Source organism: Myodes glareolus, chromosome 19 (genome assembly GCF_982192425.1).
Source record: "Myodes glareolus chromosome 19, mMyoGla1.1, whole genome shotgun sequence".
Lineage (NCBI taxonomy): Eukaryota > Metazoa > Chordata > Mammalia > Rodentia > Cricetidae > Myodes > Myodes glareolus.
The window spans coordinates 47,206,143-47,493,019 of record NC_142044.1 but is presented as its reverse complement, the minus strand read 5'-3'; the positions used below and the strand labels follow the sequence as shown (position 1 = coordinate 47,493,019).

Below are 286,877 nucleotides of genomic sequence, written 5' to 3'. Positions count from 1 at the left end.
CAGCCCTTTGCAGGAGCAGAGGCACCTGACACCTGCTCACTTCTGTATCCTAGGACCTGGTTCAGTGCCTGTCTGTCCAATGACTGGGTGGGAGAATACACAATTAGACTAGACTGAGGACAGGGTCCCTGTGTCACTCTGCCAAGTGCCAAGAAGGACAGAGTGAGAGAGTTTGGGTGTTCTTACCTGACAGGACCTTCACAGAGCCCAGACAGCCCTGAGGACACCCTTGGTCTTCTGTGTGGGAAGCCGGGACACCTCTCCCTACTCCCTGAAATCATTCTCACCAGTGGCACAGTCCCTGCATCTGGGAAGCACATCTCCTCCAACACTGTGAAACTTGTCAAACGCATGGATGACCCCAAGGTAGACAGTCCGCCTCACTCACCTTGGCAGTTGCGACCATTGGGGGCTAGCCTGTAGCCAGATGAGGGGCAGCTGCACTGGAAGCTTCCGGGGACGTTGATGCAGCGGTAGGAGCAGATGTGGCCCCCGGTGGGCAGGGCACACTCGTCAATATCTGCAACAGCACAATCAGAGTCCTCCCTCAGGATCCAGCTCTGCTCCACAGCCACAGCAGCAGCTAGGCCACGGGGCAGCCCTGCATGGCCAGGCTGGGCTGGGAGGGCAACAGCATAGAACAAGCCAGGAACAGGCCTCGGGCACTGGGGCTGACGGTGGCCAAGAGACCATCATCACAGAAGGGGAAACTGAGGCCCAGGGAGGGGGTGGACTCTTCTAGGGATATATAGTCTTTTTTTCCCCTTTGGGTTTTTCAGGAAGGGTTTCTCTGTAGCTTTGGAGCCTGTCCTGGAACTAGCCCTTGTAGTCTAAAACTAGTATGGTGTGAAGTGTACAGAGAAGGAGAATAGAGGACAATTTGCTAATAAATAAATAAATAAAATAAATTTTAAAAAAGGCACCTAACCCAATCATCCAATCAAATATACAAAACTCACAGCACGTCACATGAAAGTACAGGCTGAGTCTCCCTCATCTGAAACGCTTGGGACCAGAAGGGTCTCAGATATTCCGGGACATTACTACTTACATAAATATATCTTGGGGATGGGAGTTAAGTCTAAACCCCAAATCCATTTCTATACGGTATTTTCAGTGTACCTGAGCTTGGTCTGTGATTCATGGTATGGAATTTTCCACTTTGGCATCATACTGAGACTCAAAAAGCTTCAGATTTTATGTCTGGGGACATAGCTGGGTGAAGCAGCAACTGCTGAGCAAGGCCCTGGCACACCTCTATACAGAGAGAGAGAGAGAGAGAGAGAGAGAGAGAGAGAGAGAGAGAGAGAGAGAGAGAGAGAGAGCGAGCGCAGAAGAGAGCATTTTGGATCTGGACCTGGGAGTTCTCAGCTTGTTATAACACTGACGTTTCCAGGTGCTTGTGAGCTGCCATCTGGTTGGGCTGTCCCAACAGTCTAGGAGGGAGGATTGCATCTGACAGAGAAGGTGATGGCCAGGCCTGGTGAGGCTGAAGCTCAAAAGGCCAGAGCAGAGCTGTGTCTCAGGGGTCAGGTGGCCCTCAGCTCACTCCTCACCTCTCAGTCACATACTGCTGCCAGGTTCCTGTGCCCTGTCGCTTGGAGTGCCAGCATACCGAGCGGTTACCACCTCGGCATGTGTATTTAAGGGCAAACCCACAGACTGGTTTGCTTGCTTCCTAACCTCACTCTCAACCCAAGTAAAAGGTCTACCAGAGGAAAAGCAAGGATCCAGCCCCGCCTCCAAAGGAGCAAACAGGACTCTCACTGGGTAGAGGAATCCTGGCAGGCTCTCCACCACGGATTCTGAAATGCAGCCAGAGACTGCTGTGCACTGGGTGGCAGAATCAGGGTGTTCCCCACAGTACACAGGGCGCCCTCACCTTCGCAGGTGACCCCGTCCAAGTCACTGAGCTGGTAGCCTCGGCGACAGTAACACTGGTAGGAGCCATAGACATTAGCACACTCCTGGCTGCAGGGGCTGTTGAGGCATTCATTCACATCTAGAAAAGAGAGGTTCCCAAGAGTCACAGCTCAGACCCACACCTCAAGTCCCTGACTCCCGTGCAGAGGGAGGACATCGAGAGCAGGGAGCAGAATATTTCCTCATCACCTCCCTGATGTGAAACAGGGAGGTGAAGTCTGAAATTGAAGACTGAGATTCCCAAGGAGAGAGGGGCCTCTACTCCAGCCCCCGGTAGCTGAGAAAACTGGAATTTCTCCATCCCTGCTACTGACTGTGTGAAGCCACACCAAATCCTGTTAGGATGAATGACAGCCTCCAGCCTTGGCGCTCTTCAATCCCACCCCACAGGGCCCAGGCTCAGCATGATAGCATACCCAGAGACCCATCCTGGCCACAGCCCCTTCTAGCTCTCAGTGAAAATCTTTCCCACCCTCCCCACTTTCATCTTCCAGGCGGTGACAAAGGTGACGTAGCTGTGGGACAGTAGCCCTGGTACACCTAAATCTGCGAACTTCGGGGCTACTTGCAGCCCAACTATTGGTCACCAATTCCATTCACCTAGAGCAAGTTCCAGGCCAGGTTTGGCCCACCACTTGTTTTTTGGAAATAAAGTTTTTGTTGGCACATAGCTATGAACACCCTTGCTTGACCAGAACCTATGGCTACTTTTGTGTTTAAAATAGTCACCATGCAGCTGGAAGAGAAAAAGCTGGCTGATCTCTGGCTTAGAGATTCCTTCTTGCATTCATTTATTATGTTTCTGAGAGAGTAGAAGGGATAGGCCATTAGCCTCTCTCTCAGTGTTTCATATCTGTGGTCCCAACATGCCTGGTCAGGTCACCTGCTCAGTCTGTGTCCAGTGTGGTTTTTCCATCACATCATAAACATACTCCCTGACATAGGAACCAATCTTGCTACACCACGGTGCACATGCTCAATAACACATAGTAGAGGCATGGCTGGCCAGGCCTCAGCACCGTGTCCTTAGTCTTACCAAAGCATGAGGCTCAGATGTCTAAACACATCCAGGAACAATAACCGAACAATAACCACACATGATATTACAAGGCACTCTGTTATCTGTGCACAGCCAGACTCATGAACCAAACCACTGGCCAAGCCCTGCCAGGGAGACTCGCCAAGTTTCAGCATGGCTGTGACTGGCTTGGAGTCACATGCCTGCCCACTAAACTCCAAAGGAGTCTGTGAGTAGAGGAGGGATGTAGTTAAGGCTGCTGATCACCGTGACCGATCCTCACCTTCACAAGACCGGCCATCCACAGACAGCCGGAAGCCCGCAGAGCAGCTGCAATGGTAAGAGCCTGGCGTGTTCTCGCACTTGTGGCCACACAGGCGCCCAGGATAGCGTTGGCACTCATTGATGTCTGAAACAGAGGGGCAGTTGGCTCAGAGTGCGTCCACTGGAGCAGGGCCATGTTCCACCCTTCTGCTGATGGCAGTGGTTCATGGTCCTCGGCCCCTGACTCCTTCATGTCTCAGATGGAAGAGCTGAGGCCTCCCTTGGCTGTGTCTCTGTGTGCTCTGACAAATGTGGCACATCTGGACAGATGTCCTTCTGCCAGCCCTCTTCCCACAGGAGAATATACTGGGGTTTGCTGCAGGGGGGAGATAGGGCAGCTGTCGGCCTCCATTGAGTATCCTGGTTTGGTAACAGCAAGCAGTAGCTGGATGGGGTTTGACTCCACTCCTGGTCACCTTTTGTTCTGTCTTAGGGAGCTGTGTATCCCAAGCCCTGGAGTCCTAAAGGTCTGTAGCAATTCTGGGAAATCACTGTCATTTTTCTGGCTGCAGACCTGGGCTGGAGTCTTAGAAACCCTTGGAGGCTGCAGTCAAACAGAACTCCTGTTCCATAAGGAAGCAGGCTGACACAGTTCGTGCCCTGATGATGGCCCGAGGCCAGGATGGTGGCAGAGCTGCAGTTAGACAGTGTCTCCTAACTGTGGGTCCTCACCCTGTGACTGCCTACACTTGGGATCTTCTGAGATGAGGATGGGATAGACATGGTCACCGTAGGTGCCGCAGACTGTCCTCTATGTGGAGTCACCTGGCCAGGACCTGGAGCCTGAAAGACATTCACATACCCACACAGGTTCTGCTGATGCCATCAAAATAGTATCCAGCCTTGCACTCGCAGCGGAAACTGCCTGGGGAGTTCAAACAGTTGTGGCCCTTCCCACAGGGCTCGGCCGGTGGTGAGCACTCATCCACATCTAGTGGAGGAGAAAGGAAGACACACTGAGAACCTTTCACACTGACAGCAGCACCCTATTCTACACAGAGCACCTACAATGTGACAGCCCTAATCTCCAGTGAGACAGGAAGTGCCCAGGGCTGTGAGAGAGGTCCTGAGATGGCTAAGGGTTGTGGGGGAGGAGGTTCCTTTCCTGGCAGAGATGAGCGAGCAGGCAGATAGTGGGAATAAATAAGTCGCCACTCAGTACTCTTGTGTTCTCCAGGGGAGTGCTGTGGGACAATGGTTTGCATCCTGTCAATCATGTTTTAATAAAATGCTGATTGGCCAGTGGCCAGGCAGGAAGCAGAGGCAGGACAACCAGGCAGGAAGTAGAGGCGAGGCAATGAGAATTCTGGAAAGAGGGAAGTGCAGTCTGCAGTAGTGACACAGTCACAGAAGAAGCAAGGTATCACTACTTTGCCAAAAAAAGGTACCAAGCCACATGGCTAACACAGGCAAGAATAATGGGCTAATATAATATTAAGAAAGAGTTAGTAACAATCCTGAGCTAATTTGGGCCAATCAGTTTATAACTAATGTAGACTTCTGTGTGATTCTTTGGGACTTAACAGCTGCAGGACCAGGTGGGACAGAAAACCTTGGTTAACAGGAGAGTAGCAAGATTTGTGCCATCTCGATTTGCTATGACTGGTTTAGGAGAACTGAATGGTGAATGTCCATTCTTAGCCACCAAGAGGCTGTGATCAGGGAGCCTAAGAGCACTGGACAGACTAAAGACAAGACTGGAAATGTCGGTATGCACTACTGTAATAGTTTGGGCAAGACGGCAAAGGTCTAAGCCCAGGGAGGGGCAATGGGATGGATGGGCAAACAGAATGTCTTCACTTTGGAGACCAACTCTCTCTTCTAGAGAAGGGAAAGACTGTACTGGAAACAGACAGGAAAGTGTGTGCATGTGCGTGCGTGCGTGCATGCATGTGTGTGCATGCATTTGATACCAACCAACACAGCGGGTTCCCTCTTCGTTGAGATGATAGCCACGGCCACAGTTGGGCACATTCTTCTGACATGTGTATGAGCCCTCTGTATTGATGCATGTCTGCCCCACAGGGCATGGGGCACTGATACTTAAACACTCATTGATATCTACAGAGAGAAGAGACAAGGGGCAGCATGGTTAACCAGAGGCTGTCCATGAACACAGCCACTGAACCTCCAAAAGAGCCTTTCCTTCCCTCACCAAAGCCACAAACCATAGTCCCTGATCCCTTTGCCCTACACAAAGGTCAAGGCCAAAGGACAAGGCAGCCTCAGATCCCTCCCTGTCCTCTCCTCCTGCTTCCAACCATAATTTCTACATCCTTTGTGGCCCCTGCTGGCCTGCCTTTTCTGCATGCACCTGACCTACACAGGTAGCTAGCCCCCCCCCCCAAGCTTGATGCCTAGGAGACAGAGGTACACACCCCTCTGTACCAGTTCCAGACTACAGTGAGGCCCCAGGCTCCTCTGATGGGTGGGTGGTCCCTGTCTACTGCACCCGGCCAGTCCTTGGAAACCTTAGTGATACATCTACAAGTCCTGGACCAGCCACTCAGGGCCCACCTCTAGTCAGGGCAGTAGCCGTGTCTTTCTCCACGGAAGACTCCTTCCTGCGTCCCCCACTTGGGTTGACTCAGGCCACTCAAAACTCCCCTCATGGGGTCTCCTTCCACAGCTACAGTATGGGGACCACTGGCCATTCACCATGGACAGACATATACAAATGTGTACCGGTAAATACTCCAGGAACAAACACTGGGATACACATCCGTTAGGTCTTTATGATCAAAGTCTACACAAAACCAAACCTCTTTCTTAAAGCATGTCTAGAAGTATCTAGAACTCAGAAAGTCGGGAGCTCCTGAGTTCACATTCCCAAAGCACACTGGGGTCTGGGGACAGCAAGAAGGAGCAATGGCGCAAGATTCACAGCTGAAGTCAGAAAGCAGGTCTGCTCTATGACGACCAAGCCCTCCCCTCCCCAGGCTGTACAAAGAATCATGCCTGAGTCCCTCTCGTCGCTGGAATGGGCCTCCACACAGACAAAGCAGCACTGCGGACTTACAGCGACAGTCACATCTTTTACCACCCTGGACTGCAATCACCAGCCTGCAGTGGCAGAGCCGGCATTACTGCCCGTATGGTACACTGGGAACCCCAAACCTGGAGAGAGCAAGTAACTCCTCAGGCTCACAAGGGGCAGAGAGGGTAACACTGCCCCGGTCGGAAGTCCTGGCATCCATCCTCACAATCACTTCCAGTCTCCTTATTCCCCCCTAGCCAAATCTGGCCCACTGCTCATTGTTGTAAATAAAGCTTTATTGGCAGTCAGCCAGACCTGCTGCCTTCCATGTGGTCTACAGCTGCTTGCGCATCACCACTACAGAAGCCTGGTGGTTACGACCGAAACCAGATGGCTGGAAGGCTGATATCCATTATCTCGTCCTTTACACAAAGCGTGGCAACCCCTGCCTATTGTCAGTGGTGAGTGCAGTGGCCAGGAGTGAAGCCCTCAGCCCCGAGTGCCCCCTCTGGTGTGGCTTCCCAAACTGTCGGAGAAGACAGTGCCCTGGCCTGAGCTTCACGAAAGATCGACGATGGATGAATGAAATAAATATAAAAGGTGGATCAGCAGAGATATGAATAGACACGAAAGGCTAGACGAGGGTTTTGGGACATGCTGTGAGCTGTCCCTTGTGGGGTTCCTGTGGTGCGGGAACAGGAGTTGTCTGTCATCCCCAGCTCACTTGGTCTGACAAAGCACTTCTCAGACCAGCTGGGACCCTCGATGGCCCCAGGATCTTAGAAACCGACACCTGTGGACTAGGACGCAGAAAGCACCGCCCTCCCCTTCCCCTCTCCCTCCCGCTCCACCAAGGAATGAAGGGGAAAAGGAGAACATGAAGTAGAGAGTGAAGAAAAGGGATAAGGAAGGCCCCAAAAGACTTCCTCGCTGTGCTAAAGGAGTCAAGCTCAAAGTTCTAAAGCTTTTTACATTTTGAATTGGGAAGGCCTCTGCTTTCTCAACCCAGCCTTTTGTCTGCTTTGCTAGGCCTGATCCGGCAGGGTTCAATTTTGCTTGCACGGGGATGGGAATGGAATGGGGTTCTGGGAAGGCAGAGCCTGGGTCAGTGTTTCCCTTTATAGAGGGGGGAGCTGCTTTGAGAAATCAAGAGAACACAGGGAGAAGTGTGTGGGCTGTCAGCTCTGAAGACACACAGAAAAGAGATGACCCCCAGCTGTCTTCTGGATGGCCTACATCTTTGGTTTTTATTTTCGTTTCCTTTTCTGAACCAGGGTCCCAACATGTAGCCCAGGGTGGACTTTAATCCCTACAGAGTCCAGGCTAGCCTCCGACTCCCCGCATTCCTCCTGCCTCAATCTCTGCACGTGCTGGGATGTCAGGCGTGCACCACGGTGCGCCACTCTTCCCCTTATTTCCATGCGCTGACTCCCGACAGCTATTTCTGTTGATGATGTTATTATTTTAAACATGAATAAAAACGCTGACACAGAATGGTTTCTACACATGTGGTCGAGAGGGGGGAAACCAAGTAGTCCAACAATCCAGTGCTGTTTCCATGAGAAAGCAAACAGGGGGAGCAATGCCCAGAAGGGTGGTCCCGCCGACCTGGAGGCTGGCCTGGACAGGCAGGGCATTAGTTTTTGCTCTTAGGTTTCCCTCGTTTTTAACCAGGGATGTGCAGTTTTTACACTAGAAGAGGTAATTTCTAGAAGAGTAAGCCCTTAACTTGGCTGTGACCAGTAAGTACAAAGGGGGACCTCCCTCATATCAAGTTGGGGGGATGACGACTCTGTACTGAACATCATGGTCCTCATTGTCACTATGGACCTACACAGAGGTGATGCGAGAGTTTATGTCACCAGGATGGGATCTGGCTAACATCCGGGGCCCCTCCCGAGCTGGAGGGGTAGGGGGGTGGGAGTTCACACAGAGGGATGGCCCACTGAGCACCTCTGCTCCTGCACTCTGTGGAGGGAAACCCGGGGCAGGCTGAGACCTGTGAAGATTTTCTCAGAGAGGAAAGCAAGGCCAACTCTGCCATGAGTTAGGGTTTCCGCCCTCAGCTGATGTGGCCTTCTCCAGAGCCCCCCCACCCCCGCCCCAGCAGGCTGCCAGTGTTGGCAGGATCCTCTTTTCTCCCTGCCCCAGGGGGGTCACAGCCACCCTGCTTACTGAAGAGTGATGACAGTCTGATTTCAGGAGGCTGGCAAGGGGCCAACTCACAGCCCAGTCAAGGTCCCCACAGCTCAGATCACCAGCTAAGACCCAGGGTATGTGGGTGGGGCTCGGGTGAAGCTCCCGTCCTGAAAGGTTCTACCTTGGGGTAGAAAGACAGGGACAGGGGAAGAAATGAACTTTCAATCCCGTTTCAAAGACAAGACCAGGGCAAGGTTATCTAAGAGTCAAGAGAAAAACAAGAAAGGGACTTGCACACCAGTATCTAGTCTTTTCCCCTAAGAGGGGAGAAGGGAGACTGGGTTGCAACCAGTGACCAAACTGCAAACCTGCAGTTTGGAGGAAAGAACTCTCTGACCTCGAAGGAAATGTTTAGAGGCTCCTGCCTACCAAGCAGATCTGGGCTGAAGGCTAACAGGCAGGCAGGCACTCCACAGCAGCGCCAAGACAACAGAAGAGAGAGCGGTGGGTGCCCCTCCCACCCCAGCAGCCTTTCTTTGGCCTCTTTAATGTCCACATAATCTCCTCCCCTTTCATATTGGTCTACTCCGCTATCAACCTAGCCATCTCCGAGCCTCTTCGCCTTCCAGGCTGAAACTGTCTCCATTGAACACAAGCTCCCCATCCCTGGGCTCCTCGAGTCTCTATTCTGCCTCTATGAATTCAACCATTTTCTGTTAGACAGTTTCTGAAGGCCTAAGTGACTGCGGCAGAGAGCAACCGTATACCAAAAGCTGCTTTCCACGTTCCCTCCCATTGCAAGCACCCACCTTAGTCCAAGCTTCTAGCCTCTCACAGCCACTCCCTCTTACAGGGGAAGCACTTGAGACTTCGGTGGAGGAAGCAAATCTTAGGACACTAAGTTTAACTCTAAGGGTTTCCAACTCTAAAAACCGACACTCCATTCAAACTATGGGGATTAGACCCTTAGACCAGACATTAGATCAAACCCAGCCTGCCAGTAGTTTTATACATAAAGTTTTATTGGTATACCACACCAGTGCTCTGAGGCTTTTGAACTGTAACTGCCCAGCTGAGTCGCTGTGACCCAGACATGGCTCACAATGCCAATGGCATTCATTATCTGTCCCCGGCCCAGGTCTATGCGGACTGTCTCCTGCTGGGTGGACCATCCCCACTAGTAGCAGTATGTCTTACCAATGCAGTTGCCTAGAGCATCCTGTATAAAGCCGCTCTTGCACTGCAGCTTGGGTCTGCAACGGAAGGATCCCAGAGTATTCTGACAGATAAAATCGGGGGGGCAGTTATGAATACCACTCTCACACTCGTCAATATCTGGTGCATCATAAAAAAAGGAGATCGTTAGCAAGGGTCCCGCCAGAAGCATCTCACAATACTTTAACATCACAAGAAAGTACTTTTTAAAAATGCTCAGATTTCTCAGAGTATAACCCCAAAACATTTCAACAGTGAGGGTGTCACCAAAAGCCCTGCAGTGAGCCAAACTGTGCAAAAATTGCTAAAGACTTAAAAAAACACTCCCCCTCCCTGACTTATGAGGCAAGCTTTTTGTTATTTAACAAATTAGCCAGGCATTCTCCTGGCAGGTATTAGCACTCATTTAGAAGTGTATGTTTAGATTAGATCACACGGCAATTATCTCAGCGACAATAAACACAGACTCCGTAATTCTTTTCATCCCGAGATCTTCTTCACAATATTCCAAATATTAACAATAGTTGCATCAAGAGAGGACAAAGATGGATTGCCCTGCCTTGAAGTTCATGGCTGTCAAAGGTTCAAGTGTAATCTACTCAGCTGGCTCGGCTCCCAGGCTCTGGAGTCCAGAGACTCAGCCAGAGAGCAATGCAGGGTGGGGCAGCAGGATTGCTCAACTGCTTGGCTGCCAGGAGAAGGCGTCTGGTTCTTGGGTCACCCACATAATTCAATGATTGACATTTTTTACACAAGACCTGTGCTAAAGTCTTCACTAGAGCCTGGTCCAGTTCTGGCTTGGTTTTATTTGTTTGGAAGCATTAAGTAAGGACCCTGGACTTGTTTGTCAAGGCTCCACGCTTTCTAAGTCAAATGTGCTGGCATCGTTAACTCAGCAGCACCATATTAAGGTAAACCTGCTCATCACAGACCCGGCTCTTCCTTCATTTGCCCTGTGCCACCCTCCCTTGCGTACTTGCAAGGAGGTTGACCACCTCCTTCTTGCAGCATCCCAGGCAGCCACATGGGAGCAGCACCACAGAGCCCACTGGGCCCTTCCCTCTATGCCACACCCACAGCTGGGGAAGGGGAGGATTTCAGATTTGGATGGAAGCTGTACCTTTGCAGTTATTGTCCTCTGTGAGCTCATAGCCAGTCCCACAGCTGCTGTCCCGCTGGCAGCGGAAAGAGCCCACTGTATTGATGCAGGATTCTCCTAGTCGGCAGTTATGGCTGCCTGTGATGCATTCGTTGATATCTAAAGAGATTAAGGTGATGCAGAAGTAACCGGCAAAAACAACCAAGTCTTAAACTCAAGCAGAAAATAATGTTCCAGAAACTATGGAGGATCTGATTTCCTGCATTCAGGTTGCCCAATCAAACTGACTGAGTCTTGCTCTGGGCACATCTCTGGGCAGGGTTCTGGAGAGGGGCCATCACCAAATCAAGCCCTATTAAGTTTCAGATCACTCTGAGTAAATACCAGTCCCCGGGATCACAGCATCTTCAAGAATCCCACAAAAGAGGAAACATCATCCCCATCTCCTAAACAGGGGGAGAGGCTAAAGGACTTACTCAAGGCCTCTCAGCAGATCCTGAATCCAGAACTCAGGTGAGGCCCAATGCTGCCCCATCCCCACACTGGTATCTATATTCTTCTGGAAGACAGCTTAGTCCCAGAGCCCAAACTCAGGCAGCACTGGCAAGCAGGTCCCGGCTCTCCTCCAGGAATGGGGCCAAGGTTGTGCCACAGAGGCCTGCTCAGGCCTCCCAAACACAGTGACCAGCCTGCAGATGTTACCTTCACAGGAGACACCATCCGACTGCAGCTGGTAACCCACAAAGCAAGAACAGACCACCTCGTCCCCGGTGTCCCGGCATTGCTGCTTGCAGGGCCCGCCACCTGCAACCAGAGCCCAAGGGAGCTAGTGAATATACAGAGAGACCTTTGGAGACTCTCTCAGGATGTACTACTGGCGCAGAACACAGGCTCCTTGCTGCAGCAACATGTGGTCCTTGGGACGCTCCCAGGCCTAGGCTCTGCGTACCTCTGGGGTGACTGAAGCCATCAGGGACCTAACAAGTTAGGTAACATGCGCTGCGTCTATGGCTAGAGGGGACCTGGAGAGGCATACTGCTCACTGACAGCAGGAGACTTGGAGAGAGCAGGTTCTACCCGGAGGCCAGGCTCTACCGGAGCCCTTGGAACTCTCAAGCCCTGCCAGCTGCCCATTCCCACTAACACTGGCCCAGGCCTGAGGGCTGCCACAACTGTGGGGACAGCCTCTTGCTACCTGGCACCTTCCTTGAGACCTGCAACCCACCCTCCCTACAGAGCTGACCTAGGGATTCTTAAAGTGTAACCCCACCAGGAAAGGCCTGTGCCTGCAGCTTCTTCCTTTGCCACTGCCCAGATGCCAGGGGAACACAGACTTTACCATCCCAGCTAATGCATTCCCCAAAATGGCACACTCCCAGCTGTCACACAGTTGTCACTCCCCCGGGAATCATCGGGAGTCACCCAGAGAGGACGCCAGGCTCCCTGGAGCTTTTTATTTCTCTCTCCCCTTCCCCTCCCTCCTGGCCTCGGAGCTGGCTGACACTGTACACTGACTCCATCATTTTGTGATTAAGCTGCCTCCATAATTAACACCCAATCACAGGGTGAGCCCTTGGGTGAAACTGAAAGAGATTTGCCAGGCTAGCTGTGCCAGGATCTTCCCAGAGGAAAACAGTTTAATCAGGAAAAACCAAGCTGCAAGCCCATTCTGACTTAAGTGCAAAGGTCTCCTGGGAGGCCACGACCCTAAAGGGACAAGTGGGGCCCCCGAGACACAAAAGCAAGACACAGCTACTCTCCCGGGGCGTCCCAGCCTTGGAGAAGCGTCACCATCACAGAGCCTGGGAGCTTGTTGGTGCCCAGAGAACTCACACCAGTCCTGCCTCCATGAGACAATCCCACAAAGGCCCCCTCTAAGCACTCAGGGACAGAGAAGACAGGGGGCCCCAGGGCCACAAGAGCAGAAGTACTTTCCAGCTGAGTCTTGGCAGTAGTCAACGCTGTCGCCCTGGACTTTGCTAACTGCCTACACCAAAGGGCTTCCACAAGTCCCAAGGCCTCACCTCGACAGCGGTCATTCAGGTACGGGTCCTCTTGTTCCTCATCATCAGCAATCTTAGCTAGGGGTAGAGAGATGAGAGAAGATCACACAAACAGCATCCACTCTCATCTGAGAAGACATACCTACTTCTCCTGTCGGCCTCTGGCAGGAGGCCCACTTGTACGCTTCGCATTCTTTCCTCTTTATTAAATGTGCCCTCACTTGAAAGGCCAGTTAAGCCTCTAAAAGATCTCCCAGCACATGGCCTGAATTGAGTGTCGGAATCTGTGAGTATAAAGCTCAGGAGAAGTGAGAATGAGACAAAATTCCCAGCAAGCATGGCGGACAGATGCCTGCACCTTCCCAGAGCTTCCCCACGTGGCTCAGGAGCTCACAGTGTGAGAGCTGATTAAAGAACCAGGAGGTCGGGGCTGGAGAGCTGGTTCAGTGGTTAAAAACGCAAGTTCTTGCAGAGGATCTGGGTTCAGCTCCCAACACCCACATTTGGTTCACACCAGTAACTCCAGTAACTCCAGTCTTGGGCTCCAACTCCCTCCTCTAACCTCTAAGACTAGTCTTCTGACCTCCAAACACGGTATGCATACATATATGTGGGAAACATCCATACACATAAAAATAGATAAATAAACAAACAAACAACCCAAGGAGTTCCTCCACCACAGAGCCGTGCCCCTCAGAGCTTCCAGTACAACCGGATCTGTGGGCAATGGGGAGAGAGAGCTCGTAACAGCAGCTTTTCAAGCTCTCTGGGAGCTGCTTCAGGGTCCCACATTCCCCTGAGAGAGAGCCTGCTACTTGAACCTGGAGGCACCCAGCCGCTGTCACACACTGGCCCACACCGGTCCAAAGACTCAAAAGGCCAAGTTCTCTCTCCACTGTCCATCATGCAACCTTAAACATCAAGATCCCCGTGGGAGAATCAGATTAGAAGGCAGTTACCCACCCTGCCCAGGGCTGGGACCAGGGCAAGTCACTCATGGGGCCCGACACCTGCAGAGCATCCAGTACTCATCCAGTCCCACAGCCATGATAGTTAACCTCATGGGGCAACTTAATGGGATGTCATTATGAAGGTAGTGTTTTTGAGATGAGTATTTAAGTCACGGGCTTTGACTGAGATGAGCAGATAACCCTCCTGAATGTTAAATGAATGTTAAGTATTAACCAAGCCTTAAGAGATGGAGACTGAGGAAGAGAATAATTCTGCTCAAGCCTTTGGACTTGAGCCGCCATCGGTTCTTCTCTGGGGCTCTGTCCCTGAGGTCTGTCCTCTAACCCTCTAACCCCAATCATGGTCTTTCTCCACACAGCTGTCCTTTGGTACCCATGGGTGTTGTGGAATATTTAACTACGTAAAGCTGTGTTACACTTGTTCATGCTGCAGAATATTGCTTTGTGTAAAGGTGTGCTACCTTTGTTGATGCTGCATTTGTTTAATTAGGAAAAGATCTGTGACTGTTTCACCTTGCCCGCCTAAGGTACCTGACTGGTCTAATAAAAAGTTGACCAGCCAATAGCTAGGCAGAGAAAGGATAGGCAGGGCTGGTGGCAGATGTGTGTACAGGCGTTGCAGGCACGTGTGGCGGTCACAGGTCGACATCTAGTGTCTTCTATTGCTCTCACCTTATTGTTTGAGGCAGGGTCTCTCACTGAACTGAGGCTCGCCAATTCGGCTAGCCTGGCTGTCCAGTAAGCTCTAGGAATTCTCCTATCTGCTCTACACCCTGCACCTTGACTTAAAGATGCATTGCCGCTTTGCCTGGCTCACATGTGGGTGCTTGGGACCCAAACTCATGATCTTTTCTGTAATATTTTTCATCTGTAATTGGCAGAATCCAGACATGTGACAGCCACAGAAAGGATAAACCAACTGTGTCATACACACACACACACACACACACACCCCTTGAAGAATGCTACCACACGGCTCCACACCGGAAGCAGGAGAAGTTACCTGGGTCCTGCGGGTCCCCACCATCGCCACGGGGGAAGTCTGAACTCTCTTGGCCCTTCACGCAGCAGGCACGGAACACCAGCCCACACTGGTAGCTTATCATGAGATTGGGCTCACACTGCTGGCCCCGGGCCTGGGCCGCCTTTCCCAGTATGCAACAGTGGCAGCATCTCTGTGAACAGAGATTCCAGACTGGTGACAGGAGGCTGGACAAGTGGCCCTTGGGACTCCACAAGAACCCCAGGAACACACCTGACACCCTTTTGTCCATGTTCTTCGGACAGCAAGAAAACATCTGATATGGGTAATTTATCTACATGTCAGAAGTATGTTGAAAAGCATGCTGAGCCCCCTCCAAGCCTCTTAGGTCTGATGGAAAGGAATCTAGAAAGTCTGGCACTCCATGCCCCCCGCCCTGCCCTGCTGCATGACTACACCCTTGGACATCCCTTTCCTGACTAGCAACCCTCAGGCCAGCCCACCCATTTCTAGAACGGAGCAGACCAACGCCTGTCTGCAAAGTCTCTCTGCCAGAAGACTGGGTGCACACTGTCTCCTCTCAACCCCAAGGGCACAAGAGCCTCAAGGCCCCCAGCAAGGCATGAGACTAGACCGCTGTCTTTCACAGAGACCCCATATCCTGAAAGTCAGACCTGTGTCCTAACCCAGGTCCCACGGTACACACAAAAAGCCCCACGTCAGTCCTCTATAGTCAAAGAACTTTCCAGAAAGCCCATAGCAAGAAGCTTTGCTTCAGCATCGGTGGAGGCTGAGGGGTCTTCTCCGTGTCATTCTAACTATTCTGTTGCCACAGAGAGTGGCTGTGATCTCACCCTCCTCTGGGGTGTGAGTGATCTTTTCCAGAAACACTTCATTAATTTAGCCAGGTAATCAGTTCCCTCTCTTGCTAGACTGTTCTATTACCTCACACCTCTCTTTCCCCAGGCACAGAAGTGGTCATTGTACGCCCAAAGTCCTGGTTGACCTCTTAATCAGGCCACTCATTCTAGCCCTGCCTAGCTTCTCCATGTTGGTTCCCCTCCCCACCGCCCAATAAAATGCATGATGGTTGTGATAGACCACAGCAGGCAAGGCAGAGCCCTGGACCCAGAAGCAGTCCCTTCCTGTTTACAGACACTCCTACCCACGCTCCCAGAATCCAGCCTACAATCAGATTTTTGCTCCTTAATTCTGCTACATTCCTGATGACGATAGGGAGTGTCCTAGGAAGCCACTATCATCAACACTTTTGGCAGTCACCTGGGGGGCAGGGACCATTTCAAAATGGAGCTTCCCACCCCGCTGGTTTTTCTCCTGGGCCTGACCATTAGTCTATTTGTATTCAAGCCTAGAGATGCTGCAGTCACTTCCCAAGCACACATGTGACACTTCCACAGCCATAGCAAGTTCAGTTACCTGGCATGGACCTGGGGTCCCAGGAGCATTTAGAAAAGGAGACCATAGCCGGGCGGTGGTGGTACACGCCTTTAATCCCAGCACTCAGGAGGCAGAGGCAGGCAGATCTCTGTGAGTTCGAGGCCAGCCTGGTCTACAGAGCTAGTTCCAGGAAAGTCTCTAAAGCCACAGAAAAACCCTGTCTCGAAAAACCAAAAAAAACAAAAAAAAACAAAAAACAAAACAAACAAACAAAAAAAAAGGAAAGGATATTGTGCTACTTATTCTGATTTATACTCTCTGAGTCCTTGGCAAGGCTGCTGAGAAGCCACTGGAGCGTGGGCTTCTCTAAACTCCAAAGTCCCATGCCATTAGAGGCCCTAGTGTAGATCTGGTGTGAACCCAGTGCCTCAGTTCACCTGAGGTGCAGAGATGCATCTGGGCCTCCTAGGCAATAGGGGGACAGCTACCTCGAACTGAGAATGTTCTGAAGGTTCCAGAAAACCCCTGCTCTGTCTTCTGCCTTCCATCTCAAGGCTGGAACAGGGTAAATCTCAGGCTTGTCTTGTTTCCCCAGGGTGGAGCTGGGCCTTCACCATCTCACCCTTTCCTATCTGGAAGTCTGGCTAGTTAGGTTTACCCGCTAAATGCAAAGGGAAGACACCTAAGTGGTCTGCTGTTCACAAGGTAAGGTAAACAGGGTGGACAGGGAGGAGGGTGGCCTTGGGTGAGCCTTGGCCTCACTCACCTTTATGAACATGGTCTCGAGGCTATTGTTATTGTGGAGCGTGGCGCAGCCTTCGGGCTCGCTGGCCAGGTTGATGCCCGTGGCACAGTGCAGCTCCTCCAGTTGGTTGTGACAACACTGTTCCTGGACCATCCTGCAGGCAGAGCAGAGGCTGTGCCAGGACTCTCTGGTGGAGCCCAGCTCAGAACAGAAGCCCAAGGCGAGGGACAAAGTCCTCTGGAGTCGCCCCCGTATCCCGGCTCCCGCGGGAAGCACTTGGCAGGCATTTAGTCAGAAAGATCAAATGCTACATGGTGTCTGGGGTGGGAGTCCAGAGACCCTGCTCTGTGTAAAGTTGAGAGCCTTTGGCCGAGACTGGCTAAAGAATGTTCTCACCTATTTAGAAACAAAGCAGCCTGCTGCAGGCTCCAGGCTACACCCTCCTCCCCTCCTCCCACCTAGCTCAGTTCTTCTCAACCTCAGCACCATTTTCCAGGCTCAGAGGAGAAGTTTCGGACAATCTTAAGATACAGTTTGTTGAAGGACCCAGAGTGAAAGACAGCAGCAACCAGGATGTCCCCAGCCCCAGCCTCCCGCCACCCAAAGGCTTGGCTACGAAAAGCTCTTCAGAAAACAGGAACTTGAGGAGAACCTGAACCTGCCAGGGTCTATTCCTTAGACTCAAACACATTTTGTGACATCTCAGAGGCCAGAAAGCCTGCCCTGCAGGCAACAGGGAAGGAAGGATGTCACACATGGCTCTCGTCCAGACTAAAGTAACCAAAAGCCAGAACCAGGAAGGGCAGAACCAGCCACCTAATCTGTGCTGGCTACAAGATAGGATAGGGCCTCCCGGCATCCTTCTGTGCCAGCCAGGTTGCCTGTGCCCATGGACAGTAGCCTTGGCCAGTCCTTCCTCTTCCTGGAGCTTGGAAGCCTGGACCAGCTTCCCGGGTCGCTCCAGAGCCACCTTCCAGATTCGGGATGGATGCGTCTATACTGCGCCATTAATGTCATATGGGCTTCATTGGATTTGCAGACCAGAGGTATTGCACTAAGTGTCCCTGCCACTAGAGAAAAAGCAACAAGTGCTGGAGGTGCTGGTTTGGATGAAATGGCCCTTAAGGGATCACATATTTAAATACTTGGGTCCCAGTTGGTGGAGCTATTTGGGAAGGATGAGGTGGCCTGACATTGGGACAGAAGATGTGTCACTGGTGGGTTTCCAAGGACCTGCTCCATTCCCAGTGCATGCTCTCTCTCCGCCTCCTACTTGTTGGTGTAAGATGTGAGCTCTCAGCTGTTGCTGCCACCATTCCTTTGCTCCGTGGTCAAGGACCCTAACCACCTGGAACTGTAAACCCAATTAACAACTTTCTTTTAAGATTGTCTTACGTTTCTTATAAGCTGCCTCGGCCATGCTGCCTTGTCACGGCAACAGAAAAGTAACTAAGACACTAGTAAAGACAAGCAAGGAGATGTGGGAAGACCTGTCCCCAGTGGGAAGACCTGTCCCCAGCAGGAAGGAAGGATAGCTATTTGGATTCCTTAAGAGCTGAAAACTGTCATAGGATCCAGCTACCCCACACAAGAGAATCTGGAGCAGGGCCTCTGTGGTGGTTTGAGAGAAAATGACCCCCAAAGGGAATGGTACTATTAGGAGGTGTGGCTTTGCTGGAGTGGGTGTGGCCTTGTTCGAGGAAGTGTGTGGAGGTGAGCTTTGAAGTCTCATATATGCTCAAGCCATGCCCAGTGTCTCAGACTACTTCCTGCTGCCTGTGAGACAATATGTAAGAATTCTCAGCTCCTTCCCCAGCACCATCCATGTCTGCCTGCTCCCCCCATGATGATAATGGACGAAACCTCTGAACTCTTAAGTGAACGACTCCAATTAAATGTCTTCCTTTATAATAGGTTGCTGCGGTCATGGTGTCTCTTCACAGCAACAGAAACACTGAGTCAGCCTCCAACAAATGCCTGCCCACCTAAGTTCATGGCAGTGCCATTTGCAATAGCCAAAATGTGGAAGGAGGGACGGATGGGGAAGCACAATCATATGACAGAATGTGTCTGCCTCAAAAACTGAAGGAAATCCTGACCTGTGAAACCACACAGAGGAACCTCCAGGGCCCAATGATAAGTGAGACAAGCCAGTCCCATAGAGACACAGGAGAAGTCAAATTCATAGACAGGAAGCTGGTGGTGTAGCCAGGAAGGCATGTGGGGCCAAAGGGTCTCAGAGAGGACAGTAGACAGGGCAGCAAAACAGTATGTATGGGCCCTCACACAGGACTAAGGTGGTGAGTTTTTGTTGTATTTTACCACATTTTACCAAGTACTGTTGTCTGCAGCCTTACTGTGTGCTGGGCTGGTCAGCCCTGAGGGCTCCAGGCAAGCAAGCAAAATGGCCCAGTTCCTACAAGCACTCTGGGGCACACACAAACTCTGAGAGGGAGGGCATCTGGAGAATGGCACAGGAGGAAGGAGACTGAGCAGGGTTGCCCAGGGGCACCTCTGCTTCAGGGCAGTCAAGGCCTCCCAAGAATTTCAAAGGCACCAGGGAACCTAGTTTGAAAAACCAAAGAACCAACCAGTCTAGGGTTCCTCGACCTTGTCTGTCCCAAACCCTCCTCCTGGATGGGAGTCCCCTACACCCTGTCTGAACCAAGTGAGGATGGAGCACTATTGCCCTAGTGATGCTTAAGAAAGAGGGACTCACTGGGACCCCAGGGTGCTGGGGTTTGCCTCTCATGTCCCCATCTCTTCCTCTGAGCATCACCGCTGAGTCTCTCTCCATACTTCTAGCAGGATTAGCAGCCCACTTGGGCTTCTGGGTGTTTAAGGCTAGCTTGACTGATTCTCCCCCAGCCTCAGCCTTTCACCAGCAACACCCCTTCTCATATGCTCGGCTATACAAAGCAAACCTCTGCATATACTCCCAGTACCCTCTCTGGATCCCGCTCATCTCCCAGAAGTGACTGCTTGGCTGGCCCCCTGCCTCCACTCCCTTCCACAGCCGGCCCCTCCCCCATCCCAGGCTAGTTCCCAGCTCCCAGCCACCTCCATACCTCATAGAGTTATTTAAACAGCCTAATAGTCCCTTAGCTTCTACTCCCTCCTGTCAACCACCTTCCTTTTTAAAGGGTCCCTTTTTCAAAGACACGTCTGGACAGATGTGCTGCCCCCAAGTTTATGCTCAAAACCTCCATCAGCTTCTTACCCTGCTCCCAAACAGTTTCTAAAATGGCTTCACTACCAGGTGCAATGAGTAAGCACCAACCCCACCCCCACCTCCCGTTGGTCTACTCTGTTCAGACATTCTGGCTGCCTTGCTGCTGGTGCTAACTCTGCACAGCCTTCCCCTAAGCATCCACACGGGCTGTTCCTTCCCAGGAGACTCTTGCCGCGTTCCACATATGCCTTCAGGCAGCACAGTAGCTTTGTGAAGATTTGATAATTTTTTTAAAGATGAACAACATAACCTATTATCAGAGTCTATTCTTAGGTTTCACATTCCCCACGTCTTGTGAGCACCTGATTTAATCTAGAGAGAGCAGACAAGATATGTGCAGAGGAGTTATGTGGATAAACCGTTCCAGTTCTCGGGGTCTGGAAAGGAACTCAAGTGTCACACGGTCTCACCTGACACTCTACCACAGGCCTTCCTTTTACTCAGGAAAGTGACTCATCCAGGGTTAGACAGCTGCGGCAGACAGGGCTGCGCACCTGGAACATCTTACATTGCAAGGAGAACAACAGATGCTCCAGTGAGCACAGGGCAGCCCAGGATGGGCCAAGCTCGGCATGAAAGGCTCAGAGCACAGAGGAAGGAGCTGCAGAGGGAGGGAGGGAGGGAGGCAGGTCCCACCGTTCACATCTTGGACATGTGGCACACGTACCTGCACTCGTTGGATTCTGAGGTGTACGGCAGCGAGCAGTCCCTGTGCTGATTAGCCATTTGATTCCCATCTGTACAGCAATCCTCCATGGAGACTGGCTCTGCGTTCACTGTGTAGGGAAGACAACAAGCTGGTGGGTGACCTGCTTGGTACCCTCCACCCCAGCCACGCCACCAGAATGTCTGCCTCTGTACCCTGCAACCCAGTCACGCCACCAGGATGTCTGCCTCCGTATCCTCCACCCCAGCCACGCCACCAGAATGTCTGCCTCTGCACCCTCCACCCCAGCCACGCCACCAGGATGTCTGCCTCTGCACCCTCCACCCCAGCTGTGCCACCAGGATGTCTGCCTCTGTACCCTCCACCCAAGCCACACCACCAGGATGTCTAATTCTGCACCCTCCACCCCAGCTGTGCCACCAGGATGTCTGCCTCCGTACCCTCCACCCCAGCCACGCCACCAGGATGTCTGCTTCTGTACCCTCCACCCCAGCCACGCCACCAGGATGTCTGCCTCTGCACCCTTCACCCCAGCCATGCCACCAGGATGTCTGCCTCTGTACTCGGCACCCAAGTCATGTCACTGGGAAATCTGCCTCCTGCAGCTCCAACTACAACATTAGGGAACAAGTCTGGAAGGGCAGTAAGTACACACAGCATACTCTTAATCACTTTATAAGCCAATCCTGAGAATGCCAACCACGGAAGCATCCACCGTACTCTTCCCACTGGCCTGGGCCAGGTTGGAAAGCACCAAGCTCAATGCTGAGACCCAAGCATACAGGCTATAGCCCTGCTTTTCTGGTTCAGAGAACAAAGGTGAGTTCTCCTGACAGGTGCATGGCCGGGTATGGCTGGGCACCACCAACCTAGCACTCAGGGGACGACCAGGGCCTGACTTCTCCAGAGGGGAGACAGGAAGAGGAGTCTCAAAAAGTGGTGAATCCTCCATCTCTGGACCAGTCTCTGGGGCCCACTTCCAGTTTCTCAGTTAGTCTTAGCTGGGGGAGGGTCTTCCACCCTCAGCGTATAGATGGGGAAACCGAAGCTGGCGATAGTTCCGCCCTAAGGGACAACAGTATTTTGTAGAAACAGCGACCAAAGAGGAGAGGACAGTGGTGGCTTGGCACAGAGTGCCAGTTTCAGAACTAAAAGCTGTCTTGCCAAGCAGCTGGCCCAGGCCCTCAGCAAACGACTGGGCCAGAAACTTAGGTCCTTGTGCCGGTACAGCTCTTAGGCCTCACTATAGGCTGTGCCCCCTCTGCTATTGGCAGGTAAAAGGTAGATGCCCATGAAGCCCCAGACCTACAGGACAGGAAACATCAGTGCCAACAGCACTGGTTGCTAGGTAGAAGGCCGCCATCTGTCAGGACCTTACAAAAGTAAGCTTTAAGAGACACCGTGGGGTCTCGAGAGACGGCTCACAGGTTAAGAGCACTGAAGGTTCTTGTGGAGAACCGGAGTTCAGTTCCCAGCATCCTCACCAGGTGGCTCACAACCACCTCTAACTCCAGCTCCAGGAAACTGGGCCCCTTTGATTATTTGCATATACATGCCTGTACATACATACATATTCATACATACAAATTTTTATAAAGGCGGGAGACACCATAGGAGGGTTGGGAAGATGCTCTTACATGTCCTGAGTTCAGCTCTCAGTACCCACATCATAGCTCACAGGGGAATCTGAAGTTCCGGCCTCCACGGGCACATGCATTCACACACACACATATCCATGCACACACAAATATACATACTTTTATATAAAAGTAAATCTTTTCTTTTTTTTTTAAAGTAGACACTATGAAGACCGAGAAGATCACTCAGCCAGTAAAATGCTTGCCTTACAAGCATGAAGCCCTGAGTTTGCCACCCAGAACCCATGTAAAATGCTGGGCATGTACATGTAATCTCAGTGCAAGGGAGATGGAGTTAGGTGGAGCCAGGGGGGCTTGTTGGTCAGCCATTAACTTACTCAGTGAGTCCCAGGCCAGCGAGAGACCCCATCTCAAAGGTGGCCAATGACATTCTGAAGACGGTGCTCAAGGTTGTCTTCTGGACTCCATGAGCATACACGCACACACAACATACACATACTTATACACACACTCGCAACACACATATACACACAGACATACACACACATACACAGACGCATACATACACTTACACACTCACTTGAAACACACATATAAACACATATATACAAACACACACACATACACATATACACACACTCACACAGATATACACACAGACACACGAGAGAGAGAGAGAGAGAGAGAGAGAGAGAGAGAGAAAGAGAGAGAGAGATCATGCTCTCTCACTATCAGCCTTCTAACATCTCTTCAGCTTAGCAGAGTTTCTCAGCACCAATAGCTGCAAGTGCTTCAAGTTCAATATTTTTCTAAGGTGGACATTGGCGGTGGTCCCAGAAGGAGGATTATTCTTGAATAAGACTGGGGCTTCCTAAGCCTCAGAGAGGGAAGGGGAGGAACTTCCAGAAACATTCAGCCTAGTATGGCGAGGGCACAGTTGAGCTGAACCATCCCACACATCCAGGAAGAGGGGGCCCTCACTTTGAGCCACAAACATGCCCTCCTATCGTGATAATGTGGGGTTTTTCCTTTTTCCTAAGGATGTCTGGAGAATATTGAACTGTGTTCTACAGCGAAAGATGTGTCCATCCCTTCCTTACAATTGCCAGGTTCCCCTGAGCCCCAGAGGGTGTTCCTGGGTTGGGTAAGGAAGGGATAGTTTGTCCCACAGTGAAGTCTGACAATCTGCAGCAAGCCAGTGACTCAGCCGGCTCCCATTCTGCTGTCCTCGCTCCACAGACCCCAGGATTCTGTTTAGTGACTACAGACATTTAGTTCACTGCTGGTTGAAGCTCAGACATCAAACCCTCCAGAGTCACAGGCCTTGCAGAACAAGAGTGTCAGAGTGAGGGCCACATTATGGTGACAGCCCTAACATGTTCCAGTCACCCGCTCACCCATTCCACAAGGCAGAAAATGAAGACCGACATCAGGGCTGTACCCGGACTGACAGACACCCAAGGCTGTACGTTTTTTGATTGCAAAAGCATGCCATGAGTGCCCACATTCACACACATGAATCACACACACACACACACACACACACACACATACACACACACACACACACACACACATACACACACTCAATCTACAAGCAAGGAAGCACTCACAGACTCACAGACTCACAGAAAGCAGGGCCCAAAGTGTTCCAAAGAGGCAGCTGTGGTTCAGTCCATAGATAAGTAAGTGTTGTGGTGTGACCCCGTACCCTCTCCCATGCAGTCTCAATACCCCCCACACTCACACACACCTGCACAATCTTGCCAGATGTGACTACACTCCTATCCTCAGCCTGTCTCCTCTAAGATCTTCTCAGAACCCAGCCCCTCCCTCACACTGCCTGTCACCTCCCTGGCCCACTCAGCTAGTCTTAGGGTCCTGGGTTCCTATCTCAGAACCCTTCACCCTGGGCATATCTCACTGTGTCTAATGTTTCATTTAGCCAATACACTCCCCCAACCAGATATCCTGACAGTGAGTCTGCCCCTTGTGTCCTATCCTTTGGCAAAAACTGTGACATGGAAGCAAGAGTTGAGATAATGAGCTAGGAGGCTGAGGCAGGAGGATTTCTGCAAGTCTGGGTTCAAGGCTAGTCTAGAATAAACAGCACCCACCCCTCAAAGGGAGGAAAAATGAGAGTAAGATTGGGACACAGTTTTGGAGCCAAACAGACTTGGGGTCTAGTGCCAGAACTTTCTCTTTGTCACCCTGGCCAGGCCACTTCACCCCTCTGACCCATAGCTCATTTGTGTTAAAATAGAGATCATGAGACCTCTGCGGTCTCTGAGAAGGTATAGCGAGTTGATGATGTTCTGAACAGTGGTATGGCAACTTGTTAGATGATCATTAGACGGATGCCTGCTGTCACAGGCGAGAGGGGAGCCTCTGCTGGTCCTGGGTGTAGAATTCCCTTAGCGCCGCTGCATTCTGAATGGGTGGGTGGGAACCATGAGTCCTGTCATGTGGTTTGAAATGCTGCCTGTTAGGGGATCTTGGGCACTCTGAACCTTGTGCTCAGCAAGACAATGAGGCATTAAAACTTCAGGCAGTCTGGAAACTTGGAAGGTCCCTGGAATGTGGCTCACACGTTCTCAAGATAAATGTCCCAGACCTGATACCTGCAGAGCAGGGCTGTCTAAAGGCTCGGGGGAGCGGGAGGGCTCTCCTGAAGTTGCATGGGGTCAGCTCACCCTCCTTGGGCTTGAGGTGTCCTGTAAGCCAGAGAGCAGTGCCCGCATACCCCTCAGAGACCAGGAAGAGTCAGGCAGGGACCAAGGCCAGGCTAGATGGTAGCCAGAGTGGGAGAGGGGAGTTATCTGCTGCAAGACACAAGCCTGGGCTGACGGCCTTTGCAAACGATGTTCCACTCAGTTCCCACATCCTATCCCTCAAGCTCTGAGCATCACACTGCCATCTCAGGCCCAGCACATGAGAAGCTGCAACCTCTTCCTGCCCTGCTTGCCCTGCCCCCAGGGATATGTAACTTCTAACTTTTCTCTCTCTCAGGAAGGTGTACCCAAACCCAGCAGAACACCTGGACAGAACACGAGGATTTAGAAATCTCATTCTAAGCCACAATGACCTGTTCTGGCTAGGGCCTGGGGAGGAATGGAGCCAGGCTAGGCACAGTAGCATTTACTGAGTACACACAGCAAACCACTACCCAAGAAGCACTCTATAAACCCAGTCTCATAGTTAAATGAATAGTGAGGCCATGGGGATTGCCAAGCATGACCTATGTCACCTGGAGTTGCACTGACTGGCCTGAGCTCACGGGCTCCTTGATCAAGGTGGAGTTGTCTGTCTAAGGATGTACCAGGAGCTCCAGACCAACAGGAAAGGAGCCCACGAGGACCCGTGCTAGTCTAGAACGGTTTGCAGCAGCTCAGGGAGCTGAATGAGGGCAGTGGAGGAGGCTGGCATGGGCATACCTAGGTCTAAGCTACTGCCATGACTTCTCCTTCTGGGCACACCCCTGCAGCAGCACCCCTCCAGGTCCTCATCTGGGTCTGGTACCACAGCCCTGCATCTGGGTGTGTTCTCCCTGCTTCCGCTCCCCCCATCCCATAGTCACTACCCTCAGTGCTCTGTCACCAAATGGTCACAGCAAGGAAGGTCTTCAAACAGAGCTAGGAACTGAAGTTGAACTGAGTCAAGTCACCATGAACAAAGACAATGCTAAATAAAGTGTCCCCATCCCAGCTGGAGCTATACTTCACTGACCCAAAGCAGCATGGGGCCAGCTCTGCCCAGGTTCCAGCAGACACCAAGACCCTACCTGCACCTGCCCCCTGGCCCATGGTCCCCTCCCCATCTCCCACCCCCCCACACACACACTGAACTGGACCATCTTCACGGGCAGAGATGCATCTTCCTCCCCTTGCTGTGCCCATAGCACCCGTATTGACCAGCACACCCACTGGGGCTCATGAAGCATTAACTCCAAAAGAACAAGGAACTGACAGGCATGACCAACCCTCAAACACAGAGTGGCTGTTTGGGCAGGAAGTTCTGCCTTTCTAAACGGGCTTCGTCCTGGTTCCTCTCAGGGTGGAGGGAGAGACCAGCCAGAGGGAAGGTTCCTAGGCTGGGGCTGGCCACAGCCAAAGTAAGACTGGCTAGAAGTTCAGCAAGTGCCAGAGAGCCTGGAATCGCCACCTCTTATCCTGGAGATGGGTCTTACTTTCCTGGGGGGGGGGGGGTTCAGCACCAGCCATTCCCTATCCATTAAAAGAAGACTGAGTGGTAAGGAAGAGGAGAGGTTGGTGAAATGAGACATCCTGGGGCACACCCTGGTGTCACAGCTCAAGATGCCAGCCAGCAAAGGCATCCTCTGTAGCAGGCTCGTCTTTAAACAAGATGTGTGTGGCCCATGCAAGATAGGTTCTGTAGGGCAGAGCCAGGCTGGCTGAAGCACATGGACACGAACACACACACACACACACACGCACACGCACACGCGCGCACACACACACCCTCCCCTCACATGAACATGGACACACACACATACTTCTTCCCTCACATGGACATGGACACACATACACACACACACATGCACACACACACCCTCCCCTCACATGGACACACACACATATACCCTCCCTTCACATGAACATGGACACACACACACACACTTCTTCGCTCACATAGACATGGACACATACACGCACACTCTCACACACACCCCTCCAACATGCTCTCAACCTAGTTAGAAAGGTAGATTACTGCATCCACACATCCACCTTCATTCCTTTTTAGATAAACCAGCTACATCCTCCTTATGAAAATCAAATAAAATCAGGAAGGTGGGTTTGGTGCTCAACCAAGGGCACACAGGAAGTTCCCTGAAAGTTAAATTCATAGACAAGGCCAGCAGACGATTCAGTGTAAAGGTGACTGCGGCCAAACCTGAAGACCCAAGTTCGATCCCCAAGACTCTCATGGCAGAAGGAAAGAGCAGACTCCTGCAAGATGTTCTCGGACCTTTACACGTGCACCATTGCACAGGCCACCCAAACACATACACACTTTATTAAATGTTAAAAAAAAACCCTTATAGACGGTAAGTAGGTGTTTGCCAGGGGCTGGGAGCAGAGGTGGATGGGGTGGAATTATGATTTAACCGGTATGGGATTTCTGCCTGAGAAGATGAGAACATTCTAGAGATAAACGGTAGTGACATTTGCACAGCAATGGGAATTCTCTCTTGGGATCTGTGGAGTACACACCTGATAGTTAAGAGGGTGAATTTAACGTGATATACATTTTACCACAATGAAAACATTCATTTAAGAAGAATTAGTGTTTAGGGGCTGGAAAGATGGCTCAGCAGTTAAGAGCCCTTACTGCTTTCACAAAGACAGTTCGGTTCCTAAAATTTACATGGCAGCTCACAACTGTCTGTACCTCCAATCCAAAGGGTTCTGGTCCCCATTTCTGGCCTGCTTGGGCTCTACATTCATGTGATGCACATACACACATTCAGGCAAAATACTCATACACATAAATATTAACAAATCAATCCTTAAAAGAATTGAGTGTTTTCACCAGGCATGGTGGTGGCACACACCTTTAATCCCAGTATTCAGGAAGCAGAGGCAGGTAGATCTCTATGAGTTCCAGGCCAGCCAGGGGTACACTGTGAGAATGTCTCAAAACAAACAAACAAACAAATAGGGTTTAGGTAGGCATAGTGGCACATTCCTATAAACCCCAGCTACTGCCTGGGAAGCTGAGGAAGCTAGATCCAACTACATTGGCCAAGAGCATCTAGTTCCTGGTCAATCTGAACAAACTGGATTGGTTCAAAGACCCCTACCTTGCTGACCATAGAAAATCCACTTGCTTTCCCACCAACCTGCTGCTGTCTATTCCTGTGAGACAGTCCGGTGACTCGATTTCCCAAATCAACTTTTATTTCTACCCTCAGGGCAGTTCAAATGGGGGGCTTAACTGTACCCTGGCTTCCAGCAGGGCAGTGAAGAGAGGCCTGACCACCACACCTGCTCAGCTGTGGCCCTCTTTTTAAGCAGATGGGAGATTCAGTTGCTATGTCATTATCTGAACATTGGCATCCTGTGCCTTACTGTCCCAGCACAAAATCTAGGGACTCCCCGAGGCCCACAGAGGTACCTACCCTTCCTTCACCATGAGGCTCACTCACATCACACCCAGAGCAACTTCTCAGTGTCTACCAGCGAGTTAGAGAGCAAGACATCCCACCAAAGTCCACACTTCCCAGGAACCAAGAGCACACCATAGCATCTGGCCCACGGTTGGTTGGTCAGACACAGACCCACTGACAATACCTTCAGAGAAGTGAAGGGACCTGAACCTGCACACAAACCTCTAGCACCGAGCAACATTTCTGCTGCCTGAGAAGAGTGACTTGGAGCCTATAAGAATTTCAGCATCGGGGAGGGAGATAGAAGGCACAGCTCCCCACTGCTGCCTGCGGCATTCCAGGACCTCAGCTCAGGCCAGAACTTCAAGACTGGCCGGAATCAGGGGGCTAATCAGGATTAAGAGAAAGAGAGGTGCTCACATAGAAAGATAAGACACACCCAAGCACATGGGGATGGGCGTCTCAAAGGAGAGTCTCAGAAGGGAAAACATAGCCAAGCGAGGGCATGGGCTCCCTGAGGGACGTGAGCTAGCTGATCTCTAAGAGTCATACATATCATCCTTGTGGCTTTTGAAGCTACTTTCTTCAAAGGCTTGCTTTGAATCCTAAATGATTACCTGAGGGGCATCTGACAGGATCGCAACTGTTACATAAGGTGGAAGAGTCTAGCCCAAGGGGCTGTGGGAAAACAGACAGGACAGTTACACTGTAAACCACCTTATGTTGCTTGCAATTCCCAGGCCCAGCCTGGGGGAAGGTATGAGGCCCTACCCTACACCATATTGCTCAGGCCTTAAGCCTGGCTCATCTCACTTGAGTATATAAGCATCTGCAATGAAAGGAGTATCAACCACATTTGCCGGAACTCTGGCTTCTCGGCTGACAAGAGGCTTCAGCCAGACTCCAGAATGAGGGTCTCCTCTCCTTCCTGCGTCCCCGCAAGATCTAGCTGCTAGTCTGCTTCCAGGCCATCACGGCTGCTTCTGTGAGGCAGCCTCCAGCAGCAGCTCCGAAGTCTGTCAATCAGTTCGCCCACACTCCCTGAGCTTCAGTGTCCCTTCAACAAGCAGGGCCCTCCAGCCATTCCGGCCTTCTCTCACGTCACGCTTGTCTGCCTTTTCTGAGGAGAAATACCACCTATCGACGCGTTTAAACCTCTAACTCTGTCATCTGATGGTGTGACAAGTCCATATGTAGCTAACAGTTTAAACCAAGAATAAACTCTCTTGCTAAATACGGCTGACCTTCAGTCAAACGGTCCAAAGGCAAGCAACACTGTGAGTCACAGGTACCATTCATCCTCCATGGGGCTGGAGAGATGGCTCAGCAGCTATGAGCACTGACTGTTCTTGCAGAGGACCAGGATTTGAAGGCCAGCACCCAAATGACTTAGAACAGTCCATAACCGTCCAGGAGATGGGGACCAGCTTGGGCAACATAGCGAGATGCCATCTAAACGTAAGGTAACACTACACAGCCTCAGACAAGCTGCCATAGCTCTCTAGCCTCTGGAGCCTCAGTTCCTCAACCTGTCATGCAGGCATGGGCAGGTGACGGAGGTAATCCTGGGGAAAGGACCACGGGATTAAAACAGAATCCTCAAAACCAAACAGGGCAGCTGTTTCCATAGGAACTGCGTATTCCTCACCACCTGACCCAAATCCTTCTTGTAGAAAACAGCGCTGACCCACAGAACTGCTGTGGCAGTGGCCACAAGGGTTTGGCCCCTGGGCATCAGGTTACCGTTCTTCCAGGAGTTAACACTCCCAAGGGGCTGGGAGATGGTTTAGTCAGCGAAGGGCTTTCCATGCAAGGATGTGGACCTGAAATGGAGCCCCAGAACTCACACAAAAAAAACTGAACACATGTCATGCATTTGTAATCCTGGTAATGGGGAGTGTCTTAGTGAGGATTTCTATTGCTGTGACGAAACACCTTTAATCCCAGCACTCGGGAGGCGGAGGCAGGTGGACCTCTGAGTTCAAGGCCAGTCTGGTCTACAGAGTAAGTTACAGGACAGCCAGGACCATACAGAAAAACCTTGTTTTGAAAAAACAAACCATAATGCTAATAATAATAATAACAAGAAGAAGAAGAAGAAGAAGAAGAAGAAGAAGAAGAAGAAGAAGAAGAAGAAGAAGAAGAAGAAGAAGAAAAAGAAGAAGGCCAGAGAGAGCACTGGCTGTACTTCCAGAGGACTGGTGTTCAATTCCCAGCATCCACATGACAGCTCACACCTATCTGTAACCCCAGTTTCATCAATTTTGATATCCTCATACCAACTCCATGCACGCAAGGCATCAATGAACGCAAAATTAAAATAAATTAAAAAAGAAACTCAACTGAGCAGAATATGCATGCCCCAGAAATGTCACAGACAGCACAAGGGTCTAAGGTAGAGGAGCAGCCAGGAGGCAGCAGAAGGGAAGGGGCATGAGCAGTGCACAGCTGGGAAGGTGAATTATCTCCCCTACCCCCCCACAAGCTCCCTGGAGCCGGTCCAGCCCAGGCAGCCGGCTCGTGTGCCAAGGCTAGCACGCACTCGGCCATCCTCGCCTCTGGCCCCTCCACAGTATCCTACCCAGCCCCGAGGGTCCCTTGAGCTTTCAGGACCTATTTCCCCCTTGGTTTCCTTCACCTCTCTGGCCACCGGTCATGTGTCCTCACACCTGGTCTTTAGAAGTTGCAGCCGGGTGGTCCTGGGCCAAGGCACTCCTGCCAACAACCCTCCCTTCAGGGACTCCTAACCACCCTGGACTCGCTCGAACATGCAGGCTCAGAGCAGTTCTGTTTCCTGCCTTGTGCAGTCTCTTTGTTCTCTTCAGTTCCCAGCACTTAGCACAAGTGATTATATTTGAATTTAACACCTGGAGGGCGGGGTGTGTGTGTGTGGGGGGGGTGACAGGCCGTGTTTCACTCTGTACTTTGTCCCCATGCGACTTTGCAACAGCCCCGACTTAACGTCTGGGAATAAACAAATATAATCTCATGAGACCCTAGCATCTCTACATGGACTCTGAAGGGATTCAGGAAGAAAAGGAGAGGCTGACTGGACCTACCTCCACCCAGCTCAGCTTCTAAAGTTCCACTATATAAATCCACCATAAAATCCCAGGGGAAGTCCCACCCCCTCCCTGAAGCTGAAATTCAGGAAATGGAGAGTTAACTGGAGAAAGGGGAGACCACTGAGCATCCTTGTTAAGACTGAAATGGTAGGCCGGACCAGCTGGGATCCCTAGTCTCTGTGTACCTCTATGTCCCCTGTACGACGGGAACAATGACAGTCTCCTCCGTGAGGAGGCATCTGATGAGCAACAAGGCCCTACAAGGGAAATGGGGCCCAGGGCTAATGTCAAGAATCCCGCTGTCCACGGAGAACAGTGTTACACGGCCACTGTCAGCCAGACTCTAGGCAGTACTGACTCCTGGTAATGGAATTCTCCCAAGAGAATTTTAAGTCAAAAAGGAAAGAAAGGCAAGGCATGTGGCCAAAGTCAGTCTATCTTAATTCCAGTAGGTGACAAGACTGGAAAGGAAAAAGAGGCCCAGGAAAAATACTGGGCCACCCATCTCATAGAACTGTCAAGATCATGTCACCTAACGGCCACTGGAACCGTAGTAGCTAGAGGGAAGGAGGCTGACTTGGAAATACAGGCTTGGATCACCTTCCCTCTGGAACCACTCTCAGAACTGAGACCAGCTTCCTGCTGGGGTTGGAGCCCCGGTGTCTAAGTCCTGGACACATACAGACCACTGGAGTATGCCAAGCACCTGCTCCATCCCTGACCCAGCCTTGGAAGGAGGTGAGGCTTAGCCAGCTTGCCCTGAGTGGGGCAGATGCCTTACCCACACACTGGGAAAGGTTCCTTTCCTCCCACCCTATTTTGTTACACAGCCACAGCTGAGATCATTTCAAAGAAACTGGACGCACACCAGGTACGTCTAAGCAGCTTTTAATCAAATTGTTATGATCTGATATTTCACAAAAGTCAAATATTTTGTTGGATAAAATGTACTGGGGGGGGGGCAGGTACAGCCGGGAAGATGACTTAGAGGTTAAAAGCACTGGCTGCTCTTGCCCAGGACCTGGGTTCAGGTCCCAGCTCCATATGGCAGCTCACAATTGTTCAAATGTAACACCAGTTCCAGAGGATTTGGCGCCCTCTTCTGGACTCCTCAGTGCAAGCACTGCACACACATGGTGTACATGCATGCAGGCAAAACACTCGCACACATAAAATGTAAAAAATAAATAAACCTGAAAGACTAAAGTGCATTGGTAGAAACTCATGTGCCCTTTGAGAACTAATTCCCCAAAGTGTTATCTGCAGGGCTGCCCGTCCCCTGTGCCCTTTGCTTAGGTTGCTGCGCCTTCAGGGAGTTATAAGTAGGAGGCTTCCCCAGGCACAAGGGTAGGGCAGAGCCTCTGTAAGTTCCTGGGTATCTCATTGTGGTGAAATGAATGAGAATGGCTCCCACAGGCTCATATATTTGAATGCTTGGCCCTCAGTTGGTGGACTGGTTTGGGGAGGATTAGGGGGTGTGACCTTGTTGGAGGCGTGTCATTAGGAGTGAGCAGTGGAGGTTTTCAAAGCCCACATCATTTTCATCATTCCCACTTAGTCTGCTCACTTGCCTTCTCTCTCTCTCTCTCTCTCTCTCTCTCTCTCTCTCTCTCTCTCACACACACACACACACACACACACACACACACACACGTTTGTGGATCAGATGCAAGTTCTCACTGGTGCTAGGCATGCTCCCTACCATGACCACCAACTCTAACCTTCTGGAACCATGATCCCCAAATTAAATGCTTTCTTCTATAATTTTCCCTGGCTGTGGTGTTTTGTCAAGGCATTTGAAAAGTAACTAAGATACTCATGGTTTCTTTTTCTGGCAGGACTTTGCTTAGACCCTTCATTCTGCCTGGAAATACACACTTTCCTCCCAGCCCAACCCACACCTTCCAGTGAATGGTGAGACAAATTCTCTTTCACAGTTGCACGATGCCTCTTCCAGAAAGTCTCCCCTGACTCTGCCTGTAGGGCTTGGCTCATCTATCTGGATCTCCTGGAAGCTCTGAACCACATGAAGGGAAAGGGCTGAGTTTGTCTCATCCCCTGCCACATCTGGGAAAACTCAGTGTCTGGCGCTGAGCTGTCCCTAGGCAGCTATCTGGCGAATGCCTCTGCTGACCTTCACCACCAGGGCTGGCTGTGAGGGCTGCAGTCTGGGGCTTTGTTGGGCCTTCTTCAGGAAGGGCTTGAAGTTCAATATCAACAGAACTTTCGAAGCATGAACATGAAAGACAACGGCAAATCTGATGCTACGTAGTACCAGGTTCTTTTCCTTAACCCTTCCAGCAACCTCACAAGCAGGAGTTTGTTATCTCGGTTCACAAACAGGGAACCACCCAGCCATCCCACTGGATTCTTCTGTAGATGGGAAAACTGGTTTCCAAAGCAATAGGTACCCAAGTATTCTGATGAGTGTGCTAAATAGCTGGGTTCTTGACTCCTCCTGCCCTCCGCAGCACTATGAGAGGGTGGGGGTGAGCATGCAGCTCAGAGTTAGGAAGTCCAAGGCAGCGCTGGAGGTCTCAGTACTGCTCCAGGGTCCCCCAGCCCCCAGTCTCATCTTCCTTCTTCCGGCCTCTAGTCTCCACCTCCTGACTGGGAAACTTCCAGGAGCTCAGCTCACAGCCACATGTTTCTGCCAAGTGCTCTCTGCCTTTGTTCTCCCTCCCAATAGGACTTTCTTTTAATCAGTCGGAAACTGCGGGCTGGAGCCAGAGGCCAAGAAAGCCTTGGAGAAAACACAACTGTTTTCCCCAACACCTCCCCCTCCCCACACCCTCAGCTGGCCCAGAAGCAGCCAAGCCCAACAGGACAGATCAGTCACAGGACAACCGTGCAGGAAAGACCAGGCACCCGCTGTATATAGGTGGCCACATAAACCATTGGTGGCAAAATGAATGGCAGCGGCTTAGCAACAGGGTACACTGTCTGTCTGTCTTCTCCAAGGTCTTTATTAGATAACAGCTTTCTTGCCAACCCTACAGCTCTCTGGGGCCTGAGTGCAGGGTCACCTGACCTTACAGGGCTACAGGAAGCTACAGGAAGGAGCCAAGCACTTCCTAACCCTTTCCCAAGACCACACTAAACCGACCTGACCAAACTCAAGGCAGCGCCCCCAACAAGAAACAAAACGGGTCCCGAGACGTTCTCTTCTGGCTGGCTTCAGGTCGAAGCTTTTCTATGAAGGATGAATAATGTTTGCAGCATTGAGAGACTCAGGTTAGCAAGCGTGGGTGCTCACACACAATCGTGAGCACCCACGGGCAGGTAAAAACACTTCCCCAAGAGTAGGCAGGAAAGAACTGCCACGGAGGCCTTGGGCCCCACATCTCTCCACCTGTTTCCTTATCTGTGCAATATGTGGGTATCAGAGGTCCCTGCCACTTCCAACAAGGTGTCCCCCCCACCCCTTCCACCCCTGTAAATCAAAATCCTCTCTGGTTTTCAGTCTCCCTGGCATTGACTCAAATGCCTTCTCTGGCCCACAACCACCTCACCATCTCTGGTCCAAGCACACAGCCTCCTCCAAGAAGAGAAGTCCCCATAAGCTCTGAGGGGCTGCAGAGCTCTTGGCATGAAGAGTGGGCTAAGAGCCTACCCACCCTGTCTCCTACCCTGAGAAGGGACCCAAGATGTGCCAAGGCTGTAGCCAGTGCCCAGAACAGCCAGAACGCCAGGATGCAGAACCAGCCAGCTCCTTCTCCCTTCCCTGTGCCTCTCCCTAAAACTCCAGCTAGCACTTATCTCCAACCCCTGACCTTTTGACCAGGAGGGTTGCTATCAGAGAATTCAAAAGAAGCTAAACTAACCCGTGGAGATTGCAAGGGTGGTTTGGAGCTGGGCCCCTGCAGAAACAAAGACTCAGGAAGGCCAGGCTTGGCTGGTGGCCCCGGAGTCACAGAGGTTAAAGGTACAGATTGGAAGCGCTAAGCTTTTCCGATGTAAAGGTGAAGTGCCTGCCCCCAGGGCCTGGAGGATTATGGACTGAGAAAAGCACAGTCTGGGCGGACTCTAGTCCACTCTAAGGTTCTGGATTGGGGGAAGTGGTTCTGGGCCACCAAACTGCTGGAGGATACTCCTGTGGCCCAGCAGGGAGGAGGTGGTCAAAACCTTCCGCTGTCCTCTATTTTCTCTTTTCTTTCCGCCCCCATCCCTGAACTTACTGCTCCTGCCTTCCTGTCTGTTTGCTTAGGAGCAGGATGGGTGCAACATCCCCCATCCGAGGGTAGGGGCTGGAGGCGGTGGAAAAGACGCACAAAAACTGCTTCCAGGGCAGAGTGCTTCCCACCCCCATGGCCCTGCGGGCGGTCTTCTAGCTGTCTCCACCAGCAGAGAATGTGGCTGCGAGAGCCGGCTGATGGATCTGTTTGGAAGATGAAGAAATTTAAAACAAGTCCCCCTTGTTTTAGAGGAGAGCATTGGGGCCAAGCCGGAAGTGTGGTTGGGCAGAGGAGGTTGCGGGTCTGGATTCCACGCAGCTCTGGGGGCCATGCAATGACCGCCGGAGTGCAGCGAAACGCAGCGCACGCGCTTCGGAGCACCGACAGCTGCAAACTTCCAGGGAGCGCGGGGCCCTGATGGGGATCTGGGGGAGGGGCCTTGGGCCCGGGGCGCCCCTACCTCGGGCCGCCAGCAGCGAGAAGCTGCTGAGCAGCAGCAGCGGCAGCGGGACGGGGCGCTCCATGGGGTCGGCGAATTCGGGCGGCGGACAAAAGGCGCGGCGGGCAGGGGCTGCACGCTCTGGCCGGGCCTGAGCAGCCAACGCGAGGCTCCTGCGCGCCGCGTTCAATTATCCCGCCCGGAGGAGGCGCGGCGGGGGCGGGGCCCGCGGGGACCCTCCCTCCGGCACTGCGCGACGGGGGGTGCACAGCTACCCAGGCTCTCCTGCAGGGACGCACGCGGAGCGCCTCGCAGTGAGACGTGCCCCGCCACCCACCTAGGCGCGGCGCCCCACGCTCGATCCACATCCCATCTGTCCCCCAAAGGAGGCTTGCCGAGCACACAGACCCTGCGGAGCTCGGCTTTAAGCATCCCAGGCCCCTCAGCAATTCCTCTTTGCCAGCTCTCGCACCCTTCCAGGGCTCCTTTCTAGCCGCGCGAAAACCAGGGAATCGGCAAGTCTGGGGTTGGCACCAGCGGCTGGGATCGAACCGGCACGCCAGGATTGCCAGTCAGGTCAAACAGACTCCCAACACCAGGGGTATATGCTGGACTCCCCACAGCCGTTAGGGTCTCTTGGAAAAGAGTTTGACCTGACAGGTCAGGAGGGCAAGCAACCATAGGCCGAACCAGCAGAAGCCAGTTTGTGTAGAATGCATGGCGGCCACCAGTCAGTTTAGAAGACTCACAGATAGATTATTTTTATTTTTATTTAAAAATAAAATAAGAATCTGTGAAGATGGCTCAGTGGGTAAAGGTATTTCCTATGAAGACAGAAGGACCTGAATTCGAATTTCCAGCACTCACATAAAATAAATAAAAACAATGCCAAAAAATTGGACTTTTAACCGGGTGTGGGGTACTCGAGAGGCAGAGGCAGGTAGATCTCTGAGTCTGGCCTACAATCGAGTTCCAGGACAGCCAAGGCGATAGAGACAAACCCTGTCTCGGAAAAACTAGCAAACAAAAAGCTTAAAATAGAAACAAACCCAGTACAAGTAAATTCGGAAGCCCTTAGGACACCGTTCAGCTGATTGTGTGGGACCAGCAATTCAGTCCTGGGATTAGGCTTTGCAGGAATAAACGTGCCTGTCTGCACACAGAGACGTGAGCTAGATAGTGTTTGTAGGGTCCAGTGAGAGCCACTCAACATCTGCCACAGTGAATAAGTATGTGGGGAGTAGTCACACACTAGGACATTCAACCCTGACGAACTTTTTTTTTTCTGTGGGACCAGTCACAGAAGAACTTTTACTATATAGTTCTGTGTGTGGGAAGGACAGGGGAGGTCAACAGTAAGGAAGTGTCCTGGTGCTCCTGGGGTGGGCAGTGTCTGAAGGGAGCAGCTTAGGAGTGGTTTAATTAAGGCAATACGTGTAAACGTACCAGGCCGTTCAATTATGAAATATGTCCTTCTGTTTGAGTTTGAAGGGGGGTGTCATGCTGTGTTGCCCAGGCTAGCCTTGACTTCCTGGGTTCCAGTGACCTCCTTCCTCAGCCTCCTAAGTAGTTTACATCTGTCTATACTCGGGCACCACTGTGTCCAGCTATCTCTGAATGAGACCTTATCTCAAAAGATGTCTAATGCTGGAGGTTTGCAGAGAGACCAGGAAAGGGCCTGCTGGCTGACCCTTGGTTCAGGAGGCCTCCCAGAAGTGAGGCAGGCTCAAGTGTGGCTCCGTTGGCAGAATGCTTGCCCAACATTCACAAAGCCCTGGGTTTGAGCCCCAACAGTGAACATTAAACAGATACACTGCTGCACACCTGCAGTCCCAGCAGTGAGGAGGTCTAAAGGGGAAAATCAGAAGTTCAAGGTCACTTCCCCCCCCAGCTACATAGTGAGGTCAAGAATAGAGTCTTAGACATGTGAGACCACCTCATAACAAGAAAGAAACGGAGAGAGCGAGGGAAGGAACAGCCTCTGCAAAGGCTCAGAGGCTTTGGTATGGGAAAAGATGGTGGAGTGGTTTTCTTCATGTGGTTCAGGAGGCCTGAACTTGTGCAGGTGCCGGGAAGGAGGGGCCCCTGAGCTGTGAGCAGGTTGGAGACTCCTTAGTACTTTGTTAGGAATTTGGTTGTTGTTGCAGAGTTTGGAGGACAAGAGAAGGTGGCTGAGGGGAGGCAGGAGACCCGGGTCTGTGCTCAGACCTCACCGGGCTCTGCCATTCGCTCTTATTCTCATCTTCTCTCATTTTTTAGGTGCTTGCCCCAAGCTCATCCACACAGCTTTTCCAGATCTTCTTGTCACTTGCCTAGTGGCTTGGAAAGCCAGTCAGCTGATGTCAGGGAAACAGGTGCCAGGCTGAAACCCCAAGATGAGCTAGAGGTGGTGACCAAGAGTGAAGGGAATGGATGGCTCTGTGTTAGAACACCCAAGTCCAATCCAGGCTAGGCCACTTCCTGGCTCTGTGAGCCTCTGTGAATCACTCATCCACTTGGTGCGTTGTGTCCTCTGTTGTGGAATATCCCTTTACACTATAAGAAGGGTTTAATATAAAACTAAACGGCCAATAGCTAAGCAGGGTTTGGGGGACAGAGAGGATGCTAGGAAGAAGAAGGTGGAGATGTCAGGAGATGCAGAGCAAGCAGGATGGGCAGTATGGAGATGAGGTAATAAGGCCATTAGGCAGAAAGTAAAGGTTAATTTAAGTCATAAGAGCTAGTGAGAAACAAGCTTAAGCTATAGGCCAAGCCTTCATGATTAATAATAAGTCTCCATGTCATTATTGGGGAACTGACTGTCCCAGTGAAAAATCTGTCTGCAGTCCTCATCTGTTTAATGTGGTGATTTTTGTTCTTTTAAAAAGCATATGATGATGGGATGTCCCGGGCGGCTGGCGGAGTCCGGCAAGGATGGCCATGAGTCCCTGCAACGCCATGCGGCCGGGGGAGTCAGGCGGGCGGTTATGGCGGATAAAAGGCTCACAAGACATAGTAAATAAACATAAGGGTAAACATTTATTACTTAAAAAGAAATAGAAAAACAGAGAAACAGAGATAGACAAATATAAAGACATAAAGACACAGAGACAGAGAGAAACGTGTGCACATGACAGGAGACAACCACACAAGAGAGAGAGAAAGATGGCGAAGGGGGAGGTCAGAAGTGGCTGGGTGGGCGTGGTTAGTTCTTAAAGTGGCAGCAGAAGACTAACAGTGATAGGGCTTGAATCAGTTGAGAATACAAAACTCCTGTGACAGGGTCCCTGCCTAGGACACTGTGGTTCACTTGCTATCAGTCATGGGACAGTGGCAGCAGCAAAGGCCCCGACTGCACAGCAGCACAGAGTCAATCCCTACCTCGTCCCCACTGTCCAACTCTCCTGCTCTGGCCTGGCCCCAGACGCAGTATCCTGTTCACAAAATGATCTGAATCAGACTGGTTTCCGGAAAACCACAGTCCCCAAATCCTATGTGACTTCGGGTTCCTTATTCCATTCTAGGTAGACCCCAGTTCTCAGATGTCCTTGGAAAGACTGAAGGCCTGAGCTTTAGACAGATGTTGGTGTGGGGGGGGAGGGGAAATCTGTCTATCCAAAGACCCAGGCATTCTCACAGCCTCCACAAAATGCAAAGCATCGGTTGCCCTGTATCCATAGCGAGCAACCTTGAGGATGGCCCACACATGGGATCCCAGCACTTTGGAGGCAAGGGCAGAAAGATTGTGAATGGGAGGACAGCCTGGAAGACATAGTGAGGCTCTACCTCAAAAAAAAAAAAGTTGGGATGGCAGGAGGAGGAGAGAAAGAAGAGAAGGAGGAAATGAAATACAAAGAGGAGAAGAAAAGGAAGAGAAGGAAGTGGAAGTAGAACAGGAAGAGGAAGAAGAGAAGGAAGAGGAAGCCTCCATGTCCACATGGAGTCACTCCTGTCAGTCCTAATCAACAGGAGGGCATGAATGAGGAAGGGGCTCTCACACATGACTGCCCAGTAGCAGGAACCATCCATCCCAGGAGGTGCCGCCAAAACCTCAGCCTGGCACAAAGGCCACCCTAGCCTTGCCCAGAAAAACTTCTGTGAGGATGTCTATAACAATACCCTGTGCAGCGTTGGACTGATACCACCCTTGGGACTGATATTTGTGGCCAAAGATCACTGTTGCAGAGATTATATAATCTCCCTCACCTCCTGTTAAAAATGTACCCTAGTCTCCAAACCCTCGAACAGGATGAGAGCTCACCACAGCAGTCACAGCCCCGTCACACCGCCACCCCTCGGTATACACTGTCACTGGAGCATGCTCTCTGTCGTTTAGATTAGCATTTCAAGTTCCATGTTCTCTGACTATATGCAGGCATGCAGTGCAGGCCTTGACCTCGGCCCACGGGGATGTAGGAGATGCAGGGAGTAGCTTTGTCCTACAGCTGACGACTCTCCCATCTCAGACTGGAAGGTGGCGTCACTGGGATGGGACTCCATGTCCTCTGACTCCTGGTTCGAGTTCCTTTTGGCATCTGGGCGCCTGTTTTCTACCAAACAGCAGTGCAGAGACGTGTTCCCATCTGGGTGAGGCTCTTTTCTGTACAGCTACTGAACACACTCTGTGAATGCTATGGATACAGCTAGTGGCCGCTCTCTTGTCGTGGGAGGTTCAGATTCTACCTGGTTAGAAACTCTGGCAGCATGAGATCTGTGCTCTAGGCTGGGCTGTCTCTGTTGTCCCTGGCATGGGTGCCCTGGATAGGCAGGGAGGGAGGATTTCACATTCAGTCAAAAGGACTCAGAAGTGGAGTCTCTGCCTCCCAGTCAGTGTGAGCTAGCATTTCTTCATGCAGGATATTTTCACCAGCAAAAACAAGTAAACAAACAAAAACCCAGCCTAATTTCCATGTTCAGAAAGTACCAATCATTTTTCTTGTGCTATGAGCCATTTGTATCCCCCTGTGGGACTTACTTCCTTTTATTCAGTTGTTACAATGGAAGAATCAGTTATAACAACAAAAATCTAAAAAAATGCAATGTCCATCAATAGCCTTTGTGGCACACATAGTTAGATTGAACTAACAATTATGCCAGAAACCTAGTGAGCCTAGTGAGATATAATTATTGTATCTCAACTTGACCCTGAATTTCTTGGCAACCAAAAGGAAAAAAAGATTAAATTGTGGGGGTTTCTTTGGTTCTTGTTTTCAGTCCAAAGAAGGACCCCATGTTACTGGGAGTCACAAGTATTTGCAACAACAAAACTTCACAAGTCACATGTTGGGTTGGACTTTGCAAAAACAAAAAAATAAAAATAAAAAATTAAGAATTAAAAAAATGAGACTGAGCCAGCCAATGGTGGCAAACACCTTCAATCCCAGTGCTCAGGAGGCAGAGACAGATAGATCTCTGAGTCCGAGGCCAGCCTGATCTACTACAAGTTCCAAAACGGCCAGAGCTACACAGAAGAAAAAAAAATAAGGAAAAGAAAATTAGGCTGATCTTCAGAGAAGTTCCATGTGGAGAGTGAGAGCAGGGACCTCTGACCCTGGGTCCTAGACAAGATGACACACACCCATACCATCATACAACCCACTCCTAGCAGGAAGTCATTCGTTATGGCCTGTGTGACAGTCCGGCTTTGTCTCATTGCCAGAGCCAGATTAACAGATGGTTTTCCTGATAGCAAACAGCTCTTCATCTGCTTGAGAGATCATAGCTGGCGCTGGTAGGCTGTCCCGAACTCTTCCTCCCACAAGATGAATGGCTCCAAGCTGCCAGGCTCTGGAGCACGGCTGCCTGGAATTTCTGTAGATGAAATCGTGCCTGCCCGTCTCATGGTTTTCTGACCTCGGTCCACCCCTCACACCTCAGCCTCACATCCCTCACACCTCCTTCGTGGCCCCATGGCCTTTGCACAGCTCCGGGAGCACCTAAGCCCTGCCCTTGCTTTCTGCCGCTACAGAAGCAGGCGGAAGCCCTTCCCAGGCAGGGAACCTCGGGTGCAATTCGACTGTTGGCTTCCATCTGCTTTCTAAGCCCTCTTCAAAGGAGCTTCAAAGGATCCATGGCCTTACATTTAAGCAGCTGGCTTCTTGCTTCATGCCTCAGTCAAGATGTACCTCGGAGAGGTCTTCCTGTTTCCCATGCTGGGCCTGATTGTCCCCTACCCTGACCCAACTCCTCCCAAACCCCAAGCCTCCAATCCCCTTCATGTTCCTTTGTTTCTCCCTAAGTGGGTTGACTTTTGTGCCCGTTAGCCCATGGGTTCCTGGAGAGAACCAGAAGAAGAGAAGTCTGCCTCTTCTGCTATACTCAGAAGTCCTTGTGGAGGCTTGAATACCCTGGTGCTGCCACAAGTTAAGGAAAACTCAGCCTTCAATGGGAGTCCAGGGTGACACTACACCTACTTCTAGGACCAGTGGTCTACTCTGCCCTTTACATGAGGCATTGAGAGACCCCAGTCCCCAGGATTGTTGCTGGGCCACTGCTACCTTGCAGGCTTGGAGGAAGCCTGGGCACATGATCCCTCATGGCGTTTTTAGTCTCTCCTTCTTTAGGGACCTTTTCTTCTTGGGATGGTCATTGGCAGTCATGTGACCAGGATGAGAAATTCAGAGGATAGGGTGACCTTGGGTGGGCTGCAGAAAGCAATGAATGACACCATATATGCAAAACATGAATAGTGCCAGCAGATGCTCCTGCCACAGAGCCCACCCCATGTGCCTCCTCACATTGCAGCCTCACCCAAGGCTCTCCCAAGGGCCACATTCCTTATGGTGAGAAGGTCTGGAGTCTGGGATGGTGGGGACAGAGTCCTGGAGTGACAGTTCTCAGTGGGCTGCTGTGTAACACAAACACACTCCTTGTTTTGTTTTGTTTTTTGTCGTTGTTGTTGTTGTTGTTTGGTTGGTTTGATTTGGTTTGGTTTTTTGAGACAGAGTTTCTCTGTAGCTTGGAGCCTGTCCTGGAACTAGCTCTTGTAGACCAGGCTGGCCTCAAACTCACAGAGATCTGCCTGCCTCTGCCTCCCGAGTGCTGGGATTAAAGGCGTGGGGCACCACCGACCAGCTGCTCCTTGATTTTGTAAGCTTCTCCACATCCAACGACAACCCTAGGCCACTGGGCAAACCCCAGGGTCTGAGGAAGCATCAAGTAATCAGAGAAAGCTTCTTGGAGGAGGTGACCCACCCCTGGGTCTGACACAAACAGGAAGGAAGCAAGTTCAGGGCACAGAGGAAAAGGCCTCAGAGAGGAGAACACAACCCGGACTAGTGAGGAGCAGGCTGCATGCAGGCAGGTGTGGGAGTGTTGGGAATAAATAGTGGGTGAGGGTTTCAGCATGGGCCGGTGACCAGAGTCAGGGGGCTCCACAGAAAGGATTAGTAGGAGTGATGAACCGGCATTAGGATTCTGATGTGGGATGTCCTTCTGTATATGTGCTGCGTTTATTGATTGATAAGTAAAGCTGTTTCGGCCAATGGATTAGCAGAGTAAAGCCAGGCAGGAAATACGAACAGAGATATAGAGAATAGGCAGAGTCAAGAAGATGCCATATAGCTGCCAAAGGAGGCAGATGCCATATAGCTGCCCAAGAAGCAAGAAGTAACAAACCACAAGCCTCATGGTAAAATAAAAAATAATAGAAATTGGTTGATTTAAGATGTAAGAGCTAGTTAGAAATACGCCTGAGACATCAGCCAAACAGTATTGTAATAAATATAATTTTTGTGTGATCATTTGGGTCTAGGTGGCCGGGAAACAAATGAGCAGTCTCCAGTTACAGGATTTGGCAATGGTGTTTGCACGCCTAGCTCCCTGCCTGGCCCGTCTTACACATCTGTCTGAGGATTCCATGTGTTCAATTCCAGCACAAGCCAGGCCTTTGATCCCACCTCTCTTAACACAGCAAGCTAGAAGGAGGGTGCCTCCCGGATCTCACAGGAAGGGAGGCAGCATTCCCAAAGTGGCTGCTAGTTCTACAGATTGGGGTTCACATACACCCCTGGCAGGATGGACCTGTGCTCTCATCTACCATAGGGCTCAACCGGCACAGTGCCATGTGATTGTTCAGGGTGGAGAACGGGAATGTGTCTCCCTAAATTCACATGCTGATATCCTAGCCCTAGGATCTCAGGTGGTTGTGTAGGAGACAAGGCCATAGAGGTGGCTGCATGCAGAGGGTCCCCTTGGGTTCAGACTGAGGTCTTTACAAGAAGAGGCATGGAAGGCCTGGGAGCACTCTGTTGGTGAAGCATTTGCCATGTAAACATGAGACTCTGAGTTCAGATCCCAGGACCCACATAAAAAGCCAGGCACAGCCTCAGGCATCTGTGATCCTGGCTCTCAGGAGGAAGAGCCATGTGGCGTTCTGGAGCTGACCAGTTGTCCACGACTCACTTCGTCATCAGCCGTCCAGGACTCACTTCGTCATAAGAGGTGAGAGAGTCAGAGTGGCAAAAGGGAAGTGGTTTATGAACTTGCAAAGTCAGACATCAGCCTAGATCAGCAGGTATGCCAAGAATACAGAGACCAGTTCCTCAGCCCCGCTGTGTGGCCCCTCCTCTCTCCTTCGCACCTCCTGGGTTTTAGTTTTCCTTCTGTCACTTACGTTTATCTTTTTCTCAACACGAACCGTGTGAAGGCTCATCTCTATGTTTATTTTAAAAATTTATCAGAACTGATAAATTCTGATTTATCTGAACTCTCCAGGACTGGCAGTTTTTCCTGAGGGATTTTGTCCTGTTCTGATGATTGACAGGCCCATTTGAATTGACTTTTCTTTGCCTTGTTTTGGGGTTTTGTTTTGTTTTTCAAGACAGGATTTCCCTGTGCAGCCCTGGCTGTCTTGGAACTCACTTCGTAGACCAGGCTGGTTTCAACCTCACGGAGATCTGCCTGGCCCTGCCACCCGAGAACTGGGGTTAAAGGCATGCACCACCACATTGGACTTGAATTGACATATCTTTTCTGTTTATCAGAAAGCCTTCAGCTGTAGAGTTCAGTTAATGATTCTGGGCAAGCCAGGATGTCACTTGTCCTTCCATGGTCAGAGATATGACTTAGGCCTTATTCTCCCAATCTTTGTTTTGCTGTTCATAACAAAGCAAGGGCCCCAGTCCTCCAAGTCTGATAATACCTAACTAGCTACTTGATAGCTAGAGTGTCTGAAATGTACTCTCTAGCAAAACTTCCACCATAGAAAGCTCTGAACTTATTAATCCTGAGTCTGTAACTTGGAAACCTTTGCCCTAAATCCCCTCACTTCCTTGCCTGTCTCCTGGGCCTGGTATACTTCATTCATTCTGTTCCTAAGTGTTCAGTAATTTTTAAACGACCTACAAGATACAAGATATTTTTCTTTCTGAGGGTGTTTTATTTCACTGCATGTAGTGTCCTCCAGGTTCATCTGTGTGTGGGAGCTTCATCACCATCACCACAATCACCATCATCACCATCATCAACATCACCATCATCACAGTCATCATCACCATCACCACAATCATCATCACCATCATCACCACCATCACCATGCTCATCATCACCATTACCATAATCACCATCACCATCACTACCACCGCCATCCTCACTTTGGCACTAGGGGTTGTGCATACTAAGCATCTATCCAACTGTGGCTCTGAACTCACACCTCTATCCTCACTATTCTAGTACTAAGAATTTATAAGCCATTGCCATTCTGAGTGGAATATTTTTTCCATGTTTTTTAATTTGTTATTGCTGATATAAATCAAAGTTGTATGATTTTACACGTCTATTGTGGGCAACTACAGGAGCTTTATGTACAAACATTTATCACCATGAGACTTAGAGAAACATAATCACAAGAAGAAATATAAGGAAATATGTCCTACAGGAACGGTCACATAAATACAACATTCCCCACTTGAAATATGGTAAAGCTCTTCACGTTTGTAAACAGGAAAGCTGCTGAAATAAACTTATCTAAATATAATAAAAATCAAGCAAAAGTTAAGATTGTGTGTACGCTGCCTTTGCTAAAATAAGTATGAATATTGGGACTGAGGAGATGACTCAGGCAGCTAAGTGCTTGCCAGGCAAACATGAGGACCCAAAGCATCCCCATAAAAGCTAGGTGCAATGTGGCCTTCTGCAAGCCTAGCACTGGGAGGGTGGGGGCAGAGGATCCCTGGGGCCAGCTAGAGGGCCAGTTCAGCCAACTGATGAGCTCCAGGCTCATCGAGAAAGACCTGGTCTCAGAAGACAAAATGGAGAGCAATGGAGGAAGGCACCAACATCAGTCTTGATGCCACAAGAACGCACACACGCACTCACACAAGCACACACACACACACACACACACACACACACACACACACACACACACACGGGGGTTGGGGATACTGAACCTGGAAGGAAACACAGCCAGGTTAGGAAGGCGGAACTGGTCTATCTTGCTTCCCTGAGTACTTTTCTCTGGAACAAGTTCTACTTATTAGCATCAGCCAGGATGGGCTTCCATTGTCTGCAGAAAGAAAAAGAAATTTAAAGCGGGTCAGAGAGTCTACAAAAACTGTTTTTCACCAACTTAAAAACCTCTCTCTCCCCCCCTCTCTCTCCCTCTCTCTCTCTCTCTTTCTCAGAAAACTAGTCGTTCCTTCTTTGCTCTTAATGGCTCTTTATTTACAATACACTTTTAACCAGAACCACATTGCAGAAAACAAAGCTTTCTTGGAGAAAGCGAAACAAAGATCTCCCACAATGCCTCCCTCTTGACATAACTGGAGCTGCAGCGAGCTCATTCTGGTATTTGATGTGGCTTCCATAGCTCATCACGGGGTACACGGTTCTGAACTTGAACTCTTTCCACCGACTCTCCCGTGTCGCCTTGGCGCTCGCTGGCCACTCCCACTCGAGGCACCAACCACGCCAGGTGGGGCAGCATCCCTCCCCCACCTCAGTGCCTTCTCCCCTGCTGTCATGAGAAATACTGCAAGGAGTCTTATCTGTTCATAAGCCTTCCCATATTTGGAGTTATTTCTTTAGGACTGATTCCCAGAAGTCGGATGAACAGGTCAAAGGACACATACTGTTCTGATGCTCACCTTTCTCCATTGGCCCAGCCACCTGCTGTTTGCTGGAAGGACACATGGTTCCAATTAAAGGCCTGGAGTTTTCTCATAGATTCCAGCTGCAGAAATGGAGGAACCCCTGAGGCGCTCACAATGTTCAGATCAGCTGAACTGCCAGTGGGGGGCAGGGGATTCTGCTAGAGTGTTCTCTGAAGAAACTCCATGACCTTTTGTATTATTGTCTTATGTTTCAGGAGACACTGTGATAGTTGTGGCTGTAATAGTTGTGATAGTTGTGGCTTGGCAGAGTAAGGGGCAGGGCCAAAGCCCTTGTCCCTGGACCTGGGCTTGAAACACCCTCACCCCACCTCATGACTAACTACAGAATTAACTGGTCTTTCCATCTCTCATTGCTTCATGGCCCCCAACCTACGGATGAGAAAACAGACGGTCAAAAAAGGTGAAGAGACTGGGCTGGGAGCATAATCTTATTAAGTCACCAAGTCAGTACTCATTTGAATCCCTCCACTCCAGGTCTGCTTCCAGATCCACTCACACTGGACTGGATTCACTCATTAGACAAAGATGAACACACACACACAGAGACACACATACACCCCAGCTCTGTGCTGGGCCCTGGAAAGCAGGAGGAGATGGAGCTAGGGAGAACTGTGGGGATCCTGAGAAGTGCACCCTGTTAGACAAACATGCACACACACACACAAACACACACACACAAACACACACACACACACACACACACATACACACACACACACCAGCTCTGTGCCGGGCCCTGGAAAGCAGGAGGAGATGGAGCTAGGGAGAACTGTGGGGATCCTGAGAAGTGCACCCTGCAGGAAGTGAGTGTTCCTCGGAGGACCCTGAGAAAAGTTTGCTTGTGATGGTCCGAAAGATGACTCAGCAGATAAGACACTTGCTGTGCAAACCTGACAACTTGAACTTGATCCCTGGAATCCATGACGGAAGGACAGAACTGAAAGTTGTCTTCTGGGCTTCCACACACATGCCATGGTAGGCCTGCACCACACTCCGGTACACACATCATATACATACAGTAATGAAAATAAAAAAATAAAAAGGTTCTCTCCTGGCCTCCTGGGTAGGATCCTAAAGGCCAAGGATCGGGGGTGAGTGGCTAGAGACAGTGTTGGAGGCCATGGCCACTTTCTCTTGGCTGTCATGTGTTACGGTGGTTAAGAGCAAGCTTTGCTCTGACAGGCCTGCACTTGGATGCAACCTCTTTCTTCCCACTGGCTGAATAACTGTGCAAGCCACTTGCTTTCCCTGAGCTACTGTGGCTTCTTCATTAAAAAAACACAATGGCATCATCTGCCTGTTAGCGTTGGGAGGGTTCCAGAAGACAGTGTGAGTGAAGTTTTTAATCAGGCTCTTGGGACCAGATTGCTAAGAGCTGGCTGTGATGATGGTCGAGGAGGTGATGGGCAAAGAGCTCGGAACCTGGAAGCGAAGAATATGAAAAGGTCCACGGGCAGAGGTAGATGAACGAGGCACCTGAGACAGAAATACAGCAACATCTTGGAGAGAGGCCTCGGCATCTTGGCTTTCTTAAAATACTATTATTTTACTTTATGTGCATAGATATTATCCGTGCATGTATATCTGTGCACTACATGCCTTTCTGGTGGCCTCAGAAACCAGAAGAGGGTACAGGATTTTATGACTGATTGCGAGTCACCATGTGTATGCTGGGAACTGAATCTGAATCCTAATCTAGGGCACTGCTCTTAACCCCTGAGCCATTTCTCCTGCTACCACCGCCTCCATACACCTAATTTTTTTTTTTTTTTGAGACGGGGTCTCTCATTGAGCCAAGAGGTGGCTGATTTGGCTAGGCAACTGATCAGCAAGCCCCAGGGACTGGTTTCCTTCCTCACTTCCTGGGGCTGATGTAATAGACACACACCACTGTGACCAGCTTGTGCATAGGAACAAGACTCGGGTCTTCGTGCAGCATGCACTTTACCAGCTGGGCTATCTCAATCCCTCTCCCATAGGTTTTAGGTGTTATCCATGTATGCTACTATGAGCCCTGATGGGGGAGGGGGACAGGCTTCTCACAGCCTGTTGGCACACAATCAACTCATTGTTCTCTTTAAACCTCTTACCCTCCTGCAAGCATCCCACAGTGATGCCTGTCCCTGCACTCTGTATCTGGCATGTGTGCCACCCAGGGCATCATGGAGGCCTCTTCTAGACCTCACAGCTTAGACAGAAGGCTTGGGCTTCCTCCTCACTTCCTCCAGGCTTGACTTTGCCTTGTTTGTCTCCATTTCCTTGAAGCTTGGCAGGGCAGGTGGGTGTGGCCATGAGAAGCACTGCAGGCATCCGACAACATCACACCACAGGATCCAGCCCAGCTGGAGCGCTGTCCTGGGGACTGAGATCTTTCTAGCTGTGGCCTTACATCCTTCTTTCCTGTCATGGTGCTCGGGACAGTTGAACAAGAAGAAAGGGATCTTGCTATGTCCCTGCTGATTTCTCCCTGTCTGCAGGACTAGGTCCAGGACCACAGACTGCCGGACCCAGCCAGCCCTTAGTGTAGCATGAGGGCCGGCTTGTTAGGGTTTCTGTCCCACCCGGTACCCCACAACCGGCAAGTTCCAAAGAAAATCACACGGAGTCTACATTAGGTTATAAACTGATTGGCCCATTAGGTCAGGCTACTTATTAGCTCTTATAACTGATGTTACCCCATTATCCTTATCTATGTTAGCCACATGGCTCAGTACCTTTTCCAACGGGGCAGCTTACATTTTTCCTCTCCAGTGGTCTGTGCAGGAATGGCAGAGGGAGCTTCCTGCTTCTCAGAATGTTCCTGTTCTCATCGCCCCGCCTCTACTTCCTGTCTGGTTGACCCACCTATACTTCCTGCCTGGCCAATCAGTGTTTTATTAAAATACATGACTGACAGAATACAGACAATTCTCCCGCACCACCTTAGGACCCTTCTGTCTGCTCCTTTCTCTTTCACCGTCAGCCTCTGCACATAGAGTGAACAGCTCGTTCATTCACCTATATACCATACCAAATGCTTTACTAAGCACTTACTATGTGCCAGGAGCTGTGCCCTGCCTCAGGCATGGTCTCACTATATATTCCTGGCTAAGCTCAATCTCATAATCCTCCTGCCTCAGCTCCCTAGGTGCTGGGATAACAAGCAACAGCCACTGAGTCTGCCTCCAAACTTATTGCAGGCACAGAAGTAAACTTCAGTAAGCATTGGCCTCCATGAAATGGCGCTATGAAAGTCAGAAATTCCACTGAGGGGGGCTGGAGTGGTGGTTCAGTGGTTAAGCATGTGTACTGCCTTACAAAGGACCTGAGTTTGGTTCCCAGAATTCAGATCTAGTGACTCACAGTCATCTGTAACTCCAGCTCTGGTACCTACTTACATGCACAGAAAAAAGGAAGAAAGAAAGAAAGAAAGAAAGAAAGAAAGAAAGAAAGAAAGAAAGAAAGAAAGAAGAGAGGGAGGGAGGGAAGGAGAGAGAGAAAAAGGGAAGAAGGAAGGAAGGAAGAAAAAAGAAAGAAAGAAAGAAAGAAAGAAAGAAAGAAAGAAAGAAAGAAAGAAAGAAAGAAAACTGCTTTACCTGCTGAGGTGTCTCACCAACCCAAGGTTCCCATGTCCTCTACAACAAGGCCCTAAAAGACAGTGCATCTTGCCTTCTTTACAGAAGTAGAAACGGAGGCTCAACAGAAACCTGGGTCAATAACTTCCCACCAACTGTGCAGCCAATGAGAAGCCAAGTCTGTTGCTGACATGGCTCCAGAGTCCATACCACTGAAGCACCAGACAAGGAGCAGGAGGCTGCCCTGCTCATTGTGGCCCCTCCTCCCTAAACTTAACCCTGTTAAAAGTACCAATGGGGAGGGAGGCAGGGGTCAGGGGAGCTTCGAGGATTCTTCAAAAGGGCACAGGCTCATCTGGAATGACTGAACAGGTGGGGGTGGGGCAATAGCCCATTGCAGGAGCCCAAGATGTGATCTTTCCAACTGACATTAAGTATATTCACAAGAACCAAGCTTGGAATTCCAAAATATTTTGGAAAATTCTGGGTAACACATTTCAATCTGATTAAAAGAAATTTAGAAACGCCGAGGAAAACTGACCCCCAAAGGCTTTCTTTCTTCATGTCTGTCTCTGACTGTCAATGACTTGCACCAAGGCTTCTCTGGGGACACCATGGAGTAGATGCTGTCATGTGTTTGGTGTTGTCTTTTGTTTGTTTGTTTTTGTTTTTCTGAGACATGATTTCTCTGTGTGGTCCTGGCTGTCCTGGAACTCACTCTACAGACTGGTCTCGAACTCAGAGATCTGTCTCCCAAGTCCTGGGACTAAAGGCGTGCACCACCACTGCCAGGCTTGTTTGGTGTTGTTTTTAAAGCATGGTTCTCTTCTAAACGCAAAAAATGGGAACAGACTATACAGAGACATGCTTTCTCTATGTTTTAAATTCAAGTAGATGACCGCAGGCTCATGGTCCCACTGTAACAGCTTGAAGAAGCTGCCTAAATTAAAGAATCTGAGCTGGTGCAGGGGAGCTGAAGAGATGACTCAAGGTAAGAGGAATGACCGCTCTCCCAGAGGACCTGAGCTGTAACTCCAGTTCCAGGGGATCCAGTGCCCTTTTCTGGCATCTCTAGATACTACACAAATGTGGTACACAGACATGCATCCAGGCAAAACACTCATACACATAAAACTCAAAAGAAATCTAAAATAAAAAGTTAATCAGGCCCAGGGAGACAGATAGGCTCAGTGGGAAAAATGCCCGCTGTGCAAGTGTAAGAATTTGGATTCTTAGTACCCCTGTAGAAACAGTGCATGGCGACATACACTTACAGCCTGAGTCCTGGGGACTTACCTGTCTCTTTGTGACCACCCGCACACACACACACAAGTGCTGGTTTGTAGACATCTCCTCCCATCCTTGGCTTTCACTGAGTACTGGAAATCTAGATTTAAGTCCTGAGGGTTGAACCACCTCCCTAGCTCTCCTCTAGTCTTTTTTCTCAGGGCCAAGGATGGGGCTTCTCCCAGCTTCTTACAGGGGAAGAAGAAAGTAGTGAACACTTGAGAAATCACAAGGAGATGGCACTGAGAGTCCAGGAGGGGACTGGGGTGACCAGCCTGTTTGCCTTGGAAGCACATCTGTGGCGTTCAGCCTATGTGGAGCAGAGAGAGCTGAGCAGCAATCAGCCTTCAAGGGCAGAGGAGACAAAGATCCACCAAGTTCTCAGTGAAGAGACGATGAGGAGCCAGTCAGTGGCGGTGCACACCTTTATCCCAGCACTCGGAAGGCAGAAGCAGGTGGGTCTCTGAGTGTGAGGCCAGCCTGGTCTACAGAGTGAGTTCTAGGGCAGCCCGAACTGCATACTAAGACCCTGCCTCAAAAAGGGGGGGGTCAGTTTTATTTTATATTTAACTTCTGTCTTTGTATCCTAAACAGTTTTAGGAGAGGAGGAAGAGCCCTGCCTGGAGAGAATGACATTGTCCAGAACCTCTTTGCTTTGATATATAACATCCAGGATTCCATTAAAAAAATATTAGACATAGAAAGAGCTATAGAAATCTGGCACACAATGAAGGGAAAAGGCCAGCAAGAGGTGGAGAATCTGAACGATACAGATGTGAACTTTAGCTGACGAGGCAATCTCTATGCAAAGTAACAAGAATGAGGCTCCGCAATGGGAAATCAAAGTTGGAATCTTTGAAGAAAAAAAGCTGAAATGATGTTCTATGACTCAAAAATTAAGAATTTCGTGGATGAGTCTACTAATAGGTTAGGCACAACAGAACACAAGAAACAGGAAGTCAGAGAAAGTCAGCAAGAAATACTTAACAGGGGTGGGGGAGGAAAGAGGGAGAGAAGGAGGGAGAAGGCTGACAACTCCAGCCTGCTCAGGCTGGAGGTGGGACTGCTCACAAGACAAGCCCATATCAGCTCTAAGATTGGTGAAGAGACCCTACCTCAGTGAGTTAGGCAGAAGAGTGATGGAGGAAGACTCCTGGCATGCACTTCGGGCTTCCACATACGTGTGCACACACAGGCTGTGAAGAAGACGGGACTGACTACGGAGAGATCAGTCTACATCAAAAGGATGCAAGGGGGACAAGGAAACTCAGAGAATGGGGTACAGGTGACCTCATCTGGGGGCCACGTAGGCTTCCAGAAAGGATACATATGACTGTGATCCTTAGAAGAAAGAAAGATGCAGCAGACAGCAGCCACCAGTGGCCCTCTCTGTACTCTATGGCTGAATAGATTCTTTCTTCAGAGGAAATCAGAGAGGGCACAAGCCCTATTCAGGAACTCTGCACCAATGAATCTCTCTCCCTCCAGTCTAAGCAGTTGCTTTAATTTCAAGGCAATGTCCCAACCACGTTTCTAAATTCTATTTTGGAGAAAGGAAGGGGAAAAAATAGACTAAGGATGAAACTAAATTGGCAGAGAGTTTGCCTGGCATGCACAAAGCCCTGGGGTCAGTTCCTAAGCCCCTAGCATGGCATAAAACCAGGCTGTGGTGGCAGAAGTTTGCAATCCTTCAAAGGGTAAAAGGAGAGGGTAAAAGGGACCAGAAGTTTAAGGGACCAGTTAGTCTACTTAAGTCACTGTCTCAAAGAAAGAGAGGGGGTAGGAGAGAAAGGAAGGAAAGAAGGAAAGACAGAGGAAGAGAGAAGGAGAAGAGAAGGAGGGTGGAGAGAGAGAGAGAGAGAGAGAGAGAGAGAGAGAGAGAGAGAGAGAGAGAGAGAGTCCCTTTGTCATAAGATGTGACTTCTGCTTCCAGGGATTGCTCATGTAACAAATCTCTTAGAAACAGACATGTTCAAATAATCCACCTCTACTGGACCCTGAGCTAGGGACTAAAATGAAGGAATGAGCAAGACTCAGGGCCTGTTTCAGGGGGAAAAAAATCTTCACTCAATGCATTTGAAAGCCGACAATTGGGTAAACTGCTTTTGAGCCAATATTCTGGAAAATACTGTTTCTTTATTTCTGCCCCACCCCCACCCCACCCCCGCAATGGATTAGTTAAAAGTACGTGTCTCAAGCACTTTCCAAAACCACCCTGCATCCCAGCACATGTTCACTGTTGGCACAAAAGCACGTTGGAACCACGAGTGCACAAAATGCGTGAAGCAAATTGGAAGTCTGCACCACCTCAGAGTCTCAAGGTTAATCCCAAATGCCAATTTTCAAGGTAAATTTGGGCAGACTGAAGTCACAACAGGGATTTAGGACAAGCATACAAAACCCAAACCCAAACTGAAAAACAGAAAAGAAAATTATCTATATGCTAAAGATATCGTTATCATCACCCTGCCAGGACTGAACCCTGCAATCAAAACAGAGACATTCCCCGGAGAGCATGTGTGTTTTTTATGGCAAGCTTCATTTGTGCCTAATCTCCCTCTACACAGCAAAATCCCTTTAATAAAACACCCCTGACACACACTCAGATTCTAGAAAGAGACCATCTGTTGACGATTCTGAGGTCTTATGACTTCATTCTGCAATCAAAATATACTGTTCAAAGCTTCATGGAAAATGAAACAGACCATAAAGAGATGAGGTCTACTTTAGTGGAACGAGAAAGAATTGAGTCATAGTGACACAGAATTCAGAATACATGAGTCCTTGCCCAGGACTTCAAACACTGAAGTCACCTGCAAGACTTTGATGAGGGCTTTCCTGCCTGTGTGCCTCCATACTTCACAAACAGAGGAGTACTTGCTAGCACTCCACACCCCTGGGTCATGTGTTTAGCGAAGCCGCAGGGCCCCACAATCAGGGTCTCAGGTAGCCCAGGCTGACCTCAAACTTCTGAGCCTCCTGTTTCCATCTCCCAAGTGCTAAGACTGTAGGCATACACCACCAAGCCTGACTTTATGCCACACATGGGGTTTGAACCAGGAGTTTGTGTGTGCCAGGCAAGCCTCTACCACTGAGCTACAACCCAGACTCTGGTTTTGCTTTTGGAGACAAGATCTTGTTTTATAAGCCTGGCAGGTCTAGAACTCACAGTATAGACCAGGCTGGTTTCAGACTGCTTGCCTCTGCCTCTGATTGCTGGGACTACAGATGTATGCGTCCATGCCCATCCACCTTCGCTGGCTTTTATTTTGTCACTCAAAATGGAAAGATTTCCAGATGATATTTCCTTGCTTTGCTTTCTAAAGCAGAGTACAGGAGTCAGTCTGCTAGAAATTGTGAGCTCTCGGTTCAGGGAGAGGTACTGTCTCACAAAATAATGTGGAGAGGGGGACATCGGGCATTGAACCATACCCTCATGAGCAGAAACACACACACATAAATAGTTTTCATTTCTAAAAGCTATTGGGGCTGGGAGTGTTAGTTGGTCATGACAGCATATGTCTGCAACTCCAGAACTAGGAGGGCTGACGTAGGTGGGTTCAAGGTCAGCCAAGGCTATACGGTAAGTTCCAGGATAGCCTGGGTGAGATCCTGTCTCAATCAAACAATGGTAGGACGTGTTGGAGAAATGGGTCCCCTTTGCCCACTGCACAGGCTACCAATCACAGGAATGAGTCTCACAAGAAAGACTGTTTATTCAGGAGGCAGCCATCTCTGGAGATGGGAAAGCAAGTCTCAAATTCACCTCCCCAAGAATTCGGTTAAGTGGCTTTTGTGTGTGGCAGCCTGGGGAAGGGAAGGGAAGGTTGGGGAGTTGTCTGTGGTCTGCACACATGTAACCAACTTCATCAACTGTCACTTGTGACACATAAAAGGATGTCATCTATACCCTGGCGGTCGTGGGTGCGAGGCTGGGGTGAAACTCAGGCCCTTGTGCATGTTAGCCCAGCACTCTGCTGCTGAGCTATACTTCCAGTTCTAAGACTGGTGGTCAAGAGACAGGTAGGTGTTTGAAACAGGGCCCCACTAGTTTTCTCTGAGCTTGTAGGTTTAAGTTATTCTACCACCTACCCTCTCAAGCAACTGAGAGCACAGGGGTGTGCCACAGCTTGCAGTGCGTGCCACCGCTTGCTATACCCTCTACCAGTCAATTGACGTTAAAGCAAGTAGCTCCACGCAGGTGGAAGGGGATAGTGTGCAGAGTGTAGACCAGCTTGTCTCTGTTTCAGCTTTATAGTGTCCTCTATCACCTTCTCCTTGTCCCAGCCCAGTGTGGAGCCAGGACTGTCCCCACGGGCGGCAGAGCAAAGGACTGCAGCAGAAACTACAGAGCCTTCGAGAAGTTTGAATGTATGCCTGCAACTTCAGCCATAACCCCGTTCACGTACTTATTTGCGGCCTGGAAACCAGCCAGATTTGTAGCACTTGCCTCCGCGTTCCACATACACCATGTAGCTGTTGCCTTAGGAAGGGAGTGAGAGCAAGAAGAAGACTCAATGACGAATAAGTGAATTCTGTCAGACATTCCAGGAGGAAAAAGATCAAGTTCGTTTTACACTAACTCTTTAGGAATACAGAGGGAAAGTAATCCTTACTAATTCATTCTATAAAGGCGGCATTACCCTTTTAACTGAAACCAAGCGAAAAAAGAAAATTGCAATTCACTATCTCTCATGAATACAGACACAGAAATTTGCAACGCCAAACACGGAACCAAATCCAGCAGTATATAAAAAGAACACTACACGATGACAAAGTAGGACCCATCATCAAACTCCCAGATCAGTTTAACATTTGGAAATCAATCGGTGTGATTCACCATGTTGACATGAATCATGCAACCATTTCAGTATCTTTAGAAAAAGCACTGGACATAATCCAACACCCATTCTAGACAAAATGTCTCTGCAAGTTGGAAATGAGAGGAAATTTTACCCTGGGAAAGGTGGGCTTCATCCCTGACCTTGAACACTTCCCATGGGTGCTGAAGGACAGTTGGCACCCTTCCAGTTTGGAGCCATGAAGAATAAGGGCATTAGACTTCAGAGGTGGCTCAGCGGGTAAAGCATTTGCCATGCAAAAGTGAACCCACATAAACCCAGGGATGGTAACTTATGTCTATAATCCCAGGGCACCCATGGAGAGATGGGAAGCAGAGACTAGAAACTCCTGGGCCAGTTAGAAAGATCCTGCCCTAAAGTAGGCGGAAAGCTAGGAAGGAGCCCCAGGTTATTCTCTGACCGCCACACATACACACGCACACGCACACACACACTTCTGCCCTTATACTAGCTGTGAAAAGATTGTGCATTTCTGCCTCTGTTAGGAGGACTGTCTCCAATGTTCTTTAGATCCTGTTGGGTGATGGTGTAGTCACTTCTTCCATTTCCTTACTGATATTCCATCTCATTCTTGAGAGAGGGTTACCTGCAAAGTGACCTGTTTCTTTTCTTTTCTTTTTGGTTTTTGTGTATCAGCCCTAACTGTCCTGGAACTAGCTCTTGTATGCCAGGCTGGCCTTGAACTCACAGAGTTCCGCCTGCCTCTGCCTCCCATCCCAAGTGCTGGGATTAAAGGTGTACGCAGCCAACACCCGGCCCCTATTTCTTTTTCAGTTGTATTATACTTCGCAGTCCTGCTTTTTGGTACAAACACATTTAGAATTGCTGTCTTGGTGGGCTGGCCCCTCGCCCTCATACATTGTTCTTCCTTGTCTCTGGAAATTCTACTTCTGCTCCAAATCCTGCTCTGCCTGATATTCATACAGCAACATGCTTTCTTCTGGATAATGTTTGCACGAGAGAGCTTCCATCAGTGAGCTGTCAACCTGCCTCTACAGCTGCAAGCCTTTTGCAAGCGACACGTAGTTCGGTCCAGCATTTTCGTTCACTCTACCAATCTGTGTCTAGTTGTATGTGTAAGTGTAATTTCTCTATGAGACATTCATGGCTGATGTAATTATTGACACACCAGAGCTTGTGTCTGCCACGTCATCTTATGTTTGTTTACTGTTTGAGACAGGGTTTCTCTGTGTAACAGTCCTGGCTGTCCTGGAACTCACTCTGTAGACCAGGCTAGCCTCTGCCTCCCAAGCGCTGGGATTAAGATATGCCCCACCAACATCTGGCTTTTTGGTGTTATTTTCGTCTTTTTGTTCTATTCGTTCTGTTTCTTGTTTCTTTTTCTTTTATCCTATAAAGTGACCTGACTTTTTTTTAGAATTTCATTTTATTCTCCCTATTATAATTTTTTGCTTGTTTGTTTTTCTTTTCTTGTTTTGTAGTCTAAGTAGACCATGAGTTTTCTATCCTCTTGCATCAGCCTCCTAGGTTACAGACACCATTGGGCCATTTTATAATCATCCTAAGTATTTACTTCACATCTATGTAGAGCAGTATCGGTATCTGGAAATAATACTTATTGGGGCTGTGGTTAAGAGCACTGTCTGCTCTTCCAGAGGACCTGAGTTCGGTTCCCAGCACCCTCATGTCAGCTCACAACCATCTGTAACTCCAGACTCGGGAGATCTGACTTTTCATCTGGCCTCCACAGGCTCCAAGCATGAATGTCACACAGACATACAAGGCCTAAAACAAGCACAGCTGTAAAATTTAAGATTTTTTTAAAGTTCCATTGTTTAACTTTTTGATATTCTTAGATTTCTTGTTTTATCATTTCTTTTCTTTTTCTTTCTTTCCTCCCTTCTTTCTTCTTCCTCTTCCTCTTCCTCCTCCTCTTCCTCTTCCTCCTCCTCTTCTTCTCCTTCTCCTTCTCCTTCTCCTTCTCCTTCTCCTTCTTCTTCTTCTTCTCATTTGAGACAGAGTCTTATTATGTAGCCTTGACTGGCCTAGAACTTACTCTGTAGACCAGGTTGGCCTCAAACTCACAGAGATTTGCCTGTCTTTGCCTCCCAAGTGCTGGGATTACAGGTATGAGTCACCACAACAGGTTTCTTTTCTTTTAAAAAAATATTTATTTACTTTATTTTGTTTGTATGTGCATGCACACACATGCATGAGCACATTTACGTGCCCGAGTGTACCTCTGTGTACCATGTGCATAGAGGAGCCCAAGAAGGTAAGAAAAGCTGTTGGATTTCCTGGAACTGAGTTACAGACAGTGGTTAGCCACCATTTGGGGCCTGGGAATTGAACCAGAGTCCTCTGGAAAGAGCAGGCAGTGTTCTTACCCACAGAGCCATCTTTCCAGCGCCTCACTTTCTTATTTAAAAGAGCTTATTGTTTACCCATTCATGTTTCAGTAACCATATTATTTTTTATTTGTAGTTGTATGTAAACACGTGTGTGTGAGAGTGAGTGTGTGTGTGTGTGTGTGAGAGAGAGAGAGAGAGAGCGTGTGTGTGTGTGAGTGTGTGTGTGTGCATACACACAAAAGGGGGCCAGAAGAGTCAGAGTACTTGGAGCTGGAGGTTCCTACTTATCATGAGCTGTCAGACATGGGTGCCAGGAATGGAATCCTGGTTCTACAAAAGCAATGTGTGCTCTTAACCACTGAGCCATCCTTCCCACTCTCTGTCCTTTTGTTCTCAACACACATTTTCACTGGGATCCATGCTGACTTTTTTCCTGTCTTGTAGAATGTCAAGAGCCTGCCATTTGATCCTGCAGCCAGAATGAGGACTCTGCAGTAATTATTACCTCCACACAGAAATCTGCCTGCTACTTTCAAGTTTGAGGTAGTTTGACGTGGTGCTGTCTTGGTGGCGTCGGTTTGGAGGTTAACTAAGCGCAGAGGTTTGTAAATTCCTTTAATTTGGGAAGTTTTTAAATTATTTCATCTCTATCCCCCTTTCTTCTTACAGAATTCCATTAACAATCCTCCCCAGGGTTCTACTAGGATTTTCTTCTGGTCTTTCTTTTATTGTTCTTACCGGATAATTTCTATTTTTCTATATTTCTGTTTATACGCATTGTTTTCTTTTATGATTTTTTTTGTTGAGCCTCTATTTTTCTTTTTCCTTTCTTCCAGACATAATTGCCTACTGAAACATTTTTATCATTGCGGCCTCAAGATCTTGGCCTGATAATCTAACGTGCCAGCCACCCCACAGTTGTAGAGATTTCTTGTCGCTTTTCACTCCGGTTGCGATCTTTCTGGCGGTTGGTATGACGATGAGTGATTTTTCCGTTGGAGCCTGAACAGTGTCGTATTTCATCTGAGAACTCTGGATCTTATTTAAGTGTCCTGCTGCAGCTGGCTTTTCCTTGTGCAGCTCTGGCACGGGGAGGGGCTACTGCCCCCTGACCACAGTGGAGGGAGAAGGCCAGCTCTCCTACTCAGCCTTCCTTGATAACCTGAGGTGGAAGGAGTCTGCTCCTTGTCACTCTTGAGTGTAAGTGACAATTCTAGCTCCCCGCCAGCTTCCACCAATACCTTCCTGGAGCCGTGGAGGTGGTGGAGGGGCATCTCTGTCACCGGGGGACATGCTGAGAGTCTTGAGTCCAAGGAGGAATGAGAAAGTGCCTTGCTATCCTAGGTGAGAGACGTCTGCATGGTGAGAGACACCATGGCAAGGAACCTGGTCCTCCTGGCAGGAATGACAGTCTTGCTCTCTGCCCTGCAGTGCCAATTGGCAGGGTGTTTGGACAGACACTTCACAGGGCTTGGCGCATGTGCAGTACTCACTCCCCACTGTTGTACGCAGTGGAAGAACACCACTTATTCTGCCTTGGTAGGTTGCAGGTTCCAAGGTCTGTTGGGCCGAGTTTAATCTGCGTCTGTTAGTGGTTCTGGATGGCAGCCTCCTGGACTCCTTAGATTCAGAGGTTCCTTGTTGGCCCCCACCTGTCTGTCAGTCTCTCTGTGTCCAGGGTTTTTAGTTGCGTTTGGTGGGAGGAACGGGGAGAGCACAGCTGTCTGTTTGCCAGGAAACACAAGTTTTTCGGTGTTGTTTTTCACAGCTTTCTGTGAATCTTTAAATTTTTTTTCCAAAAAATACAAAATTAAAAAGAAGGATGTAGATATGGCTCGTTGGATAAAGTGCTTGCCACACAGACATAAGGACTGGAGTTCAAATCCCCCGAGTCCGTGTGAAAACTAGGTCAACATGGTGGCTACCTGCAATCCTGGGGTGTGGGAGGCAGGGAATCCCTGGAGCCAGCTGGCTAGTTAAACTAGGAAACTGGTGAGCTGGTGGTTCAATGAGAGACTCCGCCTCAACAAATAAGGTGGAAAACAACCAAAGAAGACAACTTCAGGCTTCTTCATGGACATGCATGCGCACCTGCATTGGTGTAAATGCACACCCACATACAAGTACACCCACATATATACAAACATGTATGCACACATGCACATGAACAAAGTTAAAAATAACTCCTAATATTGTGGCCTAATTTATCGAGACATCAAAATATAAGAAAATATTTACAGCTAGGAGGTAGTGAAACACACCTTTAATCCCAGCTTTCGGGAGGCAGAGGTAGATAAATCTTGGTGAGTTCGAGGCCAGCCTGGTCTATGGAGTTATTTCTAGGACAGCCAAGGCTACACAAAGAAACCTGTCTCAAAAAACCAAAACAAAAAGCAAAACATGAGAAGAAAGAAGGAAGGAAGGAAGGAAGGAAGGAAGGAAGGAAGGAAGGAAGGAAGGAAGGATGGGTGAACAAAGGGAAGAAAAAGAGAGAGATAAATTGATATTTACTCTAAGAGAAGAAAGTAATTTATGCATCCAAGTCAGCATATAGCAAATGCCAAGGGTAGGGTAGTCACAAGTATAGCTCAACAGTCTGGAGGTCCTGCCACCAGGAGCAGACCCATCCAGGCATCAGGATACCCACAACACAGGCAGAGGAAGAAGAGAGAAGAGGGACTGGATAGACAGGCCTGGGAGGGTGGTTGGGGGTCCTCGCATGCTGAGGCCTGGTAAACCAAAGAGGCCCAACAAGTTGAGCCTTAGAACTGAAGGGTCTGCAGGGACCCTTGCGTGGCCCTCTGGTCCTATCTACTACAAGAGAAGAGGCAAGGCCACAGACACAGCTGCAGTGGGTGTGTGAGAAGCTGGCCTGGGAAGGTCCATCTGGCTGTGGACAGTCAGACTGAGGGTGGGGGCCCAGTTGGCCAGCCTGACTCCTGGCTGGAGAATATTGGAAGCATCTGGAAGGCATCAGGTCCCTTCAACCAATGGATGCCGAGAGACCAAACAAGGCTGCAGTAAGCACGGGCTGGGTGGATGTCCCCGCCTCCTCCTAACCTTCCAAGTAGAATATCCATTTGGATGTGCCATTTAACTTCAGAGCCTCCTGTGGGATACATGAGCATCTTAAGATCAAAAGACATATTGATTTGCGCTTTCCAGACAGCGGGCTGATTTCGGGAGCATAGGAAACCATACCCGTTAGGTGGATACAATATTTTGTATTTTATCTTAGTTCTCTTTCCAAGCCACGGTCCTGGGGTGATGAAACTCAGCTGCTGCTCTTAGTTGTGTGTAGAAAACAGAACCGAATGAGAACCAGGTATGAAGAGGCCCCCAGAGCGATGACAAGTGTACGTGTGGCATCATACTGAGAAGTTGGATCCACAGAGGCCACCTCCTTAAAGCAGTGTTTCTTAACTTTAAAGCTGTGACCCTTTAATACAGTTTAATACAGTCATGTTGTGGTGACCCTCTCCTCCCCAACCATAAAATTAAGAACCACAGAGTTAAAGTAATTCCTTGACTGGGGCCTTCTAGGACTCCACCTATCCCTGGGTCTTCTGAGTCACTGGCCACAGCTTCCGTCTGCATTTTCCCTCGTGGGTCCTGGTCTTGTGTCCTCCTCTGTCCCCTTTTCAGTGTTGATACAGTTGTTCCTTGGTCCCTGTCACTCTTTGACAGAGTTCACATCCCCAAGCTGTCCTCCAAATTCAGATATGCACCCCATCATTGCCTCTTGGATGCTCGTCTGTTTCTCGGAACTTAGCCTATTTTAAACCTTTATGCACTATAATGGCTGAACCGTGGCCCCTGCCCCCACATCCATACACTAATGCCCTAAAGCCCAGGATCTCAGCACCTAACGTATTTGGAGTCATTAAGGCACTAAGGATGAATGAGGTCATTGTGACGTGTCCTAATCCAATATGATGCTGTCCTTGCAAGGAGATGGGAATATAGACATGCACAGACATACAGGCAGGCAAAACAGCCATATACATAAAAAATAAAATAAGTAAATCTCAAAAAAATTAAAAGAAGAAAATATTTACTTTGTTCAGGGTTTCAGAAGGCTCAACACAAGTTCAGCTGAATTCATTCCTGTGGACCTGAGACAAGACAAAATACCACGACAGCAGGAACATGTGGTGGGGTAGGATGCTTTTCTCACAGCGGTAGGTAATTAGCAAAACACAGAAGAAGAGGTCAACAAAAAGATGTACCCTTTAAAGACAACACTGATCTCCCACTTCCTGTAGTCAGGCCCCACCTTCTCTAGTCTCTGCTAGCCCACTTTAGTCTGGTCAATTATTAATCCCTTGATGGATTAACAATTGTTGAAGTTAGAACCATCATGATAAACCACGCTGTCAATGCTTGAATCCATTATCTGAACATTAAGTCATAAGAACCAGTGTCTTTTAGGGACACTTGATCTAAACCACAATGCGCTTTTGCCCATGCGCAGGATACCAGGAAAGTCAGGGCCCAGACCCATGAGGAAAGAGCACACTAGAGGAAATCATGCAGTTTCGCCATCATCAATGACGGAAAGACACTAAGATTCTAAGTTGAAGGTTGGAATTACCAGTGAGAAGACTAGCTGGGGTAGTATGGATACCAGAGGAAGACAGAGATCTAAAAGCAGGGTGGTTCAGGCAGGGCTGGGGGACTGGAACCCACTAGTCAGTGTGGGCAAGCCTGACAGAAGTTTCCAAATTTCTGCTCATCATCGACGGAAGTCATGACAGGAACTCAGACAGGGCAGCAGCATGAAGACAGGAACTGGTGTAGAGGCCATGGAGGGGTGCTATCTACTAACTTGCTTCCCATGGCTTGCTCAGCCTTTTTTTTTTTTAATAGACTCCAGGACCACCAGCCAGAGTGGGCTGTGCCCTCCCATCAATCACTAATCAAGAAAATGCCAAACTGGCTTTCTATAGTTAGATCTTTATGGAGGCATTTTCTTCATTGGGATCCCTCCTCTCAAATGGCTTTAGCTTGTGTCGTTGACATGAAACTCTCCAGCACCCCAACTTTCCTCTCAAGTCCTACTGTCAACCACAGGAAGTGGACAAAAGACGGTCAGAGGTGTCCCATGGAAGGCATGTGTAGTAGGCATGGGAGAATTTAGAAGTGGGAAGAAAGGAGCCAGTGTTGGGGCTGAGCCTTGAAACACTGGTGCTCCAATACAGACTGAGGGAGGAAGAAGAGGGGTTTGCCATGTACCCTGAAGGGAAGGGCCTTCAAAGGTTCTTGCAAAGACTCTTGGGTGTAGTTGGTTCTCGAGGGACAAAGACTAGACTAGCAGGCAGGATCATTACTGACAGGGCTTAAAGCCATTGTCCACACCTCTGAGGTTAGACTTGGCAGTGGTGGGTGTGGGTGTGTCGTGGGTGTGGGTAGGGATGGGGTGGGGGGATAGGGGTGAGAGTGTGGTGGGGGTGTCAGTAGGGATGGAGTCGGATGGGGGTGGGTCCAATATGGTTTGGGAGAGTGATGAGGTCAGGCTTGCTTCTTGGAAGAATCTGGCCTCAAGGTGCTCAAATAGCTACACAAAAAAACTGCTTCACAAAAGGGGCTAAGGGGCATAGCTCAGTTGGTAGAATGTTTGTCCATCACGCTTGAAACACTGAATATGATCTCCAGCATTACAAAAGCCGGGTGTGGAGGTGCATACCTATAATCCCGACACTCGGGAAGTGGAGGCAGGAGGATCAGAAGCTCAAGGTAATCCTCAACTACATAGCAGTTGAATGCTGAGGTCAGCCTGGGCCATAAGAAACCCCTGTGCAAACCAAGCAAACAAAACGTGGCGGCCTTAGTTCCTTTCTTTGTTAGGTGAAGGCAATAATCCCATGTGCCATGTGGCCTGTGTCACTGCTGAAGGTCACAGTTGTTCTCAGATTTCTGGGCCAGGAGGGAATGGTCATTTCAGGAGAATGCAGCCCTTACTGTTATGACTGGCCTTCCCAGAAGGAGGTCAGAAACCACGCAGCAACAAAGCCATTGGCTGCTCTCAGAAGCCAGGCCTAAGCCCAAACAGCAGCGCGGATGATGGTCTGTGAGCTGACCAGATCAGGCGACTGAGCCAAGGGTCATGCCCACCACAGAGCTAATCTTTGAGGGAGGCAGGTTTAGGGGAACATCGCCGCTTCACATCTATAGTGCTAGGGCCCCAGGAACAGTTGAGGGGGACCTCGAAGTGAAGAACAGACTCTGAGAGAGGAGCTGAGGTTGAGGATCCGCTGTACTAGAAGCCAGGCTCCCATCACCCCCTTCCAGGTCAGAGCCCTTCCTCAGACTGCACTTCCAGATTCCTGTGGACTTCCATGTGCAAACAAAATCCGGACCCTTAGAAGTCAGTGTCCCTAGCTTGCCTCTTCCAGCACTGAGTGCCATATAAAGAGGGAGGAGGGGTACACTAGCCCACTGGAGCATGTGACTCTGGTGGGTTTTGCCCTTCTCCCCAATTCCCCCTGCTTTGCTGAAACCTGTTAGATTACATTCCTAAAGAGAGTCTCCAAGGTCTAGTCCCTTATTTGGCCACTACCTCCTCCCGAGGCCTACCTACTATCAAAGCCCAGCAATCAAAAGCCCCCTTCGGTTCACATAATTAACATGTCCAATTAAAATTAAGCTTCTCATCCTAACATGGGGTTTCCCATTTTACCTTTATAAACTGCTATTTGCCTATGTTCCACATCTGTCTCCTCTCTATGAGGCAGTTCTTTATCCCTATGGGGCAAATACCCCTACCCTTTTTCCGTTGTCCCCTCCCCCTTCTTTCTTATCCCCTACTCCCTTTACCACCGCACCCCAGCCCATTCTAACACACACCTCCCCTTTTCCTCCTCTTAAAAACTACACCTGCAAGGCCATGTGCTGCTGTTTTTCTGCCTGAGTCAGAAAGCAGCCACTTTAACTTTTTTCCCCCACCTAATAAAGGATCTGTCTGTGAAAACAGGTGTTTGGGTGTGGTTTGTGCCTAACCAGGGCCCAGGTGAGAGGCATTGTTGTGCAGGGGTCTCCTTCCAGAGAGGCTTGGTGTCATGTTGTGTAGCAATTTCCTCTAAGATAAACGATTCCATCTTGGAGGGAAGTTCACAAAGACATAGGATGTTCTAAGAGGAAAGAAAACATTTTACTCTTGGGAAAGCTGGTTAAGGCACAGTATATTAAAGGGGAAGGAAACTGTCTTTCCTAGAAGGAAGCTCCTTAAGATACAAGATGTTCTGGGGCAGGGGGGGTGTGAAACTCCATCCTGTAAATAGACTCCTTAAGCCCAGGAAGTGAACAATCCAAAAGTTTCAGGAAGTCCCTGAAACTGACCACTAGATATCTCCACCCTGTGCTATATGGGAGCTCTCAAATGTTCTGAGCTGCCGGGAGCAGACCTGCCAAGATGCCTGGAAGGAGCCATGACTGTCTGTCTAGAAGAGACTGAGACCAGCTGGACTATGTGGAAGGGACACTCCCCAGTATGTGGAGCCTCCTGCAGGTTATGCTGTGAGCTCCAGGTTTCCAGCTTTCCTGAGCTGTCAGCCATGCTGGGGAGGGCTTTTTTAATATAGCTTCCTTGAGTCATTTTCTGCTCCCGTAAGTAACCTCTCACCCATACGCCTGTAAGTAACCCAAATAAAACTCAATGATTCCCTTCTTCTGGCATGAGGGTATACATGCAGGAAGAGCACTGCATGCATAACAAACAAACAAAAAAAAACCTCAATGATTTACCAGGATGGTGTTATTCGCACCTTGGTCTGACCTCGGGTCCCTGTCTAGGGTAAGTAAATGTTTGTTCACTTCTCTCCAGGAAGAATGTCACACCACACAAATCAGCCCCAGGACAGTCAAGAAAAGCCTGGCATCCCACTCCCTGAGGCTATGGGGATGGGGACCATGGTTGCACCTCACTAGTGTGCCTTCTTGTCTCTCACCTGGTGTAATGGTGATTCATGGTTCCCACAACTCGGGGCGGGGGTGGGGGGACAAGAGCCTGAAGTGAGCAAACCTGTCTATAGCACAGAGCGGGCCCTGGCACAGGGCAGGTGCCTCATAAACACCAGCAGGGAGACATGAGGGTGAGGGGAAGCACATGCCAATACTTTCCACTGATGCCTGAATTCCTATTGAAGGTTGTAATTTGGCCAGGGGTTTGTTTTAATTAGCGAGCTGCAGTAAGAGTGAATGTGGGGGACTCGAATGCTTGATGATTTCTCCAGGTGGCAGGAAAAAATATTAAATGATCAAAACAGTCTGAGAAGCATTCTTGGGAGCAGGGCCTTTTGGCATAACCTAAATATAGCAAAGGGTATTTTTGTAGATGGCAAGATGGTGCCCAAGACTTAGAAGAAAACAGCATCTCTTCCCAAGTTTCCATCCGGCTCACTCCTGAATCAAGGTGACCAGCATCAGCTGGAAGCATCCAGCTACCTGAGGATCGGTCCCACAACCAGCTCTGGGCACTGCCTGGTGCAGAGGGGCAAGAGTGAGCAATACTGCAACCCTGAGTCGACTGTAGGACCCGGCTCAGCCACACCTCCGAGGCTTTTGCAAATCTGCGTTTTGAAAAGGAAGCAAAGCTCTGAGGAGGCAGAATTCAGTCAAAGAGCTTCACAAACAAACTCAAGGGCCCGAGTCCCACAAACCCCTAATTGAGACCAGGTTAGCAGAGCTGCAGCAGGGGCTTGGCCATGTGGTGCCTGACAAAAAGCCTTCCTCCCCCAGCGGCTTCTTCTCTGAGTTTTTGACATAAGCCATAACAAACACCATACAGAACCAATTACTCGGTGCCCCCACGGAAGAGGCGGTGCTGCGGCTGGGGTGGCTGGCAGTGGACCCCCTCCTTGGATGTCTCCTCTGTGCAGAGGCCACCCCACTGCCAGTTCTGTGACCCTGCTGTGTCCAGAGCTAGGCCTGCCAGCCCCAGGAAAACCACAGAGTGATTGATGGTGAATCTGGAAACATGGGATGTGTGGTGACTTCCCCTCAGAGAGATGGGTTCACGGACGCTAATTGAATGGATAAAGGCCACCCAAGGGCTTTTAATGTCACAATCCAAAAGAGGGGCTCACACTAGGGAGGGAGAGTTTGGTGGGGTGAGGTGTTGCTGGGTGTGTGATTAAGGAGAGCACCCTTGTGCTCTGTGGGCAAGCATCCTCTTTGTTCAAGACTTTGTGCCACGTGATTCCCTTAGAACTTGCGTCCCAGTTGTTCACGGCCTTACATAGAGAGAGTCAGAGAAGGTGGCAGATGAGGGAATGAACTTTGCTCAGCAACAGAGTGGCCGAAAATTGCCAAGCGTGCTTTCAGGAGTGAGACTTCTGAGTTCCAGTCCGCACTGCCCTTGTGACTTGGTTGCTAAGGCAGAGAGTTCTCATCTGAAGGTAGGAACCGTATGAGGGTGACACTCTCAAGTGGAGGAGCCCCAGTGAAAGATGCGCGGGACAGAGAAGGGCTCTACAGAAGGAGCTGTGGTTTCCTTTCTGCTGGAGGCGCTGTGCAGCTAAGAGAACCCCACATTGAGCTTGTCACTTTGGGCATGTCGGGGCAGCCTGGCTGGGAAGGATGTTTGCGGGCAAAGAGCTGCTTCACTCACCTGACATGTTTGCTTCATGGCTGCCTTCTAAAAGCAAAGCAAACAAACGCACTCAAATCTGTTTTTAATCAGAAGCCCCAGAGGCAGCAGCAGGCAGGCCTACCTACACCATGAAGATGCTGGCCCTGGCTCAAGGAGCTAATTCCAAGTGAGGGATGGTGGGCCTTATGTGGGCATCCACGGCAAAGCCCTTGTAGATGGCAGGAGCCTGTCAAAACGACATCAGGGAAAACTTGCAACCTTCAGACTTTTCTCTGAGGAGCTGGCCATTGCCATCCAATGCCTTGCTGGGCCCCAGGGACTGACCAAACCTTTGGTCTGCCTTCAGCATCTTCTCTGGTACCCTCTGCCCCTCTTAGGACCCTCCTTTGCCAACTTTCCTCTCAGTCATTCCTGACTTAGCAGCCCAGGGCCCTTAATGGCAGGGTGCATCTTCATTTGCAGGGTGTGTGTGACGGAGACTAATAGAATATCTTTTCACCCCAGATAAGACTCCAGCAGACAAAAGAAACAATTACATCCAAGCCAATTTTGTTTATTAGAGTTAAGTTACAGGAGCATGGGGGAGGAGTTTGGGTGACTTGGGAAGCAGCTGCGTCACCAAAAAGCATATCCCAGCAGAGGCGACCCCAGCACAGGGAGTGATTCACGAAAGCTACAACACTGGAGCTAATCTTCCACCTCCTTTATATTCTAGTACATCAGGATGCAGTGCAACCGAGGATGCTGGGGGTGGGGGCAGGGTGGCTGGAATCTAAAGCAAGTCTTCTCCCCCTCCCCCCACTTCTTCTATGAGGAAGCGTCAATAGGCCAGCCAGATCCTGCGAGGGCCGCACGCTGGTTATCACGGTTATTTTGCTTTCAAGACAGCGGTGGTGTGTCATACCTGGGGACAGAGGTCTACTAGATAGGACTTCATTAGAGCTATCCCCCTGCCCCAGGCCCTGCTGTGTACAGTACTAAGTTCCTCCACCTGCCCACAGGTCCCACTGCGCTGGACCTGGTGAACGAGCAGGAAGGATGGGTGCAGCACACGCCCTGAGCATGAGGGGACAAGGCAGTCTCTGAAAAGTCTTCCTTGATAGATCCTAGATACAGGTTTATAGTGAGGCCATTTACAATTTTTCCTTGAAGGAGGAGTTCGAATTGAGAATACTGATGGAGTCAGACCCTAATTTAAGTTCCTTTTCATGTATATATAGATGTATGTGTGGTTCCTCAGTAACCAGTAATTTTTTTTTAAAATCATGTACGTTTAGTCTACAGTATATGTGAGTAACTGGGGTGCGTAGGCCACAGGCCAATATACAGAGTCTTTCTCTCTCCTTCTCCACCTTTGTGTTTGAGACAGGGTTTCTCCAAGCCCAGAACTCACTGATTGGCTAAGCTGACTGGCCAGTAAGCTTCGGGGATCTGTCTGTTTTCGCCCTGCCATTGCTAGGGTTATCAGTACATATACCATAGCACCTGACTTCTTATGTGGATGCATGGATGCGGAGAACCCAAACTCAGTTCTTTGTGACTGCATGGCAGTTGCTTTCCGACTAGGCTGGTGGTCTTCTTCATTTTTTGAGAGGGGCTTTCTCATTGGGACATTTTATCAATCCATCCAGTCTGGTTAGCCAGTGAGCCCCAGGACCTCTGCTTCCCCTAGTTCTGGGATTGATTACAAATGGGCATCACCGTGCTGGGCTTTTTACGCGGGTGCTGGGGATTGAACTCGGGTCCTCATGCTTGCACAACAAGCTCTTTCCTGGCTGAATTGTCTCCCCAGCACCACCTTCAGTTTTGCTTATGGCTGACTAGGATCTGTTCCCCATTCCCCCCTCCCAAAAAACATCATTTTGGTTGGAGGTGGACTTGAAAAAAAAAAAAGAAGCACTATTGGAGCCTAGTAAAAGAGACTCCTGCAAGGTTTTGTGTCTGGAGGGATCCTGGATGTCCGGACAGGGGCCAAGTATGTGGATAAGAGGGAGTAACTTCAGAGTGAGGTAGGCCTTGGCTGGTAGGGGCAGCATGGGGAGGGGTCAAGAATGGTTTCCAGGTTTCTCTTGTAGGACCCGGGTTGCCTTTCATCAGGGTGGCATCTATGATAGAAGAGCCAGCCAGGTTGGGGGGAAATGATGGGTTTGGTTTTGATACACCTGTGTGACGTCTAGGTAGAAGTTTATAGATGTGGCCAAGGAAGAAGCTCAGAGGAGAAGGATCAGAGATCTGATTGGAGCTGTGGGGTATCCACACCAGCTAGCAGAAGCCTCCAAGAGGCTGCACAGCCCCAGCCCACCCATGCCTGGAGAGAGGAGGCAGCAGGAGCCCCCAGGGTTATGACATCCCTAGGTGATTTGTAGGAAAGATGTCTCCTGTGTTTGTTTCTCAGGGGGCCTTCTGGAGGGAATCTAAAAGCCCACATTCTGATCCTCGGTGTAATTTCCAGTCATTTCCACCAACAACATTTGGTTCTTATTATCAAAAGATACTCACACAGATGCTGCATTAAAACCTTGGCTTCCACGGATAAAGAAAACAAGATAATCTGAAGTATTGCAGCAGCTCTCAGACATTTACGATTCCAAGAAACGCTCGTTGGCTAACTCTCCAGCAGATCCATTTCCAGTGTTTCTGGGTGGAAGAAGGCCAGCTGCTCTGGCGATTCAAGGCTGTCATCTGAACTTGCAGCCGGGAAGGCCAATGGGAGGAGGCCTGGGCATTTCCCCCAACCTCCAGCCTCACACTCAGGGGGGCCCCCAGACAGGACTAATCAGGGCTTGTTTACTGAGAAAGGAAACAGGCCAATGCCACAAGTCATCACATGAGATGTGTTCTCATTTGATGTTGCTTTACCAAAGGTTCCAGCGGCTTGTTACCGGGAGGGGTGGCTTTTCTAAGACAGAGATGGAAAAATATTTATGCAGAGCTCATGGTTTGTACGTTAATGAGGAACTTCACCCTTTCCTGCTGTTGAATTTTGATCTCAATGATTTTGGCTCCTTCCATGTAATGTTACTGGCATGGCATGCTATATGCATGATCTCTGGATATCCTGCAAAGCGTATTTTTTGCATAATTGCCATTTAATTCTCAGAATAAGATTAGGATGACGGTGTGTGTATTAACCCCATTTTGCAAATGTGGAAACTCAGTCTTGGTACATCTAAGTCATGTTTCCAAAAGTACACAGGCAGCAAGAGGACAGAAGGTATTCAGGTGTTGGACGTGACCCTACACACCCATCTGACACCGGGGCTGAGTCCCAGAGGCCACAGTGGCCTGGGATGGACAGTATGCACCTTTTCACATGTTCCACCCACTTATTCATCAATGATCTGTATCTTAGGTGAGTGACTGGGGTCAGAAACTTGGCCACAATCACAGGAAGCTAAGAAAGCCGACCCTGGCCCCAGGCCTGACGTTCTCCACTTGGCATGGACTCCGCTCCTCTTCCTGCATCCCCAACTTGTGTTGTTGCAGGCAGATGACACGGCCTGCCTCAGACAACTGGGCTCCATCAAGTCCTCAGTTCTGGGAACGTGAAATACTGTAGATCTCAGTGAAGTTATGGCTTCATCAGGCAAGGCTCGGGGAATCTTGGAGAAGAGGCAAAAAGAGGCTGAACGTGTAGCTAGGATTGTATGGAGGGAAGGGAGCCAGATCCTGAGACCAAAGTCTTTCTGTTACTGCTTCCATACTGTTCATCTTACGCATACAGTTGGCATGAAACTCAGTCAGCTCTTCACCTTCTCTGGGGCTTGCTTGCCTGGCAAGTTTCAGCTGAGTCTGGGACAGTCTCCTTTTTGCTCCGTGCTTGGTGCCTCAGTGACCAGCCAGCTCCCCTCACCATCCAGCCAGACCAGTCACGTGGATGGCCAACTTGTAGCCCCTGAGTGGAGGCTGGAATTCTAGAAAGCAGACTTATGGCCATGGGAAAGACACCAATGCCTCAGACTCATGGGAATGACTTCCCGGGTCAGGCTCAGGGGAATGGGAAGGTCTCGTCCTGGTCAAAGTCGAGACGATTACAGTGTGTTCTGAAACGATCAGCCACAGCTTCCTCCTTCCCAAGACAGCTTCCGACGTTTATCTAAGTTACTAATAAAAACATCAAAATCGCTCTCAGCCATTTTGTGGGGCTATTTGAGTTGAGTTGTTCAAGCATTTGCTTATTAATTTCTGTCCCTCTGCTCTCCAGACTACATGTCATTTCTTATCTTCCCCCTAAATGGTGAGCTTGAACCTAGGGCATTGCACATGCGAAGTAAGAGTTCTCCCACTGTGGTGGTTTGAATGAGAATGCTCCCCACTAGACTCAGATGTTTAAAAACTTTGCCCCCAGTTGGTGGAGCTGTTTGGGTAGGTGTTGGAGATGTGACTTTACCAGAAGAAGTATTGCCACTGGAGCATGGGTGGTGGGGTCTTTGAGGTTTCAAAAGTCTTGCACCAGTTTTGAGTTTGTTGTTTCTACTTCCTGCTTGTGATTTAAGATGCGAGTCCTCAGGATCCTGTTCAAACCAGCTGCTTGTTAATCATGCTTCCCTGCCATAATGGGCTCTTACCTCTCTGGAATCATAAGCCCAAATAAACCTTTCCCTCTCTAAGTTGCCATGGTTATGGCGTTTTTTTGTCACAGCAGCAGAAGAGTAACTAATACCCCACTGAGCTCCCCCCAGCCTCTTAATTGCTACAGCCAGGGGCATAGCACTATGCCTGCTCACAGCATGTGGCACCTGTCAGATGAGGGAAAAGCAAGTTCCTCCTTCCAGACTGTGAGCTCTCTGGAGCTGCAGCACCTTCATCCAGAAAACTCAAATGTACAGAGAAGAGATGCACAGCATTTGCATATGACTTACAAGGGCTGCCGGCCGAGCACAGGTTGAATGTGATTTAAACTGAGCACTGCCAGCCTCTTGAGGCAGCCTTTCCAACCTAGGAGGTGGCTGTCACATTGAATGGCTAAGCATGCTCTTTGATACCTCAAGCTGTCTCTCAGGTGCCACTGCAGGGGTTTTTCTGCCTGGTTGTCCCTTGTGTCCCACATGGCTGCTGACCACTAGACTTCCACTGCCCTGCCCAGGACCAGCATTCCCCATTATCAGCTACCTGGGTCAGATAACCGGGCTACACTGTGCCTGACCTGTTTCCCCCAGGGTGAATTCTTTCCTGGTGGCTCCTCCACCATCATATCATTTGGTCCCTGGTGGGTTGGTTTTCCTCTCAGTTCTCAGGATGCTGAGCAGGGATAACTGTGACAATACCAGAACCCCGGCTGTTTAGGCTCAGACTGTGAAACTTTCCCCCAGACAACTTGGGCAATAAACCCAAGTCTTGCTCTGTTCAAGGCTCTGGGAGTAGCGATGAATGAAGCAGTCCCTGCACTCAGAAACATGCATCTTAATGGCCAAGAGGACGATGAATGATGGTCCTACAAATGAGGCAAAAGGACCATGGAGATAGGAAGGGTACCATGGGGGAAGAACCTTTGTATGTACAGGCCAGGAAAAGTGTTCTCCCTTCTATAAGGTAACTGCTAAGCTGAGTTCCTAAGAAAGTAACAGTTAGCCATGTTTGCATCTGGAAGAAAGAGCATGCTACACAGAGGGAATGGTGAGTATGGGGGATGCCCAAGGCAGGAACGTGGGGCAGGATCAGGTCACAGCAAGGAAACAAGGTGGTTGGGACAGGGGTGAAGAAGGGGAGCAGAAAAAGATATGCCTTCCATTTTAACCCTGGCTCTGTGGTTATAGTGCCTTGAAAAAGAATGTGGGTGGATGGGGGTGGGGAGGAACAGGCACGCAAGTGAAGAGACTAGGTGGATGTTGGCTTAAATCAAGGTGTCATTTGGATCAAGATGTCTCACGCATACAGGTGAGACACACTAAAATTTGTTTTATACATACATATATACATATCACATATATGCATATATATATACACACACACATACACATTCAGATATATTGAAGACTGGCAACCAGACTTTGCTGATGGGGTCTCTCTCTCTCTCTTTCTCTCTCTCTCTCTCTCTCTCTCTCTCTCTCTCTCTCTCTCTCTTGTGTATGTGTCTGTGTGTGTGTGTGTGTGTGTGTGTGTGTGTGTGTAAGAGAAAAAAAATTCCATGGTGTGTGTGTGTGTGTGTGTGTGTGTGTGTGTGTGTGTGTAAGAGAGAGAGAGAGAATTCCATGATGAATCCAAACTTTGTCTAGAGCAGTTACAAGAATGGAGCTGACGTGGACAGAGACAGGCCTGGGGAGTGGGGGGAGCAACTTGGACACACTAACTTTTAAAAAAGAGTCTTGAATGGGGATTGAACCTAGGTCCCCTGGAACAGTAGCCAGTGCTCTTAGCCACGTAACCATCTCTCTAGGCCAGGACACACTAATTTGAGACATCCAAGTTGACTGATGAAACTGGAATTCAAGACCGCGCCTGCCTTGAGAATTACAGTAGAGCCCCACTCTGCAACTGCCCTCTCCACTTAGCTTTCTGCCTGGTTCCCCTTGTGCGCAGCTTCCTTTCAAGCCCTGAATTCAGGACAGACTGGGCTCAAGAGAGGGATGTACTAGGGAGTTGACATATATGGGTGTTTTATATGTCACCCATATAAAAGTGGCTGGATCTCAGCTTAAACCTGTCTCCATAGTTAGACGAGAAAGTCTAACCCAAAGTGGCTTCTGCCATATCTAGTGAACAGTAGTCCAGCTTGATGTTTAAACATGGTGGAACCTAACTTTGGGTATACTCCCGTTGCTAAGAAACTGAGTTTCCCTGTCACAGTAGTTGAGAGGCAGCCAATCATAGGTTACCAATTGAACAACACAAGCAATAAGCTTATTTCTATGTAAAAAAAAATTTTTTTTTTTGAGACAGTGTTTCTCTGTGTAGCTCTGGCTGTCCTGGAATTTGTTTTGTAGACCAGGCTGTCCTCAAACTTAGAGATCTGCCTGCCTCTCCTCCCAAGTGCTGGGATTAAGGGTGCACACCACCACCACCACCACCACCACCACCACCACCACCACCACCACCACCACCACCACCACCGGGACCTGTCAATCTTTTTTCCCCAGCTCTCAGTATAACCAGTGCACCTAGAGAATGGGGCACTGTGAAGTGTCTTTGGTAATAATCGTGTCTGCTTCTAGAGACTTCTTGTTGTTCTAATAAAGTAAGTTAACCCATTTTAGGTTTTGTGTGTGATCATGCACGCATGTACATATGCATGTAGAGGCTAGAGGTCTTAGTGCCTTCCTCAAAGGCTCTCTACCTTGTTTTATTAACTTAAGTATTTACTTATAGACAAGGTTTCACTGTGTAGCCCTGACTGGCTTGGAGGTTATTACATAGACCAGTCTGACCTTGAATTAACAGAGATTCATCTGCCTCTTCCTCCAGAGTTCTGGGATTAAAGGTGTACACCACCACGTCTTGCTCCACCTTGTTTTTCAAGACAGGGTCTCTCACTGACTTGGAGCTTGTCAGGTAGGCTAGGCTGGCTAGAGAACTGAGCCGGGGAGCCTCCTGTCTGCATTCTCCCAGCACTGGGATGACAGGTATGTGGGACATTTTTATGTGGGTCTGGTGACTGAACTTGGGTTTTCATGCTCACGCGAGCACTTTACTGAGCCATCTCCTCCTGTCAGATTTTCAAAAATATTCAACATTCTTAAAGTGTGTGTGTGTGTGTGCACATGTTTGTGTGCACATGTAGGGGAGGGTGGGTGGGTGTGTAGGGAGCTGGTTCTCTTCTTCCACTCTGGGACTGAGCTCGGATTGCTAGGCTTGCACACAGACTGTAAGCCTAACTACACCCATGTCAACATCTGTTGAACGCTTCAGGACAGGGACTCTGTTCATGCTTACCTGTCGAGCATTCTGTTCTAGAGAGGTGGCCAGAGCTTTGAAATCAGAACTGGATTTAATGCCTGACTTCACCTGCCCCTGGCCCTAAGGGCTTGGGGGAGTTACTTTACCTTTCTAAGCCTCTGATCTTCCTCTGGGACAAGGAATGTGTAAGAAAGGATTGTGGAGGCTTTAGTAAGATATTAACACTGGGCCAGCATGGTGTTGGACTCCACGGGTGAAAGTCCGCTGCTCCTTCCCTGTGAGATTAAACTCTAATTCACAAAACCCTCCCCTGGAGAGGATGAGGCTGGAAATGGGGCCTGTGGACTGTGTATCTTCATGAACCTGAGTTGAGAATGAACACTGGGCCAGTCGGCGGGCCAGAGAGGCAAAGGCAAGGACACTGAGTGACCTTAGGTAAGAGACTTAGTGGTGACTATGGCTTCTATTCTTGTCCCCAGCAGATCCAGACCCAGGTCTTGTAAGATCTGCCCTGGGTTCTGCGTGGACATCTCAACAAAAATACACTGTGAACCCAAGCTCCAGATGGGAACCTTTGGGGTGATTGAGAAGCCAGTCTGATGTGGAGGAGATGGCCTTAGCATTTTCTTTCTTCAATAAACTCTGGGGTCTTCTGGTCCCCAGATTGTGGCTAGTAGAGTTGAAGTTTCACTGGAGCCATTAAAAGAAGGAAGTTTGGAGTGTTTTCTAGAATAACTGTAAAAAAGAGTGGTCCTGGGCCTTCTGTTGGCCATGTCCCATTTCAGGGTTGTGATAAGATGTTGACCTCCCTCGTTCATAGGAGAAAACGAAGGGGGCAGCTCTACAGACAGACTTCGAAGACTGTTGCCAGGTCTGGCAGAGGGCATAGACTCCACCATGGGCAGCATGCGTCTGAAGGTAATGGTTAGGTAAGAGACCTGGAGTGGGACGAGCAATCAGAGATGAAGCCCTGTGCTGTAAAAGTGTGTTCCACTTAGCTCGCTGCCTACCTCCCACCTCCTGCAACTTCCATCGCTGCTTTCAACAGTTCCCGGCCTCTCCCCACGCTCTGTCGGCCACGAGGATTAGGACTGCTGCTACTGTCTCATCGCACGGTCACCCAAAGTGGCTGTTGCTCGGTAGTCATGACCTTCCCCCGCACGCCCTCTTTATTTGCAGACACTCCAGCAATTATGGAAACAAGATGGCCAGGGCCCAGTGGAGACTGGAGCGGGCGAGCCAGAAGCGCCACCTGCTGGTGGATGCGGCAACGGCCGAGAGAAACAGAGCTCAATTAACACTGATGTGCTGGCATTTGTTAGGGGCCTTTAGTTTCAGTCCTGGTAGCCAGTGGGTAGAGTGGCTGTTTTTATCTGTACACTTTCTCCACTCCTAGCAAGCAGCCTCATGTTTCTCTGTGGTCATCCTCCTGCCTTCCTGAAAGAACAGTTTTGCTGATCCTGGAACTTTGAACACATAGACTCTTACGTTGTACACTTTCATATCTGGTATATTTCTGCTCATAGTTTCTGTCTCTGCCTTTGGGTAGACGTTATCAACAATTTATTCCTGTGGTATTATGAAAACAACACAGATTCATACTTGGTTACCTGTTGATAGACACTTTGGTTGACTCAGTTTGGAACGCTAACAGAGGCATCATGGCTATTTCTGTAGCACTCATTTTGTGGACAGACATCTTCTTTTCTGGCCCCCAGATAAGCACATGGTTGACTTTGCAGAAGTCTTTTTCTCACTTGCAGTCCGGCTGTGGGAGGTGACTTCCTCATCTTACTCATTCTCTATATTACTCACCCTATTTATCTATTTCTATGGATTTTTGGTATATTCGGTGTTCTGGAGCTGTTGGTACTAATTCTACCACATTCTCAGCACCCAGAGGAACTCTGTACCCTTTAGCTAACCCTCAAGCCTGTCCCTAGCAAAAGTCTAACCTGCTTTCTGTCTCTAAAGGTCTATTCTGGACATGTCCTACATAAAAATGTAGTTAGACTGTGTGTAGCCCTTCATGACTGGCTTCTTCCCTTGGCATGTTTTCGAGGCCATCCATGCTGTGCATTCTGTTGACAGCTCACGTCCTTCCAGGGCTGAATAATCGCTGTACAGATATCACAGTTTATTGATTCACTTGCTTGATGGACGTATAGTGCTTCTGTGGGCATTTCACTGTGTCTCCCTCCTTGTCTTAGGGTTAGGGTTCCTATTTCTGTGAAGAGATACTATGACCATGACAACTCTTCTAAAGGAAAACATTTAATTGGGGCTGGTTTATAGGCTCAGAGGTTAGTCCATGGTCATGGCAGGGAAGGGGGGAACACAGATGGTGCTGGGGGAGCTGAGAATTCTACATCAAGATTGGCAGGCAGCAGGAATAGAGAGAGAGCCACTGGGTCTGGCTTGAGTTTTTGAAACCCAAAAGCCCACCCACAGTGACACATTTCCTCTGACAGGGGCACACCTACTCTAACAAGGCCACACCTCCTAACAGTGTCATTCACTATGGGCCCATGAGGGCCATTTTTATTCAAACTACCACACTCCTCAAAAGCAGGAGGATCACCACCTCAGTTGATTGTCCGTTGTCTACCAAGAGAATGCTGCCCCAAGCTGTCTTGTTTAGTCTAGGCACCCACTGAAGGAACTCTAGTTGGCCCAAGCATGACAAACATGGTCCAAGTTCCCTTGCCTTGCTAAAAAAACACTAGATTATGTTCTTAAAGCTAGCCACCAAGGTCTATTCCCTTATTTGACCACTTCTGTCTCCTGAGGCTGACTACCAAGGTCCAGCTATCAAAGTATTGAACTCCAGCAATCAAAAACCCCTTTTGGCTGTCCTAATTAACATGCCCAGTTAAAATTAAACACCTCTTCCTAACTTGAGGTTTTCCTTTTTCCCTTTATAGACTGCCATTTGCCTATGGGCCATATGTCCCTTCTCTATTCAGATGCAGTCCTTTGTCCCTCCAGGACAAATATTCCTTCCCTCCTCCATTGTTCTTTTCCCCACCCCCCTCTTCCTCTATCTCCTGTCTTTGTCTCTTATTCCCTGCCCTTTGTTCCTCTGGGACAAACAAATCTTTGTGCTGAGAATTTGGTCTTGAGGTCCCTTCATCAATGTTCCCCATAGAATTACTCATATACCCAGGGGGCACTCAGCATTTTATTCTGTGATGAGATGACTTGTGATCCTACCCTCTAGTAGCTCAGACTGTAACCTTGGAAACAGGGTAACTATCAAGGTAGTTGTGAACATGAAGTCATCATACCCCGTCTCGGTAGGATTGTTGTCCTTATCTTCCTGGCATCTCCATCACAAACTTTTTTTCAAGACAGGGTTTCCTCTGTGTAGTTCTGGCTTTCCTGGAACTCACTCTGTAGACCAGGCTGGCCCCAAACTCAGAGATCTGCCTACCTCTGCCTCCCGAGTGCTGGAGTTAAAGGCGTGCAACACCGCCCAGCTTCCATCACACGCGTCTAACCTCAGAACTGTAAGGAACTAGAAATGCCCACTGTTTAAGCTGCCAGTTTGCCATGGTACTCTTAAGGCTCCTAGCCCAAAGCATTCATACCCACCCTTTCTTCCTGGCATGTTCTTGTCCCATAAGACACTCTTAGAGCCAGACACTTGTGCTCAGGAAACAAAGGCTGAGTTCCAGAGGTAGTTGCCCTGGGCTTGGTAGTGGGGTCACCCAAGCACATGGGGGGGGCACAGTAGCCTATAGAGGAGCCTCTGAAGGGGCTGGGCCCTGGTTCCTTCTCTGATGGGTGCTTTGGTTTCTATGGGCCTCTGGCGACATTGTGGTCACTATCGCAGGACTCCACATTGCTCCAGAGAAGAGAGGCCTAGTTCACCTGTGGCTGGAGCCATTCACGGGGTATATGTGAGTCCCTGCAGAAAACATGAGGTAGAACAACAGGTCCCAGCTTTATGAAGGGGCACTGGCAAAGTGAAGCCTGTGGAAAGTATGGGTGGATCCTGTCATTGCCTAAACACCCTGGGCCACTGTGTCACTACCACTGGACTCTTGGCCCAGATGGGTGTTTGTAAAGGACAGGCCTTCAAGGGTACCTGTTCTTACCTGTGGCCAAAAGTGATGGCCATTGACAGCACACGGCCCTACTGGACTGGTGACTTCAACTTGGTCTGACCTTCCTAAAAGCCCAGCAGCTGTTGGCAGTGTCAGTGGGGGCATATTTCCCCGAGAATGCATCTGTGATGGGTGAATGCGGAGGTCTCCTTGGTCTGGCCATCCCTTTTAAGTCTTACCAACCCGAGGACAACCACAACAGAAAGGAGCACTCCTGCTGGCCGGAGCTCGTCGGAGTGGGTTTGTGAGCAAGGACGAAACAGACACTTTCGGGATCATATCCCTGAACGCTGGGTTCTGGTGACAGGGCTGCAAACTGGCCAGAGGCCTGGACGCTAGGATGGGAGCTGCACAGTGGCAAGGGAGGCTGAGCAAGTAGCAGAGGGCACTGGGCCTTCCCCAACCAGCAGAACATCTAGGTCGGCTTGCTTTCGTTACAGCAAGAAAGAAAAGCTGATGCTTTATAGAAGCCACTGTTCCCCGGGGCTATGTTACAGGAGCCAGGAGATGAAGAGGCTGAAAGCCAGACTCACTGGGTTCCATCCTGGGTGCTGACATTTCCTGGTTGGGGGGGGGATGAATCACACAAATAAACCAGATGTGTGCCTTTAACTCAGATTCACACACTAGACAATGGAGGAGGTACCGGCAGCCTCTGGGGGTGAGATTGGAACAAAGGGTATCTCGTGGAACACACAGAACAACTATGATGCTCACTGAACTACCAAGTGATCGTAGCAGCTAACCCGGAGCTTGAGCCACACACCTGCCCTCGATGTGTCCTCTCCGCCATGCCTTAAGGCCACAGCACCCAAAGCTGCACTAGCGGTCTTCACAAAGCAGAGCTTCCAGAGTGCACACTCCCCAGTGATGAAAGTGATGGGGGTGTTCAGACCAAGGAGCAGGGTCACTCTGAAATAAGTGTGACTCTGAGAGGACCACACTACTATAAACAAGAAAAGAGGAGTCTTTCCCATTAGCGGCTTCTTGTATTAAACTGTGAGAAATAATCTTCTGTGGGTTGACTTGTGGAGGCTTCATTCATTCGTTTTTTCCTGATAACAGAAGAAAAGAGATAAATATGAGACGTAAAGTCCACAGGTATTTGATGCCCACACTACAGAATCCATTCCAACACTAACTCCAAACAAGAGTTCCCCTGACCTAGAGAGATGGTTCAGGAGCTAAGAGCGCTTGCTGCTCTTGCAGAGAACCCAGGTTCATTTGCCAGCACCCACATGGAGGCACACAGCAATCTGTAACTCCTGTTCTAGGGGATCTGCTTCCCTCTTCTGGTCTCTATATGCACTGCATGCAAGTGGCATACAGGATTTATGCAGGCAAAAATACCCCTGCACAATAAGTGTGTGTATATGTACATATAAGTATGTACATACATACATATATACACACACACACACACACACATATACATATTAATGAGTCCTCTCCACTATTCTTCAGCCGTGACACTGAAGTTAGAGAAGGGACTTGGTGTCAGCATGGGGACATCACACAAGAGTATGACTGTCCTGTCAGACCATATCTGAGTGTTCCTTTTAAGCCCCAGTGGAAGCCATGACCACTGTCAGACCCAGTGGTGACTGAGTTCTGACTGGACCAGACCCCAGGGTTCCCCTCAGGACTCAAGTTCAGGATACAAGAATAGCTGAGTGATCTTGGTTGTTAGTTTATCTGCCATAGCTGTATCCTGGAGCCACTCTTGGGGTTCTGTTTATACTCGGGTGGCTCTAGCATGTGAAAGAGCCTGGAAATCCTCCTTGCCTCTGCCTGGAAAGGCTACTTAGTAGGCGATCACTACACCCCAAGGCTCAACTATAAAGCCTCCTCCAGAAAGTCTCCCTGGTTCCCCAGGTGACTCAGTGTCCCCCAAGCACCTACGGTACACAGTGACCTATGGCTCTGCCCACCTACTCTGCACCTACGTGAGGTCTCTGACACTCACTGTAAATGCTGCTCCTTGGCCAGGCTGAGGTTGCTGCAGTCCAGGGCCCTGCGCAGTTCCCGCTGCAAGCGTTGCTGCTGACGCTCATGCAGTAGGCTGGCGCGAGCCTTCTGGATCCTGCGTCGGTCCCAGTCCATGTTGCGCTGGCATTCTTCCTCCTGAAGCCTCTGAAGGCAGGAAAAGGGATTTAAACCTTCTCTCAGGGCCCAGGAGCCTAGGGCGTTCATCTGAGAAACTTGGCTTCTTTTTACGGGTGGAAAAACTGAAGCTTGGAGGAGAAGGGAGGTGACCTCACCCACCCTGCCCTTGTCCTATGTGGTCTGGCTGCCTTCTGCCCTCGAATGGCACTGATGTTCTCTTATTCCTGAAGGACCTGGGAACTTGGCTCCCATAGTGCTCCAGCCAGCCTGATCTCTATCAGATCCTCAGGAGGGTTCCCAGCTGGCTAAGCAAGCCAGATGTTGCCGCTAGCAAATTGTCTAATGTGGGGATCATTTGCGGAGTCCCTGAGCACACTGACACTGAGCCTCACCCTGTGACAACAGTGTCACCATGAAGGTGTGGGCGATAGCCTAGTTCTAAAAGTCCTGCCTGTCAGATCCTTCTTTGCGAAGCACAGTGCCCTCTGGGGCACTGGATTAGTGTGGATTAGTGTGGAGAACTGATTCCCAAGACAGTTTAGCTTCTCACAAATGATCTTCTGGGAGAAGAAACTGGGTGGGCCACGTTGAAGGCTAGATGAACATCTACACCAGGGCAGTGAGTGGTGTCCAGCATGGTCTCATGTCAGGGCCCAAAGTCAGCCTGCACTGACTTAGACAACTGTCACCTAGGAGTAGTGGCCTTGCTTCTGGGAATCTCAGAGGCCTTTCTGTAAAGGGACGATACAAAGACACCATGGCCAGTGGCATCTGTAAAGGGACTGTCCAAAGATGCCACGGTCAGTGGCGCACTTGCCTCAGCATGAGCTCCTTTTCCCAGATCACCTGGGGCTCAGAGAGCATGGAGAAGAAAAAGCACCAAGAAGCATGGAGCAAGGGCCTGAGCGAGAATCTTACTGTGCTCTTCCACCCTTTGTGTGTTCCTGCCTTCTGAGTCTTCTAGAATAAAAACTGGACCAAAATTCTGGGTTTAAGGCCAACCTTCATTCCACAGTCCAGCTGAGCAGATGTATGACAGACTCTGCTTCTTGTTATCCACCAGGCCACCTATCCCAGAGCAGCCCTCCCTCACCCCAGCACCTCTGCCTGCTGGGTTGGCAGGTCACATCCTGGGAGTACTACAGTACAGGGCCTCCCTCTCTACCCTCCAGGACATCTCTCTTGGCATCCGTCTACCCATCCCTTTCTCGGCTGCTTTCAGCAGGTCCCCGCTTTGTAAATGATGGCCATGCCTGAGCCGCAGACCTCAGTGTTCCTCTGCTGTCTGCCTCAAGCAGGATCACACCCAGGACTGCTACAGTATTACTTTCTGCAGATGACAACTCCCAAATCTAGACCTTGTTCTGAATCTTGATCAGAAACCCTGCTTCCTCCTCAGCTTTTCCCCACCTACATTTCACCTGGAAATTGTAGACAGAAAATGGTAGGAGTCCCCAGTGGCCACCATTCTCTCATCCTTAACAGAGAGCCACTTGTAGTAGGGAGCGCGGAGCCCTTTGCTCCGTCCCGCCCAGCTAGCTTACACCCCAAATAATAACATAGAAACTGTATTCATTTAAACACTGCCTGGCCCATTATCTTTAGCCTATTATTGGCTAACTCTCACATCTTGATTCAACACATTTCTAATAATCTGTATGTCACTACGAGGTTGTGGCTTACCAGGAAAGAGTCAGCATGTCTGACCCTGGTAACTCCATGGCGGCTCTCTCTGCCTGCCTTCTTTCTCCCAGCATTCAGTTCTCTTTTCCCTGCCTATCTAAGTGCTGCCCTATCAAAAGGCCAAGGCAGTTTCTTTATTCAACCAATGAAAGCAACATATAGACAGAAGAACCTCCTACACCAGCCACTAGCGATGCATGTCCCGATGTTCTTTCCAGTTGGAGTAATCTAAATGTTGTCCAGTAAAACTCCTTAAAAATGGAATCCTTACTTCTCTTTCTACACCATTTGCTCATATATGCGATGGCTGGCATTTAAGCAGCCATTTGTGAAAAGTTAGGCCCAGGAGTCAAAGATAGCAGAATACAGTGGCCATAGAGCTTCTACTTAAGCCTGAGACTATTCTGAGGTCTGATTACACACAGACGGATTTTACCTTATTTAAAATGCTGTAGCTAGTGCTTTTGGTTTCCTTTTCTTTTGCCACATCAGGCAAACCTAATCCCACAGATGTCTAATGGGCATTACACAGTCAACACATCCAAAGTTGTACCCGTGAGCCCCACTCCACCAGCATGGCCCTCCCACCAACTTCCCATCTCTGTAGAAACCAGGTCCACCCTCCAAAAGGCCTGCAGTCGTCCTCTGCTCATCTCTCACACATGCTACACACATCATGTGTGGCCATAATTGTTGGCTCTTATTCCCCTCCCACCGGAATGAAAGCTGCCTACAACAGAGGCATCTCTCAGAATGAGCACTGACACGGGAGCTGGGTGTGGGGGCAGCTCGGGGGTGCAGAGGCGGCTCTGTGGTCCAGGAGGAGCTCACCAGCTTCTCCTGGATCTGTTGCTTCTGAGTGAAGCGAATCTCCTCCAGCTGTTCCTTGCTCATGCCCTTCCAGCGGTCAGGGATTACACGGTGAGGCCCAAAGGAGCTGGCTGCCTGCTGTGGGTTCTCAGAGAGCAGGTCCCCGTGCAGCAGGTTGGTGATCTCAGTCATGTTGTCCTCTTGCTCTTGCTGCTTTTGTTGCCTCTTCCGCTCTGCCAACTCCATAACCTGTGTAGAGAAGGACCTCGGAATACGATGGAGTGACTGCAGGGTCAAGACCACATCTGGGCCCTGGCTGCAGGCTGGACACTATCAGAGCACTGTTGGGCAGTGGCTGGGCTTTGGGTCATTCCCCACTGGTGTGTGTACAACTGTGGGTCTCTGCACCAATTTGTCAGAGCAATGGGCTGCCCCACTGGCTTGTCTCCAGTACAGGGCAGCGTGCATCCTATGGTTCCTAAAACCTTTGGACATCTGTAGGCCACCACCACAAGCCTCCACAGTGGCGCCTTCTAAAGGAGAAAGCACACAGCTGCCTCAGCAGTCCTAACAGTTTCCGCATAGCCCCGCCCCCATGGCAAATGAATTCCTGCCTGGCGGTGGTGGCACACACCTTTAATCCCAGGACTCAGGACACAGAGGCAGGTGGATCTTTGTGAGTCTGAGACCAGTCTGGTCTACAGAGAGAGTTCCAGAACATCCAGGGCTATACAGGGAAACACTGTCTCGGGAGGGGAGAGGGAGAGCTCCTGTTGACTCATTGCTCAAAGCCTGGACGTGGGGACTGTGTGATTTGTATAGTATGCCTGCCTTCTCTGGGCTGCAGATGTTTCTCTGTATAGTCAAGGGATGGTTATTCTTGGTTGTTAACTTGACTATATCTACATCTGGACTTACCTAAAACCCAACCTGCTGGGTACATGTGTGAGAGATTTTTTTTTTTGGACTAGATCATTTGAGGTAGGAAGACTGTAGTGATTTGAATAAGAATGGTTCTCAACCGATCATATATTTGAGTACTTAGTCACAGGGGAGTGGCACTGAGGATTAGAAGAATTAGGAGGTGTGGTCTTGTTAAGAGGAAGTGTGTTGCTGGGGGTGAGCGTTAAGGTTTCAAGTGTCCCCACCAGATCCAGGGTCTCTCTTCCTGTTGCCTGTGGGATAGCATGAAAAGCTCTCCGATACTTCCCCAGTGCCACGCATGCCGCCATGTTCCCACCATGACGATAGCAGACTTACCCTTGGAAACTGTGAGCAAGCCCCCAATTACATGCTTTCTTTCATAAGAGCTGCCCTGATTATGGTGTCTCTTCACAGCAATAGAGCACTGAATAATACAGTGACCCATCTTAAATCTGGGTCACACCTGGTAGCAGCCTGTATGAAGGACACAGGAGAAGGAAGCCCTTGCCCTTCGCCAGCTTGCCCTTCTCTCACTGGCAAGCTCATTCCTCCCCTGCGTTAGAGCCTACTTCTTTGGGATTCTGAGGTATACTGAACACCACCTGAGACATCCAGCCTCATGGGCCAAATGAAAAACTATTGGGTTCTTGGGCTTTCTTTCAGAAGACAGCCATTGTTGAAATAACCTGACCATGACCTGTAAGCCACTCTAGTAAACCTCATTTATATAGAGAGATTCATTCTATCAGATAGATTTCTCTAGAAAACCCTGATTAATACAGGTGGATTAGGAGACACTTCCCAGCCTTGGCTGTTCTTCTTAGAGAAGAATGGGCAGAGGACTTGAAAGGCAGGGGCTTACAAGAGGTCAGCTGCCTTGCCATCCAGCACAGGTTATGTGGCAGACAAGACCAAATTCAAAGTCTTGCCATTTAGCATTTGGATATTCTTGGAAAATCGCTCATCCCCCAGAACCATGCTCATCCCTCAGAGCCTTGCTCATCCTTCTGAGCCTTTCTTTACTAGTGAAAAAGCATTAATCAGCCTCTGTGGTAGAGCTGTCAAATAGTCAAACATGTTAGCAGGGAATTGTTGCCATGGTTAAAAATCTCAGCTACCAGGACTGGAGAGATTAGCTCAGTGTTTAAGAGCAGAGGACCTAAGTTCTATTCTCAGTACCTACATCAGGCAGCTCCCAGCTTCCTGTAACTCCAACTCCGGAGGATCTGACTTTAGCCTCTGTAGGTACCCGCATTCACATAGCTCACATGTGTGCATGCACACACAATTAAAAATAATAGGTCTTAAAATAAATAATGGCTACTGTTCAGAGTCCTGAGGATGGGCTAAACTGTCCTAACACTGTGTGCATCCTCATATTGAATAAAGAGCAGGTGCTATGGCCATTCCTGCTGACAATGACATTGTGCCTGTTCATTTATTCCACCCTACAAAATGTAAGCAAGGGTGGTTGTGCAGCTTCTTGGAGGACACAAATGGGACCAACCACATCCTTTCCCTTCTGTGCTGTTGGAACCCTGGCAGTTGCTCTGACCTACCCAGTCTGGGATGGATATGCAGCAGAGGGGAACATTGGATTTGTGTGGGGAGCCACTAAGGTCCAAGGCATGCCTTACTGCAGCAAGAGTTAGTGAATACTGATGGGTAAGATGGGTGTTGCCTTCACCCTTGTTCTGCAGATGATAAAACAGGCTGCAATGGGCTTGCCTAAGGCTGCAGGGAAGGGCTTTGCCTTGAACCATGCCAGTAGACTCTGAAGCCTGCATGCTAAACCCCAAGGTGACACTACCTTTGAATGAAATAAGTAGTACCCACTGTGCCTGCCCTGCTGAGACAAAATGGCCTGTCTGAATGTGCTTTTCTTTTTTTGGTACAGGGTGTCTGTCTGTCTGTCTGTCTGTCTGTCTCTCTCTCTCTCTCTCTCTCTCTCTCAAGCACAGTATGGTCAGAAACTGACCACACCATATCCTTGGAGTGTTGGAATTACAGATGGGGACTATCATGCCCAGTGTGGAATTTTCTTTGAATTTTAATGTTCCTGGCTAAAAGGCAAAGTCTGATTCCAGCAGGAACAGGAGCTGTGAAGGCTGAAGTGTGGCTTCCTCTGGCAGAAGCACTGAGACGGTGCTGCCTTGACAATCTACACGGGAACCGTGGGGTCTGGAGGTAACGCTGTAGATGCTTACTAAAATGGTATGGAATGACCCAAGCATAGTGGCACATGCCTTTAATCCTGGCACTCAGGAGGCAGAAGTGGGCAGTTTTCTGTGAGTTCAAGGCCAGCCTGTTCTACATAGTGAGTACCAAGACAGCCAGAGAGACCCTGTCTCAAAAACAAAAGGTATGTGCTTGTGTGCTCATGTATACATATATGTATATATTTGTGTGTGTGTGTGTGTGTATACGAGCATACACACACACACACACACACACACACACACACACACACATCCATGAGTGATACACCATTGTTCCATAAGAATCCCACAAGTGCTCACTGGAGGAGCTCGGTCCACGTCTGCTGAATTATAAACAAACACTGAGTGGCTGCCAAGGGCCATTTAACTGTCAAGAGCGCCCTCCATGCTGCCATTCACTGGGTCCTAGAGCTAACACCTCCCTCTGGACTCTCTCTGTGAAATGAAAGCACTAGGTCATGTTTAAGAACACTTGCAACTTGATGGTGTCAATCTGTCCTCTGGGTCCCTCACCAACGCCTGCAGTCTGCCCTCCTTTTCCTCTCCGCATTGCTGAAGACCAGGCTTCGCTAACTTGCTCCAGCCTCTTGAGTTTTGACTCATGGCACATCACAGAACATTTTACTGCATTGCATCTCACAGATTCATCTCATGGTGTGCTCCTACCACACCATAAACACAGCATGAGCTACATAAAACCCATGCAGGCACCTGAGTTCAGAGAGCTGAGGTGCAAGCAGGGTATGGTCGTGCACACCTGTCATCCCAGCACTCGTGAGGCAGAGGCAGGTGGATCTCTGTGAGTTTGAGGCCAGCCTGGTCTACAGAGTGAGTTCCAGGACAGGAACTATATTGAGAAACCCTGTCTTGATTAAAAAAGAAAAAAGAAAGTAAATGTGGAATAAAGTCAGCCATTTAGCTGACTCTTTAGCTCCCAGTCCTCTTTAGCGACAGGGAGATCTGGTAAATCACTCAGAATCGAACTGTATGGGGGAAAACAGCAACAAACCCCCAAAACATGGAGGAGGAAGCTGTTTCCAAAGGAGTAAGGAACTCAGCAACTTCAGAGGGCTGGAGGACGGGAAGCCTAGGGGAAACCGGGCAGCAAAGAAGAGAAGGGTGCCATTTGTCTGCACCGACGGGCCTCATGACTGAGACCAGCCCAGGCCAAGCGGTGCTCACCTGAGCAGAGGCTCCTCCTGTTCTGGAGGTTTTATAAAGTGACAGCTTTACCCACCCCTGCAGATGGTGAAGTTTACCAGTTTCAGTTTGCTTTGAGGGTCAGGTCAAACCAGATCTCACTGACCTCGGTTATGGTGTGAGCCCTGTCAAGGGCTCTGTCAAAGCTTGTGGTGTATGCAGTCTGAACTAGGGACCCCTCCCAGAGGAAGCAGCTATGTGCATGTCCCTTCCCTTCAGGCTGAGCTCAGGGTGTGTATACCTGGTTCTTGTTGAACTCTTTCATGGCTGCACAGACTTCCTTCCTGGTCAAGCCTTCTAGCTTCTGCAAGTCTCTGGCTGTTTCATCGAATTTGAGTCTTGTCTGCAGGTGGAAGTCCTCTGCCAGGAGACAAGATGCCATCAGCCTGAGTATGCCCATCAGAGTGTGGTGACCCACACTCAATTCTTACCATGGAAGAAAAGGGGGAGTATGTAGGGGGGGAGCTACTTGCCTCACAGGTTCTAGGAGAGCTGGGATGATTTAAGTGTAGCTCTAGATCTTTGCGAGCAAGAGGTACTATGGGTATAAACTCCGTGGATTGATGATATCTGCTGTTAACTCTGATGCCTACAGCAGTCCTAGGGTAAATTAGCTAGGCCTTGCTAACTGGTCTATCAGGAGATGGTTTCAGCCTTACGAAGGCAAGAAGTGATAGGAACCAGGAAAGAGGGCTATAGAAACCAGACAAGACCCAGAGTAGAGTGCCAGGTCACAGATACTTGTGGACTGGCAGCAAAAATTTGCCAGGTCAGTGAGGGGGACAAGGCAGAGTGAAACTGAAGGGTGCCAGGAGTGAAGTAGGAAGGTTTGGAGTCAGAACAGGCGTCCAGACATGGCCTAGTTCTGTTAGCAGCACTTTTGCTTAACCTCTGCCCCCGCCCCAGCCCCACTCTGAGGCACAGTGCCAGTATACAATGAACATATGAAAAGTCAAGGGTCAGCAGCTTCTGCTTTCTCTACTTGTGCTTAGAGAGGCTCCTCATTATCTCCAAAAACAAAGAGCACACTCTTTGTGGTGCTGGGGATGCAGGGCCTCACACACACTAGGTACGTGCTCTACCACTGTGTTACACCGCAGTCACAAAGGACCAGACTCTTATCCTTGGCTTCCTGACCTCTGCAAACCTTCATCCTCAGCTCACTCGTAATCTGTTCATCTGTCATGTGATCAAGAGCCTAGATTGGGTCCCACATTGCTCAGGGTGCACACAACACAGAAGTGATAAACGGAGGTTCAAAGCATACAAATCCTCCAAATAGAAATACAAAGTGTGCTAGTCCATAGAGGGAAGGAATAGTGAGAAAGGAAATGCTGGGAATGTCTGGCTGGGAAAGTTGGAGGGTAGGAACCAAGAAACTGCTTTTCTAGGAGGACATGTTTATTCAGAGCAGGAGTAAATGGTCAGGGCAGGTGCAAAGGCCCTGAGGGTGGGAGAGACATGATGCAATACAAAGCAAGAGAGCCAAACTGTTTGAAGTGCCATGAAGGAGGTGGAGACATCAGCTGATGCTGTCCAGTGCGGCAGAGGCCCAACATGTACAGTCTATGGGTTGCACTGACTCTTACTCTACATCCCATGAAGACATTTGACAGCTTTGAGGTCGAGTGAGGGCATGGGTGTGGCACGGCTCAGTGTGGCATTTCTTGAGAAGTTTTGTTCTGCCTGACGTGTTGGGAATGGACTGGAGAGGGAGTAATGGTTAGAAAGCCACCAGCAGAGGTCCATCTAGGCGAGAAAATCTGACAGCTAGTCTCAGCAGTGGTGGCAAAATGGATAGGCTTTTAAAAAATGGGCTCAAAGTATATGTAAGAGGTAGACGGGGCACAATTGAGGATGGCTGACTATGAGGTCAGGATTGCCTCTCAGATCTCTGGTTTGACAGGCATGGGGGAGGCTGAAGGACAAGAAGACCCAACAGAGCAACCAGGAAAAGAACTGGTGTGAAAGCCAAATCAAATGAATGTATCAAGGGGGCTGAGGCTGAGAACTGACTTTGAAGAGGGGAGCATGAAGATCGTGGGCCAGGCTGGCCACAGAAACTCTAGTGGACAAGGTGAACAGGGAAGGGGTCTGGGAGGGAAGCTATCAGGGAGAAAAGAGGCTGGGAGGGGCACACGCTGAGCAGGGGGACTGAATCAACACACAGACAGGAGCAGCTGGGGAAGTCAGAACAATCTTCCTGGCAACTCTTACTGTTCAGTCACTAGTGACCTGCTCAGAGGACCAGATGCTGCTAGGAGTTCCTGCCAAGGAGGGGCTGATAACCTCCATGCAGGCAGATCTCACTGGGGTTTTGTTCCCCGCGGAGAGGCTCTTTCATGTCTAAATCCAGAGGTTCTCTGGGTCCAGTGAGTCCTAGTCAGGACCTGCTAGCCCTGGACCTGTGACTGGGCTCCCAAAGGACCCCGTGGATCCTCCATTTCCACACCCAGGAGACTTGGAAGACCTTCACGCATTTATTCATCTTTTAAGCAGGCCCTGCTTCAGCTCCTGCCTCCATGTTCCTGCCCTACATGAGTCGCACCTCAGCTTCCCTCAGTGATGAACTGTGACCTAGGAGTGAAATAAACCTTTCCTCCCCAAGCTGTTTTTGGTCATGGTGTTTTATCACAGAAGCAGAAAGCAAAGGAGGACAATAAGAGTGCTCAGAAAGCGTTTGCTATACTGTAGAGGCACATTCAGAGATCGTGACTCTGAGGACCAAGGTTTTGACTTTTGTAGTAATGTTGGTGGAGCTTTGAAAAGCATCCACAAACACTGCGCTGGAAACTCTTGAGACCAACCTCTCTTCTCTTTGGTTACCTGCAAGCTTGTGGTCAGCCCGTGCTCTCTCCCACTCTCTGTGCTGTTGCAGGGCCCATTCTCTGTTCTGCTCCTGTTGGAACCTCTTCCTCTCATGGAAGTTTAAATCCTCTCCCATGAACTTCTGCATTCCTGATATGGTGTTCCTCATGTCACTGTCTGACACCCGGGCTGGGAGATCTTTCTTGAGAGCCAGGGGGTCCGAGAGATCGAACTCACGGCGAGTTTCTGGCTTCTGAAAGCTCTGCTGGAAGTCATTGATAGCGCGACAGAGTTGTTTCCTGTCCCTCCGTTCGCGGTCATGGAGTATGCACATGACTTTGTCATTGTGCTTCATTTCAGCAGCTAGGAAAGACACAGGACACATATCAGCTACGATGAATAAGAATGAATCTACTTTAAAACTGATTTTCATGACCTAAGGACAATGTTCCCAAACTGTAACATAACCATTAAAGGAATAGCATCCGCATATATAAAAAAAATACTTACAAACATCTTAAGTACATAGAAAAACCAACTGAAAAATGAACACAGGCAAAAGCACTATAAAGAAACCCAAGTGGGCAACATATTTAGATAGGAATACTAACCTTTCATGGGACACATTCAGACAAAATGCTTAAAATGCCACCAATGCATACACTAGTCCTGACATGAGGAATGAGATTGAGGCAGCTGCACTCACTGCTGTTGAAGTGTAATTGGCATAGTCCTAACAGAGCAATCTGAGCCATCAATTCAACGCCAGTGTCCCTCTCACATGTGCACAAGGCATGTAATACATGGATAGTCATTGAAGCAATATTTGCCAAAAAACCTTTTAAAATCTGGGTATGGTGGTGTACATCTTCAGTCCCAGCACTTGGGAGGCAGAGACCAGCCTGCCTGGTCCACATGGTCTCTGTGCTTTCACAGGCAGGCCTACCTGCACACACATGTGCACATACCTCCCCACACACCATATGCAGACACAAAGGCACACAAAAGCAAGTTTACATTATCAAGGATACATAGATAGTACATCTATAAACACATTGGAAATGCACACTTCTGTAGAAGAAAAAATGGGGAAACTACAATGGAGTGGGGGTACTTGTGTTATATGCAACACAATTTTCAGAAAGAACTCTTGAAGATGCCTAAGGTCAAAATGGCAAAATGTTGATGTCAAGCCTGATGGTGGACACATGTGTGTCTGTTACATTGGTTTGAGAAGTTTGAATTACTTTACAAACAAGATCAAAAAGTTTGGAAAATGTATAATAGTATAAATGAAAGCAACTTCATTCATAACTGAATCACTTGAACATAACTATTGATAAGAAATTTTGTCTTTTTCTGCCCATATATCTTAAAGTCTAAATTGATAGCATATTTGTCTCTAAAATTATATGCCCAGCTTTTTTATACTTTAAAAAATCCTATGGCATTTTAAAAACCCAAATGTTCAACAATTGGTGAAATTGCTGGCCATGAAAGGAAAACTGGATTCTTTTTTTTTTATTGATTTTTATTGAGCTCTACATTTTTCTCTGTTCTCTTCCCTGCCTCTCCCTTCCCCCTTCAACCCTCCCTCAAGGTCCTCCCAATTTACTCAGGAGATCTTGTCTTTTTCTACTTCCCATATAGATTAGATCTATGTAAGTCTCTCTTAGTGGTGCGGGAGAATTGTCTGTATTCTGTCAATCATGTTTTAAATAAATGCTGATTGGCCAGGCAGATGGTGTAGGTGGGAAAACCAGACAGGAAGTGGAAATGATGCAAGGAGAGCAGGAGAATTCTGGGGAGGAGGAAGTTGATTACTCCCACTCCTGCCCAGATCACCAAAGCAGCAGGATGTGAGCTGCCCCACTGAAAAAGGTACTGAGCCACATGGCTAACATAGATCAGAAAAATGGGTTAATCAAGATGTGAGAGTTAGCCAGTAAGAAGCCTGACCTAATGGGCCAATCAGCTTTATAACTTAAAGATATCTGTGTGTGATTTTTCTCTGGGACTAAATAACTGGGGGGCCGGACGGGACAGAAAACCCCCAACAAACAGCCCCTCGTGTTACATCTTAATGTCCTCATTGTTGTCCAAGTTCTCTAGGATGTGGTTTGTAGGCTGTTTTTTTTTTTGTTTTGTTTTTTTTTGCTTTATATTTAAAAACCATCTAGGAAAACCGGATTTTATTTGACATTTTGAACTAGAACCCAGAACACTATTTGAGATACGTGTATGTAAATACTATATGCACTCATATTACATGCCATATATAAATCACTGACTTAGCTCAGAGGTCTGAGCACCAGGATTGTGTGTCACTTGTTATCAACAGCTGTCCTCCACAGAAGATCAGCTTTGAGTCTGAAGTAGAGAATGTGTACATGTGTGTGTTTAAGGTTTTCCCTTTTAGAGAAAGGGTTTTTAAAGAAAACAATGAAATACACTCCTTTTATTTAAAATACATTTCTTAAGATGTACATTGAAATTCATTAGCTGCTTTTTCTTGAGAGGAAGAATATTCTCTTTCAGTTAACTGAGCACAAGAAATTGTGGAATTTTAAAAGGAGAAAGACCATGCAAATGATAACCGTGTGTGTGTGTGTTCACATTCATGCATATGCAGGAGACTGAATCCAGGGCCCTGAGAACACAAAACATTTGCTCTGGCTTCCACAGAAATGAAGACAAGAGGTCTTAAGTTATAGATGGACATTTTAGAAATACTCACCAAAAGTTTCATGCCTAGCTTTTTCAGTTGCTTCTTTTATCTTCTGGTCGTGAACTTGGACATCCCAGGCTTGTGTGTCTCCCTAGATACGGAGGAGGGAAGAGAGGTAAGAGCCGGCTAGTATCATTCAGTAGGCTACAATAGCCCCTCATCTGGTCACACAATCAACAAATTGCTTTCCCATGTTTGGATGGCTTTGCTTATAGCTGGGTGTCCTGTCTGTGCTGTCTGCGTTCACCAGAACTTCCTCCACTTCCTTAACCCCCACACATCCCCCAACACTGGTTAGGTACCACTCTTCTGGGAAGCCCTCTCTGATTTTCCCCTCCAGCCTCCAGTCTGTGCTGGTGCTCATCCCACTGCGTTTTCTGTGGCCGTTTTAAGGTATTATCTCTTTCACTACGTGGTGAACTCTGCAAGGTCTCCCACCTCCTGGACTCCACTCAGGTAGCCAGGGCATTTGTCACCTGGAAGAACGGAATAACTGAGCTAAACAGGAGAATAGCAAAAAAGCAAATGCTGGCTCCCACCGGCTCCCGCTGAGCCACTGTTGGCGAGGGTAAGGCTTTTCAAGTAGACCCAGGCAAACTTGGTACTTCGGTATAAACGTTCCTTCCAAGCATTGCCTCCCCCGCCCCTCCGGTGTCTCACCCCAATAATCCTGTTCCTGGCGTTGAAGAGCCGTCCCTGCCTGCACAGCTCCTTGTACCGCCTCTTGTCGAGGCTGGCGTCCTGTTGCAGGTCCTTATCCATCGCTACCTCCATGGCTCTGGAATCCGGCGGGGCTTCAGCAGCTTTCAGAACAAACACGGCAAGAAAAGGTCACCGAAATAAGCAAGCTGCAGCTCCCAGAAGCAGCATTCCCAAAAGTTTGGAAGCCGGATCTGTCCGGGTGACCACCGGCAGTCCGCTTTCTGCAACAAGCGTGGCACAGTAATCGGATTTCCCGGGAAACGCCAACAACCTCCGTTGCTAGGGAACGGCGCTTCGCTCGCACGAGTCTCGCGAGACTTGGCAAAGCGCTTCCCGCGCTTTTCCTCACTGGCGCACGAGGAAGCGGCTGAGGCGCGGAGGACAGCCATGGGGCGCCTTGAGCTGCTGCTCGTGGAGAATTTCAAGTCGTGGCGAGGCCGCCAGGTCATCGGTCCCTTCAAGAGGTTCACCTGCATCATCGGCCCCAACGGCTCTGGTAACCAGCGCCCCAGAGCAGTTCAGCCCGAGGGGACACTGCCTCCCGTTGTAGACCCGAGGAGTCCCGAGGGCCTGCTCTCCCCTGTCGTTGGCCTGGAGGGAACCCAGCCACCCCAACCCCCACTGTAGGCCCGAGGGGGACCCGGTCATCCCCAATCCCTGCTGTCGCCCAGAGGGGACCAAGTCCACCCCCCCCTACCGCTGTAGGCGCGAGGAGCCCCGGGGCGCCTGCTCTCTCCTGTCGTTGGCCTAGGGGGACCCGGTCACCCCCAATCCCTGCTGCCACCCTGAGGTGACTGAGCCTTTCCCCAAACCGCTGTGGACCAGAGGGGGACCCGGTCACCCCCAATCCCTGCTGCCGTCCTGAGGGGACTGAGCCTTTCCCCAAACCGCTGTAGACCAGAGGGGGACCCGGTCACCCCCAATCCCTGCTGCCGTCCTGAGGGGACTGAGCCTTTCCCCAAACCGCTGTAGACCAGAGGGGGACCCGGTCACCCCCAATCCCTGCTGCCGTCCTGAGGGGACCGAGCCACCCCAACCCCCACCCCGTTGTAGGCCTGACCCTGGCCCAAGGTTTCACCGCTTCCCCAGACTCCACCGCCCTGCCTGGCTGCCCTCACCTGTCCCCAGTCCTCCTTCCGGAGCTTTCCAGCGCCCACCCCAACGACAGCAAATGCTAGGCATGAAGTGGATTTGGCCTTTGTTGGGAAAAACAAAACAAAAGAAAACACGTGTAACCCAAGCATGGTTAATATAAAGAAAGGGAATGTAGTGCCCACAAGGTAATTTCTAAAGGCGGTTTCCTGGTTGGTGAAATCATTCACAGCAGAGGTCTTCAGTCTGACTGCTGCAGACTGGTTTATTCGTCTTTTTCAACAAATGATTGTTAAGCCCAACCGGCAGTTAATGTTTTTTTTTAAAAAAAAATTTCATATAAAAATAGTATACATGTAATATAAAAAACTTCAAATTAAGCATAGAAAATCAAGCCGGGTGGTGGTGGCGCACACCTTTAATCCCAGCACCCAGGAGGCAGAGGCAGGCAGATCTCTGTGAGTTTGAGGCCAGCTTGGTCTACAAGAGCTAGTTCCAGGACAGGCTCCAAAGCTGCAGAGAAACCCTGTCTCGAAAAAACAAACAAATAAATAAATAAATAATAGAAAATCAAACATTTATTTATAATTCGGAGATGATGACTCTGTTCCTTTGGGGCATAGCTGTACAGATTTTGCTCTATGTAAACTTTAAACAAATGAAAACGGTTAATACGTATTATTTCTTCTTCAGAAGATTAGCCTTTTCTTAAATGCTCATCTGATGATCAAATTCAGGTTTTCTCAATTAATTCCAAAACAACCTTCAGCCAGAACCCTTTCCACTTCAAACTTGCACAATGTATCAGAATGTTATATCCTTTAAATTCATATTAATTTAGCACAGTGCTTTTATTTTTAAATCCTCTATGGCTTCCCATAATCTAAACATAAAGTTCATTTCCTTTAATGTAGTATGTTATAATTCTTAGATAATCTAGCCTTTCTCCTTTTACACTCGCAAGTATAAAAACAATATTCTGCTTTTTTAAAAAAAAAAACTGGAATAGCACCAAGCTCTCTCATTTATTTGTACCTATGATCAAGTTACTCTCTTTTCCTGGGATGATATATTTAGCTTTAACACTCCCCTCTCAATTGATTTGCTCCTTGAAACTTAACCTAGAATTATTTCCTAATAAGCTAACTCAGGCTAGAGAAATGGCTCAGTGGTTACAGATACTAGCTACTCTTCAGAGGACCTGGATCTAGTTTCCAGCATCACAACCATTGTAATTCTAGTTCCAAGGAATCTTTACAATCTCTTTTGACTTTTGTAGGCGCCAGGCACACATGTAGTGTGCATACATACATGCGAACAAAACACTTATAATAATTTTTTTAAAAAATTCAGCTTGATCTCTAGCTATTGGTGCTTCTGTTAGGTGTTTCTGTGATATTTCACATTTTCCTTAGAAGTTATAGTATTTCCTTAAAATATTGGAAACAACATGTATTTTAGGAATCAAATATTTCACTCTAAAACATGTTTGAATTTGTGCCTCTTCATTTGTAAAATGCAAATACCAATTTCACAGAAATTGTTGCAAAAAAGTAAAATAACAGATAGTAGGTGTTCAGCACCAAAAGTGGTTCAACAAATTGACCCCATTACCCCACTGTAAGCACCTAGGGCAGTGCAAAAAAAAAACTACAACAAATTTAAAGAGCTAATTGACTTTTGTTTGTGATTGTAGCATCATTCTATGAAGGAGAATCAGTATTCTACTAGGAATAACAGAGCGGTTGGCTTTTATAAGAACAATAAAAAGTTGGATTGGCCAACAGTGAGTTATAACAGGTTACTTTCCTTATACCCAACTGAGGAAGACTGGACTCTCTAATTGGTTGTTGTGATCTTCTAGCTTTCAGGACAAGCCAATATATATGGAAATTTACTGGCTTCCTTAGAAGTTTAGTTTGACTGTATAGAACTTACATGACTTGTTTTATTTGGTTTGGTCTCATAGTCTGGTATCTAGTTATGAAGATAGTCCAAAGCTATGGTCTCCATTAAGTTTTAATAGTGCAAAACCTATATTTTAGTGCTTTTTTTAAACCCTGGTACTTAACAGAGTGCCTGGTATATGTTCAGACAATGTTTGTAGGATGATTGACTATTTTGATGGCGAAGAGATCAAAATTGAAGAAACTTAAGAATTTGAACTAGGAAAGGAATAGCCAAAAGAGAGGTACAGAGTTATGTTTTGAGGAGCTGAAATCAAAAAGGAATGAAAGAACAATAGTGTAACTTTTATAATAAAAGTTTTCAAATCTTGGTTCATCTGTGTTAAGCTACCGTAGCCTAAAATGTTTCTCTTTCAGAATAGCTGCTTTCCAGGCCGGGCGGTGGTGGCGCATGCCTTTAATCCCAGCACTTGGGAGGCAGAGGCAGGCGGATCTCTGTGAGTTCGAGGCCAGCCTGGTCTACGAGAGCTAGTTCCAGGACAGGCACCAAAAACTACAGAGAAACCCTGTCTCAAAAATCAAAAAAAAAAAAAAAAGAATAGCTGCTTTCCTAATGTACTTTTTAAAATTATTCATGGCAGATATCGTCAGTCTTCTGACTTGGTTTGTTCATTTTTCTTTATAACAGATGGTTGTTAACATTAGTTGACAGATTAGCACTTTACATAAGTAATTGCCTTTTTTACATATTATATGACTGTCTTAAGAAAATATCTTTTTACCTGGGTATGGTGGTGCACGCCTTTAATCCCAGCAATTAGGATACAAAAGCAGGATTTGTGAGTTTGAGACCGTCCTGGCCTACAGGGAGTTCCAGGGTAGCCAGGGCAACATAGTGAAACCCTGTATCAAAAAAAGAAAACCACAGTTTGAACATATAAACTGAGTGAAAACTTTAAATGGGAAAAATTTTAAATGAGAGTTCATCAAAAGGTGTTGCTGTTTGGCTTCATTACTGCCGCAGTTAATAATTCAGTTCAATGAATGTTCATTTTGTCCTACATGTGCTTCACAGTAGCTTTCAATGTGAAGTTTATCAATCTCCAAAAGCCATGGTTTTTGCAGCTTGTTTGTTTGTTTGTTTTGGTGTTTTGTTTTTTTGAGACAGTGTTTCTCTGTGGAGCCCTGGAACTCTCTGTAAACCAGTCTGGCTTTGAACACAGAGATCCACCTGTCTCTGCCTCCCTAGTGCTAGGATTAAAGGTATGCACTACCACCACCTGGCTGTTTTGCAGCATTTTAAAAGCTTATTATTGTTCATTTTAGAATGACTCTAGCCCTCTAGGACCATCTTAGTTTACATTAATTTCCGGCACTGGAAGTTCGCGTTGCTTGTGTAAAAGCTGAACTGACATTGTATCTTGGAATTTCAGCTATTTATGGGTTTATAATTGTGTAATATTAGAAATAAGTTTGGGATCCCAAAGAAAAAGACTGCCACTCCAGCTGAAGTATCTTAACTAGTATCTTGATCAGGTGAATGTGCTTGGAAGAGCAAGCTCATTGAGACTGGAAGTGTATTTGTTTTTTCTAAGGCAGGTAGTGTCTGAGTCTTTTTCCCGTAAGCTGGGGTCTACCCTGACAGTCTTGGCAACTGGCTAGTTTGAAAACAATTGGAGCAAAAGCAGGAAGCAGCCAGCCAATTAATTCACTTAAGTTCTAGGAAAATAGTAGAACCTTTGTGTAGGAAAGGATTTACTTGGTGAAGAGATAAAATATTTGAATTCCTTGTTTCAAAAATAAGGGATTTGTTTAGTTTTTTGAGACAGGATCTCACTATGTAGCCTTGACCAGAAGCTTGTTATATAGACCAAGCTGGTCTCAAACTCACTGAGATTCACCTGCCTCTGCCTCTGCCTCCCAAGTGCTGGAATTAAAGGTGTGCTCCACCACAGCTGACTTAGACACAAATTTTATAGTTTTTATAGAACTCATCTTTAAGTTTCCCCATACAGTAAATCTACCAATGGGGTTGAAGGTTTCCAGGACTACCCTCTGATTTGGTGATTTGCTGGTTGATCCTTCAGTGTGTGACATAGAATTTACTCAGGGTTGTCATGCATGACAGTGGAGAGGTACAAAGCAAACTCAGCAACAGGAAAAGCCAAATTCTTCAGCAGTAAGTTCTCATGTTGAAATGCATGTACTCAATGCATAGGGTTTTTTACTGGGAGATGGTCATATCCTCTTCCTAGCACATACCCAAATTCCAGACTCCTAGAAAGGAAGCACATAGTCCTGTCTTATCAAGTTTTTTGTTGTTGTTGGTTTGGTTTGGCTTGGCTTGGTTTTTTGAGACAAGGTTTCTCTGTAGCTTTGGAACCTGTCCTGGAACTAGCTCTTGTAGAACAGGCTGGCCTTGAACTCACAAAGATCCACCTGCCTCTGCCTCCTGAGTGCTGGGATTAAAGGCATGCGCCACCACCAAGCTCTCACCAAGTTTTTTTTACATTCTTACCAGTGTAAAAACCTTTCCCAGATCCAAGTATTAAAACATGAAGATTCTAGCAGTCTCAGTTTATACCTTGAGAAGATCTTACATTCAGTTAACATTTAACTTTTTTTGTTTTTTTTCTTTGTTTTTCTAGACAAGGTTTCCCTATGTTAACAGCCCAGGCCGTCCTGGAACTCACACTGTAGATCCGGCTGGTCTCTTAATTTGCAGAGATCTGCTTTCCAAGTGCTGGGATTAAGGTCATGTGCCACCACTACCCAGCTAGCTTTTAAATTTTTTTTAAATATAGAGGGGTTTGGTGCTGTTATAATGTCTATATATCATTTCCCAACTTATAAAATGGGTGTTACTGAAATAGGGAAGTTAAGTGATTTGCCCTGTGTGATATCCAGCAATAGAGCTCAGGTCCATGTTTGTTTTGTTTAATTTTATGTAGTTAATTGGCTTTTGATTCATGTGTTTGTATCCTTACTTTCACATCTTCCTGCCACAGCTACATAGGAGAAATAATCCACCTACCTGGAATTTTTTCAATCACATAGATTTTGAACATTGACCAGTCAAGGCTTCTGAGACTTGCATATTGGCTATATTTCACTTCAATTGGTGATTTAAATTCTTTGACTCTCAGAAGGTTTTTCAGTCATTAAGAATGAATCTTTTGGGTGGTTGCTGCATATGCCTTTAATAGTAGCACTCAGGAGGCAGAGTCAGGTGGATCTCTGTGAGTTTGAGGTCAGCCTGGTCTACAAAGTGATTCCAGGGTACAAAAAAAAAATTATCCAAATAAATAAATAAAAAGAATCTTCATCTTCCTTTCTTCTTCCAGGAAAATCAAATGTAATGGATGCACTTAGTTTTGTAATGGGAGAAAAAACAACTAATTTAAGAGTAAAAAGTATTCAAGAACTTATTCATGGAGCACATATTGGAAAACCGGTTTCTTCTTCTGCAAGTGTCACAATTATATACATAGAGGACAGTGGGGAAGAGAAAACATTTACAAGGATTATCCGAGGTAGAGTGTGTGTGTGTGTGAATGTGAATGTGTGAATGTGTGAGTGTGAGAGAGAGTGTGTGTGAATTTTCGTTTAGAGTCAGATTGACTGCTCTTTCTTTGAAGTGTGAGACTTACTACTAATCACTGAAATAGTGAGTAACAGACTCTTTTTCTTAGAAGCAAATAACAGAAACTGTTTTAGTTCCTATTAAATACTCTTACTTATTACTTTACTTATTTAATACTGTAATACTCTTACAGTATTAAATACTTATTAAATGCTGTCAAGTAACAGTTTTATACTTGAATATTTACTTAAGATGAAGGAGGGAGCCTGTCTCTAAGTAGAGACATCATTAAATTGCTTTCTCTGCTTCTCTGTGCTTGTTTTCTTGTAAATAAATATATTTTGGCTTATATATACATAAAAGCAACTTGAATACAATGTTTATTTCTTATTATTTATTACTTATTTATTCATGAATTCCCCGTGTTACTATTATAGCTCATCTGTAATTATATCATGCAAAATGTTAAAGTCATAAAATGACTTTATACATAAAGATAGACATTTTATTGTTTTTACTTGTTGCTGTTTTCTTTCTAGTTCACTAGAATAAATATTCCATCTTCTCTCCCTCCCTCCCTCTCTTTCTGGACTGGGTCTTGATATGTAGTCCAACTGACCTTTATCTTACAATCCTTTTTAGGTTCTCAAGTGCAGATATCACACACATGTGCTACCATGTCTGACTTCACTACATTTCTAAAGTATGAAAACTGTATTACCAATTTACATTATATATATATATTTATATATATGATATATATAATCTAAATATTTCTGCATTTTATCACTTGGAGTAATCTTCGGTCAATTTTCTCGCTCCCTTTTGGACATTTATTGATTGTGATGAGCTCTCAATGTGCTGTTAACACAAGTACAAGTGATCCTCCTAAAAGTGCTGGAATATGTCACCATACTTAACCTTTGGCTTTTTATTTGAAAATTCTCCATTTCAATAAAAATTTCTTTATTCACTGTATTCAAAGTTGAAATAACTTCTCCCACATGAAGAGACATCCCTTTGTTCCTTATAGATACTGTGAACTACGGCAGAGCTTTCCTTTTGTACCAACCACCCAGTTTCAAATAATTATACAGAGACTTATATTAATTACAGAATGCTCAACTGATAACTCAGGCTTATTTGTAACTAGCTCTTACATTTAAATTAACCCATTTCTATTAATCTATGTATTTCCACATTGCCGTGGCTTTACTAGTCCTCTGGTATCTTGCATCTTGGGTGGCTGGCTCAAGTCTCCCTCCAACTCCACCCTTCTTTCTCTCTGTATCTCCATTTGACTTTCCCACTTAACTTTATTCTGCCTGGCTATAGACCAACTCAGCTTTATTATTAACCAGTGCGAGGGATACATATGCACAGAGTATGGAAGGATTATCCAACAGCAAGATGCCACTTTCTCACATGCTATTTATTTTATTTAAATATTTTTTTATCTCTAAGATACGAACTCTTTGAGATAAAACACTTTTTATCTGTTACTGCCATGAAATAATCTTTAGCATATAATATATAATATTTGTTGAGTAATGAAAAGAGTTTATGTATTGGTGTATTAGTTATTTTATTGTAAAACTAGTTCAGTAAAAACATTTTACAGTGGTTTATTTTGTTTATTTTAGGGGGATGCTCAGAATTTCATTTTGGGGATAGACCTGTGACTCGTTCTGCATATGTAGCACAGTTGGAAAAGATAGGCATAATCATCAAAGCACAGAACTGTCTAGTTTTTCAGGTAAGTAGTTATATTCATTTGGTCTGTTTTTAAAACATGTTATCATATTTTACATGCTGTTGTGCTTTACTGTTGTTAATAGGGAACTGTAGAGTCAATTTCTATGAAAAAACCCAAAGAGAGAACTCAGTTTTTTGAAGAAATCAGTACTTCAGGAGAGTTTATAGGAGAATATGAGGCAAAGAAAAAGATGTTACAAAAAGCTGAAGAAGATGCACAATTTCATTTTAATCGGAAAAAAAATGTAGCTGCAGAGCGGAAGCATGCAAAAATTGAGAAAGAAGAGGTAAGATGTTCTGAAGTAATATCTTGCAGTACAGTAAGTACATATTCAATAGAAAAAATTCTGTTGTAAAATTATAAATTATTAGTCAGGAATGGTGGTGCACACCTTTAATCCCAGCACTCAGGAAGCAGAGGCAGACAGATCTCTTTAGTTTGAGTCTAGCCTGGTCTATAGAACTAGTTCCAGGATAGTCAGGGCTATACAGAGAAAATTTGTCTCAAAAAAAGCTAAAAACAAACAAAAAGCCCAAATTATTGGCTGTGTGGTACTAAAAGATTCCATCAATAATGTGAATCAAAACCTGGCATTCAATAAAAATTTGAAAAGGTAGTTTCAACATTTATTTTGTGTGTTTATGTGTACCATAGATCCATATTTGGTGGTCAGAGGACACCTTGCAGGAGTCAGGGGTCCCTTTCACTATGTGGTTCTTGGGGATTGAATGCAAACTGCCAAACTTGACAGCAAGTACATTTAACCTGCTGTGCCATCTTGTTGCCCCAAGATAAATTTTTTCTGTATGCCATATAAGACAATATAGCAGAGGTACTCAACACTTTTGGATCTTGATTCTTATATACTTGTAAAAGTTACTGAGGACTGCCAAAGAGTTTTTCATAACAAATTGTATTACTGATATTTGTATATTTATATTTCAATTTTATTATTTTTATGTGTATGGATGGTTTGTCTGTGTGTGTGTGTGTGTGTGTGTGTGTGTGTGTGTGTGTGTATGCTCACGTGTACCATGTGACTGGTGCCAGTAGAGGCCAGAAGAGGATAATGGATTGGTGTAGGAGGTTTTTCTGTCTATGTGTTGCTTTCATTGGTTGAATAAAGAAACTGCCTTGGCATTTTGATAGGACAGAACTTAGATAGGTAGAGTAGACCAAACTGAATGCTGGGAAGAAGGGCAGTGTGGCAGACACCATGGTTCTCCTGCCTAAGACATCAGCTGGTTAGACTCATGCTGGTAAGCCACAGTCAGGTGGCAATACACAGATTAATGAAAATGGGTTAAATTAAGATGTAAGAATTAGCCAATAAGAAGTTAGAGCTAATGGGCTAGGGAGTGTTTAAATGAATACAGTTTCTGTGTAGTTATTTCAGGCATAAGCTAGCTGGACGGCCAGGACTTAAAGCAGGCCCTCTCACACAACAATGGCTCCTCTGGAACTGGAGTTGCAAACTCCCACCATGTGGGAGCTAAGAATCGAGCCCAGTCCTCTAGGAGAGCAATCAGTGTTCTTAACTGCTGAGCCATCTCTTCAGCTATGTTTGAAGAAAAACTATGTTTTTCTGTTTTAAATTAAGACTCAATAATTTTTAATTGGTTAAAATCATTTCATGTTAGCATAGCTAATATATCAATGAAAAATAACTACATTTCCAAAATAAATTACAAGAACAACATTGTATGTTTTTATATTCTCTGATGTCTGGCTTAATGGAACATAGCTGTACTCTCACAAACATTTCTAATTTTTTTTAACATGGGTAATGCATTGTAATTCAAGCTTTCCCCAATCCACTTCCTCATTAAGTACTTATTATTCAGAGCCCCATTTAAATTATTATCTCCTACTTTCTATCATATTACTAATTTAGTTTCTTTTGTAACATAATTCTATATAAAATTGCCTTGTTTTTGTTTGTGTTTTTAGCAGTCTCTGAGTCCTTTGCCTTCTATTAGAAAAACTAGAATATAAGCTTTGTAAGAAAAAGGATGATTTGTCTCATTTCATTCTCAATCATTTTCCCAACACATAGAGCAGGATCTGCCATGTAGCTCAGAAAATATTTGAGAAAATAAATGAAAGATGAATGTGTTCCTTATTGCTCAGTTTCTTCATATTGTAAATGTGTATATTATGTTCTGTATTTTGTTAGTGAAAAGGGATGGGCCTTAAGTAATAGCATAGTATTTAGAGCATACTGAAACAGCTTTTAAAATAGAAGAAAGTAAAACATTTTCATAAAGACAATTAGAATAGTCCAACTTTCTGATTATTTTTTTACAATAGTTTTGGCAGGCATCTGTTTACAAGTTGCTAGTGAAATTTTGTTGACGAGGACCCCACCTCATGAGTTGGTGGCCCACTCCCTTATTTTCTTTATTGCTAGCACAAATGTTGAGAATTCTTCCTTTTCGTGTTTAATTAAAATTTAATATTCCTGTTAGTTTTATCAGTGTAAAAATTACTTCTTAGAGCAAGAATTTTACTAAGAATCACTGTAAAGTGGCTGGGGACCTATTTATGTAATGCTCCTTTCGTATTCCAGTGAAGAAGATTCCAGCAGTGTTAAAGAACTTGTCAGACTTTCTGAGAACCCATGTTGACAGGTGGTACTTTACTGTCATAACCTGGTCACTGAGCGCATGAATGCAGACTCACTTCTTGATTGCTGTTTTATTTTAGAAGTATATTAAGAAACCTTTCAGTAATTCTACTTTTGTCAGGAATAATCTCACTTGGATGGATGTGGTGGTTCACATCTGTATTTCCAGCACTTGGGAGATATATAGGAAAATCAGAAGTCCAGGGGTATCCTCAGCTGGATAGAAGGTCTAAGACTAGCTGGACTATATGAAACCTTGTCCGTCTCTCCAAGAAAATCAGAGAAAACAGGGAAGAGATAATGCTTTTCTATGACAAATTTCATTAGCAATGATGTGATAATATACTATAGAGGTCATGAACAGAAGCTTAAATATATACCCTTTTACCTTCTCTTCTACTGTTTTTATAGGCAGAACGTTACCAAAGTCTTCTTGAAGAATTGAAAATAAACAAGATACAACTGATGCTTTTCCAACTATATTACAACGAGGAAAAAATTAATGTTCTGAACACTGAATTAGAGCATATGGACAGGAATTTGAGTGTTGTAAAAAACACTCTTTCTCACCATGAAAACATAATTAAAGCTAAGAAAAAGGATCATGGCATATTAAGTAGGCAACTACAGCAAACGGAAAAAGAACTGAAGTAAGTTTTTAAAATAGATATCAGCAGTTAGACTTTTAAAAAAGTTTTTTATGGCAGTTATTTAATCTGCTTATGCTCGTGTGTGCCAGCTCATCCTTACTGTAGCATGCATGTGGAGACCAGAGGACAACCTACAGAAGTCAAGTTTATCTTTTCACCATGTCGGTTCTAGGAATTGAACTCAGGTTAATTTTGTCAGCAAGTATCTTTACCCACTGAGTCATTTCTCTAGTCTAAAGGTTGAGTTTCATATAAATTGAGAAAATATAATTGACACTTTAGAAGTTAATATGCTCAGGAGACAGTACTGGGTACTGAACTTAGACCTTCACACTCTGTAGGCAAGAAGTTTACCACTGAGCTGTATTTATCAGTGTAAAAATTACTTCTTAGAGCAAGAATTTTACTAAGAATCACTGTAAAGTGGCTGGGGACCTATTTATATAATGCTCCTTTCATATTCCAATGAAGATTTCAGCAGTGCTAAAGAACTTGTCAGACTTTCTGAGAACCTACAGATGAACTTTTTTAAAATTTGTATGTATGTATTTATTTATTTTGTTTTGTTCTTTCTTGTTTTGAGACATAGTCTCACTGTGTAGCCAGCCCTGACTGCCCTCAAACTCATAGGGATCTGCCTCCTTCTGATTCCTGAGTTCTGGGATAAAAAGTGTACACTACCATCCCTAGTGGAAATTTACTTTATAAAATGGACATTTTAGGGCTGGAGAGATTATTCAGTGTTTAACAGCACTGGCTGCTCTTCCAGAGCTCCTAAGTTCAATTCCCAGCACCCATATAGCGGCTCACAACCATCTGTAATGAGAGCTGGCACCTGCTTCTGCCTCCAGGCATATATACAGACAGAATACTGTATGTAATAAATAAATCTTAAAAAATAAAATGTAAATTTTAGTTTGTAATGTCTCTAGATATACAGAAAAATTATAAATATGGTACCTTTCTCCCATATGTCCGTGCTGTTTTTCCTACTACTAACATATTGCATTAGTATAGTCAAGAATTTATAAATCAACATTGATACATATTAATTACATCTACATATCATTCATATTTTCCTAATGTCTGCTTAACATCCTTTTTTTCTGGCCCAGAATACCATGTATTACATTTAGTTATTTGTTCTTCGTCTCCTTTGGGCTGTGACAGTTTATCAACATGGCAGTTTTGAAGAAATATTGTTGTAAGCTTTTTATAGGCGGTTTTCTGAAGGTGAAGTAAAATATCATTGAGCATATTCTAGGCATATCCTGTGTATAATATCAACATGATATCACTCGTTGACTGAGATGACTAAGTTAAGATTGTGCTTGTCAGGTTTCTCTACAGTAAAGTTAGTCCTCTAACTGACACAGAGGTGAGAGTTTCTCCACTTTGAGGCAAAGTCCATATGATATATTTGTATTTCTGCACAAGAGGTTTATCTCAGTTATTTGTAAAGTTTTTGTTTGTTTGTTTTCCAAGACATGGTTTCTCTGTGTAACCCTGGCTATCCTAGTGGTCATTAATACTGTTTCTAGACTTTCTCATCTGGCAGATTAGGAAGTATGGTTATATATACTAACTTGTATATACATATTTCTGTATAAGTACTGATCACTCACCAACTGTATCATTGGAGCATCCAATTATATGCATTTCTATAAATAGTTCCTAGGTAGATGTTTGTATTCATATCAACATAAGCAAGAATCATACTGATGTCTCTCAACTTTAATCTGTTACCCCATGGGTTATGTGTAGCTTTCTGTTTCTCTTCTCTTCCCTCTCCTTCCCTTCCCCTCCCCTCCCCTCCCCTCCTCCCCCTCCTCCCTCCCTCCCTCCCTCCCTCCCTCTCTCTCTCTCTCTCTCTCTCTCTCTCTCTCTCTCTCTCTTTTTGTTTAGCTTTGGAGCCTGTCCTGGAACTAGCTCTTGTAGACCAGACTGGCCTCGAACTCACAGAGATCCACCTGCCTCTGCTTAGCCTTATGTTTTTCTAGAAGCTCCTTTTTGAAAACAAGACTTTAATTCTGCTATTGGTTTAAGTGTTCAGTTTCTTTTTTAAAAAGAAAAATTTATCTATTTTTAGTGCATTGGTTTTGTGGAACTAACAGTGGTGAGTTGGGAATTGAACCTGGTTTCTCTGGAAGAGCAGTTAGTGCTCTTAACTACTGAGCCGTCTCTCCAACCCCACAAGTATTTAGTTTCAGTTGTCATTTATAGCAGTATCAGAACTGTCAGCCCATTTCCCCTCAAGAAACAATTTACACCTAGAATACAGTGCTTCTGTATAATTGTATTTGTTTTGTTTTGTTTTGTTTTTCTGAGACAGGGTTTCTCTGTATAAATGCCCTGGCTGTCCTGGAACTCACTCTGTAGACCAGACAGGCCCCAACACAGAGATCCACCTGTCTCTACCTCCTGAGTGCTGGGATTAAAGGCAGGCACCATCACCAATCAACTTATCTTCTTCTAAAGTTTATGGAAAATTACTTTGGCTAGGCGGTCTAGAAAAATTGCTTAGGAGTTGAGTGTATTGCTCTTGGAGATGACTAGAATTAAATTCTTAACACGTTTAATAACCATCTGTAATTCCAGCTCTGGGGAACCTGACATCTTTGTTCTTCAGAGGCACCTTCACTTAGTGTACATACCCATATACAAATACAAACATAATTTAAAATCTTCTAAAAATTACTTAAGCCACCACTTTCTCTTCCCATCCCACCAGAAAAGTTGTTTGATACATTTGTAATAAATTAGACTTTGGTTACATTTTACATTCCATTTGTTATTCCTAACTCTCCTATATCAGTTTTTTTTAAAAAAATTTGTTTATATTGAGGTTCACTCTTGGTGCTATAATGTTCCTTTGATTTTGACAAATTCACAGTTTAACCACTTAAAAAATATCCTTTTGCTTCTACTATTCAACTCTTCCCCTCTCCCTTGCCCAACTTCTGGCAACTATAGATGTTAGTATTTAGGCATCTGTACTAGCTTGACCTTGGAGTATATGTCCTCAGCTATAGCTTCTGAGAGCACTACCTGTGCATATTCACTACATTCCCTTTTAAAAGGACCCTGGACACCTCCCATCTCTCTCCCTCCCCCCTTCCCTCTCTTCCTCCCTCCCTCCCTCTTCTCTCTCCCTCCCTCTTCCTCCCTCTCCCTCCCTCCCTCCCTCTCTGTCCTGCTGCTCAGTCCTTCAGTCCTCAGAGGCCAGTCTCCCCCCTCCCCTTCCCTCTTATATTCCCATTCACCTAATGAAATAGGTGATGAGGATCAGTGGGTCTCCAAAAAAGCATCCCAATGGGAGCAAGAAGTATAAATAATGACACACAGTTCCCATGAATGAGGCAGAGAAGAACCAAGGGTCTATAATTTCTAGTGTCCCAGGAATTCAGGGGTCAATTTCAAGACAGGTATAGGAAGTCCATTGGGTTTTCATGCAAAGGACAGATGCCAAGGACTCTGAGCCCGAGAGACACAGTCACCTGGTACCAGGACTTTGAGAAAAGCCAGAAGACAAGGAGAAGGCTGTTCTTGAGAAATGAAGCCTCACATCCAGGGGAATGGTCAGAGAAGGGTAACCCCGCCAGAGACCCAATTGACAATATTGAATGGAAGGCAAAGCTGCCAGTGAAGGAGAAAGTAGATCAGTTAAAGGTGGAGCAGGTGGGTAGGGTACCAGCGTGAAGTGATTACCTTTCAGTGAACTCTGCCAAAAAAGTGAGAGAAACCACGCTCAAGAGACTAGATTTGCCCTGGACCTGGAGGGAGGGGGGAGGAACTCGGGCTTCCCACAGGGCAGGAAACCCTGACTGCTCTGGGGGATGGAGAGGGAGGGGGAGAGGGAGTGGGGGGAGTGGGAGGGTGGTGGGAGGAGGGGCTGAAATGGAAACTTTTATAATTTAATAATAATAAAAAAATAAATAAATTTAAAATAAAATAAAATAAAAAGACAAAAAAAAAAAAGAGACTAGATTTGTCCTCACTCAGGAAATAGCCAAAGGTGGGGAAGTGGGAGGGGCTCACCAATCTTGCCGGTTTTGGATGGAGGGACCCAGCTATCTGGAGAAGCAAGGCTGTGTTTCAGGGTCAAGGCATGCCTCAAACTAACTGCAGGCGGGAAGAAGAGCCAGAAGAGCCTTCCCTGCTCAGGAAGACAAGGTAGTAATTTAGAAAAAGCAGTGCACTAGAGAACGATGTCATAAGACAGAGTTCACGTGGAGAGACTTTTATTAAGGGAAAGAGAATATAAAAGGAAGGAAGGGGGAGGGGGGAGATGTCTCTGGAGACAGGAGCAGCAGGAGAGGAGAGAGATATGATAGGTGGGTGACGGCCCTTATAAAAGGGAACATAGTGAATGTTTTACAGCTTGGTGGCTACAGCCGTCTCTGCAAGTTAATTTTTAGAATTTATTTTTGAATGATATTTAATTGAAATTTCTTTTAGCCAGGCTTGGTGCCTCATGCCTTTGTTCCTAGTACATGGGAGACAGGAATATCTCTTCGTTCAAGGCCAGCTTTGTATACTTAGCTAGTTCCAGTCCAATCAGGGCTCCATTTTGAGCCCTGTCTCCAAAACTAAAAATGTAAATAAATAATAGATGAATTACTTTTCTTTATATGCTAAAATAAATTCATAAGAATTGCTTTTTCCTTTTTAGATCTCTTGAAGCAATTTTAAATCAGAAGAGGCCTCAGTATATTAAAGCTAAAGAAAATACTTCTCACCATCTCAAGAAATTGGATTTATCTAAGAAATTGATAACAGACAATGAAAAACAATGTTCTAAGCAGGAAGATGACATTCAAACCTTAGAGGCAGAACTGGTTGATTTAGATAGAGCATGGCGAAGTTTTGAAAAGCAATTGGAAGAAAAAGTCTTACATAAAGGACGAGACATTGAATTGGAAAATACTCAGGTGAAAAAAATGAAAATATTAGAAACATTTTTCTATTTCAGTTTCTTTTTTTAATTAAAAAAATCTAAAGGATGATACCTCTGATAATTTGTTGTTATACCTAGAATGTAAATTGTAGGAATTTTTAATTTTCTTTAATTTGTTCACAGAATCTAAATTTAATCTTGAAACTAAGCTATTTTTCCTTCATATAGTTAAATGGTGTTATAATATTTCTGAGTTAATTAAAGCCCAGTATTACCTGGAATTATACTGTTATAAAAGTTAAGTAATTGTTACTAAATTAAAGACAAAACAATTCTGTTGGATATTATATAAGCTTAAAGATCATATATATGTAGCTTTGAAGAGACTTAATTGACAGGAAATTACTTAAGATGATTTTAACTGCTCAGTTATGAGTTAATAATCAATGTAAGACAGTATACATGATTAAAATTATTAATCAGTAAAACATAACTAAAAAAACTCAGTTTTCAAGCATTCTTTTAATTAAAGTATCATTATTCATTTCTTTCATTGAATTAAACTAGTCTTGTGTCACAATATACATACACCAAAGTAATTGTGACTAAGATAGAAAGTACCATTTTCTCCAGATTGGCTTTTTTCAGGATTTTCTGTCAGAGAACTTAATTATAGAGTTTGTCTTCATTACTTTGTTGTTCTATCTAAAGAATTTTTAATAAAGAGACTATCATATTAAGTTCACATATTTTACCTGGAGAAGATGTCTAATGATCTAATTTGTATAAAGATTTTAATGAGAACAGGATGTTGTACAGATAATTTCATTAGCTGAGTAATATGTCAATGCTGTTTATGTAGCTGGATCGTTACAAAGAACTTAAGGAGCAAGTAAGACGGAAGGTAGCTATAATGACACAACAACTGGAAAAACTGCAGTGGGAACAGAAGGCAGAAAAAGAAAGACTGGCATTTGAAAAAAGGAGGCATGGAGATACTCAGGTACCATGGATTGTATGGTCATAATTTAGAATTATTTGCAGTAAGATGTTACTCCCCTTTATATTACTTTCTCAATATATAAATAGATTTATATCAAATTTTAGAAGTTCTGAGGGGCTAGGAGCATATAGATTAGTGATAGAGTACTGATGTCCTGGGTTTGATTTCTCTAGCACAGCAAAATAATTAGTACACTTTTATAGTTAGAGTAGGCAGTCAGTGCCTTCATTTGTGTGTTCAGGGAATGTTTTCTGTACATCTATATGGTAATGAACATGGTCTGAGCGTGCACTTTAGTTCAGTAGAGCAAGGAGGAGGATGGGGAAAGTAAATCTTGTAATATAAATGACTGCAAGGTCATCGAGGATGTTAGATACATTCAGCTCTCTGTATCTGTGGGTCCTGAAGCCATGGAGTCAACTGAAGATCAACAATAGTCAGGGTAAAAATATATTTACTGAGCATTTTAATGTACTTTTTGTCATTTCCTAAGCAATACAATATAACATCTATTTATATAGCATTTATACTGTACCAGGTATTGTAAGTCTTCCAGAGAGGATTTAAAGTATTCAGGAAGAGATATGTGTTGTTTGTATATAAATAATCTGTCATTTTATGTAAGAATATGCAAATTAGGCTAACAATCATGAGGAATGATTGTAGCCCAAGCAGAAGGAGCTAGTCTATGTTGGAAATAGCAACTGGTTTTTTTATTTGTTTGCTTTGTTTTGGGTTTTGTTTTGTTTTGTTTTTTGAGACACGGTTTCTCTGTGTAGCTTTGGATCCTGTCCTGGAACTTGCTCTGTAGACCAGACTCTCCTCGAACTCACAGAGATCCTCCTACCTCTGCCTCCCAAGTGCTGGGATTAAAGGTGTGCGCCACCAGTGCCCAGCTGGAAACAACTGTTAAGGTGGTGTTATTTTCTTAAATTCTTGCCCATCTTGCTTGTTACTTACTGTGTATAATCTCAGTAATAACTAAATTATTTAGATTTCTCTGGGCCTTATAGTTTGCATTTGTACCGTGAGGGTAAGTATGTCACAGTGAAGGACAAACTCAGTAGTCACTCCCTCTTAATGTTTCATAATTCTTTTTCTAATTGGGTATAAACTACTGTTACTGCACATTCAGCAAAGATGGTTCACTATGCATACCCTGATATTTGTGTATGTAGCATGCTAAGTACTGCTGTAAGCCCAGCTTGTTATTGTTTCTAAGTTATGGTTTTTCTTTTACCTGTATCCACTGACTTGATAATCTGTAGTTATACATATTTAAATACTGCACTAAAAATTTGAACGTCTATCTCTCAGATCTTCAAAACTCCAATCATGTATATCTCCAGATGCTACTTTGGGTTCTCCTGTTTGGGTGTTGAGCAAATATATCAACGTTGGACCCCAAATTGAACTTTTCACCAAAATTTACTTCACAGTCTTTCCCCTCTACGATTATAACATTTTAATTTTACTAGTTACTTAGGTCAAAAATATGGAGCCAACCTTTGACTCTCTTGTAGGAAACTTTTGACTTTACCTGGAAAATATAAGAAGAATCTGATTGTATTTCCATTTCTACTGTTATCACTCTTGATCATATCACTGTATTTTTGGTTTGAATCAGTTTAGTAGCCTACTAGCTTTCTTTACTACCACCCTCCCCCCCCCTTTTTTTTAAACTACTACTCTTGATCTTGCACAGAGTCTCAGCATAGCACCCATAATGTTTTAAGTTAAATCTGAAGTTGGCTCTTTAAGTCCACCAAAGGCTCCCTAATTACACATAAAAGTTTAAGTCAATGAGAAGCCATAGACAGTGGCACTGAGTCTTGTTTCGTCTGCATGTACTGGCTTTATGGGATCCTGGTCTGTTTGGATGCTCATCTTCTTGGACCCCCTTCTTGGAGGGAGGGGGGAGGAACTTGGATTTCCCACAGGGCAGGAAACCCTGACTGCTCTTGGGAATGGTGAGGGAGGAGGAGAGGGAGTGGGGGGAGCGGGAGGGTAAAAAAACAAAAAAGAAAAAAGAAAAAAAAAACAAAAAAAAGTTTAAGTCAAAATCTATAAGTGACCTCATGGACTTACCTGATTTGTTGTTCAGTTATTCTCTCCTGGAAGCATGTCTCTTAGGAGAGTTTGCATCTGCAAAATCAGTCAGTGCTCTTAATCACTGAGCCATTTCTCTGGCCCTGAATGGATTTTTTTCCCTTTTGAGTCAGCCCTGACTGGCCTGGAGATTGCCATGTAGATCAAGCTGGCTTTGAACTCACAGAGGCCTGCCTTCCTCAGCCCCATGGGTACTGGGATTAAAGGTGTGTACCACCATAGTTAGCTCGGAATGAAATTATTAAGTGAAATAGTAGAATTTCTATGTTAGGCTTCTTAATTTTGGCATGTGCATTCCATTAGAAAAAAACCTGTCTTGCATGTATTTATTTTTTTGAGGGGGGAAGATATATGTACTTGCATGTGAGTACATGTGCCTGTTTGTATTGGTACAGAGCCCAGAAGATTACAGCATGTATTTTGCTCTATCGTTGTCCTAATTTAATTTCCTTTAGACAAGGTTTTATGCTGAACCTGAAGCTATGCTAACAGCCACCAAGCCCTAGCAATTGTCCTATCTCTATCCCAATAGCACTGGGGTTACAAGTGTGTATAGCCACTCCTGACTTTATGTGGCTATTGGGGATTTGAACTCAGGTTCTTATATTTGTGTAGCCATCTGAGTCATCTCCTCAACCTGTCTTGCTCATTTTTATAACTTTGGTACCTAACACAATAGACGTTTGCTTCATGGATTATCATTGATTATATGGGGAAGAAAGGTTAAAGGTTAAAAATCTGGTAGAGATTACTCTCATGATCCTCCAGTTTCAATTTCCATGATTCCAGTTATCCCTGGCTAACTGAGTGGGAAATTCAAAAATAAATAATTTACAAGTGAACTTAATTGTCGTATTGTTCTGTTTTATTATTATTGTAAAAGTCACTAGTACATGGTATGCTTCGGACTCAGTGCTGCATGTGATTTCAGGCATCTTAGACTTTGCTTTTTCTCAGGTGACTTATATTGCTGCTCTGCATAGTTTGAATTTAATGGCAGAGTACAAATAGAGCAGTGTTTACACCAAGTCCTCCCTTTGTGCCTGTTGGGTTCTTGCATCATAGTGATACTTAAGTACTCTATTGTAATTAGTTTTTTCCTGAGGACACATACTCTATCCCACTCATTATTATATCTCTAGTTCCTACTGCGTCTGGCCAGTGAATAAATACTTATTGAATGAATTAGCTTGACAGACAGATAAGAACTGTACAGGTACTTGAAAGTAATGTTTTTGAGCTGAAGAAATGGTTTAGTGGTTAAGAGAACTTGACATTTCAGGATTTAGTTTCCAGCACTTAACATGGTGGCTAACAATAATCCATAACTCCAGATTAAGGGGATCTGATACTCTCTCTGTGGGTACCAGCCATGAATGTGGTGTACATACATACACGAAGGAAAATACTAACACACATAAAACAAATCAAAAGAAATTTTTAAAAAATAATATGTTTGAAGTTTGAATTTATGAATAAAATTACCGGAGACTAAATATTAAGTCTGTGATCCCAAGATCTGTGAGATGTAAAAGCCCTATATAAGATAGCTTTTTTTAAATTAAATTTTTCTTTTATATTTTTTCTTAAATTGTATTACATATATTTATATATTTGTGTGTGTGCATGTAAATGCCCAAGCACATTGTGATGCACATATAGAAGTCAAGACAACTTGAGAGAGTTGGCATTTTCCTTCTCTTATGTCCTAATGATTGAACTCAGTTCATTACCTTATAAGCCATCACACAAGCCCTAAATATTTTCATATACTCATATTCTTTGATAAATTTCAAGCATTTAACTACTTACAACATAATGAATTCTAGATGTGTCATTTTATTGGCTTGGAATGTTGGAATTGATTTTAGTTTTATTTCCTATTATAGGGAAATCTAAAACAAATAAAAGAGCAAATAGAAGAGCATAAAAAACGAATAGAGAAATTGGAGGAATATACAAAAACATGCATGTAAGTAGAAAAACAATCTTTACAGGATTTTTTATCTAAATGATCCAGTGTGTTCTTTAGTGAATGAATGTTCCTATTGTGTGATATTCTCACTCCAGTGTCTTTCATTTCTTTATAAATTGCTAAAAATTATACTTACCATGTAATAAATATATTTAAACATTGAAAATAAAAATGAGTAAAGTGTTTAAATTTGAAAATATAAATATATAACAATGACAATTCTTAATTATCCTTTTGATATTGAAATTTTATGAATAAATAATGAATTGTGGGGACTGGAGTGGTGGCTCGGTGGCTAAGAACACAGGCTGCTCTTCTAGAGGATCCAGGTTTGTTTCAAAGTACCCACATGGCAGTTGAGTTCACAACCATCTGTAGAAACAGATCCAGAAGATCTTATGCCCTCCTCTGGCTTCTATGGGCACTATATAAATATTCACAGACATATGTACAGGCTAACACTCATAAAGTAAAAATAAATTTCAAAAAGTTTAAAAATAATATGGAATTGTATCATGAAAGCTAATATATAGTATTTAATCTACCACTAAGGAATTTTAGTTGACTTTGATTGATATTAAGCATGTGATGATTGCTTGGTTTATATTGGTCTATACTTACTCTTTTTTTAAAATCTATTTATTTATTATGTATACAGTATTCTTGGTATTCTGTCTGCATGTGTGCCTGCAGGCCAGAAGAGGGCACCAGATCTCATTACAGATGGTTGTGAGCCACCATGTGGTTGCTGGGAACTGAATTCAGGACCTTTGGAAGGGCAGGCAATGCTCTTAACCACTGAGCTATCTCTCCAGTCTCATACTTACTATTATAGTAAGTATGTATTTTCAAATAAACAAAGAATAATCAAAAGCTCCTTTGCCTGTTTAGTTTTGGGTGTTTTTTGTGTTTGTTTTTTAATTAATAAATCACTACACCATTCTTGTACAGTGCCAGACAAGACTTGTTTTAACCTTTTACTTCTCACATTTTTGGTTGTTGTTACTGTTATAGGGATTGCTTGAAAGACAAAAAACAACAAGAAGAAGCCCTGATAAAAGAAATTGAGAATACAAAATCAAGAATGTCTGAAGTTAATGATGAACTGGGTCTTATTAGAAGTGAATTACAAAATGCTGGAATTGATAACCATGAAGGAAAACGTCAGCGGAAGAGAGCTGAAGTTCTGGAAAGTCTTAAAAGACTTTACCCAGATTCCGTGGTAATTAGAATGAGTAGTTCATTTTAAATGCTATGCTTTCTCATTTCTGAAAATAGTCCTCTTACTCAAGGATTGAAATTATAACCATTGTAAAGAAACAGAAATATTCTAAAATGTGTTCTACATTTGACAATTTTATATTTAAAATGTAGTAAATAGAGAAAGCAGTAATTTCAAATTGTGTTTGTAAGTTAACTATTGAAAAGAAACATTTACACGAACACATTTCCTAACCGGTATACGATATGACCAATACTCCCAGACATGGTATGAAGTAGTCTTGGTCCTCACAACAAGAAACCTCAACACTAAAGTTCTTCGTGATTTTTGGCAAGCATAGTTGCCATATTTTCATTTCTGACTGTATCCAGTAGTACTTAATAGTTTTCTTTGGCAAAATACAATAATAACCTCTATCACATGGGGTGATAGCCTCACAACATTGTTTTCTATTATATCAGGGGCCCCACTTATGTCTCGGTGTGCCCTCTGATTTCCTTATCATCCGGTTTTTAGTATTTGACAATCATTGCTCTGTTTCAAAATGTTTGCCATTGACCTTCATGGTGTTACATTTTCGTGGCTACCTAATTTATCTCCTTTAAATTCTCTTTCTTAAACTCTTTTTTTCTTCAGGGAACTCTGTGTGTGTGTGTGTGTGTGTGTGTGTCTGTCTGTCTGTCTGTCTGTCTGTCTGTCTGACTGTCGGTCTGTGTTTTGCTGGGGACTAAACCTAAGGCCCCATGTATGTTAGGCAAGCATTCTATCAACTAAGATATGTATCACCAAGTCTTTTGTGTTATGCTCAATCTTTACTTTGAATGATGGATAATAGAATAGAACTGGGTTGCAAAATCTTGTTTCTTCAATTCATAGCAAAATGAAACAACTCTGTTTTTTTTAAAAAATCCACTAGTGCAGCCATCATATCTAATGGCACAGTGATATGGGATTCCCCTTTGTATGCTATGAATATATTTTATTACCATTGATTAATAAAGAAGCTACTTTGGCCTGTGTCAGGGCAGAATAGAAGTCAGGCAGAAAAACTAAATTCAGGGAGAAAGAAGGCAGAATCAGAGAGATGCCATGTAGCTGCTGAAGAAGAAAGACTCCAGAACCTTGCCAGTAGTTTACAACCTCTTGGTGATACGTCGATTAGTATAAATGGGTTAATTTAAGATGTAAGAGCCAACATCCTTAGCCATCAGAGAAATGTAAATCAAAACAACTCTAAGATTCCATCTTAACCCTGTAAGAATGGCCAAGATAGGCAGTCTTACCAAAAGCAATCTACAGATTCAACGCAATGCCCATCAAAATCCCAGCAAGATCCTTCACAGACCTTGAAACAATGGTACTCAACTTCATATGAAAAAGCAAAAAACCCAGGATAGCGAAAACAATCCTGTACAATAAAAGAACTTCTGGGAGGCATCACAATCCCTGACTTCAAACTCTACTACAGAGATACAGTACTGAAAACAGCCTGGTATTGGCATAAGAACAGACAGGAGGACCAATGGAACCAAATAGAAGACCTGGATATCAGTCCACACATCTTCAAACTCCTAATCTTTGATAAAGAAACAAAAAATAGGGCTGGAGAGATGGCTCAGCGGTTAAGAGCACTGACTGCTCTTCCAGAGGACCCAGGTTCAATTCCCAGCACCCACATGGCAGCTCACAACTGTCTGAAGATCCAGTTCCAGGGGATCTGACACCTTCATACCAATGCACATAAAATTAAAAAAAAAGTTTAAAAAAAAGAAGCAAAAAATATCAAATTGAGAAAAGAAAGCATATTTAACAAGTGGTGCTGGCATAACTGGATATCAACATGTAGAAGAATGAAAATAGATCCAAATCTATCACCATGCACAAAACTCAAGTCCAAATGGATCAAAGACCTCTGCATAAAGCAGTCACACCTAACTTTATAGAAGAGAAAATGGGATCGCATTGGCACAGGGAACCACTTCCTAAATAGAACCCCAGTAGCACAGACATTGAGAGAAACAATTAATAAATGGGACCTCCTGAAACTGAAAAGCTTCTGTAAATCAAAGGACACGATCAACAAGACAAAACGACAGCCTACAGAATGGGAAAAGATTTTTACTAACCTCACATCAGACAGAGGACTGATCTCCAAAATATACAAAGAACTCAAGAAATTAGACACCAAAAGTTCACATAACCCAATTTAAAAAAAAAAGGAGTACAGACATAAACAGAGAACTCTCAACAGAGGAATCTTAAATGACTGAAAGACACTTAGGGAAATGTTCAACATCCTTAGTCATCAGAGAAATGCAAATCAAAACAACTCTGAGATTCCATCTTACACCTGTAAGAATGACCAAGATCAAAAACACTGATGACAACTTATGCTGGAGAGGTTGTGGGGGAAAGGGAACACTTCTGCATTGCTGGTGGGAATGCAAGCTGGTACAACCCCTTTGTATGTCAGTGTGGCGATTTCTCAGAAAATTCGGAAACAATCTTCCTCAAGACCCAGTAATACCACTTTTGGGTATATATCCAAAGGATGCTCAATCGTGCTACAAGGACATGTGCTCAACTATGTTCATAGCAGCTTTGTCATTGCCAGAACCCAGAAACAACCTAAATGCCCCTCGACCAAAGAATAGATAAAGAAAATGTGGTACACAACGGAGTACTACACAGCAGAAAAACATAACATCTTGAATTTTGCAGGAAAATGGATGGAGCTAGAAAACATTATTTTGAGTGAGGTAACCCAGACACAGAAAGATAATTATCACATGTTCTCACTCATATGTGGTTTTTAAACATAAAGCAAAGAAAGCCAGCCTACAAACTACAATCCCAGAGAACTTAGACAACAATGAGAATACTAAGAGAGACTTACATAGATCTAATCTACATGAGAAGTAGAAAAAGACAAGATCTCCTGAGTAAATTGGGAGGATGGGGACCTTGGGGGAGGGTTGAAGGGGAAAGGGAAAGGCAGGGAGGGGACCAGAGAAAAATGTAGAGCTCAATAAAAATAAAAAAAAAACCAAACAAATATTTCATCTCTTGATCCAGTTTATAAAAAATGACCAAAAAAAAAAAAAACACTGATGACAACTTATGCTGGAGAGGATGTGGGGTAAAGGGAACTCTCCTGCATTGCTGGTGGGAGTGCAAACTGGTACAGCCCCTTTGGATATCAGTATGGCAATTTCTCAGAAACCTTCCTCAAGACCCAGCAATACCACTATTGGGTATATACCCAAAGGATGCTCAATTGTTCCACAAGGACATGTGTCCAGCTATGTTCATAGCACCATTGTTTGTCATAGCTAGAACCTGAAAATACCTAAAAACCCTTCAGTCAAAGAATGGGTAAGGAAAATGTGGTACATTTACATAGTGAAGTACTACACAGCAGAAAAAAATAATATCTTGAAAAATGGATGGATCTAGAAAATAATCATATTGAGTGAGGTAACCCAGACCCAGAAAGACAAATATCCTATGTACTCACTCATAAGTGTCTTTTAGACATAAAACAAAGAAAACCAGCCTACAGTTCACAATACCAGAGAACTTAGACAACAATGAGGACCCTAAGAGAGACATACATGGTTCCAATCTACATGAGAACTGGAAAAAGATAAGCACTCCTGAGTAAATTGGGAGCACGGGGACCATGGGAGAGGGTTGAATGGGAGGAGCAAGGAAGAGGGAGCAGAGAAAAATGTTTAGCTCAATAAAATCAGTAAAAAGAAATAAAGTAATAAAAACATAATAAGCTACATAAAGATGGAAAATACACAGAAAAAAAGATGTCAGAGCTAGCTAGAAATATACCTTAGACATCAGCCAAACAGTGTTGTAATAATATAGTTTTTGTGTGACTATTTATGTCTGGGTGGCCAGAAAGTGAACGTGCATTTTCCACTTCCAGCAGAAAATGGCTATAGTACAGATTTATTTTACCTACCTACCTATTTATTTATTTTGCTTTTTCAAGGTAAGGTTTCTCTGTAGCTTTGAAGCCTGTCTTGGAACTCGCTCTGTAGACCAGACTGGACTCGAACTCAGAGAGATCCACTTGCCTCTACTTCCTGAGTGTTAAGATTATAAAGGTATACCATGACTGCCTGGCCAGATTTCTTTTTAAAAGAAGGAGAAAGGACTGGAGAAATGGCTCAGCAGTTTAAATATAGAATTACTTGTTCCAAACTCTGTAGAAACCAAACTGGTTAATTGACTAAATTCTGAAAATTCTGACCTAGTATGTCTTAATTTGGGAAAAAGCACAACATACATACGTGTTTCCTTTCCCACATGAAGGGAATTAATTTTAAAAGCCAGAAAATCTGGGGGCAACTTCAAATGTTCTCTCATTAAGGGGTTCCTCCAGGATTTTACATTAAGAAGCAATTTTTAATCCCCCCCACTAAATAAAATGTGTTTTCCAAACAGGATAGAATTGCCCTGTAACAACATGCTAGTTAAAAACTCCAGAGAGAGCATGAGATATTCAAATAGTATACTTTTACAAAACATATGCTGAGTCTCCCACCTATATGTCCTGTCCTCCAAGGAGAGTTAGTAGAGCAGGAATATGGATTCATTCAGTCACTTACTGTTCAAAGAAGGCAGTTGGTTCATAATGTAGGAAAACAGTCAAGAGATTGTCTATTAGAGAAAGCAAACACCTGTTCACATTAAAAGTACTTAAGCATTCAGTTGAATTTTGAATGACTGTTAAATTAGACATATAAATTGTATATAGTTATTTATACTGCTTTGTTACATTAGAAAACAATTATATGTTTTTCATTAATGTATTTGTTTTCTTCTCCTGTTTTGAAACTTACTAAGTTTGGAAGACTGCTTGATCTGTGTCATCCTATTCATAAGAAATACCAACTCGCTGTGACTAAGCTTTTTGGCCGGTACATGGTTGCCATTGTTGTAGCCTCAGAAAAGGTAGCAAAAGATTGTATTCAAGTCCTGAAGGAGAAAAGAGCTGAACCTGAGACTTTCCTTGCTCTAGATTACCTTGATGTAAGAAATTTTAATGTTTGATATTTATTAGTTACCAAATTTAGGAAGTCTTTATTTTAATATGTCTTTAATTTAATGACTTTGTTGCTCCAAACTGGCAGCTATGGGACAAGGGTCGGGTGAGAGGTGGTGGTGTAATTTGGATGCCAGTTAGCCAGTCATTCGAATGGCTGGTGTTTCTGAACTGGCGGGTGAATAATATCAAGCAACTGCTATCTTTCTTGATTTATATTACTTCTACCTAATCTAGTTTTGCTTCAATTCTACCTTAATGTCTTCAATTCCATAACTGGAGAAGTACACTGCTCTGCCTTCTACCAACAATATGTTCTGTTTTGTAGCAAAGTATAAGAACTGGGTTAAGACGTACATATTGGTAACTCAAGTGTAAGTGTCTGGTCCTAATCTAAAGAGTAGGCCAAATTTTGAGTCTTGAGATGTGTGTTAAAATACATTAACATAACTTAATCTAAATTCCTGAACTAGAAAAGGAACTTTGTCATTACTGTTCTTTAGAGGTTCTTTTCGCTGACAACTGAAGAAAATGTTCTATTTTGTTCAGTGGTCTAAACCCTGAACTGCAGGCAGAGGGCATAGTGGTTAAGAGCACAGGCCGGTCCATCATAGCTCCTGGTGCTACTCCTAAGTAGCCCTACCAGTTGGTTCTTGAGTTTTCTGAACTTCAGTTTCTTTATCTATGAAGTAAAGGAATAAATAAACCTTGTTGGACTGTTGCAAGAGATCTTTCCCTAGCACAGTGCCTGCATAGAGGAGTAAGACCAACAAATACTAACTAACTGTGTTACTTAAGGTCATGCTCACCTTTTGTCCTCTGCTTCCATAGTTTTTCTTATGTGTATGCCCAAAACAAAGTTTTATTCTTAACTCATTTGCCTTTAAAATCTTTTTGTTGTTTCTTAGGGAGGACAAGTTCTAAAGTGTAGCTTTGACTGACCTGGAACTTGCTATGTAGACCAGGCTGGCTTTAAACTCTTTTTGTTTGTTTGTTTGCTTGCTTTTGGTTTTTCGAAACAGGGTTTCTCTGTGTAACATTCCTGGCTGTCCTGTAACCTGCTTTGTAGACCAGGTTGACCTCGAACACTGATATGCGCCTGCCTCTGCCCCCTGAGTCCTGGAATTAAAGGCATGTGCCACCATGCATGGTAAAAATAATTTTTATTTGTTTTTCATTTTTCAAAGCAAACACATATTTACAGAATTCTGATACAGGAGAGTCTGAATCAATGGTTTAGTACTGACTGCTCTTACAAAAGACCTGGGATAGGTTCCCAACACATAGCAGCTAACATCCATCTGTTAATTCTAGTCGTAGGTCATACATATGAAGCTCTCTTCTGACCTCTGTGGGCACTTCATGCATGTGGTGCACATTCATATATACAGGCAAAAATTTTTTAAAAATTAAAATCTTATATAGGAAAAAACAATGACAACAAACAAAAATTTTACATTGGGCCATCAAATGCCTCAGTGTATAAAGGCATTTGCCACTAAGCATGACAACCTGAGTTCAAGGTTCAGTCCCTCTGCCACATGGTAGAAGGAAAGGAGCCAATTCCCATATGTTGTCCTCTGACTTCCAGAGTCATGCAGAGGACAGCTACACGCACATGCACACACAATAAATAAATGTAAAAAAGAACCTTATATAGGAATATATTGATTATAAAAAGAATATCTTTTTATTACACAGTTCTTAAATTCTACTTTAAAGGGTTTCTCTATACGTTCAGGCCATATCAACATATGTATGCATATGTGTATATATCTGTCTTTCTCATGTATGTGCATATGTATATATACCTTTTAGTATACATGGGATTTTTGTTTTGTTTAACAGAAATGAGATCATATTTGATAGTTTTCAGTAATACACAATGGATACATTTATGACTTGTAGATAGAAACCTGAAAGTACATCTATGATATGAAGGCTGTCATTTCAGCCCAGAGAGGTTTTTGTTTTTATTTTAAATCTGTAAGTGTTATACTGCTTTTGGGTACATAGCTAAGTGACAACTGCCTTCCAGTATGGTTTATGATTTAAAGAACACAAATCACTTCTTATATTGTATGTTTCAACTAGTAAGTGGCAGGTGAATTTGGAAGTTCCTTCTGGCTTTTGATGAAATTTTTCTATTTTTGAAAAATATTTTATCATATAATGTGAAACATAAGTTTCTTATGTTCTTACTGAAAGTTCATTGCATATAAGAACAAATTGTTAATGCTTGGATATACTGTGAAAAAATATAACAGGCATTTTGTTTTTATTTTAATATAACTAATTTACTACATCTCCCTTCACCCTTCAGATCAAGCCAGTCAATGAACGACTAAGGGAAATTAAGGGCTGTAAAATGATGATTGATGTTATAAAGACTCAGTTTCCTCAGCTAAAGAAAGTGATTCAGTTTGTTTGTGGAAATGGCCTTGTTTGTGAGACAGTGGAAGAAGCAAGACATATTGCATTCAGTGGACCTGAAAGACGGAAGGTGAGAGACTTGGTCACACTTCCGGTTAAGTGTTCTCATTCTCTCTCCCTCTCCTTCTTTTCCTTTCTCTATCTGTTTCTCTCTCCCTTGCTTTTGTATGTTATTTTTAATAAGGAAAACCAGCCTAGGACAACCTAATATGGCTTCAATTGATGTTGGATAACTATGAACTTCTGGTCTCCTGCCTCTGCCTCCCAAGTGCTGGGATTACAGGCTTGCACTATCATGCCCAGTTGTATATGTGCTAGGGATTGAACCCAGGGCTTTGTATATTTAAGCAAGCACTCTACCAAATGAGCTACATCCTTAGCTCTTCAGTTGACTCTTATAAAATTAACTTCTGTAACGTTCTCTTTATCACAAGTTGTATTTTAAAAATTTGATTTATTATAATACCCTAAGGCAGTTGAGTTTTTCACTGTGTGGAATATACACCCTTGCTGATCCCTGTATTTTCCTTGCATTTTTCTATGTGTTACATTTGAATAACAGGAAGGATTTTTGTTGCTTTTTTTACATTCTCTATTCATGCATATCTTAATGGGAATGTATTTTTAATTTATTTATTTGTTGTATGTACAGTGTCTACACACAAGAAGAGGACACCAGACCTCATTATAGAGTGTTGTGAGCCACCATGTGGTTGCTGGAAATTGAACTCAGGACCTCTGGAAAAGCAACCAGTGCTTTTTACTTCTGAGACCTCTTTCCAGCCTTAATCACTGAACCATCTCTCCAACCCTTATAAAAGAGATTTTTAAAGATTATATACTCAATTAAAGCTATTTGTCCCTTCATTTAACACACATTTATACTTTATTTCTTGTTCATAACGTTCTTTATCTCATTATATCTTGTCCTTAGTATTTCAGAATTTAAATCTGGTTTATTTGTATCTCAACTATATTCCAGAAATGTAAAATTTTTTTCTTCTGTCTTTTAGATTTGGTGAAACAATTTGTATAAATACCACATTTTCACAGAAATTCTTTCATCTGCAATTTGTGGTTTTGTTTTACATTTCAAGTGACATTGCAAAATAGTCTAGTTTATTTAAAAATAGCAGCATGTGTAAACTACTAACAATGCCAACAAACAACAGTGTAAAATCAACAATTCTGCTAGGCATGGTGGTACATATCTGTAAGCCCAGAGGACTTTGAGGATGGAGGCAGGAGTATCAGGAGTTCAGGGTCATCATTGGCTATCCACTGTGTTTCAGGCCAGTTTAGATTACTTAAAACTCTCTGTCTCAATAAATAAATAAATAAATAAATAAATAAATAAATAAATAAGCAAGCACAAAAGACACAGCTTCTCACAGGGCTGGAGAGATGGCTCAGTGTTTAGAGTACTTGTCTTCCAGAAGACCTGGGTTCAATTCTCATCATCGACATAGTGGCTCACAACCACCTACAACTCTTTTTATAGGTGATCTGATGCCATCTTCTAGCCTCTGTAGGCACCAGGCATGCACATGGCACACATATATACATACATACAGGCAAATCATTGATACACAGAAATTTTTAAAAACTAAGGAAAAGGGATATCAGTAAAATAACTATATAAGGCTGAGGGTAGAGTACTTGCCTAGTATGCTTGACTAAGGCTTTAGGTTCTTTCTCCTTACATTTTCTCTGAGATATGTACACTAATGTTAAATATGATCCCTGAAGACATTTGTTACATGCGTATTTCCAGAAAAATATCTAAGAATTTATACACAAATTTTGATTATCTGTGGGGAAAGCAGCTGGGGGCTAGGGCCAGAAATGTTTTTCATTCTAATTAAGTAGAAACATTTATAAGATGTTGAAAATTGATTAATTTATTCCATTAAAGCACTCACTTAAAACACTATAAACTCTGGGCAATTTTATACCTTGACTTTAAATTTCTTTCTACATTCATTTTGGAGAATGCAATTGTTTTGGAGTATCCTAAGGTTATTAAGGTAGTTTTTTGTAGTAGGCTATTTATATATATGGCAGAATAGTCAAAACAGGATTATGTAATACAAATTATTTGATGTTAAATATAATTTTTGCTTCTTAGTATTATATATAAGTTTGGAACTAATATACAGCTTTTTATGCATTACATGTCCTTGTCTTTTATTTATTTATTTTATTTTTTAAAAAAAGAAAACAAACTATCTTTTTTCATTTTGCATACTGATCCCAGTTCCCTCCCACTACCTCCCGTGCCCCTTTACCTTCCCCTCTCCGATCTACTCCTCAGAGAGGTTAAGGCACATTGCTTTGGGGAAGATCCAAGACCCTCCCTACTATAACTAGGCTGAGCAAGGTTTGCCTCCAAAGAGAATGGACTTATACAACTTATTTTAAACCTCTGTGGTTGCTTTTAATTTCTCGCCTAGCCTTAGTTAAAAATTGGTTTTATGTTTGTAGTTGTATTCCTTCGTAACGCAGTATTTTATTAGTAAATGTTGGAAAGTGTTTTTCACATTTATAAAATCTCAACTTCAAAAATTGTCTTAAAATACATTTCTCTAAGGTAAAATGTTTTTATGATAACAGACAGTAGCACTTGATGGAACCCTATTTTTAAAATCTGGAGTGATCTCTGGAGGATCAAGTGACTTAAAACACAAAGCTTTATGCTGGGATGAGAAGGAGATGCACAGCCTAAGAGAAAAAAGAGGCCAACTAGTCCAAGAGCTAAAGGTAAATCCTTATCATAAAAGTTACAAAGTATTAAGGAAAGTAATTATGCAAAACCAAGTCATTTTCCTTATTAAGTTCTGTGAGTTGCATGTTTCCTGTGCCTTTTTATTTTTCTTTCCTGGTGTTTTGAGACGGGCTGACTGTGGCTATTCTGGAACTCACTATATAGACCAACCTGGCCTCAGATACCTGCTTCTGCCTCCCAAGTGCTAGTATTATAAATATGTGCTACTACATCTGACTTCCTGCATATATTTTTGTATTATGTATTGTTAACTATTTTAAGTTATTTGTATAATAACTAAATTAGTACTTACTCATATATGTTGTACATTTCTTTGCAATTTTAAAAAGATTTATTTTGGCCAGGCATAGTGACACACACTCTTAATCTCAGCACGCTGGAGGCATAGGCAGGTGGATCTGTATGAGGTTGAGGTCAGCCTGATCTACAATAGTGAGTTCTAGGACAGCCAGACCCACATATTGAGACTCATGTCAAAAAGAAAAATCCTCCAGGAACTGTGTTTGCAGAAGATTGTGAATCATCATGTTGGTGCTGAGGTCCTCTGCAATAGGAGCCAGTACTCTTAACCTATGAGCTATTTCTTCAACTCTAAGTGTATTATTTCTAATAATTTCTGAATAAAATTTTAGTATAGAATCTTCATCAATATAGTAAGAGAATTTATATGAGTAGGTAAAATTTGTTCCCAAAACACATGAATATTTTGGCTATAACACTTTGCTGATTAGGTTTTATGTCAAACTGACATAATCTAGAGTTGTTTTAGAAGAGGAAACCTCTATTGAGAAAATACTCCTACCATTGGCCTGTGATGTATTTTCTTAACTGATGTTTGATACAGGAGAACCCAGTTTATTGTGAGCAGTGCCACCCCTGAGCTGGTGGTATTAGGTGCTATACAAAAGCAGACTTAGCTAGCCATGAGGAGCAAACCAGTAAGCAGAATTCTTTCATGACCTCTGTGTCAGTTCCTACATCTAGGTTGCTTCCCTCGAGTTCCTGCTTGACTTACCTCAATGATGGGCTGTTAACCTAGAAATGAAATAAACCCTTTATTCCTCAAGTTGTTTTTGGTCATAGTGGTTTTATCACAGCCTAATTAGGGCACACTTGGTAATGTAATCCAGCATATGAATTATAAAAGTATGCTTATGTATAGAAAAGGTATTTTATAAAATTCAACAGCTAGGCCTAATGAAAATGCCAAGTAAAAGAGTAATTGGTTCAGGGATGAAGAGATGTATGATGGCTATTCTTAGTTGTCAGCTATTTTGGTTTGTCAGCTTGACTACTTCTGAAATTAAAATTCCAAAATAGAAAAGCACATCTGGGAGGGAGTTTTACTTAGTTTGAAGTGGGAAGATCCACTCCTAATCCATATCTTTGATGTAGGAACACCCACCTCTAATCTGGGCCACATCTGGTGAAAGCCTACATAAGTGTATGGGAGCTTCCATCTTTTTCTAGCTTGCTCTCACCTTACCAACAAGTTCATTCTTTCACTGGCATTGAACCTACTTCTATGGAATTCTGCATATACCGAAGATCAGCTGAGACATCCAACCTTGTGGACTGAGGACCTACTAGATTCTTGGACCGTCTGTTTATAGGCAGCCATTGCTAGATTAGTTGGACCACAGTCTAAGTCATTCTAATAAATCCCATGGATGGATAGATGGATGATAGATAGATAGATAGATAGATAGATAGATAGATAGATAGATAGATAGGTAGGAAGGAGGTAGGTAGATATCCATTCTATTATAAGTTTCATTTAACTCTGGAGAACCCTGACTAATACATATTTTGGTACCAGAAAGTGGTTCTAGAGTAACAGAAGTATAAGGATGAATATTTCTAGTATCTGTAATAGGCTTCCCTATTACAGCACTTACAGTTACCGAAGCTTCTCCAGTTATTGAAGCCTCTCTTAGAAGCATGAAGAATACTGAAAGCCTATAGTATGAACTACTTTTCAAACTTGAGACAAATGCACTTAATTATCCTGGTTCATCAATTGTGCAGACTTTGTGACTATATATAAAACTTTGACAGTTTGTGGAAAAATAGGAAAAATGATGATACTGGTCACTTGCTCTTAACATCTCCACATAAATTGACAAAGTAAAAGAACAAGACTCATGATACAATTAACCAACTTAAAGATCTCAGAATATGATGAAAGGCAGCAATAAACTTAGTGATAAAATTGACCAGTTCCAGATGTGCATTAACAATCTAAAGTTTTCTTAAGTGTGACCTGGAAGAGAATCTTCTCTCCAGTGGCCACAGCTCATGTTGCAGAAAATAAAAATAAAGTTGAATTACAGCAAAAAATTCAAGTCTCAGCTTCAGAGGGTGTCAGCAGTTAAAGTATGGGCATTAATTGGTAAAGAATGGGATCCTATAACTTGGAATGGGGATGTGTAGGAGAACCCTATTGAAGCTGAGAACTTTGAACATTCAAATTCTCAAGGATTTATCTAAGGAAGTAGTCTCTCCATTCTTCACAGAGGATATGCTGCCACCCCTTGAAATGTTGTCTTTTCTGTCTTTGACAATACTGATATCCTTTGGGACCCACCAATAGTTGCCTCTAGACCTACAACCAGACTTTAGGCAAAGCAGACTTAGATGGGAGATAGAAAGTGTAGTCCATGAAGAAGTGCACTATACTAATAAAGAACTTAATGAGTTTGCTAATTCATTCAGACAGAAGTCTGAGGGAATATGTTTGGGAATGTATTTTAAGGGTGAGGGATAATGGTCAAAGAAACATAAAACTGAATCAGGGTGAGCTTATTGATATTAGCCCCCTGAGTAGAGATTCTAGGTTTAATATGGAAGATTGAACAGTTAAAATAAAAGTAGGGGAGGTGTCCAGAGTCTGTTTGAAAGGTTGGCTGAAGCAGTTTTCAAAAGATGGCCTACTTAAGAGGAGTTAGAGATGTCTGATATCCTTTGGTCTAGTGTTATTGAAGGGATTTTAAAGACTCAGGGAAATTGCAATGCAAAGAGTGAGTACACTTTGTAAAACCTAATCCTCTACCATGGAAAATCCTAGAAGTCATGTTCTTTACTAATTCTCTAAGATGTAAAATTGTGAGAGGAGCACCAGCACATTTGAAGAGTTTTTGTCATCAACCTTTACCTTGTGCCAGACCTTAGGACTAGAGATGCTGATGCTCTGTTGGATGAATTAACCCTGAAGTAGCAGGGCCAGGTGGCACCACTGAATCACCGAAATCAAGGTGATTGCAGTTATCATAATGGGCAGCACAGAGGAATGTCCATAATGACTTGACCTGTAATGGTTAGCATAGGCAAATTGAATATTATAGTGACTTGATTTGTATGGCCCTTTGGTACTGGCTAATCAATTATGGTGTTTCTTGGCATGAAATAGATAACAAGTGTATTGTATTTTTGTTCAATCTTTAGAAGTGTAAAACTTCTCAAACAAATGAAAAAAAAAGTTTACATTGGATTATGACAAAAGGGAATCTTGACTCATGAACTAATTTCCAGACTTAAGCCAGTTTACAGACCTAGTCTCCTTGGATGAAGGGATGGCCAGGTTCTCCGTTCTCCTGAAGAAGGATCTTGACGAAATACCTAGAAGTTTTACTGTTAACCTTCCCCCAGACCTTCCCCAGAGAGACCTATGGCCTTTTACAAGGTTAACTGTGCACTGGGGGAAAGGAAGTGACAAGAGTTTGGGGGGTTCTGTTGAATACTGGTTTTGAACTGACACTGATTCTGGAGATCTCAAGAAACATTGTAGCCTTCCAACTAAAGTAGGGACTTACGGGGATCAGGTGATTAATGGAGTTTTGCTTGAAGTCCAACTAAGTAGGTTCAGTGGATCCCCAAACTCATCATGTGTCTACTTCCACATTCCCAGGATGTATAATTGGGGTAGATATACTTAGAAGTTGGCAGAAACATCACACGGTTCTCTGACATGCAGAATGAGGGCTGTTTTGGTTGGAAAGGCTAAATTGAAGCTTCTGCCAAGGAAGATAGTGAATCAAAAACAGCATCACATCCCCAGGAACTGCAGAAATTAGTGTTGTCACCAAGGACTTGAAAGATACAGGGCAATAATTCCCATCACATCTCCCTTTAACTCTGACTAATATGGAGTATAGATGGATTGTGGAAAATGACAGTTGACTATCAAAATCTCAATCACTCACTCCAATTTCAGTTGCTGTACCAGATGTGTCCTTACTTGAACAGATTAGCACATCTCTTGGTACATGGTATGTAGCTTTTAGTGATGCCAAAGAAAATGACCCCCATAGGGAGTAGCTCTATTATGAGTTATGACCTAGGTGGAGAAGGTGTGGCCTTGTTGGAGGAAATGTATCACTGTAGGGGCTCAAGCTACACCCGGTGTGGCACAGTTCACTTCCTGTTGTCTTTGGATCAAAATGTAGAACTCTCAGCTCCCTTTCCAGCACCATGTCTGCCTGCACACTACTATGTCCCACCAGGATGGTAATAGGATAAATCTCTGAAACTATAAGCCACCCCAATTAAATGTTTTCTTTTATAAGAGTTGCTGTGGTCATGGTGTCTCTTCATAGCAAGAGAAACCCTAGGACACAACTATTGAACTAGAAAGTGTTTGTGGGTTTTTTTTGGTACTTCTCTATAATATAAAGATATGGAAGAAGGAAGGTTCACTCTATGCTAGCTTACTCTCTTGATGGCAAGTCCATTGCTTTACTGGCATTAGACCCTACTTCTTCAGGATTCCAGTGTATACCAGCTGAGACATCCTGCCTCATGGACTGTATAACTATTGGATTCTTGGACCATTCATGGATAGCCATTTTTGGATTATCTGGACCACAGCCTATAAATCATTCTAATAAATTCTCTTTCTCTAGATAGATTTATTCTATAAGTTCTGTTACTGTAGAGAACCTTGACTAATACAAGATGGCTCAACAGTTAAAAGATCTTGCTGCTATGAGAAACAATAATGACATCTTGAATTTTGCAGGAAAATGGATGGAACTAGAAAACATCATTTTGGTTGAGGTAATCCAGACCCAGAGAGACAATTATCACATGTACTCACTCAAAGGTGGTTTTTAAACATAAATCAAAGAAAACCAGTCTACAAAACACAATCCCAGAGAACCTAAACAACAATGAGGACTCTAAGGGAGACATACATAGATCTTATCTATATGGGAAGTAGAAAAAGACAAGATCTCCAGAGTAAATTGAGAGCATGGGGACTCAGGGTTGAAGGGGAGGGAAGAGGCATGGAGGGGAGCAGAGAAAAACATAGAGCTCAGTAAAATTAAAAAAAAATTTAAAAAAAAAAGATCTTGCGGCTATAAGCAGAAGACCTGAGTTTGTTTCCCAGAACCCATGTTGGGCAGCTTACAGCCACTTGTAACTCTAGGTCCAGCGGATATGATGCCCTCTTCCAGCATCTACAGGCACTACACACTCATGAAATGTACACATACACACAATTATTAGTGACTGAAAGACAACACCTATATGACCAGGAAATAAGAAGACATGCCCTTGATGGTATACAAATTGAGGTTGCTTTATTCTTGTAAATAAGTCTTGAAAATTTCAATACATAGTTCCAGTGAAGTGTAAGGAAAAGAATATCCATTGCTTACAGACATTAAATAAGAACAATCCCACTGGGTGATGGTGGCACATGCCTTTAATCCCAGCACTTGGGAGGCAGAGGCAGGCAGATCTCTATGAGTTTAAGGCCAGCCTGGTCTACAAGAGCTAGTTCCAGACAGGCTCCAAATGCTACAGAGAAACTGTCTCAAAAAACCAAAAACAAACAAAAAAAAGGCAGAGCAAAATAAACAATACCTTTGACAAATACGTCTCACTATAGTGAATGTCTTGCATTAATACTTGGGATATAAACACATATGTATTGTTTAGCATCGTTTTCACTTTTCTCTCTCTTTTTTTTTATTTATTTGTTTGTTTGTTTGTTTGTTTGTTTTGTATACAAAGGCACCAGACCTCATTACAGATGGCTGTGAGTCACTGTGTGGTTGCTGGGAATTGAACTCAGAACCTTTGGAAGAGCAGGCAATGCTCTTAACCACTGAGCCATCTCTCCAGCCCATTTTTCACTTTTCATGCCTGTATTTTTTGTTGGAAAGTTTGTGGTAGTTTTTTGTGAATGTTGTATGCTACCTTATTCCAGATGATAAAGGTGCTTATGCACCCAGTCTATTTTATTTTATTTTTATTATATGTAATGTGTGTATATATATGAGGCACAATTAATAAAAAAAAAACTCAGAAATGGGTTCAATCTGAAGATCCGACAAGTAAAACAGCCATCCACTGGCTCTTACCTTGACCTCAATCTAAAAGGGCAATCCTATCTCCAGAGAGTCTGAGACTCTCTGTTGAGAGTTGTTTTCTCCCATTTAATAATCCTCTCTAGGGCTGGGATTAAATGTGTACACCACTGTCATTAAAGGCACACACTGCCCAGTTTCTATGGCAACTAGTGTGGCTACTGGGATTAAAGGTGCATGTTACCATAATCTGGTCTGTAATGGGGTTATTGTAGTCTCAGATCTTCAGGCAGTCTTTATTTATTAAAATATTGTTGAAATGCCACTACATATATGTAATTGTGTGTGTGCATGTGTGTATAGCGAAAGAGAGTTTTTGCTTAAATGTTTGTCTATGCACCACATGCATGTAGTTCTCATGGAGGCCAGAAAAGGTCATCAGATATTCCCTGGGACTAGAGTCAGACAGTTACGAGCTACTGTGTAAGTGCTGAGAATTGAACATCAGGGTCCTCTATAAGAGAATCCAGTGCTCTTAACTACCAAGCAGTCTCTCCAGCACCTCCACCCCTTTTTATGTTTATGGGTGTTTTACCTGCACATAGTCTGTGTATCACCTGAGTGCCTGATGCCTCCTGCAGAGGCCAGAAGAGGGCATTGGCTTTCCTGGAACTGAAGTTATAGATGATTGTGAGCCATGTGTGTTCTGGGAATTGAACTTTGTTATCGATAAAAACAGTCATTGCTCTTAATCTCTGAGATAGCTCTACATCCCACACACATTATCTTTTTTCAGAAGAAGTTGAATGGTTGTGTGTAAAATCAGTGAATATTATGAAAGCACCGAATAGTAAAAGTGCTTTTTCACTCTAAAAAGTTCTCACATTTCTCTGTTTAGGAATTAATGAAGACACTCCGCAAGGACACAGATCTGAAACAAATACAGACGTTAGTACAAGGAACTAATACACGACTCAAATATTCACAAAATGAACTAGAGATGCTTAAAAAGAAGCACCTTGCTGCATTTTACCGGGTAATGTAGACTTGTCTAAAGATTGGTGGAAATTCGTATCACAGAGTAGAATTTAAGAATGGTATTTATGATACCACTGGTGGTGCACAGCTTTAATCCTTGCACTTGGCAGGCAGAGGCAGGTGGATCTCTGAGTTTGAGGCCATCCTGGTCTACAGAGGGAGTCCCAGGACAGCCAGGGCTATTCAGAGAAATCCTGTCTCAAAGAAGAAAAAAAAGAATGATATTTATATAACATGTAATTGTAGGTACTTTTTGCCATCTTTAAGATTTTGTTACAGTCCTTGATAATTTCTATAGTATTTAATCATGTTATCTGGCTATGCCAGGGTCCATTGTAACTAACAATTCTTCATTTGTTTGCTGTAAAAGACATCTATCATGTTTTTAGTTTTACTGTATAAAATAGTCATGTTCTTAAGCAGAATTTTTTTTATTATTAGGAGCAATCTCAGCTACAAAGTGAATTGCTGAATATTGAGTCTCAGTGTGCTATGCTGAATGAAGGAATCAACAATCAGCAACAAAAAATTGAAGAATTTCAAGATAGAATAGATAAGGTGATAAATATTGTACTTGTTTTTAAATGGCATATAGAATATAGTTCTAGATCATAGCTAGGGCTTCTTGACTGTGTACACATAACTGTGGATTCAAGATTAGCTCAGAAAATCATCCTTTGGATGTTGTTATTCACTCATGCCCAGAATAGAGCATAATATCAGAATAGAATCTACCAGTACAGAGGATTATGGACCTCTTGTAGTTTCCCACGGTTTCAGTTATGCACTGGCATTAATGCTACCTACTACTGTATAAGTCTTATCACATTTATGTTTAACTGAAATCCACAAGTTTGGGTTATTTTGGTTTTTGGGTTTTGTTTGTTTGTTTATTGTATTTCAAGACAGGGTTTCTCTGTTGCTTTGGAGCCTGTCCTGGAACTAGCTCTTGTAGACCAGGCAGGCCATGAACTCACAGGCCTGCCTTCGTCTCTCGAGTGCTGGGATTAAAGGCATGCACCATCACTGCCTGGCTGACATCCACAAGTTTTTAACATGACTTATTATTGAAATGCTATTATATTTGAAGCTAGATATTATTGTTGGATTAAGATTGTGCCAGATTTTTTGGAATTTATTACTGACTCTGTCCTCTAATTTTGAATTGTTTTTACTGTCCAAGATGTTTCATCTTACTCATATAAAGGATATCTTCTTTTTTAATGTAGAACATTATATTTTAGTAGGGCTAAAGTAAATAGACTCTCCACAGGTTTATATCAGACAGTGCATAATACCATTTTGTAAATCCAGTTCATGAGCTTTTTCATGTAGCTTTCTGAATAACAACTGTGAAAACATGAGTGTAGTTTGTGGAGATAAGAAAGAGAAAGTACTGGGCTGAGTGCACTGATTAGCTTTTTGACTAATTCAGGAAAAACTAAAAGTAAAAAATTATAGCACTGCTTGTGTATTTTTAAAAATGGTTATTAAATCAGTTGTTTTAAAATAATTTGAAAGGTAGAAGATGAAATATTCCAAGACTTCTGTGAAGAAATTGGTGTGGAAAATATTCGTGAATTTGAGAACAAACATGTTAAACAGCAGCAAGAAAATGATCAAAAAAGGTAATTTTTGTTTAAAAATATTGGTAAGCAGTATTGGTATACATTTCAAAAATAACTATTCCCTAATTTAAAGGAATTATGCTTGAGGTAGACTTTATTTCAGTTCATCAAGAAATAGCTAGTGATGTTGGACTTATAACTCAGTAATTGATCACTTGTCTTATATATACAAGGGTCTGCCTGGGTTTCATATTCAGTACTACAGAGGATAGAGAAGCTAGTAAAACTTCAGTTTTTTACAAAGAAATTTAGCAGAAACTATAACAAAAAGGAAAGCATACTCATTCTTTTTATAAAGAAGTTATCTTGCCAGGCAGTGGTGGTCCACACCTTTAATCCCAGCACTTGGGAGGCTGAGATAGGCAGATCTCTAAATTCAAGGCCAGCCTGGTCTACAGAGCAAGTTCCAGGGCAGGCTTCAGAGCTACACAGAGAAACCCTGTCTCGAAAAAACAGCAACAACAAAAGTTGATTTCTTCTTAAATTAATCTGTACTACCTATAAGGATGTTTTTTGATAGACTGATTCTAAAGTTCACATAGGAAGTAAAGAAAAATACGAAGGAAACTAGTGAGTAGTGGGACAAGAACTTTCATGTTGTACTTTATTTCATTTTAGAGATTCAAGTTTATATGTGAATGTTTCTATATATGCTATGTGCACATGTGTAACAACTTTCTGTAGAGGACAGGAGAGAGTCAGAACCCCTGGAGCTGGAGTTAAGGCAGTTAGAAGTCATCCAGTGTGGGTGCTGGCAACCTAATTCTGCTCTTTTTTAAGAAGGCAGCAAGAGCCATCTATCTCTCTTGCCTTAGTTCCCAAATTTTAAAACATAGTATAAATCATGAGCTATGAGCTCATAAGTAGAGTCCAGATACATACTCATATCTACAAGGAGGAATTTGATATTTAATGTCAGTAGACAAAAGTTGTACTTTTTAGTAAATCATGTTGTCAAACTGTGATGGTGCTCACCTTTAATCCCAGCACTTGAGAGGCAGAGGCAGGCTGATATCTGTGAGGTTTGAAGCCAGCCTCATCTACATAGAGAGCTCCAGGACAGCCAGAGCTCCATGATGGAGACCCTATCTTTCCACCCACCCTCCCCCCAAAGAGAGAGAGAAATGTTTTTCAAATCAAAATTATCAACATTTGTCTCAAAGTCTTTCTGTTAATCTCTATAATGCTTTCATAGCCCATTCATTCATTCATTCATTCATTCATTCATTCAATTTGTATTTACTGTGTGCTTTTAATGTGTCAGTTGCCCTTCCTAGGGGCTGAGAGTACATCAATGGAGAAGAGTCATGATCCTTTATCCTGTTACAGGTCCTTTACATTTCTCCATAGATTTTAGAATCAATTTTTCAATTGTTATTGTGCCTTAAGAGTTTCTATTGCTGTGAAGAGACACCATGACCACAGCAACTCTTCTAAAGAAAAACATTTAAGGGAGCTGGATTACAGTTTCAGGTGTTCAGTTCATTATCATCACGGCAGAACATAGCAACCTGCAGGCAGACATGTGTGTGGCAGACATGGTGCTGGAGAAGGAGCTGAGAGTTCTACATCTTGATCCACAAGCAACAGGTGTCCGAGTCACACTAGAGTAGCTTGAGCAAAGGAGACCTCAACCTACCTTCTCATAGTGACACACTTCTTCCAACAAAGAAATTCCTCTAATTGTGCCACTCCCTATGGAGGCCATTTTCTTACAAATCACCACATATTCTTTTTTTAAAAAATTTATTCATTATGTATACAGTGTTCTGCTTGCACATCTGCAGGCCAGAAGAGGGCACCAGATCTCATTACAGATGGTTGTGAGCCACCATGTGGTTGCTGGGAATTGAACTCACGACCTCTGGAAGAGCAGCCAGTGCTCTTAACCACTGAGCCATCTCTCCAGCCCTCACCACATATTCTTAAAAAGAACTTGCGAGTTTCTATTTGGATCATACTGATTTAGAGATCAACTTGGGAAGAATTAACAACTAACCACAAACATGGTGTCTATTTTAGATCATTTTTAATTTCACTCATTAATGATCTTTAGTTTTTAGCATATAAGTTCAGTCTTGTGTGTATTTCATTATTTGTGTTTCTCAACATTTCATATATTTGTGCTTTTGCAAACTGAGTTGTTTTTAAATTTCAGTTTAAAATTGTATGTTGGTAGCATATTGAATAAAATTATGGCTCTATGGGTAAAGCACTTGTGAAGCCTTGAGACCTGAGTTAAAGCCCCAGAATTCTTGGAAAGGTTCAAGGAGAGAATAGTTCCACAAAGTTGTTCATTGACCACACTTGGACTGTGGTATATGTGCCTCCACACCCATATCATACTCACACACACACAAATTATAAATTATAAAACTTTTTAATAAAATTAGTATTCCTTAAACTTGTATCCTAAAACTTGGCTAAACTCATTAGATCTCTTAGCCCTTAGACAGATTCCTTAGAGTTTTTACATAGAGAATCATATTCTCAATAAATAAAAAGTTTTGTTTCTTCCTGATTAGTATTCTTTTCTTATTTCTTTTTCTTGCCTATTACACTAGCTTCATAATATTGAATAAACATGGTTAGAACAGACATACTAATTCTTAAGGGAAAAGTATTCAGACTTCTACAGTAATGTATAATGCATATAAACTTTAAGATACTTTTGTCAAGTTGAGGAATTCTTCATGGAAATTCTCACCGTATATGAAATTTTAAAAGTGTTGAATTTTTAAATATTTTCTCTTGTAACTATTTAGATCCTTATACAATTAGCATTTTAAAGATATGTTAAGTTTCAGTAATAAATTACATTGATTTTTCAAATGTTCAACAATCTTGCATACATAAAAAGTGCCAATTTAGTCACCATGTACTAACCTTTCCCAAGTTTAAAGTTTATGTATGAATAGCTATTCACAAAGACTAACTGAGAATAAATGTATGGATTATAACTTAAAGAAAAAGTGGGTAGATAATGTATATATTATAAAAGGTTTAAGAAACTGCCAACTATCTCTGGGCAGTGGTGATGCACACCTTTATTTGCAGCATTTATTTATTGAGGCAGAGGCAGGTGGATCTCTATGAGTTAGAGGTCAGCCTGGTCTACAGAGTGAGTTCCAGGACAGTCAGGGATACACAGAGAAACCCTGTCTCAAAAAAACAAGGAAAGGGGCAAGTGAGAAAGAGAGAAACTGGGGCCAGGCAGTGGTGGCGCACGTCTTTAATCCCAGCACTTGGGAGGCAGAGGCAGGCGGATCTCTGTAAGTTCGAGACCAGCTTGGTCTACAAGAGCTAGTTCCAGGACAGGCTCCAAAGCTACAGAGAAACCCTGTCTCAAAAAAGGAAGGGAGGGAGGGAGGGAGGGAGGGAGGGAGGGAGGGAGGGAGGGAGGGAGGGAGGGAGGGAGGGAGGGAGGGAGGGAGGGAGGGAGGAAGGAAGGAAGGAAGGAAGGAAGGAAGGAAGGAAGGAAGGAAGGGCGAGCCAATATACACATCCTGATGCAAACGACTAGGATTTTAATATAGTATCAGAAAATTTGGCAATGACAGTGATTATGTTAAGGATATTTTTACATTTTTAGGATATAGTAGTTTATGGTTGTGAATTAACAGTCACTTTCATAGAACATTACTGATGCAGTTACCTAGGAATCTGCTATTTGCTTCAGATATTCCAGTAGCTATGAATGATGTTGTAGGTGAAATGAGTCAATATGAACTGATGATTATTAGATTGGGTAAGTTGCATGTGATTCATAATAGCATTCATTCTATTTTTATTTTTGAAATTATACGAAAAAATTAAAAGGGGCTAGAGAAATGGCTCAGTGGATAAGAGCACTTACTGCTCTTTGAGAGAATGTGCATTTGGTTCACAGAACTCACATCAGGCAGCTCACAATCACCTGTAACTCCAATTTTAAAGATCCGATGCCCTTTAGCCTCAGTGGACTTCTGTACAAATGTGGTACACATAAACCTACATGTATACATAATTTTTTAATCTGGAAAAAATTAAAAGAATCAACATACTTTTCTGACCACTTATAATGCTTGATTTCATTATACTAGATTAGAGTTTGAAAAACAAAAAACTCGTCTTAGTATTCAGCTTGAATATAGTCGAAATCAGCTTAAGAAGAAACTGAATAAGATCGACACATTAAAAATGACTATCCAGAAAGGCAGAGAAGACATTGATAACCTAAAGAAGGTAATTTACTATAGGTGGCTGAAGTACCACTTTGTTGAAGTTATGGCTTCTTTCACTGAGTAGCAAGTTTTTGAGCACCTAATGGTACATGATTGGGATGGGGGCAACATATTTCAGAAATATTAAAGTGAACAGAACTGATGAGTTATTGGATGTTAAGTGGGAAAAGAGAGGGGATGCCAGAGATGACTCAAGCATGTTGATGGAGGAAAATTCTAGACTGGAACTACAAACTTCAGAATTACTGGTTGAGTTCTGGTTTGTTCAGTTTTCAGAAGCAGGTTCACTATATATATAGCCATGCTGGTCTCGAGGTCAAACTTCTGTCTCAGCCTCCTGAGAGCTAGATTATAGATATGTTCTATATATCTCAGACAAGGGCTGAGATTAAGGGAGGTGGAGAACATGGTACAATTGAGAAACAGTGGAATTCTAGAAAATTCAGAAATTTTAGGAAAGACAGAAGAGAAGGCAGTGAAGAAATCCAGCACTGTGGGAAAGAAGAAGTGATGAAAACTGTTAATAGTGTTTTATAGTCTCATGAGCATTTCCATTGGACAAATGGAACACAAACCAGATTGAAGAGTGGATTTAAAATGAAAGAGAGAGGCAGGAAATTATTACTAGTTTCCAAAACCTATAGGATGAAAGAGAGTCACAATCTGTGACAGTTTAGCAGCCACAGGGTAAGGGGATTTCTCTTAGGATCAGTAGGCATTCTTACAGATAATAGCAGAACCTTTTTGTATTAATATAAAATGTTTTATATATACACACACACACACAAATTCTCTCTTTTCAGACTGAAGAAGAATATCTGAAAAGCGTAGATGAACTCATGATAAAGCAAGAACAAGTTAAGGAAGTACTTGCCTCTCAGAGTTCTAACATTGAGAAAATTCATATTCAAATTGAAGAGGAACGCAAGAAGTTTTTGGCTGTTGATAGGTAATTAATACTTCAGTTTGAAAGACCTGTCTAACATTTTAAACTTATACTTCCAATTTGATATTTCTTCTCTAAACTTGTTTGAATGTTTACCCTTTGTTGCTCTTGGTCCCACATAACATCTTTCAAATGTTCTAAACAGGGGGAAAACCAGGACAGTTTACAGTGCAGTTATTTTTGGCAGCTGAAAACATGAACCCACATGTAGTCCTTTACCCTGAATCTCTTTTGATACTGGTATTTTACTGTCATCCAGGGATTCCCTCTTGTCTATGTCTGCACTTAAAACAGTATCTGGTGTCTGACAAGTGTATTGTCATCATGATGAGGACAGTCAGTGCCTTGAATCAGCTGATTTGTGTCAAAGGGACATCTGCTTTCCTGTGATTGACAGGACCATGAGCTCTTTTCTTTGCTCAACCCTTGACCTGTCATAATTTTCCTTACTATCTAAAGACCTTCAATGCTTTGAGATTCAGCCTTTTGAATTTCATTTAAACAGAATTGTTTGTTTCTCTTTACATTTTTTGAAAACTACCTGTCTTTCTCCACCTCGTCTTGTATCCTGATTTCTTCCTTCGTTTTTTTTCTCTTTTTGTCCTTTTTCTGTTTCTGTTTAAAGGTCATTGTTGACTTAGTGTTAACCTTCATGCCCCACTTTCAGTTAAGATGTCCTGTGAATGATAGAAACAGTTTGTCAGGGATGCAGAATTGATCTGGTGGTATCTCTCTGCTAAGAGAACATTCACCTAGGCTAATATATTAAAATATACAGTCTAACTAAAGAGGAAATGCGGGTTGAAAATTGCACAGATTTAAAAATAAAGTATTTGGGACTGGATATAACGACACTCACCTGTAATCCCAGCAATTGAGAGTTGGAAGCAGAAGAATACAAAGTTTGAGGTCAACTGGAGTAAAATAGCAAAACCTTGTTTCAAAGAAATCATTAAAATAACTGAAGGGAAGCAGGGTTTTTGCTAGCTCTGATTAAAGAAATGTCTATGGAAAAGTTCTCTTAAATCAGATGCATACATTGATAGTCTTTTTCAGAACTAATAATGTGTAAAGCAAGGACTGACACTTAGAACTCTTATAGAAAAGTAATGTTTTTATGTAAGTTTATAATGTAACATGCTATTCTTTGGTATAATTACATAATGAGTAAAGTCACTTTTTCATATCCTGTATTTACAGAGAAGTAGGAAAATTGCAGAAAGAAGTTGTAATCATTCAGGGTTCTTTGGAACAGAAGCAACTAGAGAAACATAATTTGCTGTTGGATTGCAAAGTTCAAGACATTGAGATAAATCTTTTGCTGGGGTCTTTGGAGGACATCATTGAAGTGGAGGTATCCAACCAAAAGTGCAATATATTATGTCTTCAACTGCTCATGCTATCTTAACTTCATTAGCTCCTTGTAGAAAAGGGAAAATGTTTGTGATAGAGTATTTCAAGGCAGATATTAAAATATTAAGATGAATTAATATTGAATCTTTATCTTAACAAAAAAAAGGTTTCTAAATTGGTTGTAGTGGTGCAAGACTGTATAGACCTAGCACTTGAGGGATTCGAAGACTTAGATGCGGGTCAAGTGTTTAAGATCATCCTGGGCAATATAGTGGGATCATATCTCAAAATGTGTGTGTGTGTGTGTGAGTGTGTGTGTGTGGGGGGGACTCTAGGGAAAGCCAATCTCAGGATCTTGAATTTATTTGTTTGTTTATTTATTTATTTATTACAGGGTTTCTCTGTGTAATAGTCCTGACCGTCCTGGAACTCATTCTATAGACCAGACTGGCCTCAAACTCACAGTGATTTGCCTGCCTCTACCTCCTGAGTGCTGTTTTTAAAAGCATGAGTCACCACTACCTAACAATGTTGTACTTTTTTTATGTTGTAACCTTCTGAAGGCTCCTTTATTTCTCTGATCTTTCAGCATTTATCCCCCAATATCTGGCTCTGGATTCTTATTATTAAGACCCAATTAAATTCACACAACACTCACTATCCTGTCCCACCTAAGGGAGAAAAAAAATGTATTAAAAAGCTTGTGAAATTCATAGTCCAGTCATGGAAGCTTCCAAAGAATTATCACCTAGTCACTGGACTATAAGTATTTATAGTAGCTACTTTTGCTCAGCACGTGTCTGGTTATCAGGAAAGGTATCAGAACCAGCATCAGATTTAAACTAAGAAATGGGTGGGGATGTTGGTATTATCAAGAGAGAAATTTAAGACTAAAGTGATTAATAAGCTAAGAACTCTACTGGATAGTCAGTGTGTAAGCAGGATAATTTAAACAGAGATGGGAATTTTAAACACATTCAAAAGGAAGACTAACAGAATTGAATACTTTATATGGGCTTACTAATAGATTAAACAAAACTAAAGATCTCTGAGCTTAAAGATGGCTTTAAAGAAACCCCCAAACATAAAAAAAAATAAAGAGAAAAAAGGCAGAAAGATTTTCCACGTACTCTGGGAAAATTACAAAAGCTCTTCATGATAAAGGTCTTGGAGAGAGCAGGGATACAAGGAGCATACCTAAACATAATTAGGCAATATACAGCAAGCTAACAGCCAACATCAAATTAAATGGAGAGAAACTCCCAGCGATCCCACTGAAATCAGGAACAAGACAAGGTTGTCCACTATCTCCATATCTATTCAATAGAGTTCTTGAGGTCCTATCTAGAGCAATAAGACACCAAAAAGAGATCAAGGGGATACAAATTGGAAAAGAAGAAGTCAAACTGTCACTGTTTGCTGATGATATGATAGTTTACATAAGTGATCCCAAAAATTATACCAAGGAACTTCTACAACTCATAAACACTTTCAGCAATGTAGCAGGATACAATACTAACTCAAAAAAATCAGTAGCCCTCCTGTACACAGATGATAAAAGGCTGGGGAAGAAATTAGAGAATCAACGCCCTTCACAATAGCCACAAATAGCATAAAATATCTCAGAGTAACTCTAACTAAACAAGTGGAAGACTTGCATGACAAGAACTTTAAATCTTTGAAGAAATTGAAGAAGACACCAGAAAGTGGAAAGAATCCCATGCTCTCGGGTAGGCAGAATTAACATTGTAAAAATGGCAATCTTACCAAAAGCAAACAACAGATTCAATGCAATGCCCATCAAAATCCCAGTAAAATTCTTCAAAGACCTCGAAAGAATGGTATTCAACTTCATATGGAAAAGCAAAAAACTCAGGATATACAAAACAATCCTGTACAATAAAAGAACTTCTGGAGGCATCACAATCCCTGACTTCAAACTCTACTACAGAGCTACAGTATTGAAAACAGCCTGGTATTGGCATAAGAACGGTCAGGAGGACTGATGGAACCAAATAGAAGACCCGGATATCAATCCACAAATCTTTGAATACCTGATCTTTGATAAAGAAGCAAAAAATATCAAATGGAAAAAAAGAAAGCATATTTAACAAGTGGTACTGGCATAACTGGAAATCAACATGTAGAAGAATGAAAATAGATCCCTATCTATCACCATACACAAAACTCAAGTCCAAATGGATCAAAGACTTCAACATAAAGCCAGCCACACTGAACCTTATAGAAAAGAAAATGGGATGTACACTCGAACTCATTGGCACAGGGAACCATTTCCTAAATAGAACCCAGCAGCACAGACACTGAGAGAAACAATTAATAAATGGGACCTCCTGGAACTGAAAAGCTTCTGTAAAGCAAAGGACACGGTCAACAAGACAAAACGACAGCCTACAGAATGGGAAAAGATTTTTACTAACCTCACATCAGACAGAGGTCTGATCTCCAAAATATACAGAGCACTTAAGAAATTGGTCACCAAAAGAACACATAATCCCATCTGATCCTGGGCTTTTTTTTTTTTTTTGGTTGGGAGACTTTTGATAACTTTCTTGGCTTTAAGTGATTTGCTGATATCTTCCAATTTTTTGTTAGTTTTTTCCTCCATTTCTTTAAGGGAATTTTTAATTTCATCTTTAAGAATTTCAGACATTCTCTTGATGTTATTTTTTAAGTCATTTTCTTCTGGTTCATCCATATTTGGTTGTTCCAGTCTTGCTTTTGTAGGGTCTTTAGGTTTTACTGGTGTGTTGCTCTTTGTGGTGTAGTGTGTGATCTTAACTTTTCTATTCATCTTTTCCTCTAATAGGTGTGGTTGGGGCTATCTGAGATTCTGTTGAATAATCTTTTAGGTGCCAGTGAATCTGAAGCTCAGATGGTTGTTCCTTGTGGTACAGTCAGTGTCACAGTTCTAGTTACCACGTTGGTTACTCCTGTTTCTGGAGATAGCTCAGTGTTCCTGTGCTTTGCTCTGCTCCCTTGTAGTTTACTGTCTTAGGCCTACTTTGGCCTAGGCTGCTGACTTTGATCTGTTTATGTAAATTCTGGTCTAGATCTCCTCCTGCAGAAGTCCCTGGCTTGGAGTTGGACCTGTTCTAATGGGGAACCCTGACTCTGGATCTAGTCACTGGCTCAGTCCTGATCCACCTGCGTTTCAGGAGTGGGTTTGCTCCTGGCTTCTGCTCCCGGTGGAGCTTGTTTCCTCAGGCCCTCTCTGTCCTAGGTGTCTCCAATCTTAAAATTTATATGGAAGCACAAAAAAAACTTAATAACAAAAGTAATCCTAAGCAGAAAAGGCAGTGCTAGAGTATCATAATACCTTATCTCAGATTATATGACACAGCCATAATAAAACAGTATGCTGCTATTATTTAAAAAAAAACACAGACCAATGAAACAGAATAGAGTATCCAGAGGGAAGCATACACATACACTTTAGCAGCCTGGTTTTCAGAAAAAGGGTTAAAGTTAAACATCGGTGAAAAGACATTTCAACAAAGGACACTAGAAAAATTATGTCACATGTAGAAGAATGGAATTTTCCTTCCCTATTACTATATGAAAATAAATTCAAAATAGAAAAAGACTTTAATGTGAGACCTGAAATTTTGAAACTGCTAGTGGAAACAGAGAACACTTGAAAATGTGGATAGAGGCAAGGACTTAATGCAAAGGATTTGAACAACTCAAGAACTAACAGCAGGAATTAACACTTAGATCATATTGGCTACCATCCAAAACAAAACAACAAATGGCAACAAAAGCTGGTGAAGATGTGAGAAAAGGGGATCACTTTATACAATGCTAGTGGAAATGTAAACTAGTGTACCCACTGTGGAAATCTGTATATAGGTTTCTCAAAAAAGTAAAACAACAATATAACCCCACCATATGATACAGATATGCTGTTACTCTCTATGTGCCCTGAGAAATCAGCATACCACAGATGTACTTGTATATCTGTATTTATCACAGTACTGCTCACAATAGTCAACATGGAACCAGTCTAGATTCCAGTCAACAGATGAATGGGTAAAGAAAATGTATATACATACATAAAAGTTTGTTCAGCTGTAAATAATGATATATCATTTGAAGGAAAATAGAACTTGAGATCATGACAGTAAGCAAAATAAGTCAAACAATGCCCTGTCTTCTCACATATGCAATGGCGTCACACTCATGAGATGTATTGCTTCTGCATTACATTTAGTACTGAGTTTTAACTTGCATTTCAGCTATTTTAACAAATATAGTATGCAAAATGTAAACTTAATTCAAAAAGTAGTTTCAATGAGTTTACATTGCTAAGAAGTCTATTAAGGGATGAATAAAGCTTTCTTCTTTCATTTTGTAAATTTTGATTTTCATCACCAACAGCCAAACAATAGTTGAATAAATAGTAATTTGCTCTTTTTTAAATTTTTAATGTTAGACATTGATACATTTTAACAGGAAAAAAAGCCAGGAGAAAACCTAGTGTTGATGGTGGTTCTCAGAGACTTAGATAGGAAGGGAATGCAGCTAGGAGGCAGCTGAGGTAAGAATTGAGCAGACATGTAGGTCGGCTGCACTGATAGAGGGAAGTATGTCAGCCCTCTGAGTGGCTCCCAATAGTTTGTCAATAATGTTGTATGCTGGCAGCAAAGTAAGCACAGGACACTTGATGCATGATTATGTCAGGAATGGCTGGGACCAGACCTTTGTGCCTATTTTGTTGCTATATGGGGTTAACTTTTGATCTGAGTGATTTAAGTGGCTGGAGTAGAGGTTACTATTCAGGCATGGGTGCCTTTTTATTTTTCAGTTAACTGAAACAGAAAGTACCCAAGCAACAGCCGATATCTATGAAAAAGAAGCATCGATCCAAGTAGACTACAGTCCTTTAAGGGAAGATTTGAAGGTAATTTAAAGATTTATTTGTGATTAACAGTGATATTGGCTATTAAAATATTATAGGATCATTTTTATATGGTTAGTTTTCGATATTGGGGTGAATGGTTGGTAGGGTTTGTGGGGGAAGAGACATCAGAGGGGAAAAAAGAAAGCTACGGTGATGATTGCAAATGCCTGCAATCCCAGCACTTGGAAGATAAAGGCAGGAGGATTAAAAAGAAAAGTTGTCAGCTTATGTGTCATGAAACCCAGTCTCCAAAAACTGAAATAGGAGCTGCAGAGGTGGTTCGGTCAGTAACGTGTTTGCCAAGCAAACATAATAACCTGAGTTTGGCTACCTAGCATCCATAGAAAAAAACTGGGTGCCACAGTTTTAAGTCTGTAATCCCAGAACTGGGGAGTCAGAGACAGGTAGGTCCCTGAAGCTCACTGGCCAGCTAGTCTAGCCAGTCAGTAGTGAGCTCCAGTTCAGTGACAGATCTTGTCTGAAGACATAAGGTGGAGAGCTGTAGAGATGACCCCATTTGGTTGCTATATGGGGTTAACTTTTGATCTGAGTGACTCAAGTGACTGGAGTAGAGGTTACTATTCAGACACAAGTGTCTTTTTCAGTTAACAGAAAGTATCCAAGCAATAGTTAATATCTATGAAAAAGAAACATCCATCCAAGTAGACTACAGTCCTCTAAGGGAGGATTGATTACTGTGATAAGAGTATTGAGAAGACCCAGGTTTTGTTCCCTTTAACCACATGGCAGCTAACAAGCATTTGTAACTTCAGTTCCAAAGGATCCAGTGTCCTCTTCTGTCCTCCATGGCACTGCATGAAAGTGGTGTACAGACACACATGCTGGCAAAAATGCTTGTAAAACATTTTTAGTTAATTAATTACATAAAATAAAGTGGAGAGAAACTGAAGAAGACAGCCAAAGTCAGCCTCTGGCCTCTACGCATATATGGGCACACACACAAATATGTGCATATACCACCAAATATCTGTATTAACAGTGTTTCCAACACCAGAGAAGTAGCAGTATTAGATCTCTGAACAACAACTGGAAATGTTAGAGTTCAGTTCCAGTCTGGCCACTGCTTGTCTAGGGTGGCATCAGATTCCACAAATTCAGGCCACATATCGCCAGCACTTCAAATGCCAGTCACCTAGGGGTGCCTTAACCATCAAGTGCAGTAATTTGCTAGAATCACACACAGAATTCAGGGTAATAATTTATTTTACATTTACCAATTTGTTATGAAAGATAGAACATGGGAAGAGCCAAGTGAGAGAGATGCGTAGGACAGGAATGGAGGAGGTATAGATCTCCCATGCATCCTGTCTCCTGTAGTTGTGCTGCCCTGCCAGCCTGTCCATGTGTCCACCAACTTGAATGCACCTCCTCTGAGCATGACTGATTCAGCTGGTGACTTTGGTGATTAAACTGAATCCATAATTTCTCTTCATTCCCAGAGAAGACATGATAAAAGTTACAAGCTTCTAACCGCATTTGATACATCAGCAGTCAGTTCTCATCCCTCAAAAGTCAATTTATTAGCATTGCCTCATTACAGTTGAAAGGGGCAGACTGAATAAAAGTAGAAGCTCCTTTCATCTCATCCCTGGGTAAATGCTAAGGGTGTTAGTTCTGAGCCTGGAGCAGGATAAATGCCGAGTACCTATCACAAATAATAGAAAATAGGTAACCTTTTTCTTTTTTATGAGACAGTCATGCTCTAGGCTGGCTGACCTGAACTCATTGGGCACAGTGATTACTGCCATCTAGGCTGCCTACCTACACTGCCAGCATCTTTGGAGAAATGAACCTTTCTTGTGAGATAGTACTGTTCCAGAACTAAAGTTGTTCCTAGAAAGCCTAAGCCATTATCCCCTGGTTATACTGTGACCTAAACAAGGTCACATGTTCATTCCTGAGCCAGTAGCTAAAGTGAACTTAGCCTTCCTCTGAGTCAGTCATTTCTATTCCTAGTTCCTCAACACGATCCCACAGTAAAAATGTCTCACCTTGGGGCTGAAGAGATGGCTCAGAAGTTAAGAGCACTGGTTGCTTTTCCAGAGGTCCTAAGTTCAATTCCCTGCAACCATATAGTGACTCACAACCATCTATAATGAGATTTGGTGTCCTCTTCTGGCCTGCAAGCAAACATGCAGGCAGAACACTATACATAATAAATTTAAAAAAAAAATGACTCACCTTTTCAAAGCATGGGCAATGTTGAAAAGCAAGAACGATGCTGAGTAACAAAGCCCACATCTTTAAACATTATGTTTAAAGATTGTTGGATTATTTGATTATATTGTGGCTTTTGTCTTCTCTACAGTTTTTATTTACTGCTTTCTCATTTTACATTAGTTTAGAAAAGTCCTTTTCTACCTCATTATCCAGTTAATTACTTTTTGTTGATGATTTTCTGGAGTGTTTAGTTTTATTTTGTTGGGTTTTTTGAGACAGGGTCTTGTGTAACCCAGGATGGCCTCAAACTCACTAAGTAGGTAAGGATGACCTTGAACTTCTGATACTTTTGCTTCTACTTCCCAAGTACTGAGTTTAGAGGCACACCTCATTATACCCACTGTATGGAATGCTAGGGATGGAACCCAGGCCTTTGTGCCTACTAGGCAAACACTCTACTACCTGAGCTATATCCCCAGCAGATACTTCTTTAGTTTTCATTTGCCCACTTTGTTAGAATATTTAAAGATAGCTGAATAGAGACAGAAGGCAGAAAGAGGTTTGGTTTGACCTTAGAAAGGACCATGTTTATTCATGGTGAGAGGGCATTCTTGTCACCCATGTGTGTAGATGGCCAAATGCCTACAGAAGATGGGATGCAGCCCTAATAGGGATGGAAATGACTTCCTTAACCCCTAAGGGGAACTGGGAAGTGTAGTCTTTCAGCAGGAAGTTATTGTTCTTAACTATTTAAAAATGGATATTTAAAAATGCAGAGCAGGAATATTATATCTGCTTTCTGCTTAAAAGGGTCTTTGTTAGAGGGATTAGTACTGGATCCATTGAAGAAGGGTTCCTCTGGTCATGTAGCGGTGGGGGGTATCTTAATTTGATTGACTATGATGGATCAGGCATTTGCCATCTTTTGTTCCTGAAGAGGCTTGAAAAATAGTTACAGGACTGTAAGGGTGTGATTTGATTACAGAGTAGAATTGAAAGATTTTTTGAGAGCCGGGTGGTAGTGGCGCATGCCTTTAATCCCAGCAGTTGGAGGCAGAGGCAGGCAGATCTCTATGAGTTCGAGGCCAGCCTGGTCTACCAAGCTAGTTTCAGGACAGGCTCCAAAGCTACAGAGAAACCCTGTCTCGAAAAACCAAAAAAAAAAAAAAAAAGAAAGAAAAAAGAAAGAAAAAGAAAGTTTTTGGGGAAGGTTAAGGGGTAGGAAGGAACAGAGGCAGAAGAGACAGAGTGGTTCAGAGAGAGAAAATGTTGATTCAAAATAGCAGTGACTGATCAGTTACATTGCTGGGACTGTTGCATCAGCAAAGGTAGCAGAAGTAGCAGGGAGCTACAGAAAATCAAAGAAAGGGGACAGGGGAAAATAGAGGACTAATGTACAGGATTGTATCTGGCCTGAGGTGAAAGAGATGAAGGTCCCTTTTAACTAGAGTTTTCCCATGGCATCCAAAAGGTCTTTTGGCAGATGGATCAGGAACAAATGGAGTGAAAGTTACTGCGCAAGCTTACCTGAAACATTTTGTTTGGGTATAGAATGAAGTTCAGTAAAACATATAAAAGACAGGGTAAAAACATAAGTATGAAGATAATAAGGAAGAAAAAGTGACCAAGGGGAGGAGCCAGAGTAATTTTGTTCAGTTTTGTGTCTTTGGGCCTCATTTTAAACCAGTTAGGATTTATTGGCATGGAAGCAGCATTGTTGGAGGAGGGCACAGATCCTATTCTTAGCAGTAGTCAGATCTAGTCCTTTTTAATTTTAGAGTACTTAATAGAGTCAAGCTGCTCTGAGCTGATGAAACAGAGAGGTTAATTGATGCAAAGAAGGCTTCATTCAGTCCAACTGTTTTACTTCTGAGTCTCAAAAAAAAAATGTCTAGAGTGACAAGAAGAGGAATGATTTGGATGCCTCATTGCCCAATAGGCCCCTTTTTGAGATCACACAAACTGCTTTTAAGGGTTTTGGAGTGTGGATCTCTCAGTAACTGCTTCAAGGCTCACAAAAGGGTGACAGAGGGAGCAACAGCCATCTAAGGGGCCATAGTAAAACTTAACTATTGCAAAAGATCCAGAACATAAGTTAGGAGGTAATAACTACAATTTTGTGGGGGAACATCAAGACACAGAGTTAGCTGGTTGGTGGTGGCACACACCTTTAATTCCAGCACTCAGGAGGCAGAAGCAGGCAGATCTCTGGGAGTTGAGGCCAACCTGGTCTGCACAGTGAGTTCCAGGACAGGCACCAAAGCTACACGAAGAGACCCTGCCTCAAAAGAGAGAGAGAGAGGAAGAGGAAGAGAGACAGAGAAAGAGAGAGAAAGAAAAGAAAGAAACAGAGTTAATGATGGAAATTTTACATCAACATTAACATGAGAGTCAATATAACATAAGATTAAATGAAATTGTACAATTGACAGAACCGTGTACTAGAGTTCTGTAGAAGAATGAGGTGATTGTAATTAGCTGTTTGTTTACATCATACTCCTGCATAGGGAACGAGGCTGTGAAGTCAGTTAAAGTCAGCATCCAGGAATGAATTTGAACATAAAGGGTGTTAAGTGGTATTCCTTGCTTTTACATATGATAAACCTTGTATATTTTTTGTTTTTATTGAGCTATGTATTTTTCTCCACTTCCCTCCTGTCCTCTCCCCTCCTACCCTCTCCCATGGTCCCCATGCTTCCAATTTACTCAGGAAATCTTATCTTTTTCTACTTCCCATGTAGATTAGATCCATGTATTTCTCTCTTAGGATCCTCTTTGTTGTCAGAGGTTTCTGTTCTGCTCAGTTCCTGCAATTGTTAAGTCCCAAAGAAATCACACAGAGATCTACATTAGTTATAAACTGATTGGCCCATTAGCTCAGGCTTCTTATTAACTCTTATAACTTATATAGCCTATTATTAACCCATTATTCTTATCTGTGCTAGCCATGTGGCTCAGTACCTTATTCAATGGGGCAGTCACATCTTGCTTCTTCTGTGATCGGGTCAGGACTGTGTCCTCTTCCCAGAATTCTCCTGTTCTCCTTGACCCGCCTCTACTGCCTATCTGATTGTCCTGTCTATACTTCCTACCTGGCTACTGGCCAATCAGCGTTTATTTAAAATATAATTGACAGGATACAGACTAATGTCCCACAGCACCTTTTTGTTGTCTAGGTTCTTTGGGGTTATGAATTTTAGGCTGGTTTTTCTTTCCTTTATGTCTAAAAGCCACTTATGAGTGAGTACATATTATATTTGTCTTTCTGGATATGGGTTACCACACTCAATATAATGCTTTCTAGATCCATCCATTTGCCTGCAAATTTCAAGATGTCATTTTTTCTGCTCTGTAGTACTCCATTGTGTAAATGTACCACATTTTTCCAGTACCAACTATTATTTAATGAACAAAAACAGTATCTCAAGTAATACAAAATTTCTAGTTAGAAACCATTTGATAAAGTTGGAACTGTTAACTTAAATGACTAGATCTAGTATTTGAAAACATGACAACATCAAATTATTATATCTGTATTTCAGGACTATACCATAAAAATTTTTTATATTGCTGGGTTATGTAAAGAGACATTTTTATTCTAAATTGTATTCCCCCAAAAGAAATGATTTTTAATTTTTTCATAAAAAGTGTGTACCCAGAGACAGTGACTGCCTTGTTAAGAGTAAATGATTCATTTTATAGTTTTCTAAAATTAACCCTATTAACAGAACCTTGTAAAGATGTTATAACTTTTTATTCCATATAGTGAACCAATAGATGAAAGATGAAAGCAGTCAGTCTTGTCAAATCTGAAACAATTTACATGTACTGAACTAACAAAGAAGGCCAACTCTTGACTCCTTTTGTTGAGATGATCTGTAGATCACCACATATTGACAACAGAGAGAACATATCTTATCATCATTCTATTTAAAAATAGATTGTTTAGAGGCATAATTTTTAAAGCAAGATAACCAAATTTAATGAGCTTTTGGATTTTAGAATTTCTAAGAAAATATTCATAAGCATCACTGCCAATGCCTGTGTACTCCTTGAAGGTTCAAGGTAAGAGTGCAGGCTCTGGCCCTGGAAATCTGTCTGGGCAGAGAATAGATTATATTTTCAAAGCAGTGCAGGTGAGCCCAGGTTAGAAACAATCTCCTTCTTTCCTAATGAATCTGAGGGCTTATGGGCCAAGGGATATCACTTAATAGTATCTGACTCTACAGATATATATAAAAAAGTAACTGTCAAAGATACTGTTGGATATTCTGAATAACTTTTCAAAGCTGTGAGTTTGATGACAGTATCTGGCAGCCTCCTTTAATCAGGGAACATGCATAGTTAGGGTATGGACCCTGGAATTAGCTTTTCTTAAGAGGAATTGAAGGCCAGGTTAAAGGACAACCAATTGAACTAGAATGCAGGCCCCACACCAGTCAGATGATAGGCTTAGATACAAGGTTTTCCTGTTCATAGCATCCTCAAATGCTATTTCTAGAGATATTAAGGATAGAGTAATTGTTATTTGCCTCTCTGCTGTTTGAGACATTTAGGACATGGGTGCAGACTCTGAGACCCTCCACTGGGCATGAAAATTCATCTCTTTGTCATGTGAGACATGAAGAGTAATTCATCTTTAGATAAGGAGAGTTTTGATTTGGTTTTGGTCAGACCTATATGATCAGAGCTGGTCAGGCCTACACAGCCATAGCAGAAGCAGCAGACTTCTGGCAGGTCTTAATTCTCATGCAGCCCTGTTCTTTAGGCTAGATGCATCTTACTGTGGTGTGATGGTGCTTCATCTAAGGGAATGGCTTAGCCTGTGAACTTCCTGCCATGCAAGTGTATTATAAATTTAACCCATTTTTCTCAAGCATTCAAACTTTTATGACTAATTTTTTTATATACCTGATTTTAATATTTTACATTAAACAAACTTTGTTTATATTAAACTTGTTTTGCTTGTTTTATGCTTAATTTTGATAGAATATACAGAATACTATATGATAGTAGCTAAAAAAATTATTCTCTCTGAGATTGTAGCTTGGAATTAATTGAATTACATTTGTATTGAGCATGACTGGCCATTAATTTTTATATTTTAATTATCTTTAACAGTTTACAAGTTTACAATTTTTAAGTTTTAACCTTAAAACACAATTCTTAAATTAAAGGTCATTAGTATCAAAGTAAACTTTAAACCATAAATTTAATCCACAGAGACAGGGAAGCTCATTTTTCTGATCCTTTTATAATGTACTTTTACAAAGTGCCATTTTTTAAAATATGATCCAGTTCCACCAAATAACTAAAACTTAACAAAATTAGCAAAGACATAAGTGAGGTCACGTTAACTAAGATCACAGTGAAGTCACATGGCACGTACTCTTTTTAACCTTAGTAAAGTTGGTGGTCAAGTCACATGGCCGCTAGGTCATCAGCCAAGATGTAGCAGGCCACATTGTACTCCCAGGTGAGCTGTCAGGCACATGCCCTTTTCCTGAACAAGAGCTGATTCCAAGTTACATGAATGGTATATTCTACCAAATTAAGATTATCTATGCATCCTTTTAAAATCACACTCAATGAACTTATAAGTCCTCAAATACAGAAAGTTAAAGTTTCAACAAAAGCTTTAAAGATAGTAAACAAAACAAAGGAAAAGTGGGAAGAATTCAAGGAGTTAAAACATCTTTCCTTCTGCCAGGCAGTGGTGCACACCATTAATCCTAGCACTAGGGAAAGACAGGCAGATTTTCTGTGAGTCAAGGCCAGCCTGGTTTACAGAGTGAGTTCCAGAACAATCAGAGCTACACAGTGAAATCCTGTCTTGAAAAGCTAAAAATAAAACACCTTGTCATTTGTAACCTCCAAGGAACTAGTTTTCTTCTTAGTTCTTCTTAAGAACAAAGTGTCTTTTCCTAAGCTCTTCTGGTTTGCTCTCCTCTTGTCACAGAGTCAGGTGGCCAGCCTGACCTAGGACAGACTTTGGAAGAAACTTTAAATAAACATGCTTGGGTCTAGAACAGACAGGACAAATTCCAACTCCAGAGCTCACTTTTTCAATAGAGTAGAACAGGAAAAAAATTTCAATATTATCCATACCCATAAAGACATTCAATTCTCTTAAAGACTGAACCCAGTGATCTATATATCCATAACCAGTTTGTATGTGTCTGCAGATGGGGCAGACAATCAAAAATGCTTCTTAGCTTTAAAGATACAAACAAGCCAGCCTGGTCTACAAGAGCTAGTTCCAGGACAAGCACCAAAGCTACAGAGAAACCTTGTCTTGAAAGAAAAAAAAATACAAACAAGATATCCAGGCTTGGAGATATAGGCAAGACCAAAAGCAGAAGACAAGAGTTCTATACAGTCTCAGGAACTGATAAAGATTAGAAGCCCAGAAGAAACAGTGGGAGACATTCTGAGTTTGGTTGTTAAGCCAGAACCTTGAGAAAGATTAAAGTTAACTATGAGTTTTAGAGGGGAGGGAGCCTCAGACCATGCTTCCATTCCATTATTTAAATCATTTTAGATACTAAAAATCGAAAGCTCCAAATGAGCCAGCAGTATTTTGAGGCCAGATTTGCATGAAAGGGCTGAAGAAAATCACTAGTTTCAATTCTACAGAAAAATTTGAAGCAGATGAGAGACACGAACAAAAAAAAAAAATGGGTCAAATCCAATTGGGTAGAGCATTGTCTATGTCTTGCAGTGGCTAAATGCACCAAGAAAGTAAGGGGGTGTCCCTAAATGTTATAGTTACAGGATTAAGAAACCACAGGGTCAGTGGAAGTTTCTTAGGGCCTTTGACCCAGTGGGTCTTAAGGCAGAAGAAAGCTCAAGTGAACACCCAGACCTAACTAGGGTGCCTCTTAGTTAAATGCAACTGATTATCTTGTCCTGGCATTTTGTTACGTTGCATGTGTGTTTTGGTCGATGCATGCATCGTGGCCACCCACCAAGGTCAAACTGTCAGGGTGAGACAGCAAGGTGAAAGAAAATTTTAAGGCAAAGACTGAATAATTTTCATGATTAACAGTTTAATATTTAACCCATAATAGGTGGCCAATATTATTTTTAATGAAGAAAAAAATGATAAATGAATTTTCACATTTTTGGGCATAATCTAGGGAGGTAAAGAATGTTCCCAGAGCAACATAATACAGTGTTAGAGCAAGAAAGGCACAGCTGCAGACATTGCCTGTGTGACTAAAGTACCAAACCCAGAATGGCTTCTATAGGAGCAAGGAGATGCAGAGGGTGCAAGTAGATTACACACCTGTAATCTCAGCATTTGGGAGTCTGAAGCAGGAGGATCACCACAAGTTTGATGCCTATCCAGGCTACATGGTGAATACCAGATTAGCCAGGGATATATAGCAAGACCCTATTTCAAGAAACCAAAATATATGATAGACAGACGGATAGACAGACAGACAATAGCAGCAGTGTTAGGCCAGCAAAGTGTCTCACCATATAAAGGCACTTACCACCAACCCTGACAACTTGAGTCCAATTCCTGGTTCATACATAATGGAAGAATAGAATCGGTCCCAAAAACTGTCCTCTTACCTCCAGAGATATGTTCACACGCACAAAGAATGGTAAGGTAAGCCTTGTACTTAGGCCTTACCTTTGAATGTTAAAGGCATGCCAGTCAGTGTTGTTCTTTGCTAATGATAGGCTCTACAATCGGATAAGGAAGTGGAGGATCGCCTTACACTCCTTCTAGAGCAAGTAGCATCCCAAGAAAATACTCTACTGAAAACCGCAGCTCCAAACCTACGAGCACAGGAGAACTTAAAAGCTGTCAGAGACAAGTTTCAAGAATCTGCAGATGGTAAAATTGAGTTTATGGTTGTTAGCAAGATATGCTTGGATGTTCTATTTCTATATGTGTCAGCAGCCTCCTTGAATTGTACCTTTCTTTTATTATATATTTTTCTATGTTGCCTTATATTAATATGTTTAATTCTGAAATACAAAATATCTTCCTTCATGAAGAACATTCTGCTTTACTATAAAAATATATAAAAATTATATAAAAATAGGTTATTGGGGATTGGGAATATAGTTGTGTTGGACAAATATCTAATGTACATGAAACATGGGTTCCATTTCCAAATCCTCATAAACTGGGTTTAGAGGCATGAACCTACCTATAGTACAAGAACTCTGGAGATAGAGGCAGGAGCATCAGAAGTTTAAGATCACCCTCAACCACATAGTGAGTTTGAGCCTGGTTACATAAGACTCTGTCTTAACAAAAAAAGTAGGCTTACTAACTATTTTAAAACATATAATTAAGATTTTTCTTTCTTTTTTTTTTTGGTTGGTTTTGTTTGTTTGTTTTGTTTTTTTCGAGACAGAGTTTCCCTGTGTAACAGTCTTAGCTGTCCTGGAACTAGCTCTTGTAGACCAGGCTGACCTGAGTTCGTCACAGAGATCCACCTGCCTCTGTCTCCCAAGTGCTTGGGATTAAAGGTATGCGCCACACCACCCAGCTATAATTAAGATTTTTCATACAAGAAAATAAGTATATTAAATACACTGTCAGGATTTACTAATATTATTTAGACATTAGCGCTACCAGGAAAAGTATCATTGAGTTTAAAAGATGTCTTCTTATAATTTAGTATCAGTTATTTTGAAGGTAGATATTTTCAAGACAACCAAATTTAAAAAAACAGTTCTGAAATACTCTACATATTAAATTTTAAGAGAAACACCCAATAGTCTCAAAAATAAAGAATGTTGATTTTTTTTTCTTAGCTTTTGAAGCCAGCAGAAAGGAAGCCAGAGTATGTAGGCAAGAGTTTGAACAGGTGAAAAGACGGAGATATGATGCTTTCAGCCAGTGCTTTGAGCACATCTCAGTCTCAATTGATCAAATCTACAAGAAGCTCTGCAGGAACAGCAGTGCCCAGGTGTGTTTTTCAACCCCCAATACCACAGAAGCTTAGAGTAACTGATGGTGTTTGTTGTTTTCTGGTGAGAAATAAATGACCACTGCATAGTCCTTGAATGATATAGGTGCAAAGTCAATTTAGAAGATTTCTCATCTCAAGACATGTGTTCTGGATTCCACCACTATCCTGACATCACTGACTAATCAGAGCCACTTTGGGTCTATTTTTCCACTTGAAACATGAGTAGAGTTGGATCATTTGATTTCTAAGATTTTTTTTTTTAACGCTGAAAATCTGTTCTCTATTACTAAATTGACTTTACGGAACTACTTGTCTCTGTGGTAAAGGTGGGATCAGGGTAGAAGAAATAGTTGTAATGATCAGCACATCAAAAGAAGACTAAAAGGTGGGATCAAATCCAGATAAGATCCATTGAAAGAATCTCTGGCCCACTGTATGATCCACTCCAGTTGTATTATCAATAGCCACAGCAAATACTTATAGAATCAAATGTGGGAAAAGATGTAGGTCAGGATTTATGTACCAGCTCTGCTTGGGCTCACATTATGACTGAGATGATCCTAATTCTGAATGTTAGAATTTCAACTAAACATAACTTATTTTCAGTAAAACAAGCATATTGGCTCATTGAAAACAGGAGTCATACAAATACCTACAGTATGTGACCCATCGTAAATACCAGGTAGATGGAGCATCAAGTAAGCTGACGAAGACTGTTTTTGTAAGTCTGCAGCTTCTGCTGCTAAGGTTTGAATGGAATTATGGTAGAAAGGCCTGGGCCTTGGATATTTTGAACATTCTTTTTCCCTCATCCTAGATAACCCCAATGTCTATGGTTAAATGCAGAATTTAATGTATTTACAGGTCAAAATTGAGGAAAACTTAACCAAGAGAAAGAATATTTTCACTTAAATATGGTGCCACTCAATTTGAAATGATTGGTTACTTTTCTAATATGGCTAAGTAAATGTGTTTCAGGCGTTTCTTAGCCCAGAGAATGCTGAAGAACCTTATTTAGATGGAATTAGCTATAACTGTGTGGCTCCAGGCAAACGGTTTATGCCTATGGACAATTTGTCAGGGGGAGAAAAGTGTGTGGCTGCTTTGGCTCTTCTGTTTGCTGTACACAGGTAAGACCACAACAAGTTACTAATAGTATCTTTCTACCAAAAAATCTATAATTATTTTCTTTAATAATATTTACCAAAGCCATTTTGTCAGTCATAAATTGAAGTTTGATTTATGTCTATAGCAAGTTAGAAAATCTTCAAGTATAGTCTTTGACAAATGTTGTCAATAGTAGTTTTCTAGTTTTATTTTTTAAAGGAAAGTATTTGGATAATCTAAATATGATCTCAAGATTGCCAAAAATGAACAATAAGCAATGACCTAACTTGTAAATTATTTTCCTAGGCCATACTCAGAGCTCTGCTGTGTAAAGAAAGCAAAATATTTCTTCCCTTAAAAAAGGGAGTAGGGGGGCTTAACATCCTCGTTTCCATTGATGATGGTTATACTGTTTCCTTTGAAATATAAATCAAGAAATGAAAGTTGGGTAAAATTAAGACAAACAACAGCCTTCAGCATTCACAGTAGGCAGCACCAGTGTAAGTGCCACTCTCTTCCCATCACTAAGAAAGAACATAGGAATCTGACTTCTGGTCTTAAGAAAGGAATGGGACAGGTCCCCCACAGGAGAGATACAGAGAAAAACCATGTGAGCTGGGGAGGGACTCCAGATGCAGAATCACAGCAGAATGCGATTCTCACTAGGTAGCACCCTGTCTCTTCACTCTACTAAATATTCACACTTTCAGGTACTGTGGCAGGCTCTGGAGATTCCTATGAATAAAACAAAGTGTCTTTCCTGTAAATAGTTCATTACTCCCAGCATTGATGGCACACACCTTTAATCCCAGCACTCAGGAGACAGAGGCAGGTGAATCTCTGAATCTGAGGCCAGCCTGGTCTACAAAGTGAGTTCCAGGACAGCCAGGGTTAGAAGGAAGGAAAACAAAACAAAAACTTCATTTTTGCTGGGGCTATAGCTCAGCAATGGAGTACATGTACATGTACTCCCATGTATGAAATCTTAGAACATTTGTTTAAAAAAAAACTTTTTTCATTGGAGGAGATAAAGTATATTTGTAAACTATTTCCCTAATATAGAGAATATTTGAAAATGACAAATCCCATAGGAAAAAATATAAAGGAATGGAGATATGAGAGGCCCTGAAGTACTTTACAACAATAAAACAATTAGAATAGGTAAGAATTAAGGAAACAAACTGTTTGGGTGTAGTAAGGCAAGAATGCTGCAGATAAAATAAAGAATAGCAAGTGCAAAAACCCTGAGTCCAAAGTGGCCTTAGCATGTGTAGAGTGAGTGATAGGCACAGGGTTAGGGTGCTGTTGTACCAAGCAAGGTGAAAGGTAGTGGTAGCTTGGGACAGTATGAGAGATAGAGGTTGAGCTGGGCAGTGGTGATGCACGCCTTTAATCCCAGCACCCAGGAGGCAGAGGCAGGATCTCTGTGAGTTTGAGGTCAGCCTGGTCACAACAGACCGCAAAGCTACAGAGAAACTCTGTTTTGAAAAACCTTGAGAGAGAGAAAGTGTGTTGAGGGGGCGGGGTTGTTACAGGCATGGAATGTGAAGGTGTCAGTTATGACTCCATGGTTTTGGCCTAAATAACTATAATAATTGCTGCCACTAACTGCTCACAGCAGAGAAGAGGTGGAAGGGAGGGAGATGATGGCTTAATGCTCATGTGCAATCCAGTATGCAGACATGTGAGAAGAGAGCTCACTGAAATGTGTGGGAGCTGGGCATGGTGGCACCAAGTCTCCCAGAGTCTCACAAAGGTTTTATGTACCCTAAGTAGTATCCTCTGAGTCTTCATAAAGCAAATAGGAAGTTTATTCATGTGCATGTCATTTTTTTCTAGTTTTCGGCCTGCTCCATTCTTTGTATTAGATGAAGTAGATGCAGCTCTGGACAATACTAACATTGGCAAAGTAAGTCTTTTTCTGCTTTCAATTTCTTCTCCCCACCCCACCCTTTGGATTTTCAAGACAGTGTGTTCTCTGTGTGACCTTGGCTGTCCTGGAATTTGCTCTGTAGACCAACCAGATTGGCCTCCAATTTAGAGATCTGCCTGCCTCTGCCTCCTTGAGTGCTGGGATTAAAGGTGTTCACTGCCCTTCACCCCCACTTTGGGCTTCTGCTTTCAATTTCTAATAGGACATTTTTGTTGTAGTTTTTTCTGTTGCTGGGACAAAACCATGGCCAAAGACAGCTTAGTGGAAAAAGAGCTTATTTGAATTGTACTTTAGGTCATAATCCATAACTAAGGAAAGTCAGGACAAATGGTCTAGCGTAAGCTAGAACATTTGATGGCTTGCTTGCCAAACAAGATAAAATGAACAAACCACTCAAAACTTAGGTGCAGAAGAACTAAGACTCAGACTTTAATCTATTAAGATAGTACTTGCCAACTCCCTACGATTGGTCTGGGTCAGAGTACACTGGTTCTGAATTCAGGATAACTTTGCTTCTGACATACTATCTACAGTGTAGTAATGAGATAGACTAAAAAGCCACATTCACAGAAGAAACTCTGGTTTTAGAAGCCATGGTAGTAACCATGATACAGGAATGGAAGTCTTGGAATAGAGATGTTATGGGATGGTCTGGATATTAAATGTCCCCCACATAAAGGCTGTGGCACTGTGAAGGGATTTTCACATAAATCCTTTAAAGGAAGCTTTAAAGGGTAGGGCGTTAGGGTAAGGTGGAAGGGTGTTAGGAGGTTTCAGGTATTTACTTAGACCCTTTGCTTCTCTGAAATTACAGGTGCGTACCGCCACACCCAATTATTTTACTTATTTCCTTGGAATTAACCTTGAATGAGCTAGAATTCATATTTAACTAAAACTTGATTATGAAACTGTATACACTTTCCACATTTTCCTAATCTTTAACCTTTGAGTTATCAACTCAAATGTGATTTTAAAAACTAAAAGGAAAGAAAGAGAATCATTGTTCCCAGAGCTCAAAGGAGGCTGGTTAAATGTGTGCTTTTTATTTCCTCCAGGTTTCAAGTTACATCAAAGAGCAGAGTCAGGAACAGTTTCAGATGATAATCATTTCCCTGAAAGAGGAGTTCTACTCCAGAGCTGATGCACTGATAGGCATCTACCCAGAGGTAAGAGAACAGGTGCAAGGACAGGCCCCATGAACTCCTCTGACCTTGCCATGCTTGGGATTTCTTTCCACATCCATATAGTCCAAGAATTTGCAGACACTATTGGGTCTCCATAGTGGGTAAATATAAACTAAATGACTCTTAAAGAGTAGTATTTGTGAGTAATTACTCAGACACCCTCCTTGACGGAAACAGATTTAAGGTATTTTAAGTGAAAGAAGGAAATTAAAACTGTAGGGCATGGCCACAGATGGCTCAGCACTTGCTCTACCAGGCTTGTTGACCTGAATTTGATCCTCCAGATCCACATGATCAAGAGAGAAAACTAACTCATCCCTTCCACACACAAATATGTATAGTAAAAAGTATCTTTAAAATGGCATGGTAGTGTGGTAGTTGTGTTTTACAAAACAGTGGTACATTGTAACATCGGTTAATACTGTGACATGCAAAGATGTAATATATCAAAAAAAACAAGTTCAACAAAGGGTACAGGAACTTTTACAATTTCAACACACCTGTCTTTTTTTGTTTTTTTCCAAGACAGGGTTTCTCTGTGTAGCCTGTCCTAGCTCTGGTAAACCAGGCTGGCCTCTAACTCACAGAGATCCACCTGCCTCTGTCTCCCAAGTGCTGGGATTAAAGGCATGCGCCGCCACCACCTGGCCAACACACCTGTCTTAAAGCCATTCAAACAAATACTTTTTAAACTCAAAAACTGAGCGTAAGGCCCTTGAGATGTCTCAGCTGGTAAAGGCGCCAGCTGCCAAGCCTGACAACGTAAGCTCCATCACCCAGATGCACAGTGAAAGGAGAGAACTAAGCCTTGCAAGTTATTCTTTAACCTTCACTTCTGTACCCTGCAGACACATACACAAAATAAAATTTTAAAATAATTAAAAACCTGAAGCAAGGGAGTAGAGCAATAGTTCAAGACCTTCAGTTTTTAGGCAGTTCCCCTTTAACCTAACATAAAAATTAATTTACTGAGCCAGATGTGGTGATGCATGCCTTTAATTCCAGCACCCAGAAGACAGAAGCAGACAAATTTCTCTAAATTTCAGGAGCCTGTTCTATGTACTGAGTTTCAGGACAGAGAAATGTAGAGAAACCCTGAATCAAAAACAGAATAACTAATCCCTTTTAAATGTAAATCAAGATTAACTAGTGACCTCACTTTGAAAAATACCTCTCCTCTAAGTAGGAGAGTTGACTAAAACTGGCCTCCCTCCATTGCAGCACAATGAATGCATGTTCAGTCACGTGTTGACTCTGGACCTCTCAAAGTATCCAGACACTGAAGACCAAGAAGGCAGCAGGAGACACCGGAAGCCCAGAGCATCACGAGCATCCCAGTCCTCGCAGTCCCCCCAGTCTCGTTAGAAATGAGCATGCCTTTGAACAGCTGCCAGCTATAGGAGCTGTACTCTAGCCCTGTAGAGTTAGATCAGTCTCTGTTTAGATCCCATGTGTCATGGGAGAAAATTTCCTACAGTTTTAGTAAAGCAGGTTGATAGCCCACTCGAGTTAAGGAGTAGTGCACAGCCCCATTCCAGTAGGTTTCCTATAGCAGCAGTGAATGAAGTGTGTGGTTTTTGTTTGTTTTTTTTTAAACTTCTGTTTTGAAATAAATTGGTTTAAAGTTTTGAACTCTGCAGCATCTTTACTCTGGTCTTGCCTTGCATTTATCTTTAAGGGAAACAGCTAGTTTGGAGTTTTTATTTTTGTGGTCCTAGAGATGAAACCCAGACCCCTGTGTAAGTGTTCTACCACTGAGTACCTCCCCAACCTTAATAGTTTTTAAAGATAGCAATCATAGTGCAGTTTAGTAAACTAGTGAACCTGGTTTATATGGGAAATTATTTCAGTACTGAAAACAGGTAAAATAACTTCCACAAGTTTTAAAAGCAGAAAACTTTTGATGGTGAAACTGAATCATCTGCTTTAGTATAATACTAATTTTTCTAAATCTAGTTTACCTTAAGGATATACAGAACTGTAAGGCGCTGCCTGGTAACAGCAACTTCATATAAATGCTGTTGCTTGGAGGAAGGAATGTGGACAGTTTTCAGCAGTGTTTGTTCCTGTTCCAAAGTGGAACAGAAGGACTCTGCAGATCTTCATGGAAGTCAGATTTGGTCCAACTGCTGACCCAGGAGCTGTCTCCTAAAGCCAAGGGTCACTTCTGAATAGAACTTGGTTCTTGTACACAGAACATGTTCTATGACTGTTTAGTAGACTCAGTCACAAGATTTAGTTCCACCCCACATACACACAAAGACATATACCCACAAACATACACAAAATAAAATGTAATGCTATTGAACTATATACCTCCCCTAGAAAAGCAAAGAACTTTTCTATACATTAATTAGCTATGAAATACATAAATGCTATAATTAAAAGTTAATTTACCCTGAAAGAGCCCTGATGTTAACTTATGGAAAAAGTGGGTATGAAGAGGGATGTCTGAAGCTCAGTCTACTGTGGAGGAGGCTCATGGTGCACATAGGAGATAGAGAGCCTCTGAGCTTTAGGGAGCTGCAGAGTAAAGATTTCAGGGTATTCTCAGCTCCAAGGAACTGCGTGTGATCTGCAGCATCCACTTAGATCAGCAGATTCTTGAAGGACCAGTTTCCAGCTTTAGTGAGGCTATAATGAGGTTCTCTAGTAGTTTATATGAACTACCTGATTCTTGAGCTCTGGACAGTAATCACTAGAGAGGGCCAGAGCTTGTTAGCTAACTTTGTGTTTCTCACTAGTACAGTGAGAAGCAAATAACCTGTGCTGAAACTGTTTCCTTCTAATACATGAATCATATTGGAATAAAAGAACATCCAAAAACACCATAAAACTGACAGGTTTCAGTATGATTGAGAGAATGGACACACACAAATAATTTTTAAAAAGTAACTCAAAGGACTTTTTAACTATAAAACAGGTCAGGTGTGGCTTGAGTGAGAATGGCTCTGGTAGGGTCATGTGTTTGTTGGAACTGTTTGAGAAGGATTAGGAGATGTGACCTTTTTGGAGATGTGTCACAAGGGGTGGACTTTGAAATTCAACAGACTACACCTTTCTCAAGAGCTTTCTCTCTCCCTGCCTCCTGCTTATGGATCAGATGTAAGTTCTTAGCTACTACTCTAGGGCCATGCCTGCTGGCCTCTGCCATGTTCCATTATGATGGTCATGGAGTCAGTCTCTGAAACTGTAAGCCCCATTAAATGCTTTCTTCTATTAAACACACACACACCATAACAAAAGACTGAATGCTGCTATATTAGTTTATTATAGCAAGAAAACTCAGATCCTTCAGTATACTAAAGCTTCTGATGGACTGTGAATTTGTTTTGTAGTTTGCATCCTGCTTTTTTATTTATTTATTATTTTTGATATTTACTGAGCTCTACATTTTTCTCTTCTCCCCTCCCTGCCTCTCCCCTCCCCCAAGGTTCCCATGCTCCCAATTTACTCAGGAGATCTTGTCTTTTTCTACTTCTCATGTAGATTAGATCTATGTAAGTCTCTCTTAGTATCCTCATTGTTGTCTAAGTTCTCTGGGATTGTGGTTTGTAGGCTGGCTTTCTTGCTTTATGTTTAAAAACCACCTATGAGTGAGTACATGTGATAATTGTCTGTGTCTGGGTTACCTCACTCGAAATGTTTTCTTTCTAGCTCTATCCATTTTCCTGCAAAATTCAAGCTGTCGTTACTTTTTTCTGCTGTGTAGTACTCCATTGTGTAAATATACCACATTTTCCTTATCCATTCTTTGGTTGACAGGCATTTAGGTAGTTTCTGGGTTCTGGTTATGACAAACAAAGCTGCTATGAACATAGTTGAGCACATGTCCTTGTGGCACGATTGAGCATCCTTTGGATATATACCCAAAAGTGGTATTACTGGGTCTTGAGGAAGGTTGTTTCCGAATTTTCTGAGAAATCGCCACAGTGACATCCAAAGGGATTTTAAGAGCTTGCATTCGCACCAGCAATGCAGAAGTGTTCCCTTTCCCCCACAACCTCTCCAGCACAAGTTGTCATCAGTGTTTTTGATCTTGGCCATTCTTACAGGTGTAAGATGGAATCTCAGAGTTGTTTTGATTTGCATTTCTCTGATGCCTAAGGATGTTGAGCATTTCCTTAAGTGTCTTTCAGCAATTTTAGATTCCTCTATTGAGAGTTCTCTGTTTAGGTCTGTACTCCATTTTTTTTAATTGGATTATGTGAACTTTTGGTGTCCAATTTCTTGAGTTCTTTGTATATTTTGTAGATCAGACCTCTGTCTGATGTGAGGTTAGTAAAAATCTTTTCCCATTCTGTAGGCTGTCATTTTGTCTTGTTGACCATGTCCTTTGCTTTACAGAAGCTTTTCAGTTTCAGGAGGTCCCATCTATTAATGGTTTCTCTCAGTGTCTGTGCTGCTGGGGTTCTATTTAGGAAGTGGTTCCCTGTGCCAATGCGTTCAAGTGTATCTCCCATTTTCTTTTCTATAAGGTTCAGTGTGTCTGGCTTTATGTTGAGGTCTTTGATCCATTTGGACTTGAGTTTTGTGCATGATGATAGATATGGGTCTATTTTCATTCTTCTACATATTGATATCCAGTTATGCAAATATGCTTTTTTCCATTTGATATTTTTTGCTTCTTTATCAAAGATCAGGTGTTCAAAGATGTGTGGATTGATATCCGGGTCTTCTATTTGGTTCCATCAGTCCTCCTGACTGTTCTTATGCCAATACCAGGCTGTTTTCAATACTGTAGCTCTGTAGTTTGAAGAGTTTGAAGTCTGGGATTGTGATGCCTCCAGAAGTTCTTTTATTGTACAGGATTATTTTGTCTATCCTGAGTTTTTTGCTTTTCCATATGAAGTTGAATACCATTCTTTCGAGGTCTTTGAAGAATTTTGCTGGGATTTTGATGGGCATTGCGTTGAATCTGTTGCATCCTGCTTTTATAGCCAGCAGAATGAAATTTTGCTAAACTTTGCTAAATAAAGATCAACTTTAATATTTAATCTAGCTATCCCTGATAGCACTTGCATTTTGTAAATGTGTTTAAAAAAGAGTTTCACTGCTGAACCTGTAATTACATTTAACAGGCTGAGCAGGAGAACTGCCATGAGTTAGAAGCCAGCCTGGCTTACAAGGTGAAACTTTATCTCAAAATAACAATAATCTCTTTCTGTTGGGGGGGGGGGGGTCTATGCATATATAAGTACAGGTGCCCACAGAATCTACAAGAGGACATAGATTCCCTCGGTGGTTGAGAATCACCTGATGTGGGTGCTGGAAACCAAACTTGGTCCTCTACAAGAGCAGTATGTACTCTTAACTATTAAGCCATTTCTCTAGCTCCCAAAAACCAATTTTCAAAAATTCATGTGTTTTTTTAAATTAGAGACATTCAAAAGTAATAATTTGCTTGATTTCACAGTTCAGTGACTAAATATTCTCATTATATTACCATATCTTGTCATTAAAAAAACTGAGCACACAGGGTTGATTTTAAAATTTTATTTATAACCAGTGACATAAAAGATTTATTTTCCACACTTAAAAAGGGAGGGGGGGGTCTTTAGCCTGTTTCTGGCTTCTCCCTCATTCCCTGTCGCAACCTATGTTTCCTGTTCTTAATTATCCCTGTCCCCTTGGGAGCTACAGTGCCATCCATGCAATGTGACAGGCAGGGTTTGGCAAGATATGAAAGAACCTGGCATCATATCAAAGATTAGTAGCCTCAAATGAGCCATGCAGGACCTGTTTCTAAGGAGTCTTCCTTTCAGGACCACTCTGCATAACATGGGAGCCTTTGCCATAGTCGCTGTCAGAGGAACTCTGGGCATGTGAGTGCTCTGAGCATGGGTGTTTTCCAGAAGGAAACCTTGAATGTAGTTAAAATGTGGCAAGCCCTTTCGAAGTATTGCCTACCCCACTCCATGTAAATCTTAGTAGAAACCATGGGAAGAGGAGAACAGAAAAGATGGGCCTTATCCTAGAGAAGAAATAAGACTTGGAAAGCTTAGAACTTAAAATCTGAAAGTTTAAAGCTTTGTCTTGTGCTTTGCTTTTACTTTCTAATTTCTAAGTCACTAAGTGGGTCTAGATAGCACTGAAGACTTTGAAAGAGTTCTTCAGACTCTGGACTTAACGCTTCCTACTAGGCAGTCTGCCATTTCTTTGAAACAGAAATTACTAAAATGTCACAATTCCAAAGAAACCCAACTGACTGAGTAATCCCTTTAAAACAACCATTTTTTCTAGTGGGTTGAGTGCCTCTACTTTCCACTTACTCTTTACTATTTAACAATGAAACCAACACATCTTTAAAAAACTTTCTACAGTAAAAGATGTTTCTACATAAAGGTATAAAATATAATGTCTACGTCTTATTTTCTCTTTGGCAACTACTGTTGCTTGGACAGTCTTCACTCTCCTCCATGAATTAGGAAAAATAACACCCTGACATAAGAAAACATGTCAAACAAGAAGAGGGAACAATGCCAGGAACATCCCACCTCCCAATTTGGTCCCTGAGGTAGCTGTCCATTAGTCCTTACAGAGTATACCTGAAGTGTGTCCATGTCACCTCCTGAGCAGCTAAGCACATAGTGGAGCTCTGTCATTCAACCACGAAGGCCACACACCCACATGGCTCTTTTGGGGGTATGTAACAGTTCTCTATTGAGAGATCCATATGGAGTCCTCTGTACATTCCTCATCGCTTGGACATGGCACTGTGGTTACAGAAGGCTGGTTTTCAAGTTTCAAGTTTTAAAATCTTCAAGACCCTCCAGCATCATCTGTTTAAACATAAAAAATACCAAAGTGTTTCAGTTCACTAAAATTTGTATTGGGATTTCTGTTTCAGAAACTGCTCCACATGCTGAAAATTCTGAAAACCTTCCATAAAAGGAACAGTAGCCACTATCTAGAAATGGCCTTGCTGAGCTATAAGTACTGCCAAGAAGCAGGTCAATGTAAGTGTGTAGAGACCTGTGGAAATATCTACCCATGCACTTCAGTGCTGTTTTCTGGTAGAATCAAGTCAGTATTTTCACCACACCTACAGTAAAAGCCTGTTTATGTGTTGATAAGAAATGATGGCTCAAGCCCAGTGGTGGTGGTGCACACCTTTAATCTCAGCGCCTGGGAGGCAGAGGCAGGCGGACCTCTGCAAATTCAAGGCCAGTCTGGTTTACAGGACAAATTCCAAGATAGCCAGGGCTGCATAGAGAAAATTTGTACAAAAAAGGGGGGGGGGGTAGGGAGGGCCGGGCAGTGGTGGTGCACGCCTTTAATCCCAGCACTTGGGAGGCAGAGGAAGGCGAATCTCTGTAAGTTCGAGACCAGCCCGGTCTACAAGAGCTAGTTCCAGAACAGGTTCCAAAGCTACAGAGAAACGCTGTCTTGAAAAACTGAAAATAAAAGGAAGGAAGAAAAAGAAAAATGAAAGTTCAGGATGTACATACAATACTGCAACCCAGAAACTCCATTCCTCTGGTGATCTTTAGGCTGCAGGTGTAGACAACAGGACTAATATGCACTCATGCAGAACAGGCCAAGGCTTTCTGCACTTTAAGAGACCAGAGACATTTACTCAAGCAAACATGACTGCCCAGGGAGAGGCAAGGCTGATACAGTTGCTATTACTCAGGGAAAAAGCTCTTTCTGGGCATCAAAGATCTCTGACTCTATGGCACTGTCTACCAGGCAGTAGTCCTGGCACCTGAACAAACAGCATCCAGAGAGATCATGAACATGTCAAGCCTACATGTATACAGGTGTCGACAGAATAAACAAACCAAAAACCCACAACTGTCTACTGACAGCAGTTGCTGGGACCTTAGACATCAGCAGAGGGTGGAGGATGCCTCAATGTGAGGAAAACCAGGACCATTTAAGGAGACTAACAGAAAAGAAACACCTGCAACAATGAAAGAACTAGTCTGTTCTGTTTTAGTTATAGATGTTCTTGCCAACTAAAAATACAAGCCAAATGAAAGATGCCAAAGAATTTTGTCCATACACAACCAAAACTGAGAATTTCCCTTTAAAGATAACATTGCCAAACGCACTAAAGTTACACAAAATCTGAAGGAAGCATGTAGCCTCAGCAGCTGTTCCCAGCTATTGTCCCAGGACCTCTGCTCACTCCCTTGGGATACCTCTGGACAGTGAGCCTTCACAGCCTCTGGTCCCCTGCCACCTCCTAGTGTGAATAATTCACACTGCAGATAATATTTTTAAGTTGTCTTGTTTTATTTGACTAGATTATCTGTGTTCACTGTGACTCAATCAATAACAGATGACTTCAGCAACTCAAGTCCTTGGAACATATAGTTCATATTATCTCTTATACAAAATATACTAGTATCCTTACTCACAATGTTTTGGGCCCAAAAGCACTTCAGATTTTTTAGTGTTTGGTTTTGGTTTGGTTAGGTTTTTTGAAACAGGGTTTCTCTGTGAAACAGTCCTGGCTATCCTGGAACTCACTCTGTATGTAGACTAGGCTGTCCTTGAACTCACTGAGATCCTCTTGCCACTACCTTCTGAGTGTTGGGAATAAAGGTGTGCACCACCATCACCTGGCTAGATTTCTCAGTTTAGGCTGTTTAGGAACTTTGCATAGAATCCCTTAAGGGATTGAATATCCCTAATTGGAAATCTAAAATGCTTCCAAATCTGTAACTTTTATTTATTTTATACTTTATTTTTATTGGTTTTGTGTGTGGGGGTGTGTGTGAGAGAGAGAGACAGGCAGACAAACAGGCAGACAGACAGACAGACAGAGAGGATGCCTGCAGAGGTCAAAAGAGGGCATCAAATTCCTTGGAGCTAGAGTTACAGGTGGTTGTGAGCCACGTGATTACTGGAAACTGAACTCAGGGTCCTCTGTAAGAGCAACAAACACTTTTTTATTTTTATTTTTGTTGTTGTTGTTGTTTTCAAGACAAGTTTCTCTGTGGCTTTGGTGCCTGTCCTGGAATTAGCTCTTATAGACCAGACTGGCCTTAAACTCACAGAGATCCGCCTGCCTCTGCTTCCCGAGTCCTGGGATTAAAGGTGTGCACCACCACTGCCCAGCTGCAACAAACACCCTTAACCACTAAATCATCTCTTCCCCAAATCTAAAAATTTTGAGTACCAAAAAGTTTAAACTTGAGAGGATTTCACACTAGGAATGCTCAAGAAACTCCGTCACAGTGCTCATCAGACACCAGGCAATTTTTTTTAACTTTAAATGTTCAGTATGTCATCAATATGCTAAATGGTCCATAGCTCTAGAAAATTATTAGAGAAGAGTTGCCTAAGTGTATAAGAGTAGTGTGCGGCCACATGTAAGTTGTGTTCTCTCTCCCCAACCTCTGCCCTCCCTTTTCTTCTTGCCTTTCCTCTCCTCTGTTGTTTTGGAAACAAGTGCTCTTACATAGTCCAGACTAACCTCAATCTCATGATAGTCCTGCCTCAACTCAACCTCATATGTGCTACAACTGATTAGAGATGCATTCCATAGTGCTGAAGCCTGAGTTTTCTATTAGTAGGAAAACGCCTATAATCAGAAATCTATCCAAAAAAAAAAAAGCCTCAGGAATGATGTGGTAACAAATAATCAGAGCAGACTCTGGGGTCTCCAAAGATCTGAAAGACTTATACAGCACTATACAACAAAATGTTAGGAGCAAGATTAAACAAGAGAAGACCTCTCGAAAACTTAAGGTCACGTTATTAATGTAACAATTTTAAGCTGGACATGGTGGCATATACCTTTAGTCTCAGGTTCGAGACCTGAGGCAGGCAGATTTCTTGAATTTGAGGTAAGCCTGATTTATACATGGTGAGTTCCAGGCCAGCCAAGGAAACATAGTGAGAACCCTATCTCAAAACAAACAAAAATTTAGATGATGAAGATGTAGCTCATTGTGCCTACATGCACAAGCCCCTGCTTTATAGCCCCACCTCCAGGCACTCAAAAATAACAAAATTTTAATCTAAGGGCTAAAACTATAATCTTGAGAATTTCTCAAAGTGTTTTAATAGAGATGGAAAATGAAAATTAAGAAGCACTAAAGAGCCAGGCAGTGGTGGCATATGCCTTTAATCCCAGCATTCGGGAGGCAGAAACAGGCGGAGCTCTGTGAGTTTAAGGCCAGTCTGGTTCTACTGGGCGAGTTTCAGGACAGCCAGGGCTACACAGAGAATCCCTGCTTTGAAAAACAAATACAAAAGAACCTTTAGAGGAAACATAAAAGATAATGGAACTAATCCAGAAGACTCCAAGCAGCATGAGGAGATTCCCAGCATAATAGGAGAGAAGAGGAAAGGAGAAGATGCAAAGAAGAAACAACTGTCAATATGAGACAATCAACACACATCCTGCAACTAAGAAGTCACAGCCGTGGCCCTCTAACACCATAAACAAGCCGAAAGGAAAGAAAACAGATGCCTTTAATAAAGGAAACATTTTTATTTTCCTCTTTTTAGAATCCACAGAGTAGAGGCCTTGCTTCCTTTTTATCCTGTGTCTAGGTGCTTGACATTGGCAGTATTAAGGGCTGGAGCTGGGGGAGTGAGATAGAGAAGGGAGAGCCCTTCAGAACTCAATCAGACTCAAACCCAACTTTCCCCGGGGGTACTGAGTAACTAGAAACACACACTACCAAACCTGGGGAGGGGAAGTAAAGGAGGCAGTAGGGACTGGAGCAGTCAGCCAGGACACCTTTCCTACTACCAATGGACAGAGCCTACTAAGATGAGCAGCTGACAGTGTAGAAGTTCCTATACATCTCTGTGGTAGAGATAACCAAAAGCAAGACTCTGAAGTGGTTTCTTAGAGACGAATGTGGGCACTCAAGCTGGTGGGGAACACTCCCAGAATCTGCTGTTTGCTGACTTGGTATGCAGATGGGTGTCTTCCTCATGAACGAATACTCACTAGCTGATGTACATCATTTGCTTGTCTTCCTTCAGTTACATTACTTAAATAGAAACTCTGAGGACACGGTAGCACTCTGGTCTGTAGTGTGAAAGGTCAGGTTCCACTCCAGAGGTCTGTGTGATTCTGACATGGTGTATGTGCCGCTCCTCCCCACAGACCAGGGGTGTTAGCAAAGCACTAACTACAGTACAGAGCTAAGATGGGTCCCCACAAAACAAATAATACCTACCAGTATCTGACTGTCGGACTTTTTTTGTAACTTCAATTCCATTTTCTTCCAACTTCCTCTTTGCACAATCCTGACATGCATTACCTTTAAAAAAATTTTAAAAAATAAATTGAAAATTTACATTAAATTACATTAAAATACATTAAATATATTAAAATTACATTAAAATAGTCCAGGAGGGAGAAAAGCAGCATGATAGTAACAAATGAGGGTGCTCTGGGAATTTACTTGTTATCCTTGCATAGCCTTGAAATTGCCCATAGGTGGAAATATATATACAGAGTGGATGCAGGAAGCTGAGCGGAGCTGCAAAGTAAGCAACCGAACAGTAGGAATATGAAGTACCTGCTAGAAAAGCTACCAGCGACAAGCAGAGCCAACCCAGGAAGAGGCCATATGAGCTGTAGCTGACAAGGTCACAAAGCAGAGCTACCTAAACCATTTGGGGTCAGCCTTGTACCTTGTGCCCTACATATCAGACCTGGAGCTATGGGATTTCATGTTTGCCCTGCTGGACTTTGGTCCTTTGGTCTAATCCCTACTTCTTATTACTAATTCCTTCCTTTTGGTATGAGAAATGTCTGTTTATTCTGCCAGCTCTATGTTGGAAACTTGTACACTTTTATTTAACTTTTACAGACTGCAGCTAAGAGTCACCTCACATGTCAGAATAGACTCTGGCTTTGGCCTCTCTTGATTTTGCCGTTTTTGAGACTGTTACTATTAGCTACTTTTTTGTTGCTGTGATAAGCACCATGACTAAGGCAACTTCTAGAAGGAAGGGTTTATTTTGGGGCTTATCGTTCTGAAGTGTTAGGGTCTATAAACATCATGGCAGGAAAGCATGGCAACGAGCAGGCATGGTGGCTGGAGCAGAAGCCGAGAGCTCACAACTCTAACTTCAAGGAGGAAGGAGCAAGAAGAACTGGGAATGGCCTGTGGCTTTGAAGCCTCAAAACCTACTCATCACCCAGTGACACACATCTTCCAGCAAGATCACACTTCCTAAGCCTCCCAAGACAACAACACCAACTGGAAACCAAGTATTCAAATGCCTAAGACTTGTAGGGAGCATCCTATTCAAACTACCAGATGTTCTCACTGTAACCCAGCCAATGTGCACTGAGCCTGTACTGAATGAGCTATCGGGTGGGCTATGGCTGGAGAACACAGGTTGCTGGGAGCATGCCTTGTTCCTCACCCCTTCTCTGTACTCTGTACTCTTATGCACAGGACAGAAGTAAGGGAGCCATGTGACCATAGGCTGAAACCTCTGAAACTTCCTAGAGTCCTTCCTAGAGTGTTCTCAAATATTTTGTCATGTGCTAACATACTAGTATAGAATGAATCTATTTCTAGGAGTCAATTTCTGAATCTGATTTTATTCCCTGACATGTACTGCATATTTTATCAGCCGAGTTACTGCTGCTTTCAAAGGAAAACTATAATTCTGGGATTCACACTAAAAGGGAAAACAGCAAAAATAACACCCTTTCACATGGACATGGGGGGCAGAGGACAGCTCTTACCACTCCTGGGCTGAGCCAACTCCACCACTGACATGGACGGGTGTACTAGCTGACCCAACAGACAGCAATGGCAGGCTGCACAGAGGTTCCTGAGCACTCACGGGTTAGCATCTTTTTTAGCCCAGCTGACTCAGGCAGTAGAGACACTCCTGCTTAATTGCCCACTGGAAGATGCTGGTAGCTGCTAACTCATTAGTTTAAAAATTGGTAGTACCAAACCCAACAAGAGCATTCATACTTCAAATAAGTACTAAAAGAATATATATTTATACAGAAGTGTACGTAGGGGCAGGTCACCCTAGATTACTGGATCCTTCACTGGATGACATAATGCAAACAGAGCATTGCTCTGACTTCCCATAACTCTTGGTTCTAGGGCAGAAATTATTCTCCAGTGTCAGCAGACAGCCCATTATTAGGCTGTGCTTTCTAGTGAGAGGGATGGACTTTTGTGCCTTTACCATGGCAAGAACCATCCGAAGGCACTGGTATCTGTCCTTTCTGTGCTATTTAATAAGTCACCTTACTGAATGTAAGGAACACTTTCATGATTTTACCAATGGTGACCAGTAGAATATGGAAGCAAAAGTCAGGTGAGTAAAAATAAAGATCTGCTGTACCCAATAAGGTGGTGCTGTCCACTCGTTCAGCATCTGCGAAGAGAGGAAACAGTCAGCAAAGCCAAGACTTGGAGTACTCCTCCTCAGGCCTCAATGATGGCACAGGCCACCCCCAAGGCCATGTATTGCTTGGGACAGGCTTCTGTAACAGTTGCATCACATGCCAGCCATGGAGCAATGCCTTCGTCATTCCCTTCTTCACCGGGCAGGATGGCTGCAAGAGCTCACTGCATGACCATGTGAAGCAACTGGAGCTGCAGGCAATGGAGTGAGACAGTCCTATAACAGCTACTGTCACTTTCACTGTCAGGAGGCATCCCTGCCCATCAGGAGAGAACACTCATGACAGGCACAGATAAAAACCTCAGTGACCTTTCTTACCGAGTCCATTCAGCTACCAGGTTCTGGGAAAGGAGCTTCATTGGGGCTGAGAAGCTATTTAGATGCTTACTCTATATACCATGCTCAGTGGCTGGGTGCTGTCTTCTAGGGAGTCATGGCTAGGGAGCCTGAAGTGGTGGGCAGGACAGAGGTGGGCAGGATGAGGGAGGTCTCTGAAGACCCATGCACACAAATGGAACCAAGACAATTTCTGTCTGTGTTCAGGATCAAATCCCAGCTTCAAAGTTCTGGCACACACTGGGCAAATGCTCACCTCCCTCAGCTGGTAACTCTTAAAATCATCTAAGTAGCAAAAGGTTCTAATATTAAAAAATAAGGGCAGCTGGGCATGGTTGTGCACGCCTTTAATCCCAGCATATGGGAGGCAGAGGCAGGCAGATCTCTATGAGTTCCCAGACAGTCAGAGAAAAATAGTGACACCCTGTCTCAAAATAATAATGGCATAAGTATAAAATTGGTAGTTGTGCATGACATCACTCCACAACATGAGAAAGTGACGACTACCCTAATTATACACCTACTCATCATTTCACAGCCGAAACACAGCAGAAACGCACGGCTCCTGTACTATGTGCAGCTGTCTCACTGGTCTCTGCTAACCTCATTCCACCACGTGGAAAGCCTCTGGGTTTCCTGTTACCATGAAAGGCCAGTAAATACAGAACTTTCCATGCTTACTATCATCCATGTTTTATGACACTGAATTCAAAAGCATTAATTCCCTCATGTAAAAGTGACTCGCTCAGTACTTGCCATCACTGTGGTTTAAACTGGCAGAGCTGTGACTCTAGAAGGGCCAGAGAGCACAAATGAGATGCACGCTGTGCCTCGTCAGCAGAGATGTGCTCTGAGGAAAGAAAACGCAAAGCCACCAGGCACTTTTTGTGCTTTCAAGGTTTAGCTTTTAAAATGGAGTGACAAGATGAAGGTCTATGCTATTCACATGTTATGGCTTAAGTATCACAACCAATAAAACTGGCCTGAAGTAGGAATCAGTGTGTCCCACATTTGTGAGCAGTTTCATGTTCTACTTACAGACTGTCACTATTATGCCAATCATCAAATTTAGAGGCATTAAAAACTAACTAGATTATTGGTAACTGGTAAGTTTTATAATACGAGAGGAGGAACAACTGAAGAAGCCAAAAATTGTGCTTGGAAAGTAATGACAGAACTCCACACCTGGACTTCGCTGTTTGCAGATCTGAGTGGCAAGGTCTTGCACATAGCCTGGGAAAAGATCAAAACAGCCCCCATAGGACACCACTTTAATTCCATGCAGAAGCATGTCTGCTTGATGCTTGAAGAAGTGGTCTTCGTTTTCCTTGAGCACTACCATGTAGTGCTCTAAGTCCACCTTGTTTGGCACCGAGTATAAGAAGAGAGCTTGGAATATCTGGTCGCGCAGGGTCTCTCCACAGCCCACAAACAGGAAAGACTTGGTGCGGTACAAGTTTTGCAGGACTTCCTGGGGAAAGCCAATAAACAAAGGAAGACACCTCTGTGAACACAGCAGGAGCTCACAGCTAACACAAAGCTACCTATATATCCATTTACAGCCTATCCTGTACCCACCAGACTTCCCAAGAGCCACCCTGAGGAGCTATGAAAGGCTATGAGCTCTTGACATACTCAGGTTGACCCATGCAGTGATCTGTGCAACCAGAGTGCAGCTAGGCTGAGATCCACCTCTTCGGAGGGACCAGGAAAAGAACCAGCAGAGCCTGGGCACTGACCAACCTGCCCAGCATGAATGCATCTCACAGCGAGGACAGCCTATGGTACACCTATGGCTCCCCAGATTGACTCACCCAAGTCAATTCCTAGACTTACATACAATCTGAAATTACTAAAACATGAAACAAGAACATTAAAAGTTCTCAGTTCTACTGGGTATGGTAGCATACAATCCTAGCACTAGGGAGGCAGTGGCAGGTGGATCTCTGTGTGAGTTCCAGACCAGCCTGGTCTACATAGCAAATACCAGACCAGGTGGGGCTACATAGTAAGATCCTATCTCAAAAATTTTGCCCAGTTCAAAGTTGTATACATACAACACCCTAAAAGCAATGAATAGATAGATGAACTGCCTCCCACAGCAAGACAGGGGTAGATAAATTCTGGGGAGCGACAGCAAGAAAGCTGCAAAGGGGAACAGAGACAGTAGTCAAGCACAGACTATGAGGGTCATTCAGAGCAGCAGTGGTCACTGACTCAAACAGGAAGACTCTCAGCAAGGTTCAGTACCAGTGCAGCACTTTCTCATGATGAGGGCCTCAGCAGCATCAACTCTAAACGGCCCAGCACTCATCTGCTGACACCATGCAGAGTCTAAAGAAGAGCTCTGGGGAACGTGTACCTGACCCAGGGAGTATTACAAGTGAACACAGACTCAAGTCAGAGTTCTAGATAGCCTATGATGGCACATGCTTGTAATCCCAGCACTTGGGAGGTAAAGGCAGGAAGACCAAGAGTTAAAGATACTTAGCAAGTTTGAAGTCAGATAGACTAAAGGAGACCCCATCTCAGAAATGAGGGAGGGTGATGGCTAGGGCAGAAAAGCTTGGCAACATTGCCAAGACAGGGCTTTTCCACACATTTGACATGGACATCTGCTAGGACATCAAGAAAGGCTTGCAGGTAGTTCAGAAGGAGCAATGGAAGCTCTCTTAGAGGACCCTATTCAATCCCTAGCTCTCATGGCAGGTAGCTCAACCACCTCTAACTCCAGCTCCAAGGGATCCAATGCCTCTGGGGGCACCTGCACTCATTATGTACACATACACACACACACACACACACACACACACACACACACACACACACACACACAAATTCTTTGTTTAAAAAATTAAGAAAGTGGGGCTGGAGAGATGGCTCAGCGGTTAAGAACACTGCCTCCTGTTCCAGAGATCCTGAGTTCAATTCCCAGCAACCACATGGTGGCTCACTACCATCTGCAGTAAGATCTGGGGCGCTCTTCTGGCCTGCAGAACACCGTACAAATTTTCTTTAAAAAAAAATTAAGAAAGCTGGGTGTGGTAGCAAATACATTTAATTCCAGCACTCAGGAGTAACAGGCAGATCTCTGCGAGTTCAAGGCCAGCCTGGCCTACGTCTATAGAGAGATCCTATATAAAACAGACAAATAAACAAAAACCCTACAACTTTCAAAAGTGAAGAAAGGCTGCCCGAAAATGAGGTGTTGTTAACTGGTTTTGTCTGTCATGCTTGCTGGCATGGAACTAAGGGCATACACATGCTGGGCAGGAACTCAGCCAGAGCTCCATTCTTAGCCGAATTTTAAAATGAGGTTTGGAAAGCTGAAGAGACAGCTGTGTAAGGAAGGTGAGGACTGAAGACTGAACTCCTGCGTAAACACAGAATTGACCACCAACAGGGAAAAACAGGAAGACCACAGACTGCCAGCATCAAGCAAGGTTCCTGCCAAGTCCCTGGCAAAGCAATCGCTGTGAGCTAGTGCTGGCACCAAGAGAGAGGTTCTGTACTTTCTAAGGAAGCACACATTTCCTCCTCCAGCAAGTATGTCCTGAGCATCTACTCAAAATGCAGGCACCATCTCAGGGCACGGAAACATAGAGTTAAGAACAGGAAAACATAGTCCTATACCCAGCAACCATGTGGAGGGAAGATCAACAGAGGACCAGTGCCTGGGAAATACTCAGCTACAGCTAGACGGCTGCTCGCCACCAGAGACTCCCCAGAACAGGCACGCAAGGCTTAGTGAAAACTAGCATACCATTACTTCTGGATCTTGAGTGACGTCTTTATAGCCCGATGGATCCAGGACCATCCCACAGGGGTCTGTGTACAAGCCATGAATATGAAGAACTCCATACTTGATGTGGCCTCTTGCCCACTGAAGGACCTATCAAAAACCAAACCAAGACAAAGAAACAGCATGGTGTTACTTCAAACAAGAAAAAATAAAACTACCTGAAAAGATAAATGTTTCCACTCATAATTATACCTTTAAAACAAACTGTGGCTGGCAGTTATTCCTGCTCCAGAACTTTGCACGATGTTTAAAGACAGTCTGTGCAGTGTAACTCTGTGTTGTGACTATGCAGGGGAAGGGACCTTCTGCAGTTAATCATTCTGGGTTGTTGCAGGGGTTGTTGCTGTGTTTGTTTCCATTTCTGTTTCATGATGATGCAAGTAAAACCCAGGTCCTCCTTCACACATGCTAGATGAAGTGTTCTAATGCCGGGAGCCGGGCCACAACACCAGCTCTGTTATCCACCAACACAGATGACAATGTGAATCCCTAATAACCCACAACATGAGCATATCACAAAAGGCACAAACATCCCAAAAATGAAAACAGCTCCTAAAGTGAAACTATGTTCAACCTCAGCAACAGAAGGGAAACAACTAGGATTTTCACCTCCCAGACAGGGAAATGCATGGCTTTTTTGTTTTAGTTTGTATTTAAGACAGGTCCCCAGAACTGCCTCAGACTCACTATGTAGCTCGGGGCAGGCTCAAATTCAGTGATCTTCCTGCCTCAGCCTCCAAAGCGCTAAGGTTCAAGTTAGCACCACCATGCCTGCTGACTTTGTCTTTAAGAACTCCACTGCTGGCAAGGGGTAGAGCACGGCAGCTCCACAGAGCTGGAGCCGTATAATGGCCTTCTAGCACGAGGATTACAGGTACCGCCACACCATTGTCAACAACTGGGCACTTCTCCCTTAGAACACGCTCTCAGAATTTTTCCTCACTTTTCCTTAATAAATCTGTATTTGTTCTTTTTAAAAATAAAAATAATACAGTTTGAATGGGAATGGCCCTCATAGGCTCATGTATTTGAATACGTGGTCTCCAGTTCAAACTGTTTGGGAAGGATTAGGAGGTATAGCTTTGTTGGAAGATATGTGTCACAATGGGTGAGCTTTAAGGTTTCAAAAGCCCACACCAGGTCCAGTCTGTCTGTCTGTCTGTCTCTGCCTCTAAAATGTAGATCAGATGTAAGCTCTTAGCTACAGCTTAGTGCAGTGCCTGCCTTCTGCCATGCTCTCTACCATGATGGTTAGACTCATCCTCTGGAACTATAAGCAAACCCTCAAATAAATGCTTTCTTCTACAACGTACCTTAGTCATGGTGTCTCGTCATAGCAATAGAACTGTAAGTAGGACAAATAGCTTAGTTAAGCTGGCCATCATGGAGTAGCCTCTAGGCCTAGCACCTGGGAGGCAAAGGCAGGAGGACTGCTATGAATTCAAAGCCAGCATGGTCAATATACTGAGCTGCAGCCCAGCTACAACCACATAGCTAATGGAAGCAAGGCACAGTGCTATGCATCTGTAACCCCAGTACTTGAAAGCAAAGGCACGTGGATCCCAAGTATGAAATCTGCCTGACCAATACAGTTAAGATCCTGTCTCCAAAATAGATATTAAGGGAAGAGAGTGAAAGCAGGATTGAAATGTTTACATACATTGCAATCCCAACTGTGCAGGTAAAAATCCACACTGGGAGGAATATAATCATTTCCTTTGCACTTGCTCTATCGCCATATTCCCACAGTGACTGCTAGTAAACTAATGTAGATGAGAAACGGTGGCAGGCAGAGGACGGGCCATGAAAAGGGCGTACAAGTGGACAACAGCAAGCACCACAAGAGGGGAAGGGCACGACCCCCAGGCTGCTGGAGGAAATGGCTGAGTAGCAGCTAGAGTAACTCAGTGTCTTGTTTCAATGCAGATGCCAGCAACATGTCCACAGCAATGACTTCCCTGACTCCTGCCCACCCAGCCCATACCTTTGTCTTGTCCTTCAAGTCCAGGGACTCCATGGGCTTGCTCTGCTGCTGCCCAAAGATCTCCAGCAAGTTGTCGTAGTTGGTAGTCAGCACCATGGTGCCTCTGTCCATCAGGCTGAGGATGGACTGCAGCACCACAGGATTCTGGATGTGCTGTTCCAAGCTGTCAAAAACCTCCATTAGGCAATCCTGGAAGAAGTTGGGCTTGGTGTCGCCTGTGCGCTGTGGAAGGGTAGACAAGAGCTAAGAACACACGCGGAGCAGTGCCATACCTGCCCACCTTCCTTTTGCCATGCTCACCCTCTGAAACAATAAGCAAGCCCTCTATCCCAACACTCAGGAGGCAGAACAGGTGGATCTGTGAGTTTGAGGCTAGCCTGGTGTACAGAGCGAGTTCTAGGACAGCCAGGGACTATAAAGAGAAACCCCATCTCGAAAAACCACAAAAAATAAAAATAAAAATAGGAACACAAGCTGGATATGACAATGCACATGGCAGAAGCAGGCAGGCATATCTCTGTGAGTCTGAGACCAATCTGGTCTTCATAGTGAATTACAGGCCAGTCAGGTCTACATAGAGAGACCCTGTCTCAAAACAGCAAAAAGAAGTTAGGAACACCAGAGCTTGACTGTGACAAAGACATGGCACATGAGTAGGGGCACATTCTTACAAGAAGAGAGAAGGAAGACAGCCTTCAAGGAGGAGGACAGCTCACGTGCCAGGATGCAGCACTGCAGCAATAAATCCCATGGGAAAGCAAGGCAGAGGGGAGGGTGTAGGTGCCCTGGGGGCAGAGTGGGCAGTCAAGGGCCCACATAGGCTTCTCTGAAAAGCCAACGTCCAGGCAAAGACCTGAAGGAGCTGGTAGTTCTTATGACTATTGTAAGCACACAGAGCAAGTACAAAGGCACTGGGGTATTAGTGAAACTGGGTTCAAGGTCAGAAAAGAGCCCATGTGTGGCTAGGAGAGGTAGGGGAAAGATTAGCAGGGGATAACCAGATAACTAGAGCCAAGTTATAAGGTACATGGAAAGTCTCTACTTTCCCCAAGTGGGGCTGAGAAGGAAGGGCGTGAGCAGGGAGAAGTGGCAGCAGCAGAGTTTGCTGTAGGGAACCAGAGTAATAGGGCTGAGCTGGACATACATAGGGGTCAAGAGGCCACACGCTCCCCAGGAAGAGCAGCTTCCTACAGCAGCACTTAGTCTCACAGTCAGCACCACCTCAAAGACCCACAAGTCACAGAGTCACCAGGCAAGCTTCCCTTAGACTCTCCTTCTCCCAGGAGGCTGGGGGGAATCTCATTACTGCCTCTCCTGCGGTGCCTGCTAGCCCTTATCTTTCTCCATGGCACCAAAGCCTGCCTAGAAAACCTGCCAGCACAGCAAGAAAGGCCTGCTGTGCATCTCACTTGACTCCTTGGGAGGTCAAGAACAGTGCACAGGGCAAGAAGTAACAGACGGCACTTCAGACACATTTATTGACCAACAATGATCAACATGACAGCCTCTCTTTGCATTAGCCACGCACCCTCAGTGCTGCCCAGCCATCCACAGATTTAGCCTTCACCTTCCTGTATAAGGAAGGGGTCAGCATGTGCTGTCTACCAACCTTTTAGGCCTGTGGCCACAGTTCCTACTGTAACTACTCAAGCTGGCCTCTGGGCATGAAAGCAGCCATAGACAGTGTGCCAGCAAGAGAGTAAGACCACATGCCAAAACAACTTTATAAAAATGGCTAGCAGGTCAGGTTTGGGCCAGTTCCTGCCTACAAGGGCAGCTGTCCCTCATTAACAGAACACTCACACTTGGCACAGCCTGGGAAGGTGAGGTCAGCACTGGCGTGAAGACACTGACCAAGGGAATCAAGGGAAGACATGGAAAGGTGAGGGCTGACAGCCCTGTCTCCTACTGCCCACTGAAAGGAGCAGGGGGGAGTCAGGCAGCTGACTTTGTGCAAAGACAGGGAACTTCATGCTGAGGGTGGCAAAGCCCAGGTCCCCAAAACCAAGGTGCTCTTGCACTCTCCTGGGTTGCGTCCCCAGGTTTCAGTACATGAACAAGAGTTACTAACATAATAAAACCACACCCTTTGGGGTATCTTCTAACCCAGAACCTCCCCTGTCCTTTGCGCTCACCATTTCATGTTCTTATCCTCTTCCCTTGGGCTCCCATCTCCAGTTTCCTTCCCTCCTCTAAACACTGACTGCATGAACACAGGCCAGTGGGAAGCAGCCCACTCCAGCTTCACACACTGCTCAGAGCCCGCACCAGACAGACACCCACGAGCTGGCAGCAGCCTCTAATTAACTGTCTCCTGCATCACCAACTATGTTCCCACTCTGCTGTGTCACTTCTACTAGCAAACAGCATGGACTCCCCACTTGAAAATGTCTTCTGAGGACCACTGTCATCTAGAGAGGTGTGATTAGCCAACGCAATATTCACAGTGCCTCACAAACCTCACACCAACAATGCAGCATGAAAACATCCAGCACCGGCAGGCAGTCCAATGTCGGGGAGTTAAAAGGGTGGCATCCTGCTGGGCATGGTGGTGCACACCTTTAATCACAGCACTTGGGAAGCAGAGGTAGGCAGATCTCGCATTCAAGGTCAGCCTGGTCTACAGAAAGTTCCAAGACAGCCAGGGCGACACAGAGAAACCCTGTCTCAAAAAAAAAAAAGATGGCAACCTTCTATGCTGAGTACTCAAAAATAAGTACCTCTGCTCATGGAGGCCTAGTGTTCAACCTGGCCTAGACCCCAAAGCCAGTCCTGTGTTTGAGACTCACAGGTGACATTTTCCGGATCAGATCATGGGCCACAACCAGCAGGTCCCGGTCCTTCATCACCTTCCTCCGGAACTCAGCAACGTCCCCAGGGTGCAGAACCTCCAGCTGCTCTGCAGCCTCGATGACTGCCTCAATACAGCTCCTCCAAGAGCAGAGCGCACGGATCCCAGGGGCCACCGCTGCACTCACACCAGTCCCAATGACCAGGAGCAGGTCCTGAGGTTGCTTCCTAATGAGGCTCTTTAAAAACTTTCTATTTAAAAACAAGGGGGGAAGACAACAGTCAGCTTGGAAGTACTGCAAGCTTCCAGTCAAGAAACATCTAGAATGTTCAGGTCAAACATTTGCCCTTCCATTCACTACCAGAAGACAAAGTCCCTGTCACCCACTGTGACATTTACATGACGGTGTCTGTGAAGCTGAATGTAGCTTGTAAACACTGTGAGAACAAATGACAAAATGTGGGTTCTCTGCAACCGAAAACCCACTGTGTTCTCCAGGGGCAGCTGCTCATTCGGAATCGCTTGCCAGTAAGTGGACCTGCTGGCCACTCACAGTCCTCGGCCCCTTCCCACCCTCCAGTTTTATGTTGCTTGGTTTGGAGATGGGGCTTGGATGGCTTCTGTGAGTAGAAAGCCACTTTCTGGGATATTTCTTGCATTGGAGGAAACCATGGTATGATGTAGGAGGGCCTTCTGTCTATGTCTTACTTTCATTGGTCAAATAAAGAGACTGCCTTGGCCTTTGATAGGACAGCAGCTTAGATAGGTGGAATAGACAGAACAGAATGCTGGGAGAAAGAAGCAGAGTCAGGCAGACACCATGAAGCTCCAGCCCAAGATGGATGTAGGTTAGAATCTTCTTGGTAAGCCACAACCCCGTGGTGATACACAGATTACTAGATATGGGTTAAAGCAAGATGTGAGAGTTAGCCAAGAAGAGGCTAGATATAATGGGCCAGGCATTGTTTAAAAGAATACAGTTTCCGTGTAATTATTTCTGGTAAAGCTAGCCGGGTGGCGGGAAGCAGCCCGCCGTTCCTATTTACAACAATGGTAGGCAGCTCTGGGTTCTCCTCCCAGCATAGTCCCTTTATATCCTAACTGACTTTATTTACCTTGATTTCTGTTCACTTCTGTTCGTTGTCTTTTCCACTGACTCCATCTGTGAATCCTAAAGAGAAATACATTAGACCAGTTTTTACTCCCCAGAGGGAAGACTTTTTACGAGTACCCTGGAAGACAGTAAAGGATGGGGTTGAAATCAAAGTCCTAACTCTCCCTATAGAATACCTGAAAAATGCCATCTATGCAAAGATCCATGCAAACAGTTCCTCTGCCGCCACTGCTACCTTTGCCTGGCCTCCACTGGTCAGGTGTTCAAGTGTCTCGTGCCAGACAGAAAGGAAAGAGTCACACAGCAGGCAGAGTGAGCAGCTCTTGTGAGCTAGTTCCACACTGTGTATTTTTTACCCTGTAAGTGTCTCTTTAAGACAAAACCATCCACACTTTTCCCAATCTCCTCTCCCTTGATTCTGGAACTAATGTTTACTGTAAACAAGGAACTATGCAGAGAATTTGGTTTAAAGGCCTACATCTTACTATCACTGAGAATTATGGTACCATTTGCCCATTTACCACCAGCATTTTTACTGATATTTTTCATGTAATTTGAGAGCCTAGTACATATCCTAATTTTAGTCCAGTGTTATCAGAAACTATTTAAAATTCGAAGTTAAGTCACACACACATGTAGGATCACAGTATACTGACTGATAACGCCATCTTCAATAGTCCTTCACTAATGGTGAAGCAGCTTGTATGCCAAACTTGTAATGCCTCTGACCCTGTCTATCGAGGACACCCTCCGAGCAGCAGAACTGCTGAATTAAAGATATGAGCAGGGCTCACCGACAATCCCATCAGTTAGAAGGGAACAAGCAGAAGGACCCTGAGCTAAAGGCCTGCCTAGGCTATGTAGAGACTCCAGCTCAAAACAAATGAGGAAAAGGAGCCCTCCACTCATCAGCACCCCCCTCCCCACAGCAGCAGTGGGGGATCAGCAGTGGGAGGAACACCAGCCCTGCCAACCCCCACCACGGACTGAAAAGTGTTGTGCACATTCTAATCCTTTTCCTCTTTAATTAGAATTAGGGCACTAAAAATAATTTTCCAGGAGAAACCACAAAGCTCAATGGGTCTACCCTCAAGCTGGAGAAATAGGATCCTGCAGTCACCCCTGGAAATATGGGATGCATCCATCCTCCCTCCATGGAGAGGGGCACTCATGGCTTCCAGAGTCCCTAAGGGTCCCTGACCTTTCTTCAGTGCTAAGAAACTAGTTCATGGGCCAAAGCAGTGAAACTGGCGAGAATGCCACCTGCCCCAAGGAAAGAAGGGCTGGCAGAGTGTGGGTGCCCACCTCACAGCAGTCCCCACACACGCTCAAGTCTACTTTGTTTTTGTGACCTATTAGAGATTTTCTTTGGGGGTGGGGGCGAGGGGTGGTTTTTTGAGACAGGGTTTATCTGTAGCTTTGGAGCTTGTCCTGAAACTAGCTTTTGTAGCCCAGGCTAGACTCGACTCACAAAGATCCACCTGCCTCTGCCTCCTGAGTGCTGGGATTAAAGGCGTGCGCCACCACTTAAGAGATTTTCTAAGGCAAGTCACAAGTACTCCATCTCACATAACCTGTCTGTCCGCTGCACACAGAGCCCATAAGTCCCACCCCAAGAGTCCAATGAGCGGATTCATAGTCACCGATTCTGTTACCAACTCTAAGGTACAGATTCCTGTAACTGGCCAAACTTCCCAGCTCAGTCCTCTCCAGAGAGAAAGTGCTCTGTAAACCAAACTGCTGGGCCACACACAACTGAGCTGAGGCCCACAGCTGAGAGCAGAGGTCAGGAGTCGGGTGGGGGGGGGGGGTCCCTGAAAGAAAGCACACTGAGATGCTGTTGTTTGAAGTTAACAGGAGCAGACTCACTCAAGGCCACCAAAATAATGCGTCTTCAGAGTGGTTATGTCTCCTGCCTCGGGGACCACCTCTACCCAGCAGTTTACAGCTGACCTCAAACAGGCATAAGCAGCCAGCATGCCTTAGAAACGACACAGCCTGAACTTGAAAACTCTCTAGCTCCTTCCTACTATTCAACTGCTTTTGTTCTCCATACACCGTAGGTATCACAGTTAACATCCAAACACATTTACCCAGACCTCGGCGAAGTAACACAAAAACAAATGATTTCAGTTCTCCGAGAGAACGAGACACTCACAGGAGAGAACTCTGCTCTGGGCAGGCACACTGTCTCGGTCTGAACTGGGTGATCTGGAGAGGTCTCTGCAGTCAGCTCGTGCACAGTCTCACAGGAGTCCCACCTGGACAGGGAGAGGGGCTTCTGGGCTTTTAGGCTGCTGTGGACCTCTAGGGATGAAAGCAACCAGCAGGGGACACACAAGACACTTAGACTCAGCACAGGAACCGTGCAGTGATAAACTGCATAGCTGCCCATATTTAGACATTTACAGTTCTTTATAAACACTACATGCTTAAAGACATTACCTCATTTCCTGTTTTTCAGCAGCCAAAAGATCAGCGCCAAACTCATAATAATCCAAAGTGCCCAAAATCTCCCCTTTGTTTTTAAACCAAGGCCCAAGCGGGAGATTTGCCCAGCTTGATCTGTGCCTAGAAGTTTCTGGAGGCAATTCTACCTCTGGTGTTCCTTTCCCTCCTCAACAGCCACTCCTCTAAGCCAATCACATTCCAGACAACAGCAACAAAACCCTCCAGAGGCCTCTCGGATGCTGCAGCTTTCAGTTTCCTAGGTGACCGTGTCGTCACCAGTTTGCAGTCTCAAAGCCAAGTCATCATAGCAACCCATTTTTTTTTTCATAAAAACCTACCAGTGTTTTCTAAATGTAAAATCAGGTCCAAAGCAGGCTCTTAGAAGCAGTTACTGTCCTTTTTAAATCTAAAACCTTCAGCAAAGTCTCAGCAGAATGTTTTGTGCCTAGAATAAGAAATCACAGCTATTTTACGCAAATTGAGCACTGTAGTAGCTAAACTGCCTTGATTTTCTTTTTTTTAATTTTATTCCTCGGCATCCAGCACTAAATATGTGTTCATCATCTATTTAGAAGGGCTGAGATATGGCTCAGTGCTTAAGAGCATATACTGTTCTTACAGACTTTGGTCTCACACCTACCAGGTGGCTCACAGGCGTCTCCAGCTCCAGTGGTTCTAACACCTCTGACCTCCACAGCACCTGCCTCATACACACATGCTCCCACACTGACACACATACACATGAAGTAAAATATATAAATTTAAAAAACATTTAGTTTTTAAAATGTTCATCAGAGTCCAAAAGATGACAGACTAGAGAAGAGTCAGTGGTCATCTTCATGCAGTTGTGACGAACCCACCTCCGACCCACCATGGTGGACCACTCACAATTCCCATCAAGCCTCCAGATAGCCACACCTTACACGACTCTGGTCGTAGCATTGTGATTTCTCTGGCTACTTGCACACCACCAAATGGAATACAAATGAAAGTCTGACAAGCACTGGGCAGTGCAGCCTGTCCTCTGCAACTCAACCCTGGAAAGCCGGACCAGCCTCCTGGAAGAAAGAGCATCACCCAGCTGAGGAGCAAGGTGACCCTGAACCATTCAGGTCCAAGAGCACTGTGTGAGCTACGCAGTATGGCTGGTGAAGCTTTGCTGAGCCAGGCCTAGCCCAATTTATACAAGCGGCCTTGTTTTAAAGGCTGGCTACCCCAAGGTTCTACACTCACAAAGATCAGAGAAGAGAATGAACCAGTCAGAGTCGTCATGAGAGTGCCCATGAGGTGGGGGCTACATTAAAAGTGTCATAACAAATAACTAAATTAAGCCCAAGTCTGTGCAAGCCTCAGCACTCAAGAGGCAGAGGAAGGCGGATCTCTGTGAGTTTGTGGCCAGCCAGTGCTACACCAAATAAACATTCTACAGGCTTTAAGTATAAAGATGCAGGAAGTTACAGCTCAGTAATCAAGGCTTGCTCAGTAGGCTCAAAGCCCTGGATTCCAGCATCTCACACACACACAGTCCTGCAGCCATAGGCTGCACAGTTCCATCACACCGAAGGGAAGGTGAACAGATACTCAAAACCCACTCCCTTCCCCCAGCAGCGGGGGCAGGCATCACATTTCAACATTGAGTGGGCAGTAGTGCCTGAGGACAGACCCTTACATGGAGAGAGGTAGTTCAGTGGTAGAGCTGCCTAACATCCATGATGCCCTCCCTGCCTCCCAACCCCAGCACCACAGCCAAGCGCAGACCTGTAACTCCTCTGCAGTCAGTAACAAACATGACACAAGGAAAGGACCACCTACAGTCAGACAAGATTAGTGTGGCCAGCAATGAGCTCTCTTCTCAAGGCCCAAGAACAAGACCACACTTCCCAGTCTTTCTCAAATGGTTCAGCTCCCTGGTGTCTAACCACTAAATATATGAGCCTGTGGGGGCCATTTTTATTCAAACCACCATAGACCCAAAGCCTGGAGGTCCTCAGAGAAGGTTAACATGGAGCACGGTGGCCATTCCTTTAATCCTAGCTCTTGGGAGGCAGAGGCAGAAGGATCACTTCAAGTTTAAGATAATCACTTATCTACACAATGAGTTCCAGGGCAGCCCAGGCTACAGGGCAAGCCCTTATCTCAAAAAAGCAAAAGAGAAGAGGAAGCTGGTCTATGCCACTTGAAGTATTCACTACACCAAGACTTGAGCAGCTACGCAGCAGGCACTTGTGGCCATCTGCCGAGTAAAAGGCCAGTCTGGGCATACAGCATGAGATGACCTCAACACCCCTCCAACCCCCATCCCTCCCCAGCACAAAGAGAGCCAAGCATGGTTGCTCATGTATCCCCTCCCCCAACAAAAAGAGCCAAGCATGGTTGCTCATGCTTGCAATTCTAGCAACCAGGAAGCTTAAGCTGAAGAAAGATATCAAAAGTTTAAATTAAGGCCGCCCTAGTCCACACTGTGAATTTCAGGCCAGCCTAAGCTACAAGGTGAGACCCTAAAACAGAAGCAGTGGAGCTGGGGGGAAGGCTCAGTAGGTAAAATTACCTGCTGCACAAGAACTAGGACCTCCAGCACCCACCTTTGTAGGGGCAGAGCCTGGAAGATTCCTGGAACTTGATTGTTCAGTGAGAGCCATTTTATAAGGAATAAGGCTGAGAGTGATATCTGACACCTTCCCCTGGCCTTTAGGGAACACAAACACACACTTTAAAACAACTTACAGGAGACACAAACCCTGACCTTGAGCCACAAAGACCAACTGTTAAAATAAGTAACAACAGAAAATCCACGTCCAGCGGGGCAGTAGCCCTCGCCTTTAATCCCAGCACTCCGGCAGCAGAGGTAGGTGGATCTCTGTGAGTTCAAGACCAACCTGGTAATCTCCTAGTGAGTTCCAGGACAGCCAGGGCCCCGTAGACAGACTTTCTCAAAACAAAAACAAAAATGTGCTAACTGGCATCTTGAAAGCAGTGCTCCCAAGCTGCTTACATATTTGAGCCCAAATTAAGAAATAGCTGCGTAACAGAGAAACCCTGTCTCACCCCCCAAAACAGGTGGGTGCGAGAAAGGATTCCACAAGGTTGTCCACTCACCTCCGCACATGCTATGCCACGTGTACTCACACATATCAAACACACATAATAATAAATAAATTCTAATAAAGAAAAAGCAAAATCCCACCAGTACCAAAACCAAAATGCTTAAGAACACAGTTCCTTCTAAGGACAGCATTACCCAGACATGCTGGCACACACCTGCAGTCTCAGAACTTTAGAGAGAGAGGCAGAAGGACTAGAGTTTGAAGTGATCCTTAGCTATATAGTAAGTTTAAGGCCAGTCTGGACTTGAGAGCATGTCCAAAAAATAAAAAAATAAAAATAAACATCGATTATTGCTGCTTTGAGGGCAAAACACAAAGCACTCTGCATGCATAATCTCATTCCATCTTTCAGTGCCAACAGCTCTTTCCTGCACGTCTCACAGAGTCCAAACCACGCTGCAGTCTTGCCCATTCTAACACCAGTGTGCTGGGAGGAGAAATAATACATGGACGCTTTCCCAGGAACCCGCCACCCACAGCACTGCTTTAGCCTGCCCATCAGAGGTGACACATCCTGTAACACAGCTGTGTGTATTAACTTAGTAAGTCAGTAATGGCAAAACACCCCAAGCAGAGCCCGAATGACCCCCCCCCAACCCAGAAGATGCAGAAGCAACTTAAAAATCACAGAATTTTAGAGCTGGAGGGATCTTACAGTTTATATAATGCCAAATGCCCTCATTTTTCTGAGGTGAAAGCTGAGCCTCTAATAATTTGGTCAACATCTCCCCAGGCATTGAGGACAGCAATAACTCGCTCCTGGTTGGCACCCCAGACTCCTATGACTATCCCAGGCACTGTCTGCACCCCTGCAACCCCAAGACTCCCTGTCATGTTCATTCCCATACCTTGGCCCCCGGGTTGGCTGCTCTGTTTAGCTTGCTGGCCTTCAGTCATTCCCCAGAAACCTGGCATCAGGGAAGTTGGGAGGAACAGACACACAGCCAACCAGCTAGCATAGACAGTGCTATCACACAGCAGTAACCTTAGCAGAACTGATAAGGAAGGCTAAAGGAGAAGAGGTGTGGCCACTTTTCCAGGCAGAAGGCTCCAGGCTTCAGGCTACGCAGAAAGGAAAGTAACACAGAAAGCCACAGTCAATATAGGTGTGCTGTGCTGCCTATAGCCTACACAGCCCTAAGTCAGTTCCTGGACACGTGAAAGAGGAAGTGTGTGCACCTCCCAGGTAGCCAGAGGCATTCCATGGGACAACACTAGAGCAATTTACAGGCACGCGTCAATCCATTAAAATCCAGTCCTGTCATTGTAGGCATACTCTAAGTGACTGCCAGGCATTTGTGGCTGGTGTCCGATTACTCTACCACAGAGTGCCGTGGTGGCCATAGAAAATCCCCCTGCACCGGGTTATTTCCAGTTCCCTCTCCGTCTCCCAAGTCCAGGCTTAGTCCACTGTTCTTCATGATCTCTAAACCCACAGTCTACACTGTGCCCCTGCCTTAAAGCGCTCATCTGGACACTGATTTTGCAGCTTCAGCCCCTCCAGTCCCACGGAGGACAACGCTGACACATCCACATGCATACCCTTTAGCACCTTTCCATTTCCTTCAAGAGTCCCCAGCTGACCTCTAAGAATCATGCCCTCGTCCCCGCTGGAACCATGTCTCCTATGCGGGTAGCAGACAGTCACCCTGGAGAGGCACGACGGTGACTATGACCTAAGAGCAAACAGATCGAATCTCACCTAAGAAGTCCCCACGCCAGTGCCCCGGTCCTGAGCCCGGGTTTTCAGAAGCTTAGTTAAGTCCTAAAGAGCTTTTGAACCACACCACCTGGGTCTGTCTGGCTTCCTACAAGCAAGTCTCTGCAACAACAAAAGTGACCATTGGGAAAATATGTAAGCCAGCACTAGGGAGATGGCTCCATCAGTCAGTCATTGGGCCTGTAAACATAAGGCCTGAGTTTGATCCTCACCACAACTTTTTAAAAAGCGTCTCCTGTGCTGGTGTACACTAGTGATCCACTGCTGGGACGGTAGAGACTGGCAGGTCCTTGGAGCTCCTCAACCAGCCAGCCTCGCCTAATTGATAAATTCTAGGCCAGTGAGAGACCCTGCCTCCAAATAACACGGGCGGCAGCTACCAAAGAACGACGCCCAAGATTGTCATCTGGCCTCCACATGCACACAGATGTATGTGCTGTCCCCTGCCCTCCACCCTGCTACACACGCACGCGTGCGCGCGCGCATACACACACACACACCAAAAACAAAAACATACAAGCTACTTTACTCCTCCATAAGCCCTTTAATGGGCTTCCTGTTCCCCTAAACCACCCAGCACAGGAAGCTCAATGCCAGGTTCTGGCTCAGGCCCTCTTGCTATCTCTTCCATCATGGTCTCAACTAAGAACACTTCCCTCACTGCCTTCATCCTTCCTTCCTTCTACGGCTAGATCCGTGTCTACTCTAAGTAATGGCAGAAGCAGTCATTGAAGAAAGCCCAAGAGAAGGAGGCTATGGCTTCCTCCTTTCTCTTTATCATCAGTTCAAGGATGAAGCTCTGCCCCCGACTCCTCAAGGCTCTAAAATCGGGTGTGCTGGGCCTATCTCTCTGACTTTTCATCCCTTCTGTCACTTTGTCCGAAGTGACCCTCAACAACTTCTCAGCCTCTGAGAGTCTGCTTCTCTTTCACTTCTCACATCCCTTCCCTTCACCATAGTCTATTCTCAAGAATCCCACCCCAGGCCGGGCGGTGGTGGCGCACGCCTTTAATCCCAGCACTCGGGAGGCAGAGGCAAGCGGATCTCTACGAGTTCGAGGCTAGTCTGGTCTACAAGAGCTAGTTCCAGGACAGGCTTCAAAGCTACAAAGAAACCTTGTCTTGAAAAACCAAAAAAAAAAAAAAAAAAAGAATCCCACCTCGGCTGCCTTTAAGGTCATTGCACCTACCACACAGCTTAGGCAACCATCCCCACTTCCCAGCCTTACCAGCTGGGGCTGTGCCCTCTGCCTCCAGTGCCAAGCACACTGGATCACATAAGGCACCCACTCCCTCTTTAACAAGGTCTGACCCTTGTCTTTCACAAGCATCAGATTAAGTAGGTTCTTTTTTTGTAGCAGTGCTTCAGGGCACCAGACTGTCCACTGTTTCGCAAGTCCAGACCTGTTGATCAATGACAATAGCCTGAGGAAATGGTAATCTTTGTTCTAGAGAGTTCCAGGACTGAAAAGGATAACACGTGTACCATTTAGCCCCAAACCTCCACCTCGGGGAAGACAGCCACAGACTTGCATTTCCTATGGAAGCCGCCCCTAAATCAAGATTCCAGGAAGGTCCTTCAGGTTGCCATCTTCCTAGCAGCTAAGCCACCATAATTAAGCCTTGTTCTCTTGGACTAGTTTTGGTGGGCTGTGTGTGGTAACAGAAACTACCACGCACTAAGGACACAACCTAAAAGAGCCTTCACCGCCCCAACTCCTTCACTCCCAGCGATGCCTCTCTACCCTATGGGTCTCACGAGTTAAAGCGCAGTCCCACACTGGCCTCCACCGCAGGGGGAGCACATCTCACCTCTTCTTTGGTTATACATGGCCCTCCGCTGACCTGTCGCATGTTGCTACTTTTATTCCTGTTAACAAATCACAAACCTCAACGACATTCTAGGAGAAGCTGCAAGGCTCTGTGAACCTCAAGTTAGAGAGCGGGAGGCAGGAGATCCGAGGAAGGACGCTGGGGAGAGATGGCTCTGAAGGCCTCCACCCAAGAAAGGTTGGGGAGTCCACTGGCCGGGGAGACCCGAGGAGGTTTGGGGGCGGGGCCAGAAAGGACTCGGTTGGGCATGTGGAGCAGAAGGTGGCAGGGTCTCAGGCCTTGAAGACGCCGAGGTCCTCTGTGTGATGAATCTAGGGGAAATCTGGAGGGTCTGGGGGGTCCCAGGATTAAAAGGTGGTCCAGTCTATAGGTGGCCACGGATCCGGGCAGTCCGAGGGGATGCTGGAGGTAGGGGTCCCCAGGACATCAGAGGGAACTGGGGTCCCGAGCGCTCAGGGCGGGTCCTGAGGGCTGGGGAGACACAGAGTGCTGGCATCCCGCCCCGACCCGCCGCCTCACCTGCCGCACAGCCGAGTAGCCAAGAGTAGCTCGCGCTCTTGCCGCCTCCCACCCAGGCCGCGCCCCTCGGGCTGGGTGGAGCCGCCGGGCGGTGCGCCGGATGGCGCTGCGCGCGCACCACGCGGAGCCTGCCGAGCCGAACCCGCAGCGTCCCTTCAATGCCTTCCCCCGCGCGCGCGCACTTCCCGCGCAAACGTTCCGCCCTGAAATCAACGGCCCCGCGGCAACGGGAAGCCCCGCCTGGAGGGGCGGGGTCATGTTACGCCCCGCCCCCAGAGAGTCTGCAACCCGGCTGTCTGAGCAGTGGTGTACAGTGGGAGCCAGGAGTAAACGACTGACGAGTTCATAGTTGGGCTCTCCTACACTGCTTTCCGTCCTCAGTTTTCCTGTCTGCGTGCCTGAACGGCCCTGTGAAAACGCGAAGGTCGTCGAACTCGGTCAGAACCACTCCTCGGTAGCGGCGTCCAGCCCGGCACTCGGGCGCGCTCCTTGCACCTCAAGCCACAGGCTGCATCGCCTGTGCCCCTACCGGGCTCAATTTGCTTTCCCGCAGTGACGGTCTCTCCCACCTCGTGCCAGGCCTGGCACCTGGCCCTCCCGGTGTACCCCGCGGTCTATCTTGGACACGTCCAGCTTAGGCTCGGGTCCAGGGACTTCTGAGCACATGTGCCCAGGTTCCGCGTCTGTCAATCAGTGGACCTGCCCTGGACAGTCGAGGGGGCACACGTGGGTGGTCTCTGCGCTGGAGCACTCAACCTGAGGAACCTTAAAACCTGGTTTCACCTCTCCTTTCTCTAAATAAGACTAGGTCAGTCCAAAACCCATTCCTCCTCCCCGCCTTACCAGATCTGCCCTACCCAGGCAAGTTTTTAGGATTTCCTCTCTCTCTGCCTCCTTTTTTCTACCTGAGTTTGCTATTAGCATTCCTCCAACCCATAAGGAAACTGCATTTGTGACAGGCGCTGGTCTTAACGACTTTCAGCATGAAATTTGTGGAGCCAGAGCCCAGAACAGTGGTTTCCCATTCAGTACTGGGCACCTACCTGAGTCTTTGAATGTTCCTTTGTCCTCAGAACAACCCGGTGAATGGCACCACATTTACTGCAATTAACCACAGAAGAGGTGAGGGCCCAGAGAGGTTGTATTGGCATTACCAGTCATGCATTGAATCCCAACGCCCAGGCTTCCTGCCCCTAGACTGTACAATTGAAGTGTGGTGCAATTTATTTCACACGTTCCTGTCCCTATGCCAGGTCCCAAATCCTAGACTTGTGACACTAAAGGAGCTTCTGGGTCCCAGGGAGAAGCTTGTTCAAGGAGACCATGGGCCAAAAGCTGTAGATTTTGGACCTACAGTACACACAGAGACTGAATGTCCTCCAAGATCCCGTGTGATAAAGACCAAGTAACCTCAACTCCCCATCCAAGGGCAACCCCTTGGGAGACACAGACTGGAATTCTCAGCCCATCCAAGAAGCTTTACAAGGACAAGACTCACGGAAGGGACACCTTAGGAACAATGATTCCCTTCTTCCCTTATCCAGGAGAGATCGCTGAGCACCCCTCCGCAGTCAGGCGGTTCTAGGAACATGCTGATTTACAGGGAGAAATCTCAGGAAGCTGCTTTAACCCCTCCCTGGCCACTGTGTTCATTCTGAGTAGATAACAGAGCTCTTGTCAGGGACCAGTGTGGTGCTTGGCCAGTGTGTTGCTAGCATGCATCATTCAGGTGTGTTGAACAAATTCATGAATAGGTGTGTGCACAAAATGAGTCTCATGGCCTGGGTTCGGCAGACCAGACCCATTTCTTGGTTATAACAAAGGTGGCCTTTGAGGCATGCAGCAGGGACGACCCCGGGAGACGCAGCATGTTCGGAATGCATGTGCTTGTGGAAGTCTGCGAGAGGACTAAGCACATTACATGCGCTGAGCTCCCCTAAGGTACATCTCCACTCTCAGGGCAACTCTTGGAGGTAAGGATTGTTACTCTGTGTTTACAGATTCGAACAAACAAACAGAATCAGGACTGGGGAGATGACTCTGTGTAGGTAAATTACTTGCCATGTAAGCATGAGGACCTGAGTCTGAATCCCCAGAACCCATGTAAAAGCCAGGCATGATTGCACATGCTACAAGGAGATGACAGGCAACGACATGAGTGTATTGAGGAGCTGCGGGCAGGCCTGCTTTTCATCCCACCCGGCTCCCACATGGCTAGCTTAGCCCCGGAAATAACAACACACAAATTGTATTCATTTAAACACTGCCTGGCCCATTATCTCTAGAGGGTTAGTTACTGGCTAACTCTCACATCTTGATTAACCCATTTCTAATAATCTGTGTAGCACCACAAGGTGGTGGCTTACCGGGAAAGATTCAGCATGTCTGACCTGGTGGTGGCTGGCTCTATCCATGGCGTCTGCCTCATTGCCCTCTTTCCAGCATTCTGCTCTGTTTACTCTGCCTACCTAATTTTCTGTCCTATCAAAGGGCAAAGGTAGTGTCTTTATTAACCAATGAAAATAACACATAGACAGAAGGCCAACCTACATCATTTCCCCTTTTTCTATTTAAACAAAAAAGAAAGGCTTTCATTTTAACATAGTAAAATTACATATAACAAAACAGTTATAGAGTAACAATTACAGTTACAATATTTATATCTATTTTATCTTTATCATAATAATAGAAAACTATAACTATAACTAACTATTCTCCAACTCCATCAAAGACTCCAGAAGGATATAATATTACCTAAGTAAACAAGAAGTAAGCAACTTCCAAAACTGTAGAAATGACAGAGACATCTTGCTGTCTGGACAGTCACCTAAAGTTCCTCTGTACCGTTGGGGCATCCATCTTCACCCTACAGGCCCATAGTATCCAGAGACATTTCCATGAAGCAGGAAATTTCAAAGGCAGTTCAGTCACTATCTGCTGTGTCCTGCAGAATGTCTCTCAGACTCTTTCATGAATCAGGAACCCCAAAAGATCATCTCACCTTTAGGCAAGTTCAGCAGTTCTCTCTCTGCGGGTTCTCTGTGTCCAGTTTATACAACAGTCCAGGCAAGAGCAGTTTCTTGCCCAAATGGCTAACCAACTCCATAAGGAGCCTATCTGATGCCCATCTTCCTCTTGAAGTAGATTGGTGCTGCCAGGAGCAGATGTGTCTCATTGTCATGAAAAGCCCTAAGTTATTAAAACATTAAATACCATGTTCTGTAGTCTTTGAAAGATATGAAGAATGCCTATCTGAAATATATCTATGCACATCTAGAAAATCAAACTAACATTACTATAAGCTTGACTATTATCGATGATTATCCATTGACAACCTATATTTTTAATTATACATTGCATTTTGAAATGAACTACACAATCACAATACCTCAATCAAGATCAGAAATATATATACATATAACAAAATTGACCTTAAAATCCATACCAAAGCAAATTATTCATATCTATATCATATCCCCCTTTAAATGTAAAAGAACATTCATAAACAATATTTGGGAACATGGACGTAGTTATTTCTCTCCAAACTTCTTTCTGTTGTATAGGGGCGCTGTTAATCAGGTCTTTCATAGTATAAACTGTGTGCTAGATTCATCTCAGTCTGCAGTTGAGCAAAGTAATTTCTTAAGGGTGTTCATAGCAACCTTTCAGGAGGACGGGGTCTATCATACCATATTGGGATAGAAGCAATCCACAGGGTCTCATCTTCTGTGAAAACAAAAGAACTTTTCCAAAGTATCATAACCTTAGATCCAAATTGAAGCAACATGTGAGCTGACAGTTGGAAAAGGTACTGAGCCACATGGCTAACACAGACAAGAATTTTATGGGTTACCATAAGATGTAAGAATTAGTCGATAAGAAGACTGAGCTAATAGGCCAATCAGTTTATAATCTTATGGAGTCCTGTGTGTGATTTTCTTTGGGGCTTGCCGGCTGTGGGGTACCGGGCGGGACAGAAACCCCAACAAGCTGGCCCCTCATGTTACATATGGCGCCCACGTGGATAACTGCATCCACAAAAATCCTGAGAAAACTTGGGAAAGAATAGAATAAAGCATGTTTTCTTGGTAGCAGCAATTTCCTGGGTCTGCTCTGCTTACTAGAGGCAAGCAAGCACTCTCATCCAAGAGATGCTTCCTGACTCAGCTTTAGCTGCAAAACCCTGCCACAAAACACTTAAACGGTGTTGATGAAAAGCTGAATGCATGCTTTTCGGTTTTCAGCCGTAGCAGGAAAAAAGCTGTGCTGTTTTAAAATGCTGACTTTCTGGGCTGTCCTGCCAGGGCAAACTCTGACTCTTTCAGGCAGGCAGTCCAGCTGAATGTGGTCTGTGAGCAGAATGCTGCAGCTTGCTTGCTGGCAGGGACCTTGAAATGCCACAGAGTTGTGGCAATAAAAATGGCTCCAGCGGTACCTCTGCCATGAGGCTGGAAAGCTAAGGAATGGGCTGGATCTAGCCGTCAAAGTCATGGCTTTAGTCCTACTGATATTGCTTAGTAAATTAAAGACTCATGTGGTCAGAAAAAGAGAGATATACAGTAAAGAGAGATTCAAAGACAAAGAAAACCTCTAAATGGTTTACAGTGTGTTAAAAATATCTGTAGGCTAAAAGTTAAAGTTCTTAAAGTTAAAAAGAAAGAAAGAGAGTAGTTGGGTGTGGTGCTACACACCTTCAATCCCAATGCCTGGGAGGCAGAGGTAGATTGACCTCTGTGACTTTAAGGGGCAGAGGTAGATTGACCTCTGTGACTTCAAGGTGTGGTAGCACACGCCTTTAATCTCAGCACCGGGGAGGCAGAGACAGAGGGGAGGCAGAGACAGAGGGGAGGCAGAGACAGAGGGGAGGCAGAGACAGATGGATCTCTGTGAATTCAAGGACAGCCTGGTCTACAGAGTTATTCCAGGACAAAGATACACAGAGAACATCTCTCAAAAAGTAAAAGTAAAAGAAATAGAGGTTAAAATAAAACCACACAAAGATGGAAAATACACAGAGGATCTTGATACTGAATGCTATTATGCTCTCTTTAAATTATTTGAAAGCTGAGGAAGGAGCACCAGCTGCTAAAAGATATTTGCTTATAAATGCTGCTGAATTAATCCAAGATAGATATTTTGAAAATACCTTGGCTTCAAAATTGAGTCAAAAGGTATGCTACTTTGGAGAAGAGTTTTTTTTTTTGTTTCCACAGGAAATGAGAGGCTGTGGATTCATTCTGAGTTAAGAAAAATCCAGTTTGACCAAGGAAGACCACCTAAAAATCTCCAGTAGGAACAAATGGCCTGGGATGTCTGGGCTCATCCAGAAATGATTCAAGACTGCTGCCTGAGATGATTGAAATTCACAGGATACTCCAGTCAGTACATGATTATAACTCTAAATTTTCTTTAGGTCCCTATAAGATTATCAGCGCCCCCAATCAGCAGGAAGTAGCCTGGAAAACTATGCCCACATTCCCAAAAAATGGACTATGGATATTTTCCTTTGTTATAAAAAAAAAGAGGGGGAAATGGTGTAGGAGAATTGTCTGTAATCTGCCAATCATATTTTAAATAAATGCTGATTGGCCAGGCAGGAAGTATAGGTGGAAAAACCAGACAGGAAGTAGAGGTGATGCAATGAAAACAGGAGAATTCTGGGAAGCAGGGAGCTCCCTCCACCATTCCTGCCCAGATCACCGAAGAAGCAACATGTGAGCTGACAGCTGAAAAAGGTACCAAGCCATATGGCTAACATAGATCAGAATAATGGGTTAATATAAACTATAAGAGTTAACAAGAAGACTGAGCAAATGGGACAATCAGTTTATAACCTAATGTGGACTCTGTGATTTTCTTTGGGGTATGCTGGTTGTGGGGTGCTGGGTGGGACAGATACACCAACAAGCCGGCCCCTCATGTTACAGATGGCGCAAGCCAGCCATCATGTTACACATGAGGACTTCCAGAAGCTCAAAGGCCAGCACTAGCCTGGTCCCGAAACTGAACATAAAAAAGACCCTGTTACAAACAAGATGGAAGGCCGCAATCCACACAGAAGTTTGTCCTCTGATCCCCACACTCATGCCATGAACGTACGTGTGCCCATGCCAATACATATGAATGCATACACTCACACACACATGCACACACGAGGACTTAAAGGAACTAGCCAAACTGCTTGGAAATTGCTACACTCTGGTTTGCTATAGAGAGAGCTTGGCACAGCCAGAAAGGAGAGAACAATTGGATTCAGTGAGACCTGACAGGGTGAACAGGAAGGGCATGAGGTACCACACATGACAGTGCCTGCCACTCCCAGAGATGAAGTTGTTGCTTTATTATAGCATTGGAAGGCCTCTATCACTTAGACCCTGCATCCATACAAGCCAGGCAGACACAAATCCTGGGTCCTAGTACCACATTCTATATAGATACATACCAAGCACTATAGCCATGCACAGGTATGTGTCATCATGCATGCAAGCTGAAAACACTAAAGACAAAGGAACCAACAAAGTGCTTTGGACCCTCCCCTCTATCTTACATACACCCAAGTCAGTTTCCTACTGAAGTTGTCAGGATCCCCTGACTTTGGGCAGGAAGGACTATGTAGCCTCTGCAAGATGATTTTGCTGGTAGAAGAGATCAGAGCATCCTGACAGAGCCTCTCTGGCCCACTTTCCCCCCTATTGGCTATGCCTGCCTCACCTTGCATCTTACCTGTACTCCATCTAAGCCCCAGACTCTAGGCCTCCTTACTGCTGGCCTGAAAATTTGAAACAGGCTGCTCTGAGGCCCTCCTTCCCGGGTCTCCTGCACCTCCAACAGCCATGAAATAGTGGGGGACAGCTGGGCATTGAATAAGTTCTCATGTGCCCATTCTGCTAGGACACAATAGGAAGACCATCCTTGCCCTTGTGGGGCTATTTAGCCAGGCGAAATGACTGCCAATATTGGTGGCAGGGCCTATAAGACCCTGGAGAAAATATTAGTCATGTAAGGGAAAGACTTTGACTACAAGAAACTCAGACAATGTACATCTGACCAAGGACCTGGTTTCAAATATATAAAGAATTCACAGTTCAACAAGGAGGTAAACAGTCCAATTTGTAAAAATCTGACAGAACACATGTGTAAAAGCAAATTGAAACAAAAACGGAAGGCGAAGCTCACTTAGCATATGAAAGCTCATGAGCAACCCCCAGCAATGAAAGACTTTAAAAAGTTAATTGAGCAAATATTGAAACACATGCTTCTCCAAAGAAGACTTGTGAATGGCAGATGAGCACCTGGAAAAAGGCTCGGTGTTATTATTCATGAGGGAAATGCAAATCAAAACCGCTCCGAGGTTCAGTTACATATTAGAATATTCAACATTAAAGACTGATAGAGGCGGTCCTGGGAGGTGTGGAGGAACTGGAATCTACTCTCACTTCTGGAGGGAATGGGAAGAGCCTCAGCCACTGTTCACCCACCACAAGGTCAAAGGGAAAAGAGTCACCACATCCAGTGCTGGTGAGGCTGTGGAGAAATGGGGTGGTTCAGTTCTATTAGCGTCCTTTGCTTTTCATCAACATAAGGACTACCAGAGATAGGTCTCTTGGAAAGAAAAGGTGTTTGGCTGGCCATGGTGACGAACTCTTTTAACTCCAGCACTAGGAGGCAGAGGCAGAGGCAGGTGTATCTCCATAAGCCAACACACTGAATTCCAGGCCAACCAGGGCAACACAGTGAGACCTATCATCAAAAAAAGGCAAGGGCAAGTTTTTGGGGGGGGGCGGGGCAGGTGGTGTGCTGGGAAGATGGCTCAGTGCTTAAGAGCACTGACTGCTCTGCTCTTCCAGAGAACCTGGGCTGAATTTCCAGCACTCATAATTGTTCATTTTCAAGGGACCCATCACTCTTCACTCCAAGCACACATGGATGATACACACACATACATTCAGGCAAAACACCCACACACATAGAAAAAAATTAAAGGCTAAGAAATTAAAACAATAAAATAAGCAAGCCAGGTGATGGTGGTGCACGCCTTTAATCCCAGCACTCAGGATGTAGAGGCAAGCAGATTTCTGTGAGTTCAAGGCCAGCCTGGTCTACAAGAGCTAGTTCCAAGACAGGCACCAAAGCCACAGAAAAACCTTGTCTTGAAAAAAAAACATAAAAATAAAAATAAAAATAAAATAAGCAAGCATCACCCTGCAAACCGGCAGTTGTACCCTTGGATTTATTTAACCTAAAGAAGTGAAGCTTCTCATGTGTAGAGAGGCCTGTATATACATATGCCTTGCAGCTGGAATTAAAACAGCCCAAACCAGAAATAGTCCCAATGCCCTTCCCTGGGTGAATGGGTAAACTAACCAGCCTCATTTACTCTATGACCACTTCCTGGTAATCAAAAGGTTTTGCAGTGAGTGATGGAGTGGGAATCCAAGGAACTGTGCTGTATGGAGGGTTACACACTTTGTGATACCCCTGATACAACTCCAACTTTTAGAAATATTTCATGTGCATAAGTATTTTACCTGCATGTGTGTATGCATACTGTGTGCATGCCTGGTGCCTTCAGAAGCTAGAAGAGAGCCTCAGATCCCCTGGAGCTTGAGTTTCAGAGAGTTGTGAGTCACCGTGTGTGCGCTGAATCCAACCTGGGCCCTCTGGAAGAGCAGCCAGTGCTCATAACCACTTAACCATCTCTCCAGCCCATGCTGGTGAACCTTGATTGCCAACTTTAACTCTACTGAGAAATAAACTTGACTGAAAACCATCTAGAAGATTTAAAGCACAGCTCTTGGTGTCTCTGGGGGTGTTTGCAGAAATGATTAGATTATAAAGGCTCTAACGTAATCAAAGGGTTGACTCCCTTGCTAGATTCATAAGATGATTGGTTGTTCTCCTGGGAAGGAGTGAAGGGAGGGGCTGGGCCTCAGTGAAGGATGTAGTTTCCTGGGCCATGTCTTTGGGGGCTATATCTTTCCCTGACACCCTCTTCCTTACTCTCTGCTCCTGTCCGCATGCGATGCACAGCCTCTTCCACGTGCTCCTATGCCCATGATATTTTCCTTCATCACATACCCAGAATCAGCAGAATCAGAGACAGTGGACCGAAAGCTCTGAAACTGTGACACAAATACATCTTTCCAGCTTTAAGTTGTTTGTGTCGGGTGTTTGGGGACAGCAATGAAAAAGTAACAAATGCAAGGGGACTTGGTGAGGAGCAGTTTGCCATCTTGATTGTGGTAATAGAATGATATATATATATTCAGATGGGATAGGAGTGCATGGGACCACACACACACGTGAGTTCTAGGAAAGCTGGTAGGGTCCGAGTTAGCCCTCTGCCTAGTGCCATCATGGATTCCATTCGTTTGATATAATTATGGTGAAATTTCATAAGATACTAACATGGTGGGGGGATTTGAGTGTGACATTCTTGTATATTTCTTCCAACTTCCCGTGAATCTACAATTATGTCACAGTCAATGGTATTTCCTTTTTAGGGCTAGAGAGATGGTTCAGTGGTTAAGAGCACTTTCTGATTTTACAGAGGACCTGGGTTCTATTCCTAGGACCCACATGTACCATCCAGTAATTATAGTTTCACGAGATCCAATGCACTCTTCTGATCTGCTTTGGTACCCTGTCTCAAACAAACATAAGCAAGCCTCCCTCCCCGTCTATGCCCACAAAATCTAGGAGCCACATGCCACAATTCCACTTCTCCCCACCAGTGGAGCCCACTCTGCTCCAACAGTCAGGGCCTGGAGAGAACTGGTTATAAGTCTACAGAGCCTCTCAAATCCAGATTTAGCTCTTTTTTTCCGTACTTGGAAGATTTAGCTCTTTTTTTAAAAAAAAAATTATTTATTATGTATACAGTATTCTGTCTGTGTGTATGTCTGCAGGCCAGAAGAGGGCACCAGACCTCATTACAGATGGTTGTGAGCCACCATGTGGTTGCTGGGAATTGAACTCAGGACCTTTGGAAGATCAGGCAGTGCTCTTAACCTCTGAGCCATCTCTCCAGCCCAGATTTAACTCTTTTTATGCTACTGTTGACACATGGCGACCTCCTCCCTCAAGACAGACCCATGCACAGGGGTTATTCTGTTTTCAAATGTGATGGGAAGAGGGGTCACCCTGATGATTTAGAGGTTCTAGTGTTCAGGGAAGAAAAGAACGGCAGGGCCTACAGTGAGCCACTGCGGTTGGGACTAGCTTTCCAATCTTTCTCTTGCGTCCTCACTCATTCTTTGGGCCCAATTACATCAGGGTCACCTTCACTGTATCTCCGGCCCTGACTTGAGAGGTGTCCGCCAGTTCTATCTTTGCTCTGGGTATCAGAAAATCTTTGGTACATGCTGCTGTGCAGGCTTGATTCTCAAGACAAGGTAAATGATCCCATCGGGTGGGGGAAGGTGGACCAAAGAGAGTTTGTCAGCAAGGGAAAGATGAGAGCTGTTGTCCCCACAACCCCTGCATTCCTGAGGACAGGTGGCTAACCCATGCCACGTGGGACACCTGCTGGGACAAGGCTGTCACCACAGCTTCCAGGAAGATGAAGTTCAGGGCTTTGGAGCAGTGGGTCCCACCTCTGCCTGTCCCTCTCTCAGGACAGCGGCAGCTTTCTGCCAAGTATGGTGGGGAATCCCAGTCCATGAGGCTTGTGTGGCAGTCTGCCAGGGAGGCAGGTCACCAGGGAGTGCCCTGGAGTGCCCATAAAATGCAAGGGCTTATTTCCTGTTGAGAGGACAGGGTTGCTCTTCCGATGGATGAAAGAGGAGCTGCACACGTGACTCTGAAGTGGCTTGCTTTTCTAGAATACGGGGAAAAAATAAGTAAAAAAAAAAAAAAAAAAAAAAACCACAACCGTGAAAGATTCTTAAACCACCTCAGAACTAGCCCCCAGCACCTCGAGGGCCAGCCTGACGGCTGCCTGTACACTGCTGGCTCTTCACATCTGGATTCTTCGTCCTTGGATCAACCAAATGTGGATTAGATTCAGGGAGAGCTGGAGAGATGGCTTGGTGGGTAAAGTGCTGATTGTACCATCATGAGGACCTGAGTTCAGATCCCCAACTCACTTGCAAAAGCGAGGTGTGGCTGTGCACACCTGTAACTCCAGACTCGGGTGGAGGCCAGATGTGACGCTGTTAACCCCAGCACTCAGGAGGCAGAGGCAGAGGCAGGTGGATTGCTGTGAGTTTGAGGCCAGCCTGGTCTACAGAATGAGTCTCAGGGCCAGCCAGGGTCACACAGTGAGATCCTGTCTCAAAAAGGACAAAGAAGAGCAGGAGAAACGGTTCAGCGGTTAAGAGCCCTGTCTGTTCTTCCTGAGGACCTGGGTCAATTCCAAGCACCCATGTGACAGTTCACAACTGTCTGTAACTCCAGTTCCAAGGGACCTGACACCCTCCACAATGTACATTGAATTAAATAATTTTTTAAAAAAAGAAGGAAAGGAAAAAAGCCGAGCTGAATGTGGTGACTCACACCTTTAACAGTAGCTTCGGGAGGCAGAAGGCAGCAGATGTCTGAGGATAAGGCAATCCTGGTCTACAAAGTAATTTACAGGATGACCAGAGCTATCCAGAGAAGCCCTACTCAAAAATCACTAAATAAAAAGTTAAGAAGAAGAAGAAGAAGAAGAAGAAGAAGAAGGAGAAGGAGAAGGAGAAGGAGAAGGAGAAGGAGAAGGAGAAGGAGAAGGAGAAGGAGAAGAAGAAGAAGAAGAAGAAGAGGAGGAGGAGGAGGAGGAGGAGGAGGAGGAGGAGGAAGAGGAGGAGGAAGAAGAGGAGGAGGAAGAAGAAGAAGAAGGAAAATAGAAGACCCCCAATAACAGTAACACTAAAGTGGAGAGGGCTGCAAGCGAGTCATCAGGCAGAGATTCTTGCTGCCATCTCAGAGCCTAGGGTATCATCCCTGAAGCCCATGTGATGGAAGGGGAGAAATGGTTCCTGACAGTTGCTCTATGACCTCCAGACACCTGCTCATCCCCTGTCACAAAATAAAGAAATGTAAAAGGACAGCTTTTAATATAAGGTGCAGAGTGATAAAGACACGTGACATTGACTTCCAGCCTCCGTCTGTGCATGCTTAGACAGGTGCTCCTGCTCATATGTGCATAGCTACTAGAACTGTGGCTAAGGAAGTACAGGCTTTTCCCTTGCTGTTCTCTGAACAACACAACTGTTAAGACAGCCTCTGTGCAAGACAGAAGCTGGGCGCACTGCTTCCCACCCGCTGCTCAGCTGTTCAGGAGGCTGAGAGCAGACGATCCTTTGCGCCCAAGAGTTTGAGCCCAGCCTGGGAAACACAGCGAGACCCTGTCCGACGGCAAATAAACATAACCTTGTCTTAGGCATTAAGTACTCTACCAGCAATTTAAAGTATAAGGAGGGACTCAGAGGTAGAATGCTTGTCTAGCACGTGCAAGGTCCTGGGCTCCCTCCCAGAGCTGCCAAGAGAATTAATAACACAGGATATGGGAGGGCATGTGCAAGTTATGTGTGCAAATGTGTGCACACAGGGATTTGCACCTTAGTGCACCTTGGTATGCATGGGCGTGCTGGAACTTGTCCCCAGGGGCACTGAGGCATAAGTTAAATCCTTCCGCAGTAAAGGCTGAGGGATATCTGGGGGCCATGGTCCCTCTTCCTCACTCAGATAATGGCCGATATGTACCTGTCACCCTTTCCTCCCCTGGGTGCTGGGCTCCCATATCCATTACTCCTGCTGGCTCTGCCGATATGGCCTAAGCAGTCCACACTGAACTTGCTCAGTTCCCCTGACCCACCTTGAGATGGCATTATCACAACCCCAGTACTCCTGAATTCACGAGTCCCGGCCCTTTTCCTGCCGCCTCATGGTCAGTCCATTAGCATGTTCTTCAGCCTGCATCAGAGTTACACCCCCACCTGGCTCCCATCTGCTCCCTTCCCCACTGGGCTGGCTGTTCATACCTCCTGCCTGGGTTACTGCAGAGTCTACGCTTGTCTCAGGAGTCTCCCCATCCCAAAACTTCCACTATGGTTTGTGTTATTCCTTTGGGTCTGGTCCCTTTAAGGGCAAGCCACGCCCACTCCCAGCCACTTCTGACCTCCTGGTCGCCATCTTAACCCCTCTTCTGTCCCTCTCTGCGTGTGCATGTGTGTCTTTTGTGTGTCTCTATGTCTGTTTTCATGTCTCTCTGTCTCCCTCTTCTTTAAGTAATAAATGTTTACCTTTATGTTTAGCCTTACGTCTATTTACTATTATCCGCCACACCCACCCACCTGCTCTCCGGGTCACATGGCAGGATCAGCCTGCCACCCTGGAGATCTTGCAGGGACCCACAGCTGTTCTTGTCGGACTAGCAGTTGCTCTGCAAGCCTGCCAGGGAACATGTCAACATTAAACAACAACAGTTTGAATCTAGAAATGTCCCCTGAAGGCTTATTGTTAACTCTTGATCCTCAAACAGAGGCAGCCCTTTGAGTCGGCACTGGCTCATGGGGTGCAGACCTGATGGACTGATCCGTTGATGTGTCCATACTATGATGGGCTCCAGGGACTCAGTATTGGAAGTGAGATATGGATGAAAGGAGATCTTTGGGGTGTGCTCTTTGGAACGACATCTGTCCCTGGTGTCAGTCTCTCTCCTCCTTCCTCCCCCACCCTCCCCCACCCGATCCTTTTCCGTCACCATGAGGTAGTGTCTTCACTCCACATGGCCCTCTCCATCATGATATTCTGCCTCATCACGTGGGAGTGAGGCAGCCACGGGCTAAGACTTCTGCAGAGCCAAAGTAAACATTTCTTCTTTTCAGTTGACGCCCTCAGGTATTTCGTCATCGCAACAGAAAGCTCAGTGGTGCACCATTCTTCCACCACAGGACAGCCAAGTGGACTTTGGCAAGCTTGTTTCCTCCTGAAACTACTCCACGGTCTGCTATCACACTCAGAATAAAAGCCCCACGTCACAGTGCAAGGCCTCAAGGCCTCTAGCACAATAACCTCCTTTATCTCAATCTCTTAGCCATTAGCCACACCCTCTTGCTGACCTTGAGGGTGTCAAACTCGGGCAAAGTGTTGTCTCTGAAGTCATTCCTGCAGGTGTCCAGTGTTCAATGAATAGTGAACCATGGGCTGCGGTTGCCAGACTCCTTTCTCCCCTTGCACTGTGCTGGGGTGGGAACACAGAAATGAACCTGATGCCTTCCTATCCTCCAGGGGCTCGGTCTGGGTCCACACCATCACAAGCCTGTGCAGGATGTTTGTAATAAGCTACTACACACAGGGTAGCTGGTGAGTGACAAAAATCTACTTTTTATGATTTGGGAGACTGAGATCAAGATGCCCACTTGGCCTGGGTGTTTTGAGACTCGATCCTTAAACCCCTTTGTGGCAGGAGCTTTCAGGGCTGGTGCTTACCTTCCCCCACCCCACCCCCAACACCACTTTTTTCTCAGTAGGTCTCCTGTATAGCCAAGGTCATCCTCAGCCTCACTGTGTTACCCAAGACGATATTGAACTCCTGATTTTCCTGCCTCTTCCTCCTGAGCGCCACCACACCAGCTCTGGGCTCTTTTGTGAGGACATGGATCCCAGCGGTGAGGACCCCACCTTTCAACAGCAAAAGTTTCAAAGGCCCCACCCTAATATTACCCACTGAGAGTCAAGACTTTAACTATGAGTGAGGTGAGGGGCACAGACTTGTATCGTCCTGCAGTGCCTTGTATTCTTCTGCAGTGAAGAGCCTATTCACTAGTGTGTGTGTGTGTGTGTGTGTGTGTGTGTGTGTGTGTACACATGACCTTCCTTCAGCTGTAACTTTTCTACTGTAAACAGCCCCTGAGCTCCTCTTCCAGTGATGAGAAGTAGGCTGGGACGTGTTTTGCACACCCCAAAAGGGGAAGCATCTTGGTATGAGACTCAGAAAAGAGAAATGAGTCTCTTGAACCCAGACCTGGGACAGGGACAGTTCCTTTCCATGCACGCATGAGCACAAGCGGACCCAGTGCCCTCCCTGCTCCCTGTATATCCTGCAGCCTCTTGGGCTTGCTCTGTGACAGTCTAATTCACTGGCTCCTGGTCTTCCTGCTGGTCCGAGATCCCGCAATTACATTACACTGTTCGGTTGTCACGTGCTATTTGTACTCACTGTTTGCACTCTGCAAGTTGACTGTCACCCCCTTCCTACTTCAGAGTCCAGTGAGATTGTCTGGAGAATCCTCCAAGGCCCCTTGTCTGGGGCTGCGCTGCCCCTCTAACTGTGACAGAAAGGATGCAGGACTAGGACATAAACCAACGCCGCCAGGGTTACGTCTGCTTATCCCGAGGTATAAAAATGGCTGCAGTGGGAAAGGGAGTCTGGCAGCTCAGCCTTGGAGAGAAGAGCCAGTTGGGAGCTCCAGCTGACTGCCTCAACTTCCCCAGTCAGTTCCTGCTCGATATTGAGAGGGCCCAATTTGATGACATCATCTTGCTCTCTTGCTATTTGTTCTTTTACTTGGAGGCCTCACCTGAAGGGGTCCTCCCCTCTGCCCAGAACTCTCCATGGGAAACCCCAGCTGGCTGCTTAAATGGGCTTCTCTAATGGGTTCCTGCTGGGTTACTGAGCACCTGACTTGATAACGTTTTATTTTCTATCTACCTATCACTCGTCTATCTACCTATCATCCATCCATCTATCTGTCTATCTATCTGTCTATCTATCTATCTGTCTGTCTGTCTGTCTATCTATCTATCTGTCTATCTATCTGTCTATCTGTCTATCTATCTGTCTGTCTGTCTGTCTATCTGTCTGTCTGTCTGTCTGTCTGTCTATCTATCTATCTATCCATCCATCCATCTAACTCTCTATTCATCACCTACAATGTATCTACCTTCTATCTGTCATCTGTCTATCTATTAATCCCTCTCTACCTACTTCTTTCTATTTAATCTTTTACTTGGGTTTGCTATCTCCTTAATAAACTCACTCACTCTAAACTGAAAGCAGAGACCATTTTCCAGAAGGTACAGAACAGAGGCTATGATGATGCCCTCGGGGAAAGCAGTTTAGGAAGCCAGGTCAAACTGGCCCCATAAGAGCCCAGATCCAGCATCTCATTAACAGATGGGGAAGATGGTGAGACTCGGGGTTGAGAGCTGAGTAACTCATGTGCCCTCAGCACCATAATTTGACAACAATGTCCCCATCTCCTGAAACCCAGTGTCCAATCCCCAGTACGATGTTACTCATGTATCTATCCCGTGCTTTCTTTCATTCTAGATATTGTCACTGAATATTTTATTACGGATTTTCATGAAGTTGGACCAACAAGTTTTGTTTCATCTTGGCCTAGTAAGAGCATAAACACCATCATTGCAGACAGCAAAACCAGGTTAAGAGGAGGTCACCTGGGACAGGGACTCGTTTCAGTCTTGGAGCTTGCTGGTGAACACCTCGGCTCTGTCTAGGGGTGGGCCACGATTCACAGACGCGTAGGAAGGCTCAGAGGTCCCCAGGGTCTTGGGGACAGCCTCCTGGGTGATCTGTGAGTCATGTGTTGTTTCCCCATCAGAGCTGCCCATGTCCCTGGCAGAGAAAGAGAGATAGCCAGGGTTAGGGGAGCAGCGCAAACCTGGACCCCTGCAGCTGCTCGAGGCCTTTAACTTAATACATTGCCTTTGAGGATGTAATCTCAGCAAACAGTATTTTTGTAGCCCCTGTTTTGTGTAAGGCCACGGGAATAAGGGAAGTGTCACCCTTCTTGAAATTATGAGGATAGCTTCATGCCTGTGAGCTCGAGAATCGGAGGCCGTTGTTCCAGGCCTTAAAAGTGCCCTGATCGTCAAGGGGACAGATTACAGTCAACAATGATCACACAGGGTGGACAAGTTCACGGGGGAGGCTGCCTGGAGGAGGGGGCAGATGCTCTGATTCTGAAGGAGGATCATAAGGAGAAAGAGGCTTAGGAGATGAAGCAGGGAGAGAAAGGCGGTCCAGCTGCTAGCTAGACAGCGACTTTTGTTGGCTGCTGTCATTTATCATAGGTGCTTTAACTTAAATGCCAGGGGACAATTGGATTTCACTGCCCTTCTCTTGAGCCCATTCTAGGCTGGCTATTTTCTGGGACCCAGTCAATTTCAGACAAGCTTTCCCATCTGCTTCCCCACCCTCACTAGAACCCCTACCAGTCTCCGGAATCCCTCTGAGTTCTCCAGACTTGCTGTGGCTGGGCTGGACAGCACACTGTGTGGGATTGGGATCCGCTCCTGTGCAAGGAGCTTGCTCTTGCTGAACTCTCCTCCAGAAAAGCAGCCTGCTGCTGCTGTTGCAAGCCCTTTCCTAATGCTTCCGGATTCCCCAGTGAGCATACTGCAGATTCACTGAGTGGCAGTGTGTGTGTGTGTGTGTGTGTGTGTGGTGGGGAGCTGATTCATGCCCTGCTCCACCCTCCCAGGCTTCTGCAGTCGGAGACTCAGGTTCTAGGCCCAGGATCTGACCTTGAGATATCCTCCCCACTACCAGGCCTCAGTTTCCCCACCTGAATGGGCGAATTAAATAACAACTCTTAAGCACTGCTCTGAGGGCTTCACGGAGCTAATTCCAGGTGACCTTTACCCTCTATTGTACATATTATTGTCACCTTAATTTTCCAGATGGGGAAACCAAGGGCCTGTGTGTCTTCCTGAGGTCCCAAAACTCCATCACAGCTAAAGCCTGTCTTTTGTGGGGGATGTTGGGATTGAACCCAGAGCCTCCCATATTCTAGGCAAGTGCTCCACTGAGCTACACTCCCAGTCCAAGAGCTGAGGTATAAACGGGCCCACTGTCCACAACCTGGGTTGCACCTGAGCCCTTCCTTCAACCCTGGTAAATGGCCTGACCTTGAAATCCCAGGGCTCTGTTTGCTTTCTCCCGGACCATGGCAGGCAGCCCCTGGCTTCCACTCCCTGCCCGGTCTCAAAGGACCCAGTGCTGAATCTTTCCTGGGGAGGGTGTTGCTCTGTCTCCAGGCTCCAGCCCTCTCAGCTGGTGGTACTCACACAAAGCTGAGGACAATGGCTCCAGCAAAGCCCACGAGCAGGAAGAAAGGTAGGGAGCCCAGAATGGAAGTGATGACAATCATGCCTCCGCTCCGCCGGCCCGGCCACGTGTCGATGACTGAGTACGGGATAGCTGCAGAGGACCACAAGCCACTTACTCCCCAGACCCGGTACAGATTCCGGGTCCAGGAATCCCCTGCTCTGGCTGCCTGAATTCCAGGGTGACCTACATACCCAGAGCCTGCCTGCCCCTCATCCACTTCCGTAGTCTGCATGTTCCTGGTCACTCACTCTGTTTGCAGAAGGTTAGATATATACTAACTTAAGACTTCTGGTGTCATGGACAGCATACTTATTCGAAACAAAATAAAGTTGAGCAAAGTGTTCAGAGGGGTTGTGGCTTTCGATCTTTTTGGTCAGTGTTACCCTTGGGAACAACGGGCAGGTCCTACAGTGCGCAAGTGACTTGTGGCACTGTTTACATAGATCCCTGGGGACCTGACTGAGTTCGCACTCCACTTTGGTACCCTAGGTCTAGGTAGTCTCACAAACACTGAAACCTGGAGGCTAACCCTTAGGACTGGCTCCAGGCGTTCCTAGAGGAATCACACGACACTAGCTAGACAAGGAGGTGGAGGTGTCCACTGTGTGAGGGACAGAGACCAGGCTTAGAGCCAGGACTCAGCTCCAAGGATCTCAAGGCTATTTCTGCAAGACCACAATAAATGGGAATGTCACAGGAGGCGTGACAGGGAGGGAGCATAGGTAGGATCACCCAGCAGCACAGACATGCCTCAGATACCCACATACAACATACAGCAAATGGGCTAGACCTTAAACACACTACACCCATTACACACTCATAGATGTGTGCTGCCCACCACGTACCCCACAGGCAGACACAACACACTTGAACTTACGCGTAGTTCAGTCATACCCACAGCCAGGTACATTCACACACTCATCCACCCGTCAAGATCCCTCACATCTTCATGTCCCTCACTAGTGTGTGAGCTCAGGCGACCTTCTGGAACCTGCCTCAAGTGGCCCTCATACTGCTGGGACAGAAGTAGGAAGCAGAAAGTTTCTGCACTGGGGTCCCACAGTCATGATCAGATGAGGTCTATCTCTGCAAAGCATGGATGTTCCCTTGACGTAAGTCCATGTGACCCTGCGCTCCCTACTGAGAACCCCAGTGGGACTAGAGGGGGTGCAAGCATGACTTCGGTTGTTCTGCAGTTTTCTGGCTCCTGCTGCCTGCCTCAGGGGTTCAAAGATTCTGAGTAAGGAAAGATGTGGTTCTTCCTGAGTTCTTCCACCTAATCTCCAGTCTTTGGGCCATCCTGCGTTGTCACAGATGCTTGCTATTGTGAGTTCTCACAGGGCCACCCATCTCTGAATCCAGAGAGGTGACCCTGACTTTAATACACCCAGCCTGGACCAATCTCAAGCATGGAAGAGGGAAGGGTTGGTTCCGATGAAAACATCTCAAGAAGCATTGTATTCAACAGCACAGTGGCCAGTTGTTTGGGGGACTTTCCCCAGGGGCAGTCAACTCTCCTTTCGATCAATCCCTAGCCCTGCATTGCTGGGGTTCCTTAAGGAGTATCCCAGGACTGACTTGCCACCACCAGCACGCACTTACGCCGGTTGGTGCGGATGGGATCCGACCATAGAGTCTCGTCCTGTACCAAGCCTGTGGACATGTTGACCAGGACATATTTGAACCTGGAGGAAGACGGATTAAGAGTGACTTTGACTTTCATCTATCCTTTGTGCTCAGCCACTGGAAACAGGAGAGAGGAGAACCATGGGGGACACACAGGAAGACTTCCAGAAGACAGCTATGGGTGGGGTCAGGACACCTGGTCCTTGAGTAGTATGACTTCCCCCATTTTGTCCCCCCCCTTGGGTCTCCTGTTCTCCTGCAGCCGCTAACACCCACCTGTACTCAGTAGCTGCCAACAGGGGTGGGTTGCAGAGCCCCTGGAAGTTGGGGTCCCAAAGGCAGGTCCCGTTGTCGCCCACCCTGACTAGGTATGCATTCAGAATCTCCGAGGTCCGGGTCACATCTCCAACAGCATCCAGGCTGGGCAAGTCACCACAAGGGGTCAGGTCAAAGGCCACAGCTCTGTAGGGGCCTGACCTCCCGCCCTGGGTTTGCTGGGAGGTGGTGCTCAGTGGAGTTCCAGTGTTGCTCTGTACAGACACATTCCTGGAGCTGGCTGCAGAGGCAGTGCTGGGAGTCAGGACCCCGACCACTACAACTCAGCGGCAACCGCTCAGTCACCCAGCACACACTCCCAAGCTCAAGTCTGCCCAGGTTGACTCCAAGCACTAGGATGATTGGCATGTGCGCAAACTCAGTGAGTACAGGAGCGCTTCACTGTGAGGTGGTGGGTTCATCTCTCACTTGCTCTGTCTTGCAATGCCCTGTAACCCCCAGCTCAACAGACATCTGCTACCTGCAGCTGGCAGCCCTGGATTCTTTCCCCTGTAGAATGGGAAGGGGTGGGGTAATGCCAAGGTGCATGTGGCCAGACTCGAATTGGATCTCACATTTCTTCTTTACTATATGGGTGACTTGGACCGATCACTTGGTATATCTGGCCTCTGAACTTCTGCGAAATGGCAGAAAATTACCCCAGATGCCTATAGATTGGACACTTAAAGGTAGCTTTAGAGACATGTTCACAGGATGGAATACTGGGAAACCTCGGGAGGCTGTTAGTGGGTACATGGTTCCCAAACCCAGAAGCTTGCATTGAAGGGCTGTGGGCTGGGTCACGATGAGCAATCCTGGGGAAAACCCTGAAACGACCTAGGTTTAAAAGTCAGTGAGATCACAATGCAATTGTAGGAACCCCAGAGAAGGACCCCCAACACTCTTGCCTTGATCCTCTGCTCTACCATAATGCCCTGCATGCTGCTTGCAGACATCGACTCTAAAGTGGACGGGGCAGCAGGTGCTAGGCAGGTACTCAGAATCTGATGTCTCCCCCACCAGCCTGGATGCCAGCACAAGTTCAGGTCTGGGGCACAGCCCCAGTGGTGTCAGTGTGTGCATGGGCAATGATGAGCAAAGGGGTCCTAGACCTCCCCAGGCGTGCAATGTCCCATCACCCAGCTCCCTCCTCCTCCCTGTGGACTGTCAAGGACCCTTTGAGAGGGAAACAGATTCCTTACCTGAGTCGACCATGGCATAGAGGTAAACGTTATAAGTACCGCTGAGTGGCTCCGAGCTATCGAACATGCACAGAGGTTTCTCCAAGGCCACGGTGGTGAGGGTGGGGTTGTTGGTGGCAAAGGTCACGCTGGCCAGTTGGGGCTGGAGGTTCACAGCTGGCGAAGGCAATGAGGGTTGGAGCTGACCTCTGGGCACATCCTTGGGCACAGAAGTATCTGAGCACTTACTGCATGTCTTGCCCTGAGCTTGGCCTTCCCAATGGGCCAATTCACAAACTTCTCTTGGAGATATTCAGTGCTGCTGTGCCCACTCTGCACATCCTACCCCACATCCCTACCCACCCCAGCTGCCCTCTATCTGACTCTGTAAGGTCTCTCTCTGTCCCAGAGCCTTTCCCCCTCCTCCCTGCTCACTCTTCACTTGAACCCTTTACTCTAACCACATCCATTTTCCTTCCTCTAGGACCCTTGGCAACTCCCCAGTGGTCCAGTCTCTCAGGAAACAGACAGGTCCAAAAGTTCAGGGCTCTTCCATGTCTACTCTCAGCTTCAGCCCCTGCAGACTCGTCTAACGCTATCCCAATATGGACCATCCCTACCACTCCAGGGACTGGTCCATTCTCCCCAAGTCCGTTGGGTATCCACAGGACTGGGTCTGTTCTCTGCAGTCCCTGTATGGTGTTCTCCGGCAACACCCCTCAGAGGGTGGAGGCTGGCCCACAGAAGGGTGCTGGGATTGCCATCAAAGGAAACACATAAATGTTGGCTGTTTCTCTTATACAGCTGCTAATACCTGTGTCTCTATTGCTGGAATCCTAGACCCCCTAAATGAGTTTCCTAGTGCCACTCCGCGTCTCCGCTCCTCTCGGCCCTCCCTGGACACGTCCCGGTGTTCTCATCCCCCGCTTACTCCAGCCACACTGCAGGCATCCGAGGGCCAGCAGGGCCCAGAGCAGGAGCATCGCCCGAGATGAGCGTCAGCGAACAGCGCTTCAACCTGCAGAGCGCACTTCTTGCCCTGCGCAACCCTGAGCACCTGCCACCAGCAACGGCACGCCCCGCCCCTCTCGAGCGGGCCAACTCGAAGCCTCTCTGTGTAGTATTTGCATACAGCCCAGCCCTGGGCTCCTCCCTCCAGTGCTGTTTTGGGCACCTTCAACCACAGCTCCTGACCATCTCTGCCCCTTCCCCAAAGCTTCTACTGCGTGCTGAAGCTGAGCTGATGCTTTCACAATGCCGTCCGAGACATCCTCATTTTCCGAATCTCAGTTTCTACACTATAGAGACACTAATTCCGACAAGCATGAGCTCATACTATGTGCCAGATGCTGGTGAAATTATCACTCGTGGAAAAATGAAGTCCTGCATGATGGGCTTTTCTGTTCTCAGACCGTGCAAGACAGAGGTCCAGAGAGGCTGAGAAGGGCCAGGAACTGGTGGGACCAGGACAAGGAACGGAATAGAGCCTTTAACCCCTCATTGCTTCCTGAGAATCAACCGACAATAGTGATGGTGGACTGGAGTGCAGCTCAGTGGTAGATGCTTGGTTAGGCCAAGTAGGACCCTGAATCGTCCCCCCTCCCCCAGCAGAACTGAAGGAGGAGGGAGAGAAGAAACCCCATTCTTTTTCTTGACGCCTCTTCTGCTGATGGGTCTGTTAAGATGAAGTTGAACAGTCTTCCCAGCCACTGTTGTCAGATCCGAATGTTCCTGTAAAAGAGAGAGAGAGAGAGAGAGAGAGAGAGAGAGAGAGAGAGAGAGAGAGAGAGAGACACTACAGTGCTTCTACTGTTGGGGCCCAAAAGAGCTGGCAATAATCTGCCAACAGTGGTCTCTCTAGAGAAGATGGTGTCCACTAACATGTTGTCAGGAAGCCCTTAAACCTAAGAGACTCAGCACCAAAGCACCCAGACTGGCATCTTGTTACCCACATATCCTGAAACACAAACACCAATGTAACAACACACTAAGGAAAACAAGGAAGAGGCTGCAGAATGTGCTAAACTTTTGGCCAAGAGAATGAAGGAAATCAAAGAAAAACACCAGGAACAGATTGCCAAGAGACGTGGGCTGTCCTCGCCGACAGCTTCTATTTCTGAGTCCAGCCAATGTAAGTCTTTAAGAGGAACAGATAAATGATCAGCACTTGGAAAAAGAAGAGAGAAAGGATGGGGTCTTCACCTAAATTAACCAGTTCCCTCCAGTGTCAGGAATCTGTGCACACCTCCAAGTGCATCTTAAATCAGTTTTATATTTAAGGCATACAGACCAAAAAGCATGGGTGCAGAACCAGTAAATTAATAAAGTGTGGAATGGATAATATGCTCATCTGTGTGGAATCTGGATCTGAGCAAAGGTGCAAGCAACTATCTCAGGCCCTTCTTTGGAAAACCTCTAAGGATACAATTCCTGAGCTAGAACCCAGGACCTTGCTGGTCACTTGTTGGTGGTGGGGAGGGGAGGGCAAATTCTGTGGTACCCTAGCACTGAAGTTGTGCTTGCTAGAGAATGAGGAAGCTTTGGGATAGAGAAAGAACACTACAGAGCAAGATAGGACAAGGAATATGGGCCTGCTGGTAAAGTGCTTGACTTGCATGAGGACCCAAGTTCAAATCCCCGGCACCCATGTGAGAAACCAGGCACAGTGGCACAGCTAGAATTCCAGTGCTAAGGAGACAGAGACAGGAGGAGCCCTGGGATTCTCTGACTACCTAGTCTTGTCAAGATGAGCCCGATGTTCAGTGAGAGACTATCTCAAAAAAATATATAGTATATAGAGGAAGACACCTGATGCTGACCTTTGGCCTGCACATGCAAACACACAAGCACACAAAAACACACATGCACACACAAACATATATGCACATGCAAACATACAAATAAACTCACATGCGAGCACACAAGCACACACAAACACACACACATGCACACAAGCATACGTGCACATGCAAACACATATACCCAACACACACGCACACACAAACATACATGCACATGCAAACATACAACTAAACCCACATGCAAGCACACAAGCACACACAAACACACACACATGCACGCAAGCATACATGCACATGCAAGCACATATACCCAAACACACATGCACACACAAACACACATGCACATGAAAACACACATGCACATGTTTACAACACACATACACACACAAATTAATCAAAATGTTGGTGGTTTTGTTTTGTTTTTACCTTTTCTGACCACTTAAAGAGCCTAGCTGTTTTCCCACTCCTACCCTCCCACACCCCAGCAAAGGTAAAATGCTTACATTACATTCTAAAATCTACTTCCTGGCCAAAGGTCTCCTGGACCCTGGAGAAGGGCTGACTCCAGGCCGGGATGGGCAAGGCAGGAGAAGCTGGACTTTTGAAATCTGCTAAAGAATGGTGAACACATGTCAAAGGAGCCAGTCTAGACAGGCTTGAAGAGGCACCCATCACCCAATCTGAGGAACTTTGAGCACAAAATAAACAAAGGTGGTAATTTTTTTTGCATTTAGCCCATCTGATAAAATACAAGTCCTTGAGTCAATACAGATTCTGTACAGAGATCTAGAGATACTAGCTTAATGCAATGTCCTAGCCAGGCATCACTGAACAGACAGATAGCACATGCTTCCTGGACTAACAGCAGTGAGGACGCAAAGGCACCTATGCAGTATCCTGCCCCCCAAGTTTCACCTGGGTCTACTCGGCAAGAAGCAAACAGACACAAACCGAGGCCTGTCTGCCAAACAACCGGCCACACTGCTTTACAAATGTCAGCATCATGAGAGAGAAAAGACAAAGTCAAACAGAGACTGAGAACTGAGGCGAGCTCAAGGGGACTAAGGGCACATAGCACCTACAGAGTTTGCATTTAGCAAACTTCCGGCTTATTCTTCTAAAATCAAGCCACCTACCCAGGCACAGTGACACGGGCCTGTAGTCCCCACACTTAGAAGAGAGGAGAATCTCAAGTTCGAGGCCAGCCTGAGCTGCCTGAGTCTCCTGGTCCAGAGGCTGAGACTGTAGCTCAGTGGTAGAGCACTTTGGCTAACAGGCACAAGACCTGAGTTCTGCCCCTGGTGCCACACACACTCTGATGCATACACAGAGTGCTGCACAGTGTACACTGTTATAATCTCTGTAATAAGGGCAACTAGTAGCATGTGGTGCATATTAAATAACAATAGTGCACAGACATTAAATCTCTGGACCAGTGAGATGGCTTGGGTAGTGGATAAAGGGGCTTGCTGCTAAGCCAGACAACCCAGGGTTTGATTTCCAGAATCTCTATCTGCCAGGGATGCAGATATTCCTGTTTGATTGATTGATTGACTGATTTTTTTTTGAGACAGGGTTTCTCTATATAGCCCTGGCTGTCCTAGAACTTCCTCTGTAGGCCAGGCTGGTCTTGAACTCACAGAGATCCGCCTGCCTCAGAGTGCTGTGACGAAAGGCGTGTACCACTGCCACCATCCGACAGGATGCAGATATTCTAAATCGAGGCGAGGGTCCTTCACTTTGACTGTAGGACTATCGGACAGTGGATCCCAAGACACTAGAATCCCACCAGGAATCTCACTTAGGGAGGCGAGAAAACTCAAAGCCTGGGCTGACCAGAGAGGACATTTCTCTCCAGGACAGACGTTCATAACTTGTCAGCCTTCCTTAGAGAAGAGACAGTGATGGGTCAGTGGTGTGTGGGGTCATAACTTGACCCACACTGCTGAGTTCTGTATAGCACTGAATCTCTCTTCAGGGCCCTAAGATAAACCTGGAACCCCTGAATCTCTTTGTCCCTCTACCCACTACCGTCATGTTGAATAAATCTCATTTTCTGTCTTTTGATGTTAATTGGGCAGCTTTAAATGCCTTATCACTGACAGAGGATTGAATCTGATTTGTTGGGGTACAGTCTGTGTCCCCAAATCTGGTAACAGTAAAAGGAGAGAATTGCCTCCCACGAGAATACTGTGGCACACACACACACACACACACACACACACACACACACACAAATATATATATACCTCTTATCCCAAAGAAAGAAAGAAAGAAAGAAAGAAAGAAGGAAGGAAGGAAGGAAGGAAGGAAGGAAAGAAAGAAAGAAAGAAAGAAAGAAAGAAAGAAAGAAAGAAAGAAAGAAAGTTAGTTTAAGACAGGATCTCACTATGTAACTTTGGCTGTCCTGAAACTTGTGATGTGGACCAGGTTGACCTGGAACTCAGAGAGATCCACCTGCTTCTGCCCCTAGAGTGCTGGGATTAAAGGTCACCAAGCCTAGCATGGAAAAATAATTTTTCTTTATTCTTTTAAAGAGGTTCAATTTTTATAGTGGTGATGAGGTTGTGCGAAAGGCAAGGCAGGCTGGAGGGCAGGGCTGGGGCGGGAGCGAGGGTGAAGCGTCTCCAGTCAGACCGGAAGAGAGAGCAGATGAAGGAAGTGTGCTTCTTGTCAACAGTTGTAAATGGAAATGAGTTTGCACACTGCTGTGCTGCCCAGAATTCCTACAGGCTTGACATTTTTCAGTGTAAAAATGTGGGGGAAGGGCTGGGCACATAGCTCAAGGACAGAGCACTTGTCTAGCACGCATGAGACTCTGGGTTCACTTTCAGCAATATGAGAAAAAGGGGGTGTTGGGAGGAGTTCTGGACTGTCCCCTCTCTAGGAATCGGTTCCCCTCTGTGAATGGGGTGGAGCTGGACACCCCTGGGCTCTGACTCGCTGGGTAGACAATTTATTCTGGGCAGCCAGAAAGTCCCAACAATAGGCGCTCCAGAGCAGGGACGGGGTTTCCTGCAAGAGTTTTTACTGGCTGGCTTTTCTGACTTTGTGATTGTTTGTGCACCTGGGTTTTTACTGGGGGTCCTCAGGATTGATGTCACTGGCGCAGCCGCTGGTGAGAGAGAGCAGGCCTGCAATCTCATGACTTCTCCAGGCCCTGCTGTTTCCTATGAGAAAAACAAACACAATATCTTCTCATCTCCCGCTTTGTTCAATTAAGGGGAAATGTTTAAATAATAATCCCCAAAGGCCCAAACATGCTCAGCAAAATAAATAAAGCAAAACCTCCTCGGGTTTGTAGTCAGGTCTCCACTTTAAAGCCTGCTGGCTTTGGAACTTGACTGGGAGATTCACGAGGAATGATGTCGGCCAGTTCCCTTGGGGGTGACTGGTGCTGATCTCAAAGGACAGGGGACTAACGAAGACCCCTAGGCAAGATGACTCAGTCATCGCAAGAGACAAAGAACCAGCCTTGATACTTCCCATGCCCCTATAGTGGCCACAGCCATGTGTAAACATTTCAAAAGCTTTTTGCAAGTTAATAATATCTTGGTTTGTTGTGCTTTTTGTTTGAGACTGTTTCACTATGCAGCCTGAAACTCACTCTGTCTCTTCTGCTTCCTGCCTCTGTCTTTGGCTCTCTCTCTCTCTCTGTCTCTCTCTGTTCCTCTCTCTCTCTCTCTGTCTCTCTCTGTCTCTCTCTCTCTCTTTTGCTCGGTCTTTGAGGCCTTTTCTTTCCTTTCCTTTCCTTTTCTTTTCTTTTCTTTTCTTTTCTCTTCCTTTTTCTGATAAATCCCAGGTCTCAAGTAGCAGGCTGGCCTCAGATTATAGAAAACACAGAAAAAATTCTGTGTGTAATGGAGGATGGCCTTAAAACTTCTGACAGCGTGCTTACGTAGCAGCCCGACGTAAATCCGTCAGGAGTTGGAGACAGGAGGATCAGAAGTTCAGTCCAATTTTCCCTTTTCAACCAGAGACTGGCTGAAAGTGGCTGAACTTCATTCCACTCGTGATCTGGGTTTGTGTACAAAATGCAGTCAACTGCTTCCTGAACCCTGGTCTCCGGGACCAGTGTGGGAGCATCAGGAAGTTCAGTGCCGAGAAAGGTTAAGAACAGCCCAGCCCTGTGCAGGCCTCTTTCCAGTACAGCGTCGGCAGATTGTGGGGTCGAAATTCTTACCCCTGAGCTGCTTTTCCAAGAGGCCAGACAGACCTGCCTCATGGGTTTACAGGCTAGGGAGTCTGCCGGCAGTGTAACAGGACAAGGCTTTCAGTGTTAGTCTCTGACCCTGCTGACAGAGGCTGTGGGAGTCCATCACTCTAAGAAAGCAGAAAGACACTGTGGGAAATGGGAGTCCTCACTTTGTAATAAGTGTAGTGGAGACTCATAATAGGGAAATCAAAATGGCAAAATGGCTGGTGGGCCCCTTTGGAATAGAACTGGTACTCATATTCCTGATGCATTTCCCTTCCCGCTTGAAGTCTACACTGGCTGAGTTCTTCAGGGAGTGTCTAGTATTGCTCCCGCCCCAGCGACCCCATCCTATTGGTTCAGCACACAAAGCCTTACCTAACGCATATGATGGGGTTCAAAATTTGTGCTTTTTCTTATCATGGGCTCAGTTACAGAGCCCACTGCCTGAGACTTTGAACCCTAGAATGACTACATAGCGTCTAGACGCGTGGAGCCAGCTACAGAAGACAGGGATCCAGTGCCTCCTGCTTCTCTAATCTCACTGTACCTCGTGTGGAGAATGGCTATAATGGTTTGTTTCTTACAACCCAAGAGAAGAAACCCAAAGTCCCAGGCTTCTGATGGTCACCCATCTTGCCCCTGCTCTGAGCACTTCCAGATGGCTTTAAACAATCCCACCTCTCTTGGGGCTCAACCTTCATAATACATTCATAAACTACCTGACAGCTCAGCATTTAAAAATAAATACAACTCAACCGGGCGATGGTGGTACATGCCTTTAATCCCAACACTTGGGAGGCAGAGGCAGGTGGATCTCTGTGAGTTCAAGGCCAGCCTGGTTTACAAGAGCTAGTTCCAGGACAGGCACTAAAGCCACAGAGAAACACTGTCTTGAAAAACCAAAAAACCAAGACAAAACCAAAAAACCCAACACGTACAGCTCTTACAAAGGACCCACGTTCAGTTGTCTGCTGTGAAAGCGTAGGCATCATCTAAGAGCATTACAACCCAAGCAGCTCCTGTCGGGGAGTCACATCCAAGAGCAAAATCCCGCTGAGGGTAGAGACAGGGGCTTGTTACATACCCCATGTCCTGTGGGGTATGTAAGTTTATTAATACTAGATGAGTGAATATGCTTTTAAAGGGGCTGGCGAGGTGGTTCAGCAGTTATAGCACTGGCTGCCCTTCCAAAGGACCCGGGTTCCATTTCCAGCACCTACATGGCAGCTCACAACTGTCTGTCACTCAAGTCCCATTGACCCCCGACTCCCTCACATAGACATGCATGTAGGCCAAACACGGAATGCACATAACAAGTTATAAGTAGGCTTTAAAAATTGGTATACATAGCTTAGAATGGGGGAAAAAAGCTCTTTGTGGGTGTCAAGTTCATTTTAGGTCATTCCAGACAAGGTGCCCTGGAAGGACACTGGCGCAGAATGGCTCTGGAGCAGACGGGAGGAAAGTTTGCAAGTGTGTTTTGAAGGTTACACCAACAGGTCACCATCAATGCGTTAGATGTAGGGTCCAAATAAGGGGATGGGTATCTAGAGGATCCAGGACTGGCTGGAGGAGTCAGGATTGGAACTGGAATCTGACACCTGAGAGAGGCCAGGGTGATTACAGATCCAGGGAGGGGGATCCAAGACCTACTGCTCCCCTTCATACTACAGGAGAGGACCTGAAGTCACAGAGGAGGTCAGATGTCAGGGATTTCCTGTTCCTGACAGTGTCCATCTGGGTCAGGATCTGAGTCTCAAGCCTGGGGCAGTCCCTGGAGGCAGTTTCTCCTGAGCAACAGACACAGGTCGATTCACTGATTGACAACCTGACTTTTGGCAACATGCTCCTCTCCTGCCTGCTGCCCCATCTCATGCTGGACACGGAGAGCTGAGTTAGGTCAGATTCACCAGGGCCTTGGAGAAGCCTACATGACAATCCAGAAGGGCATTTGGGCGGGGACCAGCAGGCTTGGCTACTGCACGCACCGCAGAAAGGTTAACTTTTCTGGGTTAGTAGGACAAAACTGGTTTGTCAACAACTGGAATGAAGCCTGCAGCAGACCTGGCTCTGTCTGTCAACTGTGAGGTCTGGAAACCCTTTTCTGATCACTCCCTTGTCCCCCTATCTCCCACTAAATCTTGTCACCAGGTTCCCACAGGCCCCATATCCTGGGCCAACCCTAGTGGGTCTGAGCCAAAAGAATGAATGCAAATGATAGACCTATGAACTCATGGAGGTTATGGCTGAGTGCACAGGGCGGGCACAGGTTCAGGCAGAGGTGAACCCACACTGAGAAGGGGAACTGGACGCAGGGTCTCACCCCTAACCAAAATGCTCAGTGCAATTGATACCACCAAGCAAAGGAAAACCTAGTTTTCTCCAGTGGAGTGTCACCGAGTATATTAATCTCACTTCCGGGGAGGCCCCGTGCCCAGGAGTAGTTGGCTAACACAAAATTAACTCAGGGGTGGTTTTGTGGGCGTTTTGCATCATTTTGCTTCGTTTAGGCATTTTTTTGTCTTACTGGTCTTTTGCTTGTATATTTTAGCTTCGATGTTTGTGCTTTTGTGGGAGTTCTGTGGTCGTTTCTGGTTTTTGTTTTTTTAAAGAGAGAGAGGGTATAGAATTGAGTGGGTGGGGAGGTTGAGAGGGGCTAGAAGGAGTTGGAAGAGGAGAAAAATGGGTTCAGAATATATTGTATAAAAAATTCTTTGATTGAAAAATAATTAAAATTTGTTTTGAGATTAAAAAAGAGAATTGAAGGTTGTGGTGATATATACATAAATAACAGCTATAGTTTGGGAAAAAGGAGTATGAATGCAGACTCTAGGGAGCAACTTGCAGAAACCCCATGAGACAGTCTGACTGACGATGAGTCTCACCCTGGCCTCACTGGGCTAAATGCCACAGTGACTGCCCTAGACTCTTGAAGCCTGTATCTGGTATCCGGTGACCTCCCTAGACTCTTGAGAGTCTGCATCTCAAACCTGGTGACCTCCCTAGACTCTTGAAAGCCTGCATCTGGTGCCAGGGTGCAGCTTGGTTCTGTGTTCTCCCATTCCCAAAGGCTGTTTTAGAAGTTCTTAGGCAAGCTGGAAGAAGAAAATGGGTGGGTGGGGGGGTCCCCAGAACTCTGTGTGCTTTGACTATTGCTCCCACCCTGTCCATCTGGGTCACTTCATGGTTGTCTGCAAGGGGTTTCCATGAATCTCTAGATACACTGTCTCCATAGTGGTTTGGTGGAGAAACTGAGGCCCAGAGGGAAGACACTGTCCAACCAACCAGTAGGACTTTAGTGGGTGGACTTAGAACTTTGTTTGCCCCTTCACTCCCCTGGTTTCTCCCAGACCCTCTTGCCATCCGCCTCAGGTCAGGTGCAAGGCAGCAGCTCTGACTTGACCCTTTCTGTTGCAGCCCTGAGAAGTTACTTCCTGACATCAGAACACTATGCCTGCTGTAGAATTAGCTCTCCAGTTCACATCCTTGTCCTCAGCCAACCATCTATGCCCTTATAACCCTTAAAGTCTTCCCAGACTGGTTCACAAGGGTCCTCGTGCACGGGGCATCTGAATGTATAAATAACCCCGGGCAAGTCCCCATACTTTCTTGCACTATGTCCTTATTTTAAAATGACCATCATGTCTCCTTTGAGGTCTGCTGTATTTATAAGATAATGTGTGGGGCATGACGGTGCATGCCTATAATCCCATACTCATGCAAGCAACCATAATTAAAATGAAGGAGTTGGGCTAGAGAGGCTGATCAGAGGTTAGAGGATGGTACTCCTTTCTTGCAGAGCAATGGAGTTCAGTTCCCAGCACCCATACAGGGCAGCTCACAACTGCCTGTAACTGTAGCCAGAGAAGATCTGATGCCCCTGAGGGTACCTGCACTGATGTACACATACCCATACAAGTAATTTAAAACAAACAAATGAAAAGTAGAGTTGGGTGGTAGTGGTGCACGCCTTTTATCCCAGCACTCAGGAAGCAGAGGCAGGCCTCCTGCAGAGTTCGAGGCCAGCCTGGCCTACAGAGCAAGTTCCAGGACAACCAAAACTACATAGAGAGATCCCTGTCTCAAATACATACATATGCATGTGTGTGTGTGTGTTTATGTGTTAAAGTGTTTTGTCTGCATGTTTGTATGCAGACCACATGTGTATCTGGTGCCCATGGAAGTCAAAAAAAGGCCAGCAGATCCCCTGGAACTGGAGTTATGAATGACTATAAACCATGTGAGTGTGGGGAAACTCGCCCAGGTTCTCTGCGGGAGCAACAGGTGCTCTGAACTCCCGAGCCATCTCTCCAGTCCCTCAAAGAATAAGTTTAGAAGACAAAACCACTCTCTTTCAGTCTGAAGATTTCATCGAGACCACACAGGATGGGTGAAGCGATAGAGGAATTTGCTGAAATACACTTGGAACAAGGTAGCTGCCTCCTGAAGCAGAGTAAGTTCCGAGGCCTGGCAAGTCCACAGTCAAGGTTTCTGGAGATTCTATGTCTAATGAGGGTATTTTAGGCGGTGCCTTTCTCACTGAATCTTCGCATGGTGGAAGGCGGCAAGTTTCTGAAGCTTCTTGTATAAGAGCACTAATTCTGGACCACCTCTGAACGACACTGGCTTAAAGACACCACACCGACTTTGATATAGCTATTAAAGCTATATCACATACCACATACCACATACCACATACCACAGTTGTAACAACAAAGAAGAATGCCCAAGCCTCAAGAGAGGAATCATATACAGAGAATTTTATTAAAAAGCAGATTGAAGACTTCAACATAACGTTGAAGCCAACGTTACGGGAGAAGACCCGGAAACTTTTACCAAAGAGGATATTGGCAGAGCTAATGCTTACCTTTTTCCAAGTGGTTTGTTTGAGAAGCAAGCCAGGCCAATAATGAAGCATCCTGAACAAATTTTTCCAAAACAAAGAGCAATCCAGTGGGGAGAAGATGGCCGTTCATTTAATTTTCTCTTCTACACTGTTGAACAATCATACTATTCATTAATGCATGAAGTGTATGGAAAGGTCCTCCAGCTGGAAACGCACAGAGGTCCACTTTCAGAGAAAACGGAGTCCAGAGACCTGATTGGCAGCAGATGGCTGATTAAGGAGGAACTAGAAGAAATGTTAGTGGGAAAACTGTCAGGTCAAGATTATGTGCAGTTCATTCGACTGCTGGAAAAGTTATTGACATTGCCATATGGTCCTGTCGAGGAAGAATTTGTGCAGAGGTTCCGCAAAAGTCTAGCCATCCAATCAAAGAAGCAGGTGATGGAGCCGTGCAGCACGGAGCGAGGCATGGCCTTCAGCGCCAGCGAAGGCGGGAGGAAGAGCGCCACAGCACAGGCGACTGTTTCCGAGCACGGAAGTGGGAAGATCCACGTGAACGGAGTTGATTATCTGCTTCACTTTCCTGTCACACAGGACAGAGAACAGCTCATGTTCCCTTTCCACTTCCTGGACCGGCTGGAGAAACACAATGCAACCTGCACAGTCTCCGGGGGGTGGAGATCAGCGCACGCGGGAGCCATACGTTTGGCAATGGCCAGCGCTTTGTGCGGCTTCGTCACCGAGGACGAGATAGAGTGGATGAGACCAGCTGGACTACTTACTCCTGACCCGTGGATCAGAGAATGGAAGAAGCCAGGCCAGGAGGGTGCCCGAAGGAAGTTCACCTGGAAGAAGCGCTAACTAAGACTTTCACAGGCGAGCAAGGAGCACCTATGTCTTTATGCCCGGTTCATGGTAGAGCACATTCGTGTACACTGACCAAGGGCAGGCAGCACATTTAGACATTGTTTTTAGTTTGAGTCATAACATGATTTATTTTTAAGTGCTGTTTTGTTGTGATTATCATTAAAAATAATACAAATAATGTTAGTTTCGTTTAAAAAAAAAAGAAAAGTATCACTGAGCTAGTATGTAGGAAGTGCCCTCTATGTGCTGTTATCCTAGCAGTTACTGAACAGAGCCAGCCCTCGGGAGACTGTACCGGAGGTGTCGTGTATCACATAATCACACAAATATGTGTAAAGCCACAACAGGGGAGGAATAAGTTCCTGGGATATCATCTGGGTTTGTCACCTTAGTGGCTCGATGGGAAGGTCCCTGAGGGTGGTGTAACTCAACCTGAGTGGATAGCATAATGGCCCCTGCTTCAGCTCTGGGTCCTTCTCAGCTTTGGGCCTTCTTATGGGGTGCGTGTCCATCGGAACCAGCACATCTGGTGTCCTGTCCCTTAGGAGAGAGAGTGACCAGTCATGCAGGTTAGCTCTGAGATACTGGTGGCATCTGGATCCACTTCAGGCCTCATGTCCTGGCACCAAACTGCTTGGGATGACCACAAAACGTTAGGACTGTTAGCTGGGCAGTGATGGCCACCTTTAAAACCAGCACTTGGGAGGCAGAGGCAGGCGGATCTCTGTGAGTTCAAGGACAGGCTGGTCCACAAATCGAGTTCCAGGACAGCCACGGCTGTTGCACAGAGAAACCTTATCTAAAAAAAAAAAAAAAAGAAAAAAAGAAAAAAGAAAAGAAAAAACCAAAATCAAAACAAAAAAAAAAATAGTGGGACTATTGAATGGCATTCCTGCGTAGGTGGAACCTAGAACAGGAGTCTGCTGAATGGAGGGTCCAGGATGGAAGGCAAAGCAGAAGAAGTAGGGCAGCCCAGAACTCTATTCTCCATGCTTTTTAACTACTCTACTAATTGTGAGTATGTGTGTGTGTGTGTGTGTGTGTGTGTGCGTAGGTGCACACACACCACAGCCCAAGTGTGACAGTGAGGTGACAACCTCTGAGACGCAGTTCTTGCCCCTCACCTATGGGCCCCAGGGATTGAACTCAGGTCATCCGGCTTGACAGCAGACACCTTTACCTGTTGAGCCATCTCACTCACCCCAGACTAGAAACTCTTCAGAGAACCTCCCAAGAAGTGTGAGTACAAAAGGACCCAGGAAAGAGAGAGCAAGGGAGCTGAGGGGGAACTAGGGAAGAGATGGAAGTGCGGGACTCGGGGGAGACTGGGTGATGGAATGGAGTCGAGGATGCCTAGTGATGGGGAAGGGTGGGTAGGGATAGGGTGAGGCCTTGCTTGCAGAGTTCCCAGGAGACAGCAATGATGCTGAGTCCACAAGAACGCAGGCTCGGGGTCCAGCCTGGAGGCCACTGGAGGCACAGAGCTAGGTAAAAGAAAAAAAGTCTCAAGCCAAGCAGGACCATAGCCAGACCGTAAGGAAAACAAGCTGCAACCAGAGAAAAGAAAACTTCTGAAAAGCTGAACAAAAGCACCCCCAGCCCTCAGAGCCGCACGTCTCCCCAGAATCCAGGGTGCATAGAAAAGGACTTTGGAGGTACACTGGAACTCCCTCTCTAGAGACAGACATGCCTCAGACAGGGATCTTCCCCCAGAAGCTCCTCAAGGAAGCAGCCCTACCTACCGCCTTCTGACCTGCAGAGGGAGAGGATCAAGTTGGGTTATTTTAAACCACTAGCCGTGTAAGGTCTGGTACAGCAGCCAGCAGGAACTGACTCAGAAATAAAACACCTGCAGATGGCAGTTCTTAGCTCTGGGGGCTGGGCTACAAGAACCCTTTTCTCTTTTTTCTTCTTAATTTCTAAACTTTTCAATTTCCCTATAAAAACTCTGTAAGAGTTTGCTTTTTCTGCTTTTTTCTTTTTCTTTTCTTTCTTTCTTCTTCATTTTCTTCTTTCTTCTTCTTTCTTCTTTTTCTTCTTCTTCTTCTTCTTCTTCTTCTTCTTCTTCTTCTTCTTCTTCCTCCTCCTCCTCTTCTTCCTCCTCCTCCTCCCCCTCGTCCTCCTTCTTCTCCTTTTTTTTTTTTAAATAGACAGGGTCTCACTGTGTAGTCTTGACCCTAAACTCAATATGTAGACCAGGCTGGACCTGAATTCAGAGGTCACCTGACTCTGCCTCCTGCGTGTTGAAGGCATGTTCCACCACACCCAGTTCTACTTTTTTTGGTTGTGGTGTGGGTGTGTCTCTGTGTGTGTGTAGTAGCCCAAACTGGCGTGGGATTCACTAAGTAGCCCAGAGTAGACTCCAACTCCACGCAATCCTGCTGCTGGGGCAGGGACCCTGGATTGCACACTTTCTAGGCAAGCGATCTACCACCCAGCTTCATCCCCAGCCCTCTTACTTTTTATTCTAAGACAGGGTCTCACTAAGTGGCCCAGGCTGGCCCTGAAGCTTCCACGCTGCTTCTTCTGCTCTCCCAGCAGCTGGAATTCTAAGCGAGTGCCACTCACCTCCTTATCCTATCCACATGTGGCACGCTTGGGACAGGAGGGGACATTCAAAACAAAAGGTTCCTACTCATCTCTACCACACAGGGGCACTGATCAGAGCACCAGCCCTTTGACCTCCTCTAACCTTAGTGATTTCCCCAGGGGTCCCATCCCCAATAACAGTCACACTGGGGTGAGGTTTCAACTCATGAATTTGGGGTCACTCACACTGTCAGAATTTGGGAGCTGGAACGATGACTCAGGTTAAGACAGCGTGCTGCTCTTGCAGAGGATCCAAGTTTGGTTCCCAGTACCCTAGTCTGGTGGCTCACAACGGCCAGTGACTCCAGCTCCAACGGAATCTGATGCCTCCATAGGAACCTGTGCTAAGGGCACATACTCACGCATGCGTGAATGCATGCATGCGTGTGTGTACGTGGGTAAAAATAATGACAAATCCTTTCAAAATTTGGGCAGAGAATGGGGCAGTCTGGGAGAACCAGCTACGGCTCAGGGCAGAGGGGCCACAGTCTAGATCCAAGACTGTGGGAAGCCAAGCCCGAGGCCCAGCCCTGTGCCTGTTCATCTGGTCATCATGTCACCAATGGTCATTTGGCTCACCTATGTCCTAGGGAAAGGAACTGAACTCTGACTCCTGGACAGGGTCCTCTCTAGGATAAGAGGACAGACCCTCTCTGTACCCCCGTGTGTCTAGGAACAGGCAAGACAACCTAGGTTATTACTACCCATAGTTCTCAGAGTCCTTGGCCGTCTAAAGTCCATGCCAACTTTGTCCTCCCTCTCCCATCTCCCTGGGCATGTGGTGAAGGCTTGTAGGTCCAAGGGAAAGGTTTGGGCCTACATCTAACCTTTACCTGGGCCACAAACCCTGGGAATCCTGGCCCAGCTAGGTTTTTACCATTTGCCTCCATCACACAGTCGTGGAGAACTGAAGCTGGAATGTGAATCCAATCTCACTCTTGTCTTGACTTGAGCCTCACTGTGGCGCATGTGTGAGCAGAAGCCCACCACTGACCTATGGCTGAGAACTAGAGCACATTCAAACCCAACCTTGAGAGAGAGGCTCTTCCAGAGACCACAGAAAGCCACCTAGTGTGCTGGTGTTCCTTTTCAGGCACCTCTGAGCTCACACATACAGGACCTGTTTCTCAAGTGAACCTTCCATCCCAGCAGGCAGAGCCACTGTAGGAGGAAGGGCCCTCTGAAAAACAATATAAGCAAGGCCAAGGATTGACACCAAGGTCCTGCTAGAGCAGGCCCGGAGGGCTCCTTTACTGGGACGGGTCAAGGCAGCCTGGGGTAGGCACATGACGAGGTGAAGGTTGACAGGCAAGGCTCCACCAAGGGGGATCAGAGTGCTGTAAAACACTCCGGCTCTCAGAGGTAATCCCCTGAGGACCATTCCAGGCTGGTGAGTGACGCAATCTTATTTCCAGCCTGTGACTCTTTGACCACTGTTCCCAAGAAGATAGCACTGAATGCCAGCCAGTGCAACAATGAGGCCCCAACCCCAGACCTGGAAGACTTCCTGGAGGCAGGATGCCTCAAGGAAAGTCAATGTTCCTGGCAGAGGGAATTGCTTGTGCTATGGTGGGGTGAGAAGAGCAGGGTGCAGGGTGCGGGAGGCTTGCTAGGAACTGCAGGCCCTTGGGCAGGAATTCCCTGACCGGCGTGTCCCTGCGTCCCCCGCACCCAGCGCAGGTGTCAAGCGCCCTCTGGCGGCGCTCGTGGGCTCTGCATCCACGGAGGGGTGACCGTGTGCACCAGGGTGGTCCGTCCAAGTTCTATCAGAACTAGGAAAAGAAAGCTTTGCGATAGAAAAATTATCATTGTCTTAAGTTTCCTTCTTGCTGCTATGCTAAAATGCCCGGACAAACGTAACTTAAGGAAGGGTTTATTTGGGCTCACAGCTCAAGGGACGAGTGCGTCACGATGGGGAAATCAAGGCAGTGGGAGCTTCCACACCCACAGTCAGAGACAGGAATGAACACATGCATGCTAGTGCTCCGCTCGCTGTCTCCATTTTATATGTCCCAGAATCCCTTGCCCAGAGAATGCGACAACCCACAATTAAAATGGGCTTTCCTACATCAGTTAACACGAGATGGATGCCCCAAAGCCATGCCAAGAGGCTCAACTTCCAGCTCATTCTAGATTCTATTGTGCTGACAATTTACACCCACTATCACAAGCATATTCTTTGTTTTCTGGTTTGTTTTTTGCTTTGTTTTGTTTTGTTTTGTTTTGAGACAGGGTCCTTATTACATAATGGACTTGACTATCCTTGAACTCACTAGATAGACCAGGTTAGCCTCAAACGCAGAGATTCATTGCTTCTACACACAAAGAGCTAGGATTAAAGGGGTGCACCACCATGCCCAGGTGTTTTCTAGTTTGTTTGTTTTTTTTTTTTAAGACAAGGTCTTACGTAGCTGAGGCTGGCCTTGTAGTCAAAAATGACCTTACAATAACTGCCTCCACTTCAGAAGTTCTAGAAGTAAAGGCTTGTGCCACGGCACCGGTTTAACATATAATTAAAAGGTTTTTAAATTGTGAGTGTGTACACATGCATGTCCACATCACCATACACATATAGAAGTCAGAAGACAAGTTTGCAGAGTCTGTTCTCCTTTTCCACCTTCATGTGGGTTTCAGGGTTGAACTCAGAGTTTGTTTGATAAGTGCCGTTACCAGCTAAACTATCTCCCTGACCCCTGAACATATGACTTTGACCCAGTTGTCCTTATATCAACTCAACCTTAGAGACATTTTAATTTGGGGCTGGAGAAGTGACTCATGGGCAAAATGCTTCCTTGTTGCAAGCATAAGAATCTAAGTTCAGAGCCCAGCACAAAGTCCTCTGTCTCTTCCATCTCGTCTGCTCGCTCTGCAACCAGGGCACCACTGTGGAGCTGAGAAACAGATGCCATCAGGAACCTGGGTTCCAAAGAACCGGGTGGACCTTTTCTCAGCCACTGACCTCTATACTGCTGGAAATAGCGTTGCGAGCCAGTCTTCTCTCCCTAGGGAAAAATCAAAAGCACTGTTTTAAGAGTAAGCTGAAGTCTGGCAGGGATGGTTCGGTGGTTAAGAGCATAGGCTGCTCTTGCAGAAGACCTGAGTTTGGTTTCCAGCACCCATGCCAGGTGGCTCACAACTCGTGTGTGTGTGTGTGTGTGTGTGTGAGTTATCTGCTAACTGGCCTCAAACTCACGGCCATCCTCCTGCCTCAGAGTCTGAGTGCTGGGGATACAGGCATAAACCACAACGCTGGACTTTCATCCCTCTTCCTCTCCCCATCCTTCCTCCCAGCTCATCTCCACCCCGGCAGTTTCAGGTCTGCTTCTGTGGATACAGGTGAGACTGAGGTTGCCCTTTCCATAATTACACGTAAACAGAACCACACAGCAAGCTCTCCTTCGGCCTGAGCCTGGCTTCTTACACTCAGCGAAATCGTTTGGCGACTCATTCATTTTGTTACATGGTATTGACGGCTTGTCCCTTCTTATGCCTGAGCAGGCTAGCACTGTCAGGCGGCAAAGCTGCAGTCGGTTGGCCCCATTTGCCTGTCTCCTTTAGCTGTCACTAGTGACACTGCTGTGCACATGTCAATTGTCTCTGTGCACCTACAAGTAGAATGGGTCAGACATGTGTCTCACTTTTTAAGAACCTGAGACATAAGCCAGGCTCGGTGGTGCACCCCTTTAATCCTAGCACTGGGGAGGCCAAGCTAGTCTACAAAGTGAGTTCCAGGCCAGCCAGGGCTACATGGAGAGACCCTATCTCAAAAACAAACAAAACAACAGACACAGTACTTAAAACAAAACCACCTGAGTTGTTCTTCAGGTGCTCAGGGCCCTTACATCCCAGCTGCTGTGCTGAGAACCCCAGTCCCACCCTGTGCTCCCCCACTATGGTTGGAAATCGTCAAAACATCATAGTTGTGTTTTAAAGGCTTGGCTCCCAGTGCGGCAGTGTCCACAGATGGGGAGGTGGGTGCCTGGACCGGAAGGGCTCTGATAGGTGGATCCATTGGCGGGGTCAGTATTTGACCAGCTGCTGCGAGAAAAAAACGTGACCTTAGGAGGTAGGTAGGACCTTGCTGAAGGCTGCAGGTCCTTGTGGGTGTTCCCCTAGGGAACGTCCCCAGCCCCTTCTGTTTGCTCTTTGAATCCTGGTTGCTGTGAGGTGAGCTGCCTCTGCCACGCACACCCACCACCTGACATTCTGCCTAAGACCCAAAGCAACAGAGCAGCGAGTGCCGGGCCGTCACCTCGGAAACCAGGAGCCCAAACAAACCTTTACCCCTTTAAAACGGTTTTCTTGGGTATTTTGTCTCAGTCCCCAAAATCTCACGACACGCCCACCCACACTTGTCACGCTGTCTAACTTCTGAACGCTGTGAAGTGGGTGTAGCCATGTGTCATGGACACGGCTCCCTCCCGGTTAAAGGATGCTGAGTCTCTTCTCGCAAGCTAGCTTCTCGTTTATCGCCTTGGGGCCCAGTTCATTCTAATCTGCTACTAAAAGACTGCTTTTTTCGTGGTGCTGAGGATGGAACCGAGAGTCTCACACACGGCATGTGCTCTACCGCTGAGCTGCACTCCAGTTCGACGATGGCTTGTCTCCCTACTTTCTGTCTGTAGGAGTTCTATAGTCTCGATGCTACATTTCCTGTTTAGTGTATGCATGTGTGTATGTGTATACATGTGTGCATATGTGTATGCGTGTGTGTGCGTGTGTGTGTGTGTGCATTTGTATATGTGTGCTCGCTTGAAGGCCAGAAGTGGGTGCCTGATGTCCTCCACATATATATCTCTGCCTATTCCTTTGAGGTAGATTGGCGTGTGGTTGTGGGACCCAAACTCTGGTCTTCACCATCGAAGAGCAAGAACCCTTAACAGCTGAATTATCTCTCTTGCCCCTGCCTTCCGGAAGCTCAGATGGCTGGCATGAACCACCATGCCTGGGGTTGAACCCTGGGCTTTGGGGTATGGGCTTCACCTGTCCTCCCACGCAGAGGCTGTGCCTACTCAGCCTCGGCACCCTGAGGCTGCCACCTCCTTCTCGGTGAGGAAGACCCTGCCCAGAGAGTACCCTAGTGATTGGGTCCAAGATTCAGATGTGTTGACAGGCTCTGACCGCACAGGAGCGGCTTCAAGTTCTTTCACTCTGGTGGATTCAACCTGGGTTTTCAGACTGTGGTGCAGGCTGCTGCCACAAGTGGACAGAAGGGGGCAGCATGGAGGCAGGGCTGGAGAGGGAAGCTTGGCAGGCACAGGGCTCTGGATGGCCACTTCCTGGCCTGGGACCCTTTCAAATCATCAAAGCAGTCTGAGGAGATGTGACCAGCACCTACCCCTCCTCCTCAGGTCCCAACGATTCCACCAAAGTTCACTATGGAGCATCAGTGAGTTTATTGGGCTTACTCACAACCCATAGGTGACGGTTGTTGGCAGGACTGTGGGTGCTTCTTGGCGAAAGACTGCACATGACAGTCTGCACAGCAGGACCGATGACTTTCCCACAGCTGAATTAATGGAGCCCCTCCCACCTTTAGCCTCTAGCCCCTCCCCTAACTCCCCCAAGTCCCTGAAGTCCTGTGCAATTAGGGAAGAATTAGGAAATACAGATGGTTAGGGGAGGGGTTGGACACTCCAGAACTCCTGAAGGTGGCAGCGGGCCCAAAGGACAGTCCTGCACAAGGTTTTGGTCTTGACGGCAGAATTGAGAAGGGAGGTTCCCAATGCTTGGTCTCCTCCTCATGGGATTCCAGAAAAGACAGGGCTGCAGCCTCCATGAGGACGTCAGCCTTCCCCTGCATGGACTCAGGGCTCTTCAGGTTTGACTGCATTTGAGGGGAAGAGAAAGAGGGCTGGGTTCAAACCCTGAATTTAATTAGCTTCCGGTTCCTCCTCACAGCAGTGGGTGAGTCACTGACATGGGCAGAACCCAACTTGTGAAATCAGGTCCCGTCTCTGCTGCCCAAGCCCAGGGTAAACTTGGCAGATGGATCCAGTCTGGTCAGGCCTTGAAAATGCCTGGTACTGGCCAGAGAGCAACCTTCAGCTGTTCTTCAGGAACAATGAGGCCACCAACACAACTGGAAGCCGCAAAGGACCAGGGCCTCCAATCACCCAGAGCTCTGTCCACTTCCTGGTCTCACTCAGCACCCAGCCCTCTGGCCTCTCCATAAGCATGTGTTCTTTTTCTTAGGATAAGAACAGTCGGGAGCATGTGAAGTCCCGGTCGGTCTGCAGTTGCAGGTTGGGATGGGGCGACTCTCCTCAGTCTCACCAATATCCAGCCTTCAAGGACCTGCCAGGAGAAGGCAGGCTGTGGGTGGGGGAGGACCCAATGAAACCATTATTTTTCTGAATACAGAGATCAAGCAGAGTCTAGGTATGCAGGGGCTGCCAGGCATCCTGCCATGGAGTCTACATAGGGCCATGTGAGTCCCATGTGAGCAGCCAGTTCCATCCCAGCTTGCAGTGGAGGACACTGAGGCTCTGAGGCTGGGCCATGCTCCAAGTTGGGGGGAGGGTGTGGTATTGGCAGAACTGGGGAGGACACTTCCCTCTTCCTCCTGGCTGTCAGAACCTCGAAGGAAGAAACACTCCATTAACGTGCACTTCCTTCTTGACTCATGGGGAAACTGAGGTCTGTGGCAGGGAAGGGGCTGGCAGTCACTGTGCACGATGGGTTGGGATAAGATTTGAACCCAAGTCCCTAATTTTTCTGCTGTTCTTGATCTACAGCCATCTTCCTCTACTGCCCCTGACCATGGCTCGGCAACCCTGGTCCTGGCCCCTCTAGCTGTGACCTGGGGACTCCTCAGAGAAAGTTGAGGAGGCTAAGGTCGCTTTAGCTAAAGCCTACTATAGCTTCTTACACAGAAAGTGCCTTTTCTGACTCCTGTTCTGCCAGGTCCAACCGTGGTCCACAGCAGCAGGGAGCTCATACCCCCTAGAACAAGGTATCACTGCTGACAGCAGCCACTCCTACAGTCAGCAGGGGTTTTCACAACCTTGGGACAGTGGCTTTAGCCTCATCCAGTTGGGGGGGGGGAGAAGGGGAGTCCCTGTAAACACCACAGTCAGCAGAGTAACAATTTGCATAAGACAAGAAGGAAATCTGGTTCAACACAAAGTAATTAGCTGGCGTTGTTTCAAACTTCTAAAGTCTGACCTCGAGCTGTTTATTATAAGTATATTTGTGGACAGGGCAATTTTGGAAGCATGTTTCCTGGTAACAATTATTTCAACAAAGCTGAAGGTGTGACTCCATCAAATCCTTTGCAAAGTATGCATGACCTCTTCTAGAAGGATAGGTTCTATAGCTTAAGGGCCTAGGGGAGGATCTGCTGTGGCCTAGGTCAAGAGGTCACTGTCTCAGGGTTTCTATTGTTGTGAAAAGACACCATGTAAGAGATGACCTTTAAAAAGAAAATATTTAATTGTGGTGGCTTGCTTACAGTTCAGTTCAGTCCATCATCATGGCAGGACATGGTGTTGCGTAGGTAGACAAGGTGCTGGATAGGTACCTGCTACACAGTGATACACAAGCAATAGGAAGTAGACCGTCTCACTGCGCATGACATATAAGAGACCTCAAAGTCCACCTCCACAGTGACACACTTCCTCCAACAAGGCCACGCCTACTCCAATAAGACCACACCTCTCACTAGTGATGCTCCCTTGGTGGAGGCCATTTTCGTTCAAACCACCACGGTCACCAAACTACAAAGTACATGTGACATGTTTGACATCTCCCCTAGGAATGGGATCTATTGACTGAGAAACAATACTCAAGATAAAGGTCTAGGGAGGAAGGGTCTGAAATAAGCATAACAGTCTGGGGGATTCAAGTGTGGCCTGACCCTATGGATAGCACAGAGCACCAGGCTATCAACATCCATCCCTAGCCTACTGATTGGAAAACAGGTACAGAACCCTTCCATTGAGGAGACAAGCCTGCATATCTACCATTCCTGGTTTCCCTAGCGCTTATCTTTGGGTACAAGGACCTCCATGCCCTCTACAATCCTCCTGTTCACTTACTTTTCACGGATTCACATGCATTTATATGCTGTGGGAGTATCTTCCGCTGCGTCAGCCAATAGTCACTGAAGCACGAGCCCACGGTGCTGTGGGAGCGCCTTCTGCTCCGTCAGCCAATAGCTGCTGAAATACCAGCCCACTGGGGCGTGGTATATTTCTCTTTTAAAAAGAGCCACAGAGCTCGGCTCGGCCCTCTTGGTTCCGGTGCTTGGTCCAGGCTCCTGCTCCCGGCTCCTGCTTCAGCGACTAGGCTCCCTTCCTGACGGTTTATGGTGTATGTAAGTTTTACCCCCCAAAATAAATAACCTCTTAAAACATAACTGGTCTGGGATTGATTCGCCGTTATTTATAGAGAGCCTACTGTGTGTCAGGCAAACAGCTGTGTTCTTCCTCAAGGGTCCAGCATCACACCCAAGAACTACCGGCCCCTGCCCCTCCCTCTCCCACTCGTTCACTTCTTTCTCCAATATAACGATGGAGCGGCTTGGAAGGACACAGGGCTTCTGGGCAGGAATAGGCTTTTAGGGATCAAGGAAAATCAGACCTGGAACTGGGTCACAGATTCTCAACACTTCCCTGGAAAAAAATGATGTCTGAAGTTGATGGGAAGGAACTTTCCAGACAGAGGAAATAACACTAAGAGTTCATGGCTGGAAGGATGGAAGCAAGTACAGACGCCAAAATAACAGTAGGGAGAGGCAGGGGGCCCCAGGGTATCTGGTCCCACCTTCAGAATAGGAAGGATGCAGATTTAGGCTTTGAAAACGTCCCTCTAGCTGAGGGTGGTAGTGCACACCTTTAACCCCAGCACTTGGGAGATGGAGGCAGGTGGATCTCTGTGAGTTTGAGGCCAGCCTGGTCTACATAGTGAGTTCCAGGACAGCAACAACTTGGGCTGTTACACAGAGAAGACAAGCCCTGTCTCGATAAACCCAAAAAAAGCAAAAACCAACCAAACAAACAAAAACATTTTATTTATGTGTGTCTGCCCATGTCTGTAATCCTAGAGTAGGCAAGAACATTCCATGCTCATTTAGGGTACTTAGCAAGATCCAGTTTTAAAATAAAATATCCAAAATGGCTAAGGAAAATTAGCTCAGTGGAAGAGCAATTGTCAGCATGTTTTAGCCCCTGGGCTCAAATGCTTAGTACAAAAATAATGTTATCCCAAATCTCCCTGATCTCAAGTCTATAAGGTGTTGCTTTTAAAATCTGTGAATCCTTCCTTCTTACCAAGTCATGGGTATCTAATTATAATTGTAAGCTTGTCCCCTCCAGGGCAGTTTCAGTAGGAGCTATTAAAAGAATAGAGTGCCAACGAGAGAAATCTAGATAACACTGGATGATATTCTTTGGAGGCTGGGGAGATAGCTCAGCAAAATGCTTGCCACACAAGCATGAGGAGCTGAGTTCAGATCCCAGCACACACATAAAAAGCTAAACTTAGGGGCTGGAGAGATGGCTCAGTGGTTAAGAGTCCTGGTTGCTCTTCCAGAGAACCCAGGTTCAATTTTCAGCATCCACATGACAGTTCATCATTGTAACTTCAATTCCCATGGCTCCAACAACTTCTTCTGGTCCTCCACATGCATCAGGCACACATGTGGTGCACAGACATACTTGCAGACAAAAAGTATATATAAAATAATAACAATCCATATCTTTTTAAAACTGGACACAGTGGCCCATGCCTTCGATTCTAGCACTGAGCAGATGTCCCTGGGACTGGCTGGCCAGATGGTTTAGCATAATTAGTGAGCTCTAGGGTTCACCTATTTTTCAAAAAATAAGATGGAGAGCAATAAGATACCTGAAATCAACCTCCATCTGCTACATAGTCATACATACACACATGAGTGCACACACATACGAGCATGCACACACATGCAAACAAACACTGTCTGCTACATAGTCATACATACACACATGGTTGCACACACATGTGCATGCACATACATACACTGTCTACTACATAGTTATACATACACACATGAGTGCACACACACGAGCATGCACATACATGCATATAAACACCACACACACCACACAGACTATTCTTTGTCTCATGACCTTAGAAAAGGAGCAGAAGAGAGAAGGGAGTCAAAAGAAACTGTACAGGTGGCTGTTTTGTTTGCAGCAGTGACAAAGGGAGGGGCCTGTACCGGACTGTTTCATTTGGGCCACCAACCAGCTCCCTAATCACGACCCAGAGACTTTTTAGTTTTGAATGCTCGGCCTAGCTTAGGCTCATTTCTAGCTAGCTCTTTTAACTTAACCTGTTTCTCTGTATCTACCTTTTGCCTCAGGGCTTCTGACCTTTCTCACTTCTGCATAATTACCCTTCTTATTTTCACTGCTTCTCTCTATGGTGGCATCCCCCTCATTCTCTCCTCTCTTATTTCTTCCTTCTTCTTTCCGACCCTATATTTCTTCTCCCATTTATTCTCTTTGCCTGCTAACCCTGCCGATCCTTTCTCTGCCGAGCTACTGGCCATTCAGCTTTTTATCAGACCAATCAGATGCCTTAGCAGGCAGGGTGAAGCAGATGCAGCACATCTTTACATATCTAAACACACATCTTTACATCATTAAACAAATGCAGCGTAAGCAAAAGTAACTCACTTTTACACAGTTAAAGTAATATTCTGCAGTATAACCAAATTTAAGACATTGCCTAGTTAAAATGATGTTCTATCACAGGGGCCCTTGCAGTCTAGACCTGGGGATGGCTGCATTTAAGTTTCCATTATGAAACAGAGGCTGGGGAGCCCTGTCTAGTGGTGGTGTACACCTGAGATCTCAGCGCTGGGAGACAGAGGCAGGAGGATCAGGAGTTCAAAGCCAAGGAACAGGTCCTGAGCAAGTGGGAGAATCCTGGGTCATGAGAACGTGTGGCCAGGAAGCTGGAAGTATGCACTACCACCAAGCAAACGAAAATCTTCCTTTAGCAGATTTACAGGGGAGAACAGAAGAACACTTGAACTTGTTCCTTGGTGGGTTGGTTATAATCTGCCTACTCTGAACATTGACTGATTGCTGTTTTTTCCCCCCTTGGAGACCCAATCATAGACCCACAGGATGGTAAGGTCAGGGCAATGGGGATGATTCAGTCTCTCACCTCATTGTACAGACTGTAGACAAGGCTGATGGAGAGAGCTGGTGGCATAGAAATCTCAGTTGAACCAGGGTCTTCTCTGACAGGTTGCTGGCCCGCCCCCTGCCTCCCCCTGCCCCTGTCACTCAAAACATGAGGAAAGGAGTCCAAAGGATCTTAGAGTAAGATTATCCCCAAACAGGTAGTGCTAAAAATGGAAGCACAGATGTCATCTCAGTATCTCGGCAATAACATGAAAAATGAAGCAACTGACCCATTAAAGATAGTGACTGGTGGTTGATTTCCAGTTGTGCTAACCTTGGCTTCACTCTTCCAGTGAGTTAGAAACTTCATGGAATGAAGAGCCATAGTTGAGGGCAGGAGGAGTCCCTTCAGTGTGTTCCATAAGTGGAGAGCAGAACTAAAGAAAAACAACAGACTGGTCAGATTATTTATAAATAAATCAGGTTATTTATAACTTAATTTTTATTGCTTTTCTGCCCCCAACAAATTAGTATTGAACACATCCAAGACACATTTACTATTTTATGGTTCTAGACTATTATAGTTAGGAGTATTATATTATGTTATATATCATATTATGATATATATCATATCATATAGGTTAGGAGTCCAGCTGAGCCCCATTGGACTAACAAGGAATTTATCATTAAGTCTTTCTGACGGTCAGGTTTCTTTAAGTCTTACTGACCCAGGCTGATAGTCCACCCATTCCTTTTGTTTTGTATATATTCGCGTGTGTGGGTATGTACACCACAACACACATGTGGAGGTCAGAAGAAAACTAGTCAGAGCTGGTTCTCTCCACCCATCATGTGGGTCCCGCACATCGAACTCACTGAGACGGTCAGCTTGGTGACAGGCACATGAACCCACAGAGTTATCTCACTGGCCCACATCCAGTGCGAGATATCCTATACCTGCTGCTCAGAGGAGTCCCCACGTGGACAACGAATATTACTGATGAGAAAACCCAAGTAATGTTCATGTATTTATTCAACAAATGCATTCTGGCACCTGTCCTGGAATGGACGCCAGGGAAATTGGAATGAATTGATTTGATGTTGGCCCTTTGGAGGCAACTGTGCGGGGTCAAGGAAGAGGGATTGCAAAGTGGCTAAGGACACAGTGCTTTGGCCAAACTCCCCAGAAGGCTTCCCAGGGAAGGTGAGCCTTGAAGGTGATTATGGTGTTGAAGCAGCAAGGATTTCAGGCAAGAGCCTGGCCTGGCAGTGGGGGTGCGAAGACGGTGACATGGCTTCCGTGGAAGTAAATAAGTGTAGCATTGCCAGCTATTGAGACCTCACACACACTGGCTGATGGCCATATCCTTCCCTTCACTCTCAACAGCCAAATCTTAGCTCTCCAGACTCATAGTTGGTCACCTCAACCTTCACGCTGTGTCCTCATTAGCAGATGGGGGTCACAGGCCCAGGGGAGAGAAGAGAAAGGCCATTAATTTCCTCGATGCACACCTTTCTACCTAGTCCCTCCTGCGTGTCATTCTAGGACCTTAGAAAGAGTCGGACTCAGGCCCTGCCCTGAGGATGTCAGGGGACAATGACACAAATCTCCAGGCGAGGACTGAACAGTGGGTTATAACTCCCCATTTCCTACTCTGGAGTGGTCTCCACACCTCATGGTCCAGCCCCAACCCACTTGACTGCCATACCTCCCAAGGCATTCTTCCTTGGCAGGCCTCTCTCCTCCGTTCTCCTTCGCGGCGTAGCCTGAGTTAATAGGGAACTGGGAATACAGCTGTCAGAAGACAGGCTTGCAGAACACATAGTGTCGCCGCGGTAAAATACCACGGCTTAAACAACAGGTGCATGCTGCTTTCTCACCATCTGATGCCTGCCAAGTTCAAGAAAGTAATGGTGCTGGGTGATTTGGTTCCTGGTGAGGCCTCAAAGCCTCCTACAGCTAGGCAATGTGATGGCGGGAGGAGTAAGCGTGCATCTATGTGGAGAAGAACAACAGGAGAACTGGGCAAGGTGGGGTTTTCAGTAAGTGTATTTGAGGACCCTGGGACCCAAAGGAAAGAAGAAAACAATAGGAGATTGGGGAGAAGGGCACTCCGGATGGGGCGTAGAGTAGGGGCAGAGCTTAATGCTTTGTATGACTGCAGGAGCTGACACTGGGGACACAGCACATGGCCACTTACGCCAGTACTGAGAAAGGACCACAGGGTGAGGTCAGAAGACAGCCTCTGGCGGCTGCTTCCCTGGATCCTCCTCCCTCAGCTTAGGGATGGATGTCCAGCTGGACGTTGGCCTTCATCAGAATCACATGTCAGCTGACCTCATCCACCTCTGGCCTCCACATACCTTCTCAGCACAGGAGCTAAGAAGACAGGGAACAACTCCCCAGCTCCCCCTCCTCCCCAGTGTACTGCCGAGGAAACTGAGGCTTCCCAACCTGCACCGTGGCCCCCAGGAGACCGACCACCTTTTGGAGGTGGCTACTTCTCGCTGTGTTCTGGGAGGCAAGTTTCTAGCAGAACCTCGGTGGAAGGTTCGGAAAGAAATAAGCAAAGCTGGTGTTGTGGAGACCGGAGGGAATGCACAGGGCGGTGACAAAGCGCAAAATCAGTGCGGTGTAGAGGGGTAGGCTCAGAGGCGTGACTCTACTGGAGGGAGGTCGGAGGTGGGGTGGGGCCGGGAGAAAGTGGGTTCAGGGTGAGGGAACACGGGCAGCTGGGAAGGTCTGGAGGCCAAGAAAGATATGAGAATAGTGTGGAGTTGACATGACGCGACATGTTGTAGCGAGGCCGCGGTGGGCGTTCGAAGTTGGCTGAAGCTGGCCGCAAGGAAGTAGGCGGGGCTAGGAGAGGGGGCAGGACCAGGGACAACTCACGGCCTTAGCCGGAGATTGGGGCGGGGTTTTGAGAATACGGGGCGCGTCGGAGGCGGGCTAGGGGGCGTGCCTGTATCAGGGGCGTGGCCTGGGAGGCGGCGGGGGCGCGCGCGGGCGGCGACGGAGCGAAGCCTCGCAGTGCTGGGCTGTGCTCCGAGGTCGGCGGCGGCGGCGGTGGCGACGGCGACGCGCACAAAAGCGGATTGTGGCTTCACTGGTGCTCGCGGCGGGCGGCGGCGGGGCGCGGGCGGCGGGGCGTGCCAGGGGCCCCCGCGGGCGCGGCGCGGGCGATGAGCCGGGGCCCGGCATGGCTTCCGCGCGGCCGCCGGGCCGGGCCTGTGCCTCGGCGTCCGCGCCCGCGGGGCTCCGGGCTGGGCCGGCCGCCTCCCGGGAGCCCGCGGACGGCGCCGAAGCGGAGGAGCGCTCGTTGCAGCACATGCTGCGCGCCATAGCGGAGGAGCGCGGTCGCCTCAACCTGCGCCGCGAGGTCTGCGGCCTGGGTGAGTGACAGTGCCGGGAGCGCGCGCCAATGTCCGCGCGTGTCCACCTCCGCGCGTCCCCTGTGCTGCCTGTCCTCCGTGCGTTCCCACGGCTCTGCGCTCTATCTCTTGGGACCCCAAGTCTCAGTCTCATTTCGTTACAACAGAACCCCGAGTCCTATGTCTTTGCGTCTCTGTCTCCTTCTGACCGGCAGGATGTCTATCCCAGTTCCTCATTCCTCTTCGCGTTTCTGCAACTCCTCTGTCTTCTCCAAGAAGACCTGGGGGGCCCACTGCTGCTGCGGGGAGTGTGGGCGTGAGATTTCAGGAGGTCTTTAGTCCAGCTCATAAGGCAGTGTGCCCTGATCGCATTCCTAGCCCACATGGAGGGCCGTGTCTCCTGTTTGCTGTAGCCTTTGTCTTTCTGCACCCAAAGGCCCTCTTGTCCATTAGCTCTACCAGGGACCTGTTGGGCCTCTGCCCCTTGACCCCACCTACTTGGCACAGAAATCAGGGCTTGCTGAAGCCTCTTCGATTCTAATCTAAGGAACCATTCATCTGCTGGCTGGGGTGGGGGTGTCTCATTGTTTGAAAGGGCATGGGACTGTAGGTGTGGGTGGGGTCATCTTGGGCGCGAGGTAATGCATCACTGATCCACTGATACATTTTTCCATACCCATGTAAAGGAGCCCCCTCCACTATAGTCTCTGGCTTGTCATTTTCTCTGTAAAAAGACCCCTCCCTTCTTTATGCAAGGAATGACTTCATTCCCTGTTGTCAGTGTCCCCTCACCCCAATCTCCCTCCCAGTGTAGGCTTGACTTAGTTTTTTTTTTTGGAGGGGGGAGGAGAGCGGGGGTGACAGCCTTCTAGATTGTATTAATGCTACAAAGTGGAAGTACACCTTGGGAAGGCCACAGAGTAGCAGGGACAGTGTAAAGCTGGCACTCAAGGTCCCTTGGTAGGCCACGCCCTGGAGTCTTGGTGAGGACAGGAAGTGAATTTCCATTCTTTTTTGAAGCAGGGCCTGTTTAGCACCCGGCCTTCTCAGGCTGCAGTGTCTAACACAGCTCACCTTGAGTGGAGTTCTCCTGTCAGGCAGGTACAGCCACCTGGGGGTGTCTTCTGAGATGGGAATGAATGAAAACGTGGCTTTTAGTGGTTTCTTCCAAAAGGTGTTCAGAGAATGGTTTGTAGCTGAATTGGAGCACCCTTAATGATGGACTCGGTATACATGTATTTGAGCACCTACTGTGTGCCCGCCTGTCACGGCCAGCTGTCACTTGGCACAGAATGTCTGAATTGGGGAGGGTCCAGGGGACCATCTGTTGCAAGCTCAATCAGCCCTGTGACCTCTGCAGCTCCAGGGAGCCCCGCCACACTCCCCTCTGCACACACCTACCTCCCTTGTTCTTGACCTGAGGGCGTCATCACTCTGTCTCTTCTCACTCCTGGACAGCCTGCAGGGTCATTCTCTAAGAGCAGTAAGCCCAGCACCTGGCCTGGCCTGGGAACTCCCCACATGCCAGGCGCTCTGTGCATGTCCTGTCAGGTCAACCCTGACACAGTATCGCCTTTGGTAAGCAGGAATATAAGGAGTCTTGTTCAGGGGCACCCAGGGAGGAAGTGGCACAGCAGGCTGACCGCTGCCTAGTCTGACCCCAGAGCCTCCCCACATCCCGAGTCAGGCCCGCTGGGCCTGTTAGCTCATACAATGACCGGCACCTCCCCCAGCCTTCAGTCCTCTCTCACCTACCGCTCCCTCCACTCTCCCGTTCTTAGACACTGGTGCTTTGAGGTTCAGGACGGCTGTGTGTGCTGCATGGGACGACTGCATGGGAAGCTGTTCCTACGCATCTGCCCGTCGTGCACTGCAAGTTCTCCTTGGAGTCTCAGCTCCCTGCTGTTGCCTGGAACCCATCCTCCATACCTAGTCCTACAGCCCTGTCCCCTCTGTCTTAGACGTTTGGCACGACTGTGGCATTGTAATGAGCTGTGTGGCTGTCCTTCAGCAGCCAAGAGCCAGGAGGGCATTTCCCAGTCCTTATGAGGGCCTAACTTGGGGACACAGACAGAGCACGAGCTCAGTAAACATGTCGGGAACCAATGGAGCATTTCCCTGCTGTGTGGACAGCCAAGGAGAACTGAGCCTCTGCCTCCTAGAAGAGGCTGCTCTTTTCACGTGAGAACTCTGATGTTCAGAGAGGAAGGGGCAGGCTTGACAGGGACTTACATCCCAGCTAGGTTAGAGCCTTGCACTAGGTACTTATTGGGTCCCTGTAACGGAGTACCTAACAAAAGGGAACCAACGTAGGGAAGGACTGGTTTGTTTTGGCTCAAAATTCAAGGATAGAGTTCATCGTGGCAGCAGGTGCTTGAGGTCCCTGGTCTGCACCCAAAGCAGAGGGAGAAGGATAAATGCTGGCACCCAAAATGCTGGCCCCCAGCTCATACTCTCCTTTCTATTCCGTCCAGGACCCCACTCCATGAGTTAGGTCTGCCCGTATTCAAGGTGGCTTTCCCCACACGGATTAACCCAATGCAGATAATCCCTCTAAGACTTGCCCAGAAGCTTGTTTTTTAAGTGACTTTAGATCCTGTCAAGTCGATGGTGGAGATTATCGATCAGAGGCCTGATGCTTGGCCCATACCCTCAGAAGGTAGGGACTCGGAACTCTGTCAGAGTCAACACCCGGCATGCAGTCATTGCCCGCTCAGTCTGTGGGACACAGTGCAGTTTTGTTTGGCTGTTGTGTTTCAGCTTTGTAGCTTGGATTCCATCTCCTCATCCTCACTTTACCGCTGTGACAACTTGTTGGGTCTATTAATAAATTTATTGGTGTTGGGAATTGAACCGAGAACCTCATGCTTAGTGCTTAACACACGCTTTATCACCGAATGACACAAATTAATTAGGTGTTTACGTAAAGCTTGTTACTCAGAGCTACGCAGTACCCTCTCAGGCTGAGGTGTCCTCCTGAGGTGGTTCTAAGGTGTCCAGGGACAGCTTTTGTCCTGTCTGAGTCAGTGTGTGTTTATGAGCTGGGATGAAGTTGCTGGCCCTACCTGCATAAGGATGGTCACTTGGCTCTTGGGATGAAAGGCAACTTGTAGATACAAATATAAATATGTATATATACATATATCTATATCTATCTATCTATCTATCTATCTATCTATTACTCTCTTCTATGATGGTCTCAGTCAAAATCTTTTTTGAGCACTTGCTGTGTGCCAGAGATTGAGGCTGGTCGTTGCTTCACTGAAGGACACAGTCTCTCAGGAGAGAGAAGAGAGCTGCATAGGGGATTGCTAGGTTAAGTAAAAACCCTGCTGCAAGCAGCCAAGGTTGTGGCTGCCCATACAAGATTTTGATGTTCCCCTAGGAAACTCCTTATGGCTCCCAGAGAGCTCTGGTTTCCCTGAGTGGTTTGGTGCCCACGCATCTGATGCAGCCATCCAGAGGCCCACTGCTTCTCGTAGGGGTGGGGCTTCTCCTGGGCCCTGGGTGGCAACACAGGCAGGGTCCTTCTCAAGTAGGCAGTTTGCTTCACCAACCAGTGTGGGTTCTCCGGGGGGCTGGGGCCCACGTCTTGCTGCTCGCCTTTGTCTCTGTTTTGGCTGAGCACTTTTGGAGGCTCTGGGCTTCATTGCCCAGTAGATGGTGTAGGGGTCCTCCCCTGTCTGTAGTGCTGCAGGTGTGTGTGTGGGGGGAGTGCTTTATGTTCTTTCCTTCTGTTTATCCCTGAAGTGGGCCTAAGCGGTAGGTCTCACGGCACTGCCTGGAACACAGGTGTGGAGGGGTGGTATTGTGCCCTCAACCACAAGTGGCGAGATGCACCTGAGGTCAGGCTGTGCACAGAGCAGAGCCCCACCCAGACCTGCCCTCAGCATGCCAGTATGTCCTTGTGTCTGGCAGATTGGCCTATACAGCTGCTTGGCTGACATGGACCAAGGAAAGGGTCATAGACACAAGAACTAAAGTCACTGGACTACCCAGGCGAGGGGTTTGTGAATGTTTTTGGCCCCTGGGCCGACCTGAGTCTGGACAGGCCTGGATGGATGGAGGAGGAGATGCTGGGCCGTTTGGGCTGTGAGAGTTGAGGTTGGAGCAGTGGTTGGGTTAGAGTCTGATAATTTGGTACTTCCTCAGGCCTGGCGTCTGGGAGCTTTGTCAGTGTGACTTTGGGCCTGGGCAGATGTTACCGTATAGAACTCTGCACACACTGGTCCATAGGCCAGATGCTCTTACACCTGTAGCATTCGCTGTAGCTTGGCACTCCCATCACTCCCTTTCACAAGGCGAGGAAGCTGCACTTCAGAGGGGATGGACTCTCCTGGGGTCACAGAGCTGGGAGGCCTGGCCAACCCTAGCTGAGGCCAGTGAGAGGCAACCTGGAGAAGGTTCAGGAAAGATGGAAGGAGGAGCTGCTGCCTTCAGGGAGGCATTGCTCTCACGTGTGCCCAGTCCCTGGGATCACCTTTTGAATTGGGATGGGCCCTGTGCAACCCCAGCCGACCTGGCATTTTTCTAGGCCGATATAGCTGGGTTTAAGTGGTGGCTGGGGATTCAGTGGGAGGTATGGCTGGAAGGGAAGAGGACTATGGGACCCTAGCCAAGCACCACCTCTATGTGTCCTGACTTTGAACAAGGAGACAGGCTCTGTGGAGACTTTGGAATTACATAGAAAAGCAGCAGGTAGAAAATGAACTGTGGTATGACGGCTCAGCATACGCTCTGGTGAACCAGCCCAGGCTGAGCCGATGTCTGGGGTTAGAGCGTCTTTGGAATGTCTGCCCATAGGATTGCTAAGAATGGGAAGGTAGTCCTAAGAATGGGGGTGGGCTAGTGACCCAAGGGCAAAGCCTCTGAAGACATAACTTCTTGTTCCGAGGTTCAGGCTGCTTAGCAGCCACTGGGCAAGTCTCTCTTGGGATGGCAGTGACCCTTCAATCTGATAGCTGCTAACTGGTTGTGGGCCAGCATGGTGGAGGAAGTGTGTCTGTGCAGGGTGGTAGCGACACTGTTTTCAGTTCCTGGGCCTATTTTCAGGCCTGTGATTCCGCCTTTTGCTGGTCCTAGGACTGGAGCAATGTTGAGGCACTGGTGAAGTGGAAACCCCGTGTTCTCGAGGGCACCTGAGGACTCTGGGCTTTGGGCTCTAAAGAGACCGTGGTCACAGCTGCACGGCCATCTGCAGCCAGCCTTCTCGGCATCGCGGGGCCCGGGTGGCAATACTGTGCTGCCCTGCTCTGTGGCTTGGCTGAGTCATTTCCCACCCTCGGGCTTCTGATGCAGAGGCTCCCTCCTCCTTCACTGAGCTGGGAAAGCTCCTGAGTATCAGCTGAGCCAGGAGTCCACTGAGGAGAAGCTAACTGCACATGGGACGCTTCCTAAAAAGCACGCTCCAAGTCACCAAACAATCAAGCCAATTAAAAAGAGCTAATTTGTTGGTATGGTAGCACATGCCTTTAATCCCAGCACTCAGGAGGCAGAGGCAGGTTGGTCTCTGTGAATTTCAGACCAGCCAGGGCTATATAGTGATTGATACCCTGTCTAATGAATGAATGACTAAAGTAATTTTTCAAAGATGAGCAAATTTTCTGGATACAGTGATATGCAACTGTATTCCCTAAACCCTTGAGGATCACTTTGACTTTGAGGCCTATCCAGTCTACACAGTGTGTTTTGAGTTAGCCTGGGCTGCTTATAAGACCCAGTCTTAAAAATGTATAAACATCAAACATTTTAAATTTAAAAACCCTGGAGCTAGAGAAATTAGTTCAACTCCCAGCACCACATGGTGGCTCACAACCATCCATAATGAGATCTGATTCCTTCTTCTGCCCTATAGGCATACATGCAGGCAGTACACTGTATACATAATAAATAAGTAAATCTTTAAAAATATTAAAAGCTCAACAATAGTTGAGTGGCTGTGACATAATTTATCTAATTGGTTTTATCTTGTTAGTAACTTAGCTCAGCTTCATGAATAGGTTTCTTTTTTGGCCTAGAGTCTGACCTCCAAGGGTTGGGCTAGGGCCATTGCTAGAGGACAGATGCTCACCAAACTCCCAGGGAAAGTTTTTAAGCATTGGCGCCAAACAGAAAGGAAGGGGAACTGAGGTCGGGAGTAGTAGTGCGTGCAAGGAACCTGGGAAGGAGCCCACATTGAGAGATCGTGTGTGCAGGGAGCTGAGAAAAGAGTGTACTGAGATTGTGTGTGCAAGGAGCTGAGGAAGGAGTGTACTGAGATCGTGTGTGCAAGGAGCTGAGGAAGATGTACTGAGATCGTGTGTGCAAGGAGCTGAGGAAGGAGTGTACTGAGATCGTGTGTGCAAGGAGCTGAGGAAGATGTATTGAGATTGTGTGTGCAAGGAGCTGAGGAAGGAGTGGCACCAGATGCGGCTCGCAGTCAGGCGCACCCTGTTGATCTGTTAGTCTTCAGTCTGTCTGTTCACTTGAGAGAGCTTTGCCTCTGATCTCTGGATTGTCCTGTTTCTGGGGGCTCAGAGCCCTTTGTTCCCAGCTAAGGATGTTGAGCCCTGGGAGCTGGGCCTGTGATCACAGCTTTGTCTGGCTCCCCATGACACCTGCATGTCCGCTTGACCCCCCTCCCACACTGCATGCCCACCAGTACCCAGCAGCACCTGCCCCTCTCTTCTACTTCTGGTTACACTTATACCCCAGCCGGGGCTGCTAAGTGGGCAGTCTTGTAAGCCGTGTCTCTTTCCATCCTCGTAACTCCCTGAGAAATAAGAACAGATTCCACATTTTGTAGAAAAACTAACAGAAAAAAGAAGAAGAAGCCCAGAAGCCAGGAGGCAGTGGCTCATGCCTTTAATCCAAGCACTCAGATCTTTTTGTAATAAGCACTTTCCTAGCTGAGCCATCTCCCCAGCTCCAAAGCCTTCCACCTGGCAAGGGATGAGACAAACCCCCAGTTGGCTTATTCATTTATATGAGAAAGGGTTGTGATATATATGGAGAGCCGGCTGCCCTTGATCTCATGGCAAGCCGCCCACCTCATCCTGCCCAGGACTGGGATTACAGGTGTGAGCCACACATGGCCTTGATGCCTTCAAATACTATTTAATGCTGCTGCCAAATGACTAGTGTCCGCCTGAAGTGGGGGGGGTGAAGGGAGAGTGTAGTCTTGGTCTCTCCTGGGTGATGGCGCTGTTCCTGTCTATGGAAACCCGAGTGTTTGGGCGGGATTTGAACATTGACAATACTTTCCACACTTGGGATGAAAGGAGACCCTAAAGCTATCTCCCCTCAACAGCTGGGATTGCCCATAGACTCAGAGAGAAGCCTAATCTTCACCAGGGGCTCTCACCTCCACCCTCACCTCTCCTCACTGCAGAGGTGTTGTTTCTGTAGTGGATGGCACAGAAATTCAGTGATAGACAGTGTGGTTGAGGTGGCTTTGGGCTGGACTTGTGCCTTCTAGATCTTTCTAAAGCTTTGCTTCATAGGTACCTTTGCAGCAAGAGCCATAAGAGACCTTTGTGTTTGAGAGAGTCTCACCTTCTTGCAGTTCCTGCCTGTCCGGCCCACGTCTTTTTGTTTGTTTGTGTTTAGACAGGCTCATAATGTAGCCCAGGCTCATAATCTCAAACTCACCATGTTGCCGAGGATGACTTTGAACTTATGATCCTTCTCTACTTCCCGAGGGCTAGGATTACAGCTGTGATCCACCACATTGAGTCCTGTGTGTTGCCAGGATGGAACCCAAGGCTTTGCGAACTCTAAGCACAACCTACGGAGCCGTATCCCCTCTCCAGTGCACATCTGTGTGTGCAGCTGTCACTGTCTTCTGAGTTGTGCAGCTCACGGCTTCTGAAGCCAGCGTGCAGAGCTGAACCGTGATCCACCCTGCCGCCGAGAGCATGGAGCTTACCGGAAAAGGGGAGGCCTGAGCAGGAGGGCAGAGCTTGAGCTTTCACACCTGTGGCTTTTCCACTGCCCTGTGTCCTGTTCATGCCATCGTGGGACCTGCCCCGACACTCCCAGGCACCCAGGCCTCACAATATAGACAATGAATAGTCTCCTCCATCTTGGGAACATTACTTGAGATTCCAGTATCAAAGCAGGTTAACACAAGAAAAGTGTACATGCTTATGGCTTGTGTATGTCACGTGACTTGGAGTCCCCTTGAGAAGGGATAAAGCTGTTTCTGTCTCATGCTAAGTTGGATGACTTGGATAGGTGTGCAGTGTGGTGGTTTACACTTATAATCTCAACAGTTGAGCTGAGAGACTGAGGCAGAAGAATTGCCGCAAGTGTAATGCAGCCAATCTGGGCTACAGACTGAAACTCAGTCTCAGGCAAACAAGCAAAGCACATAATAGTCTCAGAGAAAGGCAGTTGGATAGACGAATCGATGTCTGGGCAGTGGCCTCTTGGCCTTGGGAAGTGGCGGAGTGTGGAGTGCAGAAGCTAACTGAGGGGGATTCCATCCACACAGCCATGGAGAAGTCCTCCATGCTGGGTGAGACTTCTCAGTGGTGCACTTACTTTGGGGTCACCTACACTTTGTAAGTAAGCCTGGTTAACTCATTGGTCCCCAAGCTGGACTTTGGTGGAATCGTCCTTAGCTTTGCCTTGGGACCTTTGTGGAAGGGAGGGGTAGAAGTGTGTTTCCTCTTCCATGGGAAGAGTTCTCACAGCACCCTCAGTGTGTCCTAGGCCACAAGCCCAGAAATGGCCTTCCTTGTCCCACGTTCACTGGGCAGTGCCGGCTTCTGTGGTGTTGCTGAACCATCACCCTCCATCTGTGTGGCCCACAGCAGCCACCAGTCTGTCACTTCTGCTGGCCACACCTTTAATGACTTCCTGATGCTCTTCATGCTTAGTGCTCTCCGCTTCTCTTGATGACTCAGGGGGGTCCAGGACTCCTTCACTTTGCTCTGCCTGGAATTGTCTTCCTGCCCACCTATTGGTCAGCTCGAGGCCCCCTGGAGCCCTTTCCTGGGACTGTAGGAACTTGCCTCCACTCCCTCCTCCTGTTCCTGTTTTGCTCCAAAGGGAGTGCCTAGATGCTGTGAAGTCAGGGGAAGACCCAGGGCTGGTTAGCACTTGGGGTCTTCCCAGACCTGGAGGTGCACTGAGCCCTGTTTTGTGTGCTGCCACCAGGCTCCTCTCCACCTGTGCCCCTTCCAGTACCATGTCAGCTTCATTGTGTACCTTCTTGGGCCAGTTCAGTGGACGGTCACCCCCACAGGAACTCAGGGAGGGATGTGGAGCTGTATCGGGTGTGGGGTTGATGGAAGAGGCCTCTTGAGTGGAGAGGGTGTCAGGTCTCAGGGAGCAAGACCTGAGCAGATGGGGGCTTCCTCCTGAGCAGAGCCACAGTGGGAAAAGAGATTTCTTTAATTAAGGGTGGGTTGGGCTTTGGGTGTCTACCTTCAGGGAATGAGGGGTAAACTACACTAGCCTCAGGGCATCTCAGAGATAGAAGGCATAGTTCCTTCCCCTCAACTCTTGGTTTCCTCTTAAGTGAATGAGGAACTAGTCACAACTGTCCCCTGAAGTTCTGGGACATCTGCTTAAAGCCTGTTATATATTCTCTCTCTCTCTCTCTCTCGTTTGTTTTTGTTTTTTGCTTTTTTTTTTTTGTTTTTGTTTTTGAGACAGGGTTTCTCTGTATCCCTGACTGTCCTGAAACACTTTGTAGACCAGGCTGACCTCAAACTCAGATCCTGCTGTCTCTTCCTCCTCAGTGCTGGGATTAAGGGTGTGCGCCACCACTCAGGATATCCTGTTATGCTCTTTTGTTTGGTTTTGCTTTTTCAAGACAGGAGTTCTTTATGTAGCCTTAGAATCTGTCCTGGAACTCCTCTGTAGATCAAGATGGCCTCGAACTCACAGAGATGTGCCTCCTCTGCTTCCCAAGTGCTGGGATTAAAGGTGTGTGCCGCCCGGTTTACCTGTTATGCTCTTAAGGACTGCTAAAAACCTCACCCCCTGTGGAAAGTACTGTTGGCCAGCAGGGCTATTGCTTAAGGCCATCAGTAGGACCATGTGTGTGCTTGGGTTCAGGGACAACAGTCGCGAAGGAAGACAAGGTAAAGGTGCATTTATTCAGTCCTTGATGTCTTCCATCCTGTGAGAGCTGGAATTCCACATTTGGAGACTCAGACAGTGCCCTGGTTGACTTGCTAGGGCTGCTGACTCAGGAGATCCAGATTCTGCCAGTCAGGGAGGTGGAGCTGGGATTCCAGAGTACTCCTGCCCCCTCCCCCAGCTCTCCTGGGAGTCCTCTCCCAGCAGGGAACCTGGTGGGATGAATCAGCCTCAGCTGGCGCTGCAGCTGTGCTCAGCTGAGATCACCCTCTTTCCCAGGGCTCTGTCAGGGGAGCCGCACACCCAGGAGAATGCTCTGCGCAGAGCTCTCATCGACCTGCACTGCTCCCTTTCTGTAGGGAGTGCCACCCCTGCTGGCACACAGAGCCAGTGAGACTTGGGGGGACTGAGACAGTTGCTCAGGCACTCCCAGTAGCAGTAGGCAGGAACCTAAATCTCCTGGATTAGAAGCTGTGGCTGTCCATGTTCGCACTTGGACCCAGCTGTATCAGAGGATGCCCCTTGGTGCTCTGTTCTTTCCTGGACGGCCCTGTCCTGGATTGGCACGTGAGGAAGCACCCAGACCCTGGTCTCCAGAGGGTGTGTCGTCGCAGAAGTGAGAGCAGAGGAGGGAACTGAAAGAGAATTGGTGAAGTGGGCCATTCCAGGGGGAGGAAGTAGCTCTGTGTGGAGCAGGGATGAAGAGCCTACACAAAGGATCACCTGGCAATGGGAAAGGTGTGCTTGGGTTTGTTTTGCTCCAAAGGGAGTGTCTAGATGACTGTGAAGTCAGGGGAAGACCCAGGGCTGGTTAGCACTTGGGGTCTTCCCAGGCCTAGAGGTGCACTGAGCCCTGTTCTGTGTGCCGGTTCTTTATCTGAGCACATGGGAAAAGCTTATCGCACTTGGGCCCGCAGAGCCTGCAGCCAGCTGGTGCCAGGCCCAGTGTAGACAGGGTGCAGCTACATGGATGGAGCTAGGGTGCCTGGATCCTGACTGGCACCTGGCACAGACCGTAGGGTGAAGAAATAAATGAATAGTGAGGCCGAAGTTCCTAGCCTGGGTGCTGACCTGTGCACTGATCAGGAGTGGCTGGGGAGGGTGGGCTCTGGTGTCTAAGGTCTGGGACTCAACTCCCGCCCCGTAGTGTATGAGTGGAAGGAAATCAGAGGAGGGGAATAGTGGCCGGGCTGTGGAAAATAGCCTCCAGCCTGGAGAGATGAAGGTGCTAGGTGGAGGTTATCTCACGAGGCTCACAGTTCCCTTTGGGTCAGGGCACCCTGGGAAGTGTTATAGAACTAGTTTTCCGCGCGTGGAGATGAAGGCCACCATAGTGGTGACCCCAGAGGTGGCGTTTGCATCTGGAGACCTCTCAGTTGACGATGTGTGCCAGGGAACATCTCAGCAGTCTGGAGGCAGGCTGTGGGTGGTGATGTGGCATTGTTGTGCTGGTCACATGGGTGGTTCTGTGGCATTGCTGCTGCAGAGAGAACATAAAGGATGGCTTTGTGGGACCTGGAATCCTGCAGGCCGTCCCAGAGGAAGCTCACACGCTCCCTAGCAAGGGGAAGGCTGCAGAGTGCATGACCTTGCTAGGCGGCTGGGAAGTCAGCACCTGGTTTCCTTACTGTGAAGTGGGTTCTGAGGATTTTCACTGTGTTCTTGCAGATGGTGGTTTTGGGGTATGTGCGTGTAAATTTGCCTTAGTGTCTCTGAGTATACACCATGTGTTCTTGTGTTTGACATCACATTTGCTGGCCACCTACCTCTGTCTAGCCAGGTGCTGGGACCCTCACAGGTAGGAAGTGAGAAATCACTGTGACAAGGCAGGAAGGGGCCGAAGGGGTGGCCTTGAAGGCAGATGTCTGTGGGCAGTGGTCTGATCCTGCCACAAAGCTGCAGTGGTATGCATGACTGGTGACTCAGACTTTGTGCCTCAGTTTCCCATCGTGTGAAGGAAGATCAGATCAGAATGGGCACTCAAAAGGGATCCAGCCCCAGGGTATAGATAGCACTTAGCAAGTCTAGAAAGGTATAGCCAGTCAGAGGCACCCTGGTGTAGAGATGAGTGTGCAGATGGACCCCAGGAGCTGAGCAGAGAGCTGCTGTCATAGGGAGGTGTGGCCTCTGTCACATTTGATCAGGGATCTGGGCCAAAGCTGCATTTAGGGAATGCAGGGCAGATTTGTGGGTGCTGTCTGGAGAGTGTAGCTCATGTGGTAAGGGAGCCTGGTCTTCCTGAAGAAGATACCCAACCAGCTTAGCCTGATTTGACCATCCCCATCACCTGCACCCCCCACTTCCCTTGGGATTGCTCACATGGGACCTGAATGGCCAGTTCTTCACCCAGGGCCTCATCAGGGCAGCCTGGCCTCCTAGGACAGCTTTGTGCTTTGTGTCCCAGGGAAGGAGGGCCCTCAGCACCCAGGCACAAGATGATAAAAGGCCTATTGAGGCCACAGAAGCCTATTCATCCTGCCCAGAGGACCAAGGGTTACCCTTTGGACTCTCGTCAAAGAAAGTTGACTTCCTGGCCCCTGCTGTTGGGAGGCATCCAGAACCCAGTAGAAGCCACTGCTAGCCAGGTGTGCTCTCTGGAGGACCTTGTTCATGCAACCTATGGCGTGATTGGGTCCAGACCAGGAGCTAGCATGCACATGCTACAGTAGAGAGATACCTTCCCAGTGCCCCATCCCTTGTCAGACTGTTCAAAGGTTTATCCTTGGAGGGTAAGCACTGACTGGCAGCCAGAGTGCCCCGAGGTCAGCTCCTCCAGCTCCAGTTCCTGGCTAAGCTGGACTTCTGGGCTTTTCCTGTCCTCCCTTGGCCCAGGTTTCCCTGCAATGACCTTGAATGCTGCTCCAATCACTTGTATTTCCTTTGTCTTTTTTCTTATAGTTTCCACTGAGCCCCCAGCTGAACATCCCTCAGTGGGCCAGGGCACGTACCCTGCATCCAGCTCTTACTCCTTGCTTGGCTCTGGGCTCCATCTGCCAACGGCCTGATCAGTGGGCACTTGGGATGCTCCACACTCAGCAGTGATAGGTGCTGGGTGGGTGCTGGGTTCTTAGTCCAGCTGGGGCTAACTGTGCTCCTGAGTAGCCTCTCCTTGCTCAGCATCCTTGTCTGTTTAAAACAAGAAACAAAATACCCGCTGATGGAACTGTGAGATGGGAGGGAAGCTTAGCGTGGTGCCTGGCATTCAGGAAGCCTTGATGTGTTTCTAAAGCTGGGACAGAAAACTGGGAAACAGGAAAGAACCTCAGCTCCATGGCTCCAGAGTCACTCTGGACATTTGGATACGTTCTTTCAGTCTTTGTAGGCATTTAAAAGCAAAGCAAAACAAAACATGTTCTCCTAAGTATTTGCATATGTTCACTTTCTGTGTTCTGTCTCCCTCTCTTGATGTAAGTGATTTTCTAGCCGTTAAGTTGTATTACATTCTGGCATTTGCTAACTATAGCTGCTGAAAATGTCTTGGTTCCTTTTTATTTGTGTGTGTGTGTGTGTGTGTGTGCGCGCGCTTTGGTTTGTTTTTATTGTGTGTGTGTGTGTGTGTATTGTGTATTGTGTAGAAGCCTAAGGTTGACAATGGGTATCTTCCACAGTTACCCTCCACTTCATTTTTTGAGACAAGAGTCTCTTGCTAAGTCTTGGGCTCACTGATCTGGCCAGACTAGCTGGCTGGCTAGCAAGCCCTGGGGATTAGCCTGTCTCTCATCCCTGTGCTGGATCCCATATGCACTTGGGCTCTGGGGCGGCGTCAGGCTTTTGTGGCAATCACTTCACTGGTTCATCTTCAGAATCCCTGTTTTGGTTCCTTTTGTTTGTTTTCTGAGTTGGGGGTCTTACTGAGCAGTCAAGGCTGACCTCCAATTCTCAGTTCCCCTGCCTCAGTCTCCTGAGTGTTGGGATCATATGTGGGCATCACGTCCAGCTATTTTTGGTTATTTTTTTCAGTAGATCAACTTAAGATACAAAATTCAAAATATATAAGACAATTCTTTTTTATTGTTTTTATATTGAGTTATATATTTTTTTCTCTGCTTCCCTCCTTTCCACCCCCTTTCCCTTCTACCCTCTCCCATTATCTCCACACTCCCAATTTACTCAGGAGATCTTGTATTTTTCTGTTTCCCATGTAGGTTGGATCCATGTATGTCTCTTTTAGGGTCCTCTTTCTTGTCTAGGTTCTCTGGAGTTGTGAATTGGAGGCTGGTTATTCTTTGTTTTATGTCTAAAAGCCACTTTGGAGTGAGTACATAGGATATTTGTCTTTCTGGGTCTGGGTTACCTCACTCAGTATGGTGTTTTCTAGATCCATCCATTTGCCTGAAAATTTTAAGATATCATTATTTTTCTGCTGTGTAGTACTCCATTGTGTAAGTGTACCACATATTCTTTATCCATTCTTCAGTTGAGGGGTTGTTTCCAGGTTATGGCTATGACAAACAATACTGCTGTGAACATAGTTGAACACATGTCACATGTCCTTGTGGTATGACTGAGCATCCTTTGGGTGTATATACCCAAAAGTGATATTGCTAGGTCTTAAGAAAGGTTGTTTCCTAATTTTCTGAGAAATCGCCACACTGACATTCAACGGGTCTGTACCAGTTTGCATTCCCACCAGCAATGGAGGAGTGTTCCCTTTACTCTACAACCTCTCCAGCATAAGTTATCATCAGTGTTTTTGATCTTGGCCATTCTTACAGGTGTAAGATGGAATCCCAGAGTTGTTTTGATTTGCATTTCTCTGATGACTAAGGGTGTTGAGCATTCCCTTAAGTGTCTTTCAGCCATTTTAGATTCCTCTGTTGAGAGTTCTCTTTTTAGATCTGTATTCCATTTTTTATTGGATTATTTGTTCTTTTGATGATCAATTTCTTGAGTTTTTTGTATATTTTGGAGATCAGACCTCTGTCTGATGTGGGGTTGGTGAAGATCTTTTCCCATTCTGTAGACTGCCGTTTTGTCTTGTTGGTCATGTACTTTGCTTTATAGAAGCTTTTCAGTTTCAGGAGGTCCCATTTATTAATTGTTACTCTCAGTGTTTCTTAGGTCACCCTAGGTTGTCAACCTTTTTTTTTTGTCAACTCCAAAGCTTTATTGTACAGGACAGAGGACCATACTTTGGTTTGCCCACCTCCAAACTTTTAAATTGCTATTGCTCTGAGATCCTGGTGACCCACTTCATGATCTCCACTGGAGTTTGAAGAGAGTATAACAAAAGCTCAAAGCTTCCTTCCTTAAACATAGGCAGTATATTATATTGCCGTTTATCTTTACGTTGAAGATGAAAACCAAACGAGACCATGAAGAGCTCCCAGGAGACAGAGCTGCAGAACACAGATGATGGAGCCAAGAAGTCTACATCTGGGGGCAAAGTCAGTGGGAAAAGAACGTGCTTAGGATCTGGAGGACAGAGTGAGATCCCCCAGCCCTGTGCAGCAGAGGAGAAAATAAGTGAGACTGGTGCAGAAACCTTGAAGACTCAGAAAGAGAAAGGAGTCTCTGGAGATTCAGATGCCGGGTCTGTGAGATCCAGAAAAACTGGAGCCACCTTGGACAGTGAACCTAACCCCAAAGTAACTCAGGGTGCCAAGAAAGATATAAAAGTTCCAAAAAAGGATGAAGACATTGTATACACCACAAAATGAAGGACAAGAAGTCACAAGAATAGTTAAAAGTATGTAGCAGAGACATTTAAGAAGGAAAAATTAAATTTAGCCTAATGATAAATCCCAGTATGGTTTTCATCTTCAATGTAAAGATAGGCTGTCAACCTTTTGACAGTTAAGGGTAACTAGGATTCATGCCCGAGAAGCTCAGACAAAGCTAATCTATTGGCTGCCTGTCTAGGGGAGAGGGAAACTCAAGCCCTAGAACGCAGATGCCCGCTAAGGGCTCGCAGGACAGCAGCCGCTCTGCAGCTCCCCTCCACACTGTTGCTGGCATTTTCTTTTGTGTGAGGGCCTCCAGCAGCTGCAGTTTTATGTCTACAGTACTGCAGGGCAGTGCATGGTTTGGGCTGCTGTCATGTGAGGGTTGAGAGATGGCTGAACCACTAAAGGTGAGGCTTAAAAACCAAAAATATGTATCAAAAGTGTTTTACATTTATGTTTTGTGTGTATATGTGTGGCATATGCATCATGTCATGTGTGGAGATTAGAGAAGAACTTGTGGGAGTCGGTTCTCTCCCCCTTCTACCACATGGGTCTCTGTCCCTCGGGATGGAACTTAAGTCCCCAGGCTTAATTAGCAAGCACCATAATCACTGAGCCACTTAAATAAAAAAAGTTTTATTTTTTTTTTTTTACTTTAAGACAGAGCTTCACTCTACAGCCCTTGAACTTGCCATGTTGCCCAGGCTGGCCTCCCACTGTAGTGATCCTCCTGCCTCAGCCTCCCAGGTGCTGGGATTGCAGGTGTACAGCATCGTGCCTGTCTGGGAGTTAGTGTTATAGTTTGTTGCTGGATCTGCTTGGAATTCCGTGTGACTCTTCTAGGTATTTCTAGTTACACTGACTTTCTGAAAACGTGTATGTATGTGTGCATGTGAGTGTATGTGCATGCTATGTGTGTACATGTGTATATATGTGCATATTGTGTGTTTATGTGTTTATGCATGTATGTGTACATGTTCCTGTGGCAGTGTGCATGTGTATGTACTTGGGGGTATAGTCATGTGGGAACCAGAGACTGATAGTAAGGATTTTCCTCAATTGTTGTCCACCTCTCTCACTTCAAAAGATTGATTTTTTATTATTTTTAATTATGTGTATGCCCATGCCTTGTGTGGGTATGTGCATATGAGTGCAGATGCTGGAGGCCAGAGGAGGGCACTGGATCTCCTGGATCCAGCTGTCAGCTGTAAGCTTTCATATGGGTGCTGGGAACGGAACCTGAGTCATCCGAGAGCAGCCAGTGCTCTTAACCATGGAGCCCTCTCTCCAGATACAAGGACACAAGGAAAAGTAAAAGGATGTTACTTTTTAACATCAGCAATAGGAGTTGAACTTGACTGGTCTCCCAGCATCTATGATCATGCCTTATCTCTCTCTTGAACTATAAATAGACGTGAATACATTGGTAAGCCTAATATAAGATTATTCTTGCACTGCTAATTAAATCTTGCTTAACCAGTAACATGTTCTTAGTGAATTTCTGGGTCCTGTCTAGTACCGCAGTGAAGACCTATTGTTGCTGGTTTGAGTCAGGGTTTTATGTAGTGTTTGCTGGTCCTGAATTCATCACGTAACTGAGAATGACCTTGAACTTCTGATCCTCCTGCCCACGTGCTGGGATTATGGCTGCTAACTGTCACACCAGGTCTGCGTTTAAGGTTTTCATGTTGATCCCTGTGTGGTTTTATTGAGTATATGTGCCTGGGCATGTTGTCTTGGAGTCAGTCGTCTATCTCATAAAAAGAATGTACAAGTTTCATGGGCTCTAGTAATGTGTGAGATGCTGGAGTTACCTGTGAGCCAACAGCATTGCCCTCCCGGGGGTGTATCGAGTCAGTAATCGGCAACATAGCAGCCCTTGACCAGCGGGTTTACCTTGACCACCTCCTGTGGTCTTCTCCATGGCGACTGCAGGGATCTTGCTGATGGGTAAACTGAGATGTTGGGTTCCTTACCCAGACAGGCAGAAGGCAGGATCGTGGGCCAAGGCAATTCTAACTGGTCCCATAGAGACTTCTCCAGCTCTGCAGGGAGATGGCCCGGGCATGACAAGCCTCATCAGATAGCAGGTCCCCTTTCTTTTCAGGGAGTGTTTGAGAACCATCTCTGGGGAGGATAACTGGAGTCTGTAGAGATGGTCCTCTGCAGGGAAGTGGACCTGCATACCCGGCCCACGAAGTGTCCTACCCACATGTTCCTTGAAGCACTGAGCACTTCAGAGCACATTGGCCTCTATGGTCACTCACACAGTATCAGGAAGGGCAGAGCTGTTCTTTGGGGCTCAGAGCGTGAGGGGGAGCCGGCCATTCACCACATGACCTCGGGGACTCCTTAGGCTCATGACTTATCAGCTAGGAGGATCCTGGCTCTGCCCATGTCTCTATGTGGGATGATGGAAAAAGCAAGTTCTCTTTTGAGGTGCTGGGTTTGAGTCTCAGCTTTCCAGTCTGCCACTGAGTCACCAATTCCCAAGGCCTCATGTTGAAAAAAAAAAAAAAAGGCAGGTTTAGGGCTGGGAGTGTGGTTCAGTTGGTAGAGTATTTATGTAGTATGCACGAAGCCCTAAGTTTGGTCCCCAGGACCGCATAAGCCTGGCGTGATGGTATATGCCTGTCATGTTTGCACTTGTGAGGTAGAGGGAGTTCAAGGCCATCCCTGTTCTCGATTCATAGCAATGTGAAGGTCAACCTGGCCCACATAAGACACTGTCTCAGGAAAAAAAAAAAAAAAACAAAAACAAAAAAAAAACTGGGCATGGTGGCACATGCCTTTAATTCTATTACCCAGGATGAGGTTATCCTCCTGAGGTTGACAAGGGGGTCTGAAGGGTAAGAGCCAAAGTGCTTTATAAACTGCAGAATGTGGGGCACAAACTGACACCATTACCCTGCTCAGCCCTGTACTGTGGAGCTGCTGCTCCCTCACCCGCCTCGAATCACCATTACAGTGTATAGTGAGGTGGGGAACCTGCTGCTGCAGAGGCAGAGAACACGAGGGTTAAGGGTTCTGGGAGGCCCAGGTCTGGTGCTCGCCCCCCTGTGTGCCCTTTCCACCTGTCGAGGAGGAGGAACCGTCAGTTCAGGAGAATCAGAAGTTGCTGGGCAGGAAAGGCAGCCCTATTTGGAGCTGGCTATTGTGTTATAATATTTATATGCCTTCCCAGTGAGAAGTCATTCCAGCACTCAGATTTAATAAAGGGAAAACTCTTTAATAAAAGCACATAGCCCATTCTGGCTAATGCACAAAAGGAAACTGGCCCTGAGCAGAAATCTTTGTCTACATAGGTGCATGGGCCAGAGTTATACTTGGAGCAGTTATACGTGCTCCAAGAGACAGAGCTTCAAGGTCTGGTTGTCAGGACAAACAGGGAGATTTACAATGTAGAAATACTTACTGCCATAGTTATCCCAAGACAGACCAAGGCTGCTTTTCCTGGGCCAGTACCAGCGTTGTCCTGCCTGCCTGGCAGAATTACGGTCTTCCCAGTAAGAGGCACAGGGCTTAATTCGCGTTGTCAGCCCAGGTTGTCTCTAAACTGCCTGGGAGAGGCACACTCCTTTAGCTAAATTTCACTTTTGTGTAACGGTATTTCCTGAGCAAGTTTGCTGCTCCATCCTTGAGAGTCACAGTTTACTACCTCCATTTTCTCCTACAGCCAGAGTTAGTTTTTACCTAATCATTCATGTGAGAGTCTGTTGCTGCCCCACATCCCTGCTCTCATGACGAATGATAGACATTGCAAAGTGCTGAGAACCGTCACATATCACCTGACAAACAGGTCTCCAGCTGGGCCTGAACAAGGTGACAGACACTGCTCTTGTTTTTCAGACCTCAGACAGTAAACAGCAGAGCTGTCTGACAGAATGCCAGTCTCCAGCATCACAGACAGATCTCAGAATTCCCACAAAGGTCAACGAGGTCAGGCTCACGGGCTGTGTTCTGTTTAGATATGAATGCATCTGATATTAGTCAACCTCACATTAAGTAAAATGCCTGACAGAAGTCATCATAAGGCAGGGTTGTGAATCGATCGCTTGATGCCAGCGTGGCCAGAGTTGCTCACTCCTAGCCTGCCCCTCTAGTTCCCCTGGAGCCATGGGTCAGTTTTCACTGATTTCCCACCCAGCAAGGAAAACAGACCCTCAGGACTCCAGTTTGGGAGGGAAGAGCCCAGCGGCCGAGAGCTGTCCGTGGTGCTGCCCGAGTGAGTGGCTCAGCTTGAGGCTGTGTCTGCTGCCCTGGGGCTTGCGCTTACTGAACTCCTGGTTGGTAAACCTGCAGCCTGCCTGGCTAGAGGGTGGGAACAGATAGGGTTCTGGAGACTAGAAAGGTCTGTGATAGCCAGGCAGCTCCCCCAGGGGATTTTTTTGCTGGGCAGGCTTGGGGAAAAGAAGAAAGAAGGGCTTATTATGGGAGAAACATCAGGCCAAGAGTTCAGTTGTCTCTTGTGTGTTCACTCACGGTTACTGGGCCACAGGACCAAAGGATGCCGGGAAACTGATCCATTACTTCATCCGGCTGGTCCGAGAAGCACACACGGCAGCTGCATCCAAGTTCCTCACTTGCTCTTCCTTTACCCCAGACCTCACCAAGCTTCTAGGAAGGTGAACGGTTACTGGAGCAGTCCAAGTGGGAAACAGCTGGGACCAGGATCTCGTTGTAGGCTTTCAAAGCCTGCATTGCTCTGTGTCCCCAGGGGTTAGCATTTCTATGTCAAATCTCTCAGCTTCTGGGCATGGAACACATCTCTGTGTCTATCTTTCCCTCCCTGAGAAGAGGACTCTCTCCCTCCCCCTGGATGTTCTCTAGGCTTGTGACACCAAACCATAGATTTAGGTTTGTGGAGAAGGGAAGACAGGCGGGGAGGCTGACCAGCTACCCGGGAAAGGTGGCTGATCCCCTGCAGCTCCTGTTTCCCTGTGGTTTGTGGTGCAGTCAGTGTGTCTACAGCTAAGTTTTGCCTTTTTACCTGGTGACCCACATTCCTGTGTCTCCTTTACAAGGAGGCGTGACTGAGGGTGTGGCTTAGGAATAGAATGACTAGAAGGCTTGCTTAGCACAAGTGAGGCCCTTGGTTTGATTCCCAGATCTTCAAGTAAGTTAATAATCAAGTAGTCAGCAGACATTTGGTTTAGTACACATACTGTGATTTGCCTAATTACTGGCAAATGCCAATAGTTGCAGAATCCTTCCCCCCTTCTGAAAGTTGTTAATTTGCTCTCGTTACCACAAAACAGTGCGTTTAGTTTTGTTACATTTTGTTTTGCTTTGTTCTACTTTTTAAGGTTTACATATTTTTATTTTATATGCATGAGTGTTCCGCCTGCAAGTATGTAAGTGTACCCATATGTGTGTAGTGCCCAAGGAGGCCAGATCTCCACAGAGGGTGCTGGATCCCCAAAGCAGAGTTAACAGAGATGGTCGTAAGCTTCTATGTAGGTGCTGGGAACTGAATCCAGGTCCTTTGCAAGAGCAGCCAGTGCTTTTAACTGCTGAGCCTTCTCTCCATTTCTCCATTTCATTGTGTTTTTTAAAACAATCACCCCTTTGATGTTTGATGTTTGTTTGTTTGTTTTTGAGATGAGGTCTACTTTCCTGGTTTCCATGTTAAGAAAAAGACAATTGTCAACAGTAGGAAAAGGACATTTATTCAATATGACCACATGGTGAAGATTAGCAGAAAAGGAGGCCCAAGGATCCCTGAATCATGAGGGATAGATCTAAAGATATGTTTTATTATTTTCAATTATGTGTGTCTGTTTGTGCCTGGTTTTGTGCACATTGTGTGCAGGTACCCACAGAGGCCAGAAGAGGGTTTGGGTCCCCTGAAACTGGAGTTTCAGGTGATTGTTAGCTGACTCGTGTGGGAACCAAACCCCTGCCCTCTGAAAACCCTGGCTCCAGCTCCAGTGTTGGAGTATATGGTCTAGGTGGCCCCGCACCCTTGCCCTGAACAGGGCTCTCCTACCTTCCGCTTCTTGGGCCCTGGAACTGCCAGTGTCCGTGATTGGCTCCTCAGCAAATCCGTGAGCATGGGTTTTCCGAGGCCCTAGTGTGGCCATCAGGCAGCTCTGGGCACTTCCTTTAGCCTTCTCTGTGAGATGAGTTGGGGACATTGAGTGACAGTGAGGGTTTACTGTTACAGGCCACACAGTTCTTTGCCTAAGGCATTTGTAGCCAAGGTCATTGTCGTTGTTTTGTTAATATTGTTAATTGCCTGGATGCCCTAGAAGCCACCGCCAAGTGACCTTTTGTGGTCCTGGGGACAGAACCCCTGACCTTGCCACGGCTCAGCAAGTGCTTGGTCACAGAGTTGCAGCCGCGTCCCACAGCTGACTTGTATTAGGGAGCACAAGTGACCTTTCCTTTCGAGAAAGGGCAGTACTTTCCTCTGTGACTGACACCTGTGAGTTGCCTGGCTGTGACACAGGTTAGATTGAATCACAGGCCCCTGCTTGTCAGGCCAGAGATGCTTCTGCCTCATCTCATGTTGTGTGCATAGTTGGACATTGCCTGGTGCCGTCACCCCTCCCCCCAACCGGGGCCTGTGAGCCTGCGCCCCACCCCCTCACTTGATGCTGGCAAGGTGTGCTGACCCTGACCCCTCCCACTGTGTGTTGGGCCAGACAGGCATGGGAGGATCACACACTGCTGTCAGAGGGTGGAGGAGAAGTCCTGGTTTTGTGATGTGGCTGGCACCTTATGCTTGCCATCAGCCCCTGGTCTGGCCACTGACTGCTTCGGAGGATGGTGGAGGGTGTGGTACTACTCACCTTCCCAGAAACAAGGCACTAGGACTAGGTCTTTACGATAGAGGGAAATGGGGAAAGAGAGAAACTCAGGAGTTTAATGTGTTGAGTAGCACAGGGTGACGATCCACCTAGGGAGAGAGAGCCCACATTTGCTGACGTGCTGTGTACCCAGCACTGGCCATTCATCCTCATGTAAGGAGCTTGTGGCTCAGCAGCTTAGCCACCTGTCCTCTGTCACATAATAAAGTGGCAGAGCCCAAGAGGAAACCCAGATTTTTCATAGCAATATTTGGAGGGCGAGTTTCTTCTGTCTTGTACAGGAAAGGATTTCACATTTCACTCATCATGCGGAAATACCTTTTGTAATAAAAAAAAAATCCGAAGGAGTCTAATGGGACTCAGTCTGGCGTCCTCTCAGGTCCTTCCTGCCTGCAGCTGAGCTGCGCTGGCTGTCCCTTTAAGTTGGGTTCTCCTTGGGATTGCCACTGCAGCCAGAGGGGGAGGGCTAGGGATGTCTGCAGTGAAGATTTCCCCAGCAAAGCCTTTCTCCTTGCAGCATAGGCAGCCTGCCAGTGACGTCCTCACAGCTTCTAGATTTCCCTTTTCCTCTCCTCACAAGCTGCTGATTCATCGGCGAGGCAGTAGGGCCCGGCAGCCCTGGCTGTCAGGCTGCCGCTGGGTGGAGTCCTTGACCTCCAGGGAGGCATCCCCAGTCTCTCTGATACCCGTGGCTCAGGGTGGCAGGCACCAAGGGAGAAGGGGCAGAGCATCCCAGCCCTGTCAGATCTCTGACCAGAAATGCAAGTGGGAAGGACCAGGCTTGACCAAGGTCAGAGCCAGGGCCAGGAAGGCCCCTTCTCACTCCTCTGGCCTCCTCCTGTAGGGTGCTTCAAGGATGACCGAATCGTCTTCTGGACCTGGATGTTTTCTACCTACTTCATGGAGAAACTGGCCCCCAGGCAGGACGACATGCTTTTCTACGTGCGCAGGAAGCGAGCCTACCCAAGCAGTGAGAGCAGTGTCGACGGGAGGAAGGTGGGTGACACCCCCAGTCTCCCCCCACCTGTGCCCTGAACATCTTGGAGGGTCTCCTTCCTCTCTGCAGCATTCATGTGCAGCTGAAGGGAAGATCACACTGAGTACCCAGCACATTGGAGGGATCCAGGAGACGTCTTCTGAGTTTGTTGAATTGTTTTTGCCTTGACTCCAAAAGGCAGTAATTGTAGTTAAAAGAAAACTGAGGCTTGGGGTCCAGCTGATGTGACCAGCCTCTTAGAGCGAGTGAGCAAACGGGGTACAGGGCTTTGAGCCCCAAGTCTGGGGCACTTCCCAGAGTGGACAGGACGGTAGCTGGATGGTAGTGGTGGTGATGGTGGACGGTGGTGATGGTGACGGTGACAGTGGATGGTAGTGATGGTGATGGTGGACGGTGGTGATGGTGATGGTGACGGTGGTGATGGTGACAGTGGACGGTAGTGACGGTGACGGTGGACGGTGGTGACGGTGGTGATGGTGATGGTGACGGTGGTGATGGTGACAGTGGACGGTGGTGACGATGGTGATGGTAGACGGTAGGAATGGTGATGGCGGACAGTAGGGATGGTGATGGTGAACGATGGTGATGGTGATGGTGGAAGTAGTGATGGTGATAATGTGTCCTTCTCTGACTTGGTCCTTACTATAAATTAGGGGTATCACTCAGGGCTGTCCTTGGTCTTCTAAACTCCAAACAACTGGGCAGATAGACAGATGAGGAAACAGGGCTTAGAGAGAAGCAACTCACCAGGGCATTTCGTCTTCTAAGTGTAGCAGTGTGGCTGGGCAGTGGTGGCACACACCTTTAAGCCAGCTCTTGGGAGGCAGAGGCAGGCGGATCTTTGTGAATTCAAGGCCAGCCTGGTCTACAAAGTGAGTTCCAGAACAACTAGGAAGACACAGGGAAACCCTGTCTAATAAAAACAAAAAAGAAAAAAAAAATGTATGTTAGTGTGCAGTTCTTGAGACAGATTTTGCATGCTTTCTTCTCTTTTCAGAATTCTTAGTGGCCTATAGAAGTTTAAGCAGCCCCCATGTGAAGCATGGGAATAATTTGTCTGCCTTTAAGAATAAATAGTGGTCAGAGTTTGAGCCTGGTTTGTGACTGAAAGCCTGTCTGCTTCCCTGCGCCCTGCAGCTCAGGTTCTGTGGTTTCTTAGGCGTGACTCCCACACTTGAGTGCTGGGAGCTCCTTCCTATCACGTGCTGCACATCTACAGAACGCTTTTGCTGTGAGTGGTCACCTGGGCACTTGCTGCAAAGGAGGCCTTTGGTGACTTTCTTACCAGGCTGGTGCGGGAGGGGACTGCAGGAGCTCATGAACCACTGACCAGAGAGTTAGAAGAGCCAGGAGAGGGTAGATCTGGAGATGTGTGTGATCGTGGACTGGACTAGGGCCCAGGAGTGACAGGAGGGTGAAGCAGGAGAAGCTCTGTGGACGAGCTAAAACAGAGACCCGACTGGTAGGTCCATCAGGCATCTGTTGGTAGTGGCACCAGTGAAGGGGATCAGCCCTGGGCTCCTCGGTCCTACCCCTTACGCCCTTCCTGTCTGGTATACTGACCGAGTCCGGCTTTCTCCCCTTGATCAGTATTACGGTTGTGGCCAGACCCAGACATCTCAGGGACTTAGAACTTAGACAGTAAGGGCCGAGCCTCCCATTGGCTACATGTGAGACTGGGATGTTTGGGTGGTGTGGCCACAGAGGGGCCCTTGGCAGGAAGGGACAGGTGCTATGGAGCCTCTGCATGCTGGTGACCCAGCACCAGTGCACCCTGGTCATAGGCATTACTTTCACTCAAGGTTTACCTTGGGATGAAAGTCCTTGGAGCAGCAGGACTGGGAACCCCATCTCTGGCTCCAGCCACTCCCCCCAGCCTGTCATCTCTGAGACAGGCACATGTGAGGCACTGTCTTATGGGTGGACCATGCATGGCGATTCTGGAAGAGGGGGTCAGGCCTGTGTGCGCTGTTGAGGGGCCAGGTTGAAAGGAAAGCGGGATGATTAGTTGATGGCATCTGGGTGGAAGAGAAGTAAGCAAGAAGACTCTTTGAGAGAGGCAGCCCTGGGCCCAGGATGGAGACGTCTACAGCAGGAGGGTCCCTGGGGTTGTACTGAGACACTCTTGGATATTTAGTGGCTGTTGAGGTCAGTGGAGGCAGCCTGAACCTATCAGGCATGCTGAGTAACACTGAGCCCAAGGCTGGCTCCCCAGTCCTAAAAGCACAGCAGTGACCCTGGCTACCCCTGCCTTTGAGAAGCCCTCAGCGGGCAGACAGACAGCATCGTGTAGTGGCAGTCACAAAAGGGGGGACATCTGTGTCCAGGATTGCAGGGCAGCTGCCGACTGGAGACACACCCAGGGCTGGTACAGCGCCTGCGTGGTAGACGAAGGCTGCCATGCACATTATAGTGCCAGCTGAGCACCTGACCTCAGAGCGATATGTGCAGGGGAAAAGAAAGTCACCATATGTCACTGGAGTGACACCAAGAGTAACCATAGTTTGCTGCTCAGGTGGCTTTGCATAGGCGTTAGAAAATGGGGAACCCCCTGCCCCCACATATATCCTCTTTGTGCTTGGTTGGCCTCTTGTACCTCTACATGGGTTCCAGGGAGGGCTGACTGGTGGTGTCTGGCACAGGGTTTGGAGGACCAAGTCTAGGGTCAGACAAGACTCAAGTCCATCCAGACTGGACATCTTTTCCAGCCTGGCAGTCTGCAGTGTGACCTGTAAGGGGCTGGCTGTGGGTACACCCGGGAACCCCAACATACCAAGAAGTAGAAGCCAGGGCTGCCGAGATGTGGACCCTAGCACCTGCGCACTAGGAGTGTTCTGCGGCAAGCACTGCACCGCCTCCCACCCTTTCCCAGCCTGCTGGTGCTGGTTGTCGTGGCAACCAGCTAGGCTTTCTGCCTAACTGAGGAGGGTGGGTGGGCAGAGCCAGAGCCAGAGCTGCAGTGTGGGTGGGCATGGGGCTGGAGTTCTCACACCCTGCTTCAGGATCACCGTGGGGGTTCGGATCTGGCTTCCCCAGTGTGCCCTAGATTTTTTGTACAGTCTTGTTATGCCACCCCTGGACAAAACACTCCCCGTTTTGTCTTTGGCACTGATGAGCACTGGCATCTGTTGGTGTCCTCATCTATGCTGGTGGCCTCCTGTTGGCATCCTCAGCGATCCTGGGGTAGAGATTACTCCAGACCTACTTGGAAACCAGAACTCAGGAGCAGCGAGGGTGTTTCTCTGGTCCTACAGTATTCAGTCTTATATTTTCTCGTTTGGTATCTTTTCTGTGTGTGTGTGTGTGTGTGTGTGTGTGTGTGTGTGTGTGTGTGTGTGTGTGTGACTGTGTAGCTTTGTCTAACCTGGAACTCTATGTAAACCAGTCTTATATTTTCTCTTTTGGTAGCTCTGTGTGTGTGTGTGTATGTGTGTGTGCGTGCATGTGTTTCTTACTATGTAGCTTTGTCTGGCCTGGAACTTTATGTAGACCAGTCTCATATTTTCTCTTTTGGTATCTTTTCTTGTGTGTGTGTCTGTGTGTCTGTGTGTCTGTGTATCTCACTATGTAGCTTTGTCTGGCCTAGAAGTCTATGTAAACCAGTCTTATATTTTCTCTTTTGGTAGCTGTGTGTATGTGTGTGTGTGTGTGTGTGTGTGTGTGTATGTGTGTGTGTGTGTGTGTCAGTCACTATGTAGCTTTGTCTGGCCTGGGACTCTGTATAGGCCAGGCAGGTCTCAAACTCAGAGATCTGCCTGCTGAGACCTATGATTAACAGTGGGTACCACCACATCTAGCTGGTAGCTTTTCTTGATTGTCGTGTACATACATGCAAGGGTGTCTGGGTTGATGACCTTGTATGTCTGTGAGTGCTAGGGTCACCAGCCTTCAAGATCCAGAAATCCAACATGACTAGTATGCTCAAGGGACCTTGGCCTCCAGCAGCTCCCTCCCTAGGCTCAGCTGGACTTTAGCCACTCAGGTGGTTTTCCCCACCCTGAGCTAATGTGTGGAGCTGCAGTGTATCCACTGGCTGCTTCTCAGCCCTTTACTTGGGAGCATGCCCGTTGACATAGGCGACTGTAATTTTCCAGTTTGGTTGTTGGCGCTGTTGCTGACTGTTCCCACCACCCACCTGTCCCCCTGTGGGTGGCTGTCTGAGCGGTTCCTGTGTGTTCTAGTGACACATGAGCTACCCGTTCTGCTAGCCTGCTGACCTAGCACAGGAGTGCAGTTGTGCTGTAGGTATTCCCCACCCCATGCTGAGCCAGCGGTGCTGAGCACCTGCCTGTGTGGGTTCTCCCGCAGGACAGTAAACAAGATGGGTGCTAAGCATGGAACAGCCAAGCAGGCAGTGGAGTGAGACAAGGCAGACAATGTGGTGATTCCCACAGCCACAGAGACCATGGGAGGCAAGAGCCCCACTCCTGGGGCACTCCTGCAGGTGACCCCAGAGCTGTCCAGCAGGAGGTAACTGTTGCCTCTTGGAGCTGACCCTATAGGAACCCACCTGGGCCTACTTAGAACCTGGGCTCAGGAACCCCTACCAGGACAGCTTGCTTTCAAACCTGCTTTTGATGTCTTCTGCCTCTTCTGCCTGGAGTAGGGGTAGACAGGGCTCTGCTCTCTCTTTGATGAGTGTGTGGTATGTAATCTCTAGCCTGTTTGATCATCATTAGTTACAGTGGGATTAATGGTTCCTTTCTTGCAGATAAAAGGTTAATAATTTGTAAAACATGTAGACTAGCCTCTGCTGCCCACTGAGAGCCCAGTAGATGTCACTGGGAGCTTGGGAAATACGAGTCATAATTATCACAACTTTTTCTATGGTACAGATTAGAGAACCGGGGCTGCAAAGGAAGAGGAGGTGGGCACTAGGCACGGGGGTCTTTGTGTGTTACCGTCTGCCTGGCACAGCAGTCATGGAGTGGAGGCCCCGGTGGGTGCTAGGGTCTCACTCCATCCTGTGCTACAGGCCGAGGTTGAGCCTGAGGTAGAGGTGGAAGTGTACCGGAGGGACTCCAAGAAGCTTCCAGGCCTGGGAGACCCTGACATCGACTGGGAAGAGAGTGTCTGCCTGAACCTCATCCTGCAGAAGGTATGGGGTGGGTGGTGATGGCTGATCATGGGTCTGGGAGACAGCAAACCCTGCCCCCCCCCACATGTACTGCATTCTCTTCTAGCTGGACTATATGGTGACCTGTGCTGTGTGCACACGTGCTGATGGAGGTGACATCCACATTCACAGGAAGAAATCCCAGGTGAGCCCCCACCTCCCACTAGCTAGCTGTCCATACTCTCTAGCTACCCATTGCCTGCTGTAGGAAGATACCCCCTGCTTCATGTTCCCTTCCCTGAGGTGAGGGGTTGGCTCTAGGGGTCTCAATCATATGTATGCACCCAGCCTTCCCCGCTCTGAGCAGCGTGCTCTCCTTCCCCCCCCCCCCCCCCCCCGGCCGTATCTGAGGTCGCTTTTCCGTTGAGGCCGGCTTCTCAGCCCTTTCCTCCTGCTTTCCTTTCAGCAAGTGTTTGCGTCCCCCAGCAAACACCCCATGGACAGCAAAGGAGAAGAGTCCAAGATGAGCTACCCCAACATCTTCTTCATGATTGACAGCTTCGAGGAGGTGAGTGCTCACCGCTGGCCATGTTCCCCTTCCTCTCCTCTTGGGGATGGGATGGGATGTCAGACTGAGGATCTGCAGAGCCTCCCAGGAGACACTGGTAGCAGGAGCAGGGGATGGTCAGGTGACAGCCAGTGGGGCTCCCCCCTTCACAGCAATTGACATAGAAGTACATTCTCGCTGATATGGGCCTTGGTTTAGTCATCTGTAAAAGTGAGGGTCACGACTTTGTGACCTGAGGTGGCAGGGTCGATGGCCTGAGTGCATATCACAGATGCTTCCAGTGAGTGCTGCCTGACCAGGAGTCATCTTCTGGTGCTCTGTGAATGACTGCCTCCACCCTGTCAGGGTGTCAGAGAGGACGGGCCTTCAGTTCTATGGCCAAGCCTTTGTTTCAAGATCGGTAAAATGTGCTCCAGACATGTTAGCTCACCAGTGCCGGGAGGAGCGAGGAGCGGAGGAGGGAGCTGCCATTCCACTTCCTGCTCATTTGCCAAGGCTGATGTTGGAGGGAGGGGAGGGAGGGGGAGAGAGAGAGAGAGAGAGAGAGAGAGAAAGAGAGAGAGAGCGAGCTTGTGCTTGCCCAGAGACAGCTATGATCTTCTTGGAAGTCCCATGCCTTTCAAAGTCCCCATGGGCTCTGATGGTATCTGAAAATACACAAAGCTCAGGAAGGTGATGGGGCCTCCCTGGGCTCACACACCACGCGTGTTTGCCCAGAGTCTCTCGCTTTGAAGCCCACACCCAACCGTCAGATATTAGGAATGTGACAGGGTGTGGTCACACTGCCTGTGTTCTGGTGGTGTTCCCCCAGGAAGGCTTGGACAGCCAAGCTCAGGGTAAGGTGGGCTGGACCAGGCTGTGACGAAGGAGGTTCCCCAAGTGTCCCCAGAGTCCTTGTAAGTTTAACTCAGCATTAGGAAGTCAGATAAGGGTCTTACTGGTGGCTCAGCTTGGGGTGGAGTGTGTTCCTACCTGTGGCAAGGATTGGAGTGGGGACGGTGGACAGCGGGTGGCTGTGTACAGGTAGGATTGGAGGGGGACGGTGGACTCAGTGATTTCAGCAATCCTCCTGGCAGCCGGGTTGGGAGATGGTGTGGGTGGTGTTTGTTTGGTACTCCCATCCCTTCCTCCCCGCCCTCAGGTGTTCAGCGACATGACCGTGGGGGAAGGAGAGATGGTCTGTGTTGAGCTGGTGGCTAGCGACAAGACCAACACGTTCCAGGGTGTCATCTTTCAGGGGTCCATCCGCTACGAGGCGCTGAAGAAGGTGTATGACAACCGCGTGAGTGCAGGGCTGCCTGGGGGTGGTGGTGTCCTGACCCTTCTCTCCTCACATGCCCCACCACCACCTGCATTGCTGAGACCACCCCACAGCCGGGCATCTGCTCCTCTGGGGTCCACAGTCTCTCCCTTCTGTCATGGGCTTCATGTTGGTCCACCTGTGTCTGAGGTGCAAGTGGGGACATTATCCTCCTACCCATGTCCCTGTGAGGTGCCAGCCAGTGGCTGGCTCTCCCTTACTGTTGGTAAGGGATATTCACCCTAGTACTGGGGACACTCCCAGAATTGACCCCTGAGTAGTTCAGCAGGGACAGGAGTCCAGATGAACAGGCCACTCTCCTGCAGCTAGCTGGTGCTGTCTGGCCTGGGGTTAATGCCCTGGTCAGTAGTGTGAGCATTCAGGGCAGTGAGAACAGCCTTGGCCAGGGATCTGGAACACATGCCTGTTTGTTGGGCTTCCTGGCTTCCCTGTGGCTCAGACTCCCTCAAGATGGCCTCAGAGAAGGTAATACTGGCTCCTGTGTCTCAAGAGGGAGGGTCTGTGAAACTAACTGGTCCCACCTACCACAGGTGAGTGTGGCGGCCCGCATGGCCCAGAAGATGTCATTTGGCTTCTACAAGTACAACAACATGGAGTTTGTGCGCATGAAGGGGCCTCAGGGCAAGGGCCATGCTGAGATGGCAGTCAGTCGTGTGTCTACGGGCGACACATCCCCCTGTGGGACTGAAGAAGACTCAAGCCCAGCTTCGCCCATGCATGAGCGGGTAAGGGCTGCATGCTGGGGGAGGGACCTCCTGACCCATGGCTCCCTCACCCCACAGCTCCCAGGTGAGGGAGCCCCCTCCTTACACTGCTGATGAGGAACCTGAGGCTCCAAGAGGGGAGGTGCCTTGCTTGAGGTCACCCAGCAGGTTTATACCCAGGCTGAGGTTGATTCTGCCTCCCTGAGCTGCTCCGCCCGAGGCTGAGTCCCCAGGTCCAGGAAGAGAAAAAAACTGACTAGGGACTAGGTCTGGTGCCTGCCTTCTGGACCTGCTGGTCAGCTATGACCACACAGCCCTTCTGCAGTGAGCCAGTGGGATGAGGAGGGGCTGAATCCTGGGTTGTCCCACAAGGACAACCAGAAGCACAAGGTTCACTCTGGGCCTGGTCGTTTGCTTAGGGTATTCTGTCTGTTAGCAGTATCCCCCGACAGGCATAAGGATGCTGTCTGGGCTGCTGCCCCTGCCACAGCTCAGAGGGCTCAGCATAGGGCCGCAAACCTTGCTTCCTTTGAAGTGGGGAGCTGATGTCAGTGGCCATAGAGCTCCCAGGCTCAGGCACGAGAAAGGCTCTGCCCATGGAATCAGTGCTTGGATGTCACTCAGAGCATTGGGTGAATGAGTCAGCCCTTGTCCAAGAGACCCAGCTGGCTCTGTGCTGGGCTCTGCTGCTCATGTGACCTTGGATGAGTCCCTTCCTTCCCTATGCCTCTGTTTCTCACTGGGCAGTGAGGTGTGAACCTGCTTCTTGAGCCTGGGGTTTCCAGGGGCATTACTCATGCCTTACATGGTGCTTGGCCCTGTGATGGTCCAAGTGGCATCCACAGTGGTTACTATCTGCAGTTGATGGGAGGTGACTCTCAAGAGCACACAGTGCCTGACCGGCTGCTGTTTGCATTAGTTCCTGGGTGCTTCTTATTTTTTTCTTTTGGACTCTTCTATAATTAGTGTGTTTTCTAAGCCAAACAAAACTAAAAATGCTGGGACTTTGTGAAGTGTTGAGCCTCAGGCAGGAGACCTCTCATCTTTTGGAATGGAGGTAGCTTGGACTCTGATTCTGCACAGTTCTGTGTTGCACTTGGACGCTGAAAGGTGTGTGCACGCAGGTGTGCAGATGTGGGCCCAGCTGGGCAACTCTGGGTGCCCACAGATGACTCACCCAAGCCTTGATCACCCCAACTACCAAGTGGGAGTGGCCATGAGGGATGAGATGGCCCCTAGCCATGCCCTTCATAGCAGGGAGGTGTGGACCCCTGGGGAGGAGTCGTGAGGTCGCCACAGGACTCAAGTCCACTGCCCATGTACACACTGTTGCTTGTCTTCTTGTCCTCAGGGGTCACTTGTAACCAGTGTACAAGAAATGCAGATTGTGTGTATTGTGGTTTCTGGTATTTGTTTTGTTTTTATCTTTTAAAACCTTCCCTGACTTGAGGGAGGACCGTCTGGAGCCCAGCAGCCGCCGGGACTTTGGTGGATGTCGGAGCTATGACGGGGAGGCCTATGGGGCCCCGAAGTCTGGGTCCCAGCTCATCTTGCTGCTCTGATTCTTGTTTGCATGGGGAGGAGGGAGGGGATGGGCCAAGTTCCCTATGCCTGGAACGCCCTTCCCCCCCTTCTTCACCTGGCGAACTCCTACTCGTCCTTCAAGACCCAGCTCACGCAGCACCTCCTCCAGGAAGCCTACTCTGATCTCACAGGCTGTCTGTCCCTTCTTCCACTGTTCCTTCCATGTCCTGTGCTTCCCTTTCTGTCTCAGTGACCAGCATGCAGTCTGTGGATGTCACTTGAGTCTGTCACCCCCAGCAGACTGTGAGCTCCTTGAGGGCAGGGGATCTGTGTCTTGTGCCTGTCTGTGCCCACCTCACCCCTGAGTGAGTGTGGAGAATGTTGGTGGCTGGGGCTGAATGTGCTTGGAAGGGAGGCGAGGAGACACCGGACAGAGAGCTGCTCGGTCTGGCACTTGTGAGAGGGGCTGCGTGCAAGAGGGAAGGCCCCAAGGGGTGACCTGGGTGTAGTCCCAGTGGCTTTAGGCAGGTCAAGGTGGCCATTTGTGGGCCTTACCTGCTCGTATGTGAGACGGGCATCATGAGCTGCCCTGCAGCATGGTACAGCCCGCAGCCCATCCCCTGGCATTTGTGTTGAGATGTGGAAGCGATGCCCCTTTGTCAGTGTTGGTGGCAGTCTGCTCCCTCCTTAGGCAGGTCTGGCTGCTGTGTGTGTGTGACGAGCCCCCAGTGCCCAGCGTCCCCCTCATCTAGGCCAGATGGCCGTCAGGCCAGGGTCAGGGTCAGCAGCTATAACTACAGCCCCTGCTTGGGCTGGCTTTGGTCAAGGTGGCTTTGGGGTCTCATGGCAGCGTCTGCTCCTGCTACACTTGTGACTTGGGCTCCTTGTTTCCAGGTGACCTCCTTTAGCACCCCGCCCACCCCGGAGCGAAACAACCGGCCCACCTTCTTCTCTCCGTCCCTCAAGAGGAAGGTGCCCCGGAACCGCATCGCGGAGATGAAGAAGTCCCACTCGGCCAACGACAGCGAGGAGTTTTTCAGAGAGGACGACAGTGGAGGTGGCTAATGGTCCCTGCTCTGGCTGTGTCCACTCATCCATGCCGTCACCCGTGCCCCCACCCCTCACCCAGTGTCGCTTAGAGAGCCGTAGAGTGCTGGCCCCAGGGCTGTGGTGAAGCTATGCATAGATTGGGGGGTCTGCATCTGAGCCCTGTTTTCACCCAGCTCATATTCAGAGGCTCTGGAACTTTCCGCTGAACTGGGTGCACACAAGGACTGTCTTGCTCTTCCTCTTCTGTTTCCTGGGATAACTCTCCTCCTTCTAGAACCTTCTGTCCTGGGTGACCCTCAGGGTTCCTCTGTTACCTCTCTCTCGTGATTTCCCGTGAGTCACGCTGACTCACAGATCCTTCCCTGTGGCCCCACCAATGACCTTCTGCCCAGAGGTCCCTGGAACCCTTGGTCCATCCACTCATCTGCTCTGTGTGCACAACCCCCTCCCCAGTGGTCAGTCACTGCCAGACTTGTGCAGCCTGGAACAGGACTCTTCAGGAATGCTGGGGTTTGGTGGGTAAACTGGCCACTCCATCAGTTCTGGGGAAAATGGGGTTCAGGTAACAGGGGTGGGGGAAATGCCCAGCATCCCTCGTGAGCTGGTACCACGTCAGTTCCATGTTGTAGTGAGTGGCTGGAAAAGATTTTACCAGGGTGAACCGTGAGTGCTTTCCAGGCCTGGCAGACGGAGTTGTGGACATTGGTGGGGAGCCTCTGTGAGTGTGGTGTCAGTCCAGTGGGGCAAAGGTCTCGCGACCCCTCCCCCACGCTCCCTGGCACAGACTGGGATACTGACCTGCCCTTCTCCCCTGCAGCTGACCTGCACAATGCCACCAATCTGCGGTCTCGATCCCTGTCGGGCACAGGACGGTCCCTGGTTGGGTCCTGGCTGAAGCTGAACAGAGCTGACGGCAACTTCCTTCTCTATGCACACTTGACCTACGTCACCTTGCCACTGCATCGGATCTTAACAGGTATGTGAAGGCAGAGCCCTCCAGGGCTTCCCTGCCCAGCTTCAGCGGGCTGTAGTTCCCATAGCAGTGGCTTCCTTCCACGTGTCCCTGATGTCCACACTGGTCCCTCTTTGAGTGGTCGTAGGTGGGTGCTGCCTCGGAGATATCTCCGTGGGAGTGCAGGGTGGTGTTGGTATCTGTAGCCTGCGAGGTCTGATCAGAAAGGGTGGGTGTACAGGACAGCTGTGGCTCCCTCCCAAGAGTCCTCACCCTGCCTGCTCCCCCCTGTCATCCTAGACATCCTGGAAGTACGACAGAAACCCATCTTGATGACCTAGTGTGTGTGGAGCCTGCACGGAGCCCCGGCCCCGCCTGGCCCTGGGAACGCTGCCAAGTGCCTACCTGTTACCACCACGGGGGTCTTCTGTGACAAGCCAGCGCTGGAGCTACAGCCAGGCAGGGCCACTCGACTCCTGGGGCCAGGGCCGACTCCATGAACACCAGCCCAAACTGAAGTGCCTCGTCCTCCTCTGCTGGCTCTGCTCTCACCCTGTCCTGCACTCGGCCCCCTCAGCCCATCTCTGGAGAGTCTTCTGCTCCCAGAGGGCCAGAGACACCAAGAGGTCATAGAGGGCATGAGGGGCTGCCAGTTTCCAGAATGTTCTTAGACCTCCCGACCTCGACTCCCGTCCCCCTGCTGGGGCTCTGTGCCAGGCCACTGTCCACACATCCTCCACAAAGCCAGTTGAAGATTTTGTAATGCAGTACTGACAAACTTCAGCTCGCGAGTCAGCCCCCACTTGCTCCCCCACAGTTACTTGCTGCAGTGGGTTCCAGCTGGGAGTCAGGGGACATAAGCTGTTTGTCGGCTGGGAATACCTCGCCCCATGCCCAGCTCAGAATGGGTCTCAAGCTCCAGCTGGGCAGACAGACCCGATCCCCCAGAACGGCCTTTGCTTCCATCCAAAGAACACCACCAACACACACACCTCTGACCCCGGGACGCAGATTTTGGTTCTGAAGCAACGAGGGAGGGAACTTGCGCTGAGGGATGTCTGCTGGGGACTGGGATTGCAATCCTCCCAGGAAGGTGTTAGGTAGAACCACCCTGGGGCCGGAGCTCAGAGCCAGGCTGATGCTGTCCTCTCTGCCCTGTGCTTGGTCAGCATGCTGGTCTTGTCCTCAGCCTGGCTTCCTAAGCAGAGAGGAGCAGACATTGTCCTTGGTGAGTGCAAATGGTCACAGGTCAGCAGCCCAGGGCCCCCCTGGCAGTGTGCTCTAGCTCAGGCCTCCTCTACCCAACTGGAATAAACTGGAAGCTGGGCCCTGTGGTCGCTGGGTTTAGTGTCCCAGGTTCCGGAGAACTCAGCTGTGTATGTAGAGCTTGACTTCTCTGGGCTGTAAAGCAGGCACGGGAGCACGACTCCATTCCTTGGTCTCTGGGAGTGGGGACTACTTTGGGGCTTTCTCTAGATTTTGTATGTTGTTATTAAAAGCGAGCTATTGCATCTCATTCTGCCTCAATTTGCCCACCTGTAAAATGGGGCTGATACCACCTACCTCACTGAAGTCTCCAGGGTTCAAGTGCATGGCTGAGTCTGGGCTAGACCACATGTCATTCTGCATAGCTCAGGCTGGGTCTTAGGAGTGGGTGTTAGGCGGCAAGGGAGTTTACCTCTCCTGCCTGCTCTGAAATAACTCCTTCCAAAGGGACAAGTAGTGGATGAGTTTAGACACTGATCTGCTGGAGCCTGGGGTCATGTTCTAATCTAACCATTGAAGCAGACTCCCAGCCTGCCCTAGATTGCAGAGTACCTCAGGTCTATGGGTGTGGCCCTGCAGTCTAGGATAACCATTTCTTCTGCAGGGGTATGAATGCCGGTCCCATGTTTGTTTCTAGGGAGGTCATAGCATCCTGCCACTTGAGGACCCAGCCATTCTGGGGTCTGCACCCTCTGGACTTGCTATCTTGGGGAAACAGAGCCAGGTGTGTCTTCTGTGAAAGACTGGGACAGCCCTAGACCCATAGCAATCCCATGGCTTCTCTTTTCTGTGCTCTCTTGGCTGGGCTTGGGCAAGGCTGGCTTCTCGAAGCTGGGGTAACTATGAGTACAAGTGCTTCCCAGGCCTTAGGAAAGCATGCAACCTGACTCTGTGCGGCACACAGAAATAACTGATATCCGCAGGCCCATTTCTATGCTTCAGTACTACCATCCCTTTGTAGGAGGAATGCACCCCAGAGAGGCTGAACCATGAGGAACAGTGGAAGGAGGCAAGCTTGTTCTGAGCCCCAGCCTACTGCTGGAACCACACGGCTGTCCCTGGGTACACAGCCAGACATTTGGTCAACCTTCAGCTTTCTCCAAAGGGCACTTTCGAGTTGCAAACATGTTCAGAAGCTCTTGAAAACTGGGATAGAAGTCTGATGTTTACTTTTTCAAATAGCTGACATTGGTGGGCCAGACATGGTAGGACATGTCTGCAAATCTCAATTCTGAGGCTGAGGGAGGACAGAGTTCTCAGCCAGTCTAGCCTACATAGCAAGACCCCATCTCAAAGTTTGAGAGTGACAAATGGCAGAAGCCCCCCCCCCCCCCCTGGAATCCTGGAGTTGATAGTCTGGCTTCTGAGGCCATCTTTAGGACACTAAGAAGAAAGCGCTGTTTGCTTTGTGCTCTTTGGAAGGGGTGTCCCTGTTTCTTCAGGCAGTGTCCACCTTACCTCCTGGGATCTTGCTGGAATCCCAGCTGCCTCCACAAAGGCAGCCCAGGCTTATTTCCACTCCAAAAAATTATTTAAAACATAAGCAAAAAAATAAAATAAGCCAGGTGTGGTGGTGCACGCCTTTAATCCCAGCACTTGGAAGGCAGAAGCAAGTGGATTTCTATGACTTCAAGGCCAGCCTGGTCTACTAGCGAGTTCTGGACAGCTAGGGCTACATAGTGAGACTCTGTCTCAAACAAAACATTTTCATTAAAAGACATCCCAGCCACTGTGTAGTTGGCCTATTCTACTAACTATATCTTTTTTTCCTGGCAGCATCATAAGTTTTAAGTTTTGGCCCAAACTCTGGATATATTGAGTTTTGATGATTTAGTCCTGTCCATTTTTCAGGCTAGCTGTCTGTCCAGCTTCAAGATCCAAGTATCTGGGTAGCACACGGTTTCTCTGTTCAGGCTCACTCTCACCTCTGGATGTAGCTACCCTGAAAAATAAATATAGGACCCAAAAGGACTAAGGGCTCTAAGAGACACGAGCACCCAAGTGCCATGGGATACGTCCCAGAAGTCACTAGCCCTGGGGTGGGTGCATCACCTGCATGGGCCTCAAGACCAAGTGTACAGATCTTAAGCTTGAACAGAAGTAGCCTTTGGGGCATCTG

The 286,877-nt window shown here is 46.4% G+C and overlaps 6 protein-coding genes, 1 long non-coding RNA gene and 1 pseudogene across 22 annotated transcripts in view; 4 read left to right on the top strand and 4 right to left on the bottom strand.

The window, feature by feature from the left end:
• The window catches only part of Fbln1 (fibulin 1), an 82,200-nt gene extending 45,924 nt beyond the window's left edge, over positions 1-36,276 (bottom strand). The window contains exons 1-13 of the mRNA XM_048444940.3: positions 36,119-36,276; positions 20,694-20,802; positions 16,816-16,948; positions 14,673-14,844; positions 12,720-12,776; positions 11,398-11,499; positions 10,717-10,854; positions 9,579-9,716; positions 5,183-5,326; positions 4,068-4,196; positions 3,225-3,350; positions 1,883-2,002; positions 389-520 (exon numbers count right to left, since the gene is read on the bottom strand). Coding sequence (XP_048300897.3) covers positions 389-520; positions 1,883-2,002; positions 3,225-3,350; positions 4,068-4,196; positions 5,183-5,326; positions 9,579-9,716; positions 10,717-10,854; positions 11,398-11,499; positions 12,720-12,776; positions 14,673-14,844; positions 16,816-16,948; positions 20,694-20,802; positions 36,119-36,182 — 1,564 coding nt within the window. The 5' untranslated portion in view covers positions 36,183-36,276. The remainder of the gene's footprint in view (positions 1-388; positions 521-1,882; positions 2,003-3,224; positions 3,351-4,067; positions 4,197-5,182; positions 5,327-9,578; positions 9,717-10,716; positions 10,855-11,397; positions 11,500-12,719; positions 12,777-14,672; positions 14,845-16,815; positions 16,949-20,693; positions 20,803-36,118) is intronic.
• Positions 36,277-76,915: 40,639 nt separating this feature from the next.
• Positions 76,916-92,264, top strand: LOC148118991 (uncharacterized). Of its 2 annotated transcripts, XR_015735671.1 has the most exons (4): positions 76,916-77,062; positions 77,448-77,556; positions 91,585-91,755; positions 92,178-92,264. It is a non-coding gene; the product is annotated as an uncharacterized LOC148118991 (long non-coding RNA). The 2 variants fall into 2 exon arrangements; XR_015735670.1 differs by lacking the exons at positions 91,585-91,755; positions 92,178-92,264 and adding an exon at positions 77,807-81,746.
• Ribc2 (RIB43A domain with coiled-coils 2) lies at positions 81,706-96,193 on the bottom strand. The gene is made up of 7 exons (XM_048444944.3): positions 95,875-96,193; positions 95,224-95,305; positions 92,505-92,849; positions 89,920-90,038; positions 85,357-85,584; positions 82,703-82,869; positions 81,706-81,791 (listed from the first exon to the last, which is right to left on the bottom strand). The coding sequence occupies exons 1-7, from the start codon at positions 95,986-95,988 to the stop codon at positions 81,713-81,715; spliced, it is 1,134 nt and encodes a 377-aa protein (XP_048300901.3). The 5' UTR covers positions 95,989-96,193; the 3' UTR covers positions 81,706-81,712.
• Positions 95,242-166,415, top strand: Smc1b (structural maintenance of chromosomes 1B). Of its 3 annotated transcripts, none has more exons than XM_085678536.2 (25): positions 95,242-95,329; positions 102,260-102,448; positions 104,142-104,254; positions 104,337-104,540; positions 107,292-107,530; positions 112,203-112,461; positions 113,290-113,430; positions 117,429-117,511; positions 118,529-118,736; positions 123,600-123,785; positions 126,122-126,301; positions 128,845-128,991; positions 136,229-136,366; positions 136,810-136,926; positions 137,890-137,996; positions 142,079-142,220; positions 143,023-143,168; positions 144,366-144,519; positions 149,344-149,439; positions 159,313-159,469; positions 160,402-160,556; positions 161,538-161,689; positions 163,506-163,575; positions 164,655-164,765; positions 166,005-166,415. In XM_085678536.2, exons 2-25 carry the CDS (start codon positions 102,274-102,276, stop codon positions 166,146-166,148), a joined length of 3,624 nt encoding a protein of 1,207 aa, XP_085534662.1. In that variant the 5' UTR covers positions 95,242-95,329; positions 102,260-102,273; the 3' UTR covers positions 166,149-166,415. The 3 variants fall into 3 exon arrangements, with proteins under 3 accessions (XP_085534662.1, XP_048300900.1, XP_085534663.1); XM_048444943.3 differs by lacking the exon at positions 95,242-95,329 and adding an exon at positions 96,256-96,412; XM_085678537.2 differs by lacking the exons at positions 95,242-95,329; positions 123,600-123,785 and adding an exon at positions 96,256-96,412.
• Positions 166,416-170,264: 3,849 nt separating this feature from the next.
• Siral2 (SIR2 antiphage like 2) lies at positions 170,265-197,910 on the bottom strand. 10 transcript variants are annotated; one of them, XM_087899144.1, is made up of 10 exons: positions 197,799-197,873; positions 190,331-190,479; positions 188,174-188,229; positions 187,057-187,309; positions 184,268-184,489; positions 182,245-182,373; positions 179,667-179,952; positions 178,083-178,115; positions 175,934-176,017; positions 175,214-175,327 (listed from the first exon to the last, which is right to left on the bottom strand). In XM_087899144.1, exons 3-10 carry the CDS (start codon positions 188,218-188,220, stop codon positions 175,281-175,283), a joined length of 1,101 nt encoding a protein of 366 aa, XP_087755270.1. In that variant the 5' UTR covers positions 188,221-188,229; positions 190,331-190,479; positions 197,799-197,873; the 3' UTR covers positions 175,214-175,280. The 10 variants fall into 10 exon arrangements, with proteins under 10 accessions (XP_085534656.2, XP_087755270.1, XP_087755271.1 ...); XM_087899145.1 differs by having other exon boundaries at positions 190,331-190,433; positions 197,799-197,816; XM_087899141.1 differs by lacking the exon at positions 197,799-197,873 and adding an exon at positions 197,259-197,275.
• Positions 197,911-214,057: 16,147 nt separating this feature from the next.
• On the bottom strand, positions 214,058-220,072 carry Upk3a (uroplakin 3A). 3 transcript variants are annotated; one of them, XM_048444956.3, is made up of 6 exons: positions 219,913-220,072; positions 219,003-219,158; positions 217,762-218,041; positions 217,462-217,544; positions 215,817-215,949; positions 214,058-214,362 (listed from the first exon to the last, which is right to left on the bottom strand). In XM_048444956.3, the coding sequence occupies exons 1-6, from the start codon at positions 219,962-219,964 to the stop codon at positions 214,203-214,205; spliced, it is 864 nt and encodes a 287-aa protein (XP_048300913.3). In that variant the 5' UTR covers positions 219,965-220,072; the 3' UTR covers positions 214,058-214,202. The 3 variants fall into 3 exon arrangements, with proteins under 3 accessions (XP_048300913.3, XP_048300914.3, XP_085534653.1); XM_048444957.3 differs by having other exon boundaries at positions 219,796-219,936; XM_085678527.2 differs by lacking the exons at positions 217,462-217,544; positions 217,762-218,041.
• On the top strand, positions 219,973-231,702 carry LOC125407497 (small ribosomal subunit protein uS9m pseudogene; annotated as a pseudogene).
• Positions 231,703-247,705: 16,003 nt separating this feature from the next.
• Kiaa0930 (KIAA0930 ortholog) lies at positions 247,706-285,008 on the top strand. 2 transcript variants are annotated; one of them, XM_087899139.1, is made up of 10 exons: positions 247,706-247,921; positions 272,165-272,316; positions 277,293-277,415; positions 277,501-277,578; positions 277,840-277,941; positions 279,083-279,223; positions 279,793-279,987; positions 282,385-282,547; positions 283,358-283,516; positions 283,793-285,008. In XM_087899139.1, the coding sequence occupies exons 1-10, from the start codon at positions 247,726-247,728 to the stop codon at positions 283,831-283,833; spliced, it is 1,350 nt and encodes a 449-aa protein (XP_087755265.1). In that variant the 5' UTR covers positions 247,706-247,725; the 3' UTR covers positions 283,834-285,008. The 2 variants fall into 2 exon arrangements, with proteins under 2 accessions (XP_087755265.1, XP_087755266.1); XM_087899140.1 differs by lacking the exon at positions 247,706-247,921 and adding an exon at positions 248,454-248,792.
• Positions 285,009-286,877: the final 1,869 nt, after the last annotated feature.

Bases quoted from the DNA above. Each gene is read 5' to 3' on its own strand.
- Smc1b (XM_048444943.3), top strand. From the start codon at position 96,304: ATGGGGCGCCTTGAGCTGCTGCTCGTGGAGAATTTCAAGTCGTGGCGA. The intron at 104,255-104,336 runs GTAAGTAGTTAT...TGTTGTTAATAG, and splicing joins AGAACTGTCTAGTTTTTCAG to GGAACTGTAGAGTCAATTTC. The intron at 164,766-166,004 runs GTAAGAGAACAG...CCTCCATTGCAG, and splicing joins TGATAGGCATCTACCCAGAG to CACAATGAATGCATGTTCAG.
- Ribc2 (XM_048444944.3), bottom strand. From the start codon at position 95,988: ATGGAGGTAGCGATGGATAAGGACCTGCAACAGGACGCCAGCCTCGAC. The intron at 90,039-92,504 runs GTAACCAAAGAG...GTCTCCTGGCAG, and splicing joins GGCTGACCACAAGCTTGCAG to AGGACTTCCACCTGCAGACA. The intron at 81,792-82,702 runs GTGAGTGTCAGA...TTCTGTTATCAG, and splicing joins GCCAAGGAGCAGCATTTACA to GAAAAAACGAATGAATGAAG.
- Siral2 (XM_085678529.2), bottom strand. The intron at 188,230-190,330 runs GTGAGTGTCTCG...ATTTCTCTTTAG, and splicing joins CCAGAGCAGAGTTCTCTCCT to GATTCACAGATGGAGTCAGT. The intron at 182,374-184,267 runs GTATGGGCTGGG...GGTTTTTGATAG, and splicing joins ACTTGAAGGACAAGACAAAG to GTCCTTCAGTGGGCAAGAGG.
- Kiaa0930 (XM_087899139.1), top strand. From the start codon at position 247,726: ATGTCAGCTGACCTCATCCACCTCTGGCCTCCACATACCTTCTCAGCA. The intron at 277,942-279,082 runs GTGAGTGCTCAC...CCCCGCCCTCAG, and splicing joins TGATTGACAGCTTCGAGGAG to GTGTTCAGCGACATGACCGT. The intron at 282,548-283,357 runs GTGGCTAATGGT...TCTCCCCTGCAG, and splicing joins CAGAGAGGACGACAGTGGAG to CTGACCTGCACAATGCCACC.
- Upk3a (XM_048444956.3), bottom strand. From the start codon at position 219,964: ATGCTCCTGCTCTGGGCCCTGCTGGCCCTCGGATGCCTGCAGTGTGGC. The intron at 215,950-217,461 runs GTAAGTGCGTGC...GGTCCTCTGCAG, and splicing joins TCCCATCCGCACCAACCGGC to CTATCCCGTACTCAGTCATC. The intron at 214,363-215,816 runs GTGAGTACCACC...TTTCTCTGCCAG, and splicing joins GCCATTGTCCTCAGCTTTGT to GGACATGGGCAGCTCTGATG.